The 283,996-nt window shown below is 43.8% G+C and overlaps 7 protein-coding genes, 1 long non-coding RNA gene, 1 other non-coding gene and 4 pseudogenes across 24 annotated transcripts in view; 10 read left to right on the plus strand and 3 right to left on the minus strand.

Annotated features, from left to right (window-relative positions):
- Positions 1-382: 382 nt before the first annotated feature.
- On the plus strand, positions 383-13,971 carry LDB1 (LIM domain binding 1). 3 transcript variants are annotated; one of them, XM_045802957.2, is made up of 11 exons: positions 383-803; positions 8,831-8,933; positions 9,057-9,101; positions 9,214-9,289; positions 9,426-9,528; positions 9,701-9,873; positions 10,385-10,507; positions 10,758-10,841; positions 10,938-11,061; positions 11,262-11,404; positions 12,113-13,971. In XM_045802957.2, the coding sequence occupies exons 1-11, from the start codon at positions 779-781 to the stop codon at positions 12,341-12,343; spliced, it is 1,230 nt and encodes a 409-aa protein (XP_045658913.1). In that variant the 5' UTR covers positions 383-778; the 3' UTR covers positions 12,344-13,971. The 3 variants fall into 3 exon arrangements, with proteins under 3 accessions (XP_045658913.1, XP_045658912.1, XP_045658914.1); XM_045802956.2 differs by having other exon boundaries at positions 536-803; positions 11,262-11,410; XM_045802958.2 differs by lacking the exon at positions 383-803 and adding an exon at positions 6,138-6,269 and having other exon boundaries at positions 11,262-11,410.
- A 23,837-nt stretch (positions 13,972-37,808) lies between these two features.
- HPS6 (HPS6 biogenesis of lysosomal organelles complex 2 subunit 3) lies at positions 37,809-41,285 on the minus strand. The gene has a single exon (XM_045802955.2). It carries the CDS (start codon positions 41,129-41,131, stop codon positions 38,723-38,725), a length of 2,409 nt encoding a protein of 802 aa, XP_045658911.2. The 5' UTR covers positions 41,132-41,285; the 3' UTR covers positions 37,809-38,722.
- Positions 41,286-45,725: 4,440 nt separating this feature from the next.
- ARMH3 (armadillo like helical domain containing 3) lies at positions 45,726-221,112 on the plus strand. Of its 4 annotated transcripts, XM_045802937.2 has the most exons (27): positions 45,728-45,917; positions 53,841-53,923; positions 58,653-58,765; positions 61,808-61,864; positions 62,010-62,156; positions 64,436-64,543; positions 68,587-68,679; positions 69,420-69,494; positions 69,614-69,700; positions 73,882-73,938; positions 75,712-75,755; positions 76,834-76,894; positions 78,760-78,806; positions 79,331-79,406; positions 81,565-81,658; positions 84,941-85,042; positions 88,409-88,467; positions 90,251-90,316; positions 91,175-91,244; positions 92,321-92,381; positions 104,040-104,128; positions 120,660-120,742; positions 121,914-122,040; positions 140,262-140,337; positions 189,026-189,104; positions 217,068-217,184; positions 219,426-221,112. In XM_045802937.2, exons 3-27 carry the CDS (start codon positions 58,664-58,666, stop codon positions 219,516-219,518), a joined length of 2,070 nt encoding a protein of 689 aa, XP_045658893.1. In that variant the 5' UTR covers positions 45,728-45,917; positions 53,841-53,923; positions 58,653-58,663; the 3' UTR covers positions 219,519-221,112. The 4 variants fall into 4 exon arrangements, with proteins under 4 accessions (XP_087718887.1, XP_045658893.1, XP_045658894.1 ...); XM_045802938.2 differs by lacking the exon at positions 53,841-53,923 and having other exon boundaries at positions 45,728-45,913; XM_045802936.2 differs by lacking the exon at positions 53,841-53,923 and having other exon boundaries at positions 45,729-45,917.
- Positions 118,487-120,653, plus strand: LOC148109771 (10 kDa heat shock protein, mitochondrial pseudogene; annotated as a pseudogene).
- Positions 152,173-152,532, minus strand: LOC148109772 (cytochrome c oxidase assembly protein COX20, mitochondrial pseudogene; annotated as a pseudogene).
- Positions 198,632-199,752, plus strand: LOC148109773 (small ribosomal subunit protein uS14 pseudogene; annotated as a pseudogene).
- Positions 200,419-200,513, plus strand: LOC123796057 (U6 spliceosomal RNA; annotated as a pseudogene).
- On the minus strand, positions 208,236-219,431 carry LOC148109774 (uncharacterized). The gene is made up of 2 exons (XR_015724741.1): positions 219,163-219,431; positions 208,236-210,079 (listed from the first exon to the last, which is right to left on the minus strand). It is a non-coding gene; the product is annotated as an uncharacterized LOC148109774 (long non-coding RNA).
- Positions 221,113-222,816: 1,704 nt separating the features above from the next.
- On the plus strand, positions 222,817-240,606 carry KCNIP2 (potassium voltage-gated channel interacting protein 2). Of its 9 annotated transcripts, none has more exons than XM_045802948.2 (10): positions 222,817-223,106; positions 235,936-236,031; positions 236,897-236,995; positions 237,648-237,772; positions 237,923-237,992; positions 238,162-238,232; positions 238,363-238,470; positions 238,656-238,760; positions 238,898-238,960; positions 239,267-240,606. In XM_045802948.2, exons 1-10 carry the CDS (start codon positions 223,034-223,036, stop codon positions 239,312-239,314), a joined length of 858 nt encoding a protein of 285 aa, XP_045658904.1. In that variant the 5' UTR covers positions 222,817-223,033; the 3' UTR covers positions 239,315-240,606. The 9 variants fall into 9 exon arrangements, with proteins under 9 accessions (XP_045658904.1, XP_087718888.1, XP_045658896.1 ...); XM_045802940.2 differs by having other exon boundaries at positions 222,818-223,106; positions 236,942-236,995; XM_045802939.2 differs by having other exon boundaries at positions 222,818-223,106; positions 236,942-236,995; positions 240,177-240,606.
- A 4,230-nt stretch (positions 240,607-244,836) lies between these two features.
- Positions 244,837-271,293, plus strand: OGA (O-GlcNAcase). 2 transcript variants are annotated; one of them, XM_045802935.2, is made up of 17 exons: positions 244,841-244,976; positions 245,201-245,473; positions 248,786-248,837; positions 249,247-249,344; positions 250,871-251,001; positions 253,350-253,521; positions 254,629-254,727; positions 255,368-255,652; positions 257,967-258,125; positions 258,597-259,210; positions 259,611-259,785; positions 262,997-263,082; positions 264,036-264,140; positions 265,161-265,246; positions 265,519-265,711; positions 267,855-268,014; positions 269,132-271,293. In XM_045802935.2, exons 2-17 carry the CDS (start codon positions 245,275-245,277, stop codon positions 269,266-269,268), a joined length of 2,751 nt encoding a protein of 916 aa, XP_045658891.1. In that variant the 5' UTR covers positions 244,841-244,976; positions 245,201-245,274; the 3' UTR covers positions 269,269-271,293. The 2 variants fall into 2 exon arrangements, with proteins under 2 accessions (XP_045658890.1, XP_045658891.1); XM_045802934.2 differs by having other exon boundaries at positions 244,837-245,473.
- On the plus strand, positions 264,229-264,333 carry LOC123796055 (U6 spliceosomal RNA). The gene has a single exon (XR_006780657.1). It is a non-coding gene; the product is annotated as a U6 spliceosomal RNA (small nuclear RNA).
- Positions 271,294-272,539: 1,246 nt separating the features above from the next.
- Positions 272,540-274,604, plus strand: NPM3 (nucleophosmin/nucleoplasmin 3). Its single transcript, XM_045802953.2, has 6 exons — positions 272,540-272,696; positions 272,988-273,073; positions 273,318-273,437; positions 273,580-273,673; positions 274,030-274,153; positions 274,247-274,604. The coding sequence occupies exons 1-5, from the start codon at positions 272,579-272,581 to the stop codon at positions 274,143-274,145; spliced, it is 534 nt and encodes a 177-aa protein (XP_045658909.2). The 5' UTR covers positions 272,540-272,578; the 3' UTR covers positions 274,146-274,153; positions 274,247-274,604.
- A 5,315-nt stretch (positions 274,605-279,919) lies between these two features.
- The window catches only part of FGF8 (fibroblast growth factor 8), a 5,664-nt gene continuing 1,587 nt past the window's right edge, over positions 279,920-283,996 (plus strand). The window contains exons 1-3 of one of the 2 annotated variants that reach the window (XM_045802828.1): positions 279,920-279,951; positions 280,055-280,091; positions 280,939-281,119. In XM_045802828.1, the coding sequence (XP_045658784.1) occupies positions 279,920-279,951; positions 280,055-280,091; positions 280,939-281,119 (250 nt within the window). The remainder of the gene's footprint in view (positions 279,952-280,054; positions 280,092-280,938; positions 281,120-283,996) is intronic. The other variant, XM_045802829.1, reaches the window with a different exon arrangement.

A 283,996-nucleotide genomic window follows, 5' to 3' on the forward strand; every position in this document is an offset into this window, starting at 1 on the left:
CTCCCAGAGCGCCGCCGAGGTGGAGAAGAGAGCTACACCTCACGGCCCACCCTGGCTCCGCCTCCCCCACTCCCGGCTCCCGCTTCGGCTCAGCGACGCTCCCAACTCGGCGGCGCCAGGAGGACGGACACCGAGTGTGAGGCTTCGCCTCTTATTCTTCCCCCCGCCCTTCCCCTTTGGGGTCTCTGCCTCCGACTCCTTTTTTAAAAGCTGCGTCACATGCATGCCGTTCCCTGAACGCTCCCGGCCCCTCGCCGCCCGCCCGCCGCGCGGCGCACGCACGTCGTCGCTCGCTGCGCGCTCGCCCGGGTCACTTTGACACGGCTCTCCCCTCCCACTAGCAGGCAATTAGCATATTAATAAAGCCCGGCCCAGCCCGGCTGGGGCTGGAGAACGGGCGCCTACGACAGCGAGAGCGCGAGCGAACGCGGGAGGGAGAGGGGGCGAGCGGCGGCGGCGCTGGCGGCGGGGAGGGCGGCGGGAGCGCACAGACACGCACACGCACACGCGCACACACGGACACACACTCCGGAGACGCACACCCGCGCGCACACACGCAGAGGCAGCTCGCCTTCCTGCCTGGCTTCCTTCCTGTCTGCTCCGCGCCTGACAGGCCCCTCGCTGCAGCCAGGGGCCGCCAGCACCGGGCCGAGGCCGGGCCGGGCCGGCGGCGAGGGCAGCGGGGCCGCGGGCGGCGGCGGCGGCTCATGCCCGGCCTGTCCCCGCGCGGGGCGGGCACCGTGACTCGGCTGGGCCCCCAGCGGCGGGCGATGTGAAGATGTCAGTGGGCTGTGCCTGTCCTGGTGAGTGGGGCGCGCGGCCGCCCGGCCCCTCCCTCCTTAGCCCTCCCGGCAGATCCCTCACCCCTTGTTTGGCGAGAACTTGTGTGGGGGGCGTCGATGACATGGCGGAGGTCGGGGGCTGAGAGGGGTATGCGGGGCCTTAGTCCGGGGGAGGGTTCTCCCCAAATGCAAATGCGCAGCAGCCCAGAGGCAGGGGAGGGGGTGCTAGGGGTAGTCTGTGTGTGTGTGTGGTGTGTGTGTGTGTGTGTGTGTGTGTGTGTGCGCGCGCGCGCGCGCGAGCGTGTTTTGGTGGGGGAGGCTAATTGAGGAGGGGTTTGGGGGGCTGAAATTCCCAGAATTCCAGGGTGTTAGCCAATCAGAAGTGAGTCTGGACTTTTGACCCCCCCCTCAGGTCATCATAGAGTTGTGATTGGCTAGTTTGGGTTGCCCCCCCTTCCCTGCTGCCTATTCCCTCTTACTTTTCTTGTGATAACCCCCTCCAGGCCGTTTCTGAGGACTGTGTTTGGGGGGAGGGATTGATTGGGGCCCATCTTGCCCCCCCCTCCAAATTTTCCTGCCTGTTGCCAGGGAAGATTAGTCCTCCTGAGGGACAGGAGCTACTCTGGGGAGGGGGGGGGCAGATAATTGGGCCCTCGGGGTCTGGCATCTCCACCCTAGTGGGAGGGGGAATATGGCAGCTCCAAGCAAGTTAGGAAATGAGTGATTTGTGGGAGTCGAGTTCAGGGGAGCAATATTTGACCCCAAAGTGAGAACTTGGGAGAGGACTCAGGCCCAGATCCCTGTCTCCCCAAAACATTTATCAGCTCTTGCTAGTGACAGCCTGGGTCTGAGTTCTTTCCTGGGGAGGGGGAAGGCTCTACCTCACTGCCAGGAGAAAAGAGGCTGTGACTGGAGAGGTAGTCTTCAGAAGGCCTCAGAACACTATCCTCATTCTCAGGACTCTGGGTTCTTGAATTATGTGCAACATCTCCTCTTGTCCCAGGCTGGAGTTAGCTTTCTTCTGAAAGTCAGGTGTCCCAGAATCTAGCCTGGTTTGGATCCTTTGCTTGTCCACATGCCCCGTTCTCTGGGAGCCCCATATCCTACAGCTGAACCCCCCACTACACACACACACACACACACACACACACGCAAACATATACACACAATTCCCAAGGGAAGCTGCCAGTGCGGAAGCTTCCTTGAAAATCATGTGACACAGGCCAAGCTGGGCTGGGTACACATTTAAAGTGCCTTGCTGAGGCTGACGTTTAAGGGGCATGGGGCCCTTAAGGGAGGAAGGACTGGTAGAGAGAGCCTGAGGATCCTGGAATATCCGGGTGTGGGAACCCCTGGCTCCTGCTGTAGAGGGTGGGGGAGAGGAGGAGAGAGAAGAGCTCGCCAGGCTGGAATCCTGCCTGGCCCCATCATTCCTGCTCCTTCCAGCTTGGTGTGCATGTTTATATGTGTATTTTCTTTATAATTGCCCTATGCTGGGTACCCATTCAGATCCATCCACACTGTGAGTCCTCCCCATGGCCTTCATCCTCCATCACCACACATGAACTTAGCAGAAACTAAGGCTCTGAACAAGCTAGAGGACTGAGTCTTACCTGCAAATAGTGGGTAGGAGGTGGGTATGGAAGGGTTGTCAGGTTGGAGGTAGATGAATTGTTGGTCCTGAAGTTGAGGCAGGGTACCTGGGTCCAGTAGGAGAAAGGAGAAAGTTTCCCCCTCAGTTTCTCTGGGAGCAGCATGGGGACAGGAAGAGGACCCATGCACAGGGGTGTGTTTGAGGGGGGACAGCTTCTGTCAGTGCCTTAAAAGACATGTTCCTTTTGTGTGTCTGGGTGGCCTGGCTGGAGGAAAGGGGAGCAAAAGATGGCTAAGAGTGGGGTGTTTTTTCCCTGAATGTGAAGAAGTTGTATGGATTGATACCACAGAGAATGGATGGAGGTTAGACTTCAAGGAGAACCAAATGGGGAGGGGCCTGAGAGTGGCCTGGTGGTGGGGAATGTTAGGAGTTGGAGTAAGGGAGGGGACCAGGCTTGTATGGATGGGTGGGAGCACATGGTTGAATACAAGGGCATCATGGCAGTGTGTACAGTCCAGGCCCAAAGACCCACCCCCCAACTTGAGCAGGCCTGGGGTGGGGGCCGAGGCGCCCTGGCAGGCCGCCTGCCTGCTGCCTGCCTGCCTGTCTGAGTCTCTCCTTTGTGCTCTGCTGTCTCCCGGCTCCTCCTCCTCCCCCAGCCCAGCAGAGACAGCACATGCCCCACACATGTGACTGAGGGAAGCCAGAGCACAGGCAGACCCACACACATGCAAACGCGGAAGGAAACACCACAAGATACACGCATACACACCCCCACCCCCCCAGCTCCCATAGTGCTTCTGGGGTAGGTAATAGCTTCTGAAGATTTGGTCAGAAGCAAGGAGAACCTCTGCTAAAGGGCATCACTGGGGCAGGGCAGGTTGCTGAGGGAGCCAGGGCCTGTCTGGGGCAGCATGTGGCTCAGAAGGGTTAAGGCAGGGAGGAGTAGGGGGAGGGGAGGAGGCAGCAGTGGTGGCGGCTGGGAGCCAGGAGAGGAGGATGGCAGAGCGCCAGGCCAACGGGAGGCCGGGCACAGACAAAGGAAGGGGGGCAGGCACACTGGAGGCCTGGGTCAGGGAGCTCCAGGGGCCCGGGCAGGGGGCAGTGCTGGTACCTTATCCTGTGGGTTGGGACAGGCTGCTGCCCTTCAGAGTTCCACCTCCAGGACTGGTACTCTTCCTCTTTTCTCCTTCATCACCTTTGTCATTCTTTGCTGCTCCCTGCTTTCTCCCCAGTGCCCCCCCCCCAATTTTAGGGCCTTCTAACTCCAACTTAGATTTGCTTTCTTTAGCTGGACCTCTTCTGCTCCTGTGCAAGTCGGGGAATTAAGTCAGAACTGAGAGAGGAGCAGACTTGCTAGAGAAGGGGAACCAGGAGCAGGGCCCCTTTTTGAGTAATGGGCTAGAGTCCTGATACATCTTGGTATTTAGGGGCCTTTCTTTCTGAAATTCGAGGAGACAAACTGGGTGGGAGTTCTGAGCTCTAAACTGGGGACAGAAGCCAGAGCACACACCCATCCCTCTTCCTCATGCAGACAGTCATTTGGGGCCTGGAGTGGCCATTCCTTGGAGGGGGAAGGGAATAGGAATGGCTGCAGTACCCCAGGGCTGGGCTTGTATGAGTGGGGTTGGAAGTCCCGGGTTCCAGTTCAGGCCATCCTGTCTCACTGATCTGTTCAAGTTAGCATCACATTTGGCCCTGTATTCAGTAAGGATCTCTTGAGGTACTGGCTATGAATGCACTTTGGAAAGTTTAAAGGCACGAAACAAATGACAGGAGTTGTCCTATCAGTAGGGGAGAAGTGTGGTCATCTCGGAGTTGGGCTGTTAATTTGGGAGTCAATGGAATGTATCAGTTCCTGGCTGTAGGGAGTATGTTGCAGGGTCTGGCTGAATGTCATACATTTCAGTCTGTTTGTGAAAGCTGGAGCATATCATATGGTCAGACCATGATGGAGAATGGATGCAGGTTTCAGGGAGGGTGGTTTATGGGGTAAGTTCCTGGGTAACAAACAGGGTGTGTATGTAATAGTCTGTCACAGGTTCTGGGGGTATAATGCAGTTTGGGTGTGTGTACTGGGGTCAAAGGGCATGTGTCACAGGTCCCAGTGTGTACAGAAGTCAGGGCTGTCATAGACTATGTATGTGTGTGTGTCCTGGGTTCGGGTTTATTTAGCATTTGAAGTATCAGGTACTGATTTATGTGAAAGTAAGATGTGTCATTTATCTGTGGAGGATGTTCACAGAGCCAGGTGCAATATTATTGCACGATCAACCAGTGTGTATGGCATGAGAAATCTTGCTGTGGGGCTGTGTGAATGTGGTTGGGGGGGCAGGGAATAAGGAGCAGAGACTCAAATTGCAAAGCAGTAGGAGGTCTATATGACTGTACCCCCTCTGTGTGTGTGTGTCCGTGTGTGTCCTTTTTCCTCTCTATCCAGGTAGTAGGGCCTGGACCACTACCCAAGTTTTAGAAACACCTCCTCTCTTGGGATCTCCCCCTTGCTTTGGAGAACAGGCCCTACTTCAGTAACCACATACCTTTTTTTCCCTGGGTTGGGGGGAGGATTCAGCAGCAGACTAGGTCCTTTCTGGGGACCCTTGGGTGGGCAGATGGGCCTTTGCTAGCTCTGACAGTGCCTCTCTCCCTTGCACCCAAGAGACTCGGGTGGTTGGGGGCTAGGGAAGGGGGTTAGGAGCTTAGCTGGGTTGGGGACAGGGAGCCTGGAGTGTCCCCCTCCCTCCAGTCACTGTTTACCCACTGAAGCAGAGTGTATCTCTGTCAAAAATAACCCCCTGGAGGCTCCCCCCAGCTGCTCTGGGATTTCACCAGCGGCTGAAGCCCAGAGTGGCAGCTCCGGCCAGCCTTCCACCTGAGAGATCACAGGGGAGAGGAAGAGAGATTTGGGGGACATTGGGGAGGCAGTTTGAAGATTCTGGGAGTCTCCAGAGAGGAGATCACCCTTCTCCATCCCTGCCAGTGGCTCTGGGTGGCCTGCTTACCCCTAAGCACCAGGCTTGGGGAGGGGGGAGGGGGGCTGGAGGCATTTCAGGTCCTGGCCCCACACACCTCCCCTCCATCCAGGTCTCTCCAGGCCCGACGTGTTCTGTCTCCATCTCTCTCTCTCTCTCTCTCTGTCTCTCTCGTCTCTCTCCGTCTCTGTCTCTCTTTTGTTTTTCTCAGCAGTCCTCCCTGCCTGCCTCCGTCTCTCCCTCCCTCCCTCTCTCCCTCTTCCTCTTTCCTCGCAGGGAGGGGGCGGGGCCGGTGGGGGCAGCTCCACCCTCCGCCCGCCCTGGGGCCTCATTCTGAGAGAGGCTCGGAGATCCGAGAGCGAGCGGGGAGGGAGGGATAGAAAGGGAGAAAAGGAAGGGAGCCGGCGGGCGCTGCGTGTGTCTGTGCGTGTGCAAGTGTGAGTGAGTGTGAGTGCCGGGCCCTGCCTCTCCTGCTGCCCCGGCGGAGGGGCCTGCTGGCCTGGGGAGGGCGGGCGGGCTGCTTGGAGGCAGAGGCAGCGAGAGGCGGTGGCGGGGAGAGCCGAGGAGGAGGAGGAGGAGAGAGGAAAGAGCGGAGCAGCCATTGTTGAGGGAAACCTTGCAAACAAAGAAGGCTCCGGACTCCCCGCGGCCCCCCGCCCCCCAGGCCGGCCCCCTGGCCCCCAGCCCCCGGCCCAGTGGCCATTGTAACTTTCCCCCGGGGCTGTGGCCGCCGCGGGGCGGGCCAAGGCTGTGCGTGCGAGTCTTTGTGCGGCCCGCGGAGTGGAGCTCCCAGCCAGGCCTGCCTGTCCCACTCGGGACATGAGCGGCTGAAGTTGGCCCCCTCAGTTCTCACCCCTGCCAAGGCCCCTCTGGGCTTCCAGCCGCTCCCTGCACCTCTCCTGGCCCCCTCAGTTCTCCCAGGTAAGTCTGGGCACCCTGCAAGCCTATTGGGGGTGGGTGGAAGATCCTGGGTTTGGCCCAGGCCCGGTATGCTAGCTGGGGGAGAGGTGCCCCAGCTCAGAGAGGCCAGGGCTCTCAGGCCTGCTGACCTATGGTCAGCCCCTAAAGGGAGGGGGCCTGCCCTCAGGTCAGGCTGGTTACCATGGAAATGCCCAGCTGGAGGTGCCCCCCTCAGCCACAGGATGCAGCTTCCATCCTGAGAAAACTTTACTAGTTCTGGGCTCTTCCTGTCTTCTTCCTCCTCCAAGGGCTCCCAGATTGCTAAAGGTTGTGTGTGTGTTGGGGGGGGGGGGCTATGTCTGACTCCAAGGCCGATGACACATCCCCTTCATCCCCACCCCCATTTTGCTCCCTCTACCCCTGCTGCTGGGGACAGGCAGCAACAGGGACAGATGGTCTGGGTGATGTTCCCTCCCCTTCTCTTCTCACTCCCAAGCCCTTGTGCTGGGGCTACTGGGAGTTGCTATGGCTCTGAAGAGATGCTGAGTTTGTTTGTGTCCATTCACTGGAGGTGTAAATAGAGGCCTCAGAGCTTTGGGCCTTAGCTCTTCAGAACTGTTACCCAGCCCCAGGCAATGTCTGTCAGGTCTCTGGTGAAAGAAATTGAAGCTCTGAAACTTTTTTCAGAATTAGAGAGGAACCCAGGTGTGCTGCCTCTCTTCTCCTGAGGGTCTTGAGCTGACACATTTCTTCAAGTAGCCCTGAAACTGTGGGGCAGGGGCAGTGATGCTTTTGGGGAAAGGATGGCCTAGCTAGGGGGCAAGGGCCAGGTCTCATAATCTAGACTCTTGGGTTCATTGGCCAGACCTGGCCTCTGGTAGGCTCTGGGAGCTGGGGCTTCCAACATGGCCTTAGTCTACTTGTCTATGGAGTGGGGAGACTTGGGACTGGCGGGATGGGGGGACTGTCTCTTTCCTAAGGATGTGGGCTCCTCATTCAGTCCAGACTGGCTTGTGAAGGCAGTGTGCTGTGCTGGGAGTATGTGGATGTGGCCTGTGAGAGATCGCGCGCAGGGTGAGGGCCTGTTGCAGGCACCCTGATCCTGCCTGGGGCTGCTGGGTTCCAGCTCTTGCAAGGCATGTCAGGGCGAGCTGAGGGTGGAAGCCTGCTAGGCAGGATGAGGCACACACGTGTGCAGGCACACACAGGCTCTGAGTCTTGGCACCTTCAGGAACTGTGTAATGTAGGTCCCTCTGGGACCCTCCTTTTGCTCATGTTGTAAGGAGGGGGCCCTGGAGAGATAATTAAATGATGCATGTTGGCACAGGGTCTTCTTTTGTCTCTTCCCCCTAAGGAACACAAGAGATTCTGTATCTAATTTGGGGAGGGGGCTTAGAAAGAGCCTATATGGTCACCCTTCCATGTGCAATCAAGTTTTGGGGATTCCAGAAAGCACCTATGACTGGGGCTAGGACCTTTGTTGCCGTGCCTCAGTTTCCCCACCTATCTGGTTGGGAGGGGGGAATAGGATTGCAGGGATGCCTGGTTCATACCCAGCTATGAATGTAATACTTCTTCCAGTCAGGAAATAGTACATCAGGTGGATAGGGGACACATGTGCACATTCACAGAGACACAGAAGCAGAGATCTCTGTCTAGTTACCACTTGCCTCCTAGACTGAGCCCCCTGGAACCTAGGTTCCTTCCCAGGCCTAAGTTTGTAAGTAGAGTGGAATCTATTGGAGGCCTGTCTGTCTCCCTCCCCCACTGCAAGTCTCAGAAATGAAAGGAGGTTGAGGCTTTGGGTTTCTGGTTTGGAGACAATACTAGACCCATGGTGGGTGTGGGGGAGGGGGCTGGGCTGATAAGGGAGTGGCCGTTGGTGGGGGAGGCAGAAGGCCCAACTGGTTATCTAATGGGAGGCACCCAGCAGGCACCCACTCCCCTTTATCTTTCTATCCCCTGCCCTCCTGAGACCCTGGGAGTGGAGGAGGGGCAGGGAGTTGGCAAATCCCCCCCCCCTTTTCCCCTCCTCCAGCTTGGTCTCCAGAGGGCAATAGAGGGGTGGAAATACTACAGGATATAGGAATCAGATCTAGGCTCAAGTCCTAGCTCTGCCAGTTACTAGCTCTATGATCTTGGCAAGTTCCCTTAAGCTTTCCGTTGCCTCATCTGTAAAATGGGGGTTTTAGAGTTGACCCTGCTACCTCACAAGGTAGTTGTGATGATTGAACAATATGATACAGACGAACAGGGGATTTATCAAAATTAGATTCTAATGCTTGGATATTCGTTTATTCTGTGGTATTGACATTTCTTCCCAGCTTCAATTTTGTCATCCAGGGCTCAGCCACATGAAGAAATGGGGTCTTAGGTATTAGGGCTGAGTATTTCTAGTTTCATGATAAAAAAAAAATTGAAGCTAGATTAGAAGCAGAGGTAGGTGTTCCTCAAGGTCATCCCCCTCCCCTAGTCCACCCATTCTGGGGGCTCTGGAAGACCAGTCCCTGTCCACACAGTCTAGGAGACTTCCAGGAAAGATCCTTGGGACTAAGGGGACCCTTTCTTCCTTTGCCTTCTAGGTTGTTCCTCAAAGTCATTCAAGCTGTACTCACCGAAGGAGCCCCCGAACGGCAACGCCTTCCCCCCCTTCCATCCCGGCACCATGCTAGATCGGGATGTGGGGTGAGTCTTATCCACTTCCCATCCCTTCTTCAGATGGAGTCCTGCCTGAAAGGGGGAGGGAGTGACACTCCCCAATAATTCCTGTCTTCCACCCCCATTCTCATAGCCTCTTCCCTTACACAGCCCAACTCCCATGTACCCGCCTACATACTTGGAGCCTGGGATTGGGTAAGTGGGGTCCAGTGAGGAGGGAGGTGCTTTCCATTATATGGGTGAAGGCAGAAGTGGGGGGGGTGGGGAGGCTCTTTTCCTACTGACCTCCCTTCTTTACTTCCCCCAGGAGGCACACACCATATGGCAACCAAACTGACTACAGAATATTTGAGCTTAACAAACGGCTTCAAAACTGGACAGAGGTATGGTCAGGGGAAAAGGGTTGGGAGGGGGAGGACCATCTGGGAACCCCTGTGGGTTGTCTTCTGACACACACACACACACACACACACACACACACACACACACACAACAAACTTCCTGCCCTGTGCTCCTTAGGAGTGTGACAATCTCTGGTGGGATGCTTTCACAACTGAGTTCTTTGAGGATGATGCCATGTTAACCATCACTTTCTGCCTGGAGGATGGACCAAAGAGATATAGTGAGTGGCCTCTGGGGGTCCTGCTGGTTCTGCTGTGAGAGTAATACTTCCTGTGTCCATCTAAGGACTGGGAGTAGGTATTTGTCTCTGGGGATCTGTTTTGGCAATGATGGCATCTGCTTGACCCCTTTGGTGGTCCTTCTGTTCTACTGAGTTTGTCCCATCTCTACAGCCATTGGCCGGACCTTGATCCCACGCTACTTCCGCAGCATCTTTGAAGGGGGTGCTACGGAGCTGTACTATGTGCTTAAGCATCCCAAGGAGGCATTCCACAGCAACTTTGTGTCCCTCGACTGTGACCAAGGCAGCATGGTGACCCAGCACGGCAAACCCATGTTCACCCAGGTCAGCAACCCAGCTGGATGTGGAACACTGAAGCACCTGGGTTTTATTCCCTTCCTTTCTCCCAAAATATAACCCAGCTATTCCCCAGGGAGGCAAAATGGGAAGTGGCAAGAGGAGAAGGGAGGGCAGGCATCCTGCAGCATCCATCAGGCATTTACTGAGTTTGTACATGATGGTTTTCTGGGCCGCAGGGGTACACCATGAACGAGAGCCTGCCCTCATTGACCTTGTAGCAGATGAGTGTATCATTAGCTACTTGGGAAGAGGACAAGGGTCTGTTCAACATTTCTGCTGTGTGTGTGTGTGTGTGTGTGTGTGTGTGTGTGTGTGTGTGTGTGTAAGGGCCGGGGGAGTGACTGGTGTATGAGGGAATGGTCTTTGTCAGTTATCACCCAGATTTATGGGCAGGTGGCAGAAATATATTCAGTGGGAGAGTTGTGAGCAAATGGGAGAACAGGTATACTTTCAGGGACGTGGGGAGGGGGCAGAGATGTGACAAGCTTGTCTCCAGGTGTGTGTGGAGGGCCGGTTGTACCTAGAGTTCATGTTTGACGACATGATGCGGATAAAGACGTGGCACTTCAGCATCCGGCAGCACCGAGAGCTCATCCCCCGCAGCATCCTTGCCATGCATGTGAGTTGTGGGTGGGACCCAAGATGCAAAGGACCCAAGATGCAAAGGGCAGGCAGTGGGAAGGGTGGCTGGAACAAGGTCTGTCATTTCTTGACCGCGACCTCAGACAGAGGGTTTGACGATCTTCATCTGAAAAATGGGTTTCGTAATAGCCCCTCTTCTCTCTTAGGAGTGTCGTGAGGCTCGAGTGATAGGGCAGATGAGCAGATGCAGCCCAGGTGCTAGTGTTCTTTCCTTTCTCCTCATCTAGGCCCAGGACCCCCAGATGTTGGATCAGCTCTCCAAAAATATCACCCGGTGTGGGCTGTCCAATTCCACTCTCAACTACCTCCGAGTGAGTCCTTGATCACCCAGTTTCTGCCCCATCCCATTGGGTGTCAGCTGCATGTCTGCTCTTCCCCTGACCACCCACCTCCCGGTCTCCCTTCAGCTCTGTGTGATACTCGAGCCCATGCAGGAGCTCATGTCCCGCCACAAGACCTACAGCCTCAGCCCCCGTGACTGCCTCAAGACCTGCCTTTTCCAGAAGTGGCAGCGCATGGTAGCACCCCCCGGTGAGTACCTTCACCTGCCCCTCCTCTTATCAGCATCTGATGACGCTTCCCAGCGCCTTTTCTCTCTCCTTGCGAAGCCCCTTCCTTGCTCCTGGTTCTGCAAGGTTGGGATCAGGGTAGGCTCAGGCTCCTTTGGAGTCAGAATGGGGAACAGGGGGCCTGAGGTCTTGCCCCTCCTGAATTTCCTTTCCCTGGCACAGCGGAGCCCGCACGGCAGCAGCCCAGCAAGCGGCGGAAACGAAAGATGTCAGGGGGCAGCACCATGAGCTCGGGGGGTGGCAACACCAACAACAGCAACAGCAAGAAGAAAAGCCCAGCCAGCACCTTCGCCCTCTCCAGCCAGGTACCTGTAAGCATCTCGGCTTTCTTCTCTCTTCTGGGCTGCCCTACTGCTGACCCCTAACCCTTGACCCTGTCCCAGCCTGAGCTCACTAGCAGGCAGAGAAGCAAAGACAGTTTTTTCTGGTGTACTCTGCCAGCATGGGCTGGCTCCTGTCACTGATGAGAGTCCTTGTCAGTCACATGCCATGGTTGTGATCACAGACCTAGACAGAACACCAGGACATAAAGAGGACAGAGACAGCCCTGAGAACATGGATGTTCAGGATAGACAGCTTAGAGGCACACATACCATCAGACACACACACTGACAGAGGGACACATGAATTTGAATGTGTGCGAATCTAGAATATGCACATATGCACATGCACACGCTTTCCCCATTGGTGGTTTTTTTTTATCTGCTTCCTCTGTCTTATATGTGGACAGAAGTTTAGGAGCCCCCTGAAGTTTGGGGGAGATGAACTAGGGAGCGAGAGGAGTAGATTGACTTCTAGAATCTAGTGTTTGTGGGTTAAAGGCTGTGATGCTCTGCAGTCCTTCAGTGGGAAGGATTCCAGGGACTGAGGGTGTCAGAGGAGTTGGGGTTTTAAATTTGGGTGAGAAGGGGTTGGGGGTGTTGAGTTTCCTAGGTGGGTATTGGGGCTCTCTGCTGCCCTGGGCCGGGCGAGCCCCTGCCCCGATTATGTTTGGGGACCTCCGCCACTCTCAGGATGTGATGGTGGTGGGGGAGCCCACCCTGATGGGCGGGGAGTTCGGGGACGAGGACGAGAGGCTCATCACCCGGCTGGAGAACACCCAGTTTGACGCGGCCAACGGCATTGACGACGAGGACAGCTTTAACAACTCCCCCGCCCTGGGCGCCAACAGCCCCTGGAACAGCAAGCCTCCATCCAGCCAAGAAAGCAAATCGGAGAACCCCACGTCACAGGCCTCCCAGTAAAGGCCTTGCCATGGCCACCCAGCGCTCTGCCTGCCTGCCCCACCCCTCGCAGTCCCAGGGAGCAGAAGACAGAATGAAGAGACTGAGCATCTAAAATGGGCAGCCTCCATCCACCCACTTCAGGGAGGAACTGGACTCGCTGGGGGCAGGTGCCAAGATTTGCCCCCCAGTGGCCCTGGGCTGGGCCTGGCCTCTGCAGAGCCTTTTGGGGGAAGGGGGTACTCATGTGGATGCCTACGTGGACCCTGGGCCTCTGAGAAATGTCCTGACCACCCCCCAGGGCATTTGCCTCCATCTTCACCCCAGGTTCTGGGTTCCCCATCCTCCTGATCCCACCCCCTTCAAGCCTGGGGTTGTTTATCCCACAACCCTTAGGGACTTAAAGTTATGGGGCTTGGTTGAGTGCCCCTTTCCTAAACCTTCCCTTAGGTGGCTGGTAGTAGAGGGGTAAAGCTCTGGCTCCTCCCTGCAGCCACCTGTCCCAGCTCCCAAGTTTTTTAAAAAATAATATTATTAAAAATGTAAGTTTAAAAAAAAATCACTCATGTACCCCCTCTTCCCCTTATTAAAAAGTCCAGCTACCTCCCTACTCCTGGTAAATGTGGGGCTTAGGGCCCAGGTGGAGGTGAGTGTGGGGGTAGGGGGGTATGCATTACCATTTTATACAGTTTGAGAGCTTCAGACCAAGGAGATACTTTGCCATCTCTCTTCCCTTTTCCTCTGGGGTGACTGGAGTTGGGGAAGGCATGCCTTGGGGTAGGGGGCCATTGATGACCTCATCTTTGTGACAACCCCCTGCTGTTGTCTCTGTCTCCCCATTCTCCAGGACTCTGGCCTGCTGTCCTAGTGCTTGTGACTCCCACTATTCCACCCCCAACCCCCTCCCCCATGGTGTGTATATTCTTGACAAGTCCTCCACTAGAGCAGCTGTCTTGGATGGGGGGAAGGGAGGCTCCCTCCCTCAGGAAGTGTGGAGGGAAGGGAGCGCCTTGTTTGTCGCGGTGTTTTTTGTTTCGTCTCAGTGGGGCAGGCATGGGATGGAGGGGGAGGGGCTCATCCACTCTCTCCAGTACTCTCTTCCCTTCAACTCCTCAAACTGTATCTAGTCCTCCCCTGTCCTCCACAGAGGGGAAGGAGCCACGGAGGATGGCCCAGCTCCAAGCCCACCTGGGAGCAATAGACCTCTGTTCCCCAGCTGAAGTAAAGGGTCTTCATCTCCAATAGCCCTTCCATTCCCTTCCTCATAGAAGGGAGGGGGGAAGCAGCCAGGATCCTCAGCTCTGTTTCACAGTTGGACACGCTCTGGGCCCAGGGTAAGGCCAGGAGTAGGGTCCCATGGGTCTGGGCCCAGCTCTGTGGCTTCGCTGCCTTTTCCTGTGGCCAGTTCCAGAAGTGTTAGCACCACCTCTCTCCCCCACTCTTCCTTCTGGATTCTGGGGTCCCCCACACCCAGTTTCCTTACTCCAGCTGTCACTGTTGGGAGGGTATTGTGTCAGGAGCTGAGGGAAGGGGTGGGGAAGATGGATGTCCCACCCCAAATGTAATGCCTTTTTTTTTTTTTTTTTTTTTTTTTTTGGGCCATTTGAGTCATGTATGGTACCGATCAATAAAGAGACTTTTTGGTTTGAGAGTGTTGTCTTGGTTGGTCATTGATGCCTAATAACAACTCAGTCCCAAGCAGTCTCCCCACCCTCCCTTTCCTACAGTCCCTAAGACCAGTTATTAGGAAGGAAGTAGGAATTAAGCTTGTGGATCCCCCCTTCAGTCTCATCTCACATTTCCCCTCACTCTTCTGCCATTGCTCCTCCTGTCCCAGACTGGCCCTGTCTCACTCGAAAGTTGACTTCCTTTTCCTCTGGGACAGTTGTTCCTCACCCCCAACTGCGATGGGGCTGCCAGACAGGTGGCCTTCCTGAAGCAGGTTTCCTGGGATGGTAGGCCCCAGATCAGACTATTGGGGGAGCGGGAGAGGTCCTTGCCTAGGCTTGGGTTGGAGGAGCTTTGGGTGGTCAGAATGACTGGGAGACTTGGTCCTGTTTTTTCAGTGAGATTCCTGCCCCTACCCAGCCTCCAGCCTATCAGCCCAGCTGAGCAATCTGAGCTGGTACCCCTGGTGTTAGGTCTTGGGTGGGGAAGTAAGAGAGTAGCTGAATTGTTTGTCTGCTTGTGACTTTGGGTGGGGACATGGAGGAGGATGCCTAAGTGCAATTGCTAGGGACAGCCTGAAGCTCCTTGGGTGGAAGGAAGAATAGCATGCTTTTTAGACTCCTTTCCAGGTGGTTACTCCTCACAAGTCCCCTTCTGTCTCACCATTAAAGAAGATTGGCAAGATAGGACACCCTGCTGTAGGCTGGGAATGGGATCTTAGCACCTACTAATTCCTCTGCTCAGACTGTTTTCATGTCAAGCAGGGAAGTCTGACCTCTCAGACTATTCCCCCGCTAAAGTCTTTGGATTCGAAGTAGCCTCATAGCCTGTACCTCTACTGTCACCTCCCCAGCTGGCAGGAAGAAACCAGAGAAAAGGACTACATGGCCTATCCCACCCCCTCTCCAATCCACATAGTTACCTTGGCCCTGTCCTGCTGCCAGCCCAGCTCCTCACTGCCCATTGCCTCAGGACCCCAATGCCTGCATTCATGCACATGCCCACTTCATTCTTCTGCAGGCCTGACCTGATGCACAGTTACCAGCCGGCTGCTACCACGAACTCACCACGGGGGTGCTAGGTAACCCCTATCTGCAGTGTGTCCGCATTTGGAACTAGGTGTGTGTACATCTGACTTTCTTGGCTGGGTGTGTGCCAGTGTATATATATATATATGTATGTGACTGCTGGGCTGGGAGAGGGCTTGGATATGGGTATGTAAGGGAACATTGCATCTGTGAATATGCATGTAGGCTTATCTATGCATTTGTTTATGGGATATGTCTTGGATTTATTCGTTCATTGAGCCCTCTCTAGGTGCCAGGCCTAACTCTAGGTGCTAGAGATACGGTGCTGAACAAAGCAGAGAATGCATGACTGCAGGGTGTGAATGGGAGGCTACAAGTACGGAAATGAGGGTATGTTGTTGAATGCATGGCTTGACAGTACTGTGTTGTGTTACGGGGCTGCTGGGCCAGCAATTGTGTGACAAAGTTGTAGGTTCATATCGTGTGTGTGTGTGTGTGTGTGTGTGTGTGTGTGTTGGAAGAGGCAGTGGTCATGGGAAGAGGTAGATTGCCAGGCCTGGACTCTGCCCTGCTTGGGGGAAGGCAGTGAGCCAGAGACAGGGGAACCCACTTTTTGAACTCAGGAAGCATAGTGGCCAGCAACTTCCTCTGGAGCCCTAGATCTGACTCCTCCCTGTTTACCCCAGCAGCCCCGCTGGGGAAGGCCCTTAGTCTGGAGGAATTGCTAGGGTGGAGGGAAGGGAAAGGCCCTTCAAGGCCCAGTCCCGGGTAGGCCCCAGCATGATGTTGAAAAGTTTGGTTTGGCCCAACTGTGTACCCCAGCCAGCCCCAATGCAAAGACACAAGCCCTCAACCCCCAGACCCCGAGATCAGCCTGAGCCAAGCTCCTTCCCCATGTTTTTATTCTAGCTCAATCCAGCCTGACCTCCAGCCCCTTTCTCAGAAACTCCAGCACAACCTCCAGTACCTCTTTTATACTCTTAGCCCAATTCAGTCGGACCTCTAACCCCTTCCCCAGATGTAAGATTCCAGACCAGCCAGACCAGCCCAGTCCAATCTGACTTCAAGTCCCTTACCATAAGGTGAAAAGTTCTAAGCTGCTCCTCCAGGGCCTTCCCCTAACCCTTATTTCACAAAGAGGGCCTTACCTTGGAAATTGTTAGAAGTTGAGGTGAGGGTACACCATTGGAGCTACAGCCTGGATGAAGAAGAATGGGTAGGGAAGGCAAGCAAAGGAGGAGCAAGAAATGCTGAGAATAGCCCAGGAGTGTTCTGGGCTAGGCTGAAAGGAAGGGAGTGTGTAAAATGTTTTGAGTTAGCAGCGCCCTAGGTCTAAGCTGAACTGCAAAGATGCTGGGTTTGACCCCTGCTGGTCCCAGCTTCCCAGTATCCAGAATGCTTACAACTGTCTACCATGTGGCCACAGTCCCATCTCTCAGGACCCACTTCTGAGGCTCCTCCCCATCCCCACCCTGAGGTCTTTGATGAAGCGGAACAGGAAATGGGTGGGGGACTACACACCTGCCCTTCTTAGGGGGTAGAGTGGGGGAAGCTGGATAGGAATGGAAGCTGACCCCCATCTCTAGGTTCCTATTCCAGCCTTGGGAAGAGTCCATTTTCCCACCAATTCCAGGACCCTTTTCCTGAAGCAGCCAAACTCTGGATTACTCCCCTCCCTGCTGCCCCACCAGCTCACCTCTGCAGGAGGAGAAACCAGAGACAGTCCCCGGAGAAAAATCCTAGAGAGGGTTGGGAGAGAAGAATCTTTTCGCCATCACTCCCAAACAAGTAAGTCTGTCTGGAGAAGGTAAGCATAATTTCTTTCCTTTTCCTTTAAGGATGTCAGGTGCACAGAATCAGATTAATCATAACTTCGGTTCATGACACATTCTTTTCATTGTTCCTTGCACAGGACACATTTATTTCTTTATAATACTGTTACAAGAACTCATCAACAAGAAAGCGAAGACCTTGGAAATAACTGAAATCTGTGGTCCATCCCCATCCCACTCCTCTCCCATCATTCCATCATTCTTTTTTCCTTTTTATATATTGACCTTTGCTATATGCACAGATTTCACCCACTATCCAAAAGTAGAGCATTCCTATGAAACCTGTAACAAAATGGTGTAAAGCGAAGCATTACCATTAGTTTATATGGAAAAAATTTTTGAGCATTCCCAGACTCAAAAAATAACCTTTCGGGCCTTTTTTTTTTTTTTTTTAGATTTATTTATTTATTTATTTATTTATTTATTTATTTATTTGCTTACTTACTATTTGAGTGAGAGAGAGTCCTAAGCAGACTCTGCGCTGAGCATGGAGCCCGATGTAGTGTTCAATGTCACAATCCTGAGATCGTGACCTGAGCTGAAAGCAAGAGTCAGATGCTTAATTATGTCACGCAGGTTCCCCCAAAGTGAAAGTCTTATTCAGATTTTTTTCAGTTATTGAAAATAGGTACTAATGGAGGTCTTTCATAAAAGTGAAGTGTTTTAACGTGAAGCTTTTTTTTTTTTTTTAACATTAACTTTTGAAAACCAGGTTATACCTGTATTTCTTAAAGTTTATTTGGGGGGTGGGGGGCGCCTCCGTGGTTCAATTGGTATGTTAAGGAAGGCCTTTTCAAGTTCTATCAGCTAAGACATGAAGGGTGAGGAGTACTTCACCAGGTGAAGAGCATAGGGAAGAGGATTTCAGGTAGAAGAAACAGGTCCTGATGCCGGGAAGTGCTTGGCAGTTTGAAAGGATGGAACACCAGTGGGATCTGAGTCTAGTGGGCAAAGGGAAATGGTCACAAGAGAGAGGCTAAGACCAGATGGGACAATACCCTGGTGTTGATGAAAATGATGATGATGTTAGCAGTTAACATGCATTCTGCACCAGACATTGTGAGAAATCCTTCATATCAATGATCTCATTAAAAGTTAACCACCGTTCTGTGTTTGGGTGCTGTTATTATCTCCCACTAAGAGGAGAATGCTAACAGCCAGAAACTGAGGGGGAAAACTAAGGGCCAGGAGAGACCAAACAACTTGCCCAAGGCCATAGAGCCAGCAAGAATTTTGAATTTCATCTAAATGTAATGGGTTGTTGGGGTGCCTGTGTGGCTCAGTTGGTTAAGCAGCTGCCTTCTGTTCGGGTCATGGTCCCGGGCTCCTGGGATCGAGCCCTGTGTTGGGTTCCCTGCTCAGCAGGGGAGTCGGCTTCTCCCTCTCCCTCTGCCCCTGCTCCTGTGCTCTCTTTCTGGCTCAGTCTCTCTCTCAAAACAAAAACAAAACAAAACAAACCCCCCCCCAAAACTTAAATATAATGGGTTGTCATTGAAGGGTATAAGGCAGGTCACCATTAAGACCTGGTCCCCACCCTCCAGAAACTCCCAGAGCAGGGGAAAGTCAGACCTAGCCACAATATGAGTAAAAAGCCTACATCAGGGAGCAGCATTACAAACCTGTCAAGTGATGTAGACCGAGAGGGAGAGAAATTTGTTTTGACCAGAGATCTGGGAAAGCTTCCTGTTGAAGGTGAAACTGATTGCAACTGTTGAAGGGAGGTTGAGCTGTGGCAGGTGATTTTGGTGAGGACCTACAGACACTCTAAGTCAAGGGAAAGCTTTAGGGAAGGTTCTGAAGCAGGAGGGTCTAGGGAGAAGGCAACTGAGCAAATAAGTGGGTCTGTAGCAGCAAAAACTGCACTGTGGCCTTTTGGGGTCTCGAGACAAGGAATGGTGTGTACTTCGTGGAATGGGAGAGAAGGAATCAGCAGGACTGCCCTCCATAGTCTTCCTAAATTGTAGAGCGTTTTGAATGACAGGCTGAGAAGTTTGACTTAATTTTATTGGGAATGGGAAGCCACCAGCAGTTTTTTGAACAGAGAAGTGACCTAGTTAGATCTGTTTTTTTAATAAGATTAACTTGGCATGGTGTATAGGACTAGAGAAGGGGGACAGTTAGAAGGTAATGAAGTCTGTACTGCTAGCAACTTAGAGAGCCAAAACAAAAGGATCCTAACTCATCATAAAATTAAAGATTAAAGAATTAAATGTAAGCAAATAAAACTAGAAGAAAACAGATGAAACAGTATTCATTAATCTTCTAAGTCTATGTGTGGGGAGGATAAACTTGCAAGTTTAAATGCCATAGAGGAAATCAGAAACGAAAAGAGTGAATTTCACCTGAATATAAAAAAGAAAAAAGCACAAATGGACAAGAGTGATAAATAATTTTTTTTAATTTTTTTTTATTTTAGGGACACCTGGATGTCTCAGTCGGTTGAGCATCTGCCTTTGGCTCAGGTCATGATCCCAAGGTCCTGGGATTGAGTCCTGCATTGGGCTCCTTGCTCAGCAGGGAGCCTGCTTCTCCCTCTGCCTGCCACTCCCCCTGCTTGTGCTCTCTCACTCTCTCTGACAAATAAATAAATAAAATCTTTTTAAAAATTTATTTTATTTTTTTTAAGTTAACTGTACCCGCAATGTGGGGCTCGAACTCACGACCTTGAGGTCAAGAGTTGCATGCTCCACCAACTGAGCCACCCAGGTACCTCAAGAGTGATCAAATTTTTTTTTCTAAAGATTTTATTTATTTATTTGACAGGGAGAGAGACAGCCAGTGAGAGAGGGAACACAAGCAGGGGGAGTGGGAGAGGAAGAAGCAGGCTCCCAGGGGAGCAGGGAGCCCGATGTAGGGCTCAATCCCAGGACCCTGGGATCATGCCCTGGGCCGAAGGCAGACGCTTAACAACTGAGCCACCCAGGCGCCCCAAGAGTGATCAAATTTGACTACATACAGACTAAATTTACAACTTTGGTATATGCGTGTATAAATAAAAAACCAGGGGCGCATGGGTGACTCAGTCCATTAAACGGCTGCCTTCGGTTCGGGTCATGATCCCAGGGTCCTGGGATGGAGCTCCGCATTGGGCTCCCTGCTCAGCGGGGAGCCTGCTTCTCCCTCTGCCTGCTGCTCCCCCTGCTTGTGCTCTCTCTGTCTCTGACAAATAAATAAATAAATAAAATCTTAAAAAAATAAAAAAAATTAAAAACCAAACTAGATCCCCACTCTCCCTTCCCCACACAAAAAAAGCAGATGGGGCGCCTGGGTGGCACAGTCATTAAGCCTCTGCCTTCGGCTCAGGGTGTGATCCCAGGGTCCTGGGATCAAGCCCTGCATCGGGCTCCCTGCTCCGCTGGGAGCCTGCTTCTTCCTCTCCCTCTGCCTGCTGCTTGTGTTCCCTCTCTCGCTGGCTGTTTCTCTCTGTCAAATAAATAAATAAATAAATCTTAAAAAAAAAAAAAAGCAGATACACTGGGAAATATATATTTATATAATATTACACAAATTACACATATTTATGCATATTACACAAATATGATGAGTTACAGTCTTTTTGTACAACTAATATAAAATAAGTTTTAAAAAAGGGGCTTCTCAATAGATAAATTGGTAAAGGACAACTTCAGAGGAGGAAATATGAAGGCTAAAACAGAAATATAGTAATAAAACTAATATATATTAAAATAATATGGCTCTTTTTGGTCTATTAAACTAATATTTTTCTTGATACATTAAAGATATATAAAGATACATATAAAACAGCTTTATTGAGACATAATTTACATACTATACAATTACACCCATTTAAAGTATACAATTCAATGGCTTTTAGTATATTCATAGTGCCATACAACAAACACCACAACATTTTAAACATTTGCATCACTCCAAAAAGAAAAACATACCCATTAGTAGTCACTCAGCATTTCCCACCCACTAGCCCAGCTGTAGGCAACTTGTGATCTACTTTCTGTCTTTACGAATTTGCCTATTCTGGACATGTCGTATAGATGGAGTCATAGAGTATGTAGTCTTTTGTGCTTCCATCATTCAGCATGTTCTCAGAGTCATCCATGTTGTAGTATGTACCAGTCTTTCATTCCTTCTCACTGCCGAATAATATTCTATTGCGTGGATATACTCCATTTTATTTTTCCATTCATCAGTTGATGGACATTTGGGTTGTTTTCACTTTTTGGCTGCTGTGAATAATATTGCTGTGAACATCTATGTACACATATTTGTGTGAACACATATTTTGATTTCTCTTGAGCACATCCCTAGGAGTGGAATTGCTGGGTCTTATGGTAAGTCTATGTTTAACCTTTTGAGCAACTGCCAGGCTGATTTCCAAAGGGGCCGCACCATTTTGCATTCCCATCAGCCGTGTATGGAAGCTCAAATTTCTCTAGAACCTCCTCAGCACTGGTTCTTGTCTGTCTTTTGTCTTATAGCCATCCTGGCGCGTGCTGCGCCGTATCTCAGTATGGTTCTGATTTGCGTTTCCCTGCTGACTGCTGACAGGCAGCATCTCTCCTTTCACGTGCTTACCACCCATCTGACCCTCTTCTTTGGAGAAATATCCATTATCTTCTGCTCATTTCCCATTGAGTTGCCTTTTATTACTGAGTTTTTAGAGTTATTTATATATTCTAGGGGCGCCTGGGTGGCTCAGTCGGTTAAGCGTCTGCCTTCGGCTCAGGTCATGATCCCAGGATCCTGGCATCGAGCCTAGAGCCCAGGTCATGATCCCAGGATCCTGGCATCGAGCCTAGAGCCCAGATTCGGGCTCCCTGCTCAGCGGGGAGTCTGCTTCTCCCTCTCCCTCTGTTTCTCCCCCTGCTGGTGTTCTCTCATTCTCTCATTCTCGCTCTTCCTCTCTCTCTCTCTCAAATAAATAAGTAAAAATCTTTTTAAAAACTACTTAAAAAAAGAGTTATTTATATATTCTAGGTACAAGTCTTTTATCAGCTATATGATTTACAAATATTTTCTCCCATTCTGTGGGTTGTCTTTTCACTTTTTAAGGGTGTCTTTTGAAGCACAAAAGCTGTAAACTTTGATGAAATCCAAATTATTTTCTTTTGTTGTTGCTTATGTTTTTGGTGTGCTCGGTAAACTTTGTATTGAAGTATAACATACAGAAAGGTACACATATCATAAATGTACAATTTGACAGTTTTATCAAGCCGAACACACTCTGTAACCAGTGTGGAGAGAGAGAAGTAGAACATTCCCAGCTCCCCAGAAGTGTTCTCCACAACCCTTCCCCTCCAAAGGTAGCCACTGTCCTGATTTTTAACCCCATGATTGGTTTTGCCTGTTTTCGAAGTATATAAATGGAATCATACTGAATAAGCAAAGATTTTCAACAATCTTACCCAATGCTGGGAAGGATATGAAGAGACTAGAATATCATACACTTTGAGCGAGATAATCTCTCAGAAAAGCAGCTTGTGTTAACGTGTACATCATTTGACTCACTAGTTCCATTTCTGGGAATCACAGCATCACTTATAATACAGAATATAAGGAAACTTCAGAGAGTGATGGGTAGGAGAATGGCTAGGACATCCTAACAGTAGAATGCTACACGGCCATCAAAATGCTGTTTACCAAGAGGGTAAAAGAATGTGAAAAAAAACACTTATGATAAATTTTAACTGAAAAAGTAGGATCAAGAATTATTGTACAAAGTGGCTCTAGGGGTTCCTAGGCTCAGTCGGCTGGGTGTCTGCCTTCGGCTCAGGTCATGATCCCAGAGTCCTAGGATCGAGCCCCAAGTCGGGCTCCCTGCTCGGTGGAACGCCTGCTTCTCTCTCTGCCTGCTGCTCCCCTTACTTGTATTCTCTCTCTCTGTCAAAAAAATAAATAAAATATTTTTTTTAAAAAGTGGCTTGGGGCGCCTAGGTGGCTCAGTACATTAAGCATCTGGCTTCGGCTCAGGTCATGATCCCAGGGTCCTAAGATCGAGCCCCATGTTGGGCTCCCTGGTCAGCAGGGGGCCCGCTCCAGCTTCTCCCTCTCTCTCTGCCTGCCACTCCCCCTGCTTGTGCTCTCTCGCTCTCTCTGTCAAATGAATAAATAAATAAAATCTTTTTTAAAAAAGTGGTTCTGATAATGTAAAAAGGTCTATGCATAGTAAAAATACATGGGAAGAAAGTACAATGGTGATCATAAGATGATTGGATTCTAAGTGAATTTTTCTTCTCTTTGCCATTTTTCAAATTTCCTTTAATGTACTCATGCTACCTTTATAACAACAAACACTAACCATAGAAGAGACGGAATCCTGGTGGCAAGTTACAAACACCTGACTAGGGCCAAATTAGGGCATCTGTGTTAGGACTGGGGCGGGGAGGAGAACAGCTACAGTTTGGCTGCTCACTGAATATGGGGAGCGATGGGTAGGAAGGATGGAAGGCAATGCTGAGGTTTGGAGGAACTGAGGGGACGCTAGTGCCATGAGCTAAAACAGGGCTCCCTGGAGTAATCACATCACAGTGGTTCGAGGGTGACCCTCAACAAGTCATTTAACCTCTTTGAGTTTGTTTCCTCATCTCTAAAATGGGGATCATAACAACACCTCTTTAAGGACCGTTAGGGGGATGAATTGATAGAGAGAATTTAGAAAGTGCCTGGTACAGAGTAAGCCTTCAATAAAGATTAGCTGTTGTGATATGCCCAGAGGCTATGTGATGATTGGTGGGGGCAGTGGCTAAGGACTTCTTTGTCCCCCTCACCTGTCAAACCAGAAACAGTCCCTCCACTTCCCCTCTCCCAGCCAGCTCACTGCCAGGAGGTCGCCCCAGGGGATGCTTCAAGGCCCACAGAAGTGGGAATGGATGGGACCCTGAGGTGGGATATGTGGGAGGATTGGGGAGGAATGGGAAAGTGGGGAACTAGGAAATTGCCAATTATGTGGGCTGGTCTAGCAATAAAGCAGAGAGGCTCCAGAGCGCGCTGCTGTCCCAGGTTTCTGGAGGGTGTAAGGAGGGGCATGGGAGAGGCTGCCCCCTTTTCCTCAATGGGTGCTGGCTAATTGGGTCCATTCTGCCTCATCACTCTGCCTCCTCCCCCACCTAGACGTAGACTTGCTGAGAGCATACAAAACAAGGACAGCCGGCGGGACATCTACAGGAAGATAAGGGGAGTTCTGTTTGTAGGTCTGGCCTCTAGAGGCCACCCCTGCCACCACCCTTCCCTGCCCTGCACACACAGGAGGTAGGACTATGAGTAGCTACCCAGATGTCTGGCTGCAGCCTAAGACCACATTCCCTCCTATTTTCCTCTCAGGTCTTGAAATCTGAGGCTGGCTACATAACCGGGCCTGGTGTTTGCCTTCATCTCCGGTCTGGTGCTCTTCCTGTCTGGCCTCGGCCTGTCTGGCTGCTGTGGGAGTTCCGCAAGGCTGTTAGTTCTGTCAGTCCAGCCCCCGCCACCACCTGCCTGCCTGCTTCCTGACGGCCATGACCGTGCTCCTCTAACTTGTTGCCCTTCCCCTACCCAGTGTTCACCCCTCCTAACTGAAAACTGGTCCCTTCGGCCCGAAGCCGCCTCTGATCTCAGGGAAATTCCATCCTAACTTGTGACCCTTCCACACCTTGTGCAATTTGCTCCCCACTTTGACTATCTGGGCCCCAACCCTCCAAGAACCATCCCCATTCATGACGCAGAGCTCCCCCAACCCAACTTCTGCTCATACCCTGGTTCCTCTCATCTGCCCCCTGACCCTCTTCCATTTTCCCTCATTCTGATTCCCCACCTTCATCCCTCTCTCCTAACTTCCGCGCCTTCACCTGTCCTCTACCTCATTCTTCTCTTCCGATTCTCTCAGCCCCACTCTGTATTATGACCTTGCCTTGAGTTCTCTCCCTCTTGCTCCTGCCTTGTCTCCCCAGGGTCTAGAACATCTGCAGCTTCATAAGCAATAAGGAGCTTTGCGAGGCCATTTCATGCAGAGGCTACTCCCTCAGAAATAACTCCTCCTTAAGCCCATCCTCCAGACTCAACTCTCCCTCCACCCCTGGGAGTTTTCCTTGGTGTCCCAGACTCAGATTCCACCCCCACCTCAGAATCCCAGCTTCCCAGAGAGCCTCCTGGAGAGTCTCGGTCACACCCATGGGAGTGTCAGATTCCAGGCATCACAGTCGCAGATGGAAGACCCCAGCCCATCCAATCGCATTTCTCTGTCCCTTCTCCTAGAGATCATTTTTGGGCAGGAAAACACTTTCCCTCAAACTTTCCCTTATTCCTGCTATCCTGACCCTGCTCCCTTTACCTCTTAGGACATGGATATAAACACTATGGACGGGATCCCGTCAGAAAAATCCAATCCAACCTGCTGGGCAAGGCGGAGGCAGCCTGCAAGTGGGAGTAGGTGGGGTGGGAACTCTGACGGTACACTATCATCCGTGGCCCCCAGACTGCAGGTACTTGCTAGGGGGTCAACACTGAATTGCCCTGCATGGTCTTCATTACGTGTCTTTTTCCAGCCCCACCAAACAATTCTACGACACCAGCTGGGTATCCTACAGTTCAACTCAGTTCTGACACTATCTGCCTGGAGATAGCGTCAGATCCCACAGATTGAGGATTCGGTCCCACAAGACAGCCCCCCCCTTCAGACACCAGACTCAAGTCCAGGTTGTTACTTGTTCTTCTGACTGACTGGCTGTACTTAGTGTATTGTATTGTATTGGAAGTTCTTGGGACACCTGGGAGGTGCAGTCAGTTGGGCATCCAACTCTTGGTTTCGGGTCAGGTCTTGATCCCGGGGTCATGGGATGAGCCCTGCATTGGGCTCTGCACTGGGCACAGAGTCTGCTTGGGATTCTCTCTTCCTCTGCCCCCCATCCCCCCACCTGGTGCTTACGTGCCTGGTCTCTCTCTAAAATAAATAAATAAATCGGTAAAAAACATAAAAATAAAGTAAGCTCTTCACCCAGTGTGGAGCTTGAACTCATGACCCTGAGCTCAAGAGTCATGTGCTCTAGGGACTGAGCCAGCCAGCCTCCCCCTTTTTTTATACTTGGAAGACTGACTGGCTATAAATCGGATGTTTCCATGATCCTCTTCTCAGTTTGATTAACTTGCTAGAGTGGCTCACAGAGCTCAGGAAACCAGTTTACTTACTAGATTACCAGTTTATCACAAAGGATATTAAAGGATGTGAATGAATAGCCAGATGAAGAGACACATAGGACAAAGTCCAGAAGAGTCCAGAACACCTCTGTCCCTGAGGAGTTTGGGGTACACCACCCTCCTGGCACATAGATGCATTCAGGTTCACCAGACAGAAAGCTGTCCAAACCCCATCCTTTTGGGTTTTTATGGAGGCTTCATTACTTAGGCATGATTGATAAAATCATTGGCCATCGGTGACCGATTTAAGCTCCCGTTCATAACCCTGTTCTAGCAGTCTGGGAGGGGGATGGGACGGGAAGTGCCAACCCTCCAATCACGTGGCTGGCCCCCCTGGCAACCAGCCCCCCAAACTTAGGTGCTTTCCAGAAGTCACCTGATTAATATAAACTCAGGTGTAGTTGAAAGGGGTTTGTTATGAATTTCAAGACACATTTATCGCTCTTATCACTTAGGAAATTCCAAGGGTTTTAGGAGCTTTGTGCCGGAAATGGGGACAAAGACCAACTATATATTTCTTTTTTTTAAAGATTTATTTATTTGACAGAGAGAGAGAAGGGGGGAGGGGCAGAAGGAGAGGGGGAGAGAGAGAGAATCTCAAGCAGACTCCTTGCTGAGCATGGAGCCCAACTCAGGGCTCCATCTCACGACCCTGAGATCATGACCTGAGTCGAAATCAAGAGACGGAGGCTTAACCGACTGAGCCACTCGGGCGCCCCTATATATTTCTATTTGTAATTAGAATATCTCAGCATTAAAAGCCCACGCTGGAATCCTTGTCTGAGCTGATTGAGAGTGAGAGGGATGGGTTTGGGGAGTGGCTGTGGGTGGGCAACCCCAAAGCAGATTCAGGAAGAAGTAGGCCCACACTTGTAACAGTCAGGACACCCTAGCTGGAAGGACAAATGCTTGGGACGGAGGCACAGCCAGTCGGTTTGACTCTTACTTTACCGGAGCTGCACCACGGGCGCGTTGAGCTCAGAGCCAGTGTAACTATACGCCCTGAGCAGAGAGCCATTCCCTTTTAAATAACTGGCAGGATGAGAAGGGAGATGGTAGCTGAGTTACACGAAGTGTGATTTCAACGATTCAAGCATTTTTCACACAACATGGACCCTAAAAGCAAAGCCAATTTCCAAATTTGGTGCCTAAGCTTTGAAACAGTAATTGGTTCTAAACTAGCCGAGGGTCTGAGCCTTACGGAGAGGTTGGCCCTGCTTTATTTGATGGATGATTTAAGGAATTTTCATGTTTTGACTAAACCAGTTTTTGACCCATACAGTGACGCTAGAGCCTAACCCCTTTGTGGGGTACAGTTCTGCTGTACTTTGTGAACTTTTCTCAGTCATTTAACCCTGAGCCTCAGTTTCCTCCTGTGTAAAAAAGTTAGAGACACTGACCTTAGAGATCCCTGAGTTTCCTAAGTATGAGTGCCCTCCAAGTGATATGTATAGAATTTACAACTTACAGTAGTTTTTGCCACATTCATTCTTTCTTTTAATCCTCAAAACTTATCCTATAAGGTAGATACCATTGCTTTTCCTATTTTATGGCTGAGGAAGTTAAGGCTCAGAGAGGTTATGAAAGTTATTCAAGGTCACACACACACAATAGATGGTGAAAGCAGGATAAAATCTTTGTAAGATTGGTTTTTTTTTAAAATATTTGTTAATTGGGGCACCTGTGCGGCTCAGTCGGTTAAGTGTCTGACTCTTGATTTCAGCTCAGGGCATGTTCTCAGCGTTGTGAGACTGAGCTCCACATCTACTCAGGAGTCTCTCTCTGCTCCCTTTGTCCTCCCCCCACCCCACTCTGGTGCTTGCTCTCTCTCTCTCTCAAATAAATAAATAAGTAAAATCCTTTTAAAAATACGTACTTATTTATTTTAGACAGGGAGAGACAGAATCTTGAGCAGACTCCCCACTGAGCCCAGGGCTCACAGTAGGCCACTGTGGGGCTTGATACCAGGCTCAATCTCACAACCCTGAGATCTTGACCTGAGTCGAAATCAAGAGTTGGAGGCTTAACTGACTGACCTACCCATAGTGCCTCAATCCTTGTGAGTTCCTTTTAAAAAAAAAAAAATTTCTTTATTTATTTGACAGAGAGCACAAGCAGGGGGAGCAGCAGGCAGAGGGAGAGGGAAAAGCAGGCTCCCAGCTGAGCAGGAAGCCTAATATGGGGCTCGATCTCAGGACCTTGGGATCATGACCTGAGCCGAAGGCGGACTTTCAACTGACTGAGCCACCCAGGTGCCCTTCCTTGTGAGTTCTTATCCAGTGAGTGTCCAGGTACACTTCTAACAGTTCAGAATGCATGCAAGTGTAGATGAATGCCCCAGATCTGAGTGGGCAGGCAGGCTCTCCCGAAGAGTCAGAGTTAATTAAAATTGAAGGATGTCAGGGCACCTGGGTGGCTCAGTCAGTTAAGTGTCCAACTCTTGATTTCGGCTCAGGTCATGATCTCAGGATTGTGAGATCAAGTCCGTGTCAGGCCCAGCGCTGGAGCCTGCTTGATTCTCTCCCTCCCTCTCTCTCTCTCTGCCCCTCCCTCCCTTTAAAAGAATCATAAAAATAATAAAATTGAAGGATGTTGTAATTTTACATGTACCTTCTTTGCTTTATGTATCTCAATGCTCTTGGTCCTTTGTTCATACACCTGTCTTCCCCAAGTCCAAAGTTAAAATCCTGCTGCTAGGGCATTGCACTCATGGCTGGGGTTCCTATCCTGGAGCTGAGAGGGGGTTCCCCAGGTCCCCAGGGGAAGGGGACGAGCACTGGCCTAAAGCCTGCAGACGTGTCTCCTTTCTAGTCCTGGCTCTCACCTGTTAGCCAGGGATCCAGCTTGCTGGTTTTGCAGCATGGTTTTCTTATCCATAATGTGGGCATCATAACCCCTGTCCTCTGGGCTTTGGAGGGCAGGAAGATCAGATGAAGTGATTGATAGGGAGGTCCTCTGACATGTGAATGCTCTTTCAGTATGTGTGTGTGTGCGCGCACGCATGCGTGTGCACGCGTGTGTGTTATCCAAGGGGTCCCCAGGATTGTGGCCCCAGCTTGGCCTGGCAGAGCAGTGCCTCCCTGGGCTGAGGTCAAAGCCAGGTCCTCTTCCCACTGTCAACACCAAGGCCTGGGTCCTGTTTGTTGTTCTTGGCTCCTCTCCTAGCAACCAAAGCTTCAAAGAAGGTTCTGCAGAGCAGTGGGGACCTTGTCCCTCAGCTCACTAAGAAGAGGGAGCAGCTGGACCAAGAGCTTCAGATCCTGGGCAGCAGCATTAGACTCTCCTGAGCAAGGACGGGGAGCAGCTCTGCCAGCAAGTACAAGTTCATGGCCTAAGGCTCAACTTCAGCCTGAGCCTGGTGGGGGCCTCCTGAAATTTTCTACCCTTTCTTGCCATCCTGACTCTGGCCCAGGAAAGATAGCCTCCACCTAAAATATACACCCTATCCTTAGGGAGACCCGATGAGGGAGAACAGACCTCCTTCTTGAGGCATATATTAATTGTCCAGGGTTGTTGTAACAAATCACCATAAACTTCATTGCTTAACACAACAAAAATGTATTGTCTCACAGTTCTAGAGTCCAGAAGGTCAAAATCAAGGTGCCCACAGCGTTGCTTTGTTCTGGAGGTTCTGAGGGAGAATCTGTCCCATGCCTCTTTCCTAGCTTCTGGTGGTTGGGAACAATTCTTGGTGTTCCTTGGCTCGTAGACCCATGACTCTCATCTCTGCTTCTGTCTTCACGTGGACTTCTCTGTCTGTCTCTGTCTCTGTCTCTGTCTCTGTCTCTGTCTCTGTCTCTGTGGTTTCTCCTTGTCAGTCTCATAAGCATACTTGCTCTTGGATTTAGGGCCCATCCGGGTCTAGAATGATCTCCTTTTGAGATCCTTACCTTAATTACATCTGCAAGGACACTTATTCCAAATAAGATCACATTCCAAGGTCCTTGATAGACATATCTTTTTGGGGTCAGGATTCAACACACCGCAGATGTCCAGTTTAATGGGGAAAACCTCAGCCCATTCTTGGAGTGTCCTGAGTCTGAGAGGAGAAATCTGTTTCTACTTTAAGAGGCTCCTTTGTGATGGGGAAGACCTTGATTCCCAGCCTGGTGCCTGAGAGCCTTTAAAGTGAGACAGTGAGGGGCATCTGGGTGGCTCAGTCAGTTAAGCTACAACCCTTGGTTTTGGCTCAGGTCATGATCTCGGGGTTGTGAGATCGAGCCCTGCTTTGGGCTCCGTGCCTAGTGTGGAGTGGAGTCTGCTTGAAATTCTCTGCCTCTGCCTCTCCATCTGCCCCTCCCTCTGCTTGCATGCTCTGTCTCTCTCTCTCCCTATCTCATATAAATAAATAAAGTCTTTAAAAAAATGGACAGGTGAACAAATGCTGGTGTAAGGGAAGGGCCAGCATTGGAAGAATCCAGACTACTGTTCTCTATAGAACAAAGTGAGGGCGTTGTGTCCAAGTCACATCAAAATTTGGAGCAGGGAGGGCAGAGGAGTTTCTGCCTCCACAAGGCTAGTGAGGCAAGCAGGGCTCCTGGTTCCAGTCTTCGCCCACTCCTGGTTTTCTTCTGCCAGCTCCTTCCCCCACTGTTTTGAAAATGAATCCCCACGTGATCCTGAACAAAGTGGGACTTGGAGGTGTCTCACTATGCTGGGGAAGCCATCAGGGCGAAGCCCCCAGAGGGTCATTCTTTAATCCTAGCTAGCTCTCTGAGGCCAATTTTCTCCTTTCTGGCAAGGGCCTAATAATTCGGATGGGGTTTTTTCTCTTCCACACTGGGGGTTCTCCTCCTGAACTAGAAGCCATACAAGCCTTGCAGTTGTCCATCCTTCCTGCCCACTTGCTTCCCTCCTACAGGCTAGAAGAGCCCCAGCCTGTTGACTGTCTACCCACTCAGTGCCCGAGCTCCTCACACCCCTAGAGCGGATGCTGAGTGGGGCACCAACTCTCCCCACACTGCGTTGCCCCCCCTCTGCTAAGATCTCTCTAAAGACAATTGCATGGTATCTTCCCTCCAAAGGTTGTACTGTTGATCATTATGGGGAAAGAGACCCAGTGCTACCAAATTACGAGTCTGGAGAAGGTTTAAAACTTTCAGAAGCCTGGGAACCTTCCGACAGCTGGTCCATGGGATGAAAGGACACCCAGTAGCCTGGTTCTTTCTTCTCTCCCCTCAGCCCTGGCCTGAAGATACCGACCAGGGCGACCACTCATGTTCCTCCTTACTTGTGAGACAGCTGCATGTGAGCATCTCCCAATTGTTATTCTCACCTCTGTTCCTACCCACAGGACCCTTGGAGTCTGCTTCCAAAAACCATTCACAGAAGAAACGGATTGACCACAGATTCTCTTCCTGGCTTTCCCTCATGCCGAGCACAGGAGCCCTCTTCAGGTTAGGGGTCTGACTGCTGACAATTAAGCGGATGACGGACGAGACTAACAGGAGTGACAAACATGGAATCAAGAGCCCACTCCGAGCTTCGGTGAAACAAAGCACACACCCCACCAACGTCTCAGGAGAAAGATCTCCTGGGGTCACCTGGGAAAGTGCTGCATTCTGCAAGGAAAAACGGTCATCTTTTATTGGAGAAGTCACAAAGTTCTAACAAATCCAATCAGTGTTCTCCACTCTGTCTTTCTGACTCTGCTTCTCTGCTTTGATCCCTCTTGGCCATGCACTTCCAAACTTTCTACTCTGGAGCCATTTCCATCCCCTCTTCTGAAGCAGCCCTTCCCTTATGCCCTGTAAAGGCCGCCTTACGTCCTTCCCTTTTCCGACATTTATAGGGGAGGCCTACTTGCTGGGGAGCTCACTAGGGCCTGATCAGTATGGTGGAGGGGAAAAGGGTCACCCGTACGTCCTTTCTCCCTCTGTGGAGCTCCGCATAAATCCCTTATCCCATAACTGACCCTCCACTGTCCCTGAAGGGACCAGGAGAACAGTGAGCCAATCTAGTCAGTGATGAGTGGTCACTTGATTTCCCCTTTAGACAAAGATCTCAGTTATATCCAGGTCAGTGTCTCCCTAGCCTTGGCCCAGGACACTGGCCTGGCTATATCTGAGTCCCCTCTGCCCCTACAATTCCTCTCAGCCTTTCCTTCTCTTCCCCCTCTGCAGCCTTCCAACCCGAGTCAGGGCTCTTTCCATCTCTGCTGGGGAAGCCCTGTCCTCTAATTCTGTGGCTCCAGGCTGCTCCTAGAGCCTGCATAGGGCTGTTGTGGGAGAAAATGTCCACTTATCCCCATTTTCCCCCAGTACAAAGCAAAGATAATAGAGACTTTGAGATGACTGTGTATCACTTTGGAATCAGGCTGCCAAAGCCTGAGGATCTGAAACCTATGAAAGACCTGGGCAGTATGCTTTTCCAGAACCTTCAGCTGAGGGAGGCCCAGGATGAGGTAGACCATCCTCATTTTGGAGAAGCCCCACCCCCCTTCCCCAGCTCATTATAGCTCTTTCCCTTTTCCTTTATTTCCCAGATAATGGAAACCTCTGGAGACCAGACAGACCAGCTAACTCACTGGCTCTACACTTTGGCTATAATTCTGGTAAGAGGCTCCAAGGGCCCCCTCTCTGTCCCTTCCTCAATCTTCCCACCATTCACACCTGAGAGCCTCCTCTGCTCTCTAGAGTAAGTGCATTTCGCTGCCTCTCCCAGGCCCCTCTCCCCATTCCTACCTATTTGTCTCTTGGTCCTATTATAACCTCTTACTCATTTTTCTGACTCTGTCTCTCCTCATCTTTGTTCTTGCTCCAATGAAGAGACCTTTGGAGCCAGGCCCAGGACTTCCCTCTGTCAATTAGAGGAGGAACTGCTCCAAGACTTCTACTTACAACTGCTGAGTGACCCAGGCCACTCGGTCCTGACTTCATGACCTGATTCAGCCTCCTTCCCCACCTGAATTTTTGTTACCAACAGAAATGGGGGCCCTTCGGGTAATAATGGAAGCACGGTTTACAATGCATACTATTAGCCTTGAAATTGTGATTTTTTAAAAAGATTTTATTTATTTGTCAGAGAGAAAGCGAGAGAGCACAAGCAGGGGGAGCGGTGGGCAGGGAGTCCCTGCACGGCAGGGAGACACTGAGTGTGGGACTAGTTCCCAGGACCCTAGGATCATGGGTCTGAGTGGAAGGCAGACGCTTAACCCACTGAGCCACCCAGGTGTCCCATGAAATTGTGATTCTTGAAAAAGGTTTTATTTAGGGAGATTCACCTCCATTTCACATTTTGTGCATAAAATGAGACTTTACTGTGTGTTTTTAAAAAGATTATTTATTTTAGAGAGAGTGTGAGCAGGGGGAGGGGCAGAGAGAGAGAGAGGGAAAGAGAAGCAGACTCCTCCCTGAGCTTGAAGCCCTGTGGGCCTATGTGGGCTCAACACGGGGCTCGGGGCTCTATTTCATGACCCTGAGATCATGACCTGAGCCGAAATCAAGAGTCGGACGCCTAAGCGACTGAGCCACCCAGGCACCCCCGAGACTTTACTGTTTTTGAATAAAACCTGTCATTTTATTCCTATATTTCAAATTCATATATAAAATACGAGCTTACTGTGCCTTCCCAGGAAACTGCTGTGCCTTCAACTTCCTCCCAGTTGGATCAAATTATCCAGGTCAGGCTGGCCGAGCTCCAACCCTAGAGAGGAAGCATGCTAGCAGCTCAGGACCTCTTTTGTCTGGGAGATACCAACCAACACAAGTCCAAGGTCCTTTCCCCTTTCATGATTTTGCTCCATGAATTCTACCCTGACCTCCTCCTCCTTAATTTACCACCTCCAGATGCTGCCTCCGTCCTTAGTCAATAAATGGGCAAGTACGTGCATGTTTGAAGGTAATGGGTGGAGATGGTGATGATAAGAGTAACCACCAGGGGGAGCCTGTGCCTAAGAAGACACTGAGTGGGGGCCTACGAGAGCCGCTCAGGATTTTTCTGCCCTGTTTTCCAGAGCAGTAAAGATGCCAGGCATTCCAGCTTGAGGTGGCTCCCTATGGAGCTGGGGGTCTAGAGCTGCCCCCTCCTCACTCTCTGAGTCCCTCTTTCCCTGACCACGCAGAGAAAGTGTGAACTAAATTCTGGTGCATCTGAACAATGTGGAATACTTTTCTTTCTTTCTTTTTTTTTTTCTAATTTTATTTATTTATTTGACAGAGATAGAGACAGCCAGCGAGAGAGGGAACACAAGCAGGGGGAGTGGGAGAGGAAGAAGCAGGCTCACAGCGGAGGAGCCCAATGTGGGACTCGATCCCGGTATGCCGGGATCACGCCCTGAGCCGAAGACAGACGCTTAACCGCTGTGCCACCCAGGAGCCCCCTCAGGTTTTTTTTTACCTCATTCCACAACCCCCATTAGTCCCTGCCACCCATCCCTCCCTGAAAACTTCACCGACCCAGTCTTTCCTCCTCTCTCCCTCTCTTGGTTTAGAGCTCAGGGGGACCTGTGTAGTACACTTACGTCCATTCCTTACACCTTCACCCCAAACCCCAAGATGGCCCTGACTTAACGACTCTCCCCACCCCCTGCCCTATGGTCCGAGGTAGTCTTGTTCTTCCTTCAGATCCAGCTGACCTCAATTCCCATCAATTTCAGGTCTGGATCAACCAAACAGTGAGTCTGGCCTATGGGAAGAAAGGAAGAAAGTCAGAGAATCCCTAAAGACTAGAACTGAATCCCTTCGCACCCTAGGCCATAGGGACCAGTCAGTTCCTGCATCTATAATCAAATCTGCTTTGCCCCTGGAACTGTGATACACGCTGAGGATACAAAAACACAAATAACCACGGTCTCTGCCCTCCAGGAACCTGTCCGCAAATCGGGGAGACAAATAACTAGGCAATCACAAGATAGTTTGATAAATGATTTTTTAGAAGTGTGTACCAAGACCTGTGGGAGAACAGGAGAAGGTGCAACTAAATCTACTGGGGGTGAGTAGGGAAGTCTTAGGAGAGGGGGTGAGGTTTGGAGTGTGTTAGAGGGTGTAGGCCAGGCAGAGAAGAGAGTGAAAAGCTTGCTAAGCACAAGGCACACAGTGAGGGGAAATCTAGTGAATTCAGGGAACCACAAGTAGTTCAAAGTAGAATATATTCTTCAGAGGGTGGGAGGAGGAAGTGAGTGGGGAGAAAACTGGAAAGAGAAGCAGGGCCATTCGTGAAGAAAGAGATGTGTTTGGCCTTTACGGTGAATATTGACTGAGCTTGATTTGCGATTTGCTTGTTAAAATACTCTGGATAAGCAAGGTTAGATTTGAGGAGACAGGGACACCAACTTGGAACCCACTGTTAACAGTCTCAATGACAGGTGGCCAGGGCCAGGCCCAGGACTAGGCCAGCGTATGGGAGGAAAGCTGGAGTGGTTTGGACACTGGCTCAGCCTAGCCACCAGGTCCAATTTCCTATAGGTCACATGAAAAGGGAGGGGTGGGGCTCTGGTCTCCGGCTTTTGCAGGCTGGGAAAGACTTGGGTTGCTGTAGTCCTGTGGCCCACCATTGGGTGGCACAGAACTTGTGGTCTGTGTTCAAAGGGCGGATCCCCTGGTGAGGGCGGGGAAGTATGAGGCTGGGGCTGGGAATACGGGTAGGCAGTAGGGAGATGAAAATGGGAGGATTGGGCCCCAAAGCCATTTCAGCAGATAGACGAGCCTTAGGCTTTACTTTCTTAGACTGCATTCTGGTCTTGCCTACCTTTAGCTTCACCTTCGAGCTTTCTAGAGGCTACTGCCAAGTGAACATCAGAGACCTCCAAAGGTGAGGCATCCCTGGGGAAATGCTCCAACCCACTGGCCTAGCATCCTCTCTCTCACCTACTCAGGGACCTCAGGCCCTCCTACCTCTCCCTGTCCAGGGGCCATGGACCTGGGACCTGGTCCGCTGCTCAAAACCTTCAGCCCTAGATCTCCCCTCTTTACCCAGACACCAAGGTCAAAGACCTCAGCTCCTAGATCTCCCATTTCCCCAGGTCCCAACGTCCTGTCCATGGTCCAGGGACCCTCTCTACCTCTGACTCTAGAACATTCCCTACCAACCAAAGACCTCAGACTTGGGATCTCCACTTATCTATTCGGAGCCCTTTGACTCAGGAAGACCACACTGGGTCATCTCTCTGATGGCCTCACACACTCCACCAGAACCCAGTCACACGATGATATCTGCATCCCTAAGCTGTTATCCAAAGTCCTGACACATGATTTGGGATCACTTATACCTCCTACATTGGAGGTGGGGCATAAGCAAGGACAACAGCAAATAAGTTCCCAGTCTGTAAGAGCAGGTTAAAGTTCCCATCTAAGCCCACTTGTTCCCCTAAGAGCTGCCAAGGTAGTTCCCCACCTGGAGGTCCTACTAGTGGGTGGCCCTAAGGCACTTCCTTGAGCCATACAACTCCAAAAAAAAAAAAAAAAAATCTGGTCCCCTTCTTCTGTCCATGCCCCCAGGGGCCCACTCAGTACAATTCCTTCTCCTCTGAGCACAGAGACCCAAGCCAAATCTTAAGCTGAGAAGAAACAACCACGATTCAGGAGGATTATGAATAGGAAGCAGATTCCTGCTTTTGTCCATTTTCAGCTTCTCTCTGAGGAGTCAGAATGGGCCCAGCCTCAAAACCTAGAAAAGGAGGAAGAGCCTCTCCCAAACCAGAAAGGGGCTGAGGTGGAGGCTGAGGGATGACCAGGCCCTAGTTCTGGGCCTCTGAGAGGAGCTGTAGCTTAAGAGCCGTTAGCTTGACCCCTGGTGTTGGTAGACAACCTGGCTTGAAGGTTAGGACAAAGGCCATCCAAGTTCTTGGATGAGGCCAAGGTACCATCCCTCGGCTTTAATGAGGCTGAGGAGCCATCTCAAGACTTGGCCATGCAGACGAGCCATCTCAGGACCTCCATGAAGCTGGATGAGCCTGAGGGGCTGCCCCCCTTTCCCAGAGACACTGGGGAACTGTCCCTAGCCCCATATGAGCCTAAGAGCCACTTTAAGCCCAGGAGGAGGCTGAGTGGATTCTAAGCTGTAGGTCCCAACTGAGGACAAAGCTGAATGGCAGTCCTTAGTTCCAAGCCTGGGACAAGGGATGGCTGGGGGCCCAGGATGATAGTGAGTAGCAGCACCCAGGGGCCTACCCTAAACCCATTACCAGGCTGAGGGGTCACCTGAATAGAAGTGGGCATGGAAGGCCTCTTTAGAGGTAGTCCTGCAACTAAATCCAGGTAACAGACGTCCGTGCTGGAGATGTTTTTATTTCTCTGCTTAGGGAACCAGCAGCCATGTGGGGCCCTCCAAGCAACCCTGCTTCAATGCCTCTTGTTACTAAGCCAAAGGGCTCTGCACATAGCTCTCCTGTCTGTGGCAACTCTTCCCTCAACCAGGGGCTGGCTGCTCCAGGAATCCTGGGGGAAGACAGGCATGGGCCCCTTGCCCATCACAATTCCTACTTGGTTTCAGAAGTCCTGGGGGAAGAAAGCGCGCAGCTCTGCAGACCCCTTTCCTCACAACAGGCAACAGAACTAGCATTAAACCAGGAATGAGGAGTGCTCAAGCCCAAGGGGGTAGCAGCTACTGGACTGTACAGTGAAGCAGCTCAAATCTTAGAGTTGCTACTTTCTAGTTGATGACCTTGGTCAAGTAATCTTTCTAACCCTTTATTTCCTCACTTGTCAAAATGTGGATACTATTAGCACTTTTCCTCTGGGGTTATTAGAAGCATTAAATGAGGGAATTTTTAAAGACCAGCAGAGTGTCTGGCATATATTAAATACTCATAAATGTATTTTATTAATAGAAGTGGCCACTTCAGCCAACAAATTCAGATTCAACTGCTCCCTCCATTACTCACAACCCTCTGAGACCCTCAGCTGTTCAAAAATACACAACCTGTGTGTTTATTTCTGGAGTGTTTTCCAACACCGATAACTAATTCTCTATAGATACCAATTGGGTGTCCCACATGTCAGTTCAATTCTGACACTAACTACCTGGAGTTAACGCAGAACCCACAGGTTAAGGTCTCAGTCCCGCAAGACTGACCCCACTTCAGAAGCCAGTTGCAAGTCACTGTACTTCAGACCAACCGCCTATAAACTGGGAATTCCCACGCTATAAATTGGTTTGACAATTTGCTAGAATGGTTCACAGAATTCGGGGAAGTATTTTAATTACATGTATGAGTTTATTACAAAGGATACAATTCAGGAGCAGCCAGACGGAAGAGATACATAGGGCAAGGCCTAGGTTGGGGGGAGGGGCTGTGTGCAGCTGCCATGCCCTCTCTGGGGGTCTCACCCTCCGAGCACCTTGATGTGCTCACCAAATTTCCTCATTCAGGAGTTTCTATAGAGTTCAATCTCTAGCCCCCCTCCCCTCCTAGGATGTTGGGGATGGGGCTGAAAGTTCCAGCCCTCTCATCACTTGGTCTTTCAGGTGACCAGTCCCATCCTTAGGGTGGATACGCCCACCTTGTTACCTCATTAGCATAAATGCAGATGTGATCTAAAGAGGCTGCTTATGAATAACAAAAGACACACCTATCAGGAAATTCCAAGGGTTTTAGGAGTTCTGTGCCAGCACCACAACCTGAGGACAAAGACCAAATATATTTATTGTATCACAGTATTTACCATATATATATATTTCAAAATTGCCTCAGAAGAGAGAAAAGTATTGCACACGTAGGTCCCCCACCCTAGTTCTCCACCAACTCCCAGGCACCTTCCCTGATTGCTATGTCTTAAAAATGATTTTCAGCCTGTGTCAGTCACACAGAGGCCCTGTCCGGATGGTGGCCAGGCCTCCAAGCCTGGGTGTTCTGATGCCTGGAGAGTAGTCACAGGTCCCCGGGGTGGGGTGGGGGGTGGAGTGCCTGGGTCCCATAGGATGTCCTCATACAGGCTTAGAACTGGGCCCGAGGGCCGTCCTTGAGCCCCAGTCTGCTCCAGCAGGGCTCTGAGCAAGCCCACAGTGAGAGGGGGCTCTGTTCCAGGCTCAGGGAATGGGGTGGGGGGCTCCAACTCATCTGGGAGGTGTGTCCGTAGTAAAAGCAGGAGCTCAGTTGGAGCCAGGTCTGGTGGGCACAGGCGGCAAAGGAGAGGGAGGTAAGCGTCAAGTCGACGGTGCCGGGCAAATTCGGCCAACAGCAGCTTGAAGATCTCACTTCGAAGCAGGGGGCTGGAGGGGCCAAGGGCCAGGCCTGCCTCTAGAGCCCGCTCCCACTGCTCCTTTTGGACTAGCTGTCCCACGGCTTGGAGTACAGCTTTGGGCCGCCCGCTGCCCAAGAGCAGCTCCAGCTCCAGTGCCTCGGACCTGGTGCCCTCCTCACCTAGGACTGCCAGGGCTCGACGATACAGGGGCAGCCCTGGGCCCCCTGCCCCCCAGCCCGGCCCACCCTGCTGCTGTGCCAGCTCCACAAAGGGTGGCAGCCATTGCGGCTCCAGCCGGCAGAGGTATTGGCACAGGAGTTCAAAGAGGGGCAGTATCCCATTGGGGGGTTCCTTTCCAGCTGAAGTACCTCCTAGTACCTTCTTCCACACATCAGGAGGAGCATGGGACCTCAGCCTGCCATTCCTGTCTGGCTGGAGCTGCAGGGCCCTGAGGATGGCACCCCAGGCTGCTGTAGGAAGGGCTTGGAAAACAGTGTTGAGTTGGGCCAGCTGGGCTCCCACCAATTCAGTCCTCAGCAGGCGTGCCACTTCGTGCTCTGCCAGCTCAGTCCAGCCAGCCTCCTCATCGTCCCCAGCCACCAGGTGGGCTTTGAGCTGATCTAAGGCCCGGTAATCTCGAAGCTCAGCCCTCAGTGTGGTCAACAGTGCAGATGGGGACACATGTCCCTGGAGAATGGAGGCCAGCGCCTGAGGTGCCCGGAATGTGCTGTTGTGTCTCAGTTCCTCGGGGGTGAGCTGGGCACCCCGCAGGCTCCGTCGCTGGTAGTACTCACAGGCCTCCTCAAACACCAGGTCTTCAGCTGAAGGTACCTCAAGACCCTGTGGCGCTTTCCAGCCTATTCGAAACAGACCCAAGGCTGAAAGCAAACGAAGACCCCCCCGGGTCTCCAGCTCTTCCTCATCCTCCGTGCCAGGGGCTGGGGGTGCCAGTAAATGTACTCGGTCTGTACTTAGGACCTTTCTCTCCAGCAGCTGCCCACTGCCCATGTCCAGCAGTTCCAATGTGGAGCCCAGCACACAAGCCAGAGTCCCATGAAATGTTCCCAGTGCTGCAGACCCTGCCAGGCCTACAGGTGCCTCCTGCAGCGTGCCCACAGCCCGAGTACCACCATGGGACTGCACCAGGCTCACAGTGCCCCTGAAGTCAAGCAATAACAGGCCCTGGGGAGTTGGGGCCCAGGTATGTACAGTCAATGGCTCCATGGGGGACAGCAGCCCAGGAAGGCCTCGGAGCAGTGTCCGGAAGTCCCATGTGTCCCCTCGTCCGGGATTCAGGCTCTTACTGTGGGAGAGGCCAAGCCATGGGGCAACCACCATCACCTTGCCCTTGCCTGGGCTCCAAATGAGCAGAATGTGACTCATGCCAGGCCAGGTAGTGGCAGTGGGCACCAGGAAGAGGTCCTTGCGGGAGGCCAGCAGCCCGAAAGAGGGGCAGTGGTGCAGCAGGATGTGTGTGCGGCCCAGGTTCGTGCCGGCCTCCCCGCTGGGCTCCAGAGTTCGGACGCACACGCAGTAGCTGAAAGCAGGAGGCGGCCCTAGACAGCCCTCAGCGCCATCCTGACGCTCCTCGCACCACACCAGGCGGCCTCGGGGCGCCGCCACGGCCACCACGCGGGCTCCACCGCCCGGACACAGCTCCGTGCTCCACAGCAGCCGCCAGCCAGGCCCCACTCCCGCGCCCCACACCTCGGTTAGGCCACTCTCCCAGACCAGGACCAGCGCCGGTCGCACCGGCCACGGCAGGAAGAAAGCATCTAGCGGTGAGGGGTGGCCAGCCGGCCAGGCACGCTCCAGCTCCGTGCCGGGGCCACGCGCCGCGACCAACAGCTGCGGGCTCGGCGACCCCGGGGGTCGCAGCAGCAGCAGGTGGCGGCCGTCTGGGCTGCAGCGCACTCTTACCGCTGGGTCCCCGGCCAGCAACTCCCGGAGCCGGGCCGCGCCGCTAAAGTGGCTGAGGTCCGAAAGCAGGCGCAAAGTCCCCATACGCTTCATAGTTCGCCCGCGCGGGAGCACGACCGGGCCTGGCCGCCCGGTGGGGAGAGGCTCGGTGCTTGGTCGGGGGTTCCCGGGGGCCAGACCCAGCCGGGCTGAGACTTCCGTCCCCCGTCGATGAGGTGAGCCGACGCCAGGCCTGAGAGTCGGTTCCGCCCCGCCCCGCCAGGCTAGCTCAGGGCTCCGCCCCATTCACGCCCCGCCGGCGCTACCCCGCTCGCCAGGGGAGGAGCCACGGGAGCCTCGCGGGAGAGGAGCCTCCCGAGCACCCAAGGGTCTCAGCGCCTCCTTCCTGGCCAGCACTACCCACGCTCCTTGAGTCAGGTTGTAGGCCCGACGCCCCAAGCCCCAGGAAGCGCAGAGCCTTACTCAGGAATCTCTCAGGCTGAGCCCTGAACTGAAAGTGTCATACTCCCAAGGCTCTCCTTCCCTCCAAGCCTCTCTTTCACCCCAACTCCTTCATTAAGTTAGTCATTAAATTTTTATTGAGCACCTACTAAGTGCCCTCCTGAGTAGAGAGGCCTGAACAAAACAGAAAGCTTCAACCTCATGGAATTGACTATCTAGTGGAAAATAATAACAATTAATACTTCTATGGCACTTACTGTGTAAATGCCCCAAACCCTCCCCCTGCAACAATCCCCTCGCACAGATATGGAAATGAAGCACAGAGAGATTAAGTGAATTGACCAAGATCATACAGCCATTCAGCAGGTAGAAGTGGGATTTCCATCGCAAGCAATCTGAGTCCAGAGTCCTTGTACCATTCCACTTTACTGTATCAACAATTCATCACCAAAACAGAATTTGCTAGGAAACAAAATTAAAACATAGTTTAGAGGCACTGAGTGTGTGTAATTTCTCTAGCAACACCTACAAATTGATATGCAGGGGTCTTTCCTAACCGACTGCCTTCTCAAGTGTATTCCTTCTCCCTCCAAATCCAATTCCCCTTCATGAACTCTGCTTCTCCCTCCTTCTCCCAACAGCTTCAGTGAGAATTTGCATCCATTTGTATTTCATCAGCCTCATTCTGTCCTCTTGCTCTCAGCATAGAAACGCTCTATAGTCTGTCCAGTCTTAGAAGTCAGTCTTTCATCTTCATCTCTCCACTACCTCTACCACTGTGGCTTTGTCTCCTCTTCCCTTTAATCAAGTTTCTTGCAAAGATTCTCTAGCATTTGCCTGACATTGGACTCGATCTCATGGCGCTGAGACATTGACCCGAGCTGAAACCAAGAGTCGGGGGCTTAACTGACTGAACCACCCAGGTACCCCTATTTCTTCGAATCGCCCTTCCTTCCTTCCTTCCTTCCTTCCTTCCTTCCTTCCTTCCTTCCTTCTTTCCTTCCTTCCTTCCTTCTTTCCTTCCTTCCTTCCCCCTTTCCTTTTCTTTCTTTCTTTCTTTCTTTCTTTCTTTCTTTCTTTCTTTCTTTCTTTCTTTCTTTCTTTTTCTTTCCTTCGCCCTCTTCCTAGGCCATTCCCTTCTCATGGTTTGAACTAAGTCAATGGCTCAAAAATATTTATCTACAGCCTAGATATCTCTGCTGAGCACCAGTAAAGGTTACCTACATGTCTACTAAATATTTCTGGCTGAATGTCTGACAGACATTTCAATCTCAACGTGTCCAAACATCACCTTCCTGCCCAAATTTGCTCCTCCTCCAGCTGTTCCTAGTTGTCATAGGATTTCTTTCATCTTTGTATCCTCACTTTTAGATTAGACCCTGGCATAAAGAAAGACTTCAATAGATGTTTGGCAAAGGAATGAGTAAGCCTGAGTAAGCACATGTCTATGTGTATGATATCCCTTAGGAACCTTTTGGCTAAGAGTTACAGAATAGTTACAGAAATAGGCTATCTTAAGGAAAAGTGAAATTTATTAGAACGTAAGAGGCCCACAGAACATGTCGGAGACAGGAGGTTCAGCTTGGAAAATGAGCAGGAAGCAAGACACTCTCTGAAGACTGAGAAATAGGAAGCACAACTGTTTTAAGCAGGAACCATTTGGCTAGGATATATGTGTTATGAATGAATTCTGACCATCCCTTCAACTTTGCATCTTTTTTTTTTTTTAAGGATTTATTTATCCATCTCAGAGAAGAGGGAGGGAGAGAGAGAATGAGTGGGAGGAGCAGAGGGAAAGGGAGAGAGAATCCCAAGCACAATCCCATGACGGTGAGATCACAACCATGAGATCATGACCTGAGCCGAAACAAAGAGTAGGATGCTCAACTCTACGCCACCCAGGCGCCCCCATCTTTGAATCTTTTGGCCAAGAGTCAAAGCCCCTGGAAGCCTCACCTAGTGGCCAAGCCCAGGTCACATGAACTCATTTACCTTGGTTACTCAGGGTCTGGTTTTCCGCCAAGACTACCCAAAGAAAGAGGTTCCCAGAATAGGAGAGGAAGGGTTCAGGGCTGGATAACCAAACCAATATGACATTGGCCTTTTATTATCCCCATTTTTCAGGTAGGAAATTAAGATTGATTGATTGAAGTTTATTTATTTTTAGTAATCTCTACACCAAATGTGGAGCTTGAACTCATGACCCAAGATCAAGAGTCACATACTCTTCTGGCTGAGCCACCCAGGCACCCTGAAATTAAGGTTTAAACAGCTCAAGTAATTATCCAAAGTCAAACAGCAAGTAGGTAGCAGTCAGGATTTATTCCCACAGTGTTCCAGAGGTCGTGCTCTTACCTCTTCAGTGTATGGCCTTCTAAACTTAACTCTTGTCTGAATCTGTATTTAATTAACTTCCTGGACGTAGACATGGACAGTGTATTATGTTGCTTCACCCTTATACCCTCTCCCCTATGACTTGACTTAGAGGAGTGGATCTTCACCTTCCCCCAGGAAGCCTCCAGAGACTGACACAGAATTTTCCTTTCTCTGAATTTTCAGAGCATTTATAACTTGAGCCTTCCTAAGCCTGATCTCGATAACTCATTGTCTGATATTTAAAACAGTTAATTGTATATCTATCTTCCACTTTGTTATAACATAATCTCAGCATTGTATTAATAACTATTATTTTTACTACTCCCAGAATTGGGTAATCAGTAGGTGCTCAACAAACATTTGTTAAAAGGAAATCAGGTATGGGGGTGCTTGGGTGGCTCAGTTGGTTAAGAGTCTGCCTTTGGCTCAGGTCATGATCTCAGGGTCCTGGGATGGAGCCCTAAGTCAGTCTCCCTGTGCAGTGGGGAATCTGCTTCTCCCTCTGCCTCTGCCCCTCCTCCCCGCTTGTACTCTCTCTCTCTCTCTCTCAAATAAATAAATAAATAAAAGAATCTAAAAAAAAAAAAAGGAAATCAGGTATGGAAAGGGGTTTGTTCAGCTGGACAGGAGATTTCTAACTCGTGTTCAGGAACTACTGGGGTTTCCCTCAAGATACTTTCCTTTTGCTCCTTCTCACCCTTTCTAATATTCTATTAAGGTACACCTTTTTACCATAATCTCATAATACACTACTGTGTAAATAGACAAGAAAAAATAAAAATCTTCCAAAAAAGAACCTGAGCTTTTAAGTCTTTAAGATCACTTTCCTGATAGATTTGTGTTCAAATTCTTCTTCACCTCTTATTAACTCCGGAGCATTAGGCAAGCTATCTAATTATACCTTTTTCTCACCTGTGAAGTATTTACTTCATAAAGTCATTATAAGGATTGAATAACTTGGGGTGCCTGGCTGACTCAGTTGGTGGGGAATGTGACTCTTGATCTCTGGGCTGTAGGTTCAAGTCCCAAGTTTGGTGTAGAGATTACTTTCTTTAAGATTTTATTTACCTATTTGTCAGAGAGAGAGCAAGAGAGCACAAGCAGAGGGAGTGACAGGCAGAGGGAGAAGCAGGCTCGCTGCTGAGCAAGGAGCTCAATTCGGGATTCGATTCCAGGACGCAGGGATCATGACCTGAGCCAAAGACAGACACTTAACCGACTGAGCCACCCAGGCACACCGGGTGTAGAGATCACTTAAAAATAAAATCTTAAAAAAAAAAAAAAGGATTGAATGACTTTATTCATTCATATGCACACGCGCGCACACACACTGCCCAGCCTTTTTTTAATCTTCCATTTTGCATAGAGAAAACTGAGACTCAACAGAAGTTACCTGCCCAGTTAACACATGGTGCTTTACACACAGTAGGCACACAGTACATATTTATTGAATGGATCTGTTTCTTATTTTTCATTTACAAAGTTGCAATAAACATCCTGGAACATATACCTCATTATTATTATTTTTTAAGTAGGCTCACCACCCAGCGTGGAGCCTAATGCGGGGCCTGAACTCAGGACACTGAGATCAAGATCTGAGTGGAGACAAAGTCCGAGCTTAACTCACGGAGTCTGGCAGGTGCCCCATAGAACATATACATTTTTATTCCTAGAATGCAATTGCCCAGTTCAGGGTCCAATGTATTTAAAAAGTGTATATGTATAACTCGCCTATATTAAAAAAAACTGCTATTGCAACTTGCATCCAGTAGACACTCAACAGATAGTTCTTTTGCTAATGTCTTTCTCGCGGTGCATTTCGGGAGTTGTAGTCCTTGTGATGCTTGCTGGGAACCGTGGTCTGAGCCTGCCTCAGGAAACGGGCGTGGACGTACCTATCACGCAGCGGGCTTTAGGACCCGGCGGGGCACTGTGGGACTGGGGGAAGGGTCGGTGGAGGTCGGGAGCGCATCCGTGAGCCCAGAGGAGCGGCGGCGTCGGTGGCGTCGGGAGCGAGCGGGCCTGGGAGCGGCGCGGGTGGTGGAGGAGGAGCCAGGGGTCGGTAAGCGGCGCCGGCCCGGGCCGGTCCCCCAACCCGGCCAACCCCTGCAGCTCCTGCCGGACTAGGCCTTGGCCCCGAAGCGGCTCTAGGGGCGGGGCCTACGCTCGCCTAGGGGACGACGGTGGTGACGGGGGGAGAGGGAGGGAGGACAGCTGCTGAGGCGGGCTGAGGCTGCGTGCGGCTGGAAGGCTGGGCCTGGGCGGTGGAGCGGAGCGAGAAGCATTTTGCTTCTGCAGCGGCTGGTCCCTCTGACCTTCCGGTGTCTGTCGCGGCCTTCCTGCACTTCTCTGTGCCGTCTTGGCGGCCGAGATATTGACCTTTGACCCCAGCATGGGGCTGATCCCGAAGCCTCAAGCAGCTTCCAGAGCCTCTCGCGCTCAGGTTCTCGCCGCCCCAGGGAGGCCTGCGGCCCAGTCCAGCCCGGCCTTGGGATGAGGGCTTTGGGCAGGACCTCTGAGAAGGATTAGAGACAGGCCGGTCTCTTGAAGTCTTCAGTTGTCCTGGAAGGACCCTCTACCTGCCCCTCTTTTCAGTCTCTGACCGATGGGCTTCAGCCCACCCTATACACAGAATCAGTGAAGCTGCCGTGTTTTCTTGGGGTTACTTGAAGCGATCCTGGGAAACGAACCTGTTCCCAGACAGGTGTGGGGAAGAATTAAGGAGAAAAAGCTGGTTCCCTGGGGAAGGAGAGCTATCAGAGGCTGAACCGAGGAGTGCTGCCTCTGGAGACTGGGGAAGTAGGAACTAGAGCCGGACTCGAAAAATGCTTCTGGGTCATCAGACCCTCCCCAGTTCTTTCCAGAAAAAGTTTTGAGCTTAGTGAGAGCGGTTTCTCCGCTATTCTCAGCTCTCAGTGACTTTGTAAACCAGGGCAACTATGGTTTGTAAACCCTGTCCTTAGCACAAGTTAATTGAAAGTATTTGGGGCGTTTCTTCGGCTGGATCTGTGTGCACAGTATTTCCTATGTGAAAGCTTTTGGGATAGCAGATCAATCAGTCTAGAGAAAGGTGGGATCTTCTTGTTAGGATTGTAAAGGGGGAATTTCCATTCTTAGTGAATAGGGAAGCCTTTAAGACTTCTTCATCCTATGTTTAGGTATTATAATTCACTCATTTGTTCAACATTTGTATAATGTAATTTAAAAAAACCCTTGAAAACTCAAAGTTGGAATCTCACATAGAGTTAGGTTCAAAAATCCATAAAATTTGGGGGAAAACAGCCAAATCACAAGCTGGTCCAGGATATATGAAGGTGAACTGTTTACTCAACACACATTTATTGAGTATGTACTATGTAACTGGCACTGGGGTTAGAAATATGAGTATCTTTCCTCAAGGACATCAGAGAAACATCTTCCTATGAAAATTGTAGTGCTGTGTGTTACATATCCACATAAAGGAATTTATACAGTGTTAAGGGAATACTGCCATGTGTGGGAGAGTCAGGGATATTTTTGCAGGGAGGAGATTCCGAGTTGGGTTTTGAAGGATGAGTAGGAGCTTGTACAAATAAGGCAAGGCATTCCAGTTGAGCACAGCATGCACAAAGGGATAGTGAAAGTGTGAAGAGAAAAAATAACATGTTTAAGTGTCGAAAATTTGTCCCAAAAATTTGGTGGGGAAATTGCCGGGAGGTCACACTAAAAGAGAGTAGGGAACCATTGCAGTTTTTTATGTTAGGGAGTGACAGAAGTGGATTAAAGTAGTGAGAAATGAAGCAGTGAGACTAATTAGAGTGGGCAGTTGACCGAGAGTCTGATTAAAGTGTGGCAGTGGGAAGGAAGAGGAGGGGAATGGATTTTAGAAGTTATTTCTGAGACAGATGCAACATGACTTAGTGACTAGGGAGAGAGAGTAGGCTAAGGTTTCTTTTTTTTCTTTTTTTTAAAGATTTTATTTATTTATTTGACAGAGATAGAGACAGCCAGCGAGAGAGGGAACACAAGCAGGGGGAGTGGGAGAGGAAGAAGCAGGCTCCTAGCGGAGAAGCCTGATGTGGGGCTCGATCCCAGAACGCTGGGATCACGCCCTGAGCCGAAGGCAGACGCTTAACGACTGCGCCACCCAGGCGCCCCTAAGGTTTCTAATTTGAGTGGTGAATGGGAATTTCATTGACCAGGATATGGATTAGAAAAAGTAGAGCAGATTTTTTAAGGGCTGGGGCGACTATGGAAAGCAGTATAAGGGAGATAGTCTGGTATGCCGAGATCAAGTTGCTTGTGAGGTGTGAACATGGAGATGTTAGTAGGCAGCTGGGAGTAAGGAGGCCCTGGTGAGCTTAATATCTTGGCAATAGCTCTAAGTAAGTGAGGGCAAATATGAAAAAAATCCTGGGAAAAATAATGTTTATTTTTTTTTGTTTATAAGGAAGAATCAGAATATGTACTTCTTCCATTTAACAATGAGCTTCTCAAGGCAGGGACCATAATTTAGTAATTTTGGGACCCCTTTTTGTCTTATACTATGGCTGTGCTATTATAAAGTCTGATAAATGTTAGTTATTAAGCCAGCAGGAAATCCATTTACTTTATAAGGTTGCAGTTACCTTTTGGGCTTTCTTTTAAGAAGATTATGGGAGTCTGAGAATTTTCATTTTATACTTAGGTGGTATTCATGAGGCTTGTATGGTTCAACAGGAAAGGAAATGAAGAAGCTATGAGTGACGTTGTGCTGCTTGAGGAAGTTCAGGGCTTGAACAGGAGATAGACAGTATTAATTTACAGGAGGCTCCTGCTCATTGAGAAGAGGATCTTACAATGAATTCTCATTTTGGGAGATGTCAGAAAAACGTGATTTTCAATCAAAGTTGCCTGAAATCCTGTCAGTTTGGAGTTGGTTCCTCCTTATGAAGGTGCAGGTGCATTCCGTCTTGTATAAAAGAATTTGAAAGGGAAGCTGAGGTAGTCATGTTTATTTAAGCCTCTTCAGCTGTATTATTAGTTAGTGCAAGTAGGCAGACTCCATAGATTCTGTTGGGACTGGCTTGAATTCTCTTCTGTGAAGCTACTTCATCTCTGCTAGATGCAGACAGTGGCTGATACCTACAGTAAGGATTGGGAAATTCCTGGTTTTGCCACTTAGCTGCTTAGTCTTGGGAAAGTCCCTGAATTACTTCCACTTTCAAGTATAGGCTAAACACCCAGTCTGAGATGAGCTCTGTCCAAGGACATACAAGATGAGGATGCCGCCCTATAGTGGCTCTTATACCTACTGAATCAGGCTGGTTCTGTCCTAGTAATTAGAAAAATAGGGATGGTGCTTATCAGTGTCCTGAGTTGACTGACTTTTCTTGGATAGGGTGGGAATGTTGATATTATGGATATCAGTTTGGAGTTTCCAGAGAACTTTAACTGAATCTGGATTTTGAGTATTCTGTTAGTCAATACCTGATTTTTTGCACTAATGGGTTATTCTGATAGGGAGAAGGGCTATCAGAGAGAAAGATCTAGCGGCTCTTTTACTTTGGGCAAAGTGAAATCCTCATTGTAAAGTCATGGTAATAGTACCTACTTTACCTGGTTGTTGTAAGGACTAAATACAGTATATTTAAAGCACTTAGAACAGTGCCAAGTATATAGTGAATATTCAGTAGTGTTATTTATTATATATCACCTCGATTGGGAGGCTGTGCTTGGAGGAATGAGTGATGAATTCCATCTCCAGAACTTAAGAAAAGTGATAGCATAAGGGGATGGTGGCCTGTCATAAAGGGAATTCAAAGAGGTGGCTTCATGAGTGCAGGCCTCATTCTGTTCTCATTTCAAAGATATGAGAGACTTGGAGTACCTAGCTTTAAAAATCCGTTAAAATAGAAAGATGTACATGCTTGTTTTAGGGCCAGTGTGGGGTGGAATTGAGGGAATCTGTGTCCCATGCTATGAGATAAGCTGTGTCAGGGAATCATGTGAAACAGTAGGATGTGAATCCAGCAAGTAAACTAAATCCTTGGGCCTTCAGAAAGGAAGAGGTATGTTAGGAACTAGTTTGAGAAGTTAAGCATTAGGGTTTGGAAGTAGAAATGCCCTGCCTTCTCTTAAATGCTTATAGTGCTAGTAGTTACTTCCAGGGAGTGTATATGCCTTGCAGAAGAACTTAGGGAGCAGATAACCTCTGCCTAAGGATTAGACACACACACACACACACACACACACACACACACACTTGCTTCTTGAGGAGCTAGGGGACTTGTAGGAGAGCCCGGGCAGGAGACTATATTTCTCGCTTTATAAACATATTGCTTCCTCTTGTGTATTGGGTGAATGGCCAGTGATCAGACAATGGTGGTATTTGACTCACACACAGCTTCTGGGCAGATAGGATTTTCATCTTCTTCACTAAGCATTGTGGATTACTATAATCAGTGTGTCTTGCAGGGATTTTTCTCAGATGGACAAACTCGGCTAAGATCGAATGAGCTGGGAGTGGGTGAGCCTTGTTCTAGTGTCTTTTCTAGAGGTGACAAGTTTTATTCGTGCTCTCAAAATTGTCTTATGTACAGATGCTCCTTTCAAAGCATTTGTTGAGTTTAAGGCTTTAATGAGTACTTCTCAAACTTTAGTGAGCCTCAGAATGACTTGGGGCAGGGTTTTGCAATCTCAGTGCTATTGATCTTTTGGGCCAGATGATTCTTTGTTGTGGGAACTGTCCAGTGCATTGTAGGATGTTTAGCAGCATCCCTGGCGTCTGCCTAGTAGATGCCAGTAGTATCTCCTTTCCCAGTTGTGACAGCAAAAAATGTCTCCGGGCATTGATGTTCCCTGGATGGCAAAATTGCCACAGTTGAGAACCACTGATCTGGGGTGCTTATTAACAATCTAGACCCTTAGTGTCAACTATCATACATACATACATACATACATACATACATACATAAGAAAAAAAAAACCAACAAAAAACAAATGTAGACCCCCTAGTCCTTATCTTGACAAGTGTGTTTCAGTAGTGGGGACAGGGGGCTCAGGGATCTGTATTTTCAGGAGGCACCTCAGGAGGTTCTGCAACAATTGGTTGCAGCTCTGTGATGGGAAAGCATAATCTGCCCTAAGCTCAGGGCTGTACAGATTTATACTTGACTTACCCTCCGTTTCGTCTTTCTGTCTTGCTGTATCTTTCCATTCATTATCAAATTTTGGTGGAGGATTATCCTCAGAGCAGTGGCTAAGCTCAAAATATTATCAATTAAATCTTGTAGTGGATATTAGTGTGTTTCAGCTGTTTTTTTTTTTTCAGTTACCATATTGAATACATCTATCAGCTTTACTAGACAGATTCCTCTCCAGTGTTTTCTTCCAAGTTTTCTACCATTCTATTCATTTGTATATCCCTTTACCGTTATCAATATTTATATACATATGCATGTGTCAGTCATGCGTGTGTATCTTTTACTATTTACGGTGGCACCTTTACCTACTGGCAGACTAGAGTGTTGAAACTCAAGATATCTGGACACCCCAAAGTTTGTTCATTAAGGTCAGTGAGTGGATACTCTTCCTCCTCACTCACCTGGAACCTGGTCGCAGTTTCTCTGTAGAGCCTCAGGTTTATATGTAGATTACACCACTTCTGCCCACTCCTTTGCCTTTTGAGAGACAGTGTAGCATAGTGGTTAAGAAGAGGGACTCTAGGGGCGCCTGGGTGGTTCAGTTGTTGGGCATCTGCCTTCGGCTCAGATCATGATCCCAGGGTCCTGGGATCGAGCCCCGCATCGGGCTCTCTGCTCAGTGGGAAGCCTGCTTCTCCCTCTCCCACTCGCCCAGCTTGTGTTCCCCCTCTCGCTGTGTCTCTCTCTGTCAAATAAATAAAATCTTAAAAAAAAAAAAAAAAAAAGAAGAGGGACTCTAACTGACCTGCGTGGCTCAGTCAGTTAAGTGTTCAACTCTTTTCTTTTTTTTTTTTTTTTTAAGATATTTATTTAAGAGAGAGCGAGAGAGAGCATGAGAAGGGTGAGGGGCAAAGGGAGAAGCAGACTCCCTGCTGAGCATAGAACCTGATGCAGGGCTCAATCCTTGGACTCTGGGATCATGACCTGAGCTGAAGGCAGACACTTAATCGACTAAGCCACCCAGGTGCCCCAGTGTTCGACTCTTGACTGGCTTGGTGCTGAGTGTGGAGCCTGCTTGGGATTCTCTCTGTTCTCCATCTGCTCTTCCCGCTCATGTGCACTCTCTCTCTCTCTCTAAATAAAAAAATAAATAAATAAAAACTTCAAAACAAGAACAGTTCTAACATGTGGCCATCTGGGTTTGAGTCCCTACTCTCATGTTGGCAATTTTTTTAAACCACATTATGCTTTAGTTTTCTTATTGTAAAGTTCCTGGATCATAGGTCTGTGAGGATAAAACCAATTAATGTGTATGAAATGGTTAGAACAGTGCCTGGTGCATAGTAAGTGCTAAGCAAGTGTTAACTCTATTTTTGTTTTTAAGATTTTATTTATTTGAGAGAGAGAGGGAGAGAGAGGGAGAGTGCGCAAGTGTGCAAGCGGGGGTGGGTGGCAAGGGAGAGGGATAAGCAGATTGCACGCTCAGTGCTCACGGTCAGAGCTGAACACGAGCCCAGCGAGGGCTCGATCCCACAACCCTGGGAACATGACCTGAGCCTAAATGGAGAGCCACCCACGTGCCCCTAATTGTTATTTTTGGTTGGTGTCCTGAGTGTACAAGTCAGGATCCCTACTAGCCTCTGTTCTAGTGTTCTGCATGAGTGCTGTTAATTTTCATATATGTATGAATGCACTGGTATTTTGTTTTTTTTTTTTAGATTGAGGGTTAGTTTACATAATGTAAGGTGTACAACTTGAATTTTTTTTACACTTGTACACATTTGTGTGACCTCCACTCCAATCAAGATAGAGCATGTTTTCAGCATCTAAGAAGGCTTTCTTGTGCTACTTCCCACTCACCTCCCCACCAGGGTAACCATTTTTCCAGCCTCAGTCACCATAGATTAATTTTGCTGTCTTTGAACTTCATATAATTGGAATAATTTGTACTTTTTTCTTTTGGAGGTTTTTATTCAGCATCTGTGAAATTTATCAATAGTTTCAATAATTTGTTCTTTTAAATTTCTGGGTTAAAAAAACTCATTCTGGGGCGCCTGGGTGGCTCAGTCATTAAGCATCTGCCTTCGGCTCAGGGCGTGATCCCAGTGTTCTGGGATCGAGCCCCACATCAGGCTCCCCCACTGGAAGCCTGCTTCTTCCTCTCCCACTCCCCCTGCTTGTGTTCCCTCTCTCACTGGCTGTCTCTCTTTGTGTCAAATAAATAAATAAAATCTTAAAAAAAAAAAACCTCATTCTGGGTAGTACTTAATTATATGAAAATGTTATAATCTTCCTACTCTGCCGATGGGCATTTGAAGTCTCTTTATGTAAGAAAAAAACTCACACAAACACGAAATGCCCCTTCAGAAAACTTTACAACGACATTTCAAAAAGGGAATGTTTATACTATAATCTAGGGACTCTGGCATTTCTGTTTCTTGAACGTGCCAAGTATGTTCAAGTCTTGGAGCCTTTGCATTTGCCATTCCCTCTATCTGAAACACTTTTCCTGAGACTTTTTTTTTTTTTTTAAGATTTTATTTATTTATTTGACAGAGATAGAGACAGCCAGCGAGAGAGGGAACACAAGCAGGGGGAGTGGGAGAGGAAGAAGCAGGCTCCCGGCGGAGGAGCCTGATGTGGGGCTCGATCCCATAACGCCGGGATCACGCCCTGAGCCGAAGGCAGATGCTTAACCGCTGTGCCACCCAGGCGCCCCTCCTGAGACTTTCACATGGCTGTTTCTCTTATTCTGATCTGCCCACATATCACTTGTCATAGAGGCCTACTTTAATCTTCCAGTCTAATGTAGTCCCCTTAGATAGTTTGTCTTCAAGGTACTTATCACTGTCTCAACTTGTTTGTTGTCTTTCCCCCTCTAGAATGAAAACTCTTCTGAAAGCAGAACTCTTGTCTGTCTTGTTCACTGCTCTATCCCTAGTGCTTAACACCTAAAAGGTGCTCAGTAAGTACCTGTGGAGTGAATGAATGCCTGATCTGTGCATGATTTCTTTCTAGATGATGGGCACACTTGTTTTTATTCCTTTTCGTTCTTTCTTCCTTTCTTTCCTTTCTCTTTTTTTCTTTGTTTCTCCTTTCCTTTTTTTATTTTCTTCTCCTTTTTCTTTTCTTATGTACTGGGTGAAATGTTTTAGGATGTTTACCTCAGTGTCTACCTATAGTGTTTTGGAGCCTGCCTCGACAGTGAAGAGAGGGTGATACTTGCTAACAATCTGTTACCAGTATGAACCTAGAGCCACAGGCCATTAAATTTGGAAGCCTATAGAGAGCTATTCCATGGTTTTTTTTTAAATTCCCTGGTTTATTGAGATATAATTGATATATTATGGAGATTATGATTGATATATAACATTGGTATATGACTTTAAGGTATACAATGTGATGATTTGGTAACACATGAAATGATTACCATGATAAGGTTAGTGAACACATTCATCCATCACCTCACACAAGCATATTCATATTGTTGCAAATGGCAGGATTTCCTTCTTTTTTGTGGTTGAATAATATTCCATTGAATGTATATACCACATTTTCTTTATCCGTTCATCCATTGACAAATACTTAGGTTGTTGCCAAATCTTGGCGATTGTGAATAATGCTGCAGTGAACATTGGGCTGCAGATATCTCTTTAAGACAGTGATTTTGTTTCCCTTAGATATATACACAGAAGTGGGACTGCTGGATCATATCATAGTTTTATTTTTAATGTTTTGAGGAACTTCTATATTATTTTCTGTAGTGGCTGTACCAATTTACATTCTCAGCAGGGCACAGAGGTTCCCTTTTCTGCATATCCTTGCCACTGCTTCTTTTTACAGATTGGCAAATTGAAGCCCAGGGAAGGAAAGAAAACTAAAGGTTATATATGAGTGTATAAGAATTGGGACTAAACGGGGCGCCTGGGTGGCACAGTCGTTAAGTGTCTGCCTTCGGCTCAGGGCGTGATCCTGGCATCTCTCACACTCCCCCTGCTGTGTATGCTCTCTCACTGGCTGTCTCTCTGTCAAATAAATAAATAAAAATAAAATCTTAAAAAAAAAAAGAATTGGGACTAAAACCCAAGACGTTTTGTTTTTAGATTTTTTCCAGTTTTATTGAAAAATAATTGACATACATCAGTGTGTAAGGTGTATAGCATGATGGTTTTATTTACATATATTGTGAATTGATTACCTCAATAGGTTTTGTTAACATCCATCATCTCATATAGATACAATACCAAGACTTTTGGTAGATTAACTATTAACTCTCTGGAAATTAGAATGAATTTCTAATAAATTAACTTTCTGATACTAGAGTTGGCATATATTGTGTTCAAGAAGACAATAAATGAATAGCTAACTATAACTAGCATTTCTTGCATATTACACATTGGAAGAGTTTGGCTTTAGGTTTTAAAATCTTGGGGCACCTGGGTGGCTCAGTTGGTTAAGCATCTACCTTTGGCTCAGGTCATGGTCCCAAGGTCCTGGGATTGAGCCCCACAGCAGGCTCTCTGCTCAGCCTGCTTTTCCCTCTCCCTCTGCATGCTGCCCACCCCCACACCCCGTGCTTGTGCTCTCTCTCTCTCTTAAAAAAATAAAAATAAAATCTTGATACTTGGTTATTTTATCCTGAAGGGATGTGAAGTGATGTGCATTTAAGACGTTTGTGGCTGGATTGCCTAAAGATACTCTTAAAAAGTTGTATGACTTGAGTCTTTCAGAGAGAAGTGGTGTTGCAGGTCATGGGACCAGCAGTCCCTGAGGTTTAGGAATAAATGACTTCATTGATTTACCATTGAGTTGGGGGGATTTGAAACCATTCCTAAGTTTGATGGTAGGTGAAATTAGTATTGATATGTTGCCTGATTCTCTTTTATACTCTGCCTTTTATATCTTGTTTCTGAGAAACTGTGTTAAAGTCTAAGATGACATTTCTGTGGGATTACTGTGGCTTTGCTGTATTTGCTTCTTCGCCAGGAGGATTTAAAATCCCGGATCAACAAAGGTCATAGTGTAGTCGTAGAATGTGTCTTTCCCTTCCTCATAGTACCGTAGCATTTTCTTTGTACTTTTACTCTGTTTCTCATGATTTGCCTTGTGCCGTGGGGTTATTATGTGTCTGTCTCTGCCAGTAGATTGTGAGGTCCTTGAGGATCAGTTCTGTCGTTTCCTCTTTGTAACCCCATGTGCCTAAACTGGTGCTTTACAACATTTAGGTGTTTCTTATGTATTTGTGGTATTTCAGTGATGCTGAGAGAATCATTCAATGATATGTCTAATTCAGTCTCCTTGTTTTATGTGTACGGAAACTAGGACGCACAACGACTTACTCAGTGTCATGTAGGTGGTTAGGATGGACACCTGTATTCTATTCTCCGTTCTGCTGGTTGGTTGGTCGATTAGGCCTTGCTGCTCCTCAGCTGCTACTGGTTTTCTACAAAGAGGAGGGCTGTGAAAGAGGAGAAAAACACTGGGAGGACATAAATTACACTCCCGTTACTGATGTGCTCTACCAGTCAGATATTTTACTTTCAAATTTAAGAGTAGAGGCTTAATTTCTGAAGTCCCCCCCAAAACTTTTAGGGGTTCTGCACTTCTCTTAGTCCACCACCCTCGGAACACCTTTTCTGTGTTCCATGGGTAGAAGTGCTGGCAGGAGGAGACTCTGTGTTGTTAGTTTCCAGTCACATTTCAGACAAGCTTGGGTGGTAAATTCCAGTTGCCTCTGATGATGACAGAGAGTAATGAGATGAGGCCCTTGGCTGAATTTCCCCCTGCTTCAAATGGAGGGAGAGGGATGAAAATAATTTAACTTCTTCGGAAACTTGGTACTTTGGATTGGAATTGTTTTTTCCCTCCTCTCCTATTCCCTTTTGCTTATTAGAAAGTATTGATTCTGAAATAGGGAAAGTGAGTTTATTAGATTTGGGGTGGACATTGATTAGCTGGAACCCAATTATAAATCCTCAGAGGGGCCTGTTTGTAAACAGGTGCTTTTCACATCCAGGAACTAGTGGTTCCTGCTGTTCCCGCTAATCAGCTGGTTGAAGCTGAACACATGAAAGATCTATATCCACTAAGCTTAGAATTGCATTGCTTTTGATTTATTTTAATGAGATCCTGTTGATTTCCAATTTATTTTCTCCCGATAAGGACATCTTCCTCTTGACAACCTATTTAAAAGACACAGGAATCTTTTGAACGGAGGCTGTATTTCATGCTTTAAGACAAAGCCATGATCAATATAGTATAAATTGCCCAAAAGCATCTTCTCTTTCTCTCTGTTGTTGTTGTTGTTATTTTTTCCTTCAGTTTTCTCTGGACCATAATGGGATTTGAGGATTTAGTGAGGCCTTGATAGAGATAGGACTTAATAAAATTTTAGGTTACATCTAGGATCTTTCAGGTCCCCCCCCCACCTTATATCAGAATCAGTGATGAGCATACACTGAGCATATACCCTGAGCCAAGTGCTTATAGAAAGTGGATAAGATGTAGTCCTTGTGCTAAAGATGCTTCATATCTAGTTGGAGAAATTTTCTGTGCTTTGTGGTTTTTTTGGCTGAAAGGTAAATCTCCTTTTTGGCTATATATATTAAAGAAAGACAGTATCTGAAATATAATCTTTTATGCTATTGGATGCATCTCTTCCTCAAATAAAATTTTGATTTTGATTTGAAAGATAGCACATATTTTCCAAAAGTCATTGAACAAAATTAATTTTATTCTGCTGCTTTGGATTTGTCTGGAAGTAAAATCAGGCTCCATGTTACTGCCCATACTTGCCATTGGGTGAGATTAAGTTTCACAATTAGAGCCTAGAATTTAAGAGAGAGATAGGAATTTTGTCAACAGTAGAACGAATCTGGGAAGTGAGGGGAAATGTGTAAATCCACGGTGGAGACCTGTGGGATTTTAAGTTCTCAGTTGTAAAAAATTGAAATTCCTTGAAACAAGATGGGAAATTTGGGCGTGATTCATGGAATTACTTTTATATAGAATTGAAAAATACACTGAGGTTTAATCTGCAATAGTGTTATAAATATATATAATTAGATTTGAAGAAGTATATTGTTATATTAGGTTATTTTGAAATCAGATTTAATTTTTGTTCTTATAGCTGCTATTTTCTGCCTTGGGTCTCTTTCTAGAGGAATTTCTGAAGACAGTCAAGTGCAGTGTGATTTATGAGGCAGTGAAGGCCAAGTACTTTGCAGTGATGAGGACCTACTTACTTTGGGGAAATCAATGGAGCACATCAGTCTGCAGCACACTTCCTGCCTTAATGGTCCTAAGCTCAATCAATACTTGAAATTTAACTTCACCATCAGTCTGTGGGCAATGTGTGCTTTGCAGCCTTCCTTCCATCAACCTCAAATATATGGCCAGATCTATTATAAATGGAGCTAGTTACACTTTCCTTCTTGGTTTTGGATCTGCTGTAAGCCTTGTCTGCTGGCATGTTTTAAAGATGTAAAATGTGTTTTGCTGTAGGCCAAGTAATGATTTAAGCCTTGAAATTACCTGTTCAGGGGATGGGGTTTTGGACAGATGCACAAGATCTAGTACATGGTTGTTTATCATTTTTTCTTCTTCCTAAAAAATTTCCCATTGAGAGCTTTTCAACAGACTATCCAGCATCTTGGAGAGCATTTATAGCACTGACTGTGGCTTTCTTTTCACAGATTCTCTAACCATGGCACAGGTGGAGAAACGAGGGGGTTTGCTCCGGAAATCATCAGCCTCCAAAAAACCACTGAAGGAAAAAGTGGTGCTGATGTATGATGAGATCTTTATGGTAAGGCCAGGAGCTCTGACAATTCTACACAGCTTGACTCCTTAGTTTCTTGTTCCAAAATGAGAAATAAGCTCACCCCTGCCTGGTACCTTTCAGTTCTTCAGAGGGAGAAAGAGAGAGCAAGGGTGAGAATGAGTGTGAGCTCCCTCATGGTAGAAATTATGATCATGTATTAATTAATATAGATTGTTGTTATGTTCTTACAGATTGTTGTCATGAATTCAGTAAAACAATTGAGGGAGGAAAGCTCGGGAAGCTTTTTTTTTTCTGAATATCTTGAAGAATTGTCTTCTGTATGATCCAACGTAAGGACTCTTCTATCCTAGATGTCCCTTGAAGTTCCTTTTGGCCCTAGAATTCTATGACTCAAATATTTTTAAAACATGAACTATTGTATTCCATATCAAGTTGTTAGTGGACAGAACAGTTGCTTAGTCTGTCACATTCTCCAGCTATATAAGATAACTGACAAATTATTAGCGATTGGATTGAGGATTTCTTTGGGTCTTCATAACTGCTGATTGACCATGGTCCAAGCCTTTGTTGTGAAATCCACCATTTCAGGGAGGGTTAGAGTAATTGCATACCCTGAGGGGGTACTTGCCTTCTGAAATTTTGAACATAAGTAGTGCATATAAAACGGAATAATACTTATAAAAAGAGTTACCGTGTATTGAATTTCTACTATGTGCCTGGCATCTAAGTGCATCACTAAGTACATTAATACTGACAGGAATGCTGTAAGAATGCCATGTTTTCACGTGTGCCATGTAAAGAGAATTTTACAGATGAGTAAACTGGGGATCATTGCTGGAAGGTGATGGAGCCACGGTTTGAACCCTAGTGTTCGACTCCAGGGCCCTTACTTGTTCAACTTTGCCATGTGGCCCAGAATAAATAATGCGATCAAGTAAAACTTTTAACTCTTGGTAAGCCTTAGAGATAGAGTTTGATATGCAAAAAATTAAAATAGAATAGCACAGGTCAGTACAGGTGGTTATACAGAGAAAATGAGTGGGTACTCAGATCCTATCAGGGCTCTTTCTATGTTAAGTAAGGTTGGCATACATAGGACTGTTGATTGAGCTTTGAGGATGCGAAGTGCCAACTCCATGAGTAGTCTGAGTTTCATATATAGATTAAAAAATGACATAGAAGTGTGAGAGTCAAGGGGCGCCTGGGTGGCGCAGTTCGTTAAGCGTCCGACTCTTGGTTTCTGCTTAGGTTGTGATCTTAGAGTTGTGAGATCCTACCCTATGTTGGGCTCTGCTCTCAGCCCAGAGTCTGCTTAAGACTCTCTGTCTCTCTCTGCCCCTCCGTCCTGTGCTTTCTCTCAAATTAATAAATTAATTAAAGAAAAAGAAGTGTGAGAGTCGAAGTGTGAGTCTGACCCCTCCTAGAAGAAAGGGATAGAAAAAAATCACTAAAGGAGCACCTTATGAGAAGGCCAGAAATGTTGCTTCTCTGTGTCATTCTCAGGTAAAAATCCAGAAGAGATTCCTAGTATAGTGTTTTCTTATTAGATCAGGAGTTCTTAACTAATGAAGATACTAGTTCTTGGTAGTACTTTTATTTATTTATTTATTTTGGTAGTAATTTTGAAAGGTCAACCTGGGGGCGCCTGGGTGGCATAGCGGTTGGGCATCTGCCTTCGGCTCAGGGCGTGATCCTGGCATTATGGGATCGAGCCCCACATCAGGCTCCTCCGCTATGAGCCTGCTTCTTCCTCTCCCACTCCCCCTGCTTATGTTCCCTCTCTGGCTGGCTGTCTCTATCTCTGTTGAATAAATAAAATCTTAAAAAAAAAAAAAAAAGGTGAACCTAACGGTGGGTGATTGACCTACTGGTTTTATGTCATTAGCTTTCCTCTAAAATAGGAGTTCTCTTTTTCTTACTTTGCTCCTTAACCAGAAGCTTTTGACTCTTTAGAATTTCTGTTTGAAAATTATCGCTAAGAAGATTTGGATTTTAGTAGTATAATCTTGTTAACTTTTGGACCAATTCGAATTAAGGAAAGCGCATATTAAAAGCTCTGTACAGAGAACTAAATGCATACAGGAGGGCAGGTAGCAGCAGTCAACACAGGATGTTGTAAAACCATGGCAGTATTGCTTATGTGGTCTAGGTTCTGGCTCCTGTACTGGTGTAAGTAACTTTGTGGATCCTCTTTCCTAAAAGGAGGATACTTTTTTTTTTCTTCAGGATTTCATTTATCTATTTGAGAGAGAGAGAGAGAGGGGCAGAGAGAGTACAAGTTGGGGGAGGGGCAGAGAGAGAAGCAGACTCCTTGCTGAGGAAGGAGTCTGATGCGGTTCTCAGTCCCAGGACCCGGGGATCATGACCTGAACCGAAGGCAGACACTTAACTGACTGAGCCACCCAGGTGCCCCAGCTAAAAGGAGGATACTGATAACATCTACCATACCTGGCTCTCTGGGCCATTGTATTTCATGTATGTGAAAGGGCTTTGAAGACCCTATAGATGTGATGGGGACATATAATGTGACTGTCTTATTCAGATGGTTAGGTTCACGTCTTGCTAGAAGAGAAAGATTCGAGAGAGATTCTTTGAGCCGTTATTTAGCTTTTGGCACAGGGAATATATATCTATGCACAGTGTCTTCCATTTTGGGGAAAAAAGCCTCTAATACTATTGTTCCCTATTACAACAGTGTAGAATGACCAGGCATTTTCAAAGTTAATTTTGAGAGGCAATGTTGATTATGTGTAAGTTACCCTTTCAGATGTATTTTTTTTTTTTTTAAAGATTTATTTATTTTAGAGAGAGAGAGTGTGAGAGTGTGTGGGTGTGTGAGCTGGGGGAGGGGCAGAGGGAGAGGGAGAGAATCCCAAGGAGACTCCCCACCCAGTGCCGAAGAACCCAAGGTGGGGCTTGATCCTACCACCCTGAGATCATGACCTGAGGTGAAACCAAGAGTTGGACGCTCAACCAGCTGAGCCACCCAGGCACCCCCTTTCAGATGTATTCTTAATGCTTCAATGTTAACTGGGGATATTGAACCTGCTTATTTTCTGGTTTCAGACAGAGGACCCCAGTAAGTGCAGTCCTCGATTTTGGGAGGAGCTTTTCCTCATGAAGGTAAACTTGATGATATCTCTGGATTTTCCTGGTAACTGAAATGCCTTCTCATATGTTCTAGGTGCTACACTAAAAATGCGCTGACATTAAATACAATTCACTAAAAATGTTCCTAAAAATTATGCCCTTACTGTTTCCTTGGTAGGTGAATTTGGAGTACCTAGAAGGCAAGCTGGAATCTCTTGATGGTGAGGAGTTAATGAAGATCAAGGATAATATTAATTGCTTATTTCAACACTGCATCCAGGCTCTGGGAGAGGAACATCCGATTCGAGTTGTCAATGCATTGCAGGTACAAAGTTGGGAGACTGGGGAAGTCTTGTTTAATAGGGGAAAGGAATTGTAACACATGTGTCGGGACCTGAAGAACCTAAAATTGCCCTTAGGTATGAAGTTTTTTGTTTTTTTTTCCTTTAAATCATAAACATCTGTTCCATGTTTGTTTAGCCATCTTCCTTGTTAAACAAATTGACACTTATACTAGTAATCTTGTCCACTTGTATAATTCGATCTAATGCCAAAGCAGATTGACAGAATTCTTGTGATTATTTGAGGAAAGGAAGAGATAGTGGGGAAGCTATGAGTCAGGGATAATTAGTCTACAGCAAAAATCAGAAGAGATTCTTAATACAGTATTTTCTCACTACATCAGGAGTTCTTAATCTGAGGTTTCAGAGGGTCCTTGACTCCCGACAGTTATATGTAATATTTTATGTGCATGTGTACATTTTTTCTGAAAAGAGAGCTTTCATCAGATTCTCAAAAGGCTCTGTAACTTAGAAAACATTAAAAATCGTCGTTCTTTACGCTAAGTGGCATGATCACTGACTAATTAATTTTTTTTTTAAAGATTTTATTTATTTATTAGACAGAGATAGAGACAGCCAGCGAGAGAGGGAACACAAGCAGGGGGAGTGGGAGAGGAAGAAGCAGGCTCCCAGCGGAGGAGCCTGATGTGGGGCTCGATCCCATAATGCCAGGATCATGCCCTGAGCCGAAGGCAGACGCTTAACTGCTGTGCCACCCAGGCGCCCCTAATTAATTATTTCTTGAATGACTGTTATGTGCCAAACATTGGGTTGATGTGGATACATTATAGGCTTCTTGAGAGCAAAGACTTTGATAGTTTCATTCAGTACTTTGTTCCTGGCATGTAGAAGAGTGCCTGGTAAATACTCAGCACTTTATTTATTTATTTATTTAATATTTTTATTTATTTATTTGACTGACAGAGAGAGTGAGCGCACAGGCAGGGGGAGCAGCAGGCAGAGAGACAAGGAGAAGCAGGCTTCCTGCTGAGCAAGGAGCCTGATGTAGGGCTCAATCCCAGGACCCTGGGATCATGATCTGAGCTGAAGGCAGCCAATCAACTGACTGAGTCACTCAGGCGCCCTTACTCAGCACTTTAGAAGTAAATTTTTATTGAATGAATGATGGGCAAAATTTCTAAAGTTTATAGTACAGTAGCTCCAGTGTAGACTAGATCAGACTGAATAGCTAGGCAGTGATTGCCAGGCTTAGAATATGAAGAATCCATGACAGCATAAAAGATTTTATTGGAACTTTTGATAGGTTGGGTTTAAATTTCTAACTTACTAGTTGGGTAAAGCACTTTGTGAGCCCCAGTTTTCTCATCTGTAGATTGTAGAAATTACCTAATGAGCTGATGTCCCTGAAAGAAGGATCATGCATTTTGGGCATCGCAGTTGTAGGGACTCACTGAAAACTGAAATGAAAGTTGGAAATTATACTTCCTGTAATTTCAGTGACTCACTGTGGGGTCACGAATGGTAAACTGTTTTTAGATCAGTGGAAATTAATTGGCATTAAGTCACTTGGTGACCCATAAAAATATAGTACATTATTATAATGGCTTACGTTATTATAATGAGACTTGTTAAGCTTTAACAAAGTTTCAGGCACTATTCTTGGAGCATTAACAAAGTTCCAGGGACTATTCCAATTGCTTTATGGTGTTAATTCACATAGTTCTCACAATATCTCTAAGAGATGGGTGCTTTTATTGTCATTCCCATTTTATAGATGAAAAAACCGAGGCACTGAAAAGTTAATTTGTCTGGGGTTACACAGCTGGTCAGTAGTGGATGGGGATTGTAAAGAATTTAAGTTTTGAAGCTATTGGTTGTTATCATATGGACTGAAATAACTTTTGTAGTTATTAAAAAATACTAAAAGTTATGAATTATAATGTAAATACTAGAATTAATTTTAAATAAAGGAAAGTTCTACCAGTCCCATGACTCAAACTCAAAAACTGTTTTTATTTTTGAATTCACCTTCCAGTTTTTGTCTGCAGTGCAGTTTTTGAAAAGAGGATGATGGCGAAGAAACAGCAAAAAAAAGAGGATGACAATAGTTTCAATTGCTATTCCTCTTTTAATTTCTGGATTTTGTGCACAGTAAGGCTGTTTTGGAGCTGAGAGTGATAGAGCAATTGAATGTCAGCTGTGTAGGAGGCAGTTCTGAGGTTGCAGTGTGAGGCGACAGATCCAGTGCCCTTCACGTTTGAGACTTCTCTCTACAAAAGAATTCTTTCTCTGATCTCTGCAGACCTTGTGTGCACTCATTCGAGGAGTCCATCAAAAGAATAAATCTACCTCTGGGTTTGACATTATCAACATGCTGATGGGCTTTGACAAGGCAGAGTTGTGCATGAAGGTGAGGCATAAGTTGCAGATGTGCCTGTGGATGGCTGCTTCTGACAGCTGTTCATGGATATACCATCTGCAGACAGTCAATGTGCTAGAAGATTTGCACTCAGGTAGATATAAATGGTTGAATTTGTTCTTGAATTTGAATATTTTTGTTTTACAGATTTGGTTTGTCTGAATAAAGGAAAAGTTGAAATTCAAATTTGAATTAAAGTATCCTTCCCCTGCAGGATAAAGATTGAGCAGTTTATTTTTTGATTTCTATCATGTGGTCATATATTCTTAAAGACGCTTATGAACTCAAATAAAATGTAACAAGGGAAATATAATATACAAGGGTAACTTTAGTTCTAAACTGAAGTTTTCTTATTTAACACAATGACTTTATCGGAATTTTTATTTCTGTTGTTTGACACTTTTTAAACATAACAGCTTTATTGATAGATAATTCACATATACAGTTCACCCTTTTAAAGTGTAATAATTCAGTGGGTTTCTTTTGCTTTTTTTTTTTTTTTTGAGAGCTTATTTTTAAGTAATCTCTACCCCCAATGTGGGGCTCGAACTCACAACCCAGAGATCAAGAGTCATGTGCTTCACTGACTGAGCCAGCCAGGCTTCCCTCATTCAGTGGTTTTTAGTATATCCACGGAGTTATATAACCACCACCGCTGTTAATTTTGGAACGTTTTTATCGCTCCAAAAAGAACACATGTACCCATTAGGAGTCATTCTCCATTCTCTCCAGCCCCTGGCAACTGTTAATCCACTTTATGTCTCTCTTGGTTTACCTATTCTGGACATCTCATAGAAATGGAATTATATGGGGTCCTCTGTGTCTGGCTTTTTGCACTTAGCGTAATGTTTTCAGGGTTCATCCACGTTGTAGCATGTGTCAGTACTTCATTTCCTTTTTTTGGCAGATTAATATTTCATTGTATGAATGTACCGCATCATTTTATTCATTCATCAGTTGATAGATAGATGGGATAATTCAACATTTTGGCTATTATGAACAAGGCTGCTGTGAACATTCATGAACAAGTTTTTATGGGGATGGAGGTTTTCAGTTCTCTTGGGAATATACCTAGGAGGAGAATTGCTAGGTCATATGGTAACTCTATACTTAACATTTCAAGGAACTTCTAAATTGTTTTCCAAAGTTGAGCTACCATTTTACATTTCCATCAGCAATGTATAAGGGTTCTAATTTTTCCACATCCTTGTCAACAGTTGTTTTTTGTCTCTTTTATATATATATATATATATTTGGAGAAATGTCTATTCAAATCCTTTGCTGATTTCTAGATTGAGTTGTCTTTTTATTGCTGAGTTGTAGGAGTTCTTTATATATTTTGGCTATAAGTCACTTATCAGCTATCTGATTTATAGTATTTGACACTATCTTGAATGAAGGTTGTTTATAATATGAACTTTGAAGAATTAGTCTTCTGTCACTCACTAAATTTAAAATAATCTATTTGACAAAGAATCCTTATAGTGATTAGGTTATTTTAAAAAATGTTGTGAATATACAATTATAAATACATGAAGACTTAGTACCTGGAGTTAGTTTTTAATTCTCTCCTATACAGTTCATATATATATATTTATGGTGGTTAAATCCCAGATCTCTCTCATTCTCATAGTTCTCACTGTTGCGTATATGCTGCTGATTACTAAGTCTCAATTTTTTGCCTTAACATCCTGTCATGACACTCAGAGTTGTATACTCGATAAGCAGTTTGCTGAATATATCCACTCACACATCCCTAAAGTAACTCTTGCTTGACATGTACAAAATGTTTTCCCTTCATCTGTTTTTTTTCATTCATTCCCCATCAGAATGGGCTCACCTGTTGTCTCAGTAACCCAAGCCAAAAACTTAGGAGTCATTCTTGACTCTTCCCCTCATCTTGCATATCCAGACGATCACCAGGATCAGCCAATTTTTTTTTTAAAGATTTTATTTATTCATTTGACACAGAGAGACAGCCAGCGAGAGAGGGAACACAAGCAGGGGGAGTGGGAGAGGAAGAAGCAGGCTCCCAGCGAAGGAGCCCGACGTGGGGCTCGATCCCAGGACCATGGGATCATGCCCTGAGCCAAAGGCAGACGCTTAACGACTGAGCCACCCAGGCGCCCCAGGATCAGCTAATTTTGCCTCGGTTCATATTTCTCATACCTTTCTTTCCTTTTTTCCCCCTACCGCCAATGTCCCTATTATCTCTCACCTGAACTATTGCAGTGATGCCTTCATTCATTCTTTTGACAACGTTGGTTGGCTCTGATGTGCCAGGCACTGGGGAGACAGAGGCAACGAAGACATGGCAACTTCCTCAGAAAATTGATAGATTAGTTCTCATTTGCCTCCCTCCCTCCAGGCTTGCCATCTTTAAATCTGTCATCCACACTGATACCACAGTGATGTATCTTACGCTCAAATCTTTCTTGCTTAAAACCCTTCATTAGTTTCCCATCACTAATGGGTTAAAGACCAAACTCCCTAGCTAGCCTTATACAGCTTTCGTGATCTGCTCCCTATTTATTTTTCCAGTCTCCACTCTCACCACTATACCTCACTCTGTACTTCCATAATAATAAACTATTTGTATTCCAACTCCACACCAGGGCCATTCCATTCTTCATGTGTCTTTGTTTTTTTTTTTTTTTTTTTTTTTTTAAAGATTTTATTTATTTATTCGACAGAGATAGAGACAGCCAGCGAGAGAGGGAACACAAGCAGGGGGAGTGGGAGAGGAAGAAGCAGGCTCCTTGCGGAGGAGCCTGATGTGGGGCTCGATCCCGTAACGCCAGGATCACGCCCTGAGCCGAAGGCAGACGCTTAACCGCTGTGCCACCCAGGCGCCCCCTTCATGTGTCTTTGATCATGATATTGCCTGTCTAGAATTCTTTTCCTCTTCAAGGTTTAATTAATTCCTACTGATTTTTCAAAATATAACCCACCACTGAGGAATCCTGGAATAGGTGACTTCTGAGCTAATTCCCCTTCTCCATGTATATTTCTGTCATAGTAACCATTAAATTAAAACTGCTTGCTTAATAAAACTGATGGATCACTGACCTCTACCTCTGAAACTAACAATACATTATATGTTAATTAACTGAATTTGAATAAAAATTTTTTTAAAAAGGAAAAAAAAAACCTGTTTGCTTTTGCTTGTTTTTCTCTTCCAATAGACTAAAAATGCCTTGAGAGCAAGGGTCATTTTCTTATTTTTTTCTTGAATTCTTTGAAAGCGCAATATTTAGCATATAGTAGACCCTCACTATATATTTGTTGAAGTAGCTTATTTAGTGAACCTTCACTTGAGCTTCCAGCATGCTAAATCCTAGTGTTCATTTATTCTCCTCCTTCATTTAATGTAAAATATTTCTTTTCTTGTTCCTTCTGCTGTAGCGTGTGAGGGTTTCATCTTTTGATTAAATTGGGTCTGACAGCTGATTGTTAGTACAAGTGATATACTCCAGTCACATTGTCCAGTAGAATCAGCCAGAGTGGACACAGCTAGCTTTGTTGGATAGTGTATATGACCAGTGATAGCCAGTAGTGATATTATGGCTTTGTTGTTTGTTCAGGGTGCCTGCATTAAATGATATACTTTATCTGTAGTTATTTAACCATTATTAATCTTTAACCACTTATTTTCTTAATTTAATTGAATTAATTTTGTTTAGTTTATTATGTATTGATTTTAATTTATTATTTAACTGCTATTAGCCTTTTAACAATTTGCTTCATTCTAATCTAAAGGCTTATATAAGGACGACAGGCTGCAAACACTTGGTAAAGTGATGAAATCTTTATTGTTCTGTGCAGTTGTTCTAAAGCATTTTTCCCCAGATAGCTACACTTTGAAGCCTTCCCTTTCTTTGTCCAATCTTGCAAGGCCTAGGCCTAAGGGAATCATATGGTTGCTTCATTGTATGTTATACGACTGACCCTGTGTAACATAACCCAGAGTTGGACAAAGACACAGTAGAGATGTTATTTGGTATGTTTTAATACTTAATGGATCTCTTTCTCAGAACTTGATGGAGAGTTTGGATTCATTGCTTTGTGCGGAAGGTTCTGAAAGTCTGAAGAGTTTATGTCTGAAACTTCTCCTTTGCTTAGTGACTGTAAGTGACCCATCTATATGATTCTCTATCAAGGGTATTATCAAGAGCAGGGGCAAGCTTATTTGAATATTTGAGCCTTTAGTTAGAAAGGAAAAGAGAAAAAAAAAATCTCTGCTGGGGCATCATATCATTCCAGGGCATGTGAATATGTAGAAGGAAGTGAATTGAATGGGCTTTCACTTCCTGGAAGCTGCTCTTTGGAGCAATTGCTGGCATTTTTAGCCTGCAGGGTACATGATATTTATCCCTTTAGAGGTACCATTCCTTGAGATTTCTTGTCTTCTGGATTGTCAGATTTGCCCTTCTCACCAGCTCTTATCTGGAGACAGTTTTGGTGATTCTATTTTTATTTGTTCTGATTTTGACATAACTGGAAGCTGGCCTGTACCTTCTAGTGGGAGGAGGGCAGGGTGTTGTTTATAGACTTCAGGCAGTTGTCTTTCCCTGCCATCACTCAGACTTCTGGATCGTAAACTTCTTTCTTTGCATTTGAGAGTGAAACCCAAGAAACTATTAAGTAAATGCTTACGTGAGGACGTGACAGAAACAATGAGAAGTTCAGAGATTTGGGAAGTTTTAATTTACTAATTTCTTACTTGGTAGCTTCAGGGGAGCTTATTAAAGGTGTCTAGTTAGAGTGTCTTAACATTTCTGATTCTCTTAGATGGTAGGAGAGGAGATATACTTGAGATACCAGAGTGCCTCAGTATAGACTTTAAAAAGCCTTTTATTGCATTCAGGTGACAGATAACATCAGCCAGAACACTATCCTAGAGTATGTAATGATCAACAGCATATTTGAAGCAATTTTACAGGTAGGTCAATTCCCCCGACACGTCTTTCTCTTTTGGGTAAACCACCTCCTCAAATCTTCTCTGTTTGCACACCTAGGGACTAGAAGTTAGCACTCATTCACTTGTGGTTCTTGTTACAGATACTCTCTCACCCCCCAAGTCGCAGGGAGCATGGGTATGATGCTGTTGTCCTCTTGGCTTTGTTGGTGAACTATAGAAAATATGAGGTAGGTGGGCCCCTTAATGGACAGTTAAAATCTTTCTATAATCTTCCTAAATAAGGCCACTCCTAGGGGACTTTGTTACTTCGTTTAATGTAGAAGACATGTTTTTGGTAAATGGTATATAGATTAATTTTGATTAATCAAATTCTAAAACTTCTATATTAAATGCTTGGGGCAGAGGATATACTCATTTAAAGAAATCCTGTGGTGCAACTTCTAATAAAGTGAGTAACTATCCCTTAATGTAGTGGTTCCCAAACCTAGCTTATTAGAATCACCTAGGAACTTTTCAAAAAGAAGAAATTTGTGGGCTTTACTTTGGACACACTGAATCTGAGTCTCTTGGGGATGGGAACTGGGAATCTCTTTTTTTTTTTTTCTATTTGATTCCCCTGTTGAATATGATGATTAGCCAGGATTGGGAACCACTGACCTAATACATTTGTTTTGAAAGATTGGACTTTTGTATATGGATTTCCATATGTGGTCCACTTGTGTAAGTACCACCGTTGGTCTGGGAACTCTGTCTGATTTAAATGGAAAATTGAAGACAGAGCCGTATCCATGTCAGTTCTGGAGTACTCTTTGTTTCCGAATTAATCAGGGACAGATTTATAGGTTTTTGAGATGAAGAGCAGAACTCAGAGATTTATACTTGGTTTCATGCCTCTGCTTGAGTCTTCTCAAAAGGCAGAATACACAGAAAAAGAAGGAGGGCCCTTAAGGAAGACCCGGGGCCTCACTGGGGATGGCTTTGGAGGAATAGGGAGCATTTGGCACTGAGTCCTGGATACTCGGAGTACTTTACTGAACCCAGAAGTCAGGAACTGCATTGAGGCAACCTGACTTTCTTCACTTAGCAAGTAGCAGTGGTATGAGAAATGGGCCAGCTTGAGGGAGGCTCTTCATTTCTGATCTTCTGGATCTTCACTTAGAGATTTCTTTCTTTTTTTAGAGGTTTTTTTATATTTAAGTAGTCTCTACACCCAGTGTGGGGCTCAAACTCACAACCCCGAGATCAAGAGTCGCACGTTCCACCGAATGAGCCAGCCAGGCGTCCCCACTTGGTGATTTTTGAGATGGTTCCTGGTCAGGTTGGGAGTGATGGGTAACACAAAAGCTGGAGCCTATTCTTATGAGAATATTGAAGAAGGGAAGGCTGTGAGGAATATTTAAAGAGGGACTGGAATATGTGGAGCAATGTTAATGTGTTATAATTCCCAGGAGCTGATTGCTTTCATTGTCTTGGAGGAACTGACAAATGGTGTGTAGAGCTACTAATAAATATGTAATTTATCACCAATACTTGTTTTACTGGTGATCTGGGGGGGTTGGCATGGTAGCCATTTTGATCTCTGTCGTGTATAATAGCCTCTGAGGCCTTATTACAGCAGCAAGAAAAATAGCTGAGGAAAAATGCCAGAGATCGTTAATGAAAGTTGAGTTATATGTGCTAGGAAAGCATCATCATCAGTAATGAATATTTTCAGAACATTCTGCTGGTTGCAAGCCACTCTGAGGCAATGGCTTGGTTTCTCTAAATGTGAACTGAACCCTGGCTCAGCCCGGTAGGGCTCTCTGAAATGTCAGCCTGAAAAATTGGACATGGCCAAGGAACTAGAGAAAATCATATTTCTGGAGCGAGGTATGCATCTCTAGTCTGTCAGAAGCCTCAGAAGAATTAATATAGTAGGCAAGGGCAAGCTGGCAGGCATAATTTATCTGGGCTTTGCAGCTTTTGATATAAGTCACTCACCAGAAACCATTAAGGAAGCCTAGTGACCATGGAGCAGGAAGGTTTTTGACAGGAACATGAGGAATTCCAGATGAACATAGCAAAACCAAAAGCTGGTGGAAATTTTATGCAAACCAGTATGAGAGGGTGTGTGCTGGGCAGAACAGCAGTCTAGCTCCCACCCCAGTCCATTCCATGGCAGATGAGGAAAGTTGTAATCTTTCTAGTAATGTTCAGAGGACGCCAGAGAGGCTGGGTGCCCACCTAATCAAAGGGAAGGCAAGTAAGGTTGTTGGACTTAAGGAATGGAAGTGATGGAAAGATGTCATGTGGTAAATGTAAATAGTTCTTCTTCATCTCAAATAATGCATTACGTTTTCATTATTTTCTCTAAAGAGATAGAAGAGGCAAAAAAAGGGGGGGGCAATGAAAAAGAATAAGTATGGTTTAGATCAGATAAAGGCAGAGCCCTATTAGAGTGATCCTGTGTAGGCTTATTGAGTTTGTAATTCTGTCTTGTGGTTGAAAAGGAGATTGCCTTCAGTTTAAAAATGTGACTGACCCGCACAACAGGGGTATAGTGTTAAAGAAAACTCAGTGTCTCATAGAATAGAAATTTTTACAGCATTAAGATCCTGGCCTTCTAGGTGGGCCCAGTCTCCTGTAATGAAGTGACTTAGTCCCCAGCTGCTGTCCCGAACATGATGTTTCCCAGAAATTACAAAATTGTTATTGTCCAATTGCAAATTGGTCTCTTTCTTTTCTTTTCTTTCCTTGTTTTCTTTCTTTTTCCTAAAGAGCTTTCTTCAAATGTAATAAAAATGTTAAAGGAGAAAATATATAGGTACCAATCATTGAGTCCTTACTGTCTGCCAGATACTATGCTAAAGATTTTATATGTCTTACTTCATTTAAGTCTCATAGCAACCTTGACAAAGAAAATATCCCCATTTTACAGATGAGGAAGTTGAGCTTAGGTTAATAAGTGTGCCTATCTTGTCACAATCAGTAAGTAGAGGAGCTAGAACTCAAACCCTTGCTTTTAGCCTCCTTACCTTTTCCTCAACTGCTAACACATAGCAATTATTACTACCTAAAACAGTGGATTTTTGGGAAGATGAGTGATAAGAACTTTAAAAAATTACGCCAAGAAACTGGCCTGCTCCTTCTAGTGTTGTTCTTTTCATCATGGCATCTCTAGGTCAGCCTAACTGCTGATTTTCTTTTCTGAGGATGCACTTGGATTGGGTCTTGTCTGACATCTGTACCATCAGCAGGATTTGACTGCTGGTTAAAGGAAGCAGTGTGGAGAGCCTTCCTCTGTCAGATCAAGTGACAAACAAAGTGGGTTTTACCTCCTTGGGTTGTGTTGTAGAAAACCTTGGCTGTTAAGAAAGCAAAGCTGTCTCTTTCTCTATTCCCAGTTGACATTCAAAAGATACCCTCAGAAACTTGGTTAAATAAGGTCCATGTGGGGGGTTTCCAAGTCTCTTAGCAATGAGTTCTCTTGGTTGCTATAAAAACTACCAATATTGTTCCTTGCTTCCCTTGGGTTAGAATTGGTCCCTGATCTAGATGGGGTCTTTCCTCACATCCCATATGTGGGATATTTTCAAGGTGAGTAGGTCATTGGTTCTCATCCCACTGGTAGGAGATGGCCCAACTGCTTAATGAGTTTAAATATATGTCCATTTCCATATGCTGCCCAGCTGAGATTGGGTCTGGAAAAACTCAAGAAATCTTCCAATTCTATAAGTGATGGGACAATCATTAAATCCCAGTGTTCTGGCCAGATTGTAGTTTGGGTAATTACATCCTTTTTTTCAGTTCCCCTGCAGTGTTATTTGGGTATTGGATCCATAAATGGCCTCTCTGGCTGTTAAGCAGCTGCCACTTTCCACCCCCAAGGTGGCTTTGTTTTACGGGTGGGTGAATCAGTCCTTGCATATAGTTTGTGGATGGTTAGGGAGCCTTTGGGAGGGGACTGTAAGTTAGCAACTTATAAATTTGTGCCTTATGGCAAAGAAGCTTTTATGTTCCTCCCAAGACTGCTGTCCCTATGGGCTCAGATTATTGGCAGGATAGGACAAAGTGAGTTTTGTGGATTGTTCGCTTCTTAGAAATAAATAAGATGGAAAGATGGGAGAAGTAGCAGACACAGGCCTGGGCTGATCCAGCCTAGAGGAAAATGTAAGTAGAACAGAACTGGGGTGTGTGTGTGTGTGTGTGTGTGTGTGTGTGTGTGTGTGTGTGTGTGTTTGGTGATTGCCTGTGCACACTGAGAGGTTTACTGGAAATGGCGGAGTTAGCTGGCAGGATGGGTTGGATCTGGGTATTAGGAGCGTCAACACAGAGAGAGGCCTTATAGACGCATTTTTGTTAACACTTTGTTAAATAGCTAATGGGTTCTTAACTAAGTCACACTCACCTTAAGTCTCTTGTTTAACAGTCTGTGAATCCTTATATTGTGAAGCTGTCTATTGTGGATGATGAGGCTACGCTCAATGTGAGTATATGGATCCTTGTGTATTGTTTTAATGACTTGCTTTTGGTGGCCTTACTTTCAGTGGATATTTAGAACAGAGAGCTATTTTGATAATTTCATCTGGCTATAAAGAGGAAATTGGTATTTCATTTTAGAGCATCAGTGTGACTGTCTTACTGTATTTTATCTTCTTGTCATGGAAGGAAGGTTTGAGGGGACATTTGTTGGCTGATCATGACGAAATGATTGGTTATATTTCATGTTATAGTGTGCTGAGGTTGATAATCCTACAGAGTCAGTAAGTTACATTCCCAAGAATAAGAAGGCTTAGATGATATATCAAATCAGCATGATGTACACTTTATTTATTTATTTATTTATTTTAAAGATTTTATTTATTTATTTGACAGAGAGAGACAGCCAGCGAGAGAGGGAACACAGCAGGGGGAGTGGGAGAGGAAGAAGCAGGCTCCCAGTGGAGGAGCCAGATATGGGGCTCGATCCCAGAACCCTGGGATCACGCCCTGAGCCGAAGGCAGACGCTTAACGACTAAGCCACCCAGGCACCCCCAGCATGATGTACACTTTAAATATCTTACAATTTTATATGTTAGTTATACCCCTGTAAAGCTGAAATTAAAAAAAAAAAAAAAAAGCAAAAACAACAAAGTAAGGCTTGGATGACTAACCGATGGGGGATCCCTTCTTGTAGAACTAGCCAGATGGCATTTACAGCCTGACTTGGTGAAGCTAGAACATGGGAGATGATCTGTATACCTGCTACGTATGTCCTTGGAAGTTTGGGAAATAATATTTGATCTCTGAGTAAGGGAGAAAGAAGATGACCAGGTGTCTGGCATCTTGCCCTCTTCATTCTTCTAATTTCCCTTATGAAAAAAAAAAGCATACTTTTTTTTAAAAAGATTTTATTTATTTATTTATTTATTTATTTATTTATTTATTTATTTATTTTTAAAGATTTTATTTATTTATTTGACAGAGATAGAGACAGCCAGCGAGAGAGGGAACACAAGCAGGGGGAGTGGGAGAGGAAGAAGCAGGCTCATAGCGGAGGAGCCTGATGTGGGACTCGATCCCATAACGCCGGGATCACGCCCTGAGACGAAGGCAGACACTCAACTGCTGTGCCACCCAGGCGCCCCTTATTTATTTATTTGACAGAGAAAGAGAGCACAAGCAGGGGGAGCAGCAGGGAGTGGGAGAGAGAGAGGGAGAAGCAGACTCCTGACAAAGCAGGGAGCCAGATGTGGGACTCGATCCTAGAATCCTGGGATCATGATGCGAGCCGAAGGCAGATGCTTAACTGACTGAGCCACCCAAGGACCCAAAAAAAGCATACATGATTCATCCTCGTGGCCTGAATTGATCTTTGTATCATGTTTAGCAGGTTTTACAGGAAAAGTTGATAAGTCACTTTCACATTTATTGGATGCTGCTTCCTGTTACCGTCCTGTTCTCCTGTGGCCTGAAAGAGTGCACCTTCATTTAGTGAGAGACTCATTGTCCCTCTTATTGTGACTGTTTTAGAGACATATGAGAGCTTTTTGTTTGAAGATTCTAATGTAATCTTCTCTTTTGAGACAAAAATGATCCCAGTGAAATTGTCAGTGATCTGGGCTGGTCCATTTCAGCCCCCTCCCTCCACTCTATTAAGTGACATTAAGATAGTTAGATCAGGAAAATCTGGACTGTGGGGCTGTAATCAGTGTTTTCCCTGGCCTGGCATCACCACCAGCCCCTTATTTCATCTGTGCTATCTTTTTTTCTTTCTAGGGAATGGGGCTTGTGATTGCTCAGGCTTTATCTGAGTACAACAGGTAAGTCCACTGTTCTGGAAGGGAACGGTCTCATTTTCATTTGAATTGATTGAGTAGAAAACAGATTTGCTCCAGTGCTTGCGTGAACTTCCCTTACCTATCCTAGAAGACTATTCTTAGGTTTAGCTTCCGGCAGACATACTAGCTCTAGCTCAGCGTGATGGTCGTAGCAGGGGTTGTGTCTAATACCAGGGGAAAAGTAGCCACCATCAGGTTAGTGCCTATCTTTTCTTTAAGCAATTAGGCACATTCTTTTGCAACGTTTAGTATTTTATTGCAGAGCATTTTAGCTAGTTTCCCAGCCACAAGCAGGCTCTTTTGTTTAGCCCCATGTATCCTACAAATATAATTTTCTATGTAAAAAAAGTTAAGCACCACATTTTGTACACTTAAAAATAAATAAGAAGAGAAAACATACTGAATTAGCTCTAGTTTGATGGGTCCTTTTTTTTTCATCAGGAATCAACTGCAACTTCCCAGAGTCCTTGTCTTTTCTGGGCGCTCTCTTCATTGATGCTCGCTTTCCCTCTTGCTTTGGATGAGGAAGGTATCTGGTATTCAGTGAATGGAAACCAGAAGTGTTCCTAATCCTGGCAAGGGCCAAGCAGTGTCTTGCTTGCTCCTCTTCAGACTTTGCTCACACACTATTGGATGTGGAATTTCAAATCTGCCCCATCTCCACAAATAGTTTAACTCACAGATTTCCCTCCTCTTCCTTCAAAAACAAACAAGAGTTTCACTGTTACAGCCTGAAAGTAATTTCACTGTTACACTTTTCAAGTAATAGTCTGTTTGGGAAATAAGTGGATCAGCCATATGTTAGAGTAGTTTCACACGTTTGCAGCTTGCTTTCTGAGTCTCTCCCAAAGTAGCCAGGCATTTTGATACATTCTGCCTGGAGAGCAGATGCATGCCTCTCAGCTTGCAGGGGAAACTGATGTGGCTAGATTGTCATAATGCTTTTGTTTTCTGGAGTCAGTGAATTCTGTGAGTGCTCTGCCCTGATTACCTAGAATGCCAAGGACAAAGACATACTTGATAAGTAATACTAAAGTTGAATTTAGTTATTTTTGTTCAGGCAGTATAAAGACAAGGAAGAGGAACACCAGAGTGGTTTTTTCTCTGCTTTAACAAATATGGTAAGTCTGACTTGTTTTTTTCTGTCCTGCTAGGAATGTAAGAGGTCTGTAGAGGTAGACAAATTTGGACTCAGAAGGTCAAATGTTTAACATGATGGCATGATGAGGGGAGAGTGTCTCAGAGCAGATCTTTTTGGAGATGTATCTCTTTTATTGATTTCCAAACCCAAGTGAGATAGGGAAGGGAGAGCTGTGATTGCTCTGAGACTGATTTTGTCAAATTAATTAAGTTTTTTAAAGGTTAATAAAGCATACATATTGAGTCAGACTTTTGCCTCCTGAAGAGCTGACTGTTTGAGGACTGATCCTGCGGAATATTGAAGAGGAGAGTTTAGATGTGAGCACAACCCCCGAGTGCTCCTTGGCTGTCTCCTGTGGCCTCTTGATTTCTCATAGCTGATCCTGGAGTCAATGGATTGATGCAAAGGATTTGATGCTACTCCTCTAAAGTTTTAATGGACTGAGAGGCCCATAGTTTAGGAAAGTTATTGGTCCATTTGGCAAGACTTCTGAACAAGGTTTCCCAACCTTGACCCTGTATGCATTTTGGCCAGGTAACCTGGGACTAATTTTTAAGAGTTAAATCTAGTAGGTCTTAGAATCTAGACAGCTTCAGAAAGTGTTTTTTCTTGGACATTAGTGTTCAAGTAGTCAGCTGTAGGGCAAGACAGTTTTTTAGTTCATTGCAAAAGCAGCTATCCTTCTACCCTCGAAAAAGGCAATTGTTCTCCCCAATGCCTATGTCTTCCCTTCTTTCTCAGAGCTTACTCTGAGAAAAGGATTTGCAAATAAGCTCTTTAACTCTGAAGCATATATGAGTAAAGTCTCTCAGAGGTCAGAGCAATATGAGTGCTATGTTGGTATTTGGTTAAATGAATTAGATAAAACTACTCTAGGAATCCTTGCCTTTTAGCCAGGAAGAAAAAGTTTTGTACTAAACAAAGGAAGTTCCAGCTGCATAGTTTGGGAACATCAGTAGGCAGATGGAAAGGTATTTTTAGAGGGATGGCCATCTTTCTCAGTGCCTCAGATAATCACACATATTGGAGACAACCTTCTCTGTTTACTTATTTGACTCCCCTGCTTACGACACAAACTAAAGACTTTGTGATCTTGAAAGATGGACAGTGGGTCTCATATAGACTTACGACACAAACTAAAGATTTTGTGATCTTGAAAGATGGACAGTGGGTCTCATATAGACATTTCTGGTCTGAAACTCAAATATGCCTCTGAAGATGGCTGTATGTTGGATGTGAAATCAGTGTGCTTTCTGCAGTACTCTTCATGAGTTAGTTTCTGACTTCAAGTAAGCAACTTTCAGGAAAGATGCCGAGTGATGAGGTCTAGGTTAACATTTATTTGCTGTCAGTGGTTACTAAACTTACACGTTGAAAAGCAGAGCTGGGCAAACGTCCTCCTTGTTCTTTTTTTAAAAGATTTTATTTATTGTCAGAGACAGAGAGGGCGCAAGCACGGGGTGTGGCAGGCAGAGGGAGGGGGAGAAGCAGGCTCCCCGCTGAGTAAGGTGCCCGACCCATCCCATGACATTGGGATCATGACCTGAGCCGAAGGCAGACGCTTAACTGACTGACCCACCCAGGTGTCCCCTGCTTGTTCTTTTTCAAGGCCCTTTAAAGAAAGACAATTTAGTGAAGTTCTCATTATTTCATTTTATTACTTGTGATTCTTTGAGGATCTTAAAAGGGGGCCGGTTTTGGTCTGTATGCCTGGTGGGCCAGAGTTCCACGTTCCCTCAGTCTGCACGCCACTTATTTTTTCACTGATCAAAGGCTTCTTCATAAGCCCAGAGCTCCTCTCGCATTTCCCTGCTGTAAGTCTGCAATGCCTCTCTTCTTCCACAGGTGGGCAGCATGTTCATAGCAGATGCCCATGAGAAAATCTCAGTACAGTAAGTGCCTGACATTCTTGTGCAGTGACTTGAACTTTAGTGTGGGCTCTCTGGCTGGGTATGAGTGTGAAAAGTTACCTCTTGCTAATCTTTTACAGATTCAAACTTTTATGGTGATTTGTCAAATGTTTCTTGGGTTTTAAACAAGAATGGACCCTTAGAAACCACTACTTTGGTCATGTCTGTTGAGCCCTATGAAGCTGATAAATGGTTCCCAGCTGTCTCTGGAATGAAATGAAAGAGGGCTGGGTGTCTGAGCCAGTTAAAGAGTTAACTGGATGGGGGTGGAAAAGTGAGAGGGAAAATAGGGAATGAAGTAGATAAGAACTAGCCCTAAGGAATTAAAGTTAAGGCCCCGACTCTGTGCCTACATACCCTTTATATAAACTGAACGATGGAATAAAGGGAACATTAGAAACACAAAGGGATTGATAATGAGCTGGGGTGAAATTGTATCTTGATGGTCATACTGTTTTAACTCTTCCACTCAAGAGCCTCTCCAATTTGTTCTCTTTTTTCTTTAGAACCAATGAGGCCATCCTTCTGGCACTTTATGAAGCTGTTCATTTAAATCGTAACTTCATCACAGTGTTAGCTCAGGTTGGTTGTATTAAAAACTCCAGTCCTTCTTCTCCCTGAATTTCATACAGACTCATTCCATTGAAAAGCCTGTCCGGCTGTGCCTATGTAAGCCTCTCTTTGCGCTGGCAAGTGGTAGTAATAGTGGCGCGTCACTTGTCTTTGCATCAGGCCGCCTCCAGTACATATGTCCCCATCTGGTGCTCAGGTGGGTCTGATAGCATGCAAAGTATGGCTTTGACCAGTTTACTAATTCTTTTGACCGGTTTCCTGATTCTCTTAACCCAGATGAGTGGAGATTACTTCATTTTGAGTGGAGATTACTTCATTTTGCACACTGGCAATCCCTTGGTATTATCTGCCCGTATGGATTTTTATGTCAGGCTTTCTGCTTTCTAAACCACTGTGGAATTACAACTAAAGATAAAATAGGCCGAGTCACTTGTCTTATTATTTCACTCATTTCCAGAGAAGAAAAGTAAAAAATATCTTGTCTAGTATAAGGCTGGCTGTTAACAACGGCACCAAAAAATGGTCTACCAACATTGAAGGCAGGAAGTCCTAGAATACTGAGTGCTGGGTCACTTGCCCAGCTTAGGATATCCTCAGTAGTTGGTAGAGAAGGGGACTAGCACAGGCTGAGAACGCAAGTGCTGTCCATGAAAGCCATCTTTAAAAATTGATAAAGTGTTTTTATCTAAAAGAGCGTTTAAAATATGTATGTAGGTTTCTTTTAAAAGAACATTTGCTTATGCTTTTTTCTCAAAGGGCAGATGTTTATGGAATCACTGAGTTTTAACAAAAACGAGGTCATGCTTAAAAAGTAGTGTGCTGGTTTAGGGTCTGCCTAGGAGGATACTTATTTATCAAGACTGATAACAGGGGATGCCTGGGTGGCTTAGTCGTTGAGCGTCTACTTTCAGCTCAGGTCATGATCCCAGCGTTCTGGGATCGAGCCCCTCATCAAGCCCTGAATCAGGCTCCCTGCTCGGCGGGAAGCCTGCTTCTCCCTTTCCCACTCCCGCTGCTTGTGTTCCCTCTTATGTTTGTCTGCTCTCTGGATTCTGTAGCTGATTTTAAAGGAGGGGGAGGGAGGTAAAAGTCTGGAAAAGCTGTTGGGGAGGAGAAGGGAGTGGCTACCACTCCGCTAAGTTCTTTTTTTTTTTTCAAAGATTTTATTTGTCAGAGAGAGAGAGAGAGATCAGGAGCACAAGCAGGGGGAGTGGCAGAGGGAGAGGGAGAAGCAGGCTACCCACTGAGCAAGGAGTCTGATGTGGAACTCAATCCCAGGAGCCTGGGATCATGACCTCAGCCGAAGGCAGACACTTAACCGACTGAGCCACCCAGGCATCCCCACTCAGCTTAATTCTTTTTTTTTTTAAGATTTTTATTTATTTATGTGACAGAGAGAGAGACAGCCAGCGAGAGAGGGAACACAGCAGGGGGAGTGGGAGAGGAAGAAGCAGGCTCCCAGCGGAGGAGCCCGATGTGGGACTCGATCCCGGAATGCTGGGATCACGCCCTGAGCCGAAGGCAGACGCTTTAACGACTGTGCCACCCAGGCGCCCCCCCACTCAGCTTAATTCTTAAGAGCTGATGTGACAGAGATGGCTAAGGAGGGTCAGGAACAGAGCAGTCGTATGTTTTGGTCCCAGTGGATGTCTCCACCATGTCTCTGCTTCCACCCTGCATGTCTTATTGGTTGTGGAACAGGGAGGCTACTGTATGCATAGTTCTTTTTTATAGCACTTCTTATCCACTTGCCTTGCCTATACTTACTAGTCAGCTATGTGGGAATCAGAACAGTCTATAGATGTGTTTTAGGTTGATCTCATGAGAGTAGTCCTTGCCCAGGTTCAGATAGGACTGCAGATGCCCTTTTTTTGGTGGAATAATCTCATGTATTTGTTTACCCCAGTTTTTTATGTGCGTGGTTCTGCAGAAAAACTTATGTAATGGAAACTTAGTTGCTTAAAGAAAACTAGCCCACAGAGTTTCTTATTAGAGTTTAGTAAGCATCAACAGGAATCAAGTTCTCAAGGGAACTCAGTGTAGAAGCAGTCCCTCCTCAGTGAGCGTTCCATCTAATTATGAGGCCAGGAATACCAGAAAGGATATTATGGAGAGGATACTCAGAACTGGGTTATGTCTTTTCTTGCCTGCTTCTGTTCTCTTTCAGAGTCATCCAGAAATGGGCTTGGTGACAACCCCTGTCAGTCCTGCTCCTACAACCCCAGCCACACCACTTGGGACCACACCACCCTCCTCTGATGGTAAGCCCATCACCTCTTGTTTTCTTGATTAATATGATCTTGAATCTTTCAGGGTAAGCATAGCTGTGTTGAACAAAGAACACAGTTGTTAATTCTTTCAGCTAAGAAATTGTTCTGAGGTGCTGTCCTTCAGGACTTCTAAAGCCCCAAAGGAAGCTTTGGAAAAGAAAGTCAAGTGTTTTTCTTTGTGTAAGAAGCTACATAACTCTAACTTGTCCTCAGGGAATGGTTGTAGAATTATAGGGTGCTGGATCTGAGAGGGACTTCTGAGGTCAGTAATGCCAATCCGGCCAAACTCTCAGGGTGCTTGTGAGGCCCTGATGAGATATTCTATGAATATCGCTCTGAAATAAATATAAGATAGTAATATTATCTCATGTTACCATTGGCCAAATGAGGAAATTGAGGCCAGAGAAATAAGTGGTTCACCTCGTGGTAGTGAGAGTTGAGACTAAGAACTAGGACATGGATCAGGGTGAGGACCATGTCCTTTTTGTTCACTACTGTCCATCCAGGTGGTATCTGGCATGGTCACTGCTTAATAAATATTTGTTGAGTACATGGATGTGAAAGTAAACCTGGGATTTTACTCACTGGTATGTATCTGCTAGCACTTCCAGTGGGAAAACAATAAGCTCTGAGTGTGTTATAATTGAGAATTTGGTGGGTTTTTAAGACTTCTCCCCCTACAACACGCCCACCCACCCACACAGAATTTCTACTTTATGAATTTTATGGCTGGGACTTAAGAAAAAGGTAACAGGAAAGAAATTATGAATTTTCCCCAATGAAGTTTGTCATCTAAGTGTATTTGATAGAGTATATTAACCTAAAAATAATCCTTGTTAATACATGATGTTTTGCCTAAAATATTGACTGAATTTTGGGTGAAGAAATAGAGGAAATCTAACTTTAGTCCTTTCTCTGTGCCTCTCTACGGTCTGTGAAATGACCTTCTTTGGTCTGCTTTTTCTCCTTGAAATTTTCGTAGAGCACCTGTGGCGGTAGCCATTGATGGTAGTGAGGCGGTGTTGGTACAGAAGCGTGTCTGGGAGGTGCCATTGAGTTCAGGTCTATGGTAGCAAATTGGATCTGTTTAGAACTGAAAGCCAAATTCCCAAAATCTTAATGAGAAGGAGCAAGTAGTAAGGACTGCCTACTTGTCTCTGCTTTTTCAGGTCACTGAAAAATCCAATAGAAATTCTGTTCTTTCTCTTTAAGGATGAAGCCTGCTTGGTTACCATGGTTATCAAAAGCCATATATATATATATTTATATATCCGAGCCCCATGTGATGTTGGGGTTTGGATGCTTCAGAGAACTGCCTTTCAAACTGTTCATTGTGAACACTTCCACCCACACACTTGATTATGCAATGGCAGGATTTGTGCTTACTTACCTACAAACAGTGAGCTTTTCTAGTGGGAAAATGGAGTCAGCCCACTTTCAAATGACTGTCTCCCTTGACAAAGGCTGCTGGGAAGAATTATGAAGCCAAAGATCAAGGAATATCTCTTCTTTAGGAAGGAGATTTTAATTTGTGAAGGATTTTATTCTATTCCTTCTGTTTTGTTCTTTTTCCTCTCTCCTGATTCATTTCTTTTCTGTAGGGATCCTAAGCATTATAACCTTGTTTTCAGGTTTTGGTTTTTAATTATGTGTAGTGGTGCTCAGTGGCCCAGTTATTTTTAAAGGTATGTCATTGGAGCCATTATTTTTAAAAGCCAGCAGTTTAGATGTAACATTTGTTCTCAGCTCAGACTTGACATTTGACAACTCAGCCTTGGCATGAGAGGACTTTCTGGTAAACTAAAAATACATATACTTCTATATTTCTACATATTATGTAAGACAGTTTTCCAGTTACTGCTGTGTGTAAGTGGGGAAAAAGTTCCACTTACCAGTTAGATACCTGTTTGTATCGGACAGAGGAAGAATTATGGGCTTGAGCTTCAAAACAGGCTGGAGTTTGAATTGATAGTCTCAGGCCATTAACCCATAGTATGAATTAAGACCTTTTAGTACTTCAACATAAAAATATATTTGTGTTTTATTAGTTTTGGGGGACTGAAATGTGGGAACACAGCCAAGGATTGGGCATGCTAATTTCTTCTCATAAGGCTTTTTGTTGTGCTTATTGTGTGTTATGGAACCATTATATGCAAACGTTTCCCATTGTTAATAAATGTTCTCAGCATACATTGTAATAACTCCAGAGGGATCCATTATGGTTATGAATACATATTATGAATAATATCCCAAATTCAACTGAGTCTTCTATAGGTGAAAATAACAGCAGAAAGCCATAGATTCTCTAGCTTGTCTGAGCCAACATGAGTCTCCTTTGCTTTTATATTATGTCTTAGTGTAAAAACAGCTAATAGGATGTGTAAATCTAATTTAAAGTCTTCGAAGCTTGAAAAATCTACGTTAAGACTGTTCTGGGGGCTCCTGGCTGGCTGTTGGTAGAGCATGCGACTCTTGATCTCAGGGTCTTGAGCTCAAGCCCCGTGTTGGGTGTAGAGGAAAAAAAAAAAAAGGCCTTTGTGTGGGTCCCAGCCCTGGTTTGGTCCCTCATTGTTCATTAGGAGTGTGGCTCAGAGAGTGGGGACAAGGGGTAGTTTCTCTTGGAAATAGCAAGCAGCTGGGTAAATAAAACTCAGTTTCCAGGCTGTCCCAATCAGTAATGTCCACCTGTTTTCAGTCTGGTATTCTTTTGCAGGTTCCCTTTCAGGGGGAAAAAGGGGTTAAAGAGTAGAATTTGAATATAGTTCTGCCTTAACTTTTTTCCATTCCATCTTGGGTATTTCCAGCCTAAAGGCTTTTTCTCAAAACTGAGCAAGATTTCTCCTTATTAGGAATGAATTGTCATTTATTTTAAGCAGGAGACTCATCAAAGCAAGGCTCATTTATATTCAATACAGATCTTTCCCTTAGGTACAAATCGAGTGCCTTCATAAGGGCCCTGAACACTTTTGGGTTACTTGAGGCTAGAAGTGGAATCAAAAGACCCTTCTTAGGATGTTGGGAGAAAAGCACTGTTCCTGGAGACTGGCCCTTCTAGATTATGAGAAGGGTATTGGCCTTAATCTTGATAGTAAGAAGGGCTCTAGAAGTCTAGGAACAGTAGCTAAGGGTTTTATGATAAGCACTTGGTCCTCCTTCTTTTGTGGAAAAAGTTTATTTAGTGATTTCCTTGCCTGCTGGCAAATTGGCTATGTAGGTAGAAGTGTTAGATGGAATATGTTGTAGGCTAAGTGCATTTCATCTGTTCTATTCCAGTTATAAGTTCTGTGGAACTCCCACTGGATGCAGATGTACAGACCAGTAATCTACTGATAACCTTCTTGAAGTATAGCTCGATCGTCATGCAGGACACCAAAGGTAAGGCATGCTACGTTGGGGGCTCAGGAAGCAGGGGGTGTGGCAGGCAGCTACTTAGCTGAATCAAGGAGCAACATTAATACTTTGAAGCTTTGACAGGATGAAACGCTGGGGCCTCCTGTACAGGGTGATGGTCCTGATTACTGGAAAACAGTGATTTCTCACTGCCAGATGGCAATTAGGTGGTGTTGGAAAACCTGGAGCTGGAGGGGGAGTACTTCAAAAATAGAACAGGAAAAAAAATTGGTCTCTACAAAAACTAGCAAGTCGTTTTAGCAGATTTTGGTAAGTAGATGCAAACTCTTTTGTGTGGGAAGTGGGGGGATTAGCACACTTCAGGGAATTCCCTTTTGAGGACAAGAACTGGAAGCATCAGCTTGTGGTGAGAATTCGTGGACTGTTGTACCAAGTACAGTAGGAAGAGGTGAGATTAAGAGGGACAGTGTTCCTTAACACTTAAAATAGAAGTGTCAGTACCCATCCAAAGATGCAGAGTGGAAGTGGGAGAGGACTGGCTGTTGGAAAAGTTTGAGTTTATTATCTCTGGTTTCCTGCTCTTCATCTGTTTATGATCCTCCTGTGATCTTTTAATTGATGGTAGGGGAGGGGAATACTTAGGCTAGGTGTGAGAAGGGATTGGGAAGAAACCCAGCCAGTTCTGTCCAGTATATAATTCAGTCCATTGGGAGCTACAGGGATGGTGAACCTCTGAGACTTGGCAAGTGAGATCTGACAGGTGAGGATGGCAAGACTCTTGTGTATCTGTGTTTCCTGAGGCCATTGCTTCTCCTTTATGGAGGGGGGTAACCTCTGTCTTTCTCTAGAAATGTCACAGCAACCACAGAAGAGAGAGACTGCATAGATGTGACCCTGCAAGTGAACTTGTAACTTTGCTTGATATAACACAGTGAATTGAGGCCCTTGGAATTTACTTTTAGCTTTAATGATCATACAAAGCTGTTTGTCCTGGTCACTTTGTCATACATAAAATGGAAGGCAGAATTGAGGGGAGATTAATTGTAGTATGGGCGGTCTCAGGTTGTGTCTCTAAACTCAGGCTCGGTTAGGTCTTTGCCAACAGGCAGCCTAAATATGGCAACGGGCAAGGTTAGGTACTATGAAGAATTAATTTCAAAAGTGGCTTCTGTGAGACTGAGGGAGTGGGGAGGGGGAAAAAATGGCTCCTGGGTGGCTACGTTGGCCCAGCTCTCTTGCGAATAAGCCCCTGACCTTCTGCATGCCCTAACAGGATTTCATTATGATTTTAGGAGTAATAGAAGCAAAGTTTCTTGGCTCTGCTCTGTTCTAATACCCCAGATATTAGCTCTTTCTTTTTAATTATATATTATTGTTTGATACCTATAAAAAGATACTTCTAATATGTATGAATATTAAGTTATAAAGTTTTTAGTAAGTATAATAAATAGAATAAATTATAAGGTATAATAATAAAGTGAAAATGTGAACCTGCCTCTCAACTGAAGAAATATTGATGATGTTGAAGCTACCTGTGTGTCCCCTACCCTGTTGTTCCTCTCTTCTCTAGTCTGCAGAATTTTGTTTATCATTCCCTTGATTCAGCTCTGCTTTCAAAGCCTTTTTTTCCTGAGGTTCTTCTGACTCGGGTATTGTCACCTTGGAGGAATATCTGCTCAACCTTTAAATTAGACATTAGGCAAAAATATTAAAATATATGTATACCTATGCATAAATTTTAAAGTTGATTCACCAAAATCTTAACAGGACATCTGGATGGGATGATTAAACTTGGTTTTTATTGTCCTTTTTTTGTGCTTCTCTGATTTAGAAAAGTTTATAATGAAATATGTCTTATTTTTGTATTCAGAAACACTTTTTTTTTAAGTGGAGAGATAGCTGCGGGCTTTTTTACAGGAGTTGCTCTTCAGCTTTTGGGGAAAGGGAGGATAGTGCCAGAGAAACTCTGTGGCCAGAGATAAGTAGAAGAGTCTCGTGAATCTAGTTTTGCATAGGCAGGGCATTTCTTTGCTGGCTGCCTAGGAGCGCTGATGTAAGCCCTGAGGAATGTCAAGGAAGTATTATCATCATTACTCTATATGCAGTGTCTGTCTATGAGGAGAGGTGAATGTATTTCTGGCCTACAACCCCCATTATGCCTTTTAATTGTCAGGTTTTAGTTGATTTTATCTTTGAGGAAGTAGCAGGTTAATGTCAGGGTGAGTTCTATCAGCTCCTTTCTATAGCACTGTAATCTGTTAATAGATCTTCTCTTAGAATGGACTTCAGTCTGGGTCCTGTCAAAGCTAATTTGAAGCATCATAACCATTTGTCCATTTTGGATATGCTGGTATGACCCTCTTCTTGCCTCCATTTCACCTCTCACCCGCAAAGATCCTGGGAAGTAAATAAACTCTGTTGGTTCTGGTAATTGGCAGTGATGGAGTAGCTCTTTCTTGGTCATTTGTGTGGGCTTAAAGCCCTGCTACTGAGATTACCTTCTTCTTCTTCTTTTTTTTTTTTTTAAAGATTTTATTTATTTATTTGACAGAGACAGCCAGCCAGCGAGAGAGGGAACACAAGCAGGGGGAGTGGGAGAGGAAGAAGTAGGCTCCCATTAGAGGAGCCTGATGTGGGGCTCGATCCCAGATCGCCGGGATCACGCCCTGAGCCGAAGGCAACGCTTAACGACTGTGCCCCCCAGGCGCCCCCCCTATACCTTCTTCTTTTTTAATAACTAGAATGCGAGTTCTGGTAGACCAGGGACCTTTGTTTAGTTCAGTGCTATATCTATAATGCCTAGCATAGTGCCTGCCATGTAGCAGGTATTAAGTAAATATTTGTGGAGTGAATAACTTTGGCGGGAAGAAAAGAAATGATGAAGCGTTCACAGCTTTCTCATTCATAAGTAGTATGCACAGTACAAGGAAAGGCAGGGGCTGGACCCTGGTTTTCAGTTTGTTTCTGATTCCACTGCCAGTTTGCTATGAACAGTTATAAAACCTTTCTAGGTTTTGTGGGACATGGCTATAGATGGTGGTGCTTATAGCTGATAGATGGGAAAGGATGGGGAAGGGAGTAGACCTGACTATTCAGAAGCAAATGGTTGATGTGGAAGCAAAGGGCATGGCCCTGATTTGGGCCATGACAGTGGGAACCATAATAATTAAATTCTCAGGAAGGTGGTTAGCTCTCCATTTTTCTAAAAAATCTTCTGGGGGATTCTTTTGCCTAGTAGACTAGCAAGAATTGCTCTTGATTTTTCATTCAGGAATTTTGAAGGGAGGGGGAAAGTAGAAATGATCTTTGTGATGATACACATCTTTATTCTCTATAGAAATATGGTTTGGATGATATGGAGAGAAGGGTTTGTTTATTTTTTCTTTACAGATGAGCACCGGCTTCACAGTGGCAAACTCTGTCTGATTATACTTACGTGTATTGCAGAGGTAGGTGTCACTAGTCTTCTGATATTAGCTAACCTCTTACAGAGTGCTATCTTTTTTCTGCCCTTCTCCTGTTCCTGACTTTTAGGATCCTAAAGTCTGGGAAAGAAAATCTTTCCTTTTTGTATTGTCTGTCTCCTCCCACTAGAATGTAAGCTCTGATAGCAAGTATTTTTTCCTTCACCAGTGTATTCTCAGTGTCTAGCACATAGTAGAGCCTTAATTAGTATTTACTGGATGAATTAATAATGAATTGTGTTATGATTACTGCTATAATTTTGAACCGGAAGACGAGAGCTCTTTTAAATACAAGATTTAAGCCTCTGTAGAAGAAATAATCCTGCCCTTTGAAGCTGCTCATGTTGGGTCTTTTGCATTTAGCAAAATGAAAAAAGGAGCTCAAGTTTCCTGTGGGGGGTGTGGTGGATAGAAAAGTGAAAGAGGGGAATTGAAAACAGTAAAGTTGGGCTGATTGCAGTTTGGTGAAGAGTAAGAGACCGAGAATAAACTTAAGAGGTGCTTTATCAGGAGGCTCTTTTGGTTGGATTAATTAAGGTTGAACTCACCCTGAATCTTGGTGGCAACACAGGTGTAAAATGAAAACCACAAGGCCCAAATGGCGTCACTTAGGCAGATCCCTAGTTATGGGCTAACTTAAGTCAATTTAGAGCTAAATTTTCGCTTTAGCTTCCACCTTTACTATCCCTTATTTTGATCTTTTCTCTCTCAAGAAAAATAGTAAAGGTGGTCTACATGGAATAAAGATCTCGCTCATTCTTTCCCTTTTTATGTTCTCTGTGAAAAGATGACCTACTTTTCACCACGTTATGGGTAGCTGGTTATAGAAGAGCTGCTTCTTAGCAGTGGGCCTGGTGTAATTGCTTTTCAAAAATCTTTCTAAGAAAATCTTTAAAGGAGTTGTTTTTCACAAATTGTAACAGTTCCTAGTAATTGGGAGTCTGTAGGCATGTCAGATCTTCAGAAAAGGTGTTGGTAAAGGGCCAACGGATGTTCATTACCGATCCATGGGTGAGAGATTTTTGATTTTCCATCAGTCTTCGGCAAAGCCAGAGGTAGACGGGGTCTTGCCTACTGCCACGCTGCCTGTGTAGCAGTTTTCTCCTGCTGTGCCAAGCCAATTCCCAGCAGAGTGCAGACCTTTCTTCTTAATCGTGGATCCTCATGTGGAGTCTGCACATGTATCCTGCAGCCCTGATGAAAGCCTTCAAGCTGTCACAAACAGAGCAGGCTCCTTGGGCAGATGGGAAGGAAGAGAGAATAGGAAAACAGATTCCTCTCAGCATTTGCCTCAAGTTCTGTGCCTTAATTTTTTTATTGTTTGTAATTTGCTGAGAGATTTTTGACCAGTTAGAGACAACACTGGGAAATTATACCCAATTAAAATCTCATGGCTTAAGTAGGGTTCAACATTAAGACTCTAGGCTCATCTCATTAGTTCTCTTTGGGTCCTTGAAAGTAGTTCTTTTTTTTTTTTTTTAAAGATTTTTTAGAGAGAGAGTGAGAGATAGCAAGCACCAGCGGGGTGAGGGGCAGAGGGAGAAGCAGAGTCCCTGCTGAGCAGGGAGCCGGATGTGGGGCTTGATCCTGGGACTCTAGGATCATGACCTGACAGAAGGCAGACGCTTAACCAACTGAGCCACCCAGGCGTCCCTTGAAAGTAGTTCTTGAAGTCCAAGGATTTGTAGCAAGTGTGATAGATTATAAACTGAGTTTCCTAAGTATAGCTCTCATTCCTTACTTTTTCTCCATATTTCTATTTTTTTAGGATCAGTATGCAAATGCATTTTTGCATGACGACAATATGAATTTTCGAGTAAACTTACACAGAATGGTAGGTGTGACTTTTGTTTCTTGTTTTTTCGTAGAGGAAATTTTTGGTATGTTGGCAGGATTGGGGAGGATGAGATTGATCCTACTTAGAACAAATGTGGGTGGAATGTTGTACTAAAGGGCTTTTGCTTAACTGCTGTTCAACAGGCCCATGCCTGTTGTTGGGATTTTTTTTTTGCGTGTCATAGAGCTCTTTCTTACTCAAGAGAGGATGGAAAGATCCACAACCATGTCCCCATGGCAGTAATATTAGAATGTACCAGTAATGTAGATTTCAACAAGGAAATGGGCCTAAGCCTTTTGTTTTCAAAATGTAGTATGATCTTTGATTAGTTAAGACCAGATGCTGTTTTATTTATCTGAGAGGCAGGGGTAAATAGAATATGAAGGTATCAGGGAATTACTTCATACTTGGAGGTATATTCAGAAATATCACGTTGAGGTTTGTATTTGAAACTTAACTTTTGTTTTTTGCAACTGCTGTTGCTGCCTCTACACAGTTACCTTCTTCTCTTTTTCTTTATTATCAAAGAAAAATACCCATATACCTCTTTTGTTGTTAGTAATGTCACTTGGTTAGATAAAATCAGAGTGAAAACAACAGCTTTCCCATTGTAGTATGCTCCAGTGCCCTTTGGGGCTGTTGTCTTGCTGTGAATTGTGTTTTTGTCACAGGCCTGCATTGGTAACTGAGAAGTATTTACAAGTCCTCCCTGCCCCACCCCACCCCCATCACTAGAAAAAGAAAGAAAAGGTAGCATCTCTGTAGTAGTGCTTTTATTTGCATGAAAAACGTGGTGATGAGCCATTGGATGTCAGTTCAGGTGTCTACTAAATTTCATTTCTTCTTTGTGTGAAGCCTATGAGACACAGGAAGAAGGCAGCGGACAAGAACCTTCCCTGCCGTCCCTTAGTATGTGCAGTACTGGGTGAGTCTCATTAGAATTGGCATTTTTCTGAGCCAGTGACAGATTTTTGTGATTGAGGGGAGGGATAGGTCCTGGTTGCTGTGCTTCTCTCTCAGAGAATGTACTAGTTATGTTTCTTCTCTGGTCTAAGAAACCATGTTTATTGTTCAGTTTGGGAAAGCAACTCCAATGAATAGAATGCTCAATTAAAGGGTTCTCTTGTTTAAAGAAAAAGATCTTTCCAGGGAGACAAATGGCTAAGTCTAAGCCTGATACTTGAGTTAAATTTGTAAAATATCTTATTCCTGATCAAAATTTCAAATTCTTCATTTTGTTCTTGGTCCAAATTGATGTGTCAGCTGGCCAGGAGGCTTGAAGTTCACGGATCAGACATGCAAAACTTCCTCTGAGTAAATTAAGTTGAGATGAGGCTGACAGAGCTGACAGTAGGGGGTTGTATCTTATGCGATTTTGTCTGCCCAGAATTCTGAATTTTCCTCAGGGGAATGATCTGAACTCTTAATCCCATTTCACTTGGATATTCAGCCCTGGTTCCTAAAGCTACTTGATTTTAGAAACAGTAATTAAGACTGTATAATAAGCCTCTATTGACCCAAAGCCCCACAGACCATTCAGTCAATATCTGTCAAACTGAGCGTGATCATGAGGTGAGATAGACTGACATAACTTCAGAGCTTAACAGGGAGTGTTACATGGATGTGATCCATAATTTCTTCTCTGCCTCATCACTCGGTGCTCAGAATATGATTTCCCTCTGGCATTTTGCATTAGTGCCATGGTACAAATTATCTGTGCAATGAAATCTCTTGTGTACCCGAATTTATTGGTAGGTCAAGGTATCCTTCTGGAAGTAGGAGAATGAGCTAATTTTCTTGTTACTTTACAAGTGGCAGGTGGTGAAATGTGTTGCAACAAGTACCTTATATAAAATAAATTTCAGTGCACGTGAATAAAGATGTGGTTAGTGGTTGCATTCAGCATGAGTGCAAGGTATACTGAGGTTTTTTCCAACTCAAAGGCATGAAATGCATTGCATTTCATTCTGATTGATTTAATTGTTCTCCTTTTCCCCTCAGACCTGATGGTAGAGTTTATTGTAACACACATGATGAAGGAGTTTCCTATGGATCTGTATGTGTAAGTACTATGGTTCACTTAATGTGTGCAAATCTGTTTTATAGAATTGAGTGATAGGAAATTTATAGTCACTGAATTCTGTGTATACTTCAGGAAAACCTCATTTGTGTATGGAGAAGTGTCAGGGAGCATTTTATGGCTCGGTTTTATACATCTTTCCAGAAGGTGGGAAAATGTACAAACCACAGTTGGGATTCTGCATGTATCTTCATGATCACTTTAGGCACACTACATGAAGAACAGGGCTGATGGGCTGAAGTGATCATGGGTGGCTGTTGTAATCCAAAGATATGGAATACCAGCAAGCCCCTTGGTCATCCCTGAGCTTTGGCATCCAAGTAGTCAGCAGTAGTTAGAAGGTAGAGAAAGTCCTGGGGCACCTGGGTGGCTCAGTCGTTGAGCGTCTGCCTTCGGCTCAGGGCGTGATCCCAGTGTTCTGGGATCGAGCCCCGCATCAGGCTCCTCCACTGAGAGTCTGCTTCTTCCTCTCCCACTCCCCCTGCTTGTGTTCCCTCTCTCGCTGGCTGTCTCTCTCTGTCAAATGAATAAATAGAATCTTTAAAAAGAAAGGAAAAAAAAAAGGTAGAGAAAGTCCAGAGAAATAGAGCTTCTGGTCTGTTGTTAGCCTACATTGTGTAGCAGTCTAGTCAGAACTATTCTAGCTAGGGGCGCCTGGGTGGTTCAGTTGTTAAGCATCTGCCTTCGGCTCTGGTCATGGTCCCGGGGTCCCGGGATCGAGCTCCGCATCGGGCTCCCTGCTCGCCGGGAAGCCTGCTTCTCCCTCTCCCACTCCCCCTGCTTGTGTTCCCTCTCTCGCTGGCTGTCTCTCTCTCTGTCAAATAAATAAAATCTAGGAAAAAAAAAAAAAGAGAACTATTCTAGGTAGGCAAATTATATATATAGTGGCCTGACTGGGAGATTCCTGCCTTCTGAGGAGGTTAGATTGTTTATCGCAATTCTTTACAACCAACACAACTACACGCAACTGAAAATCATCATAGTTTAATAAAGTTTAAGCCTTCAGGCTTTCTCTCTCCTTTATAGTTTCTGCATTCTTCTTATCTTTAATGCCCAGGAACAGCTGTGCCACATTAGTGTAATCCCAAATATATATGTATTATCTTTTTTCCTTAAAAAGCATCTGAATTGAGTCTGACAACGGGATTGCTACTTCCATTTTTTTCAGCAAAAGAGCAGTTTGGTGAACAGCAATGTCAGTGTGCCTCATTCCAGAGACAGGCCTGGGATCTAGGGAGCTATGAAAGATTTTACTCCGAATAGAGTAGACCTTAGCTTTTTAGACTGCTTGTAGATCATGTCATATAGTCTTGATTTCCTAGGTATGAAATAATGATACAAATTTTACTTTTAGGTAAGTAGGTTGCAGTTTGCATTTTTCTTTTCTTCTTTTTTTTTTTTTTTTACTTTTAAGATTTTATTAAAGAGTGAGTGAGCATGAGCGGTGGGGAAGGTCAGAGGGAGAGGGACAAGCAGACTCCCTGCTGAGCAGGGAGCCCTATGTGGGCTCCATCCCAGGACTCCAGGCTCCTGACCTGAGCCTGAGCCGAAGGCAGATGCTTAATGACTGAGCAACCCAGGTGCCCTGCAGTTTGCACTTTTCTGTTTGCATTTTCTTCTGGTGTTTAGATTTAAGCCTGATTCTTTATTTTAATTCAAACACCATGAAAGCTGCTTTTTTAATAACACTGATTAGATAAGTTTTTGTTTTAGGTGTATCTCTGAACCTCAGCACCTTAGGGATCAGATTTGTTTTACTACAGACTTTATTTTTATTTGTGGCTTGGTTATCTTATGTTCTAGTTTTAGGATATGCTATTTACCTTGTAGTATCGTATTATAGTCTCAGTTTTCTCATTTTCCATGTAAGGAATGACTCTAGAGGTTATCCATTGCCATGTACAAATGACCCCAAACTGAGTGGTTTAAAACAGATACTTGTTATCTCACAGTATCTATGGTTGAGGAATCCAGAAGCAGTGTAGCTTGGTAATTTTGGCATAGGGTTTCTCACAAGGCTGCAGTCAAAGTATTAGCTGGGGGGGTCCCGGGGGGGGTGGCTCAGTTGGTGGAGTGTCCAACTTATTTTCTGCTCAGGTCATGATCTCATGGGTTGTGAGATCGAGCCCCATGTTGGGCTCTGTGCTTAGTGCAGAGTCTGTTTGGGTTTCTTTCCCTCTTCCTCTCCCTCCCCCTTGTGCGTGGTCTTTCTCTTTCAAATAAATAAATAAATCTTAAAAAAAAAAGTGTTAGCTGGGCCTGTAGGCATCTGAGGCTCTACTGGGGCTGTAGAATTTGCTTCCAAGCTCACTCCCATGGTTGTTGGCAAACCTCAGTTCCATGCCATGTGGACTTCTTCATAGGGCTGCTCACCACAGCTGGCCTCCTCCAACGCAAGTAATCCAAGGGAGAAAGAAGAAAGTGAGAGTCCAGGATGGAAGCCATAGTGTCTTTTATAACATAATCTCAAATGACATACCATTTCTATTGGTCATATAGACCAACCCTTATGTAAGGATGTAAATGCCAGGAGGTGGGGACCACTGGGGGCTATTTTGCAGGCTGGCTACCTCAGTGGCACACCAAGTAAGTTGCATCACCACAATTCAGACTCAAGTCTCTCTCACCCAGAGGCTGTACTCTTAACTACTGCTGTGATAAGTGACAAAAAGATTTGCACAGGGTGAGTAATGCTGACTGGGGCATCAGAGAAGATAACAGAGAAGGTTGCATTTGACCTGAGTCATGAAGAAACAGTGGGAGTTTTCTATGTGGAAGAGTGGGGGAGGGACACACCAAGCAGGTGACTGGCATGTTCAAAGGCTTGGAGGCTTGAAAGTGTGGCATGTTCGGAAAGTAGAAAGTAATTCAGGATGATTAGAATGTAGGGCGCATGGAGGAAGCATAGGAGAGTAGAAAAACGGTTGCCTGAGGTTAAGTGGCTGAGGAGGAACAATTGAAGGTGGGATGACATGGTAAGATTGTGTATTCAGCATGTAGAGTTACAGGGATGCGGCTGTCTAACAAGACTCTCACATCACAGCCAGCGAACCTGGTCTACATAAATATTTTAACTCCCTCCTCCCCCCAGTTTCTACCTTTTTTGGTATTGCCTTGCTTTCTCAGTTGCTTTTTCCACCTGCTCCCTAATTGAATGTCCTGAGGTTAGGGAAGATGGAGAAGATAATGAGGCATCAAACTGACAGAGGCTGGGCAGAAGGTCCCACCCTCGGGCTGAATATACTTTCTTCATTACTACCTGTGGGCATATATCCAGATCTCCCCACCCCCTTCTCCAACCCTCTTCCCAGTTTTTGGCATTTGGAGCATCAAGTCCTTTTTAGGTGAACTTCTCTGCTCCCAGCTGGGCATCAGGCCAGGTTGCTGCTCTCACTTCTCAGTATGTACTGCTTTTCAGCAGCATACCGCAGAATGAGAAATTGAAAGCAAAATGAATTTCTACCATTTCAGATAAGTTTATAATCTTCCTGGTGAAATATGAAGAAATAAGGAGTGTGGAAAGACTTAATACGCAAAACCAGAATCTGGGTCAGAAATGAAACAATTTCACGTCTGTGTATGAATGCTGTAGGTAAAGTAATAATGGGGAAAGGTGCTTATATCAAAAAGAGAGAGAAAAGGGAAGTCTTGCCTGGAGCAGTAAGAGGTGGGGAAGCTTAACCAATTAATTTCACTCCTTACTCTATTCCTTGATTCTTGCTGCAACCCCCATTGCTGCCATAGGATTTAGGAGTGAGGAGAAAGAGTCTCTGAGGAGAGTAAACTTTCCTTTAAGCTACTCTTACATGGAAAATTTGGACTCTTTCTCAGTAAGAGATTCCCTCACCTGGGGGTAGGCACTGGAAGAAAGCAGACACATTAGTGGACCCCACAAGAAGGCTTCAGGTTAAAGTGGAACTGTCTCATGTTGAAATAGGAAACCACTACATGCATAAAAAACATCCCAAAGAAGCAATCATTTTGGAGTAATTCAGGCAGTCTGTATTTTAAGGTTGTAGCAGTTGTTAAAATTTTCATTTCTCTTGGTAAATAGTGTAAGTTATTGAGACCACCAGGCTGGTAATGTCACCTGTTGGGTGGCCGAGGAGGTAGGAACAGAGCTTAGGAACATTGTCAGAGTGAATATCGATGGTCTTTGAACCAGAGGTTGGTGGCAGCAGGGGTGGGAGCATAGGTAGTGTCTCCCTGCTGCTCCATGGGGGCTTAGTGTTGCGATGGCATTGTCATTAGAGCCAGGGTACAGGCTGTCCAGATCCAGGCCATGTGAGAAGTGCTGGTGTGCAGAATGTATTGTGCGTGGGTGGTCATATATGGGCAGCATCCAGCCATCTTTGCTGGCTGCAGCAAGGCTGTTAGCACCAGGTACCTCTCAGTTTAATGGGGAATTTGATAGAAGAGTTTGTATATTCCTAAGTTAAATCATGGCATCTTGTAGCTAGTGACAGTTGCATCAAAGATCACACTGCAATATCTAAAAATCAGCAGTTGATTTGGAAACTATTAGGGTGATTTATACTATAATTTATGTCACTTGGTAAACAGTTTTGATACAGTTTAGTTCATTAAGAGAGTAAAAGAATTATTTAAATTTTTGATATATGTATTGATTTATGTATTAATTTATATTTCTGTATGGTTTGTAAATACTTTTTTTTAAAGATTTATTTATTTATTTATTTGACAGACATAGAGACAGCCAGCGAGAGAGGGAACACAAGCAGGGGGAGTGGGAGAGGAAGAAGCTGGCTCCCATCGGAAGAGCCTGATGTGGGGCTCGATCCCAGAACGCCGGGATCACGCCTTGAGCCAAAGGCAGATGCTTAATGACTGAGCCACCCAGGCGCCCCTGGTTTGTAAATATTTTTAATTCCACTCCTGAGGATACCGAAGTCTTTTAAGAGAGATATGTTATAGGGGCGCCTGGCTGGCTCAGTTGGTAAATCTCAGAGTCGTGAGTTTAAGTCCCACATTGGGTGTGGAGTCTACTAAATAGAAAAAAAAAGAGAGATCGATCTGTTATATAATCCTCTTATAATTCTGATCTGAAAACCTTCTAGAAGACCACTTAGAGCTACAAGGAGTGGGAAGAACAGAGAGATCTGAATTATAGGATGAGTAGAATAGGCTGGTAAGGTAGCAGTGCAAGCCCATTACTGGGAATATTTTGAAAACTTCCAGGGCTTTAATTTACAAATTTAGTTCATTTCTTTTGGGTCATTATGTTGTTAGGCACTTTAATTCTTCTTCTTTTTTTTTTTTTAAGATTTTATGTATTTATTTGACAGAGAGAGAGCCCAGCAGGGGGAGCAGCAGGCAAGAGAGGGAGAATTAGGCTCCCTGCTGAGTGAGCTCAGTAGCAGGACCCAGGGATCATGACCTGAGCAGAAAGCAGATGCTTAACTGACTCAGCCACCTAGGTGCCCCGACACTTTAATTCTTCTAGTTAGTGTCTTTGGCTCTCATTCCACAGAGGGACGATTGTAGTGTTTTTTTTTGTTGTTGTTTTGTTTTTTTTAAAGATTTTATTTATTTATTTATTTGACAGAAAGAGACAGCCAGCGAGAGAGGGAACACAGCAGGGGGAGTGGGAGAGGAAGAAGCAGGCTCCCAGTGGAGGAGCCTGATGTGGGCCTTGATCCCAGAACCCTGGGATCACGCCGAGCCGAAGGCAGACACTTAACAACCCAGCCACCCAGGCGCCCCTGGTTTGGTTTTTTTGCCCTCCTCTTTTCCCCTCTGCTAGGAAGCCTAAGAAGATGCTAGCTACCTCCATTTTCACTTGATTCCATGAGCTGTCAGATTGATTCTCTACAGGTTGCTACCTACCGTGTCTGAAGTTAGTAGGATCTTAGGTTATTCTTTGTCTCAGAATAAAACCATAGAACTTCAGAGAGTCTCAATCACAGCTCCAGAGGTATTCTTTACTTGAAGCTGCCATTCAACTGAATTGTATTTGGGGCAAGTAGGTGCAGAGGAGCCACTTTGTGCTCTGCCCTTTTGCCTTACTTATTTTGTCTCTTCTATTTCTATTTTCTCTGCCTCACACTTTCATGTCAAAACAGTTTCTAGAGGAAAAGCCTCTTTCATTTGCCTAAAACTAGCAGGTTATCTGGATCTACTTTCCAGGAACTTGACAACTTAGTTCTAATAAGACTTAAATGCTAGATGTTTATTTCACTTAATTTTTTTGGAGAAATTTTAAAAACTTTTTATTTATTTAAGCAGTCTCCACACAAAGCATGGGGCTTGAACTTACAACACCAGATCAAGAATTGCACTGTCTTCCAACTGAGCCAGCCAGGCACCCCAAGTGTTAGATGTTTAGTTGGCAAACAGTATTTGTTGAATGAATGAATGAAAATATAGGTCTCACAGTCTCTTCTGAATCTTTTGGTTTGTGTGATGAACCCGGATTTTCAGAGGGGTACAGTCTAAGCCTTGGGCCTCTATTTCTACTTCCCCACTCCCAGTCTACTTTCTGGCTCTATATATTTGCCTATTCTGGACATTTTCTATAAGTGAGATCATATACCATATGACCTTTTGTGACATAAAGTTCTCAGGTTTCGTCTGTGTTGTGGCATGTATTAGTACTTCCTTTCTGTGGCTGATTACTATTCCATTGTGTGAATGTGTGACACTTTCTTTATCCATTCATCAGTTGATAGACATTTGGATTGCTTATATCTTTGGCTGTTATGAATAATGCTGCTATCAACATTCATGTACAAGTTTTTATGTGGATATATGTTTTTTGTGTGTATATACCTAGTAGTGGAATTGGGGGGGTCATGTGGTAATTCTGTGTGTAACATTTTGAGGAATTGCTAAACCGTTTTCCAAAGTGGTTGTACCATTTTACATTTCCACCGGCAATGTAAATGGGCTCCAATTTTTCTACATCCTCATCACAGCCAAGGATTTTATTTCTACTTGGACTTTCCTCCAGCTTTGGCAAAAGTAGAAGGGTCATTAATTTGATTTAAGAAATGATGTTGTAAAACCTTGAATACCTAGATTCTTGGTTTATAGATATACATTCAGGTTCTCTCCATATTATTCTCTCATGATCTGCCCATTGTGTTTCTGGACTTCCTTTGCCAAGGATTTATAAACAGTATCGCAGTGGGATGAGCAGTTTAATGAGTTGTGATAAATGTATACATCCTTGTAACAACTATCCCAGTCAAGGTATAAAACATTTCTCTTCTCTAAAAAGTTCCTTTGTGCCCCTTTTAGAGGATGTTAAAAAAAATTTTTTTTAAAGATTTATTTTAGGGAGAGAGAGAGAGAGTGCGCACACAAGCGGGAGGGTCAGGGAAGGGAGAGAGAATCTCAAGCAGACTCCACGCTGAGTGCCAGGCCTGACTTAGGTCTCAGTCTCACAACCCCAAGATCATGACCCATGCTGAAACCAAGAGTCAGACGCTTAACTGACTGCACCACCCAGGTGCCCTGAGGATGTTAAAATTTTTAAAAATGAATTTGTTTTAAGTGGTGGATTTCTTAGCTATAAAAATAGAATTGTGGAAAATTTGGAGAAAACAGAAAAAGAGAAAGAAAAGAATTCACCTATATCCTACCATCCAAATTAACATCAAATTAAATCTTTTTTTAATGCTTGAATATGCTTGTGACCATTATCATACATTTAAACGTATATAATTTTGCATGCTATTTTTTCACTTTCCATTGTAACATAAATATCTTCTTGTGTTGTGAAAAATTCTTCATGGATATACTTTTTTTTAAATTTTTATTTATTTATTTATTTATTTTTAAAAGATTTTATTTATTTATTTGACAGAGATAGAGACAGCCAGCGAGAGAGGGAACACAAGCAGGGGGAGTGGGAAAGGAAGAAGCAGGCTCATAGCGGAGTAGCCTGATGTGGGCCTCGATCCCAGAACGCTGGGATCATGCCCTGAGCCAAAGGCAGACGCCCAACCGCTGTGCCACCCAGGCGCCCCATGGATATACTTTTTAAGAGCTTCATGGGGCCCTGCCTAGGTGGCTCATTTGGTCAAGCGTCCCAACTTTTGGTTTTGGCTCAGGTCACGATCTCAGGGTCCTGTTGGGCTCCTTGCTCAGTGGGGAGTCTGCTTCCCTCTCTCTCCTTCTGCCCCTTCCCCCCCAAACCCTGGCTTGTGCACTCCCTGCCCCTGTTTCTCTAAAATAAATAAGGCTTTAAAAAAAAAAAAAAAGAGTTTCATGGGGTTACATTATATATCTATGTTTTAGTCTGCTTGGGCTGCGATAACAAAAAACCCACAGATTGGGTGGCTTAATAATGGAAATTTATTTTCTCATAGTTCTGGAGGCTGGAAGTCCAAAATCAAGGTGCCAGCACCTTTGGTTTCCCCAGAGGCCTCTCTCCATGGTTTACAGATGGCCACCTTCTCGAAGCATCCTCACAGGGCCTTTTCTTTCTGTGTGGGAGCAAGCGTTCTTGGTTTCTCTTCCTTTTCTTATGAGGAAGCCAGGGACGTGAACTCACGACCCCAAGATCAAGAGTTGCACACTCCTCTGACTGAGCCAGCCAAGTACCCCTTTAATGACTTTCTTAAAGGCCTTATATCTAAGTACAGTCACATTAGTTAGGTTAGGGTTAGGGTTTCAACATATGAATTTAGATGGGACTCCCGGGTGGCTCAGTCAGTTAGGTGTCTGCCTTCGGCTCAGGTCATGATCCCAGGGTCCTGGGATTGAGTCCCGCATTGGGCTCCTTGCTCAGTGGGAGCCTGCTTCTCCCTCTGCCTGCTGTTCTCCCTTCTTCTGTGCTCCTGACAAATAAAATAAATAAAATCTTATAAATAAAATCTTTAAAAAAACAGTCATGAATTTAGAAGGAACATAATTTAGTACATAACATATAGCAGTCTTCCCTTATCAGTCATTTTATTTTACGTGGTTTTAGTTCCCTGTGGTCAACTTTGGTTTGGAAGCAGATGATTCTTCTTCTGCATACCATGGGTCAGTAGTAGCCTAAAGCTAGGTCACAATGCCTACGTCGTTCAGCTCACTTCATCTCACCACATAGACTTTTTATCATCTCACATTACCAGAAGAAGAAGGGTGAGTACAGTACAGTAAGATACTTAGAGAAACCACATTCACATAACTTTTATTACAATACATTGTTAAAATTCACATAACTTTTATTACAATACATTGTTAAAATTGCTCTATTTTATTATCAGTTATTGTTAATCTGTTACTATCTAATTTATAAATTAAACTTTATCATAGGTATGTATGTATAGGAGAAAAACAGAACATAGAGGGTTTGGTACTGTTGACAGTTTCAGGGATCCACTGGGTGTATTGGAATGCATCCCCTGCAGATAAGGGAGAACTGCTCTATGTGTAATGATTGCTGTTCTCTCAGCATTGGATGTTATTTCCACAGTCGTTTCCAGTTTTCTTTTATTACAAATAAGATTATGATGAACATCTTTTTGTTTAAAGCATTTTAATTTTTGCATTCTGGATAAAGCTGAATTCTCTGGAGGGGTTTGTGGGTCAAAGGGTATAAATGTTATTAAGGCTATTGATAGAGATTGCCCAATTGCCTCCTGAAAGGGCTGTGTGTACCAGTTATACTTCCTTCATAAGGTATAAGTGGCTGTTTTGCTGTACCTTTACCAACATTAAAGTCTGTGTTAATTTGATACATAAGGACAATCTTGTTTTAATATGCCTTTTTAAAGTGAAGTTGAACATTGTAGAAAAATGTTAACTTTCCATATTTTCCCCCTTTGGGGGGCTGGGAGGTTTGTTGACTATTCCCTTTGCTCATCTTTCTTATTTTTTCTTATCAATTTATATATACATTAAGCATAGTAATGCTTTTGTGTCTTTTGCTACAAATGTAATTTCCCATATGATGTGGCTTTAATATAATCATTTTTTAAAAATCACACAAGATATTCATTTTTAGGAAGTAAATTTCATCTGTATTCTACCTTGTGCTATCCTCCATGGCTTTTTATACTTCCAAAACCCTCTCCCAATCAGAGATGAAAAAATATTTTTTGTTAGATTTATAATGTTTAGAAACTCTTTCATCTCAGGGCGCCTGGGTAGCGCAGTCATTAAAGCGTCTGCCTTCGGCTCAGGGCGTGATCCTGGCATTCTGGGATCGAGCCCCACGTCAGGCTCCTCCACTGGGAGCCTGCTTCTTCCTCTCCCACTCCCCCTGCTTGTGTTCCCTCTCTCGCTGTCTGTCTGTCACATAAATAAATAAAATCTTTAAAAAACAAAACAAAACAAAAAAAACCTCTTTCAACCTATTAACTGCTTATTTAGAAATACTTTATCAAACATATGTGTTATTGTAATGTGAGTAATGTTGAATATTCCAGTGATCTAGAATTGTACCATTCAGTGGAAGTTTTTGTGATGATAGAAAAGTTGTATATGTTTGTGCTGTCCAAAATGGTAGTCACTAACCACATGTGGTTGTTGAGCATTTGGTATGTGGCTAGTGCAACTGAAGAGTGAATTTTTAATTAGAAAGTGAGTGCAGGCCAGGGGGAGGAAGGGGGACGAGTAGAGGGAGAAGCAGACTTCCCACCAAGCAGGGAGCCCGATGTGGGACTCGATCCCAGGACGCTGGGATCATGACCTGAGCCGAAGGCAGCCGCTTAACCGACTGAGCCACCCAGGCACCCTAATTTAACTTTTAATGTAAATAAAATTTAAATTAATTATGAATTAAACCAAAATAATTTAAAAATTAAATTAAAAACAAATTTAAATAGATAAAAACAAATTTAAAAGAGGGGCATGTGGGTGGCTCAGTTGGTTAAGCATCCGAATCTTGATTTTGGCTCAGGTCATGATCTCAGGGTTTTGAGATCGAGCCCTGGGTGGGGTTCCTCACTCAGCACAGAGTGTATCTGTCCATCTTCCTCTGCTCCTCCCCCTGCTCTCCCCCCAGCTCTCTCTCAAATAAATAAAATCTTTTTTTTTTTTTTTAAGATTTTATTTATTTATTCGACAGAGATAGAGACAGCCAGCGAGAAAGGGAACACAAGCAGGAGGAGTGGGAGAGGAAGAAGCAGGCTCATAGCAGAGGAGCCTGACGTGGGGCTCGATCCCATAACGCCAGGATCACGCCCTGAGCCGAAGGCAGACGCTTAATGACTGTGCCACCCAGGCGCCCCTCAAATAAATAAAATCTTAAAAAAAAAAATAGATCTGAAGACTTAAGGTCTTTACTTTTGTATTTTTATATTCTATGTTTGCAACACTGAATGGAGTAGTCTAATTCCGGTCCGCTGATACATGCTTTCCTCTGGGGAAAAATACTCAAGGGAATGGTATCTGTAATACCTAATCAGCTGCTGACCTAGGTGCTGTTATAGCCCCCTTTTCCTAATGATAAAGGGAATTAGCACAAGCATTGTGTGTGTGTGTGTGTGTGTGTGTGTGTGTGTGTGTGTTGTGTGTGGGGGGGAGATTTATGCACCGGAAAGTTCAAGTTTCTTTTACACGTGTACAAATTCATCTCCAGCATCTTTAGTGGCCTTAGCAAAGCTGCCTTGCTAAAGAAAAGGGTATCTGTGGTGAGTTGCATCATACATTTAGGCTTACCCCAGTTTTTGTCTGTTACAGACGCTGCATTCAGGTAGTACATAAACTACTTTGCTACCAGAAGAAGTGTAGAGTACGCCTGCATTACACCTGGCGGGAACTCTGGTCAGGTAAGTTTCTCTTTTGAATTCATCTTCTTTTCCCATATCTTTTATGAGCCCCTAGGCCTAGGCACAGATGAAATTTTTTTTTAGCTTTTTAGTTTGTTTAGGATGCTTCTATTTTCATTTATACTTTTTGTCATTTCACCCTTGTTCTTATTCAGAGGTAGGCATGTCACTTATCTCTTCCATACTTCCTCTCAAATTTCTTCTCCCTGTATTTTTTTCTCAGCTGGTAGAAACAATTGAATGTATCTTGAGCTCTAATGATTCTTGCTTTGAATAAGAATGAGGTAGGAGGAGTCAGTACAAACTTGGATTCTCCCTCGGTTGCATGTGGTAGCAGCATATGGACTATAGGAAGGCTTCTCTGTGTTTCCTCAAGATGAATAATCTCAGGAGGAATGTCAAAGGGAGAGGGGGTGGGGAGGGGGTGGAGAGATGGGGGGAATCCTGTTCTTTGTGTTACATCTGGCATTATTACTGTTTACAGACAGTGTCAATTGTACCACTCCCCCTGTGCCAGAGACAAAAACAGCAAATTACAGTGTTTACTTTTGTCTTTATATCCATTTGGTAGTCCAGTAAAGTCATAGCTACCCCTGTGGGTGGGAAGTGGCTCTTCTCTAAAGGTACAATTAATGCTGGCTTGCCACCCCTTTCTTTTGTGTAACTAAATTGAAGGTTTCAGGAAAGCCGAGGAGACATGCTCCCTGAAGCATTTGCTGGCTGATAGGTCCTGTGGCTTTTGTGACCTGATGGTACAATAAAGTCTTCTTCAGATGATTACAGTGATGAATGGTTCCCCCACCCATGGAAGAGCGGCTGTGTATTCTCAGCAGAGGAGGGTGTGTTAGTGTCAGAGGCTTCATAAGAAACAGGCCAGTAACCCTACCCCCTTCCATGGAATTCATCTCACTTGTTGTGACACATGGTTTCCTCCCAACCCAATTTGCTTTCTAAATTTAGTCCTCTATAATGGGAAGTAGAGATCTTTAATTAATGGATTAGCAAGTTCTTTGCAGTTACTGCCTGTGGTGGTGAAGGGTGAACAGGAGAATAACACTAAGTGGCAATAGTGGCATTTTGGTATTTTAGGAGAAAAAAGTATGATTGTGTGAGAGTTTGAGATTGAGGGAATGTCAGAAGATCTAAAGACATCAGAACAGATTGAAATGACTTAAGTTAGTAGAATTTCCTAGGTAGGAATGATTCTTATTAATATACAGGACTCTTGTGGTTGTCTATGGATAGTTATATGATTGCTAGGTTCTAAAAATTTAGGATTAAAGAGAAAACACAAAAATGATACAAATCTGTGGATGTTGGTTAGTTGTAGAACTTACAACAAGTACAAATGGTTTATGTCTATAACGGATGAAGTTACCCATTGTAGTAATAACGAGTTGGTAGTAATAGTTAATTCTACCTGCTTTTGATTCTCTTCTGGTTTGATTTTCTCTTGTATTCTGTTTTCTTTCCTTTCTATCCTAGCCATCCTGTCTCTGGTTCCTGGAATCTCTCTGGCTTTTCTCCCATCCTCATCACCTGTGGTCCTCTTCCTCATAGTTCTGTTGTGTTGCCTTCTACCATTTACCCTGGTCTGTCTCCCTGGGTCCTAGGGCTTTCCATTACTCTCCTCCTTTCACTTTGTATCCTGTCCTTTGTGCTACTGTTGTCATATATTCTACTGGTACGTATGTTATAAACCCCAAAATACATTGCCATCATTTTTGTTTAAAGAGTCCGTTATCTTTTAAAGAGATTAAAAATGCCTTCTGTATTTATTTTTTCTTGATCTTAGCATTTCCCCATTCTGGCTAGGAAATTGTGAGGTGGGAGACCATTTTTATCCTATGTTGGTCAGTTGACTTTATATCTTCGAATACTTTCTGTCATGTGCAGCTCTGTTCATAATTATGTGCTATTTCAGGACTGATTGACTGGCATCCTAAGCCTTGATAGGTTGAGAGGAGATGAAGATGAGGATTAGTAGTGATGCTGGGATGACTTCTTATTCCTGAGGCATAGGCATTTGTACTAGAGTTCTCTGCCAAGCGAGGTTAGGTCCTTTTCCTATATAGACTGGGTGAGCCTCCTGGAACCCTGGCTTCCCGTAGTGATACACAGTGAGATGCAGAGCAGCAGGTGTTAAGGAAAGTTGCAAAATACTATACTACATCTGATGCATCCGAGCCCATAATAATGTATAATATTGCAATCAGTGAATATAAATGTAGTTATGGTGGATCCACCCACTCCTTGGCTGGCACTACCCCTCATATGTTGGTATGCCCATGTTTTTATTCTTTCTTTGCCTTCTAGACTTAAGGATTTGCTGGAGGTGTGTGAACCTCACCATGGTAAATATGCTTATGTGTATAGATGCCCATAATATGCTGAGAACCTTAATTGAATTTTATTTATAAATAAAACTGGTAAGGCATGTGTTGTTAGATTGGACGCACAGAAGCGGTTCGGTGTCCAGGAAGCAGTTGGCTAGGGCCCAAATGCCTTTTGTTGTTTGGAATGTGGGTGTGTAGTATCACTGCACTTCGAATGATGATTTTTATTCCTGTGCTGTTTGACTGCAGTCGCTCTTTGTTTTTGGGGAGGTAACCAGAGGTCGCCCTCCAAATTCCCATATGGAAATCCCAGGCATGGTCTTGTGGACGAGGATGAGGTAGCTGTATTAGTTGGGGGTTTAATCCTGCCTGCTCTGTTGGTTTTATAGATACTAGCCCTGACCTTCTCCCTGCTGCCACTGTCTATTTATATGATGCCTGTCACCATAGTATCTGAGTATGTGGGGAAATACATTTAGGCTAACTTCAACTAGAATAGGGGAAGGAAGAAGGCCTGCCTCTCTCATTGCCCTTTTTGTAGCAATCACTATCTTCCACTAAGTTACGGAAGGTTCAAAAGCTCTAATCTGACCTCTAGGCTACCCAGATCTCCTGTTTTGGATAAAAGATTAGGTCTTAAAACTATTCTCTATAGAGAAAGAAAAGTGGGTATTAGGGTAAGATCCTAGGAAATAGGTCTTTACCTTTGAGAATATAATGAAAGATAACGATCTTTGTGTCCAGAAAAATGGCCATTTGCATATACGTATTTTGCATATAATTTCAGAGAGTTCACAGACCCTCTGAAGCCATCCATGATCCTGTGTTAAGAATCCCTGTCTTGGGATGCCTGGGTGGCACAGCAGTTAAGCGTCTGCCTTCGGCTCAGAGTGTGATCCCGGCTTTATGGGATCGAGCCCCACATCAGGCTCCTCCGCTATGAGCCTGCTTCTTCCTCTCCCACTCCCCCTGCTTGTGTTCCCTCTCTCGCTGGCTGTCTCTATCTCTGTCGAATAAATAAATAAAATCTTAAAAAAAAAAAAAAAGAATCCCTGTCTTAATTTTAGGTTCCATGGCCTCCCAATTATTTCTGTTTTCACGGAACATCTTACTCTCTGGTTTAATATTTTTTCTTTATTTACTGATCATACTGTATTTCTCCTGGGAATTTTAGATTCACAGTCTCCTCTCTCAACTTCTGGGGAATAAGGAGCACATTGGTCACTGTATTTTATTTCCTGTGTCTTCTTATAGCACTTTGAGTTTCTATTTTAGCATATTGCACTGTTTTGCTATGTGTGCATAAGTCTGTATAATGATTTATTTAAATATCTTTCTTGCCTGTTAAAAAAGTTCTTGTAGGGCAGGGCCTGTGTTTTTATCATTGCTTTATCCTCAGCACACTACTTGGCTTATAACAGGGGCTCAGAAAATATTTGAATGCATAAATGAATAAGTGAACATATAGAATTTCTATTATTGATGAATCAAATTCTCTTAAAGCAGCACAGTGTTGTGTTTGGGCCTCAAAACAGTAACAACAACAATGATAAAAATAGCGGTAATAATAATAGAATCCAGTAGGATGTTTGTTGTCATGTTTCTGTTGAGCTGACTTTATCACCTTTTTATTTGAGTTGTGTGTTGTTGGTTTTTGTTTTTTTTTTTTTTTTTTGAAGATTTTATTTATTTATTTATTTATTTGAGAGATCCTGATTCCAGCTGAAGGCAGAGGCCTAACCCGCTGAGCCAGCCCCCGCCCCTATTTGAATTGCTGATGTGAAAGGGAGTGGTGGGTGATTTTTCTTTCCTTTGTCTGTTTCTTCCTTACCTACAGATACATGGATTGCTTTTAACTAAGTAAAAATGGAAACTTTGATGGTTTCCAAGCCATTAACCAAAGAATGAGCAGAATGTTTAGAGAGAAGCAGTAGTTGTTAGAGAGGAAAAGACCTCAACAGAGCTTCATGGAGTCAGCTTATTTTACTTCCACTGCAGGCAGAAGGGGCACTGGGGAGGCAGCCTGCATTTAAATAGTATAGCTTTCCACAGTCTGAAAACATGGGTCATTTAAAGGCAGATTTATACTGACATTTTATATTCGACATTTATCTATGGATCACTGTCCTTCTTACCCTTTCACTTTGCCACATCCCTGGGTGATAAGTCATTATTTTTATCACCATTTGTTGGGGAAGGGAGTGGAGGTATAGGAGGGTAAGTGCCTTGCTCAGGATCATGGAACCAGATACTAAACAGAGTCATGATTAGAACTTAGTTCCTGACTCCTATGCTCAGACGCAGATCACTAGGCAACATTTGCCTCCCTGCAGGAAGAAAGGCCCCCAAAGCCCCCAAAACAATCTGTTCAGCTTCACTGTGCTAAATAGCATCCAAAGCATTCACAGCTCTGTGAAAAAGAGAGAAATCGTACATGGCCTGACCTTTTAGATACCTACTGGGAAAAATGAAAAACCCAGAGAGTGTCACAGCTTTGTGGATCCAGCTGGCTTTCTCATCACTAGCAGAAGCCTGTGACTCCGTGGTTAGGTATACCTTGAGACTGGGAGTTGAGAGGCTTTTGTTGGAAGCTTGTTATATTGTAGGTGTTGTTACAGAGGACTGAAAATTTTCAAGAGAAAGATTGACCTGAGCCATATATTGACCTGTGTGTTCTTATGTAAGTATAGCTTTGACAGCTTGGTGGCCCCTCCTGATTTAGGGAAACTAGCCTTTGAACTTTTAATTCTCAGCTTTTTTGTTGTTGTTGTTTAGTTTCTTTTTTAAACTTTCAATTTTGATATAATTATAGACTCACAGGAAGTTGCAAAAATAGTATAGCAAGTTCTCGCACCCTTCACCCAGCTTCCTCCAATGGTGACATCTTATATAACTCTACAGTATTGCTTCTCTTAGTTTTGAAGAAGGTATAGGGAGGAGGGAAGGACACAGCAGTAAACAGCTAGAGTAGATGGGAAGAGAAATTTTGGCAGCTGCTGTTGCTATTTTGTTTTTAAAATTGCTTTTTAAATTGTTCTTCCTCTTTCCCCCCAATTTTCTCTGATGTAGGGGAATATGTTACAAGATGTATTCTAGGCTTGATGTGCCTAATTAAGACTGCTCTAGCTTCCATGGGCAAAAAGATGGAGGCTTCTTTCTTCTGTGGATAATCAATTTCTCTCAGAATGTTTTAATACAGGGTCATTAGAAGGCATTTTTCTGTTTCCATAATTTTGTGACGAAAGATTCTGTACAGCAGTGTAGAAAGCCCTAGCACTGAAAAAGAATGCCAGAAGACTCTTTTTTCCTTCAAATCACCACATTTGGTTAAGTCTAAAATTTATACTATTTTGACTCTTTCTTTCATCCCCTCAGAAACTTGGCAGAAGCAAAAGATAAGAATTTCTAACAGGTTTAGCCTGTTAGAGGGAGAAAAAGATTCCCACCAAAAAGCCCCTGAAAAGAGTGAGAAATCTCTGTTCTTTTCTCTGCACATGAAGTCACTTCCCATCCAGAGAAATGTCAACTCTCATAGGCCCATTAGCATCTTGTCAACTAAAAGAGACAGAGGAAGGAGTAGCTGTGCTTTTGTTGCTCTGCCCGTACTAGTTCTAAAGGAACATATTTGGTTTCATGAAGTGTCATTGTTTCCTGGATCTCCAGTGAGGAGGACAGGTCTATTACTGTTTTTCTCACATTTTGGCAGGAAGTAAAGTTCTTGATTCTATATCACATGCCTCCACTGAGACGTGGTCTTGCTGACTGTTAGATTTCTTAAAGGGTGACGATTTTGGCTCTCCCTCAGCTGGGCAGTGTTGGAAAAAATAAGCAGGTGGTATAGGACCCTAGAAAGCACTGGCTTCTGAACTTGGTTAGAGGCAGCTGCACAGGAATAAGGTGTATGGGATCCTGCATTTCCCAGAGTCTTAAGTTCCATATCGGAACTTTCACATAAGGGCTCATTTTCGTGATAAAGAAGAGGGTGGGTGGTAACTGTGAGAATTGCAGGGTCCCCAAGTAAATGGGGAATTGGAGATAGTTGAGAACCTTATTTTTCCTTTTACACACATATGCTTCAACAGCAAGGAAAATGTAACACAGAACCTAACTTCCGTTTAAAGAAAGAATTTATTCTTTTTTCCAGGTCATCTGGAGGGGTGTGGAGCCTTTAGGCAGTACAGCTTGTTGATGTACTGATTTTTTTTGTTGTGGTGGTGGTAAAATACACTTAATACTTACCATCGTAACTGTTTTTAAGTGTACAGATCAGTGGTCTTAAATATTTATCACATCGTTGTGCAACCATCACCACCATCTCCCCCCATGACTCTTTTCATCTTGTAAAACAAAAACTCTCTACCTACTAAACAAGAACTCCCTGTTCTTCCCTTTGCCAGGCTCTGGCAAGCAGGGTTCCACTTTCTGTCTTTATGACTTTGACTACACACTAAGCACCCCAAGTGAGTGAAATCATATAGTATTTGTCTTTTTGCAACTGGCTTATTTCACTTAATGTTCTCAGGTTCAAGAAATCAGATTCTCTCTTCCTCAGAGTTTGCTTTTTTTGTTGTTGTTGTTAATATTTCTGTTTATTGTTTTTTTGTTTGTTGTAGGCTGTCTCTGCCCATGTTCAGCCTGAATGTAAACTTAATGTCTTCTTCGCTCTCTTCTGAGCCTTTTCTTGGGCATGTGCAATCACTTTCTAATTTTCCCTGTATATGCAGTTGATTTTTTTTTTTTTTTAAAGGAGCCCCAGCGCAGGGCTTGAATTCATGACCCTGAGATCAAGACCTGAGCTGAGATCAAGAGTCAGATGCTTACCTGACTGAGCCACCCGGGTGCCCCTATGCAATTGTTTTTGAATGTTGTAGTCTTAAATGTCTGGCTTCCAAAGGGAGAAAGACAAAAAAATGAAGGTGGGGAAAAGAGGGGCACTTGACCCTTTATTTATTTATTTTTTAAGATTTTATTGATTTATTTGAGAGAGAGTGTGAGCACAAGAGTGGGGAGGGGGGCGCCTGGGTGGCACAGCGGTTAAGCGTCTGCCTTCGGCTCAGGGCGTGATCCCGGCATTATGGGATCGAGCCCCACATCAGGCTCTATCGCTATGAGCCTGCTTCTTCCTCTCCTACTCCCCCTGCTTGTGTTCCTTCTCTCGCTGGCTGTCTCTATCTCTGTCGAATGAATAAATAAAATCTTTAAAAAAAAAAAAAAAGAGTGGGGAGGGAGAAGCAGACTCCCCAATGAGTGGGGCTTGATCCCAGGACCCTGAGATCATGACCTGAGCCAAAGGTTTAACCGACTGAGCCACCCAGGCACCCCATACCTGGCCCTTTAAATCTCATAGATGTAACTTACTGGATGGGGATGGGTTTGCCCCAGTGAGAGGAGATGCAGCAACAATAGCGGGTTGCTTCTTTGTCTGCATCTCTGTAGTCAGAAGCAGCAATCAGCTATCCAAGCACAGATCCCCAGTATTTGGAGGACAGGATCCTTTTTTCCCACCTTACCTCTTATAAGCTGTGTGCATGCTGCTTGCCACATGGCCGGGGTGGTGGGGGTGGGGGGGTGCATAGCTGCTACTGTGCTAAGAGCTGAAATTGACTGAAATTAACCAAAATTTACCATCCAAGTCTTCCCCGGGAAAGTTGGAAACCTTCACCAGACTTCAGAGTTCCAAAATAGTTAACATCAGACAGATTCTGCCACTGCAATGATTGTCTAGGTAGGGAGAGAGATACCTGGTGCTTTCTACTTTGCTGTTTTCCTAGAATCCTTCCATCAGATGTACTAACTTTTGTGCTCTGTTCACCTGGAGAGGCTCAAAGCACACAACCTAAGCCATTTCATTTTCTTGTTTGATTCATTGGCCTCTTTAAGTGAGGTGCTTGGGTTTGCAGCCAGACAGATGCCTATATTCTCAGAGGCCAGCTAGTGTATTTTAAAATTATTCTGCTGGAAGGTGTTGGCTTCTAAGTCCTTCCTGCACCACTTTGCTGATTGACAGTGAGCCTGCTGATTGTTGGCAGTGTCCCTGGGTAATTGGTGATTTTGTCCAGAGATGCTGGAATTGGCTAGAGTTCATAGTGCCTCTGGGGTTTGGGAGGCATTGGCTTGTTATACTAGTGCTATTTCTAGCCTGTCCTTGGAGTTCCTCTGCCTTTCTTCTAAGCAAGTGAGATGCTAGTATTTCTCTTCCATCAGTCACTGTGGAATTATCCATTTCCCCAAATGAGCGCATTTTGATTTGGATCTGTGGCGTCTCATTCTGACTCCGTGGCAGGCCGCAAAATAGGGCCTGGTCGAGTCTTGTCTTTGCTTTCTTTCTTTTTTTCTTCCTAGTATGTTAAAGCTGTTCAAACAGACAGTTCTCTCTGACCTGATTCTTTGGAGACAATTTATTTGTGCTCTGCTAGAGGCTCTCTTTCTCCTTCCTGTTTTTAATATTATTTAAATGTCATTCACTTGGTTTTATAATTAAACCTCCCCTTTGCTTCTCTGAGGCAGGTGTCTGAGCTACCACTTAATTGTATCTTTCTGTAGTTGGCTTGTTCTTCTCTGCACCTGGTTTACCTCAGTGTGGGGGACACGTTTTAGTCCTGGAGAAGTTCCCATATACATTATTCATTCTACTCTTCTACATGGCAACACAATTTGCTGCTACTCTCTCCTTGAATTCAAAGCAGTTTGGGAAAAAATCTGGGGAAGTCCTGATTATGTGGGGTACATTGATGTTAGGAACAGCTTGCAAACAAGGTTCCTGGTGGGGTGAGGGAGTGAGATGTGGCAGGATTCTCAGGTGGATGGCACCAAACTCTTCCCGTTTGAGAAATAGATCAGCTGCTTCTGCCTCTGAGAACTCACTTGGGACTTAGGGAACCATCAAGATGCCTATTCCTGGTTCAGCTTCCCAGAACCTGCATGCTGACTTATATTCCACACGTATCTGCATACAGAAGTCAGAACTGTGCACTGTTGCCACACTTGATGTGCAAGACTCCCCAAGGGAAGGAGCTTGGGCCAAAGCTAAGTGTGAGACTGACTGGTGCCTCTCGTAGAGTCTAAAGAGGCAGCACTTGCAGCCAATTTGTAGTTCCTGACGAAGAGCCCAGAAACAAAATTTTCGAAGTGCCTGGTAGACTTTCCAATGAAGAAACAAGTTTGTATAGAGCACCCACTTCCCTACAACTTAACCATATTGCATGTGTAATACAATACCTCAAGTATCTCACTGACATAACTTCTCTGTTTTTCTCTCAGTGTAGGTTAAGAGTATTTGGGGCCAGGTATCTGGAGCCTCATTTAATAGAGTTAGCAAAGATTAGGAGTCTAATCCAGGATCCCCAAGGACTTCCTAGACTATTGTTGGTACTTAAGTGCATTGTTGGCTTTGATTGGGAACTTTGATCATTATTCTGAAGGCTGCCATAGTGTTGTCTTGAAGGCTACTTAGGATTCATTTTGAATTTGCATTCCTGCCCAGGAGTCTGCGGCTGTTGATTGAGTATATTTGGCTCCTTTTCTTTAACTTGTCAAAGAGGAAACACCTTTGCATGTTTGGCCATGTACTCCGTGCTGTGTATACCGTGATGTAAATTTTAGCTAGTCACTTACGCTGAGGCTATAGAAAGTTGGGATGGATGTTTGTGGGGCTCATGCTAGCGTTGGTAGAAAGAAAAACGACCTCTTGTTTGTTTTTAATTGGTAAAACATACATAACATAAAATTTAACTATTTTTAAACATACAGTTCAGTGGCATTAGTATATTCACATCATTGTTGTAAACATTTCCACCTTCCATCTCCAGAATTTTTTTTGTCTTCCCAAACTGAAACTCTCTGTACCCAATAAACCATAACTCTACATTTCTCCTTCCCCCCACTCCTGGCCACTACCATTCTACTTTCTGTCTCTGTGAATTGACTAGTCATATAAGTTGAATCATTCAGTCTTTGTCTTTTTGTGCCTTTTTCCACTTAGCATAGTGTCTTCATGGTTCATCCATGTTGTAGCATGTGTCAAGATTTCCTTCCTTTTTCAGGCTGAATATTATTCCATTGTTTGTGTATACTGCATTTTGTTTATTCATTCATCGGTTGATAGATATTGGGCTGCTTCCACCTTTTGGCTATTGTGGACAATGCTGCTATGAGCATGGGTGTATAAATATTTGTTCGAGTCCTTCCTTTTCACCTCTTGCTTTTGAGAGTGTGCAAGTTAAAGTGTCCTAGGTCAGTGGAGTGAAATCCTCAGATTCTTATGAGAGAGATGCACTTGAACCTACAGGATTTTTTCCATTGGCCACTTTGACATATGAGGGCCTGGTCAGTGGAGTTCTGACTAAAGTTATGGTTTGGGTAGCAAATGTAGGTATTGACCCTAGATAGCTAGCTCCCACACACTCAACAAATGTTCTTTTAATTTAAGTTTAGGAGGAACCAGTGCAGTTGTATAGACCTTGGCAGGGAGAGTTCATGGACCTTCTTCCCAATATGTTGCCCTTAATGCAGTTTAGCTCCAACTAGCTATGTGACTTTGAGTAGCGTATTTAACCTTTCTGAATTTCAATTTGGTCATCTGTAAATTGGGACCAATAATACCTTCTTCATTGGATAGTTAAGGGGATTTGATGAGAATAATGTACTTTAAGTGCCTTACATAATGCTTAGCATCTAGCAGGCACTTGATATATATTCCCTCCCTTGCTGCTTATGGCCACCATGTTTCTCCCTTTGAAAAGAGATGAGTGTAGTTTGGGGCAGGTGACTTCTGTGGTTAAGTCTCTTTTTAAGGTGTCACATAGAGGGCAGTACAAAAGAGGAAGGTTTGAGATCCTTTGTGCGAGCTTCTGGCACAGTTATTAACTTGTAGTTGTTGTCACTCAGCAAGAAGATATGATACATTCCTTTATATGATATGTCTGTCTGGCATTGGCGTTTTGGGGCAGCCCAGTCCTGGGGCTCTGGAGGATGGAAGCTGATGAGAATTGTCTGCTACAGCCTGGAAGGTTTCAGCTACAAAGCTTGTCTGCATCTGAAAGGGTACTCTGTGCAATAAGCTCTGCCATTCTGTTCTGTGGGGATGAGCAGCCATTGCTCGCCAGATGGGCAGAGCTGTTTACACAGTGCTGAGTTACTGTAACATAGGCCCTTCTTTGGGAGTATCTCAGACTAGCATCAAGTCTTCGGTAAGGAAGAGCTTGTGGTAGCCTCTTCTTCCCTTATAAAAACTATGTAAAAATTGGAATGGTGCCTGGGTGGCTCAGTCAGTTAAGCGTCTGACTCTTTATTTCCGCTCAGGTCATGATCTCAGGGCCCTGGGATTGAGCCCTGCTCAGCGGGGAGTCTGCGTGTCCCTCTCCCTCTGTTCCTCGCCCCCGCCTCCATCTCTAAAATAGATTAAAAATCTTAAAAAAAAAAAAAAAAGGAAACATGGTAAGCCAAAAGTTATATTAAAAAACAAAAGGACAACCTGCCCTCCTTATCTCCACAATGACTACAACATGTACTTGATACCAAACTCTTACAGACATATGACTAATTAACAGTGCTATGTTTATACAACCAATCCCTTGTCTTTTGTAGTTATCTTAACTCTTCTATGTACTGCTACTTCTGTGACTATCTGTGGAACAGTTTGGCTGGTGATGTGCCCAGATGACACCAAGTGGACAAGTGGATAAAGGGCAGTTTTCTAAAAATGTGTGTGTGTGTGTGTGCACGCATGCACGTGCGCGTGTGCGGAGAGTGGTGAGCCAGAAGCCAGCCAGGATGAGCTCTGTGCTACTTATGTGTTGGCACTGAGATCCTGAGTGCCAGTTCTCTACTCTCCTTGACCTGCCCCTGTCTGATGGGAAGCTGTTCTCTTCTTTGGCCTGCAGTTAAATCCTGTGCATAGCTCTATACCATAACAGCTTATGAATAAGCCTGGCTGCTAATTATTTATACCAATGTTTTTGTTTTGTTTTGTTTCAGTTCTGATTTTGCATAAAGAAAGGGGATCTTGGCTCCCTTTATTTTATTTATTTTAAATATTTATTTATTTTAGAGAGAGAGAGAGCGAGTGAGAGCATGTGCATGTGCATAAGCAAGGGGAGGAGCAGAGGGGGAGGGAGAGGGAGAGAGAATCTCCCGCAGACTCCCTGCTGAGTGGGGAGCTTGACACTGGCTCAGTTTCACGATCCTGAGATAATGACCTGAGCTGAAATCAAGAGTTGGACACTTAACTGACTGAGCCACTCAGGTGCACCTGGCTCCCTTTAAAGTCCAGATCCAATCACATTCCATGTTCAGTACTTAATTTTAAAGAGGACAAAGCTGATGAAGGGGATGGGAACAGTTTTAGTTGGCAGTTAGGTGCTGTTTCTCCCCTTCCTTCCCTTCCTCTCCCTCCCTCCCTTCCTTTCTCCCTCCCTCTCTCTCTTTCCCTTTCTTTCTTTCTTTCTTCCTTTCTTCCTTCCTTCCTTCCTTCCTTCCTTCCTTCCTTCCTTCCTTCCTCCCTCCCTCCCTCCCTCCCTCCCTCCCTCCCTCCCTCCCTTCCTTCCATACTACAAAGGCGGCAGGAACAGAGAAGAGGGGAGAGAGGTGTGTGACAGGTGAGCTGTACAGAAGGACTAGAGCAGATACAGAGGCCCTGCTGAGGTGGTTGGGAGCTGAGAGAAGCTACTTGGGAGTCTTTTAGGTTTGTGAATGGGCAGTAGAAAGGTAATCATGAGGTATTAAACACCTGTACTCTAATAAAGTAGCTCAGGACCAAGAGAAAAAGTGGACCAGATACATGAAAATAACCTGGAATAGCCAGTAGGTGGAGAAAGGTATAAACCAGAGTCAAGAGACTTGTTGGGAACAGTGTAGTCAGCAAATCTAAGCATACCATTTATACGTAAGCTTCCCTCCCTTTAACATTTAACTCCGTCTGGCACCTTTATTTAATCTTAATGGAATGGCAGAAAGAACGCTAAACAGGAGACCAGGTTCTAGTCTCAGCTTAGTCACTAGCTACTTGGGGTGGTGGGGGGAAGAGGTGTTTTCTAATCCAAAAATGAGGGATCTGGATGACATGATCTCTAAAGTCCTTTCTACCTTCAAAAATCAGCTGTGCTGAAGCCTCGCAGACTTAGAACTCCCAATACATCAGGTCAGAGGATAGCAGACCATGTGTGTGTAGTGATGTAGAGGACACCAAACAGTTGACAGAATGAGTGCAGTCGGGGTGATGATGAAAGATTTTCAAAAAGCACCATTCCATGAGATGTTGGAGCATTCCCTCTCAAGGAGGAATTGTGGTCCCTGATGTCAGAGGCTTGTGGAAGCCAATTTTAAGGTCGCTTTGTTCATTTTCTCTGCTTATTAAATTTCCTCTAGAGAATGACCACTTCCACGTAAGAAAACCCTGGCCTTTTTTGGAGGTGTGGGGGTGGGGGGGTGGAGGAGGGGTCTGCCTGAATTATCAGGAGTAGAATGCAGGTTCTCCCTGGCACTGACTCTCAGAGTATTGCAGTGCTGACTTCTCCTTCTCAAAGCTCTTTGGCTCCACTGATGTCTATGGTAGTTGGGACATAGGTTGCCTCTTGGCCTGTGCCAGAATTGCTCTCTTCCTCCCCTTGTATTTATCACTTTGTCATCCCTGATTCTGAATCCCAGAGATCAAGACTAGCTGTAGTCCAGCAAAGGAGCAATAAATCATCACTCCCACTTCCTTTTCTCCAGGTTTTCTGCTCCTTAATTACCACATAACCACTGCTGAGGCTGCATCTTTGTGCTGTGTGTGCTGGGGACAAAAGCCCTCATTGATTGGATGTGTGCAAAAGCTGCTTTGTCTCTCTCCAGCCATTATGTTTTGCTGTTTTGCCCAGTGCCACGTGCTCTACCCATCCTTTTCTCTTGTCTCCTGTGAGTTTTTAGAATCTGATTGTCAGGTGATTTATCCATTAACAGGGCTTGTCTAAGCTCTGGGAGTAGTGGGTAGAGTGGGCAGCCCTTAACTCGCCAAGATGATCTTCATTAAATAGAGAGGTTTGGTATGGGTTAGTCATTTTTTATATGGATTTTAGCTAGTCCCCTTCATTCTCTGAGCTCCTGGTAGGAGTTAAGCAGGTCGTGTGATCCAGAATGGGCTCCTATGGAGCTTTTTTGGGGTCTAGTCCGACAGATTGCTTGTTAACAGATAACATCAAAAGGGCCAACTGCCTATCATTTGCCTTTCCATTATGAAACCTCAGAGAACTTGAGTCAGTGCAAGGGTGAAGAGTTCATAAATGAGGATGCCTATGACCTTTATCTCTAGCAAGGCTTTTTTGCTGTTTGAGGGGAAGATTCAGGCTTTAGAAACAACGTAGACAGGCCCTTGTACTTTTCCTTGCCTGCTGTTCCTTTACTGTACCTGTGATTTCAGAGGTTGAGAGTAAGGAGTGTTGTGTGGCAGGCAGCAAGTATCTGGAGAGTCTTACTCCTACTCGTCATTCCCTGCTGTTCCAAATCAAAGCTCACATCTCTTCTCGAAGGGTAGTAAACTTCACACAAAGCTCAGACAGCGTGGGAGAATGGACTTCTTTGCTGGCAAAGAAGCAGATATGGTCTTAGAAAAGGAGAGGTCAAGCCTTTTTTTGTGTCTGTGGGAGTAGAGAGGGTTGAGGGGGAGAAGACAGAAGGACCACCAATTGCTTGCAGCTGCTGAACCCCTTCTTCATAGTTTCCCCTCAAGTAGGGAAGGTAGGTACAGTGGCAATAGGCATGATGGGCACAGAAGTAGGATTTACTTCATGGTTGTGGGTGAAAGAGAACAAGGCAACTGATGATTTCTCTTATGCCTAATATTTATTTGCAAAAATGTCTTTATACCTACAGTGTTAATATGGGGACTTGGCAGTCAGTCTTTTAACTGAGGTTGCTTGGGTTTTAATCCTCATTAAGCATACCAGGGAGAAAGGGGACCTTTTGGTAAGTGTTGTCATGGTTGAGAGAGGAAGGAGTAAGCTGCACTTTTGTTTGAACAGTTAAGGGCTTTTTTTCTCTTCATGAGCTCTGTTCCCATCCAGAGCTGAAGTCCAATATAGTTGGCACATCTGGTGACCAGTTAGAATTGAAGGCTGTCCCCCTTAGCCATGATGTTTGAAACAAATGCATGGCTAAAACAGTGAAATGACATGCCAGCAGCCTGGGATGAGAGGGGATGCTCATTTTGACCTCTAAATTGAGCAAATTTGGTGGGGAAATCACTGCGTGGGAGTAAATTTGTAACACTAATAAGAGATCCTTAAAAAAAAACCCAACACAACATTTGTTTATTTATTTTAGAGAGGGAGGGAGAGAGCAGAGGGAGAGAATCTCAAGCAGACTCCCCACTGAGCACAGAGCTGGATGTGTGAGATCATGACAAAAGCCAAAACCAAGAATCAGAAGCTTAACTGTCTGAGCCACCCAGGAACTCCTAAGATGTCCTTTTTGTAGTCAGATTTCCGAGCTTAATTGCTATTTAAGAAGTGGCACAAAGAGGTCAGACTGTGGGTCTCCCTAGCAGAGCTGGAGTCGTGGCAGGACAGGCGTTTAGAAAATTTCTTCCCGTCTTTGACCAAGTTTTAGTTGGAAGGAGAGCTGCCAAAACTGTAACCAGAGGAGACATAATGCTTCTAGAAAAATCTCAAGGAATAGTATTGCAAGCAACAATAGTAGCTGTTAGATTGGGCTCTAAAGGCAGGGGCAGAGTGGTTCAACCACTTAGCGTGAAAGTTCAAGATCAAGTTCTCTCAGAGTACGGAAGCATCAAAGTAGTTCTAGATGATAAAGATTATTTCTTATTTAGAGATGGTGACATTCTCGGAAAGTATGTAGACTGAAAGAAATCATTATTGAAATGGCATTAAGTGAAGCTGTGGAATCTTTCATCATGTAATTTTTTGTGTCTCTCTTTTATGATAAACTAATGGTATCCAAAAAAAAAAATGGCACAAAGAAGTAGATTTTTTTAAAACCTTCTGTGGACAGATAAACAGATACATGCTTGGGAAGGTCAGTGCTTGCTTTAGATATATCTACCTTACCTGCTTTTAAAAAGTTCTTGGTAGGTGTGACTTACTTGTTCTAGCCCTATTTGGATTTCTTAGATCTAAGTCTGTTTTCATTGCTTTCATTTAACTTTATTGATCATTCTTTGAATATCTGATTGATGTCTTCTTCTTCTTCTTCTTTTTTTTAAGCCTTGATAAATTTGCTGAAGTTCCTTATGTCAAATGAGACCGTACTTTTGGCTAAACACAACATTTTTACATTAGCCCTTATGGTGAGTAATAAAAAAAATATTTCTTAAGGGGAGTGGGAGGTACAGGTGTCTGTTTGTGGAAAGAATAAGTCATGGGGATAAAAATACAGCATAGGGAGTATAGTCAATGGTGTTGTAATGGTGTTACATGGTGACAGACAGTAGCTCCACTTGTGGTGAGCATAGCACAATGTATAGACTTGTTGAGTCACTGTATTACACACCTGAAACTAATGTAGTCTGTGTCAATTGACTTCACTTAAAAACTTTTTTTGTTTTTTTTTTCCTTTTTCTGAAGCCATACCCTAGGAGAGATAGGCCAGGTTGAAACAGGAGCTGGTATTCTGGGGACTAAGGCATAAGACAAGCCAGGCCTTTATTTTCCTTTTGGATTTGAATCTCTAGACTGGTGCTCCCCACTCTTCCTCTCTCACCTATGTCTTTGGCACACTTGAGACTCTTTCTGTTTCATGAGAGTGTATTATTTGGGATGGGCAAGTATGGGTCAGATCTCTGTGAGCCTTGGTCCCTGGTGAGAGACTGAACTAGACTACTATAGTCTCTGTGTTGGTACAGAGCAAAGCCTCTGGAGGTGTCCCAGCCAGATGAATGGTTCCATCATGGCTGCACTTGGTTTCAGACAGACATTACAGATGCCCGTTTATCTGACTGGTTATTTGGGGTAGCAGGAGGGCGTTGTGCCTTTTGACTGTCTTCTCAGGATGTTACCCAGTGTGTTCATAAATATTTAACATTTGAGGGGAAAAAGCCCTGATTTGTAGCATTTGTGGATTTCTATGGTACTCCCATCGTGGCCAGTTTGAAGCTAACAATGTGACATTGTTGAATGCAGAGCTGGGGATGGTGAGCAATAACACAACATTATATGATATTCCCACCACACAGGTATAAGAAGTGTAATTAATCTCAAGAACATAAATAATACTAAAAGATAGAAAACAGGAAGTTGTGAGTTTGGGTGTTATCTTCATTTTAATGTAATTTATTGAATTGTAAGTTTTTATGTCAATTTGTAAAAATGGCTTTGTTAAACAACCAGCTCACAAAATTCCTGAAAATTTAACAGTCAGTTCTTACAAGCCAATAAGAACTTGCTACAGCATACTACGGACAATATCTTTCTGGTCTTCATAGCGTGATGCCTGTGTATGGGCTTTTGCTTCTTTTTTAGATTGTGAACCTATTTAATATGTTTATCACATATGGCGACACATTCCTGCCCACTCCCAGCAGCTATGATGAACTCTACTATGAGATTATCCGCATGCACCAGAGCTTTGACAACCTCTACTCTATGGGTAAGCTATCTTTTCTTTTTGCTCCCCTCCCCCCATCAGCTGCGATTTTTGGCATGTAAGAGGAAAAGACTACAAAAGATTCTCTTCTAGTTGCTTGGTTCCCTGCTTGGCATAGAAATCTAGAAGTCTCTTTTCAGGCAATGTGGAGTTCTTTGCTTTTGGGAATTCAGAATTCATCTCAGTACAAAGCTGGTTAGCAGCCCTATAGCCCTTATGTTTGTGAGAGAGAGAGTAGGGAGGCTTGTGGATTTAGTGACTGCCAGTGAGATGGGAGTGAAAGAGTGGGTGGAAATTGACAGCGGCAAATAGAAGAGCTTGGATCCCAGAGGAACATTGTGTGATTTGAGAAGGTACAGGATTTTAAAGAGTTTTAATGTACCTATGTATTTTTAGCATAACCTACAAGAAGAAGTGGGCATTAGATAAAAATCTTTCCTGCAAAGCTTTTGGTGATTGGCTCAATGAAAATTTACTCTGTGGTCATAGTAAATATAACTTATTTCTGAAAGAGGACATGTATCCCTGTAAATTCGAGTGAAGAGTCTACAAGCCTATCTGGAATTTGAAAGGTCAGGAAAGGTTTCTGTAGATTGCACAGAAACAGAAAGCCCCTCACTAAAGCTATTAAAAAAAACCCTCACTTACTAGCTTTATTGAGGTATAACTGATCTATAATAAACTGCACTTGTTTAAAATATACAATTTTTGGTAAGTTTTGAGATACACATAGATACATGAAGCTTTCAGTATAAACAAGACAGTGAACATATCCATCACCAACCAAAAGTTGCCTTTATTCATACTTTATGTCCCTCCTACCACCTCTTACCACCTCTATCCCTTGCTTTCTATCTCTGGGCAACCACCAGTCCACTTCCTGTCACCACAGGTTAGTTTGCTTTATCCCTTTTGTTGGGACTGTGAAAACGCTCTCCTACATCATGTAAAAGCTAGAGGGGATTTGGAACAAGTACTAGGAGAAAGAGTAGAAGCAAACAGTAGAAAACAGAAGAAACAGTAGGAAAGAAGGATTGCCTAGGAGGACAAAATTCTTTTCTAATTTTCTTTTTTAGAGCAGTAGAGAAAAACTTTGAAGAGCCATGTATAGCTTTGCTATGACATCTTTGGCAGTGGGAGTAGGGCCTCGTATTAGTAGGATGTTTTCACCTGCAAGTATCAGAAAACTCTGACTTAAACTACCTTGAACAATAGGAAAATTATTTCACTTTGCAAGAATTCTAAGGAATGACAATTTCAGAAAGATGTGATCCGATCCTCAACAGTGTTGCATGGAGCCGGGTGTTTTCTGTTTCTCCACTCTCTTATTCTTAGTATAATACCTTTAGCATCAGGTCAGCTCCCCTGAGAATAACAAGTTCCAGTTGTCATATTAAGACACTTGGTCTTTTTTTTGGGAGCTAGGAGGTCTTCCATGAGAACCCTCTAGCAGACTTGCTATTGCCAAATGGACTCAGTGATCCTTATGTGGTTTGTGTCTACCCAGCTTTACGAATATCCTTGTTTTCAAGAATGTAGAATTTTCCAGGGGTGAAGAGATGCCCCAGAGGCCTTAGCATCCATTAATAGATGAATAAAGATGTCTTTCAATGAGGAAAGGAAGGAGAGTTGGAGTGGGGAAGATATTTTTTAGAAGCCTGACATACCTACTCAACTGGGCCATGTGCACAGTCAAATGAGGTAAGCCCTTGTAGCTACAGCAACAAGATAAGAGAGACTATCTGGGCATGCTCAAATCTGCCAAGGGAATTAAAGTGTGAACCAGGAGATCACAAATAGGAAAATGAAAAATTTCACTAAATGAAAGACAACAAACAGAGCATGTTTCAGTGCTTTAACATTTTGTATAAAGTATGATGAAAAAACATTTAGTTGTGTTTTTTTTTTTAAGATTTTATTTATGTGTTTGAGAGAGAGAGTGAGAGAGAGAGATCATTAGCAGGGGGGAAGGGTAGAAGGAGACACAGACTCCCTGCTGAGCTGGGAGCCCGATGAGGGACTTGATCTCAGCACCCTGGGATCATGACCTGAGCCAAAGGCAGACGCTTAACCGATGGAACCACCCAGGCGCCCTAAAACATTTAGTTTTTTAAGTCAAGTTTTCAGAAGTATAATTTACATGTATAGTAAAATTCACCCTTTTTAATGTACAGTTCTGAGTTTTGACAAAGGTGTATAAAAGTATAATTATCACAAAAAATCAAGATATAAAATTTCATCATCCCAGAAACATCTCTTGTGCTCTTGTGAGGTCAACTCCTTAACTCACTCTAAACCCTCAGCAACCATGAATCTGTTCCCTGGCCTCAGGGTTTTTCTTTTTCCTTTTTTTCATAGTTTTGTTTTTTCAAAACAAAACCCAAAGATGAGATTGTATAGTCTTTTGAGTCTGGCTTCTTTTACATAGTAATTTATTTGAAATTCATCCATGTTGAGGCATGTATCAGTAGTTTATTCCTTTAAAAAAAAAAGATTTTATTTATTTATTTGAGACAGAGAGTGTGAGAGAGAGAGCATGAGCAGGGGGAGGGGCAGAAGGAGAGGGAGATGCAGACTCCCTGCTGAGCAGGGAGCCTGATATGGGACTTGATCCCAGGACCCTCGGATTATGACTTGAGCTAAAGGCAGAAGCTTAACTGACCGAGCCATCCAGGCACCCCTGTTTATTCTTTTTTATCTTGGAATAATATCCCATTGTAGGACTATGCCAGCTTAGTTTATCCATTTCTCGGTGGAAGGACATTTGGGAGGTTTCCAGTTTTTAATGAGTATGAATGAAGCCCCTGTGAACATCATTGTACAGGGTTTTATGTGAGCACAAGCTTTCCTTTCACTTGGTTACATACCGATGAATGGGTTTTTGGCTATCATGGTTAAGTATCTGTTTCTCATGAAGAAAAACACCAAACTATTTTCCAAAGAGATGTACTCTTTTGCATTCCCTTCAGCAATATATAAGAATTATAGTCCCTCCATATCCTAGTCAACACTGGTTTGCTGGTTGGTTGGTTTGTTTTTGGCTTCTTATAGGTGTGTGGCAATATTTCATTATGGTTTTAATTTGTATTTCCCTATTTAATATTGTTGTCGAACATCTTTCCTGTTCTTGTTTGCCGTCTTCTTTGGTTTTGAAGATCTTTTGCCCATTAAAAAAAATTGCATATCCATGTTCATAGCATCACTATTCACAATAGCCAAGAGATGAAAGCAATCCAAATGTCCATTAATGAATGAACAGATAAATAAAATGTGGTATATACATTTAATGGAATACTATACAGCCTTAAAAAGGAAGGAAATCTGTTACATGCTACAATGTGGATGAACGTTGAGAACATCATGCTAAGTGAAAGAAGCCAGTCCACAAAAGGACAATACTGTATGGTCCCATTTTTGTGAGGTATCTAAAGTAGTCAGATTTGTAGATATAGAAAATAGAATGGTGGTTACCAAGGGATGGGGAGAGGGTACAAAGGGAGTTGTTTAATAGGTATAGAGCTTCAGTTCTGCAAGATAAAAAGGTTCTGGAGATCTGTTTTGCAACAATGTAAGCATACTTAACACTTTTGAACAATACACTTAAAAATGGCTAAGACAGTAAATTTTATGACATGTGTTTTTTTCTACCACACACACAAACTAAACTAAACTCTAGACTTTATTTGGATTCTACTAATTTTTCCTCTGATGTCCTTTCTGTATTCCAGGATTCTATCCACGTTACATGTAGTTCTAATATCTCTTTAGTCTCTTCTTGTCCGACAGTTTCTTACATTTGGGTGTATGTTATCAACATGATTTATCACTGGTGATATTAACCTTTATCACTTGGTTAGGGTAGTGTTTGGGAAGTGTCTCTACTGCAGAGTTGTGGTTTTTCCTCCCTTTCCATACTCTGTTCTTTGGAAGCAAGTCACTAAATGCAGTCAGCACTGAAGTTGGTAGTGGGGGTTGGGAGGTTAAGCTCCACCTCCTTCAGGGGAGTATCTACATAGATTATTTAGAGTTCTCCTATAAGAAGAATTGGTTGTTTGGTGGTTTTTTGTTTTTTGTTTTTGTTTTTGTTTTTTTTAGATATAAGGTTTCTTTGTATATTTTGTACACTAGTCCTTTATCAGTTACATGTTTTGCAAATATTTTCTCCCAGATTTTAGCTTCTATTTTCATTTTCTTTTCTCTCTCTTTTTTTTTTTAAGATTTTGTTTATTTGTCAGAGAGAGAGAGAGCACAAGCAAGGGAAGTGGCAGACAGAGGGAGAAGCAGGCTCCCCCCTGAGCAAGGATCCTGATGTGGGACTCGATCCCAGGACCCTGGGATCATGACCTGAGCCAAAGGCAGACACTTTAACCGACTGAGTCATCCACGTGTCCCTGTATTTTCATTTTCTTAACAATGTCTTTTGAAGACATTTTTGTTTGTTGTTTTTTTTTAAAAGATTTTATTTATTTATTTGAGAGAGAGAGAGAGCATGCATGAGCTTGGGCAGGGGAGGAGTAGGGGGGGGAAAAGAATCTTGAGAAGACTCTGTGCTGAGTGTGGAGCCCAGTGTGGGGCTTGATCTCATGACCCTGAGATCATGACCTGAGCTGAAACTAAGAGTCGGACACTTAACCAACTGAGCCACCCAGGTCTCATTTTTCAGTCTCATCCACCTATTAGGGAAAGATTTTTGTTGTAATCCAGCTAGCAAATTTCCATTTTTCTTGGACCCAGTTGCAAACTATTGAAGAAGTTTTTAATTTTTATAAATATAGTTTATTAATTTTTTCCTTTATGGGTTTGTGCTTTTCATGTAGTAGCTAAGAAATCTTTCTCTAACCCAAAGATAAAATGATTATCTCTCTTTTTTTAGAAGTTTTATAGTTTTAGTACCTTACGTTTAGGTCTGAGATTCAGTGCAAGTTAATTTCTCTATATACTGCTGGGTTTGGATTGGAGTTCATGCTTTGCATATGCATGTCCACTTGTTTCAGCACCATTTGTTGAAAGACTTTCTTTCTCCATTGAATTGCTCTGTCAAAAATCAATTGACTTTACATATGTGAATATTCTATTCTGTTGCTATATGTCTCTCTCCTTTCACAAATAACATTGCCTTGATTACTATAAAAGTAAGTCTTGAAAGCAGATAGTGTGAGTCCTTCAACTTTGTTCTTTTTTTTTTTAAGATTTTAAGTGTTTTTGCTTTTTTTTTGCTTTTGAGAAAGAGAGAGAGAGTGAGGGGGAAGAGGGGCAGAGGGAGAAAGAGAAGGAGAGAAACAGACTCCTCGCTTAGTGTGTATCCTGATGCAGGGCTTGATCTCACGACCCTGAGATCATGACCTGAGCTGAAATCAAGAGCTGGATGCCTAACCAATTGAGCCACCCAGGCACCCCAAGATTTTTTTTAAGATTTTATTTTTAATTAATCAGTATACCCAGTGTGGGACTTGAACTCACCCTGAGATCAAGAGCTTCATGCTCCACTAATTGAGCCAGCCAGGTGCCCCTTGACTTTGTTCTTCTGTTTCAAAATTGTTTTGGCTATCTTAGGAATTTTTTCATATAAGTTTAAGTATGTTTTTGTCAAAACCCTACTGGAATTTTGATTAAGATTATGATGAATCTAGGGTTGCTTGGGTGACTCAGTTGTTTAAGTGTCTACCTTGGGCTTGGGTCATGATCTCAGGGTCATGGGACTGAGCCCCGCTGGGCTCCCTGATCAGGAAGTCTACTTCTCCCTCTTCCTCTGCCCTTCCCCCCTGCTTGTGCTCTCTCCCTCCCTCTTTTACTCTCATTCATAAATAAATAAATAAATAAATAAATAAATATCTTTTTTTAAAAAGATTATGATGGATCTGTAGATCATTTTGGGAAAAATTGACATAACCTGTGAACATTTTTTTAAGTCTTCTTTGATTTTTTTCATCAAACATAGTGCACTTATCGCACATACTTTATTAAATTTATCGCAAAGCATTTCATGAAATTTGGTGCTATTGTAAATGGTATTTTTTAGAATTCAGTTTTTATTTGCTCATTAAAGACTATTGATTTCTGAATTTGTCATCTTGCTGAACTCACTTTTTAGATTTAGTAGCTTATAATCTCTTTAGAATTTTCTATATAAACAGCTATATAGTTTGGGAATAAAAGAGTTTTATTCCTTTCATTCTAATCTGTATGCCTTTTAATTCTTCTTCTTGTCTTATTTCACTGGTTAGGACCTCTAGGAGTATATTAAATCAGAGTGGTGAGAATGGATGTACTTGCCTTTTTTCCAATCTTAATATAATAAGGGTTCAGTACTTCATTAAGTGTGACGTTATCTGTAGGTTTTTTCATAGGTGCCCTTTATCAGGCTGAAGAAATTCCCTTTGTTTCTAGTTTCCTGAGAGTTATTCTCATTAATGAATGTCAGATTCTGTTTTAAAATTTTAGCATAGGGGTGCCTGGGTGGCTCAGTCAGTTAAGTGTCTGACTTTTGATTTTGGCTCATGTCATGATCTCAGGGTCTTGGGATCGAGCGCCACTGGGGTCCTGGCTCAGTGAGGAGTCTGCTTCTCCCTTTCCCTCTGCCCTGTTCTTGCTCATGCCCTCTCTCTCTCTCTCTCTCAAATAAATCTTTAGAAAAAATTTAGCATGTCAGGTGAGCATCCAAGTCTTGGTTTTGGCTCAGGTCATGATCTCAGGGTCATGAAATTGAGCCCCTCGTTGGGCTCCAAGCTCAGTGTGGAGTCTCCTTGGGATTCTTCCCTCTCCTTCTGCCCCTCCCCTGCTCATGTGCATGTTCTCTCTCTCTCTCATAAAATAAATAAATAAAATCTTAAAAATTTTAGCATTTATTGAGATGATAACATGGTTTTCCTACTACAGACTGTTGATACAGTTGATAATTTTTGAATGTTGAGCCAACCCCACATGATTGAAACTTATTTTTTTTTTAATTTTTAAATTTTTAAAAAAGATCTTATTTATTTGAGAGAGAGAGAGAGGGTGTGCATGAGAAAGCACGAGCGGTGGAGGGAGAGGGAGAAGCAGACTCCCCTGCTGAGCAGGGAGCCCGATGCAAGGCTCAATCCCAGGACGGTGAGATCATGACCTGAGCAAAAGGCAGATGCTTACCCAACTGAGCCACCCAGGTGCCCCCATCTTTTTTTTAAACTAAGTATCATTTTTATGTGTTGCTGGATTTGATTTGCCCATATTCTTGAGGGATATTTGTCTGTAATTTTATTTTCTTTTAATGTCATTTTCTGGGTTTGGTATCAGGTAATGTTGACCTCATAAAATTCTCTCATCTATTTTCTGGAAGAATTTGTTTAGAAGAGGTATTATTTTTCTCCTTAAATATTTGGTAGAATTTGTTAGTGAAGTGAGCTGCACCTGGAACTTACTTTCTTGGAAGGTTTTTAACTATAAATCCAATTTCTTTAATAAATCTAAGACTATTTGATTATCTATTTCTTCAGAGTGACTTTTGGAAGGTTGTGTCTTTCAAGGAATTTGTTTTATTTCATTAAGTTGTTAAGTTTTATGGGCATATAGTTGTTGGTAATACTCATTTTAAATGTCTGTAGAGTCTGTACTAATTTCCTTTCTTTTATTACTGATTTTGGTAATTTGTATCTTCTCTTTTTCTTGGTCAGTCTGGCTATATATGTGTTTCAGGTTTATTGATTTTTCAAAGAACTAGCTTTTGGTTTCATAGTGGGGTTTTTTTGTTTTTTGTTTTTGTTTTTTTGTCTTTCATAAAATTTCATAGATTCCTGCTCTTAATTTCCTTCTTGTTGCATGTTTTGAGTTTTGGTAGTTTCTTAAGATGAAAGCTTAGGTCATTGATACAAGACTTTTCTTTTTTCCTAATATAAATACTTAGTCCTGTAAATTTCCCTCTAAATACTACTTTAGTTGCATCTGAAACATTTTCATTTGTTGTGTTTACATTGTCATTCATGTTCAACATATTTTCTGATTTCCCTTGTGATTTCTTCTTTCACCTTTGGATTATTTAGGACTGTTTTGTTTAATTTCCAAATATTTGGGGATTTTGATTTAAAAATTTTTTAAAGGATTTTATGCATTTATTTGACAGCACAAGCAGGGGGAGTGGCAGAGGGAGAGGGAGGAGTATGCTCCCCGCTGAGCAGGGAGCCCAATGAGGGGCTTGATCCCAGGACCCTGGGATCATGACCCAAGTCCAAGGCAGACGCTTAACCAACTGAGCCACCCAGGTGCCCCAATTTGGGGATTTAAAAATTTTTTCAGATATCTTTCTGTTAGTAATATTTAGTTTAATTCTCTTTGGGCCCAAGAATATTCTTTTTTTTTTTCTTTTTTAAGATTTTATTTATTTAGTTGACAGAGATAGAGACAGCCAGCGAGAGAGGGAACACAAGCAGGGGGAGTGGGAGAAGAAGAAGCAGGCTCATAGCAGAGGAGCCTGATGTGGGGCTCGATCCCAGAATGCCGGGATCACGCCCTGAGCTGAAGGCAGACGCTTAATGACTGCGCCACCCAGGTGCCCCTGGGCCCAAGAATATTCTTTATGTGATTTCAGTCCTTTGAAATTTATTGAGACTTGTTTTATGGCCCAGAATACGGTCCATCCTGGTAAATGACTCTTCTGCACTTGATTCTGCTCTTGGAGTAGACTGTTCTATAAGTTTCAGTTTGGTCAAGTTGTTTGATATGGTCTCTGTTTTCACAGATTTTTCTGTCTACTTGTTCTAAAGGGACAGAGAGGACCGTTGCAGTCTCTAACTGTAATTGTAGGTTTGTCTATTTTTTCAGTTCTTTCACTTTTTGATTTATATATTTTGTAGCTTTGCCATCAGATATGTACACATTTAGGATTATATCTTGGTGAGTTAACCCTTTTATCATTGTGTAATGTCCCTTTTTATCTCTGGTAATATTCTTTGTTCTGAAGTCTGTTTGATCTAAGATTAATACAGCCATTGTGGTTTTTCTCTTTCTTTCCCCCTTTCTCAAAGATTTTATCTTTAAGTAATCTCTACACCCAATGTGGGGCTGAAACCCACAACCCTGAGATCAAGAGTCGCATGCTCTACCGACTGAGCCAGCCAGGCACCCCTGGTTTTTCTTTTCTTTTTTTCTTTTTTTTAAGATTTTATTTATTTGAGAGAGAGAGACAGCCAGCGAGAGAGGAAACACAGGCAGGGGGAGTGGGAGAGGAAGAAGCAGGCTTCCAGCGGAGGAGCCTGATGTGGGGCTTGATCCCAGAACGCCAGGATCACGCCCTGAGCCGAAGGCAGATGCTTAACTACTGAGCCACCCAGGTGCCCCTGGTTTTTCTTTTTTGATTAGTGCCTACATGTTTATCATTTTCTATCCTTTTACTATTAACTTATCTATATTTTTATGTTTAATGTGGCTGTCTTTTTTCTTTTTTTTTAAGTTGACTCCACACCCTGCATGGATCCCCATGCAATGCTTGAACTCACGACCCTGAGATCAAGACGTGAGCTGAGATCAAGAGTCCTTTGCTTAATTGACTGAGCCACCCACTGAGCCACCCAGGCACCCTGAAAGTGGCCGTCTTGTACAGAGCTTGTAGTTAGGTCTTGTTTGTTATCCAGTGTGACAATCTTTTTCTCTTATTCAGCATTTAAACCATATACATTTAATGTAATAACTGATGTACTTTCTTTTAGTTCTACCATTTAATTTGTGTTTCTCCCTCAGCCCCCATTCGTTTTCTGCTTGCTTTTGGATAATTGAAACATTTTTTAATATTCCATTTTAATTTATCAGTTGCCTTTGGCTGTATTTCTCTGTATTTTTAGCAGGTCTCGGGTTACATTGCGCTTTATACCTTTCCTAGGCTACTTACAGTTAATATTGTATCACTTCACTTTTTTTTTAAATAAGCTCCACACCCAGCATGTAGCCCAATGTGGGGCTTGAACTCATGACCCTGAGATCAAGACCTGAGCTGGGATCAAGAGTCGTTTGCTTAACCGACTGAGCCACCCAGGCATCCCTAGTGTTGTATCACTTCAACAAAATATAAGAGTTTTCTACTAGATAGTGTTCTGTAATCACCAACTCCCACACTTTGATGTTAATAGTTGTCATATGTATTAGATCTACATACATTGAAAACTCTACCAGTGCTATAATTTTTCCTTGTGACTATCATCCATATTCTAAAGAATTTCAGAGAGAAAAATGTGTTATCTTACATTTACCTAGACATTTTTTTTTTTTAAGATTTAATTTATTTGACAGAGACAGCCAGCGAGAGAGGGAACACAAGCAGGGGGAGTGGGAGAGGAAGAAGCAGGCTCCCAGCGGAGGAGCCTGATGTGGGGCTCGATCCCGTAACGTCGGGATCACGCCCTGAGCTGAAGGCAGACGCTTAACGACTGTGCCACCCAGGCGCCCCATTACCTAGATATTTTCCATTTCTGTTGCTCTTTTTATTCTGGAAGATTCAAATTTCCTTTGGTATAATTTCTCTCAGTCTTTTTTTTTTTAATTTTTTTTTTTAAAGATTTTATTTATTTGACAGAGATAGAGACAGCCAGCGAGAGAGGGAACACAAGCAGGGAGAGTGGGAGAGGAAGAAGCAGGCTCATAGCGGAGGAGCCCGATGTGGGGCTCGATCCCGGAACGCCGGGATCACGCCCTGAGCCGAAGGCAGACGCTTTAACCGCTGTGCCACCTAGGCGCCCCAATTTCTCTCAGTCTTGAGAATTTTCTTTAGCATTTCTTTTAGAGCAGGCCTCCTGGTGACAATATTTTAAAATTTTCCTTCATTTCTCAGGTATTTTTGCTGGATTTAGAATTTTGAGTGGAAGGTTCTTGTCTTTAAGTATTTTGAAAATGTTATTCCCCTTTTTCTGGTCTCCATGGTTTCTGAAAATAAGTCTGTGGTCATTTTGATAGTTTTTTTCCTTCTTTGTAATATGTTGTTTTTCTCTAGATTCTTTTAGGATTTTTTCCCTTATCTTTGGCTTTTAGCAGTTTGATTATGATATGTCTAGGCATGGTTTTTCTGTGAGTTCATCCTGTTTGGGATTTGCTGAGCTTCTCAACTCTCACTAAATTTGGGAGTTTTCGGCCATTCTTTTTTGCAAAATGTTTTCTGCTTCAAGTCCTTTCTTTTTCCTTTTCTTGGACTACAAGTACACAGATGTTAGGTTTTTGATATTGTCCCTCTCTTCCCTGAAGCCTTATTTGGTTTCTCCCGTTTTTTTTCTGTTCTTCTTATTTACTAGTTTCTACTGACTCCTGTGCTAGTCCATTCTGCTATTAGACCCATCTAGTGAATTTTTTGCTTTACATAATATATATTTTACTTCTAAATGTTTTAATTGGTTCTTTTTTATAATTTCATTTGGCTCTAAGAAGTCCTGTCTTTCCATTCATTCAAGTGTGTTTACCTTTTTTTCATGGAATATAGTGATAATAGTTGCTTTTAAGTCTGATAATTTTAAAGTCTGTCATTTCAGGCATTTGTTTTTCTCTTGAGGATTTGTCACATTGTCCTCTTTTATTGTGTATTCTGATTCTTTGTATGTTCTAGTGCTTCATAAATTGAATAATTTTGGATTACATCTTAGGCATTTTTAATGTTATGTTGTATAGACTCAGGGTTCAATTATAATCCTCTGGAGATTTGTTTGTTTGGTTTTAGGAGGTAGGCAACCCAGATGGGGTTTGACTGCAAGTTCTGCCTCACCTTCTGTGTGTTGTGGTTCTAATACCAGTTCAGTTTTCAGAGCCTTTTCTGTGCTGCTTTGGATCTGGTCCACACATGTACCACTCAAGGATTAGTTGAGACTTGGACTGTGGTTCAAATATCCATTCAGAGGGCACCTGGGTGGCTCAGTCGGTTAAGTGTCTGACTCCTGGTTTTGGCTCAGGTCATGATCTCGGGGTCGTGAGACTGAGCCCCACATTGGGCTCCTCACTCAATGTGGAGTCTGCTTCAGATTCTTTCTCCCTCCCCCTCTGCCCCTCCCTGCTCTCTCTTTCCGTCTCAAATAAATAAATAAATAAAATCTTTAAAAAAACACACACACAAAAACCCCACCAAATATCCATTCAGTTCTTAAAGCTTTTGCTTTACTGCCTGTATCTCTGTTTCATGTTTGCTCAGGTCAGCCGTGAGCCTGAGAATTGTACAACTATTATGTGCAAAATTAGGGGAACACTTTCTCTTGGTTTGTCCAGGATTCTATGTTCTCTGACCAGCAGAAGCCCATTTTCTTGGTTTCTATCTACAGAAAGGTGAGGTTTCTATTGAAGTTTTAGCCATCTACCCAGCTTCTCCACCATACATCTCTGTGAAAGCCTTCATTTTTTCACCCCAGTTTTTTTGAGAAATAATTGGCACACATCACTATGAAGTTTAAGGCATACAGAGTGATGATTTGATTTACATATATAGTGAAATGATTGCCACAGTAGGTTTAGCTAATATCCGTCTTTTCACATAGATACAATAAAAAGAATAAAAGAAGAAAGGAAAAAATTTTTTTTCTCCTCGTGGTGAGAACTCTTAGGATTTTGTTCTCTTTTATAGCTTTCCTGTATATCATACAGCTGTGTTAGCTAAATCCTCGCGTTGTAAATTATATCCCTTATTTGTCTTCTTTATCCTGTAACTGGAAGTTGGTATCTTTTGACCACCTTCCTCCAATTCTGCCTCTCCCTACCCTCCGTCTCTGGTAGTAGCCACAAATCTGATTTTTTTATGGGTTTGGTTTTTGTTTTGTTTTTAGATTATACATATAAGTAAGATCATACGGTATTTATCTTTCTCTGTGTCACTTATTTCACTTAGCATAATGTCTTTAGGGTCCATCCATATTGTCAAAAATAGTAGTATTTCCTTGTGTTTTATAGCTGAATAATATTCCATTGTATATATACACCACAACTTCTTTATTCATTCGTCCATTGATAGCCACTTAGGCTGTTTCCAGGTCTTGGCTGTTATGAATGATGCTGCTATAAACATGGGGTTGTAGATATCTTTTCAAATTAGTGTTTTGGTTTTCTTTGGATAAATACCTGGAATTGCTAGATCATATGGTAGTTTTTATTTTTAAAGGATCCCTCATACTGTTCTTCGTGGTGACTGTGTTAATTTACATTCCTACCAACAGTGCATGAGGGTTCCCTTTTCTCCACATCCTTGCCAGTGCTTGTTATTTCTTGTCTTTTTCTTACTAGCCGTTCTGATAGGTGAGGTGATATCTCATTGTGGTATTGATTTGCATTTCCCTGATGAGTCATGGTGTTGAACATCTTTTCACATGTCTATTAGCCATCTATACATCTTCTTTGAATAAATGTCTGTTCAAGTCTTCCACTCATTATTTAATTAGATTGTCTGTTTATTTGGTGTTGAGTTGTAGGAGTTCTTTATATATATACATATATATATATATTTTTAAAGATTTTATTTATTTATTTGACAGAGAGAGAGAGAGACAGCCAGCGAGAGAGGGAACACAAGCAGGGGGAGTGGGAGAGGAAGAAGCAGGCTCCCGTTAGAGGAGCCTGATGTGGGGCTCGATCCCAGGACTCTGGGATCACGCCCTGAGCCGAAGGCAGACGCTTAACGACTGAGCCACCCAGGCGCCCCTCTTTATATATTTTTGATATTAACCCCTAAACAGATGTATAATTTGCAGATATCTGTCTTCTCCCATTCAGTAGGTTTGTTTTGTTGATGTTTTCCTTCCTTCTCTATACAAAAGCTCTTTATTTTGATGTAATCCCAATTGTTTATTTTTCCTTTTCTTCCCTTTGCCCGAGGAGACAGATACAAAAAAAATACTCCTAAGATTGATGTCCAAGAGTCTACTGCCTATATTTTCTTTTAGGAATTTTATGGTTTCAAGTTTTACATTTAGGTCTTTAATCCATTTTGAGTTTATTGTGTATGGTGTAAGGAAGTGGTCAAGTTTCTTTTTTTTGCATGTAGCTATCCAGTTTTCCCAACACCATTTATTGAAGAGACTGTCTCTTCACCATTGTATATTCTTGCCTCCTTTGTCGTAGATTAATATATGTGAGTTTATTTCTGGATTCTCTACTCTGTTTCATTGATCTATGTGTCTGTTTTTGTGCTAGTACCGTGCTGTTTTGATTCCTGTAGTTTTGTAGTATAGTTTGAAATCTGGGGGTATGATACCTCCAGATTTGTTCTTCTTTCTCAAGATTGCTTTGGCTATTCAGGGTCTTTTGTGGTTCCATACAAATTTTATGATTATTTGCTCTATTTCTGTGAAAAATGCTATTGGTATTTGGATATGGATTGAACTTAATCTGTAGATTGCTTTGGGTAGTATGGACATTTTAACAATATTACTTCTTCTAATCCATGAGCATGGTATATCTTTCCATTTATTTATGTCATCTTCAGTTTCTTTCACCAGTGTCTTATAGTTCAGAGTACAGGTCTTTCACCTTTTAAGTTAAATTTATTCCTAGTTATTTTATTCTTTTTGATGCAGTTGTAAACAGGATTGTTTTCTTAATTTCTCTTTCTGATCGTTGGTTATTAGTGAATGGAAATACAGTAGATTTCTGTATATTAATTATGTATCTTGTTACTTTACTGAATTCATTTATTCTAATAGTTTTTTGGTGGAGTCTTTAGTGTTTCTGTATAGAGTATCATGTCACATGCAAAAAGTGATAACTTTACTTCTTCCTTCCCAATTTGGATGCCTCTTCTATATTTTTTAATATGCTGTTAATTTCATTAATCTTAATTCATTTTATCCAGTGTAGTGTGCAGTTCAGAAGGTTTTTTTCTTCCCTAGAAGTTCTGTTTGGACTTCTTTTTAATATGTCCATTTCTTTCCCCATTGTAGTTGTATTTTCCTCAATCTCTCTGAGAATATGGAGCATATTTACAGTAGTTGTTTTAATGTCCTATTCTGCTAATTCTGCTAATTTTTCTTTATGCTTAGATCTGTTTCTATTGACTGGTTTTTCTCTTGCTTATGTGGTCATATTTTTCTGTTTTGAGTGCCTGGTAATTTTTAAATTAGATTTTGGATATTGTGATTTTAATGTTGTGAGTGCTAGATTTTGTTATATTATTTTATATAATGTTAAACTTTGTTCTAGAATGTAGTTATGTTATTTGGAATCAGTTTTATCCTTTCAGGTTTGCATTTAAGGGTTGTCAGGGGAGGTTGAGAGCAATCTTTAATGTAGGTTAATTTGATCCCATTGCTAATGCAGTACCCATCTGCAGACTCTGTCTTACAACCAGTGTATGAGTAGGTCTTTCTATTCTTGCTGGTAGAAGGACAAATTATCTTATTTGTGGAGCCCTCTGTGAGCTTAATAGTTTCTTTTCCTTTCCAGTGGTTTTTTTTGCCCAGCCTTGAGTATTTTCCTCTTCTGTATATGCAGAATCAGCAAAAGATGTAAAAGGACCCTTCTGCAGACCTCCAGAGTTCCTTTTCAGACTACCTCTTCTACAGTACTCTGCCCCACAAATTCTAGGTGCCTTGGCCTAAGTGTTGATCTCTCTGTCTTTGGCGTGGCAAGACGGGTTCTGGGTTCTGTATAGGTTCTTCCTCCCTGCCCCACAGGCTAGAAATTTCTCCATGCAGTAAGCTGGGGTAATTATAGGGCTCACCTTGTTTTTTTTTTCTTCAGGGATCACAGTTCTGTATGCCTATTGTCCGATGTCTGGTAGTTGTTGTTTCATCTGTTTTGTCCTGTGTTCTGTCATTTAAGGTAGGAGGGTAAATTATGTTTTGTTCTTCTGTCATGGCTAGAAGATGAAGGCTCACTGAAACATTTTTGGTGAAGGCACACATTTAATATTCCTATGACCTCAATTTACTGCAGTGAAGTCCACTGAATAGGAAGGCCCTCCAAAGGAGCTGCCCTGAGCCATAAACGATACTATATTTTGAACTGTTTTTTTTTCATTAAGAAAAAGACAATTATAAATACTAAAGAAAAAGAAAAATCAAGATGAAAAAAATAAAAAATTTTACAATCTCTCCTTTCTAGTGCTACGATTATTTTCATAGTTGTATATTAGCCTACACATATGCATAGTTTTACATAGTTGTAATCACGTTATCCTTCTGTTTTGTGTTTTTTAAAACATATGTCATAAAATATTCTTTTTTTGTAATTTTATTATATCTTTCTCTTTTTTTGTATGGTGTGGGCTTAGTTTATTTAACCATTCTTTTCATGAAAATTATGGTTGTTGCCAGTTTTTACTATTACGTCTCTTTTTAAAATGGCTGTGTAATATGTTATTTTTGTGAACCATAATTTACTGCATAAATGATTACCTTAGCTTGAGGCTTTTAGGGCATTTTGAAATAATTTTGTGTTTAAATTTGGTAACAGAAAAGAATGTGAAAGCCTATGGCATTTCCAAAGGAAATGCAGTGATGAGGTCATCTGGTGCCTGTTCACTAAGGAACAGAGCTGACAGAATGTTACACAGAACTAATCCGTGGACAGAGTTACATGCCTCTCTGAGGTAAGGAGAGGAAAATTCAGCTCAGTTCCATAAATGTTTTGGTCCCCACCCTCAGAATTTATGATCTGGTGGAGGATCTAGTGAAACACATCAAAGGGGTTTCACAGTTGGGTTGGAAAAGATATGTCTGACCTGCTAAAACAGTTGTGTTCATTACATGATTAAATTTGCACATATACCGGATTTCAGACCAAGGAGCTTTAACTTGGAACTATACCAACTTCCCCTGCACTAAATCTTGTAAATTAGAAAAGCAGTGTTCTGATAATATGTTTTATTAAGGCTGCCAGACTCTCTTTCATAAAATTGCATGAATTTATAAAAAGGAGGTATTGCTAGAAGAGATGCAGAGCAGCTGGATGAGTTTTCTTTCCCTGCTACAGCCATAGGCCCTCCCTCAGATTTAGCTGCTGCTGCTCCTCTCCTTGCTGGAATCCTGGGTAGGAGTAGGTAGTGATGGCACTCAGGTATAAAGTTCCTAGGCAAATTGGTTACACGTTTCTTAAAGTTTGTTAGGCTCCACTTCCCTTCCTTTGGGAAAGTCTCAGGTATATTCATTGATTGGTTTGGGAGGCCATTTACTGAAATAATAGCTAATATACAACTTTTACTATGTGCCAGGCACTGATCTAAGACTTTATATACATTAGCTTATTTAATTTTCCTAATAATCCTTTCATGTAAGTATTGCTATTATTGTCTTAGTAAATGGCAGGGACTGGAATTGGACTTGACAGTTGGCTTCAGGGTTCATACTCATAACCATTTACTGTAAGTACATGCTCTAGAGTCATACCCTCCAGGTTCAAATTCTAGCTCAGGTGCATACAACTGTTTGAATGACTTAGATCAATTACTTGTCTCCTCTGAGTCTGTTTCCTCATCTCTATGCTATCTCACTTATAACCTAACTTTGTTCACTTCTTGGCACATAGTAAACTTGGCTCATTAAAAACATGAACTTGGAGTGCTCACCATGTTCTTGCTCTTCCAAGGAGCAATTGTGCTGGTTTGTCTCTTTTCTAAATTGGTATCAGTAATGTAATGTACGGTCCTGAAGCTCTTAGCTGATTGAGAATGTTCTATATTTCCATCATCTTTCCTCCTATTGGTAAGTGTGGAAGAGAGATCGAGTTTGGTCAGAAAAGGGAAGGATATTCCTGTTGATTCATGTTGCAGGTCACACTGTTAAGTCACAGAAGCTAAAACAGGTTAGTCCTTGATTGAAACATGACCATCCTCTATCTGGCAAGATTACTTGCCCTGTTTGACCCAGGGCAAACCTTTAGGAGAAAGATATGTTTGGAGCAGGAAGGGATACTTATTCAGCCAGCCTCTTCCACTAAATCAGCCCCAGCCATTAGGGAAATGATAAATGTGGCTGCCAGGTTAATCTTCGTTACCACCTCAGCACAGATTTTAAACAAATGTAAAAACTAAGTATGGAAACCTGTTAGTAGGGAGTAGATGGAGGGGAACCCAAGGCAGAGGAGTATTTTGATAGTGAAAAAAAGCTAGAGAAAAAAAATCCTGGTGAAGCTAGTTGAGCATAAGCCCTTATGTTTTTCTCTAAGATGAGCAAGTTTTAAGCGGAATGTTGGTATAGGCTCTGTTTGGTTATTCTGATAAAGCTATTCTGAGATGTGTTTTTATTCCTCATATTTGTGTTTTATACTGGGAGTCTAACAGATCTTTTTTCTTTTCTCCCTTATAGTCCTGAGGCTTTCTACCAATGCAGGCCAGTGGAAAGAAGCAGCTAGCAAGGTGACCCATGCATTGGTTAATATCAGGTAAGGAATGAGAACGTACCTCTTTCAGTGTTCCTTGGCTCATCCTGAGGTTTATTGTACCTTTCTGAGTGGAGTGTGTTGAACACCACTGCTATTTTAAGCCCTGATGTCTGTAGGAGTGAAAGAAATGTCGTACTTGATCAAGAAAAGCAGGAGTGCATGAGACTTTCATATTGTCATATTGAAATAGCTCACAGTGCTGTTCTATGAATTTTCGTATCAAGAGATGGTTGCAAGCCCTTTTCAGGCATCTTTGTTGCCAAAGTGTTTTCTCTGTATAGGCCATCTGAAAGCTTTTCTCTGAAATTTTTTTTCTGCCATTCTCTATGAGTTCAGGGAATGACTCATGGGGATCTGGAACTTTGACGTTTTGCTTTACATGGCTCTTTCTATTTGTGGTAAACAGAGGCAAATGGAGCTCATGGGGCTAAGTTATTTTAGGTTCCTTATGAAACAGCAAAGCAATTATAGAGTGCTATATGTATTGGATAAAATTCAGTCAGACATGGAGTTTGGCTTAGGGTCTTGAGAAAATACCACACACTCACAGGAGTGAGCTGTTTGTAAATGGAGAGAATGTGCTTTCAGTATCATGAAATCTCAAGCTGACTTTCCTTACATTCCTCATTCCCTTTGTGCCTATCATTTCCCATTTTCTCAAGTTATTAAATTGTTCTTGCAAACAATTGAAAAATTAACACTCGAGTAGAAGAGGCAAACCCAACAGATGGGGAAACTTGATTAAGCTCCAGATGTAAGCCTTGCCAGACATTCCCAGCGATGGGAGTGCACATCTACAACTTGGTATAGATTCTAATGTGTGACAGACCTGGGATTTAGTGTTTATTTCTGTATCTTTCTTTTCTTTTCCTTTCTTTCTTTTTCATTTTTTTCCCTCTCTCTCTCTCCTTTTTTAAAAAAAGTAAAATGTCCTGTGGTGATTTACAGTGGTATTTGACACGTCTGGGAACAAAAGGAGAAGTGTGAAATGTGTGTGTTGGGAGAGCTGGAATGACAGGGCATGGGGGTGAGATGTGCTAACAAGATTGTGCTGAAGGTTGATCTGCCTTACCTGACCCCAGAGACATTTTGCTGCAAACACAGTTTTATAAATCTCACAAATGCATATCTGTACCTAGCAAATAAACCAGATACTGTAGTGAAGCCTTATGATAAATGTGATTTTCTGTAAGAATCAGGAATTACGTACTGCCTTTTCCCAAATATCCCTTTGTGACCCAAGGGCAGTATGACAAATGTGGGTGTTTGAAAGAAGCTCCAGATTCTGGGCTAGAGTATGAAGTTCATATGGGTATAATTTATGTTGTGTTTATTTATTCATGTATTTACTTAGGCTTTCCAGGCAGCTCCTTTTCATCTGGGACCTGTTTCCTTGATCACATTCCTTTATGCTTGCTTTATCTCCTACTTTGTTGCTTTCCCTTTCAGTGGCTTTTGGCTTGGCTGCTGTCCTTATTCTTCCCAAGGGCCATCAAACAGCTGATTTAAGCTTTTGGCCTATGCTTTTTGTGAATAGCCCAGAAAGGACTGGGCTGAACTTTGAGCAGATGCCTATAACCATGACCTCTTTCTTCTCTTTGCAAGTCTCCATCAGGCCTATACCTTCATTTTCATTCCTTACATTTCTTTGATGAACTTGCTGCAGGGAATAATTAGATCGTCTTCACTGTCACTAATGAATTAGACTTGGGAGTATATGTCAAAAGTATCAAAGATCCAGTCAATTTTTTCAAGAGGTTACAGGAAAAATGTGTTTGAATGTCGCTTATCACACTAAGGCCAGATCAGGGCAAAATAGTGGTAATTCTAAGCCAGCTGAAGTTTGCTTTTTCTCCTTTTTGACACTTATTTACACTTAAAAAGTGATAAAGTTTGTGCTCTTTTTTTTTTTTTTAAGGTTTTACTTATTTATTTGACAGAGAGAGAGACAGCCAGCGAGAGAGGGAACACAGGCAGGGGGAGTGGGAGAGGAAGAAGCAGGCTCCCAGAAGAGGAGCCTGATGTGGGGCTCCATCCCAGGATTCTGGGATCATGCCCTGAGCCGAAGGCAGACGCCCAACGACTGAGCCGCCCAGGCGCCCCAGTTTGTGCACTCTTATATACTGTCTTCTTCAGTATTCAAACTCTGTAGAGTATATCATAAGCTTTCAAAAATACATTTTTTACCAGTGAGGAAACTGAGTCTTAAAGATACTGTGAATTGCAGAAAGTCCCACAATTGTTTGGCAAAGCTGAGAATCATTGGTCCTTTAACTCCCAAGTCCAGTGCTCAGGACTCTTTCTTCTAAAGGTTTTTTATTTTTAAATAATCTCTACACTCAGCTTGGGGTTCAAAGTCACAGCCCTAAGATCAAAAGCCACATGCTCCACTGACTGAGCCAGCCAGGCACCCTAACTGAGCCAGCCTAGCACCCCAGGGCTCCTTCTTCTGTACCATAATGGCTCCCACAGAGTTGCATCAGAAGCTACCATGGAGGTTAACAGAAAACTTAACATGATGTATTGAGAGGAGCATGGAAATTTTAGTTAGAGAAGCTGGATTTAAAATTTTTGTCTCTACCACTTAATGTGTGAACTTGAGCAAGTTTTTTAGCTTCTCTGGATCTCTTTCCACTATCTATAAAATGAAGATCATTGATGATATCAACTGTTCCGTGGGGAAATAGTTGTGAGAATTACATAACATATGTGAAAGCACTTAGTCAACTATAAAATACTGGCCTGAAGCATAATGTATTTAAGATTCATCTCTGTTGTAGTATGTGGCAGACTTTCCTTACTTTTTAAGGCTGATTAATAATCCATGGTATGTATATGCCACATTTTGTTTATTCATCCATTGATGAAATCCCAAGTGGGTTGCTTCCACCTCTTAGTCATTATATTTTGGTTATTTGTACATGGGTGTACAAGTATCTGTCCAGTCCCTGCTTTCACTTCTTTTGGGCATATACCTAGATGTCGAATTGGTAGATCATATGATAATTCTTATTTTTTGAGTAATTGCCATACTGTTTTTAGGATTAGCATTTTGAGCCTTCCTTAGAATGTTTCCTATGTCTTCATTTGCCCTTTCTATAAAAGTTAAGATGTTATCCTTAACCTTAAAAGATGTTACCCTTTTTTTTTTTTTTTCTTGTAGATAGATTTTGATGCTTTGAATGAGGGTAATACAGGTGATACAGGGAGTTTCTTTTCTCAGAATTAGTATTCTCTTGGCTGAGGGTAAAAAAGGGTATGCCTAAGTCTGCGTTCCACTCCAGTGGTAATGAATGCTGCCTTATGCTCCTTCGGTTTTTTCTAAGAGCTTGTGTTGTACATCCATGACACTATTAACTTTGGGTGGTTTAGAAAACAAGAGACTGTGTCAGGAGATTGAACCCATGGGTCTCCCAGGGGTACTATGGAATGTTTAACTATTGGCCGCCAGGTTTATTAATAAGGATAGAGTATATAAAGGCTTAGAAGTAAAACTGTGAAAGTGTGCAACACTTACTTCTGTTGTTATAAAGATTATTTGTGCTGATCCCACAGCTGGAAAAGATTTCTAAGGCAGAGTGAACAAACTCTTAGCTACCTTTCCTGTAGTATGTTCTTTGATAACCATGGAAAAGGTTTGGGTTCCATATGAAATTTTCAGACATCTAACAGCTGAGAGGGACTTAAGCTGGTTTGGTAGTTGATGACAGCTACAAGTTATATCTTTGGGGTCTTCTGGAATGCAATACATCTAATGGCGGCCCTAACGTAGTATCTTACCAGCAGGTGAAAGGCAGCAGAAAGGCTGCAGACTTGAAAGTTCTTTGGAGTTTAGATTGTGACAGTGAAAATTAAAAGTGCTTCCACATGCTTGGAGGCCTAAATTTGCTCAAGTGTCAGTCTGTTTGCTTTTCACTTGTCTTTCGTGGCTTAGTCATGCCAGTTCTTTAATTGTCAGAGTTATTTGTGTTTAAACAATTTGTCTCTCTCTTCCTGTTTGATCCTTCAGAGAGATTCTTAAAATGCAGCTGCTTAGAAGCTGCCGTTTTTAAATTGAAGTATAGTGTCGACTATACAATGTTCTGTCAGTTTCAGGTGTACAGCCTAGTGACTTGACAATTCTATTCATTGTGCAATGCTCACCATGATAAGTGTAGTTACCATCTGTAGCCATACATAGTTATTACAGTATTATTGATTATATTCCCTATGCTGTACTTTTCATCTTTACTTATTTTGTAACTGGACATTTGTACCTCTTAATCTGCTTCACCTATAACATCCATCCCCCAGCCCCACCCATCTGGTAACCACCAGTTTGTTCTCTATATTTATGAGTCTGTTTTTGTTTGTTTGCTTGTTTGTTTTAGTTTTTAGATTTCATATGTAAGTGAAATCTTATGGTATTTGTCTTTCTCTGTCTGACTTATTTCACTTAACATAATACTCTCTGGGTTCATCTATGTTGTTGTGAATGGCAAGATCTCATTCTTTTTTATGGGTAATACTCCATTGTGTGTGAATGTATATGTATATATGCCACACATTTATCCATTTATCTCTTGATGGACACTTGGATTGCCTCCTTATCTTGGCCAATGTAAATAATACTGCAGTAAACATAGGGGTGTGTATCTTTTCAAATTAGTGTTTTTGAGAAACTTCTTCTTCTTTTTTTTTTTTTTTTAAGTAGCCTTCTTGCCCAGTGTGGGGCTTGAACTCACGACCCTGAGATTGAGAGCCATATGCCCTACTGACTGAACTAGCCAGGTGCCCTGAGACTGCTATTTTTATTGGAATACCTGATGTCATTCATGTACGGGGCCCTATATTTGTTCCTTTCCACAGGCGTGTTGTTCCTTTGTTTTGCCACAAGAAAAATAAAATATTACTGCTCCACCTTTAAAATTCTACTTTGTATAATTGTTACTTCAACTGCCTTCAGGGATCAAGTGGTCCACAAAGGAAGAATACTCTGAGGGGCCTAATGCAGGACTGGAAGGAAAGCATTTGGGAAGTTTTGCTTGGAGACTTCCGAGCTAAATATTTCCTGCCACCACTTAGCGGGTTACCCTAGTGAGGTCCTATGCTTTAGGAAGATGTCTACTGACTATTAACCTAATTAGTCAAAAGAGAAAAAGAAAAATGTTAGACTAAAATCTGACCTTCATCTAACCAAACAACTTTCAAGGTAAGTAATTTGAAGCCCTTAATGGATCTGTTGAAGTTAACATCTTAATGCTTTTCACTTAATTAGCATTTTATTAGCACCAAGTTCACAATCCTGTTCTCCGGTTGCTCACAGAAATAGTGGCTGAATCACTGCAAATAGGTTTTTTTCCTGATCTTTAATTTTCTTAAGGTGGATAAAGTTTTAACTGTGTGATTAATATATTAAATTTTTTCCTATATTAGGAATGCATTAAGCTAAAATTTAGTTTTTCTTTGGTAATGCCTTTTTATCCATTAGGCCTCCAGGGCTGACAAGAATGACTTTTTTAGATATTGCTGTGGTTAGTGACAAACTTGGGGTTTGGAATGAGAATTTAGTGCATTTCTTTGTAAGTGTCTTAATTGTTCACCTTGTGAGTTTGCCTCTTGTCCCTCTCTTTGCTCCATGATCTTTTTGTTTCAGTGCTGAAGTAGTCCTCCCCCTACTTCCTGCTTATGTGCTTATGTAGCTGTTTTCCTTCATCCTAAAAAATATTCCCTCAAAAAAAAAAAAGGAGGAGGAGGAGGAAAGCTTTAAATGTACACTCTGCTAGGGAGGCTGGGGAATAAGAATAGCTCTCAGCAGTCTCTAGATAGGGGGGTTCATTGAGCATAGCACCCTTTGGAGCAGGCTGCATATAGAATTCTGAATGTCATGGAGAAAAAGCCCTCAGGCGATAATCAGGGAGAGCAATTCACTGTTGATGGCCGGAATTAGGGTTGGTAAGGGAATGTGAGGTCTCAGCTAGGCAGAGTCCCTCCAAATCCTCTTGCCCATGAACCTGTTTGGGCTACAGAATTTGCCTCTTAGTCACAGTTCTTATGTCAGAATGGATATTGATGAGTTGAGAGGAGAAGTTTGACACCAGGCACTTCAGCTGAAGGATGCAGTGTAGTCTAGTGAAAAGTAAGTATGGACCAAAGCAATCACATGACAAGAGCAGAGACATTGGGCTGATGACCCTTGAATAGCAAGAAGTACATGAAAATAAGCTTCTAGACCAGTTGTCTGCTCAAAAGTGGCAGACAGGCAGGCTCAGATTATCCCCTGGGTTAGAATTTATCAGTAATGACCTTTCTTCTGTTAATCAGACCCTGCTGATCTCCCATTACAGAGAATGAAAAGCATTATGCAGATTAAAACAAAGCACCAAAATGAGGCTGCTATAATATCGTTTCCCCAATGACTGGGAGCATTACATATTATTCTAATAGTTCCTGTTCTCTAATCTCTTAAGACTACAGCTAGAAATAAAAAACCAAACACTGAATCCCATGTGGTTAATCATCTGTTTTGCCCTAACTTGGTTTATGCTGCAGAGTGAGGTTTTGCATTAGGTCATAGCTGGGTTCGGTGAACTGCAGTACAGTAAAGAAATCTTGGTTGAAGAGATTCAGATATTTGTAATGGAATATTAAGATTTTTAGTTGGGGCTGCTGTGATTTTAGGTGAGTGTGACTTTAGTACACAAAACCCCTCCTTGGGGCGCCTGGGTGGCTCAGTCATTAAGCGTCTGCCTTTGGCTCAGGGCGTGATCCCAAGGTCCTGGGATCGAGCGCCAGGTCAGGCTCCCTGCTCTGTTGGGAGCCTGCTTCTTCCTCTCCCACTCCCCCTGCTTATGTTCCCTCTCTCGCTGGCTGTCTCTCTCTCCATCAAATAAATAAAATCTTAAAAACAAAAACAAAAACAAAATAAACCCTCCTTCCCTCAATCTGAAATTCCCTTGGGGTCTTTTTCCTCTTTGCTTTGTAAATTTTTTAAATTTATCATCATCATTATTATTATTTTCAAAGATTTATTTATTGGAGAGAAGGAGCACAATAGAGTGTGGGGTGGGGCACAGATGGGGGGAAGGGGGGAGGGAGAGAGAATCTCGAGCAGACTCCTTGCTGAGCACAGAGCCCAATGCAGGGGCTGATCTCAAAACCCTGACATCCCTCCCTTTGCTTTTTTTTTTTTTTTTTTAAAGAAAATTGCAAGAAAATATGCATAACATAAAATTTACTATTTTAACCATTTTTAAGTCTATAGTTCTGTGGCATTAAGTATATCCACACTGTTGTACATACAGCCATCACCATGAGCCATCTTTTTCATATTCTTCAACTGAAACTGAAACAGTTAACTCCTCATTCCCTCCTCCTCTAGCCCTGGCAATCGCCATTCCACTTTCTGTGTTTGTGAGTTTGACTATTCTAAGAACATATTTATAAGAGGAATTAATATTTGTCGTTATGTGCCTGGCTTATTTTACTTAGCATAATATCCTCAAGATTCTTCCATATTGTATCATGTATCATAATTTCCTTCCATTTTTTTTTTTAACGTGATATCTACACCCAGCATGGGGCTTGAACTCACAGCCCCAAGACCAAGAGCCCCATGCTCCACTGACTGAGCCAGCTAGGCGCCCTTCCCCCCTCCTTTTTTTTTTTTTAAAGACTGAATAATATTCCATTGTATGTATACCACATTTTATTTATCCATTTATCCATTCATGGACCCTTGCATTGCTTCCACTTTTTGGCTATTGTGAATAATGCTTCTATAAACATGGGTGTACAAATCTTTGAGAACCTGCTTTTTCTTCTTTTTGAGTGTATACCCAGACGTGGAATTGCTGAATCATATGGTCATTTTATTTTTAGTTTTTTAGGGGAATTACCATGCCCTTTTCCATGGCAGCTGCACCATTTTGCATTCCCACCAATGTTGTGCAAGTGTTCCAATTTCTCCATATCCTGGCTGACACTTGTTATTTTCTATTTTTTGATAATAACTGTCCTAATGGGTATGAAGTGGTATTGAATTGCAGTTTTGACTTGCATTTCCCTAATGACTAGTGGTATTGGTTATCTTTTTCATGTGCTTGTTGTCTATTTGTCTATCTTCGGAGAAATGTCTACTCTTGTCCTTTGCCAATTTTTTAATTGAGTTGTTTGGTTGTTTTGTTGTTAAGTTTTAAGAATTCTTTATATATTCTGGATTTCAATCTCTTATGAAATACATGGTTTGCAGATATTTTTTTCTCTGAATTGCCTTTTCGTTCTGTTGATTGTGTCCTTTGATGCATAAAAGTTTTTAATTTTGATGAAGTCCAGCTTGTTTTTGTCTTTTGTTGACCATGCTTTTGGTGTCATATCCAAGCAATTATTGCCAACTCAAGTCCTGCAGCTTTCCCATGTTTCCTTCTAAGAGTTTTATAGTTTTAGCTCTTACATTTAGGTCTTTGATACATTTTAAAGGAAGTTTTATATATGGTGTAAGGTAAAGGTCCAACTTAATTTTTTTGCATGTGGCTGTCCCAGCACCCGCTTTGCTTTTTTGAGGTAATGAGAGTTCTGATTTGTTGATTGAAATCGGGCTGAATTAACTGATGAGTGTAGAATTTGAGACTCCACATTTTTTCTGTATGTCCCTGTTCTGTTTTGTTTTTTAGGTTTGTCCATTGCTATGCTTAAGAGATGGCATAACATAGTGGTTAAGAGCAGGGACTCTATAGAGTTTGGTTCTCTGAGTTTGAGTCTAAGCTCTACCACTTACTTTGGACACATTTTAAAAACACTCTTTGAGTTTCCTCATGGAACATGGGTCATTGCTGAGATGATTAAATGTCAATATATGTAAAGCACTTGGAATAGTACCTGGCACACAGTCAGTACCTAGCACAGTCAGTGCTATATAAATTCATTATTACCATCTTTTTAAAAAAAATTGTTCTTACTGTGCAAGTCTGGTGGTCTTACCAGCCTTGGTTCTGATGATCTGCATGGGACTTCATTCTAGAAAGCAACTCCCTTCCATATCCAACTGTATTCAGTTCCCTTGGCTCTACTCATGTGGACCTAGAAGGGACCAGAAATACAGAATGATATTATTTACAACCTGACATCAGGAGCAACACTAGAACTTAGGCTGTCAGCCTGCATCTTGGCATTATTGTTGGGAAAATAGTTTAGGTGGGAAGAATTTATATTTTCCATCACTTCCAGCCCTTTGAAGAGATGTTTGACCATTAAACTTTGGTGTTAGTATTTTATTACTCTGCCTTCTTGCCATTATATTGGTAAAGGAGAATGTGCCCAAAAGGAATATGCATATAACTGAAAAGATACTAATCAATGTGTTCTTTTTTTTTTTTTTTAAGATTTTATTTATTCATTTGACAGAGATAGAGACAGCCAGTGAGAGAGGGAACACAAGCAGGGGGAGTGGGAGAGGAAGAAGCAGGCTCCTAGCAGAGGAGCCTGATGTGGGGCTCGATCCCAGAACGCCAGGATCACGCCCTGAGCCGAAGGCAGTCGCTTAATGACTGAGCCACCCAGGCGCCCCCCCCTTTTTTTTTTTAAGATTTTATTTATTTATTTGAGAGAGAGAGCACGAGAGGGGGTAGGGTCACAGGGAGAAGCAGGCTCCCCACTGAGGAGGGAGCCAGACATGGGGCTCAATCCTGGAACTCCAGGATCATGACCTGAGCTGAAGGCAGATGCCCAACCCACTGAGTCACCCAGGCGCCCCACTAATCAGTGTGTTCTTATCTCTGATTGGAGGGATTGTAGGTATTTTTAATTTTTTTCTTACATTTTAAATTTATTAAAAACATTTGGCTGTGGATTTTTTATTAGATACCCTTTATTTGGCTGAAAAAGTTCCCTTCTATTCCTAGTTTTTTTTTTTTTAATCATGAAAAGGTGTTGGATTTTGTCAGAAGCTTTTTCTGTGCCACTTGGGATGATCATGTGGGGTTTTTTTCTTATTCTATTGATACAATTATATTACATTAATTGATTTTGAGATGTTAAACCAGCCCCACTTGGTTATGATGTATAATTCTTTTTATATGTTGCTGGTTTCAGATTGCTAGTATTTTGCTGAAGATTTTTGTGTCCATATTCATCAGAGATATTGCTCTGTAGTTCTCTTTTCTTGTGGTCTTTGTCTGGTTTTGATATCAGGGTATTGTTAGGCTTATAGAATGAGGTGGGAAAGTGGTCCCTTCTCTTCAGTTTTTTTGCAAGACTATTTAGAGGATTGGTATTAATTCTTTAAATCTTTGGTATAGTTCATCAGTGAAGCCATTAGAGACTGGGCTTGTTGTCACAGGTAGTTTTTTAAAATCGTAATTAAAGGGGCGCCTCCCTGGGTGGCTTAGTCGGTTCAGCCTCCAACTCTTGATTTTGGCTCAGGTTGTAATCTCAGGATCGTGAGATTGAGCCCTGTGTGGGACTTTATGCCGGGTTTGGAGCCTGCTTAAGATTCTCTATCTCCTTCTCCCTCTGCCCCTCCACCACGTTCTCTCTCTCTCTCTCAAAAAAAATTAGTAATTTTCTTTGCTTGTTATATAGGTATGTTCAGATTGTCTGTTTCTTCTCGAGTCAGTTTAGGTAATTTGTGTCTTTCTAGGAATTTGTCCATTTCATCTAAACTGTCTGTTGGCATACACTTGTTTATAGTGGTACTTTATAATCCTTTTGTATTTCTGTAAGGTCAGTAGTAATACTCTTTCTTTCATTTCTGATTCTAGTAATTTGAGTTTCCTCTCCTCTTTTCAGTCTCACTAAAAGATTTGTCAATTTTGCTGATACTTTCAAAGAACCAGCTTTTGGCTTTATTGGTTTTCTTTTTTGTTTTTCTATTCCTTATTTCATTAATTTACACTCTTTTTTTTTAAGATTTTATTTATTTATTTGACAGAGAGAGAGACAGCCAGTGAGAGAGGGAACACAAGCAGGGGAGTGGGAGAGGAAGAAGCAGGCTCCCAGCGGAGGAGCCTGATGCGGGGCTTGATCCCAGAACGCTGAGATCATGCCCTGAGCCGAAGGCAGACGCTTAACGACTGAGCCACCCAGGCGCCCCTAATTTACACTCTTTATTATTTCCTTCCTTCTGCTTGTTTTAGGCTTAGTTTGCTCTTCCATAGAAAAAACCCTCAGTGTATTTTTTAAGTTGTAACTGATACACGATGTTACTTTAGTTTCAGGTGTACAACATAATGATTGACAAGTCTATACAAAATGCTCCACAAATTTTACATGATAGATATAATACAGGGTATATTCTCTGACCACTGTAGAATGAAATTAGAAATCAACAGCAGAAAGAAATTTGGTTAAAGAACATACTTTGTATTATTTCTGTCATTTTAAATTTATTGAGGTATTGCCTAACATATGATCTATCCTGAAGAGTATTCTGTGTATACTTGAAAATGTCTCTTCTGCTGTGTTGAGCGTACTGTTTTCTAGATGTCAGGTTTAACTGATTTATAGTGGTATTCAAACACTTTTTATTTTATTTTTTTTTAAGATTTTATTTTTAAGTAATCTTTATGCCTTCTGTGAGGCTCAAACTCACAACCTCGAGATCAAGAGTCACGTGCTCTATCGACTGACTCAGCCACGTGCTCCTCAAGTTTTCTATTTCTTTGTTGATTTTCTGCTTAGTTTTTCTATCCATTATTAAAGAATGAGTATTGAAATCTCCAATTTTTTTTTTTTACAACTTACACTTTATTTACTTCATTCAAAGCCTTATGGTACATACAAGGTTTAACAGAGTTGACCTCAGTTTTGTTCACACTGACTCCAGTGAGTTGTATTTGGGTTATCTATGCTTGAGACTGCTCATTTGCTGCTACTGCTATTGGTTTGTTTTCTTTCAGGATCAAGGTAGGTACTTTCATATAAAATCTTATTTTTAATTCCTTCTCTGGAAGTTCTTTCCTGGATTCTTAGCTTTGCGTAATTATACCTACAATGGAACCAGCATCCTAAAGTCACCAAGATAAATCCTCCTACTCCAACATCACATGATCTTCTCATTCTACTAGTTAACAAAAAATGTCCAAGGCCAGCCACAGCAGATCCTAATGAACCATACAATATTGAATCCTGTGCACAGGGAATGTTTTTGACATATAAAATTCCTAGGAGTTTAAAGGGCTTCCTCTTGGTGGGTTCACTGTGCTCCATTGAGGTGGCCATGGGCTCTAGTGCCCAATTTTTATTGTTGAATTGTCTCTTGCCTTCATTTCTGTCATGACATATCTTTTTTTCATTCTTTTACTTTCAACCTGTTTGTATGTTTGAATCTAAAATGTGTCTCTGGTGGATGACACATAGTTGGATCTTGGTTACTTTAGCTGGTCTGACGATCTCTGTCTTTTTATTGGGTTATTTATTCCATTCACATTTAATGTTGTTGTTGATATAACTGGACTTACGTCTGCTGTTTCACTTTTAGTTTGTTATGTGTCTCATTTTTTGTGTTTCTCTGTACCTTCTTAACTGCTTTCTTTTGCATTAAGTGAATATTTTCCAATGTAGCACTTTGATTTCTTTGATGATTTTTTCACTTTTTTTTTTGTTTTGTTTTTCATTAGTGGTTGCTGTAGGGCTTACCATATACATCTTAACTTACTGGAATCAGAAACTGTTTAGATTTTTTTTTTAAGATTTTATTTATTTATTTGACAGAGAGAGAGGCAGCAAGAGAGGGAACACAAGCAGGGGGAGTGGGAGAGGGAGAAGCAGGCTTCCCGCTGAGCAGGGAGCCTGATGCGGGGCTCAATCCCAGAACGCTGGGATTATGACCTGAGCCAAAGGCAGATGCTTAATGACTGAGCCACCTAGGCACCCCCAGAAACTGTTTAGATTTGTACTAACTTAATTCCAGTGAGATAGAGAAATATCACTCTTTTGTAGCTCTAAATAACATACACATGCAACACTCACTATAGTGAACTTGATTTGCCAAAAGCACACTAAAAAGGAGAAGTTCGTGTATTTCCTGAGAAAGTAAGGATGCATTAGAAACAGGACCCTAATTTTGTTCACTTTATCATGTCTGGAGCTAAGACTAGGTGAGAGTGGGGGAAAAGTCTGTTTAGAGTTTAGATACATTTTGTTTGTGAGAGATTTTTCTCACATGTAGGTGTTAAACACAGCATTCTAGATCCTGCTCCATTCTCTGGTGAGCTACTAGCCTACAGCTCAAAATGTATAGAGCTCATTGTCTCTTGATGCTTGCATGTTGAGCTTTATAACAAAGAAAAAGTATGGTACAAAAAGTGACAGCACTAATTGGTAAATACTTGTTTTGAGAGAAGGACACAGTACTTTGATGTGGAATGGGTGAAGGAGTTGTTAGGTGTGTGCATTTATGTCTGGAGTCAGTGTTGGTTTGTGGAAAATATTCTTGTCCTATGCCCCATCTTTTGCATCTCATTTTCTCCCACCAATACAGGGTCTGCTGACTGTGGCCTATTTTTGTTGGCTCAGATAAGGGACTGTTTCTGGAGTATGATTCCTAGCAGAAAAGAAGTCAACCTTGAGCTCAGCTCTCTATCCTGAATCAAGCTACTGGACTGTAAAATAGAAGTACCTGTCTAGTAGGTTCCAGATGCATGCTCTGAGAGTGTCAGTTGAGGCCTCCCAGGTGTGGGCCCTCACCTTTTGTAAAGGCTAGGGTTTTATGGGATTGTGAATAGCCAACTGGAGGAAACTCGTAATGGTGAGTTAGTTGGAAGAGATCTTATATATCTATATCGATATTGATATAGATATATCTGGTGACCTTACTTTGAACGTTATTTTAGAAAACAATTAGACAATCTTTTTTGCTTGTTAATTACATTGATATTTTTTCTCTTTCTTAATGAATTATGTCAAGTACTTACTTGAACATTTTGGAAGTGGTTTGGAGTGACTATCTTTGTGACTGGGCCAGTGATACTAGAGTAGCTGCTTCCTGGTGACTAGAGGTAATTAAGAGTCCTGGGCCTTGAGGTAAGTTGAAAGGGCTTGATTCTGAGCAGACAGTTGCAGATGAAATTGCTGAGAGCCCTGGAGAAGAAATGTATGATTGGCAGTTTCCTCCAGAACCTACTAGCCCTTGGTGCCACGTGTGTGAGTGGTAGGAGAGCAAATTCTCTCCTCTCTTTTTGGGTCTACAGTCTAACAACATTCTTTGTTTCTCTAAATGTGTATCTACACAGCAAAGGCCTTTGGTTCGTACTTGTCCCACTAATAGTTAATGGGATCTCATACCTATAATTTTATGGTTTGGTAAATTAACTTTACGTTTTAAACTTAGCATTGATTTTTTTATGGGTATCTGAGGTGAGCCATCTGGTGTAAGTCCTTTATTCTGCTAATCTTTTAGTCAGTAGGTCCTACCCTATGCTTTTTTCAGTTTTTTATTAGGTAAGCATCAAAAACCTGGCAAGAGAGAAATTCAGAGAGAGAAAGAATGAATGAGAGGAAGTGTGGTGGGTTTGTGTGAGATTGACTTGAGATCCTTTCTTGAGTGGTTAGTTGGTTAAGCATCCAACTCTTGATTTCAGCTAAGATAATGATCTCAGGGTCCTGAGATTAAGCTTTGCATCAGGCTCTGTTCTCAGGGCAGGGTCTGCTTTGTCCTTCTCCCTCTGCTCCTTCCCCTCCTCGCTCTTGCAGATAAATAAATAAATAAATAAATAAATAAATAAATAAATAAATAAAATGTTTAAAAAAAAAGGAAGAAGAAGCCTCTGGTTTTAGGAGCATTTCTTTATTCTTCTGTTTCTGTTGCTGATTCCTTGTCTACAACTGTTTCTAAATGTTAGGAGTTGAGAACCAGAGGGGCAGTCAAGGTGACCTAGACTTGCTGCTCTGTCTTAGTAGATCAGGAAGAAATATATTTGACTCATTTTATTAGTAGGGTTATTGGGGTGGGAAGGGGGTAGAGTCTCAGAGTCCAAAGCCTATTACTCCTGGGCTTTTGCTTTTTCCCAGCCAGCTCTTCTCATCTTCTGGCTCTCTGGAGATGGCCTGCTTTTGCTGGTACAGCTGTCCTTGGTCCTTTAGGGATGTGCTGCTTCCTAATTATTATTGATCCCAAGGTAAGACAAAAAGTTTCATTTTCACCTGAGAAATGGTTGATTTTTTTTCTTCTTCAGAAGGAACTCTTGTTAGAAAGTATAGATACTTAATCATGACTTAGTTCACAAAATGCTGGTTTCTAATTGTAACTTCTCTAAATGCTAGCTGCAGATGGGATCAATAGGCATAATTTAGGTCCCTAATTTCTTTCCTTCCATCATATCTAGGGCACTTAAAAAAGTGGTCTTTTTAAATTGTGGGCAGTTCTTCATCTTATCCCTTAATTTTCCTTCTCCATTTTTTCTTTCCTAAAAGTCAGGCTGGAACTCTGGTCGACTAATTTAGGTATTCTAACCATGTAGAACACAGTAGATTGTTAATCGGCCAGTGGGTTGAGGAAGCCATTGCTGTTGGGTAGCAATATATTATCCTATCAACAAACGCAATAGGCATCTCTTCAGCAGATGAAACTTTAGTTTTCTTTGAATTATTGTGAAGAAAAAGAGGAGTGTTTTTGGTTCATAGGAGCGTAATCACTCTAAATTCTCAGATTTATACCAGAATGCCAGGTACCATACCTCCTCTTTTCTACTGGACTTTGATCTTGCAGATTAGCAGTGAAAGCTGAAAGAACTGAAGAGGCCATCTGCTCTGGTTTCCTTCCCAAAGCATAAATCTTACTTGTTGGGATCATATCCAGCCTCTCCTTGAAAACTTAGAGAAATAGTGCTTAATACTTTAGGCTACAGACTGTTCAGTTTTTTAAATGATGAGAATTTGGGGATACCTGGCTGGCTCATTTGGTGGAGCGTGCAACTCTTAATCTCAGGGTTGTAAGTTCAAGACCCACATTGGGTGTAGAGGTTACTTAAAAAAATAAAATCTTAAGGTGATGAGAATCTATTCCTCATGTTGGAATCTTCCTCTTTCTAACCTGAACCTTTAGATGCAACACCAAAAAAAAAAAAAAAAAAAAGTACTCTCTTCTACATACTAACTTCTTCAGAGGGCTAAAATGTATACTGCTCTTCTGTAGTATCCTTTCTTCCTTCAATTGTTCATCATATGTCATGGTTTTAAAATCTTTGGCATACTGTGATTGTCTTTTAGACATATTCTAACTTCTCAGTTTACCTCCTAAAGTATATTGTTAGGGCATGCCTTGTACCAAGTAAGCATTCAGTAAATGTTTACTGGATTGAATGACACCTAGAACTGGATCCGGATATGATCTGAGTAGTTTAGATTAATGGGAGACTGTTAGCACCCGGGATCTGGACATATTTTATTTGCAGGCTCCAATTGTGTTAGTTTTTCAGCAGCTGACTTGCATTGTTGGTCCATAACAAGCTTAGGTCCCACTAAAACCTTCAAATCGGCTTGAAGTGACCTGCTGTCAAGCTAACTCTTCCCCCATCCTTAAATTATTAAGTTGGTAGTGGTGTTTTGAGTGGTGGTGGTGGTGGTTGTTTGTTTGTTTTAAAGATTTATTTATTTGAGAGAGAGAGAGAGCACGCGCGTGTGCACAGAGCGGGTAGAGAGGAAGGGAGAAGGACAAGCAGACTCCACACTGAGTCCGGAGCCCTATGCAGGGCTTGATTTATGACTCTGAGGTCATCACCTGAGCTGAAATCAAGAGTCAGAGGCCAACACCTAACCAAATGAGTCACCCAGGTGCTACCTGTTCGTTATAGAAATTTTAAACAATGCAGAAAAGTGCAAAGAACAAGGTAAAGTAAAATCATCTAAAATCTTACCATTCAGAGCTACTGTTACTGTGTTGGTGAATCTCCTGAACCTCTCCGGTTGATCTTTTCTTTAAACTAACCTAAATTAAACTCTTTATCCTTATTAAATGTGTCTTGTTCATTGCAGCTCGTCATTCTAGTTTATCAGGATATTTTTTGAGTCCTGATTATGTCATTCTCTGTATTGGTTTTCTTTTGCAACTTTGTATCATCAGCACATTTGATAAATATGCCTTCTAAATTTTTGTCCAGATGCTTTGATCTAATCCTGACTCTGCTACTGATTTGGTGGATGATTTGGGAATATTTTCTCCCTTTTCTGGGTTTTGACTTGCTGCTCTTATATAAAATGGCCTCAAACACTGGGAAAAAACCTCCTTAAGAATCAACTGCAAAACTCTTTGTAAAAAATAAATTTGTGAAGAAAAAACTGTGGGTGGGGAATCATCAGCCAGGGCCAGACTAGAAAAATAAAATCCTTTTATAGAAAAATCAGGGACAACAACCTTCATAGAATGGTTCAAATCTTCCTGTGTCCTCCTACTCTCCTAAAACCCCAGAAGAGGGATTTACCAGTTGAAATAAATAAATTAAATCAAATTTTTTAAAAAGGAAGGAGAAGAACAAGAAGGAAGAAAGGTTATAGCAAGCATTAGTTCTTCTTATATTGAGAAATTAAAACCTAACAGGTAGAGAACAATGAAGAGGCAGTTTGGAGTAAGGTCAGGTGGGAGGGCTTTACTGAGAAAGAAGATGCTCTTTACTGTTTTCTCTTTTAATTAGTAGTAAGCTTGGTGGTCACAGTAAAGGCTCTTCTGAGTTGGGGTCCGTGGGGAGAGAAAAGTGTGAAACTCACTGCTGCCTGCTATTTCTCCTCTAAACAAGCCTTGGCTTGTGCATTGCATTTCCCCTGGGTTCTTAAAGAAGGTGTGTGATCATCTAAAACTGAAACTGAGGCAGCGTTTTAAGCTGGCAATTAATGACATGGTAAGAATTTTTAGCTCCAGTACATTAATTGTTAAATGAATTGTGTCTGCATTTTACTGTCATTTTACTGTGATACCAGCCTAATTATAAATATAGTGTTACATAGTGGAAGATAATAATAAGCAGAATTATGCACTCACTGATCAGACTTCAGGAATTTCTAACACTGAGAAAGATTTTCTTCTTAAATTGTCTCTTGCTGTTCTTTTTATGTAGGTTTTGATTAATTTTACCTCGATTATACATTTCTCCCTGGGGCCCAGATATTATGCATGCTCTAGCAAAGTGGGCTCCTGTTGTAAGAGGTTTAATGAGATTTTTTGTTCTAATTGGTTTCTATATAATTCCTTTTAAACCAATAACATGTGAGTGGGATGTCAAACACAGAGTGCGATTATGCATTTTCACTGCCCTGTACACCAATGAACATTAATTTCTCTCTCATTTGACATTATTTTCATATGATGAAAATTCTCAATCTTAAGGAAGTTCCAGATACATTGGTTCTCATTGGTCTCTCCTCTCCTGCATTTATGTTGGTGACACCCCTGAAAAGGCAGCAGAATTACCTACCTATAGGTAGGTAGTTGGAACTCAGTCTGGGTAGAAAGGAGTGGAAGATTTCTTTCTTTCTTTTTTTTTTTTTTTTAAAGATTTTATTTATTTATTTGACAGAGATAGAGACAGCCAGCGAGAGAGGGAACACAAGCAGGGGGAGTGGGAGAGGAAGAAGCAGGCTCATAGCGAAGGAGCCTGATGTGGGGCTCGATCCCACAACGCCGGGATCACGCCCTGAGCCGAAGGCAGACGCTTAACTGCTGTGCCACCCAGGCGCCCCATGGAGTGGAAGATTTCTAACCAGAGTTTTGACTGTAAATCGTTTTCCTTATGGGATAATTTACTAGTTGGGATTCAGATAGGGATGGGTTAAAATGTGTTCCTTTTGCTCGTTTACTCAGAATTAATTTCCTACTTAAAAAAATTGAACTATTCAACAAATTCTGAAGAGTACTGTATTAATGTATATTTATAATAAAGCTTGATCCTAAAATGAGTATCTATGAGCCACTCACCTTAATAAATAGAATGCTACCAACTCACTGAAAACCTCTTTGTTTCTTTTTTAATTACAGTATTAAATATAGTAAAATGTGCAAAATACATAGGTATGTAATTGGACAACTTTTTACATATGTATATACCTATGTAATACCATCCAGATCAAGATTTAGAGCATTTCCATCACTGCAAAAAGTCCCTCACGACTCTCCTTTTCCCCAGAAAAGGGAACTTTTATGCACTTTTCTGACTTCTTTGACCATAAATTAGTTTTTCCTATCCTTGAGTTTCATATAAACAGAATCATATAGTAGGTCCTCTCTTGTGTCTGTCTTCTCACACTCAATATAATGTTTTTGAAATTCATCCACTTTGTGTATATTAGTTCATTCCTTTTTTAAAAAATTTAAACAGTTATTTTTTTAAAAGATTTTATTTATTTATTTGAGAGAGAGAGAGAAAGTGAGAGAGAGAGCACGAGCAGGGTGAAGGGCAGAGGGAGAAACAGACTCATTGCTGAGCAGGGAGCCCGCTGTGGGACTCGATCCTGGAACTCTGGAATCATGACCTGAGCCGAAGGCAGATGCTTAACTGATTGAGCCACCCAGGCACCCAAATTTAAACACTTTTAAATTGTGGTAAGAAAGATAAGAAATTTACCATCTTAACTGTTTGTAGGTATACAGTTTAGTAGTGTTAAGTGTATTCACATTGTTCTCCAACATACCTCCAGAGCTTTTTCATCTTGTAGAACTGAAAATGTATACCCATTAAACAACAGCTCCTCCCCCAAGTCCCTGGCAACCTCCATTCTACTTTCCGTTTCTGTGAATTTGACTACTTCAGATACCTCGTATAAGTGGAATCCTGTATGTCTTTTTGTGACTGCTTTATTTCACTTAGCATAATGACCTCAGAGTTCATTCATGTCGGAGCATATGACAGGATTCCCTTCCTTTTTAAGGCAAAATAACATTCCATTGTATGTATAAACTGTATTCTGTTTATTTGTTTATCTGTTGGACACTTGGGTTGTTTCCACCTTCTGGTTGTTGTGAGTAATGCTCCTATGAACGTAGATGTGCAACTGTCTAGTATCTAGTAGTTCCTTCCTTTTTATTGCTCAGCAGTATTTTATTACCTAAATAAACCACAGTTAATTTATTCATTCTCCCCATTTCTTCATCAGTTGGATTCTCTAAGCCTCTAGTCTAATCTTCTGTGCCTCTTTCTCCGTCTCTTGTTCTCTTCCCTGTGTTCATTCCCTTCACCGGCTCCCTCAACACCTGCAGAATAGAATTTAAGCTCTGGGGACACCTGGGTGGCTCAGTTGGTTAAGCGTCTGCCTTCAGCTCAGGTCATGATCTCAGGGTCCTGGGATCTGCCCCCATTGGGCTCCCTGCTCAGTGAGGAGTCTGCTTCTCCCTTTCCCTTTGCCCCCAACTCATGCTTGCTTTCTCTCTCTCTCAAGTAAATAAATAAAATCTTTAAAGAAAATTTAAGCTCTGTAGCATGGCATACAGTACCACTCTTTTTTTTTTTTTTTTAAGATTTTATTTATTTATGTGACAGACAGACAGCGAGAGAGAGAACACAGCAGGGGAGTGGGAGAGGAAGAAGCAGGCTTCCAGCGGAGAAGCCCGAAGTGGGACTCCATCCCGGAAGGCCGGGATCACGCCCTGAGCCGAAGGCAGACGCTTAACGACTGCGCCACCCAGGCGCCCCAGTACCATTCTTTTTTTAAAAAAAAATTTATTTGAGAGAGAACACAAGCAGGGGGAGGGGCAGAGGGAGAGCAACAAGCAGACTCCCTGCTGAGTGGGGAGCCTGATGCAGGGCTCCATCCCAGGACCCTGAGATCATAACCTGAGCCGAAGTCAGACGCTCAACCAATTGAGACACCCAGGCGTCCCCAGTTCCATTCTTAATATGCTTTCTGGACTCTTGTCTTCATCGCAGCTATGCCAGACCACTTATAGTTCTCTGGACAAACTGTTTCATACTCCTGACCCTATATATACATACATATATTTTCTCCCTGCCTTGGATGTCCTTCCCCAACTTGTCAGCTTACCCCCTGAAATAGTACACTTTGATTATTGCTTCATCCATAGAGCCAGGCCTAGCCATACTACAGTACTATCTGCTTGTCTGTTTGTCTTCTTTATTATTAGGCTGTGAGCTCTTTGAAGACAGGCAACATCCATGTCTAACTCAGTAACACAGTCGCTGTGTTCAATGAATATCTGCTGAATATAGATCTATAGACAGATTTCCGCTCTCTCAGGCAAGTGGGTATTCAGGATACTGGCTGGGCCTAATCTGGAATGGGCTGGAAGTTATAGTACTTCAGTTATTGTTGGGCTGATGGAGGGAGCCCATAGGACAATTCAGAGACCACATTTCAAAGAATCACTGAACAAAAATCACTGAACAAAAAGATCACTGAAAAAAAAAAAAAGACCAGATTTCAAAGAATCACTGAAAAAAAAAAATGTCAGTCAGACTCTACAGAAGAGAAATGGAATGAAGGGCAGAGTGGAAGAGTTCAGAAACAAGTTGTAGATGTAAGCTAGGGATAATAGAGCAAGAAGGTTTGGAGAGGAGGGTAAGGGTTAAAATCTAGGGGGAAATGCCCTGGACCAAATAGGATATCTACAACAGCTTTTCTCAAGTTGTGAGTACAGCCAGGGTAAAGTGTGAAAAGCATGACTTTCTCTGTACAGTTGAATAAGTATTGAATGTTTCATGGGATCTAACATTGGAGGTCAAGCAGGTCAGTAAAGAGAAAACCACTTTGATGCAACCAGCAAATGCCTGGGACTCTGTTGGGTGCTTTAAATTATAGGAGTTTCCTGGGGCGCCTGGGTGGCACACTCGTTAAGCGTCTGCCTTCGGCTCAGGGCGTGATCCCGGCGTTATGGGATCCAGCCCCACATCAGGCTCCTCCGCTGGAAGCCTGCTTCTTCCTCTCCCACTCCCCCTGCTTGTGTTCCCTCTCTCGCTGGCTGTCTCTCTCTCTCTGTCAAATAAATAAATAATCTTTAAAAAAAAATAAAATAAATTATAGGAGTTTGCTTAAAAAAGAGAGAGAGAGAGCGAGCCCTTCAAGACTAGTACAGAAAGAAAAAAAAGGCCAGAGATGGGAATATTAAATGAAAGACTTGAAGTGCCATGAACTTCCTTGGCAAAGAAAAGGGCAGTTCTTCTGGTCTCAAATATAGGCAAGCAGAGAGGGTGGCTGGGAAGGAGGAGATATGAAGACAGTTTCTTGGACCTTCTTAGCTAGTGTGTATCACTCTGTCTTTGAAAATTGGGGCTATTCAAAAAATCAGTCTGTTGGTATTCTTCAAACTGGTGAAGCTGTTGGGGCCTAAGGAAAATGGTTATTGTTTAAGGAAGGAAGAGAGGGAGGGAGTGAGGGAGGAAGAAAAGAAGGGAGAGAAGGAAGAAAAGAAGGAGGGAGGGAGAGAAGGAAGGAGTCAAGATTTCTTTGAATTCAGTTTCACTGCATTGACGTGTACTTCCTCCCCTTTGCTTGTTCTGAGATGAACAGTTCTGTTTTCCCCTGTTGTCAGTTATTGAGGATCCTGTCTTTGGGTTTTGGTAATATCTGTGACCCATAATTGTCACTCCTAATGCTGAGTGTTTTCTTTCATGAATCATTTAGCAATTATTTATGGATTTCACTAAACTGATCTAGACTTAGAACTCTTACAGTTAAGACCTCCATGCCTATTGACATGTACTTCAGCCCCATAACCCTTAGCTCTTTGGGTGATCAGGGACTGTAATTTGATTTGAAAAGCTCAGTGTTCTTTTTCACCAGAAATCAGTGTTCTACTAAAGCTGACAATTCATTGTCTCCTGGATAATTTTGAGTCAGGATAACAAATTAGAGTTTGGGATACATTACAGATGATAAATGTGACTTCCTTAAAGGGAGATCCATTTGTTTTGCTTAGTGTTTCTGTGATTAATTACTTGCCAGATTAAATTGCTCCATAAAAATGCATAGTATTTTATTCGATTGCTCTTCATGGTGATTAATTAGGCCATACTGTTGCTTTGTATGTTAATTATGCTGACATTTTTTTTTCTCTTCTCTAGTTTAATTAATACAGCATATATTTGAAAGATTGTTTTTGGGATGGAATACTATCTTAGGAAGAACAAAGCCCTGTGTAGCTTTTAGGCTGGTATTAGAGGGTAATACCGTAAGGTTTCTGTGTGCCCTCTGTTGATCCTGGTATGTATCTTTGACTTGCAGAAAGTACACTAACTGCAAATGAGTCAGGAAAAGCTCTGTTTGGTTTTCCTGTAATGATTAAAGGTGAGATACTGAAGATTCTTGGCTCAATTGAAAAGTGATTAAGAACATAGAAGCTACTGGTGCAAGATGTAGAACAAGTGTAAAGCTAAATGGTAGTGTGTGGGGGAAAACAGTTTGTTTCTTAGGATGCTGCAGGGTGACAGTGAGGAAATCAGGTATATTTAAAATTTTTATTAATGATTCAGGGCTGAAAGTTGAACAACAACAACAACAAAAAACTTAATGAAATTTGTAAGTGATACTGATTTGGAGATGTTTCCTGCACCTAGGAGGGCAGAGAAATGATACAGATGGACTAAGAAGAGAAGCATCAGAGAAATAGCATCAGAGCTATTTTGTTGGGAAAATGCATTATCTGCTTTACAGAAAAAGTGTGCCTAGAACCAGGCAGATATTTTCAAAAGTGGATCTTCCAGCAGTCCACTCCTAGATACTTACCCAAGTGAAATGAAAACTTAGATTGAACAAATGTTTACAATGGCTTTATCCATACCTTCTCTGAAAACTGGAAGCGACCCAAATGACTGTCCACCAAGGACTGAGTAAACAAAGAGTTGTCCACCCGTATAGTGAAGTACTACTTAGCAATAAAAAGGAAAGGACTACTGATGCATGCAACAACATGTATGGGTTCAGCTGTACTGTGCAGTATGAAAGAAACTTGACTCAAGGCTACATAGCGGGGTGCCTAGCTGGGTCAGTTGGTGGAGCATGGGACTCTTGATCTCAGTGTTGTGAATTTGAGCCCCACGTTGGGTGTAGAGATTACTTAAAAATAAAATCTTAAAAAAAAAAGGGCTACATAGTGTATGATTCCATATATATGACTCTGGAAATGGCAAAATTGTAGGGACAGAATTCAGACCAGATCAGCAGGGGTTGGGAGGAGGGGCATAGAGGAACTTTTCGGGTAATGGAACTGTTCTGTATCTTGATTGCAGTGTTGATTACATGACTGTATGCATTTTTCAAAACTTGTAGATTATACAATAAAAAGGGTAAATTTTACCAAATGCAAATTATACCTTAGTTTAAAAATAAGGAAAAACAATGTCTTCACAAGGAAGACTAGGAAATTCAACTTTTGACCATCACTACTGTACTTTATATGTGGCAACTTTTTGAAAATAATTTGAGTAACAGGAGCGAGAATTGGAGGGCTTGGATTTTCTTCATGGTGCTTCCAAATTCCAAGGATTTTTATTTATTTTTGAGTGGAAGCAGAGGGAGGGTGGGTTGTGGTGGTTTTCCTTAGGTGTTAGCATTATATAAACATGTATCTTGATAAGAGGGTTGTTTTGAAACGAAATCACAGGTAAGGAGCTCTTAGACCCTGTTGGTAACCGTCAGACATAGATAAGAGGATCATTTCCCCAATTTACGGGTTGAATCCAGTTACTTGAGGTTGTGTGGATTTAGTTTTAGTTTTTATTTACTTGTTCTGTCTGGGCCCTCCCACTGTTGAATTGTTATAAGACCCAAATAGTGCCCAGAGATGTTTCTGTCCCAGAGCTAACCTCAGAGACAACTCCCACACTTCTCTGCTTTTGGACTGGAACAAAAAGCTTTGTCATGCTCTGGTTTTATTTTGTTTTTTGTTTTTTAAGATTTTATTTATTTATTTGACAGAGAGGGAACACAAGCAGGGGGAGTGGGAGAGGGAGAAACAGGCTTGCCACTGAGCAGGGAGCCGAATGTAGGGCTTGATCCCACGACCGTGGGATCATGACCAAGCTGAAGGTAGACACTTAGTAACTGAGCCACCCAGGTGCCCATGCTCTGGGTTTTATAAAGCAGGTTTGTGCAATGTCAGGGACCTAGGGATAGGTGAACCACAAGTGCTTAATCATTGCTGCTAGCTGTTGTGCCTTTATCCTCCCTTTCCCCCATGTCTCCGATGATCTGAACTGTGTGTATAGTGCTTGCTTCTCATGTCCAACTTGGAGCATCTCCCTGAATGCCAAACTATTCAGTATCTATTCAGTATCCCTAAAAATAGACCAGTGGGGGAAATTACACAGTGGTAGAAGAAGGTATATGGTGGTAGTAGTATTGCACTACTTTCTGCAGTAATACTCAGTACAGCTCTGTGGCTGCAGCTTATTGTGCTAACTGCTGAGTACCCCTGAGCCAGATGTGTGGCCATCATTCTGGCCCAGATCGAGCAGATTACATTTAGCAAAATGCTGATTCCCTGAGTGACTTGCCAAGCAAATGTCTCTGGGTCTTTCATTGTTTTCAGCTGAATGATTTTCAGCTGGACCTGAAGGGGCTGCTGTGCCCCTTCTGTTAAAAGACCCCATCTGTTAAGACTTTATATTGATTTGTATCTCTCTTTTAAAAAATCTGTCCCTTTTCCTCCTCCTAGTGTGATAAATAATGTAGATACACTAGATGAAGTCTGCTATTGGAGCAGAACTCTAATCATTTTGCTTAGGGTTAAACTAATTTAATCAGAAACCATCTATATCAAGTAGTTTATTGTTTTCTTATTCTGACTTAGCGTGTTCACCAGTACTTGCAGCGTGTAGCAAATAGCAATTAGAACACTGTAATTAACCTGGTGTAAAAGGAAAACTGGTAGGGAAGGAAATTATAAGACGACATATAAAATTTTTGACTGGATAAATAGGTGATAATGAAACACTGTGAGATAAAGTCTTACGTTAACAGTATGGTGTCCTATTACTGCATTTTTATGTCCCTTCTGTCCAAAAAGGATTTCGGGGTAATTTACTGACTGTACAATAGTAGACACATAGCAGTTCATCCAGGTGGGAAATGCAGGTCTATCTTGGCTAACTCTTAATTAGTCAGTAATTACTTATTATGTATTTCCTCTCTACCAACTCTGTGCCCTTAGCTCCTGACCTGCATTATGTAGATAGTACCCCATGGCAAGACTTCATAGGGTAAAATGCCATTGCAATTAAGACTTTGGAAGGACATCTGAAGGCCCAGGTACAATCAGGTTGTACCTGAAATAGAATGTGACCAGGGTAGCTGTGCTCCCACTGTAGCTCCTTTGAAAAGCTCCAAGAGATGACAGACTACTGCTTACTATATCATTATTTGCTTCCAGACAGTTTCTGAAGTGTTCCCTCCCTCCTGTGCAGTCATGAAAGTCACTCCAGGAAGGAAGAGTTCACATTAAGCACTAAACCAAACAGGAGTATTGAGAACATTTACCCACTGAAGTGTAGGGGCCTTTGACTTTGTTTAGTCAAGACGGACATTCTTCCTTCTGTTTGAACTTTCAAGCAAGGGCCTTCTCCTAGAGCAAGGAAATCCCCTTGCCCACCTCTTGAGTATCCTTCCAGAGGTAATATGTACATACAGAAGTATGTTTTGTTTGGGGGTTTTTGTTTGTTTATAGTCATTTGAGAAATGCAAAATCTGACATCTAACCCTGATAAAAATTCTCAACATACTAGGAATAGAAGAGAACTTCCTTAAACTGATAAAGGACATCTATGAAAAACTTACAGCTGTCATACTAAATGATGAGAGACTGAATGCTTTTTCCCTAAGATTAGGAACGAAGTGGGGATGTCTGCTCTCACCACCTCTATTCAACATTGTGCTGGAAATTCTAGACAGTGCAGTTAGGAAAAAAAAATAACTAAATAAACATAAGGTATCTAGATTGGAAAGGGAGACATAAAGTGTCCTTACTCTCAGACAACATGATCGTCCAAGTAGAAAACCTGATGGACTTACAAAAAGCTGCTAGAATGAGTGAGTTTAGTGAGGTTGTTTTCCCTTTGGTAGTAAATTCCAGAGATGAAATTCAGTTGTAATTCTTCCTGCTAGTGTCAGCAGCAATCCATCAAATACAGCATTTATTTGTTCACTAAAGACTAGACATTTTGAAGAGAATTTCAACCTTTAGTGTTTTTAACTTACCAGGGCCCCATCACTGTAATGATTTTTTATGTTGAAGTATAGACCACAGGAAGAGCAAATGGAGCAGTAGCAGGAAACATCTGCAGCAAGGTCTAAACAGCATGGTCCGATATAACTATATTATAAGCCGCATGTAACTTTATTTTCCAAGAGGTGAAATTAATTTTAATATGTTATTTACCCACCGTACCCCCAAATTATCTTTACAACAAATACTTAATATAAAAATTGTTACTGAGATAGTTTATATTCTTAGTATGTTTTATATATATTACGTTTTTGAAGTCAGGTGGGTATTTTACACTTACAGCACATTTCAATTCAGATGATGTATTTTCACTGGAAATATTTAATCTGTATTTAGATTTCATAGAATTTACAGTTGCAAAAGTAGAGTCATATACCCAAATTATACCTGAGATAGAATGTGACCAGGATAGCTGTGCTCCCACTATACCTAAAAGTTTTCCAATAACTGAACTGCATACCTAAAAATCGTTTCCCTTTAACATTTGCATCCACATTGATAAAACTGAGTCATCTTTTTTTTAGAATTTATTTGACTTCAAAGCTACATTTGTCCAGATTAAGGACATTTCTTAACACCAAATTCAAAGAGGTATGGCATAAATAGTTATGGCAGTTCTAAGTTTATCAATATCAACAAAGCATTTTCGAAAATTTTCTTGTAGTTTTTGCTGCTAGTTAGTGCTGTCAATTACAGTTAGTCTTCTCCATATTGATTCACATTAGAAAAATGTGTTGGGGCACCTGGGTGGCTCAGTCAGTTAAGCGTCTGACTTTGGCTCAGGTCATGATCCCAGGGTCCTGGAATCAAGCCCTGTGTCTGGCTTTCTGCTCAGAAGTGAGTCTGCTTCTCCCTCTCCCTCTGCCCCTCCCCCTGCTTGTGCACACGCACACTCTCAAATAAATAAAATCTTTTTAAAAACGTGTTAATTATTGATCTTATGAAAAGTTTCTTTTTTTTTTTTTCTTCAAGATTTTATTTATTTGAGGGGCACCTGGGTGGCTCAGTCGTTGGGCGTCTGCCTTCGGCTCAGGGCGTGATCCCGGCGTTCTGGGATCGAGCCCCACATCAGGCTCCTCCGTTGGGAACCTGCTTCTTCCTCTCCCACTCCCCCTGCTTGTGTTCCCTCTCTCGATGGCTGTCTCTCTGTTGAATGAATAAATAAAATCTTTAAAAAAAAAAGGTTTTATTTATTTGAGAGAGACAGAGAGGGCACAAGCAGGGGGGAAGGGCAGAGAGAGAGGGAGAAGCAGACTCCTCCCTGAGCAGGGAGCCTGATGCAGGGCTGATCCCAGGACCCTGAGATCATGACCTGAGCCAAAGTCAGATGCTTAACCGACTGAGCCACACAGGTGCCCCTTATGAGAAGTTTCTATTTTAACATAAGTACCTGGCCAGGTAGGTCACAAAATAAGCTTTTCCTTTTCTTGGAGCTTCAAATTTAACTCATTAATTTAAAAAAAAGTTTTTAATTATTGAATACTTGGCAAGCATTCCTTTGTTTCAAAAAGATCTTGAGTTGAAATAACAGTATAATAAATCTTTTTTTGTAAACCTTCACCTGAACCAATGAGCATCAGCAAAAAATTCATGATGATTACATTCATTGTCATTAAATTCTCTCAGCTGCTTCATAAAATGGCAATGTTCATAGCTTTTGCAGGTATATACTAAATGATTTTAGCAGCGGTATCCATGACATTTATAGAATTTGCTTCAGAAAACTGTGCACAAATAATTTTAATTTGTACCGTGCAGTAGAATGAGCAGAGGGGAAATTTCAGTTTTGTTTTAGAATGACAGGGGCGCCTGGGTGACTCAGTTGGTTAAGCATCTGACTTTGGCTTAGGTAGTCATCTCAGGGTCCTGGGATCGAGCCCCTCATTGGGTTCTCTGCTCAGTGGGGAGTCTGCTTGTCTCTCTGACCCTTCCGGCATTTGTGCTCGCTCTCACTCTCAAATAAATAAATAAAATCTTTTAAAAAATAAAATAAAATGACAGTAAGTGCTGGACTTTTGACCTACCATGCATGTGATGGAATTTTTTTTAACCTAGTCAAATTTGGGGTGCCTGGGCTGGTTCAGTCAGTGGAACATGCAACTCTTGATCTTGGGGTGTAGGTTTGAGCCTCATATTGGGTGTAGAGATTACTTAGAGACTTCTAAAAAATTTAATCAAATTCTTCATTGACACATGTAGAATATTAAAAAATATTTATGCCAGGGTGCCTGTGTGGCTCAGCATCCAAATCTTGATTTTGGCTCAGGTCATGATCTCAGGGCTGGGAGGTCAGCCCCAGTGTTGGGCTCTGCCCTGGGTGTGGAGCCTGCTTAATATTTTCTCACGTCCTCCCCACTCCCCTCCTCTCTCTCTCTTTCTCTCTCTCAAAAAAAAAAAAAAAAAAAAAAAAAAATCTGTGCCATGAGTTCAGGTTTTTAGGCTTCAAACTGACTAAATTTCTTTGTGTATTTGGAAGTTTTTTGAGACAGTGTACGCAAAGTATTGCTGTATTAATTGAGCAGTATCATCCAAATCTAAAGAAAAGTACTTGTAATTTTTTTTTTTGGTCCTTGTAATTTAGAATATTTTGAATCAGTTGACCCTTGATATCATTAGAAATGTCTTATATTCTGCAGACAAATTGTTTGGTGGTTTAATTGAGGATCTTTCACTTTTTATAAAGTAGTTTTTTAGTCTTTTCCTCATAATTATCTGATAGCATGTCTGTAGCTGAAGTAATTTCTTTTACCATATCTCCATCTAAAAAACAGTATAGTGACCAAAGATACAAGCTCAGATCATATTAAAAATTATTAAAATTTTTTGGGACGCCTAGGTGGCTCAGTTGGTTAACCGTCTGCCTTTGGCTCAGGTCATGATCCCAGGATCCTGGGGTTGAGTCCCGCATTGGGCTCCTGGCTTTGTGGAGAGCCTGCTTCTACCTCTGGCTGCAGCACCCCCTGTTTGCTCTCTGACAAAAAAAGAAAAAAAAATCTAAAACACAAGTTATTAAAGTTTTCGGTTGGACATTTAATTCTGTCATTTTTGCTGACTCATTTTTATTTTATTTTGCTGACTCATTTTTATTTTATTTATTTATTTTTTAAGATTATATTTTGTTTTTTTAAGTAGGCTCCACACCCAGCATGGAGGCCAATGTAGGGCTTGAACTCATGACCCTAAGATCAAGACCTGGGCTGAGATCAAAAGTTGAACACTTAACCAACTGAGCCATCCAGGCACCCCTAAGATTTTATTTTTAAATATTCTTTCCACCCAAGATGGGGCTCAAACCTACAGCCATGAGATCAAGTCACATGCTCTACGCACTGAGCCAGCCAGGTGCCCCTATTGATTCATTTTTAATGTTTTAATGTTAAGAAATTTCTGGGATGCCTGGATGGCTCAGTTGGTTAAGCCACGGACTCTTGGTTTCAGCTCAGGTCCTGATCTCATGGGTCATGAGATCCAGCCCCAAGACGGCCTTCACACTCATCTGGGGGTCCAGTTGAAGATTCTCTCCCTCTGGCTCTCTCCCCATTCACATGCTCACGCACGTGCACCCTCGCACTTTCTCTTCCTCTCAAATAAATAAATCTTTAAAAAAAAGAAAGAAATTTCTTACTCACTTTACATATATTTGCTGACATTTCTTAATAGTGTTTCCTTTATTATATTGAAAAGTGTATTACAGAACAAACTTTTTTCATTTGCCTTGCTGAAGCAAATTGCAGTTGCCATTCATCATGAAACTGGCATACACCTTCTTCCAGTCTCTTTTGTTTTTTGTTTTTTTTAACTGTTTCAACATAGTACTATCATCTGCATCTGCACTCAATTCTGGGTCAATAGTATGTCTTCATTTTAAACTTAAAAAACTGTTCCTGGGGCGCCTGGGTGGCTCAGTCGGTTAAGTCTGCCTTCAGCTCAGGTCATGATCCCAGGGTCCTGGGATCCAGCTGAGCTGCTTTGGGCTCCCTGCTCAGCGGGGAGTCTGCTTCTCCCTCTGCCCCTCACGCCGCTCATGATCTCTCTGTTGCTTTCTCAAATAAATAATAAATAAAATCTTTTTTTAAAAAAAACCTGTTCCTATTTACTTTTAAAAACTAAAAACATAATTTAATTACAATTAAAAACATAAATATTTTACTCTAATTACCAATTCTGATTTTATGGTATCATCGTAACTCAGTGGTTCTCAACTGATATGATTTTGTCTTCCAGGGGGTATTTGTCATGTTTCAGTATTCACAGCTTGGGGAGGTGGGGGGAGTGCTCCTAGCATCTAGTAGGTAGAGACCAGGGATGTTACTAAACACTACGGTGCTCAGGACAACCACCCACAACAAATTATCCCGCCCCAAATATCAGTAGTGCTAAGGTTAAGAAACCCTGCTATCTGCATAAAATGTTAAACAAATACATTACACTGTTAAATCCACACAAACTAAGTCATTTGAACTGAATCAATCCATTAACATCAACTAGATTGGTAATGTGTTTTATTCGTAATACTAAAAACAGCACACAGCCTGACACGCACTGTAATAACAGTAATAATATTGTATACAATGCAGTGATTAAAGGAAATGTAGTCCTTCCTAAACAAAGCTGTATTTAATGGAATAATGTTTTACACTACTTTAGTTTTTTTTTAATTTACATTAATTAAAATAAAAATTCAGTTCCTCAGTTGCACTAACCACGTTTCAAGTGCTAAATAGTCACATATGTATCTCCTAGAATAGCTCTAGACATGATGGGTTGACTAACACCCATCCTCACACTGTAGGGCAGGGGGTAGGGACAGTTGACTCCTTACTCACCTTACGGTTTGAAATGGGGCATTTTAACTTAGTTTCTGTAGGTGCTCTGTATCTCTACTTTCTTTCTAAAAATAGACCAACAGGGGGGTGTCTGGGTGGCTCAGTCTGTGGGATGTCCAACTCTTGATTTTGGTTGAGGTCGTGATCTTGGGGTTGTGGGATAGAGTCCTGCGTCAGGCTCCGTGGGGAGTCTGCTTGAGATTCTTTCTGCCTGGACCCCTGGGTGGCTCAATCAGTTAAGCGTCTGCTTTCAGCTCAGGTCATGATCCCAGGGGCCTGGGATGGAGTCCCACATCGGGCTCCCTGCTCAGTGGGGAGCCTGCTTTTCCCTCTGCCTGCCACTCCCCTGCCTGTGTGTGTGTGCTCTCTCTCTCACACACAAATAAATAAATAAAATCTTTATAAAAAAAGAGATTCTTTCTCCTTCTCCCTCTCCCTCTGCCCCTCCTCCCGTGCATGTACTCTTTCTCTCTCTCTCAAATAAATAAATAAATCTTTGAAAAACAAGACCACCACATTGTTTTATTAGAATATAACTCCAGGTTTTTAACCCTGCATTTTCCAAGATCATTTATTGCTAAAAAACAGGCCTGACACTAGTGGTGTAGTAGATTGCCAAGTGTTCCTGTATCCTATGGATGAAACTGCTGATTCACAACTATTATCCCATTTTCTGGGCGTCTGTTCACAGTTTGTTGAAATTAGGGAGAGAATGGAGAAGTATTCGTCATAACTTCTCAATAAATACTTCCTTCTTGTTTAAAAAGCACTCTTCCATAGATCTGGAAGAGCAAGGAGTTCAAAACATAGCAAATTATAGAAATTCTCAAGTGTATCTGAGTAGGATACACTCAAAGGAGCTAAGGGTTTTTTTCCTTTGTCAAACAGGATGTCAGGTTGACTCCCCTTTGGTAATAACATTTAAAGCACAGCTTGGTAGCTCTTTGAGGTCTAGTGTTATGAAGCTGTCTTCTTTCATCCCTGCTTCTTCCACCTTAGGCTGAAGGTTTTAGTCTAGACAGGTAGCAAGTTAGATACAGAATTAATTTAAGGGGAGGGTACTCACCTTGTTTCTTAGGGCACAGAACTGACTTTTTTCCCTCCTGCAATAGAGAAACCATTGTTAACTAGTAGAAAGTGCTGTTTTCTTTATTTTTTTCTCAGCTGTTTTGAGCCTACACATCTGATTCTTTGTGTCTCCCAGGATAAACCAGCTTCATAATTTTTACTACCAGCACGGTCTTGCCTCTTGAACTCCATACCCTACCTAGAGGTTTCACAAGTACCTCGAACTTGACGTTCCAAAGAATACGCCTCATTGCCTTACCCCCGCAATTTAAGAACCATCTCTTGCGTTTGTCATCTGTTTGTGATATCGTCATCTGCTCAGTTGCCTGCAGTAAAAATCTTAAGTTTGCTTTAGAGTCTTCTCTCTCCTTCACCCGATCAGTCAGTAGGTTCTTTCATCTTTACCTCCTAAAATTTTCAAGTAAATTCTTCTCCGTTTATACAACCACCATTTTAGTTCAAGGCCTCATAATGTCTCATAAGAGCCTCCTAACTATTCTGCTTCTAGTCTTCCCCTGTAGTGGCCACTATTCAGCATATTCGGTCACTAGAGTTGAATTTCAGAAGTACAGGTTTTTACACTGTTCTTGGGAGTATGTTGGTACCATCACTTTGAGGGCAGTTTGGCAATATCTAGTAAAGTCCAAGTTACCCAAACCGTATGACACAGTAATTTCATTCCTAGATATATTTCCTTGAGGAACTTTCCTAAATGATCACAAGGATATATAAATAGGAACACTTGTTAAGTACTGTTTTTTAAAAAAGATTTTTATTTATTTGGGGGGGGGTGACATGGGGCAGGCAGAGGGAGAAGCAGAAGCAGACGCCCCGCTGAGCAGGGAGCCTAACACAGGGCTCAGTACCAGCACCCCAGGATCATGACCGGAGCTGAAGGCAGACACTTAACCTGCTGAGCCACCCAGGTGCCCCCAAATCACCACATTTTAAGTCTTGTGTGATTCCCCATCATTGATAGGATAATGTCCAAACTTCTTCATATGATACCTTGACCCTAGCCTACCTTTATAACCTTATTTCCTATCACTGTCCCATCTATCCTAAGATGTGGCCAAATTAGACTTAGCTGCAGAGTCTCAAATTTCATACCTCTGTGCCCTCGCACATGCTTTTACCTAGGATGTTTTCCCATTCCTCTTTTTACCTAACAAGATCCTGCTCATGCTTCAAAATCTACCCCAGGTATCTTCCTTGAAAGCTTCCTGGATTCTTTGAGGTGGAATGATTCACACCAGCATTGCCACAAGACTTTGTACATTTCTCCTAGAGCACTTATCACACCGCAGTATGGCTTTTATTTATTTTTTCTTAAATTTTATTTTATTGTTTGTTTAAATTCAATTAATTAACATATATATTATTAGTTTCAGAGGTAGAATTTAGTGATTCATCAGCTGTATGTAACACCCAGTGCTCATTACATCAAGTGACCCTTGCACATCAATGCCCATCACCCAGTTATCCTATCCTCCCACCCACTCCCCTCCAGCAACCCTCAGTTTGTTTCCCATAGTTAAGAGTCTCTTGGGATATCTGGGTGGCTCAGTCGGTTAAGCGTCTGCCTTGGGCTCGGGTCATGATCCCAGTGTGCTGGGATTAAGTCCCACATCGGGCTTCTTATTCAGCGGGGAGCCTGCTTCTCCCTCTACCTGCTGCTCCCCCTGCTTGTACTCTTGCTTTCTCTCTCTCTGGAAATAAATAAATAAAATCTTTAAAAAAAAAAAAGTCTCTTATGGTTTGTCTCCCTCTCTGATTTCATCTTATTTTATTTTCCCTTCCATTCCCTATGATCCTCTGTCTTGTTTATTAAATTCCAAATATGAGTAAAGTCATATAATTGTCTTTCTCTGATTGACTTATTTTGCTCAGCATAATACCCTCTATTTCCATCCATGTTGTTGCAAATGGTAAGATTCCTCTTTTTTTTGTGATGGCTGTTAATAACGTATGTCCATCAGTAGATGGTGAGCTCCTAAGGCAGAAACCAGGCTTTCCTTTACTTCTGTAATCTCTGTCCCTGGCAAAGTGCAATATGGTACAATAAATGTTGATCGAATAAATAGATGGCTGGAATGAGTGGTTTCATCTTCCAGGGCCTTATTGTTTCCCAGAATTATCAGCTGACCTGAGGGTCCTATACTAGGGAAGTGGATATTGAGATGCCTGGGAAGCGCTTTTATAGGGCTCTCCCTCTGATTGTGCTCTCCAGTTGTGTCTTTGGAGCTCCGTTATAAAAGTCTGTTTCAGATCTTAATAGACAACAGGAAAGACAGTCTTGGCAGCTCCTGAACTAAACTGGTATAGCCGGGAAGTATGTGTGGAATTGTTACCAGAGAGACAGACCCCTTTCCCAATGATGAGCTGAATTGTTTATCCCAACACAGTAGAATTTACTGACTTCTTGTTTCCTCCAGGGTAACAAAAGGACAGCCAGAAGGTTTTAATTATATGAAATGGGGCTTTGAGACAACTAAAGCCACTTTGAAATGAATTATTGATAGCATTATGCATTGTTTTTCTTCCCTTTTTTTAAGTAACAAGTCAAGGCAATTAATGCTATTTTTATGTTGCAAATTCACTGAATTTTAAAGATGATTTTCAGGATGCCTTAAAAAATCCTCTCACTGGCTGAGTGATGGGCTCCTGTTCTTTATGTAAGCTAGAGGCCCCGCTGAAGAAATCTGCGTGTTCTCATGCTGTTTCACATGCCCCTGTTCTAGGCATTTGGATGCCTCACTGCTCTTGGCAGTAAGGTGCCTTTTCAGGCTGTTCATGAGGTTAAAAGTTCTCTCGTGTGTTTCTTACGGAGGACCTTCCCAAATGTATATTATTGTCTTATAAGCCAAAAGAGAACTAAGGAAATGGTTATAATTAACAGGCAGCTGCAAAGCAGAGCCATTTCGTCTCTTCAGTATGGTTTGGTGGAGATCAGAGAATAGAGGCTTCAGTGTGGCTCTCAGTGAAGCAGCTGCATCACCAGCTGGAGACTGACACACTGGAGAGGGTGGGCACACACAGCTGAGATCCATTCACTCCCATGTGAGACTGAAAGGCCTGCCTTCAACTTAGCTGCTTTGTGCTTACACTTAGTTTAGCGGAGAGGAGCTACAGAACTTGCCATTGTCCATCTCCACGAGCATCTTGGAGTTGGCACTGAGCAAAAAGGACCCCAGCAGGCAAAGGTCTCATGGCTTTCACAAAGGTATCCTGCTGGAAAAAGATTTAAAACAAGACCCTGGAAAGGGAAACTTTTTTCTTTGGTTTACTGGGAAAAAATTGGCTTTTTTTTTTTTTAATGCATGAACTTAATTTAAGTTACCTAGTAAAGTTTCTGTAGTCTGATTTAGTAAAAATTGGGTATTAGTCTCTATCCCTGTAAGCATACATACCAGGGCCATCTCACCTTTCCTTGCCTGATTAAATTAACATTTCAAGACTCCATTCACACACCATCTCCTTCAGGCTGCCTTTCCTAAGACCCCAGGCTGAGCAGAATATCCCTCCTCAGTGCTCCTATGAGACCTTTTGTCTACTCTGTCTGTCTAGATCTTAGCACATCATAATGAAATTATCTGTCTCTGGTATTTGTCTTTTCACTAATCTATAAATTCCTTGCTATCCGGGATCAAATTTCATTCACCTCCCCCATTGCCTAGCATAGTACCTGCACATAGTAGATATTCAAATGTTTGTCATACAGACTGAACTACTGAGTCACAGGCTATGCCAGCTAACCCTTAGCTTCAGATACCATAGACCTTTTTCCTAGGGACAGAGTGTTCCTTCATTCTGTGGGAAAGCTATCAATTTGATGAGTAAGGGAGAAGAAGAAAAGAGAGAGCTGCTTTTTCTAAAATGGTGCATATAGGATAAACAAAGTTCTGTAATTGCTTTCAAACTAAATTTCTCCTTTTGGTAGTGTCACGTTTTCAGGAGGGGAAAATCTTACCACTATTTCTGGTATATTGGAGAGAAAACAGCTAATAATGTCTTTGTGAGCATAAAACAATTATACCCAGCCTCCCGTAGAGACAATCTGCCAGAGCCAACCGCTTCACCCTCTCCATGCGGGCTTCATTTTCTTACTCCGGAATTTCATAGACTCTCCCCCAAAGACCATCAACTCATTGCACTATGATGATGAATGTTTGGGGCTGGCGCTCACCCTGGCTCTTACTGCTTTACTAGCTATTACTGGAGGTGCTGTCAGAGAATCAGGCCCCAAATTTATCCTCCCATTAAGTCCTCTCCTGGGCAGCGCTGCTTGGGTCTGTATAGTAGTCGTCTAGTCTCCCTTGCCTCTCCTACTTCCCACTGCCTTTGAATGTGGGGAAGCTGCAGGCCCTTTTGCAAACAAAGAGCTGTGGTAGAAAGTAAGGTTGCAAATCATTTTCTGCCATAGCTCTTTGTGCTCTTGTTCTGGGCCTAGAGAGAAGGGGACCTAGGAGTGCCTGCTCGAGTGTGTGCTTTGTGACCATCAGTTTCAGCCCCGGCCCATCCCATCTCATTTCTTCAGTTGGCTGGTCCTGTCTCCCAGAAGTGTCTTTCCGACCTTCTCTTTTATTGGCTTCTGAACATGAGGGCCTTACCTACTTAGCTGTCCACTCTTATCCACTCGTCTGAGTGATAGACATATGGCCTTCGGTGGTTTTGAAAATGTTACATGATTTTTGAGTTTGTCCTCATAGGTACTCTTAGAGCCTTCCTCCTGTGAGGTTTCTGTCCGATAGAAGCTGTCTGGGTCTCTGACACGGGAGGCTGCCCTTTAGTCTGTTGGGGGCTTTCCCTTTGATTCTCATACTTTGCAGAAAGAAATAGGGCCAAAAGGTGCACCAGGTGCCATTTGTAAATCTTAGGATAATTGATAAATACTAATTTCCTCTAGCAAACAGTGAATTTTGTTCAATAATAGATACTGATTAGGTTGTTGAGAAAATCTGGCTCTTCACCTTTGGCATTAACTCATGAATAAAGCTGATATTAAGGCTGCCATTAATATTGCAAAAGCAATATTCCTCAGTAGCATTCCTTTTCCTGTGGAGAACATATTTTGCAGTGATATTTTTTAACATTTTCCCTTTTCAGTGAGGGAGATACTATCAACTTCACTTAAGCAGAATGGTTTAATACTTTGAGCAGCTTGTTTATTCTTTCCTTACTTCTCAACTTACTAAACTATCTCATTCTCCTTACCTTACTAACTGGACTACTACCCAGCTCCCCTGCTTTCTCCCACACCTGTCCTCTCTTACTCTCAGGGCTCCTTTCTCAAGCCAGTCCCACCACCTGCCCCCACTGTTTACACCCAGGCTTCTTATAGGAAACCACTTGTGCTAGGGCCTCTCTGAAGGCAACATAAGTCACTGCCAAAGCCGGTGAAAGCAGCCTGCTTTTTCAGAGTTGACAAGAAGGGCTAAGCTCTCCGTCACAGCGGGCAGGCGAACAGACAGGGCTGAGTAACACCATGTCTCAGTGGTTAGCACCTGCAGGCTCAGAGCTGACAGTGCACAGTAATAAGATTCATCTCTGTTCACTTAACTGATGTGGGCTTTATGGTAAATGTTCACTTGCTTAATTACTTTGGCAGACTCGCTGATTGCCTTTCCTGAGGAGTTCTAAAAGGTCCCCCTGGGATGGAACATAAACCTCTTTCCATGTCTTTTAATTTCATTCTTTACTTGGAGTACTTGAAAACCGGTATGTGATCCATATGGCCACCATGCCCTCTCTCCTGTGCGTGAACATCAGGACCACTCCTTACTAGTCTGGTGTCCATATGGCCCACACTGGACCACTCAGAAATCTTGACAGCCTTCTTTCTCTTTTGTCCACATGAGATTCCCCATTCCTCCTTCCCCACTACTGAGGTATACACACAGGTCTCCTAACTTAGTTAGGGATCCATGTACCTCTTTTTCTCTAACTAGTATGGGATCCCCAGAATATTTCCCTCTCCCTTCAGCCTAATGGCATGTGATCCACTAAAACAATTTCCCTCTGTTTTTGACGTGATAGGAAAAGAAGCCTAAGTTAGTCAATTGCTGATTTTTTTGTCCTCCTGCTCCCTCCTTCCCTGTGCTTAAAAGTTAAATTTCTTACTGGGATGCCTGGCTGGCTGAGTTCAGTGGAGCATGCGACTCTTGATCTTGAGTCGTGAGTTCAAGCCCCACATTGGGTGAGAGATTACTTAAAAATAAAATCTTAAAAAAAAGTTAAATATCTCATAATAAATCGATTAATTGGGCTAATGGGGATGATGTGTAATTAAAATATTTCAGGATTTTGGCTCATGCCAGGTTTTTAAAAGTTCTTGAGTTGCATTCAAGGGATTGGAACTTTCACCGTTAATTAAAATTAGTTCACCATTAATTAGAATTATGTCACTTCTTGGGGTTTTGAGCTGATCCCCACTGCCTCAGAAGCCCTCCCAGGTATGTATTAGGATTTTCTTATGTCCTGAAGTGAGACAGAAAATCTTACAGACGCGTTCACATGACCTGTTTTGTTCTTTTACATTTACTAGATGTTTCTGAGAGTGTAGAGGGGCCTTACCTCTGGAGATAGGAAATCCAGGGCTAAAGTAATTGTAAAGGCTATCAAGGGTTTGCATTCTGTATCCCCAGGAATTCTGCCAGCAGAGCTAGAGATGGTATAAGGGAATCTGAAGCACAAAGCAATGGGATCTAAGCAGAGATTGGCTAATCTTGTAGGTGTTTTGTCCCTGGGAAAGTTTTGGAGCCTCTGTTCATTTATCAAGAGAAAGGTTTAATAAACAGTAGACAGTCCTAAGGGTAATGGATTAAGTGATGTCTTTTATGGAAATGTAGGTGGTCCATTTTACTTATGTGGTTCTTTCAACTCCTGTGGTTCGTTCTTCTCCATTTACATTCATTGTGATTATAGAAACAGTGGAAAAATGTGAGGCTGGTATCTAAAGCAGGAAGGAATTCCATTCCTCTCTTACACCAGAGCTAGAGGAGATAATTTAGCCAAAGTGTAAAGCCCTTGGCATCTTACTTGGCCTAAATCTGTGGTTTGGGGCCACAGTAACTAGAAATTAGCTCATTTTTCAAGCAAAGTAGCTATAACCAATTGCTTAATTTCCAGGAGGTGATGAGGTGGAAACCTACATTGGGCAAAGTCATGCATCAAGGTAGAAAACCCAAACTGCCAAAATGTGTAGTCACGCACACAGCTTCAGAAAATGAGGCAACTGCCCCTCAGGCCATGTGCATGTACATTTCATACACATTAACTCTTTCTTGTTTCCCCAGTTAATGAATTGTGAACCTTCGTTTGTTCAGTGCCGAGGCTGGATGAAAACGTAGTCCAGTAGGTGAATGAATTATCTGGTATGGCACCTGTGTTTCTCACCTAGAAATCAAGAGAAATGCAGAACTCATATCATTCCTTAGGTTGAACTATGAATATTACTACGGTGTAGTCAATAATGCACCTTTCTTTTCTGTTCCACTCCGTTCAACTAATAAATTTGTGTACACAGATAAATCAAGTTCTCTTTAGTAATAAAGTAGGCCAATTTACATAGTTGGATCTTTGGGTAAATCAAGCAACTAGATGCAATGGCCAGTAGCTCAAACTTCCTGATGGTTGCCAGAATGCCTTCTCTAGTAAGGTTGAAATGAACCCACGTTTGTGTCTCTGGTCCCAAAAAGAGTGGCCACAGGAAAAGCAGTATAAAAAAGGGGATAATTGGCATGAAAGGGTTAAAGCCTAGCATGTAGGGGATTGGGGAACAACCCTAAGAGGTCAGTTGCTGAAGTTTTGACTAGATAGTTTCAAAGTGAAAAGGTTAGAAGGTATTCTTATTTGAGGTTTTATTTTGCTTAATGTTAATCAGCAGAGTCTCTGAGGCTTGTAATGCACTGCTGTTAACAGGCATCAAGGGAAATTGTTTTGTTGTTGTTGTTGTTGAATTGGATGGGCTAAAGATTCATTGACTCCATGAAGAAGGAAGCTTATTACTGCATGAAATGGGAGTATGTGAGGCAATTCTGAAGGTGAAAAGAAAGGATAGTTTAAAATTAAATAACTCGGGGTGCCTGCCTGGCACAGTTGGAAGTGTGTGTGATGCTTGATCTTGGGGTCATGAGTTTGAACCCCACCTTGGGTGTAGAGATTACTTTAAAATAAATAAACTTTTAAATAACTCAACCTCAGATGAACCATTTTATCTGCTGCCACATACCACTCAGTCCTACCTTTACCCCTTCTCAGAAGCCAGCCTTTTACCTGTATGTTTGAAGATTTCCTAGGTAGAAACAATTATAAATATGATTTTCTTGTCTTTAATCCCAGATCTGAGAATAAACTCTGTAGTATATTATATCTGGACTGCTTTTTTAGGTCTAGGAAAGGGGAAGCTGCTTATATTAAAAAAAAAAAAATTCCTTTTTGGTCAAGTTAGATGGTATATATAGGAAAACACGGAGGAAAGCTTTGCAAAGGAAATCTAGTAAGATGAAGAAACTGATTCTAGAGAGCATGGTCTCTTGTGCAAGGTCATACAATCTAGAAGTGAAAGAACCAGGATTTTAACTTGGGTCTACTGCCCCTAAAGCCTTGCTTTTTATATTATATATACCATGTTGTTCAGGGAAGCTGAGATATTTTAACTGGGCCTTTAAGGGAAAAGTAAGACTTACGCTTTATAGGAGTAAAGAAAATAGCATTATATGTGAAGAAAACCATATAAGTAAAAGCATAATGTCCAGGTGTACATGTTTAGCAAGTATTTGAAAATATAGGACTATAGTTCTTATGAGGTTGGGGCTTGAGATCCAGATTTATTTTTATCAGGCTTCAGATATGTACCCATAATCAGACTCTTTAATTTTAGAGTGAAACTTTTAAGAATATTCCCAGTGTGTACCATCTTGAGTACACCAGTTATGTTTCTTACTTCCTTGGAATAAGAGCTACAGAAACTTTTCCTATAAACAGCCTTTGCCTGTTTTGCTCCTTTCTGCCTGAAGGATTTACATAGCAGCTTTTAGAGATAGACTGCTTCCTTCAAATAGCTCAGTAAGGAAACAATCACCATGTTCTGAGCTTCTGGGTGAAACTACTATTTATTTATTGTTTCATAAAAGACCCTTAGATGTTTTTGTCTGTGGTAGATAGCTGGGACTGTGAGAATTTGCATCTTTGGAGAATTTGCTTTAGGTTCCCTCTGGAGATGAGGAAGAATCTACATTTTCTATTAATCTACATTGTCTACATTGTTAAGGTAACATTCTCCTATATTTCTTGGGTAAGTTGGGCATTAACTATGTCTCAGCCATCATCTACCCAGCACTGGGGAAAAGAAAGCTGCTCTGCAGAGTCATGAGTCAGAGAGAATAAGTTAAAAATGGACCAAGAAATCCCTAGCCAGTTTGTGGCTCAGCCTTGCTGTTCCATCTGTCCACTTCATTTTGCTTCAGTTTGTATAAGTGACCCCTGTCTTTGGCAATCAGAAGTTGGCAGTTGCATTAGAGAGTGGCCCAGATTCTTGCCCTTAAAGGTGCTTTGGGTACAGAGCTCTCTCTCCATGGCTGGCTTTAGCAGTTTCTCTTTACTGTGACATTGTCTGTTTCTTTTGCCTTTCCCTTTTGGGACTTCCTAATTCACTGGCATTAGGAGACCCAGTAACAGAGTATAACACACTCCCCCATTCCTTCCCTACCCCCCCCCCAATCCCAGACAAACAAAAACTTAGGTTCTCTTAGAAAATGTTAGATTACTTTAATCAGAAATGCCAGAAAGCTTTTCTCTGCCTCCTGGTAAGACTTAAGAGGAAGAGAAAGCTTTACTGTCTTCAGTGACAACTTTAGTTCCTTCTTTGAAGGATAGCTGTTCATGTCTGAGCCACCTTTTCTCTTGGGATGGGGATAAAACATTTTTATTGTTATTTTCATACTTATAGAGAATAAGCTGGTGATCATGGACCTCCTTACTTGTGGTGAGACTGAAAGAAAACCTTCTTAGACTTTGGTTATTCATTCAGTTTGAAAAATTAAAATCTCTCTGTATGCCAGGTGTTTTGCTAAAGTCTTGGGAGTATATATGAGCAAAATAAATTTGGTCCCTACTCTCATACAGTATCTAGTTCAGTTTGAATAAAGCTGGAGGGAAAAAAAAGCTGGAGGTTTGGTTAGAAATTATATTCCCTTTCCCCACAAAGTTCTACTTCCAGACTCCTTTCCCTTTCCTTGGGCCTTATTTCTTTAAATCTTCCTACTTTTTGTCACTTCCACTTTTGGTATCCTAAGATTGGTATCATTGCTAACCCAAGGTCACAAAGATTTATGTGTTGTTCTAAGATTTTTACAGTTTTTAGATCGTACATTTAGATCTGTGATCCATTCTGTTAACAAAAATTAACAGAATGGTATGGGGTAGGGGATCAACTTCAATCTTTTGCATGTAGATATCCAGCTTTCCCAGCACTATTTCTTTCTTTTTTTTTTTTTTAGAAGATTTTATTTATTTATTTATTTGACAGAGACAGCCAGTGAGAGAGGGAACACAAGCAGGGGGAGTGGGAGAGGAAGAAGCAGGCTCCCAGCGGAGGAGCCCTACGTGGGGCTCGATCCCAGAACACCGGCATCACGCCCTGAGCAGAAGGCAGACTCCTAACGACTGCGCCACCCAGGCGCCCCTCCCAGCACTATTTCTTGAATAGACTATTCTTTTCCCATTTATCTTGCTACCTTTGTCAAAGGGACATCTTTTTTGATCATTTTTGTCATATCTTAATTTTTTCATAATGGCTATGTTTTCTCATTCTTTGCCCACTCAGACCTTCTTCTTCTTCTTACTCCTCTTCTTCCTTTTAAATCCCCTTTTCTAAAATACTTTTCAGCATAAAAGCTCTTGGCTGGCATAAACTAGGTTTTGTTTAAGTACCTGAAAGGCTGTGATTAGATGAGAATCAACCTCAAGATGCAAATGGAAGGAAAAACGGTATCTCTTTCTTAGCCAGTATGTTGCTGCCCATCCTACTATTTTTTCAGACATTGTCTCTCTTCAGTGTATGTGTGTCTTCTCTATGGCACAGGCCGCTCAGAAACCCCTGCAAGATCTTTATCTATTTAAGTCTCTGTTTCTCATTTATTAAAGGCTAAAGGGCCTGGCTTACTCTGTCTGGGAAACTGGTGACCCATGTAGCTACATTTGTGGCATTTTTGCCTGGAACTTTGAGGCTTAGGAACCTCAGGATCCTATTCTAGAAGGGAAGAAAATAATAACCAACAAATAAAGGTTTTAAAGGGAGGAAGTCACCTGCAGAATGAGAAGCAGACTTTATCCACTCTACTACTTTGCTAAAGATGGACTCTGGTTTGCAGTCTGCTTTGCCCAAATGGCCAGGGTCCTGTGGAGAGTAGAATATCTACGTGTTAGTCTTCTCAATTGCCATAACAAAATATCCTAGACTAAATGGCTTAAAAAACAGATGTTTGTTTTCTCACAGTTCTGGAGGCCAGAAGTCCCAGATCAAGATTCAGCAGGGTCAGTTTGTGGTGAGGACTTTCTTCCTGGCTTGTTGACAGCTGCGTTCTGCCTTGTGTCCTCACATGGTGGAGGGAGAGAAGGAAAAGACAGAGAAATTGCCATTTCTTCCTTGCTGGAACATTCAAATTTTAGACTTAAGCATTAGACAGTTGCTACCTATTAGGTTTTGATCAGTAAAAGGAGAGAGAGCTACTGTTAGAATCTATGAGGAGACTCCTCCCTCCCCCAAAAAATGTTCACACGAGATGGTAGTAAATCCTTTTGGAGATATCAGTGGGAAGGGAAGCCTAAAGAAAAGAGAGAGGCTCCTCACTTATAAATCTAGTACGTCATTTTTTTCCTCCTGAGAACTAGTCAGGCATAAATCTGTTCTAGGACCTGGCCAGGTTGGGGCAGTGTGGAATCACAACCCAGGTGAGCCCTAGTAGGCTGCAAACTTCCTGGGGAAGGAGCAGCGAAGTATTTCAGTCACTGCAAAGGCATGTGTCACTCAGTGTGGGCGGACTTAGCCTGGTTTCAGTGTTTTGTCATCTCTTTGCTATCTCAGAACAAATTTCCACTTCAGCAGTATGAAGTCCTGAGAACTTTAATAGCAAGCTTCCAAGCCCTCTCTGAAATCCCTTGCTAAAGAGCCTGGAAGGAGAACAGTCCGTGTCAGACAATTTTTCTTACCTCTTAGGCTTAGAGCCCTGCGTAGATCAGATTAGTACTCAGATTTTTAACTGTCCCGAAGAAGCTGCAGGAAAAATAAAGCAGAGGCATATACTCTGTGCCCTTTGTGGGTACTGGTTTAGAGACTGCTAACTGGATTTAGACTGTTCCAACTGGCTTTTAGTCGCCTGCTGAGACCTGAGGCTCTGGAATGGGAGTGTCACAGGGGAGGTTGAAGGATGATTTTATCCATATTCCAGATTCCCAGAGTGGCATATCTGTCATACCCTCAGGATGAATATGCTCAAACAATATCAGCATATATGCCCTGCCAACATAGACCATCTACAGATCCAACTGACACTTGACAGGTACAACTTTGAGAAGGGAAGGAAATAAGTATACTTTTTGAGGAAAATACTTTCCAGGCTTTTCCTTTCTCTCCTTCATTCCCTTTCTCCTCTCTTCCTTCCTCTTCCCCTTCCCTCTCCTGTCTTCTTTCTTCCTTCTTTCCGTTTCTCCTTTCTCTTTTCCTTTTCTTGCTTCCTTGCTTTCTTTGCTAGTGCAAGAATTCCTTGGGTAGAAAGGGAACAGAATTACAGCATCCCCATCAGGTTCATTCCCAGGGATTATTTCATTGTCCAGACCTCACCAGCTTCACCACGTTGCCCCCCGGGTGCCGAATGGCTGCTACTCACCTACCCTGACAGACACAAAGATACTTTGGGATTCTCTGTTCTCCAAATCTAGGCAAATGAAAACAAACAACCCCGGTTTAGTTTAGTCAGAATTTTTTTAAAACATTTTTTCAAAAAAATTTTACTAAGAAATTTAAGGAAAATCCAAAAGAAAAAACTATTATAAAACCATGAAATGAATGTATTTACAGAGTTCAGATTCTTTTTCCTAAAATAACTGAGGTCTAGTCATTAGATAGATTTAGTTACTGTATTTCCTTTTCTTGATCGTGTGGATCTTAGATGCTAGACCCTATGACTCATACTCTCCACTGAGTTAACTTTAACTTGGTAATGCTCCTGGGTTTGAGGGGATTCTCAGTTCCTCTCTAAACCTCCTCCCCTGTCTTCTTACTGGGTGTAGGCTCCTGGTTTTCCTTTCGCTCCTGGACTGTTGTCATCCCTGCCAATACCCTCAAACCTCACCTTCTGAATGAGAAAAATATTTGACCCCTGCTTGGTCTGGATTCTTTCCAACTTTGGATTTAGAGCAAATTACAACCTTAACTTGCAGATAACATCTCCACCCTTCTTGGTAGTCTCTGAAAAAACAAGTTACCAGAATTCTCCTCTGTTCCTGACCCATTACTGTCCCGTTTGATGTATTCATTCATTGAATATTTATTGAGTACCAGCTGTGTGCCAGGCACTGTGCTTGATGTTTGACATTGCTTTATTATATAAATGTTGCAAGAATCCTCTAAGATTTAGTCACTCTTTTGACAAACATTTATGCCTACAATGTACTATTCCTGGGTACTGTACTAAGTGCTAAGGTAGGTGTTATTCCTACTTTTTCCCTCTGAGACATGAAGCTTCCTAAAAATCCAAAATAACAAATGGTCAAACCATGATTTTTTTTTTAAGTTTGGCTTATACTTTTTGTTATCCATATTAAATAGTTCAAGAATTTTATACTATCAATGTCATATTAAAAGAAAACATTGATTGATTTCTATTGCACTACCATACATTCACATGTGTGCATGTAAACACAGACACGTTTTAATAAACTTTTAATTTTGGAATAATTTTAGAATTACAAAAAAAGTACAAAGATAATACACAGTTCTTGTATGCCCCTCAACCAGGTTTCCCCAATCTTACATTACCAGGGTACGTTTATTCATCACTAAGAAACTGGCAATGATATATTACTATTAACTAAGCTCCATGTTTTATTTGGATTTTACCAGTTTCTTAATTTTCTCTTTCTGTTCCAGGGTCCAGTTCAGGGTATCACATTGCATTTAGTTGTCATGTCTCCCCAATATCCTCTGGTCTGTGACAATTTCTTAAGTACAGTTTTTCATGACCTTGACAGTCTAAAGGAGTACTGGCCAGGTATTCTATAGAATGCCCCGAACCTGGTTTTGTCACATGTTTTTCTCATGATGAGACTGAGGTGGTGGGTTTAGGGAAATATATAACAGAGGTAAAGTGCCCTTCTCATAAGGTCATACCAGGGGTTACATGACAGCCACATGAATCACTGGCAATGTTTATGTTCATCATTTGGCTAATAAGGTCGTATTTGCGAAGCTTCTTTACTGTGACGTTTCTGTTTTTCCCTTTTACTACTCTATTCTTTGGAAATAAGGCACTAAGTCTAGCCTACCTTCAATGGGAATGGGAACCAAGCTCCACCTCCTAAAGGGGAGAGCGTCTACACATGTTATTTGGAATTATTCTGTTAAAAAGATTTTTCTCGGGGCACCTGGGTGGCTCAGTTGTTGAGCGTCTGCCTTCGGCTCAGGGCGTGGTCCCGGCGATGTGGGATCGAGCCCCCGTCGGGCTCCTCCGCTGGGAGCCTGCTTCTTCCTCTCCCACTCCCCCTGCTTGTGTTCCCTCTCTCGCTGGCTGTCTCTCTCTGTCAAATAAATAAATAAAATCTTAAAAAAGAAAGAAAGAAAGAAAGAAAGAAAGAAAGAAAGAAAGAAAGAAAGAAAGAAAGAAAGAAAGAAAGATTTTTCTCTTCTCTCCATTTATTTAATCAATTTTGTATCACTACGGACTTACGATAAACTCTGATCTGAAACCTGTGCTTTTTCTGCTACGCTAGACAAGAAATGACAAGGACCTACGTATACACATACACATATAAAAGCATTGGTTTCAGGGGACTTTATTTCAGACTTCAGAGATTTTTTAAGAACTAGATTTGCTCAGACTTGGTGACCTTGAATATGAGGGTGATAGAGAGGAAGTGTTTGAAAACGACACTCAGATTTTGGTTTGAATGGCTGGAAATAAAATTTTGGTTTGAAATGATTAACTAAGAAGTATGAAGATTGGTTCTAGGCTTTGATAAAACTTAGCTTCTTCAGAGATTGTATTTAGCCTGTGTTTGTTGGTCCAGCTTTACTGAGTGCCCTGTTCTCCCAAGTCAGAGCAAAGCAAACAACTTTTCTTTCTGACTGAAACAGCAGGGCCCCCTAGTGGACAGCCCCCTGGGTCCTGTTTCTTGTCTGAAGGATGTTTCTTGTTTTTTTTTGTTCGGTTGAGACTTTTTTCCCCCTAGTTCATTTGTAGAGCAGAGATATTTGATTCTATTCTTGGTCTAAAAAATTTTAAACCCTTCTTATTTCAGAGTTATCAGGCTCATCCCCATGTTCAATAAAAAGATAGTTACCCTCTCTGTGCACTCATACTCTAGAGGGTACTCGATACTTGTTTTTAACTCTTTATCTGCCTGTTCCATCTGATGCCATATTAATGTTAATTCTTTTTTTCAGAGCCATCATCAATCACTTTAACCCCAAAATTGAATCCTATGCTGCTGTGAATCACATATCCCAACTGTCAGAGGAGCAGGTAAGCCACTCCCCTCCCCAGAGTGACCCTAATAGTTGGTGACTGGGATCGAGCAGCTGTCCTCTCTTTGATAGCAGAGGTATTCTGTGACTGAGCATCTGGGAGCAGGAACCAGTCTTCTAAGAGCAATTACTAAAGGATTTGTTGATAGTTCTTTAAATAGAGTGATGGCTTCTGCTTTTGTGCCATATGAGGAGTTCGTTTAATTATATAGAAGATATGTAGGTGAAAATTTAGTGAATTATTATTTTAGAGTGGGTGATAGGCATTTCTTTTTTTAATTTTAGGCAGAGAGTCATTTTGATTTTTAAAAATAAGAAATGAGAACTTAGGAATGGATAAAACTGCCAATTAGAAAAACCCTGAGTTCAGCTTAATTTGATGCTGTTTGGCTTGTTAAAATATGAGCCTTCATTGGGGCAGATTTTCCTTAGTAATCGAGTTCTGTTTGCCTTGAGCAATTATTTCTGAGCAGGTTTTTCTATGGTATGGACTGAGTTGGAGATGCAGATAGTTTTATGTGTTTGTTTTCCTTGAGTCTGGCCTGATTTCCCCTTCTCCCAAAGTGCCTGCACTCAGCTCTGCATTATATAAAAGTACAGATGGGGCATTAGTGTGGCATGGGATTGAACTCGATGTTTCAGAATGAGACTCTTGAGTCCTGTTTTTAAAAGCACAAAATGAGACATTCTATTTACACAATCTCCTTTCTTTCCCACCTGACCCCCAAGGTGAAGGGCCAGGGTAGTCATGAGTGAGAGTCCATAAGTTCCAAACCAAAAAAAAAAACCATACTCTGCTCTCCCTATTTTGCCAGTGTATCAGTATAACCCTTCTCTGAGTCTTTTGCTGGTAGAGCCAGCTAACTATGGTATGAGCCGCTGTTCCATTGTTTCTAAAAGCTCTTCAGCTCACTTCGTGAGGCACCAGGCAGCCTTTTCCCTAACAGACAGGCTTCTCAACATTCCCTCCAGTGGCTCTTTCCTCAGCCAGATGGATAGGACTCTATTAGTCTATCAGTTGTTCCCTTTGACGTATTTGTTCTCTTTTGTGAGGCCAGCTGTGAGATTTCCATCCTCTTATTTAAACTGCTTTTGTAAATGGCTTTCATTTTCTTTTTTCCATGAGTACTTCTTTGATGCCACTGCTCTCTGTGAGGTGCTTCAGGGTGCTACCTTTTTCCTGTTGGACCAGTTTAAGATCAATTTTACTGTATCATTTTTATGCAAAAGAATTCAACATCTTGAGTTTTCTATGGTGAAAGAAAGGGTGACTTTCTTACCACAGTGAGCACTGGTTAGTCTAAAAGCTTTAACAACAACAACAACAACAAAAAGACACATTTTCCCTGTCAGCCACGTGCAATATTCATCCCCCAGCAGCTTGGGAAGGTCAGGCTGAAATCTTTCCACAGCAGTAGCAGCCACAGACCAATAATAAAAATCCATTCTGGCGCATGAGGCAATCTGGAAAAGGATGATTAGCAAGCACGTGTCCTCACCCTCCTCCAACTTCTCTCAAAGTTAAATGAAGTGATGAAAGTGCCTCTCAAAAAGAGTCCACAGGCCAGAGATGAGGTGATTTCTATGGGGAGGGAGAGTATACAGCCCTCTTCAAGAATGGGGAAAGGAGAGCAGCTCTCAAAGATTTACTCAAGGAATAAATCATTACACGCTTGCTTTTTACGAGGTGTGGTGCTGGGTCGTAGGGATAGTGGTAAATAATCTAAGTGTAGTCCTTGCTCTCACAGAGTTTTTGTACGCTTACTATCTCTCTTAGCAATCCTTTTCACTTAGGGAGTGGGGAAAGGGTGATACTATTCCGGGACCCTTTTCAAAACTGCCCTCAAAATAGTTGTTGCTTCTCTTCTCTAACTGACTTTGAAGGGCACTAAATGACAGCATTACAGTGCACTTGGTTTGATTCTCAGCACTATCAGATTAGAAGTATCTGACTGCCTTGTTAATCTCCAACATGTGTTGGAGCACTTCTCTCCCTTCACTTATGAACATCAATGCTAATATCACTTAATGTTAAGTGTATTCACAGCTTCTCAGAGAGCTGGCTTTGGGATCCAGTAGGGCCCTGCAGTTGTTAGCAGCAAACAAAGTAGAAAGAAAAAATCAGGAACTTAATCCCCAAGTAGATTCTAAAGTACTCCTAAAATAAAACCTAAAGACCATGGATAGGTGTTAACTGGAATTTATAGCACTTTGTAAAATAGCAGACAAGAGAGGCCTCTTTGCTGGATCTGCCTGCCTGGCCTGCCATTTTGTTCTGGCAAGAGATTTGTGAATTTTTGAGTTCTGACAACACCCAGACATATTCCAGCCTCTCTCTGAGGCATTTCAAGGTGATGTTTGTAAATTCGTTATTGCTTATTAATAAAGCCCATTCTCTCACACTGGAGCTGCTTTTCAGATTTCCAGAAGATACATGACATTTTTCTGTTACTTCTCATTGGCTTCATGGAGGGCAAAGCCTTTTAATCAGTCAGTACCCTCAGTGTGACTGAATGGTTGTGCGTTACCTAGTATAATAAACTGCATGCATTTTTATATTTTATACACAGATGTCACATTTGTCCAAGGTTGATTGTGAAGCTTGTTCATTTTGACTCCTTTTTTTTGTGTGTGGTAAAGTATACATAAAATTTACCATTTTAACCATTTTCAAATGTATAGTTCAGTGGCATTAAGTATATTCACATCATTGTGCAACCAGCACTGCTATACATCTCCAGAACTTTTTCATTATTCCATACCGAAAGCCGATGCCCATTCAACAATAACTGCCCATTCCCCTCCCCCCTCTTGAAGGAAGGCACCGTTGTACTTTCTGTCTCTCTATATATGTCCTTTTTTTTTTTCTTTCTAAAATAGGGTCCATCTTGGGGCACCTAGCTGGCCCAGTGGGTGGAGCGTGCGACTCTTGATCTTGGGGTTGTAGGTTCGAATCCCACACTGACAAATAAATGAATAAAATCTTAAAAAATAAAAGAAAATACATTTTCACTATAGTAAAATACTTAATGAAATAAATGATTTTAGATGTTATGCAAAATGAAAAAAAATATTTTTAAAAAGGGGAGCCTGGGTGGCTCAGTCAGTGAAGCATCTGACTTCGGCTCAGGTCATGATCTCAGGGTCCTAGGATCAAGCCCTACATGGTGCTCCATGCTCAGCAGGGAGTCTGCTTGTCCCTCTCCCCCTCCCCCTCTCCTGTGTGTGCATACATGTATTCTGTCTCTCAAATAAATGACATACTGATTTATGTCAGTTCTAATTTCCTAATAGGTAAGAGAGGGCTTCATGGTAGAACTTTATAGAAGATTCTCTAGAGCCCTGAATAGAGTACATAGTCACAATTTAGGATTCAAGTCAAAACCTTCCCTTCTCTGAGCACCTGATTCCTTAAGCTTTTAGTCACATTCATGACCAGTTTTGTGACTTTGAAATATCCCATTGGAAAACAAATAAATGATTGGCCCACCCTTGCTTTTTTTTTTTTTTTTTTTAAGGATTTTATTTCTTTATTTATTTGGGAGAGAGAGAGAGAGACAAAGTGCACAAGATGCAGAGGAGAGGGAGAAGCAGACTCACTGCTGAGCAGGGAGCCTGATGAGGGTCTCTATACCCAGACCCTGAGATCATGACCTCAGCCAAAGGCAGATGCTTGATGGACTGAGCCACCAAGGCGCCCCTCACTCTTGCTTTCTTTAGCTTCATTCAGCTATCAGTATTTTAGCATTTAGCATTTAATGCTCTGTGCTTCAGATTGTGCTAGGCATTTGAGGAATACAGAAGTATGATAAATGGCCTTTGTTCTCAAAAGATGGAATAAATTAAAGAGATGGCTTAAGACAGCTTATTGATAGCTGACCAGTACTAGCAGAAGGATCTGTGAGCTCCTGTTAGAGGAAGATCTCTGTAGGTTGTGGTGGTCAAGAAAGGCCTTATGGAAGAGAGAAGAATTGGGTGGACCTTTAAAGATCAGGGTTAGGGATTGGATAAATGAAGAGGCATAGATTGTAAAATGTACTCAAAGCTGGGACCTGAAAAAAGAAAGAGAGGAGAAGAGTCCCAGAGTTTTTATAAACCTTGTCCTTGGGTTACGGGGTACCCAGAAGCTGAATGACTTAGGAATATAATTCAGGGAGGCCTGGGTGGCTCAGTCAGTTAAGCATTTGCCTTTGGTTCAGGTCATGATCCCAGGGTCCTGGGATCAAGCCCTGCTTCTGGCTCCCTGCTAGGCCAGGAGCCTGCCTCTCCCTCTGCCTGTCCCTCCCCCTGCTTGTGCGCTTGCTCACACTCTCTCTCTCTCTGTCAAATAAATAAAATCTTGGGGAGGGGGAAGAAATATAATTCAGTCATTTAAATTGTCATCACAACTTCCATAATCCCTCATGTACTGATTCTCATTTCTGTTCTAATTGTACTGCCTTTGATTCAATTTGTAAGTGTTCATCAAAGGCCTAGTATGAACCAGCCTCAGTGCTAGGCATGTGACGAGACCTAATGGGCAAACCAAGCTTTTTAAAAAAAAAATGTTGGTAAAAAACACCTAACAAAATTTGCCACCATAACCATTAATTGTTAAGTTTACAGTGCAGTAGTGTTGATGTATGCATGTTGTTGCGCAATTGACCTTTAGAACTTTTTCATCTTGAAAAACTAAAGCCCTATCATTGAACAACTTACCTTTCCCCCTTCCTCCTCACCCCAGCAACCACCATTCTACATCCTGTTTCTAGGTGTGGGCAAACCTCTTTTGAAGCTGATGTACCTTTCAACCAAGTGACCCAGGAGTCTGCTAAAAATTTCTCTACATATAGACTCAGGAATTTTCCAGGAGGATCATTAAGGTGCTCTGCTGTCATCCCCGTATGTCATAGGATCATAGGACAGTGTAACCAGATTCTTAAGTTTTCTACTTTAGGAGTTTTATGGAGCTTTACCCCCACCCCCCCTATTATCTCTTTAAGTCCCGACTCTTACTAGGGCTTTGGATTTTGGATTCAGAGGAGGCACATATAATGTTGTATATTACAAGAGGCACCTTCAAAAGTATTATGACAAAGCAAAGAATCTAACCTATTTGTAGGAGTAGATTACAGTAAATTAGGGAAACAGAAAATGCTTCATATCTGAATGATGGTTACATTGGAAGCTACTGTCTCTGTCTATTAGTAATTTTTCTAAACCTTTTGATTTTTTCCTGATCCTAAGGTAAGAGCCACTACAAATAAATGCTAGGCATTTAGAAATCCTAAGGAAATCTAGCATTATTTTCCTTACAGAGGAGTGAGAGAGTAATAAGAGGAAAACCCTAGTCCATGGGGCAAACATTGTTTAGGGGCCCTGGGTTCACCCATTACTTGAGAACATCTAGGACACTAAAAAGACACTAAAAGAGCTAGGCGCTTTTACTTAGGTTATTTACTTAAGTGTTATATCAACTATTTGGGGTAGGTGCAGTTATCGTTTTATAGGTGAGGATGCTAAAGAGGCTGAGTGATTTGCCCATGGTCCCACAGCTGTTAGTGCAAAGCTACAATATGAGCGTAGGTCTCGCTCACACTGAGGTCTGAGCTGCTTCTGCTCCATCAGGCTGAGGCACATATGACAACCTGAGCTTGCCAGGTATTCTGAAGGAAGAGGGAGGCCAGGGATAGGAGGGTGGAAGGAGAAGCAGGGACGGTGCAGATAACAGGGCTCACTCCTGGGGGATGGGGAAAGGTCTTGGTTTGAGAAGAGACCATTCAGTTGATGAAGGAAAGTGCTGAACAGGGGCTTAGGGAGTTTGCCTGCCACTTCGGCAGAAATGCATAAGTAGAGGTTCCTGACACCACATTATGATAACTTTATAAGTGAGGAAAGAGTCTCTTTATTCCACCAAGCATGTCTGCGAAGTCACTATGAGAAATAAAGCTTTTCCACACACCAAAGGAACATGGTGAGTTAAAAAAAAAAAAAAAAAGATATTTTATTTTAGTGGATAATATATTTATGTGGGTCAAACTAAAAGGTGGCACACTGAATTTTAATTGTTTTTAAAGTAGTACTTCCATTTTGCTAAAACAACAGCAATAAAACAAAGACACTCAAAATCAATGTCCCACAGCCAAGCCAGATGAATGCAGAGGTCACTGGTGAAGAGCTCAGCTTAATAGTCATCTCTGCCACTGACAGCATTTTCTCTAATTAAATATGAATTTTGAAAGGTGCATTACATGCACTTCTGGTCTTCCTCAGTCAGGCTTCATTGCCAGTGAAGCTTCATTGGCAGCGCACAGAGGAATAGTGTCGCAGCTTGTAGGAATTCCAGTAGTTGTCAGCTTTTCCAGAGGTTACGGGAGGCATCAGCCCTTGCTTTCTTGGTTTAATCTAAGAAGGATCCTTTATTCCAATTATTAGATGAGAGTGTACAAGTAGGACTTCCCTCTTCGGTTTGTCTTTTAGCCACCTCCTTCCTCCCAAATAGATCTTTGGGAACTTTTGTTTATTTCCACTGAAACCTCTTCCTCAGGAGGTCGCTCCAAACCCTAAAGGTGTGCTAGAAAGAGCATGGTTTGCCTGTGTGCTGACGTCAGAGGCCAGAAGTGTTGCCATGCAAACTTTATCGGTTACAGGCTGTGCTAACTGGAAATGATTTGACTGAGTACCATAACAGCACTTTGAACTTTCACAGCGATACTGTGCAGAGGAATTTGCGATCTTAAAAATGACCCATTCAGCTAGAGGGAAACTGTGGTAGCCCACAACTGGGATTTCTGTTAAAGAATTCTGTCTTTTAGGGAGGGATAGGTAAGTGAGGCCTGACAGGGAGGCAGAGACCCCATGTCACGTTGTTGGTGAGTTAGGAGCAGAGACAATGTTTTCTCCCTCCCTCCCTGAGATGTGATATGTTTCCAAAGAAAGAAACCTCAGGTGGAAGGACAGAGACACTGCCTCCTGGTTTGAGCTGGGAGGAGTGTCCTGCCTGCAATAAGCCACAGAGAAGGAGAAGGCCTGATGCGATGTGTCATGATTCCCCCACTCCCATTACCTTGGCTGCCTGTTAGTGTGATTGCATGCCTTGCTTGTGGAGGGTAAGGGCCTGGGCATGTTGGTTCTGTAATTAGTGCAAAGAAAAGCTTCACAAGGGCTGCCTAGGGCTTCAGCCAAATAAAGTCTGGGAGGTGGGGCAACTGCCCAGGGAAATTAAAGAAAGTCACTGTCACGACTCCTTTAACCAGCTGATGGCCTCTCACTAATCACCCACTGTGAGGTTCATTATCTGATCCCCCTTGCTGAAGGGCAGAGCCAGTCTGTCAGATCAATAAATCTCAGGGCAGTGGAAAGCCCTTTAGTAGCAGCCTTGAAAGACATGGACAGACTGGGAGAATTGGCCAACTTACTTTGGTTCTGAAATTGAGTTTAGTCCTGAAGTATACGAGATGAAAATAGAAAGAGGGAAAAAAGGGGGAGGGGGAATGTCTACATATTATATGCAGGATGGCTATATAGAGGAAACAGTTACTTTTTAAAAGGCATCATCTTTTTTTAGCCTAAGAGATTTGTGTCCACTTTTTGGATCCTAGGTTCTAAATAATTGTATTGGATGACTGTACCCTGGAGGGAGATTCAGATTATCTTGGAGATAGAAGAAAGTCACTGTAAGCACACCAGTGGAGGGAGGGGTGCTCACTCAGGAGAGTCTGATTTTGTTACCAGGTTATTTGTTCTAGTTCCTGGGCTATTGGCTTGTTTTCATTGTTTCAGCCACTTAGGGCTAAAGTGTTTTGAAAAAGAACCAGTTCTTACCTCTTAAGGAAGCTCTCAGAACCTCCCTTGGTCTAAGAATTCTCTACTTCCGAGTGTCTTTGGTTACTGCAATAACAAGGAATACGCCCTAACCTCAAGTTCCCCAGATTCATTTTTTTTCAGTGCAGAAGTACAGAAGTATCTGCTCTGTGCCAAGCCAGGGGCTATAAAAATGCAAAAATCATGCCAGCCCTTGAAGACTTCATAGTATGAGAATCGGCATCACTGCTTTCTTGCCTAGACATTTGCCTGTATGTTCTCCTGTAGACCTCAGCTGATGTATGTGACATGCCTGCAGCAGCCCCACCTGACCCTTTATAAACCTAAGATAAAACTCCCTGTTCGCCTCATAACCTAGAGAAATATTGCCTCAGAAATCCATAAATAGTTGGCCGATGACTTTCATTTGGATTGGGTCTCCACAGGGAGAGTGGAATGATCATCTCATATCTTTATCCTTGCCTCCGTTTCATTAAAAAGGCAAAATAAGGACTGTCATTAGATTGGTAAAAGCAGGACCCTGTAAGTCCCCAAGCTTGGCAAATGATTGAGTTTGTCAGAAGGTCCAGGTAAGTTCAGTCACTTATAAAAACCTCAGATGGCTAGGCCTAGCTGAAAATTATTCTAAACTGTTGATTGCTACAGAGAGTCCATTTAATTTGTCAGGGAGGATTTCCAGGAGTGGAGGAGTGGAAGGGAGGAGCACAGTGAGGGGAATCCTTGGCATTGTCAAAATACTGAGAACTCCTAACTTAGAATTTTCTGATATATCAATCTGAATCATTCTTGCCCCAACCAAAAATGCAGTAGTAAGACCAAAAAAAGACAGAAGCTTATTCCATAGCCATACATCTTTTTTTTTAATCTAGTCATGATTTACTGAGTATTTAAAAACTTTATTGAGGTATAATTGACATAAAATAAGACATATTTATGCAAATACGTGTGTCCACCACCACCACCACCACAACATAGAACATTTCCATCACGTAAAAAAGTTCTCCTTTAAAGTCAGTCTTAACCCTGAGTCTGGGCCCTAGGCAACCACAGATGTGTTTTCTGTCACTATAAATTAGATTTATCTTCTATAAAATTTCACATAAATACATATAATACATGCTTTTTTGTGCCTGAGATTCACTATGTTGTGACACTCTTAGGTGTTTACTCAAGAAAAGTGAAAATATGTCCACCCTGGGCGCCTGGATGGCTCAGTTGGTTAAGCATCTGCCTTCGGCTCAGGTCATGATCCCAGGGTTCTGGGATTGAGTCCCGTGTCAGGCTCCCTGCTCAGTGGGAGAGTCTGCTTCTGCCCCTCCCTCTTTGCTCATTCTCTCTCTCTCTCTCTCTCTTAAATAAGTAAAATCTTAAAAAAAAAATGTCCACCCAAAGACTGGTGCACAAATGTTTATAGTAGCATTATTCATAATAACTCCAAACTAGAAACAACATAAATGTCCATCAGCAACTGAATAGATAAAAAATGTGATACATCCATATAATGGAATATTATTCAGCCACAAAAAAGAATGAAGTACTGATACCTGCTGCAATTGGGATGACTCTTGAAAACATGCTAAGTGAAAGAAGCCACTCATAAAAAACCAGAAGATTCTATTTATTTGAAATGTCCGGAATAGATACATCTATAAAGACAGGGAATGGATTAGTGGCTACCCAGGGCTAGGGTTAGGAAACAGGATGGGGAGTGATTGATTTCTAATGGGTATGAGGTTTTTTTTGAGAGGTCGATGAAAATGTTCCAAATTTAGATCATAGTGATAGTTGCACAAATATATGAATATATTATACACTTTGAATGAATTTTGTGGGTATGTAAATTATGTCTCAATAAAGATCTTTAAAAAAAAGAAAAACTACCAAACCATTTTCAAAAGTTGTACCATTTCTCATTCCAACTGACAATGAATAAGAGTTTCAGCTACTCCATATTCTTGTCACACTTGGAATTGTGTTTTTAATTTTACCTATTCTATGGGTATGCAGTGCTGTCATTAAACTGCATACTTATTATCACCTTTTGTCTCATGGCATCCAAAAAAGCAAGATAGGTCACCAGCAGCTCTGCTGGAGCCATGTGAGGAAATTTGGCCAAGGTTCTTCTTCTATGGTCTGCTCATACTGGCACAGTCTGATCCGGAAATACGGCCTATGGCCTCAATATGTGCCGCCAGTATTTCTGCCAGTACTTGAAGGATATAGGCTTCATTAAGTTGGGTTAAGTGAACTTCCTTCAGTGGGTCATCCAAGATGCCTAACTTACTGTGGATCTCCAAGAGACCTACCTTCATGCTAACTCATTGTACATAAAATAAAAATATTTCAATTATGAGTACTTTTTTAGAATTAAAAAAATTAAAATTACTGTCAGTTTTATTTTGCATGGTGACAAGTGATGCTTGAGCAGTTGTCATTTGCTTATTGGCCGTTATGTATCTTCTTTTATGAAGTGTCCAAATTATTTGCTTATTTTAAAAATTTGCTCATTTGTCTTCTGTGTGTGTGCATTATTTAAGAATTTTTGTGTATTCTGGATGCAAGTTCTTTGCCATATGTATGTATTGCTAATATTTTCTCCTAGTCTGTGGCTTGCCTTTGCATCTTCTTAATGGTATTTTTCAAAGTCCAGACATTTTAATGAAGACCAATTTTAATTTAATTTAATATTCATGAAGATGAATTTATTAATCTTTTTGTGATGATTTTTGCTTTTGTGTTTTATTTAGTAAACCGTTGCATACTTCTAGTTGTGAAATTTTTCACCTGAATTTTTTTTTGTAAGGTTTTTTTTTTTTTAAGATTTTATTTATTTAAGACAGAGACAGAGACGGAGGGGGGGGGAAGGGCAGAAGCAGGCTCCCTGCTGAGAACGGAGCGCTCTTTGGGGCCTGATCCAGGATCCCAGGACCCTGGGATCATGACCTCAGCTGAAGGCAAATGCTTAACCGCTTAACCGACTGAGCCACCCAGGTGCCCTTCTTTTGTAGGTATTATAGTTTTAGCTTTCACATTTAGTTCTATGATCCATTTCACATTAATTTTTTTTTTTTTTAAGTAATCTCTGTGTCCATTGTAGGGCTTGAACTCAAGACCTGAGATCAAGAGTCACATACCCTGTGACTGAGCCAGCCAGGTGCCCCCCCTTTTATTAATTACATTTATTTAAATTATTTTACATTAATTTTCTTTTTGTATGGTGTGTGGTAAGAGTAAGTGTTCGTTCCACCCTCCACCACCCTCTACCCCAAATATCCAGTTGTTTCATTGTTGTTGTCGAAAAGATTAATCTTGCTCCTAATGAAGTGCCTTGGCACATTTATAAAAAATCAACTGACCATATATGTATGTGGATTCTCTTCCTTTGGTCTGTTTGTCTTAATTTATGCCCTACATTGTCTAAATTATTGCAGGTAATATTAGTCCTCTAATTTTGTTCTTTTTAAAAATTGTTTTGTGCTTACTTTGGCAGCACATATGCTAAAATTGGAATGATCTAGAGAATATTAGCTAAAATTGGAATGATCTAGAGAATATTAGCATGTGCAAGGATAACATGCAAATTCGTGAAGTGTTCCATATTTTTACTAGAAAAAAAAGTGTTTTGAACATTCTAGGGTCCTTCGCATTCCCATATAAAGAGTGAAATTAGTTTGTCCATTTATACAAAGAAGTCTGCTAAGATTTTGGTTGAAATTGCATTAACTCTAGATGAACTTGGGGGAGAATCGACACTTTAATAATATTGTTTTCAAATCCATGAACTTTATATAAGTCCATTTATTTAAATCTTTTAAATTTTCTCATCAGTGTTTTGTAGTTTTTTAGCATATTTTTTGCACCTATTTTGTTCAGTCTTTCCCCAATTATTTCATTTTTTATGTTACATAATGGTATTTTTTATTTCTAATATTTTTATTATGTATAGACATAGAATAGTTTTATATTGACCTTTTTTCCTGAAGCTTTGATAAACTCATTTATTAATTCTTTTTTTTACAGTCCTTAGCGTTTTCTGTGCCCATAATCATGTTGTATACCGATAATTTCAGTTTTACTTCTTTCAAATCTATATGTCTTTAATTTCTTCTTCTTTCCTTATTGCACTGGCTAGGTCCTCCAGTGAAATATTGAAGTGGTAAGAGTAGACCTGTATTTCAGATTTTCAAGAGAAAGCATTTGGTCTTTCATCATTAAGTAATGTGTTAGCTGTCAGTTTTCATAGATTCTCTTTATTAAGTTGAGGAAATTTCCTTCCATTCTGAGTTTGCTGAGAATTTTTTCATGAATGGTTGTCGAATTTGTCAGTGCTTATTCTGCATGCTGTACTCCCTGAGCTAGCCAGGGGCCCCTGGATTTTTCTCCTTATTCTGATTTAGAGTTATGGTGATTAATTTTTAATACTAACTTAACCTTATATTCCTGAGATAAACCCCTCTTGATCGTGATACAGTATTTATTTTATACATTACAGAATTTGAATTGCTAGTATTTTGTTGACTATTTTTGTATCAATGTTTATGAGGGATGTCAGTTCCATAATTTCCTTGCGATGTCTTCGGTTTTGATACTAGAGTAATGTTGCTTATAAAATAAGTTGTGCGGTATTCCTTCCTCCATTTTTATAAGAGTTTGTGTAGGAAAAAAAAAGTTTGTGTAGGATTGGTATTATTTCTTGCTTAATGATGAATAGAATTAACCAGCGAGAGAGCATCCGGGTCTAGAGTTTTCTTTGTGGGAAGAATTTTTTACCCAACATTTATTATGAGAAATTTCATGGGTGCCTGGGTGGCTCAGTTGGTTGGCCATCCAACTCTTCATTTAAGCTGGGGTCATGATCTCAGGGTTGTGGGATCGAGCCCCATGTGGGGCTCTGCACTGAGCATGGGGCCTGCTTGGGATTCTGTCTCTCCCTCTGCCCCCCACCCCACTCACACTCTCACTCTCTAAAAAAGAAAGAAAAAGAAAAGAAAGAAAGAAAGAAAATTTCAAACATACAGTAAAGATGAAAAAGTTACACAGTGAATTGCATTGTAACCATCACTTAGATTCTGTCATTTACACTTTGTTATATTTTATCACGTATCTGATCCAGAAGATGAATCTCCATCAATCCATTTATTTTTTATGTTTTAAGGTAAATTACATATATCAGTATACTTCTGTGGGAAGCATTTTAATTATTAATTCAATTGCTCTAATAAATTTAGGAATAGTAAGGTTTTCTACTTGTTCTTGAGCCGGTTTTAGTCATTTGTGTCTTCAAGGAAGTTATTAATATGGGTTGTTAAATTTATTGGCATAAGTTCATATATATCCTATATCCTTTTTTCCTTTAAATGTCTATAGGATTTGGGGTGCCTGGGTGGTTCAGTCATTTGTGTCCAACTCTTGATTTGGGCTCAGTTCATGATCTCAGGGTTGTGAGACTGAGCCCTGGGACCTGCTCTTCGCTCAGCAGGGAGTCTGCTTGAGATTCTCTCTCCCCCTCCCTCAAACCCCCGCCCCCGCTCTCTAAACAGACAAACAAACAAATAAATAAAATCTTTAAATGCCTATAGGATTTATCATTTATGATGAGTAATGTGTGTGTTTCCTCTCTTGTTCCTGTTCAGTCTGGCTACAGGTTTTATCAATTTTATTAATCTTTCCAAAGAATTAGTTTTAGTTTTATTCATTTTCTGTTATTTTGTTTTATCTATTTTATTGATTTATATGACTATCTTTGTTATTTCCTTGTTTGCTCTTCTTTTTCTAATTTTTTAGAAAGATTTTATTTACTTGAGAGAGAGAGAGCATATGTGAGCACAGAGGGAGAAGGAGAAGCAGACTCCCCACTGAGCAGGGAGCCTGACATGGGGCTCCATCCAAGGACCCTGAGATCATGACCTGAGCAGAAGGCAGATGCTTAAACAACTGAGCCACCCAGGCACCTCTTCTTTTTCTAATTTCTTAAGGTAGAAACTTAGATCATTGATTTTAATTCTTATTTTCTAATATAAAAATTTAGTGATATAAATTTCCCCTGTGTTAGCAACATCCCATAGATTTTGGTATGCTGTGTTTTCATTTTCATTCACTTCACAGTATTTTCTCATTTCTTTAGTGATATAAAGAACTGTGCTGTTTCATTTCCATTCTGGGGGATTTTTCAGATAAATTTCTGTTATTTCTTATTTTTTCCCTGGTAGATAGAAAATATACTCCGTGTGATTGATTTCATTCCTTTTAAATTTATTGAGATTTGTTTTATGGTCTAGCATGTGTTCTGTCTTGTTGAATGTTCTGTGTGCATTTTAAAAGAACATGTTCTCTCTTTAAGGGGCACCTGGGTGGCTCAGTCAGTTAAGCGTCTGCCTTTGGCTCAGGTCATGATCCCAGGGTCATGAGATTGAGCCCTGTGGGAGCCTGCTTCTCCCTCTCCCGCTGCTGCTCCCCCTGCTTGTACTCTTTCTCTCTCTCCATCAAATAAATAAATAAAATTAAAAAAAAAAAAAGAATATGTACTCTCCTGTTGAATAGAGTTTTCTATTTTCTATAAATGCCTTTACGTCTATTTGGTTAGTAATATTTAAATCTTCTGTTTTCAAAAAGGAAAAAAAAAAACTTCTGTCTTCACTGACTTTCTGTCTAATTGTTTTATCAGTTATGAGGAGTATTGAAACTTACAACTGTTAATAGTAGACTTTTTAATTTCTTCCTTCATTTCTGTCAGTTTTGCTTCATCCAGAATTTTGAAGCTCTCTTATTAGGTACACATATACATTAAAATTGTCTTTGTAATGAACTGACCCTTCTATCATTACAGAAATTTCACTTTTTACTCCTGGTAATATTCCTTGTTTTGAAGTCTCCTTTGTCAGATATTATTATAGCAATTCTACTTTCTTTAATTGGTGTCTCCAGAAGCATATCTTTCTCCATCTTTTTACTTTCAACCTGTGTCTTTATATTTTAGGTGAATTTCCTTTAGACAATCCATAGTTGGATCTTAATTTTATGTCCAATCTGACAGTCTCTGTCTTTTGATTCAAGAGTTACATTTAATTTATTTATCAATATGGCTGAGTTAAAATCTGCCATCTTGTCTTTTTTTCCCCCTTTTCTCCCACCTGTTCTTTATTCATTTTTTTCTTTTCTGCCTTCTTTTGTATTGACTGGCTGTCTTTTATATTTTATATCCACTGTTGACTTTTTAGCTGTACCTCTTTGTTTTATTTTTAGTGGTTGCTCTTTAACTTATCGCAGCGTACCTTCAAAATAATGTTATATGACTTCATGTAACATGTAATAACCTTGCAATCATTTATTTGTATTGCTCCCTCCTGTCCTTTGTACTGGTATTGTCATACATTTTTCTTCTAAGTTTTATAAATTTTCTTCCAGGTTTTTTAAATACATTGCTATTATTACTATTATTTCTTAAACAGGAGAAAACCAAATTTAATAGTGTACATAGGTACATGGGAGAATGCACACAGACATGGGAATTCCCACATTGCTATTATTTTTTGCTTTAAAGAGTCAATTGTCTTTTAACTCATTTTTATAATTTATGTAAAAGTATATTTATCCATGTATTTACCATTTCCAGTGTTCTTCATTCCTATTTATAGATCCAGATAATGTAATTTTCCTTCTGCCAGAAGGACTTCTTTTAACATCTCTTGTAGTGCTGCACTTTTGGCAACATATTCTCTCAGACTGTTTGAAAAGATCTGTATTTCACCCTCATTCCTGAAGGATGTGTTTCCTGGATATAGAATTCTAGGTTAATAGTAAATGGCAGGAGGTGGGGGGCATAGATAGTATTTTGTTGTTTTCTAGTTTCTGTAGTTTCTGACAAGAATTGTGAATTCTTCTCTTTTTTCCTCTCTATACAATATATTCTTCCCCCTGTGGCTGCTTTTTATATTCTCTAACACTAATTCTCAGCAATTTTATTATGTTGAGCTTTATATCTTCCATTTTGTTCTTTATTATGTTCATTGATGTTTTTAAATACTTGAACAAATTTATAATAGCTCTTTTTATTTTATTTTGGGGGGGCAGAGGGAGAGGGAGAGTTTTTTTTTTTTTAAGATTTTATTTCTTTTAGAGAGAGAGAGTGTACAAGTGCACAAGGGAGCAGGAGGAGGGGCAGAGGGGAAGGAGAGGAACAAGCAGGCTCTGTGCTGAGCACTGAGCCTGACATGGGACTTAATATCAGGACCTGATCATGACCTGCACTGAAATCAAGAGTCTGAGCCACCCAGGCTCCCCTATAATAGCTCTCTAAATGTTCTTGCTTTTAATTCCAGTATATCATTCCTGGGTCTGTTTCTTTTGACTATTGTTTCTTTTGGTTATGAGTCACATTTTCCTGTTTTTTACATGTCTGGTAATTTTTTATTGGAAACTAGGCATTGTGAATGTTATGTAGTTGAGTGCTAGATTTTGTTGTCTTTATTAAATAGTGTTGGACTTTGTTCAGGAAGGCAGGTAAATTCTTTCTGGAATAGTGTGGTCCATTTGAAACTTCCTTTTTTGTTGTTGTTGTGATTTTTTTTTCCAGTTTTATTGGGATATGATTGACATACACCACTTACAAGTTTAAGGTGCACAGCACAATGACATGACTTACATATATTATGAAATGATGACCACAATAAGTTTAATCAACATCCATCTCATACAGATACCAAAGAAAGGGCAAAAACATTTTTTTCCTTGTGATGAGAGCTCTTAGGACTCATTCTTAACATTCAGACGTACCATACAGCCGTGTCAATTATAGCCAATATATTGTACATCATCAGTACTTATTTATTTTATAACTGGAAGTATGTGCCTTTTGACCAAATTCATCCGTGAAACTTGTTTTTAATCTTTGTTTGGGTAGGTTTAGAGTAGCCTTCACTCTAGGGCTAGTTTGGTTCCACTACTAAGGTGTGACCGTTCTGGGGTCTCCGGAATGTCGTAGGTATTCCACAGGCACTTCTCATTCTGGTTGGTCAAAATCAAACACCTCTCAGTCCTGTATGAGCTTACAAGATTCTCTTTTTGGGGGAGATCTCGTTGAGTTTTTACCCTACACGTGCAATCCTTATTATCAGCAACAGATTCAGTGGGAATACTATGCAAATCTCTGTTAATCTGCCTTACAAATTCTAGCCACCTCTGTCTCCCCAAAGTCCAGTGTGTCTCCTTAGCCCAGCAAGACCTTATGCTCACCTTATGTTTTCTTTCTCTCGGCATACCTGTCCTGAACTCCCTATTATCCAGTGTCTATCCTAGTATCCCTGTTATCCACTCCCTATTATCCAGAGGGTTGTGTCTTTCACAGTTCTTACCTACTCCATCATGACTGAAGTGGAAGTCGTAAACTACTTAAAAATATTACAGTATACTTGGAGTTACTCAGCTAAATTTTTTTAATTTCACTCACTTTTCAGAGAACCTTCCCTTGTATTAACTATTCACATATATTGTCCCATTTTACTTCATTTCTCTTTCTTCCTCTTTCAGTCAGTAGAGGGTAGAGTCTTGAGTGGATATTGGAAACAATATATGTAGTGAGCATTTTAATATTCTTTTTAAGATAATCCACTAAAAGATGTCTCTTCCCTTTCCCCATTTTCCCTTTCTGTTCTTGGGTCCAGGTCCCAGCCTTACATTGATCCTTTACACAGGCTTACCCTCAAATCTCTCAAAACAAGAAGGAGAATTGAAACATGAAGCTCTTGCATAGCTGACATTTTGTCCTTTTAACTGTGTACTTGATCACTTTGTCCCTTTTAGGCCATGTCTGGATGGACAGGTTTTGCCCTGTTTAAGAGAAACTTAAGCAGACCGAATCTGAAGGAAGTAAATAGCCTTCTCTGGGTACTAGTTAGCCTTGGAGCTCCTGAACCTAGTTGTTTCTTCTCCTCATCTTCTGAGATGCAAATCTGTTAGTTACAGTATGCAACAAAGTGCTAAAAATAGCTCACCAAGACTTCGAACCTGGCTATTCAAAGAACACCGTGTGTATGTGCTTTGATTGTTTTGGACAGTTATCTAATGAGTACCCTGCACAGTGGAGCAGAACTTGTGCAGTTGAAATTCATTGCTAAACTGAACACACCTCAAAAGGACATTTTAGAATGGATCAAGCCTGATTTCTGAGAAATTGAAGCAATAGATTGTGTGTTTGGGAAGTAAAGTAATATTCTTTCCCACCTTTTTAACCTTTTGCTCATCTTTTGTGCAGGACTTATTTTTTCAGCATCAGGGCTGAGCCTAAGCAGTCTGCCCCTCAGGTGACAGGACCTGATGAGCCTAAGCTGTCAGTGCCAGAGTCACGGACTTGTCAGAACTAATGGCCCTCCTGGCGGCTGCCATCTCAGGGGCCTTACTACACTGGTGGAAAATTTTGCACTCAGAAGTAACTGACACAGTAATGTAAAGTGGAGGAGGTGGTGGACAACATAGAAGAAATCTTGGATTCGTTAATTTTCCCTGTTTTAAAAGGTGTGATACTCTTTCCATGAGGCCACTCATTCATTGGTCAGTTTTGCAGCTGATGCCAAACAACACTAAGCACTGCTGGCTCCACCCTGTAAGTGCTTATATCTGTGGGTATGACCTTCAAGACGGTTTATCTTGAGTCCCCATTTTGTTTGTTAGCTCCTTAAAGGCAGCACTTGGCTCTGAGGGCCTTAGACGCCTATCAGAATGCTGAGAAGAATGCTGGGTGTACTGTGATGGCTTAACTCTAATCTTATTGTGTGACCTTGATGAGAAATTCCTTTCCTTTTTGGTTGGGCCTGAGTGTTACTAAATTAGTCCACAAGCATGTTGAATGTTTACTGTTTCTTAGGACTCTGTTAGGCATTGTGGAAAATCTATAATGTAACACTGGGTCTCTTCCTTTAGGGGACTGGCAATCTAGCTGTGACACAGTTTCAGCAAGGAAATCGGTGGTAGTAGTACATTTGTTTTTCCAGGAGAGGACCTGCCACTCTGCCTGTCTACATATATTCTTTTCTCCACAGGAAATCCCTCTTTGGGAAGCCTATGGAAGACACATCTCTTCTAGAAAGTGGGGGAGGGGAGAGTTTGCTCATTTATGGCAAGGCTTGGAATTTCAGGTTCTAAAAAGCAGTTATTTCTAATAATACACTATATATCATGGGGCTTCTGGGTGGCTCAGTCGGTTGAACAATTGAATGTCTCCCTTCAGCTCGGGCCATGATCCCAGGGTCCTGGGATTGAGCCCCCATGTCATGCTCCCTGCAGAGAGCATGCTTCTCCCTCTGCTGTACTCTCTCTCAAATAGAATAAAATCTTAAAAAAAAAAAAGTGAAAGATTATTTAAAAAAAAATACACTGTATGTTAATTGAATTTAAATAAAAAAAAGAACAAAAAGCCATTATTCGTGGAGTTATACTAAAATGAAAGAGAATCATAATGTAAAGCACTCTTTGTCAGGTAGTATGACTGGCACTTTATATCTATTGCCTTATCTAACCCTCACAACTACTTGTCTCTGAAGAACATTATTATAATCCCTGTTTTACAGATGAGGAAACTGAGGCTTACCAGCCAGGCTAACCTACTAGTAAGTGGTAGAGCTAGGATGAGTTCAGGCAGCCTGACTCTAGAGCCATACTTTTTTTTTTTTTTTAATTCTAGTATAATTAACATACAGTGTTATTTTAGTTTCAGGTATGCACATAGTGATTCAACAATTCTATCCATTGCTCAGTGCTCATCAAGATAAGCGTCCTTTTTTTTTTTTTTAATTTTTAAAATTTATTTGAGAGAGAATGAGAGAGCATGGGGGGGGAGGGTCAGAGGGAGCAGCAGACTCCCTGCTGAGCGGGGAGTGGGACACGGGATGCAATCCTGGGACTCCAGGATCATGACCTGAGCAGAAGGCAGTTGCTTAACCAACTGAGCCACTCAGGCGCCCCAGGTAAGTGTCCTCTGAATCCTTCTCCTGTTTCACCCATCCCCCACCCACCTCCTCGCAGGCAACCACCAGTTTGTTCTCTCTAGTTAGGAGTCAGTTTTTTGGTTTGTCGCTCTTTTTTCCTTAATTTGTTTTTTGTTGTGTTTCTTAAATTCCACATGAGAGTGAAATACAGCCATACTCCTAACTATGTTATTTTGAAAATTAGTAGCTGTTGGTTGAAACTCTTTTTCAGGGCCCAAGTACAACTAGACCCAGTAGTGACCCGTCACGGTCTTTACTTGGAGAACATCTTTGCAGTGCTTCTTGTTTAGCTAATTCTGAATTTAGAAGAATAAATGTGGGTTATGGAGGAGGAAGAATTGTCTTTTTGCTTCTTTATCATCCGAATTCTGCTTCCATGCAGTGCAACACCTGAGCAGAGCACTGCTTAACTGAGAGGCCACTGAGAGGCTGTCCTTGCACTGGTGAAATCGCAAGGTTAGGGACAGACCTTTATTGCTTCTGGGAGGAGAGAGGGTTGTTCCTCATTGGGAGACACATCACCAGTTCTGGGGAAGGTGTGGTTTAGGGAAAGTAGAGGACAGATGAGTGGCTACATAGATTAGGTCCTTTCAGAGAAAAAGAATGATCAGACTTCAAATTTGTCTTCAGTCTCTTGCCAAAATTTACAGAGCATTTCAGCCCTATAACAGATTCAGAGAAAGGAGCTAGGCAATGCCTTGAATAGGTCATTCTCATTTTTAGAGGAAAGGGTATCTTCCTTTGAGTTTGAGGAAGTTTGCTGGGTAGTAGAAGGAAAAAGTTTTCAGACTTCCTGGCTGACTTAACGTGTGTTCTTCCCGGGACAACGAGAGGGAGATCTCAGTCTGCATTCACCATAAAAACTGCCTGCAACTACTTGGCCACTCCTCTCCCCTCTAGCAGTCCCTTTACCACTGACTGTTGTGGAAGGCCTGCTCTGCTCAGCACTATTTCTTTAGAGATAGGACTTGATGCTAGAGCAATGAACAGTTTAGACAGGTGGCATGGAGAGCAAACCCTTTTAGTCCAGTCTTCTTGGTTCTCTGGGCACAAGAATAGCTTTGTCCCAAAGGTGGAACCATTGCAAGGAATGAATTTCCTTTCCCAACAACTTGCCATGGACCAAATTCTTTCATTATTTCTCTGTCATCAGCTCGTAGAATAAGCAGTATCTGGTCAGCTTTCTCAAACCCTGAGAGAGAGAAGAAAAGGCAATATGCAGTGTTACACCTGATGATGCTCTCCGTTTGTGATTTCAGAGCTTGATCTCTCACGCTGTCTTTGCTCACCTTATGGGGAAAAAAAATGGAGCAAAAAAATAATATTCTCTATTAGTGAATAAACACCTGAAATAGAGCAAACGGCCAGAGTCCAGTGGGAGAGATAAGATGGCGATTATCATGAAAATCCTCTAAAAGCGTTTATCATCTTTCCTCCTTATAATTACTATATCTGTTTCAAATCATCCAGAGATTAATTTTTCTAGGATTAGGGGTTTGGCAGGGTCAAAGCAGAAGGGCATGGAAGTGGGAAGGGAGTGGTTACAGTCTCTTTCAGAGAATGAAAAATTGGCCTTGAGGTATGAGCATTCATTGTAGAATGTATTTTGGGGCCCCTGGCTGGCTCGGTCGGTGGAGCCTGAGACTCTTGATCTCGGGGTCATGAGTTTGAGCCCCATGCTGGACATAGAGTTTACTTTTTAAAAAGGGAGGGGTCACATTGTAGAAGGTATTCATTGAATCTTTGGGAGGGAGTGGAGGGAGAAGCAGCCTCCCCGCTGAGCAGGGAACCGATGCACTCGATCCCAGAATGTTGGGATCATGACCTGAGCCAAAGGCAGATGCGTAACCGACTGAGCCACTCAGGTACCCCTCACTGAATATTTTTAACACCCTGAGTCCCAAGCCTGGAGACCACCTGACGGCTGCAGCCAAAGAAGCCCATGGAAGATTAAAGACCTTTGTATTTCAAGCTTCTAAATGAGTAACAAATAATTAAAATAGCAACCCCGGGGCACCTGGGTGGCTCATTCGGTTGAGTGTCCAACTCTTGGTTTCAGCTCAGGTCATGATGTCAGGGTTGTGAGAACGAGCCCTGTGTGGGCTCTGCACTCTGTGCAGTCTGTGGGCTTCACACTCAGTGTAGAGTCTGCTTGAGATTCTGTCTCCTTCTCCCTCTGCCCCTCATTCTTGTGTTCTCTCTCTCTTTCTAAAATAAAAATAAAAATAAAATAGCAGCCCAAACTAGATTTTGCTGATAATGAGTTTGGCGTGGTCTTTACAGTTTTGGTGGTAGTTGATAACCAACTGCAGCAGGGCTGAGCAGGATCTTCAGCTGCTGTTGGTGGAAATTGACAAGCCCTGGAGCCCTGAGGGACCTGGTAGCAATGAAAACTTAAAGCATCAAACCAGGCTTTCACCAGGTTACCTTTCCAGCTCTCCACAGGTCATGCTTCCCCACTCCTTAGTGAGTTTGAATTCCTTGAATGTTTGTTCTCTGAAAAATTAAGCTTAGCCTGTAAACTAAGGAATGTGCCCCCAGTTTAAATTAGCTTGCCAATACAGAAAGAGCACTGGATTGGGAGTCAGAAGACTCTCTTGTCTAATTCCAGCTTTGTGTTTGGGTATTTACAATCTTTCTGGACATCTGTTCTTCATCTGTGAAATGAGGGCCATGGATTAGGCAGGTGATTTCAAAAGTGCCTTCCAGAACTATTATTTCTGTGGTTCTGTCCCCATAGTAACACTTTGGCAAAAAGAGACATGGTTGCCTTCCATATCGTTCTCCTTTTAGTGAGAGCTCCAGACCTTCCTGGCCACCATTTCACCACCTCATTCATCTTATTCGAATGGATCAAGTATTTCCTATTTCCATTTCTTTTTTTGTTTCAATCTCAGTAGCCTTCATTCATTGGCACCTTCCGTTGGCTAGATCTTATGATTTATATTTTATGTTTATTTCATATATTATCTCTAATCTTCATAATATTATAAAAAGTGGTGTGATGATGACTGTTTTACCGATAAAGAAACTAAAGCGTAGACAGCTCAAGGTCATATAAGTACTAAATGATGATGCCAAGATATGAACCCAGGTTTCTCTAACTCTATAGCTTCTTTCTATTACATCCCACTGCAGTCTTAATAGGTTCCATGTTTATTTCCTATTCTATAAGAAGTCTCACTAAGTGTCTCTATTGTCACCTTGTGGTTTCATCCTCATTTGGCAGCCTGGCTTCTAGGGAAAGATATACATGTTGCCCTGGCTGAAAGTGGGTGGCTAGCAGTCTTACGTACTCTCCCCAAATAGGTTATACTGTAGATGTCAGTTCAGATTGAGAAGGTAATGAACACAAGTTTGCTGTCAGGTCACATCCTATTACTTAGATGTCTGCAAATTCTCATTCTTGGAATTCAGTCCATCAGACATTTGAGACTAAACAATTTTTCACACACAAGGCATAGACCTCTAACATCAAGATTGGATAGCCATTTGCCAGGAACTTTTCCATTGGTAATTCTCCTTTGCTGCTATCTTTAGGCTAGAAGTTACTTCCCATTTCAAAGGCTCTGCTAAAAAAAACTTAAAAAAAAATGGGGCCCAGGCTACTGAATAGTCTGTGGGGAATGCCTATCATATGTGCTTGGGGAAAGGTGTGTGTGTCTGAACCTCTTCAATAATATTGAGCTTTTTGAAAATAAATAAATAAATATATATATCTCACTTTGTGCACTGGGTCTCTCTCCTTCCTGATCCTGATACGGCCAGGAGCTTCACAACCTGTATTATGCAAAACTGGCCTCTCTGGGCATCTCTGCTGAGTTTTTCTTTAACCTATATCCTCTTGGATAACATCAGGATTGTTAAGCAGTGGGTACTAGATATTCTTTGACTTCTGGCTAATGCATTGCCAGTTACACTAAGGATAGTGGGGTCATTATGGAAGCCTGCTTTCATATTGAATAGAGAAATTAGATTTCTTCTTTACCAGAATCTGAATGAAGATGTGCAAGGCCCTATCTCCTGGCTTATGGTTAGAACTATCTGGGGATAAGAACTACCAAATGTCTATTGTCACCAGAAAGAACTTTTCATTGTAAAATTAGTAACCATTTATTGACTATTCCTTATGTGTTAGACATTGGACAGTCATCTCATATCATTCTTATATCAGCTTTATAAGGTTATAGTATGGGTAGTGTTATCCCCATTTTATAGATAAGAAAACTGAGTCTCAAAGAGATTAAGTAATATGTATAAGTTTACAGCTCACTAGTCGTTGATATGGGACCAAAATTCATCTCTCTGACCTTAAAGCCTATGTCAGGCCCTTCTCCTCCAGAGACTTTAGGGGAGGGGTTTAGTCCCTACCCCACTCCTAGTTTGTTCTTCCTTCACCTGAGGCAGAATATTTCAAGGCAGAGAAGAGGGCATATGATCTTTGAAACTGAGGCCATTTATATCTTCCACCTAAATCCAGAAGATGTTCCTTTGTGGTGAAGAATTATTTCTACACAAAGGTTCTTTGGGTTAGTTTGAAATCGGTAAGTACTTCCTGGGCTGTGAAGACCATTCCTCTTAAGTCCCAGGAGCTGTCCAGGTAGCTGTGTAGCCACTGGGATGATAATGTTTTTATCAGTTGTATGTGGAGTCAAAATGTTTATTCCCATGTTCTTTTAGGAAGGTGAATTCAAATTCCATTTTATAGGGATGCCTGAGTGGCTCAGTCGGTTGAGCACCTGCCTTTGGCTCAGATCACAATCCTGGAATCCCAGGATCAAGTCCTGTATTGGGCTTCCTGCTCAGCGAGGAGCCTGCTTCTCCCTCTGCCCCTCACCCCACTTGTGCTCTCTCTCTCCCTCTTGCGTGCATGCGCTCTCTCTCTCAAATAAATAAATAAAAATCTAAAAAAAAATCCATTTTATAGAGAGAGACAGGCTGAGGCTCAAAGAGCTTAGGTAAATTGTCTGAGATCCATTGTAAGAGTGGGATTCCCAGTTAAGTTCTTTTTCTGTCAGGTCCCTTGCCAGGACCCAGGCGTCTGTCTACTGAGGGCCATATGTGGGCGTATAAGGACTCCTTAGAGAGCCTGTGGCTTGTTAATGTTTTTCTGCTTTTGGAACTGCCTTGAGCTGAGGTGGTGGGCATGGTTCTAGGAAGCCCACAAGCCCAACAACCTGATGACGGAAGGTGGGCTTGCACTTGGGAAATAGAGTGTTCCCTGATGGATTGGGGAAGGACCTTTGGAATGGCCAGAAAGCCAGAGACTGGGGTTACAAATTGTGGTAAAACCTAAGGTACAAGCACCCTGAGAGATTGCCTTCTGCCTGAGTACTGTCCTTTGCCACGTCCCAGGCCAGTGTGGAATGTGAAGCCCAAATGGGATATGTTCCTAAAGTCCAAAGGTACAGAAAGCCAAATCCTAGAATAGGAATGTAGCCCTAGTGCTCCAGAGTCCCAAGTGGGCTAGGGCCCAGACCTGAACTTAGCATATCTACTTCTGGGGTGCCTGGGTGGCTCAGCCGTGAGGCGTCTGCCTTCGGCTCAGGTCATGATCCCAGGGTCCTGGTGTCAAGCCCCGCATCAGGCTCCCTGCTCAGCAGGGAGCCTACTTCTCCCTGTCAGAGTCCCCTTGCTTGTGTTCCCTCTCTCGCTGTCTGTCTCTGTAAAATAAATAAATAAAATCTTAAAAAAAAAAAAAAAAGAATGTCTTCTTCTCCTGGGAATCTAAGAGAGGTGAATAGGGTGGGAGATGGAAGAGGCAGAGTGGACTGAAGGCAGCTTACCCGTGGGTAAAAAAAAGAAGAAAGGAAGTACGACCTGATAAGAGGAGAGCTGAGGTCATGCACTAAGTCCAGCCAGGCCTCTGCTTTCCTTCCAAGGAACTGATAGTTCAAGGACCTTCTCTGCTTTCACGTCCCTTAAAGAAACTGAACTAATTCTTCTGGCAAAAACCAGATTTGTTGGGAAATGAAAAGTCCCTGTTCTGAGTGAGATCTTAGACCTTCCACTTGGCCGTGGTGGGAGGAGAAAGCCCAGGTGATCAGGGCAGCATGCCCTGAGGCCTGAGGCTCTCCAGATGCAGCATCTCTTGACACGCTGCACCTTCTTCTCAGAACTGGCTTGAGCATGGGATTTGTCTTAACCTGATACCCCTCAGGGCTGGCTGAGCCAGGATGCTGGTCATAGGCATTGCTGAGGCTGCCCTGAGTTCAGGGTTAGGGAAAGCATGTATTATTCTGTTCTGTCTGGTTCCTGGGGTCCGGTTCCATCTTGGAGGAATTTTGCTTTTTTAAGGGTTCAAGACATTCACTTCTGGTCCAAGACCTTGGCTGTAGATATTTCAGCTGCAGGCACAGCCCACACGTATGAGAGGGCTGGATTACTTTGTGGGTGACTGCCATTGCTGAGTACTGGTCCTCCTGCTGACAGAGCTGACAAATGGAATTAGAAGCAAAGGAGCCAGCCCATAATAGGGTCTCTCGGATATAGCCAGGCAGAGTGACCTTGAGGAGCTAAGTGTCTGGAGGAAAGGAGACTGAGTCTGGAGCCTGCGCCGGACCTTTGCCCTAGCTATCCCTTCCCCCCAGACTCGAGGACATAGCCTTCCCTGTGTTCTCCATCATTACTCTCCCCTCAGAAATTCTTGGCAGGCAGAAGTGTTTGCTACCAAGTGAAGTGTGTCCTGGCACAAGACTGAATTGGTGAGAACAGCCCAGAGGTACTTTTGTGCCCCTCAGGAGGCCATCTTCCTCCCTCTGACCAGTCCTGACTCTAGCTTATTCTCTTCACCCCTACCTTCTGTTAGAATTAAGCCTCACAATGGGACGCCTGGGTGGCTCAGTCAGTTAAGCTAAGTGTCTGCCTTCAGCTCAGATCATGATCCCAGGGTCCTGGAATTGAGTCCTGCACTGGGCTCCTTGCTCAGAGGGGAGCCTGCTTCTCCTTCTGCCTGCTGCTTCCCCCCTGCTCATGCTCACTCTCTCACTCTGGCAAATAAATAAATAAAATATTTGAAAAGAAAAAAAAAGAATTAAGCCTCACTCATTCCTCCCAAGTTCCTTACTGAGCTGGGAGCTCTCCATGACATCATAGACTTCCCACCCTAGTCAGATCAAGTTACAAAATAGCTAGCACCCAGATTACCACAGTGAGCAGTCATTCCATCTCCTGGTCTCTCCTTTCTGCCCAGCTCACTTCTATCTTGATGTAGTGCATTTCCCCCAAGTTGTCCTAAGACCAATTCATGGTCTTAACAACTGAGGTCACACCAGAACTTCCTTTTGGAACCACAGAGATCCAAGGTTCCTGGAGTTAGTGGAGGTCTGAATCTACCCACCCCATAGAATGAGAAAGGGGAGAGACCCCTCATCAGAACAAAAGATGCAGTCTGCTCTAGCTTAGTCAAGAAAGTGTCCCCTACATCCCAAGGCTGGAAGCCCAAAATTTTGATCCAGGCAATGGATGGGAAGACTGAGTTGGCATGGAGAGATGAAAACAAGTGGCAGATGGTGCTGAGGAACATCCCGGGACTGAAGAAATGTGGTTCCCAGAAAGGGAAAAAGGAGACATTGGCAAATTCTTACTCAGCAACTGTGACAACCTGGCCAAAGAAAGCTGCGGGATATGGCTGAGAACACAGTTATGGTATCAGGATGCTGCTGAGCTCAGACACTCACTGTTCTGTCACCTCTTCTCGTGCTCTTTTACCATATCCCGAATAAACAGCCGTGGTGGCCAGGCGGGATGGGTCAGGAAAAGTCAGGAATACAAGAGATTAGAAAGTGGTCGCAGAGGGCTCCTGCGTGGCTCAGTCAGTTAAGCATCTGCCTTCGGCTCAGGTCACGATCCCAAGGTTCTGGAATCGAGTCCCACATTGGGCTCCCTGCTCAGTGGGGAGCCTGCTTCTCCCTCTGCCTCTCCTGCTCCCCCTGTTTGTGCGCTCGCTTGCTCTGTCAAATAAATAAATAAAATCTTAAAAAAAAAAAAAAAAGGTCCCAGAAACCTGAGGAATTGCTCTCTGTGGCCAGACTTTTTTCTGGGTGATAAGTAATGAGCATAGTCTCTGGAGGTGTTCCTCCAGATTGAATCCAACCCAGGAGGCAGCAGGAGGGGTCTGGGGACCAAGTGACCTAGGGTTTGAATGGCCTAAGTCCTGCCTGGCCCTTGACCTCCCCCAGGTGCTGGAGGTAGTACGAGCCAACTATGACACGCTCACACTGAAGCTGCAGGATGGCCTGGACCAGTATGAGCGCTATTCGGAGCAGCACAAGGAAGCTGCCTTCTTCAAAGAGCTGGTGAGTCTGCCCCACCGCCATCTCTGCCTGTATCTCCAGGGCCCTTTCCCAGCCAGTGGATTATACTGTGCAGGTGGGCATCTAGGGAGCAACCACAGTTTGCCAAAGGCCAATGAAATAAGGCTTGAGGGGTCTGCTGAGATTGGGTGTGCAACTTCTCTTCTAAAGCAGTCCAGGACCGGGCAATGAGAGAAGATATTCCCCAGGGTACTAGTGCCAGGCGGGGAAGGGTGAGGGTTAGGGTTCTCTGAGGCGAAATTGCCCATCCATCTCTCTTCTGCAGCCATGGAGACAGCCCTTGAACAGCTCCAGCTGGGCCTGGGGTTTGACGTGTGTTCCCAGTGGCAGCTCTGGCTCATTACTCCTTATCCGTCCTCCAAGCAGCTAATGAGAGTCATTGATTCTTCTCCTCCTTATGCAATCACTTCTTCCTAAATTCCTAACTGGCTTCTGGTCTGAGTGCCCTCCCAATCTAGTTCCCCTGTCCTCATTCCCTGCCCCCACACTCCCTTTCCAGTCACTCAGCTTCCTGCAGTCCCCACCCTTGGCCACCTGGAGCCAGTGAGCATTTGCTCTGCCTCCTACTCCACCTCCCAGTCAGCCCTGCCACAGAACCGGCCTCTCCCTGCTGATGGTCTCTCTCCTGGCCTGTGCTCAGAGCTGCTCTTGGGAGAAGCTAGGCCTGCCCGTCTGGGTCCTGCCACTCCACCTACCTGGTTGTAAATGAACATTGTGGCTGGAGGCTGAGACCAGGACACACTGTACCTCCTTCCCATAGCTCAGCCCTCCCGCTGAGCTGGGTAGAACGCACCTCAGTCCAGCTTTTACTTCCCCCTGCCAAGTTTGTGATGAAGGTGCTGGGTTGTAGATTATCTGTCTTGTGCTAAACACAGCCCGACTCTGACCCTGACTTGAGATTCCTGAGATTTTGGACTTCCCTAGGGTGAGGAAGATCTGGAAGTGAGTGAGTTGGGAACGGGGAAGCCATGAATATAAAGAAAGCAGAGTCAAGCATCTTTATGGGGTGCGTGGCAAGTCTTTAAGTTGATGTGGGGTTTTACTGGGGGCCCAGACTTCACAAAGAGAGTAGGACATTGGAGAGGAAAAGACCGTGAAGGAGAGAGTTAGGGGAGCTCTGTCTCTGGCCCTTTGGTACTAGCCTCGCCTGACTCAGTTCTCCTTATATCTGTACCTCTGACACAAGGGAGCAAAGAGGGTCTGGTCCGGCTCAGAGCTAATGATCTTGAGCCGCCAGCTAGTTGCTATGCTGCCCTTTCCTCTGCCTCCTGTCTGATGACTTCATTACATTTCCTGTAGCTAAGCAGAAATAGGAGGAAAGCTCCCTGGTCTTTGGGGGCCGGGGTAGATATGCATGCTTTTTCTCCTTTTTCCCCCACTTAGTCTCTCATACACCATTCACTTCTACTTCCCATGAACAATGCTCCTTCGAGAGTGCAATGGATTCCTCCTAGAACCCACTCAGAGTATGGCAGGAAGTTTGGCCCTCTGACTCCTTCTCCACAGGTCCTTTCCTCACTGACATAGGCAACACTTCCTGCAAAGGTCTCAGTTTATGGGGAGAAAGTGTGTGAGGGGAGCAGTGGGGACACAGCAGGGATATGTACCAGTCTTTCCTCTAAAGCAGGGGGTCTTCTTTGTGGTATGGAAAGAGTGTTAGACTGGGAGTTAAACCTGGGTCCTGCTTCCAAGCCTGGGGCTCACAAGCTGTATGACCTCCTCTGGTCATCAGCCTCCTTGGATCATACTCCTGCCATCTATGCCAGACAGGGGCTGCATCTCTAGGTGTTCTTTCCAACCCAGAAAAGTAGATAAATACAAAGGAAGAGAAGATCAGAAATGCATTCTCTAGTCTCATTTTCTCCTCCTGTATCAGACCACTGACCAGACCAGTCCTCCTCTGCGTGGCCAAGGCAAGGACAAAGGCCTGAGCTCACCCTCCTTCCCTGTCTGTGCTTACCTCTACCTCTTCAGGTGCTCAGATGCTCTTCTCACATCCCCTGAAGTTGCTGTCTCTCAGCCCCTCTTCTCTCCTCCCACTTACACATAACTGCTCATTTGCCTGCAGAAATGATAGCTGTTAAGATTCATCTCCTATAGAGAAACACGTAGCACTGCATCTTGGCTTTGTCCCTCAGGCACTGCCCTCTGTTGTGTGTAACCAACTCTCTCCTCTGTTTTCTCTCTGCCTGTGCCCTCTTACCTTCTCCAACCCTTTCCCAGGTTCGATCCATTAGCACCAACGTCCGGAGAAACCTGGCCTTCCACACACTCAGCCAGGAAGTCCTGCTCAAGGAGTTCTCCACTATCTCCTGAGGCCACGCATATCTGAGCAGCTGCTGACTGCCCTTACCCTTGCGGCTCCTGGGCTGGAGGGGGACTGAGGGGAGAGGGGCTGTCCCCAAGGTTGGAGAATAACACAGATACCGAGTTCTCTCGGTGAAGGCCGGGCTTCAGTGGAGCTTGGACAGCAGGGGCCAGGAGGGGCAAACCAGGGATAATCTTATTTGGGGAGGGCTTGGGTGGGCACAGGGAGAAGCCTTCAAGAATATGGGGACTTCCAGCATGGGCTCTCTGGATACCCTCTCACATTTCCAATTGAGATTATAAATTGTGGCTGCTGACTAATTTTCAGGGGCTGTTGGGGCAAGTCTTAGGATGATGCCAATATCCTAAGGGTCAGTGGTTCTCTGAGGCGTCTGAAAACAGACTCTCAGATGTAGATGGAGCCAGTTCTGCTTTCTTTGGGCCTGGGGCTGAGCTGGGCTTGAAGTCTGTGTCCCCTGCAGGCACTCTGTCCAGTCATTAGGACCCTTAGCTCAGCTCAAGGTAGGGTAGGAGTGGAGGACCTTTTCTCTACTTTCTAAATCTGGGAGACTGGAGATTAGAATATGCCCAGTGCCCTGCTGTCCAGCCACCAATTTCTGGATTTGATTCTTGGCACCAGGAGTACCTGTTAGCTTCCCCTGCCTTCCAGCCCATTGATTGGTCAGCACTATAGGGTCACAACCTTAGCTTTTAGTTTTCAGTCTGGTTTAAATTGTCTTTAGGGTGTGTGTGTGAAATAAACATTGACAGGTTTTCTGGAGCCCTCAGGTGCCTACTTTGCTGGTTCCCTTTCCAGCAGCCTCCCCACCTTCCCAATCACCTTCTCCTCTGGGAGCCTCTCCTGCCTCTGCTGAGCTCCCCTCCACTGTTCCGCCCCCTCACCCGGCTGTTGTTTACATCCAGCCTGCCTAAGAATTTCCTCAGGGGAGGAATCTGTTCCTGTTGTGGTCTGGTGACTGGAAGGGAGAGAACCTGCTGGGGGCAGGGTGCCCTCCATCTGAAAGGGACCAGGTGAGCATCATGGAGAGACCATTCTGTCTACCCATATTCTGGGTGGAGCCACAGGCAAGTCTCCTGGCCTTTGGGAAGTTGGCCCATGGTTCCTCCTCTGGACAGCCTCCACTGGACTACTGTAGGCTTTCCATACCCCGCAGCTGCTTTCAAAGTAGCTGCTGCTCTGAGCTTTCCCCCCTTCTAAAGCACTTTCTAAAGCCCTCAGGTTGGCAGGGAACAAGCAGCAGAGGAAGACTCTGGAAGTGCAGGAAACCAGCAGTGAGAGCAGGTCTGGGACCTCCCTGGCTGCTATTCCACTTAGCTTCAAATCTCTTTAGGATACTTGCCTTCCCTGGGAACCAGAGTTGTGGCTCCACCATTGAGCAGATAGGCACTAGTTCCAGAGAATCCACCAGCATGCTGCCACGTACAGACGCAGATTCCTGAGAGATCAGGGGCTAGGTCATCTGATCACTAGATGGGGTAGCTCAGCCTGGGGCATGTAGTGTTCTCCACAGTGATAAACCCCAGAGGAGCTGGAGCTGGAAGCTGGTGGCAAGTTGAAGTTATTAAAAATTGATTTGTATGGGATGGTCTTTTTAGTGTCTTTTGTTGGTTTGCTTTCCTTCATCTCTGTTACTCGGACCTCATTTCTCAAAGACAGTTAAGGTAATCTCCCAGGTGGTCGTCCCGTCTGCCTATCCTCACTTTCCTCCTAAGTCTCCTGGCCCTAGTGGAAGGCAGTTAGGTTAAGAGATGTATAGCTTCCCTTGCCTTTGCTGCTTATGGATCCCTTTCCTATGAAATGAATAAGGGCATGAAGCAGTAGCAAAGGACTCCTTGCCCTCCACTGTAAAAGCCCATCTCTTGGCCCATTTACATTTATCTGTTCTAAGAACTCCAAACAGGAGTCCCATCTTCATCTAGAATTCAATCCTTAAAGGGGCTGCCCATGCTCTGTCCATGCCCCAGTATCTATGCCAGATCTGTGGAGAACCCTCCAGAGCCAGGGGAGAGCCAGGAGCAGGGCATTGCTCCCAAAGACAGCCCTTCTTTTAGCTGCTTGTCCCCCTCTCATGCCTGAACTCCTACCACAATTCCTGCTGAGTTAATTGAATCAAGTGCTTGGAAATTAAATCCAATTGAAGACATTAAATGTGCTGGGGTCACTTTAGCTGAAGCTTTCAGTCTCATCAGGTCACCCCTCCAGAGGAGCCATGGGGCAGGCAAGAGGATCACATGGGACACTGCCACCACACCATCCAGACCCACCAGACACTGCCCACCCCCTTCCTTCTGGTGGTGGTGGTGGGGCTCTTGTGCCCCAGTCCAGTAAAGAGCCTGGGGAAGATCAGACAAGTAGGCTCAGTCACTCAGTAGCCATTCCTCGGAGAGCTGGAGGCAGCCCAGCTCTGTGATAGCCCCTGGCTTCAGAAAAGGAGCTAATCCAAGGGAAGGGGGACTCATAACAAGAGCGTGTCTTACCCCCTCTGTATCTTCACTTGGATCTCCCACACCATTCAGTCACTCCCCAAATCTTCTGGAAAACAGAAGGAATCTAGGACAGGGCAGGTGACAAGAGAAGGGCAGGAAAGTTGAGGGGGGAAAAGGAACAAAAGAACAAGTCTTGAGAAACACCTGGTTCACTCTTTTCCTTTTCTTCCTGGTGGGCCAGTGGGGGTCATTAGATCAGGGAAGAAGGTACCGTCAGAGTGAACGTAGCCCAGAGACGGGGTCTTGCAGTGGCTGAGGGTTGGGGTCTTTCTGAGAGAAGAGGAAACTCTAGTCCACTGGCCTGAGACGAGCCTGTTAGAGTCTGGGCTGCTCTTTGCTCTGCATCCCTAACCCCCTCCTCCTAGCAGGGTGGGCACCGGCAGGCACCACGGAGACCCATACATGGGAGGAGAACAATAGAGAAGATGGGGGCTGACTTGGAGATTGACCTGGGCAGGGCACTTAAAGACTTACCCTGGACGGTGCTGATGGTGGGGGAAGGAGTGCCCAAGAGTTGGGGTGGGGGAGCACCGTTTCTTCCCGGTGGGTCCTTTCTGGCCCTCCTCCCTCCTCTCCCCCAGGACCCGTGGCTTCAGGTTTAGGGGTTAGTGTTGCTGGAGAACCAGCCTCCCTCCCCGCACTTCCCAGCTCACCCTTTCACCGGGTTCCTCCCCCGAGCTGCAAAGAGGAGGGGGCGGGGGTAGGGGGAGCCAATCCCGGCAGCGCCAAAGGGGGGAGGCGGCGGTGACAGCCGCGGGGAGGGGGCGGGAGGAGAGAGGCGGCTTGGCTCTGGCTCCGTGCTTAGCTCCGCTCTGCCTCCGGCTCTGCGCTCACCTACTGCCCAAGCCTCCCGCTCCTGCCCCAGGACCCCCAGCGGGACCTCAGTCCATCCCAGACTCAGCCCCAGCCCAGACAGCGTGCAACGCCGCCAGGGGGCGCCGTGTGAGCGCCCTATCTTGGCCACCCGGCGCCCCCTCCCACGGCCCAGGCGGGACGGGACGGGGGCGCCGGGGGCCATGCGGGGCCAGGGCCGCAAGGAGAGTTTGTCCGATTCCCGAGACCTGGACGGATCCTATGACCAGCTCACAGGTGAGTTGGGCTCAAGGGTCGTGGGAGGGAGTGTAGATTTCATCACCCCCCCCCCCAGACTCTTAAGCCTATCTGACCCTGGCCAGGCCCTTACTCACGCTCTACCCCATTCACAGGCACCCTCCAGGCTGTTCAGGGAAGCAGGACACTGGGGTTCAAAGCCTTGGGTCCTGTGGGGGGTGGGGGAGACAGGCGGGCAGGTGGGGAGAGGCAGCAGGTGTGGGCGTGTGTGACACAAAGCTAGGAGAGTGTCTGGAGTGGGAGGTGTTACGTGCGTGAGCGCCTGTCATTCTTTGTGTGTGTCTGTGTGTGTATATGTGTGTGCGCCTCCCTCAGCTGGTTGCCATGTGCCCTAGGCTTGGTGATAGGGTGAGTGTGATTTTGTTGGCTGTGCAATTGTATGATCTTGTCAAATGTTTGAGTGAGGTTGTGTAGGACTCTGTTGTACTAATGAAGTTGTTTTGACCATGTGTCTGTGTTCTATGTGCAACTCCGTGCTTTGAGTGTGTGACTCTGTATGAAGTGACATGTGACTGTCAGAATGTGTCAGGGCTTGCCTTTATGGGAGTATGTCTCTTTGTAAGACTTTATGACTGTGACCCTCCTGGGGCAAGCATTTGTTAAAGTAGGTTGTATTGTGTTTTGTGATTGTGAGACTATGCAGATTTTATTGGCATTTCGGTGCTGATTGTGTACTTCGATGTGGCAATGTCTGCAGTGGGGTTCTGTGAGTGTCTATGACGAGTCTTAAACCCTTGCTGCCTCTCTGGTTTCCTGGTGTATAAGGGGGCCTTTACCGCACAACACTGCTTCCTTACATTTTCTACAAACAGCCCAGGTGGACCCGAGGAGGGACTCTAGTGTCAGCCCAGCCTGGCTCCCAGAAACAGCACCTGGCCCTTGTGCAGAGGCTTTGGTTAGTGTTGGGTCATCGCTTCTCCACCCCTGCCCCAAGAAAGTATTCAGAGATCATTCTTTCAACTGAAGCTCCTTTAACCCTCAGCAACCCTCTCAGAACTTCATCCAATCCTGAAGGAAAACATCCCCTCTTGCTTCCCCTCCAGACCCAGAGATAGAAGCTCTTGGTCTGGAAGGTGCCGTGTGGCCTCCCCAAACTACTTTGCTGCCCAGACGTTCTCTGTCTCCCACAATATGGAGTACATCTGGGCCCTCAAATATTCCTGGGTTTGGTAGGCAGACCCACGTGTTTGTGTGGGTGAGTGTGTCACCTTGTATACATTTCCGTGTGTGTGTGTGTGTGTGTGTGTGTGTGTGTGTGTGTGTGTTTTCTGTCTCATTGTGCAGCCTGCCCGGGAACTCCAACAATGAATGGGAGGAGGCAGACTGTCTCCTGTGTCTGAAACAAGTTGGGGAGGTGCAGGGAGCCCATGATCCTTGTCTGTCCTTAGAGGAGTGAGGTTAAGTCTCCAGGATGGGGAAGAGAACTAGGATCTAATGCCTTGAGAAAGTGGTTCCCCTACTCACTGACCCTGGGGAAGTCCTACTTCCTATGCTGAGACTCCCAGAAGGGAGAGCTCTTTGGCTCAAGCAGGCCCCAAATGTGCCCTAGATGTGGTTCAGACTGGGATGGAATCCAAAGGTCCAGCTCTGCTTTGACCTGTGTTCTCACCAACCCAGGATCCTTGGGAGTGTAAGGCCCCAAGGTGCTCATTAGCACCACAGTAGTCAGTGTTTGCTTTCTTCTTTAACTGATTTTCCCCTTTAGTGGAATCATCCCCTCCCCACTTGGCTATTTGAAACAGAGGCTGGTGAAGGTGGGGAAGCACTTGTATTGGAAGGTGCAGGAATGAGCTTTCTATTACTTTTGCTCTCTGGGTCTCACTTTTCTCATCTCTAAAATGGAGAATACTACGTCTTGCCTGTCTACCTCCCAAGTGAAATCAGGTCAAATGTTGACAAGTATCAAGAATGGTGTTCATCATCAGCATTCTCACTGTAGATAGCTCCACACACGACTTCAAAGTAGAAATAGCACTACCAGGAGCTCTCCTTTCAAAGGAGGGCTTATCTTACAGCAGGAGACAATTGAGGTTGGGACTCCCCCTGATAACGTGATAAGGTGCTGGGTGCCCTGAGATGCCTGAGTTGGAGCCGGAAGGGGAGTCGTTGTCCGAGGTGCTGACGAGCACTCTGGACGATGTACTGCCGTGCCTTCCTAGTTCCCAAAGTTCCTTCCCTGTGTAGGGGGGATTCCTGGGACGGACATGGGGGTGGTCTTTGGCTTCCGTCATTCTGGTCCATTAGGTTGACAGGGAGGCAGTCCTTAAGTCATAGGCATCCCGGGTATACCCCCGATTACTTTCCTCCCCCGCTCCTCCAGACTCAAAGCTGGAAGAGATTTGGGGGGGGGGGGGCGGTGGGGAGAATCTGAGCCCCACCCCGCCCCAGATCTACCCCTCTGGTCTTCCAAGCCTGACAGGGCTACTTAGAAGTGCGGCGTGGTGGGGAAAAGCATCAGTCAGTGGCAGTCCTGTCCAAGCTGGAAGCAAAGAAAGGACTGGGGACGTTGAGGAGAGAGTTGGGATCCAGGTGGCCAAGGCCTGAACTCGGGTCTCTGTGCTCGTAAATATCTTTTCCCCAGTCTAGGGCGCCCCCGTGTGGTCGTAGAGCAGCCATGCTTACGGAGCTGATTCCAAACGGGGACGTCGCCTCCAAATCAAGTGGCAAAATTTGCGTGGAGTTTGCAGGCGACGCTCTCCTAAATCCTAAATGTAGGATTTTTAGCCAAAAATACAGAATCCCAGTCGGAGCAGTGGAACTATGTCTCTCCTGTAGGCTGTCCCGGCAGTTTGAAGCCGTCAGTGGGTCCTTAAAGGGTTTACTTGGGGTACTGCCCCATAGAGAGGAGTCCTGGCTGGGACTGAGGGGAGGAGAGCTTCTGCTTCATGCATTTGGCTGGCAGTCAACATATGATGGGAGAATCTGTGAACCCACTGGAGCAAGACTGAGGGACACAAAACAAAAGTTATGAGAGAAAGGGATTCGGAGCCGCCTCTTTTTTGCCACCCAACTACTCTGTCCAGCTCCTCCTCCTTCCTCTTGCTTTCTCTCCCATTGGTTTAGGAAGTATGGAAGTGTGAGAAGTTGCCATGACAACTATGTCCTCTTACCCCCTTCGCTTCTCCCTGCCAAATTGGGAGGGGGAGGTGTGCGACAGGCAGAGAAGGAAGGACTAAAGAGGGACAATAAGGAATAAGGTTCATTATCCCCTCCCCCAGCTTCTTTTGTCACAACCCGTGGGTGCCTCTTCTCCCCACGAGAAATCCAGAAACCATTCCCAAAGAAGGTTGTGAGAGAGTCCGTCCTCCCCTCCCCCACCCCCGCCCTCCACTCTAGGAACTTTGAGGATGGGTGCTTCAGATGACGGGGCCAGGGTGCGTTTTCCCCCTTGCAGCCCAGAGCAGACAGCAAGCTAAAGAAGACTCTGCTGTCCGAGATTCTGGTCCTGCGGGTCCGGCCCTCCCGCGCCGCCCACGCAGGGCCCACTCGGGTGGGGGCGGAGACTAGACCGCCCCGGGCTTTGGGGGTGGAGCTTGGCCAGTGTGCTCTCAGCAGAACCATGAACCGATGCCCCCGCAGGTGCCGGAGCCCGTTGGGGCAGGCAGCGAGATCCCTTTACCAGCTGGTGACTGGGTCGCTGTCGCCAGGTATGAGGAAGGGAGGAAGGGGCTGGACCCTTCAAAAAGTGAGTGAAGTGGGATAAGAACCTTAGAGAGGTGGGGAGGGGAAGGGACCCTCACAGAGATGGAGAGAGCATGATCCCTCAAAAGAAAGGGTTTAAAGGGCAAGCTCCCTGACAGAGTGGAGCTAGGGATAGGGTTTCTTACAGAGAAGGTAGAGGATAGGGGTCTTCAAAAAGGAAAGGATGTGGGGCATCATGGTCCCTCAAATGGTGGAGGATGAGGCAGGTCTTCTCACTAAGGATAGAGGAGGGAGCCTTAAGCAGGTGGATGTAAGGGTCGAGGCCCCTTGAAGGGATAAAAGGAGGAAGCTTGCAGCAGAACAGGGAAAAGGCACAACCCTTTACTAAATTGCTTAGTTTAATGGGATTTTAAGATGACTGGGATCAGTATCCAGAAGGAAAAAATCCTGAGGTGGGACAAGACCGACATAAAGTCACCTAGTAAGTTCATGAATGACGGGATGAATAGATTTGTGTGGCATAAGGATTGTATGTCACCATTTCGTCTATCTCTGGGAGTCTGTACGAACAGGGTTATGCTTCACTCAGGTTGTGATCACTGGGTCTGTGCATCCTTGGGGTTTCATATCTTCGGGATTCTGTGACACTGAAACTGCATGTGCCTGGGGTTCTATGCTTTAGAGTTGGGTTGAGGGTTCCTGAGTCACACTAAGTGAGTTGTATAGTCTTCACAAGATTGTACCTTGGTGTGGCATGTGTGGAATTTATGACATGCGGATTGTGGATATCATACCATGGTACTGCTGAGATTTACACACACCTCCACTTGGGTTTCTTTAGGGCTACCTAGCCACGGCCCACAGAACCTAGCATCACCTCCCCACCTGGCCCGGAGAAACCAGAACAACCTAGCCCCATGGCAGTCTGGGATCTGTAGTTCTCTGGCTCTCTCCATCTCTGGCTCTGGTATCCTCTTGAGCCTCTGGAGGCCTATCCTTGCCATGTGTTCCCCAGAAGGGGAGATGGGGCTGAGCCAGAGCCATGCTTGGCAGTCTCTTGGGGGAGCATGCGTCCCTCAAGCCCCCTGCTTGGACCTGTCTCCAGTGACAGATGGCTGGAGCCTGGCAGGGCCAGCTCTCAATCATAGCAGGAATGACTTCCAGGCCCCAAAATAGCCCCAAAGTGTAGGGAGTTCATTAATCACCTAATGCAGCTGGGGGGTGCTCTGTCTTCTGGCCTGGCTGGGAATGGAGTGGGGCTGGGGGACTGAGAGAAGAGCTCTAGGGTCTTCACTGGCTGGGTTCTTCACTGGGGGGTCAAGGACAGATGATAGTGGTACAGCTATATAGGGTGGGTCCCCTCATAAGGCAGTATTATTCTGGGTTTGAACTGTGAGAGATAAACGACTAAATGTTAGGAGTATATCTGCAGTGAAATTTGAGGGACCTAAGGGGGGCCCACCTAATGCTTCAAGATAGCGTTCCCTGGAGCCCTCACTCTGCCTGAAGTGCTTCCATTAAGATTTCACTCCCTTGGATGAAGAGCTAAGTGAGACAGGGATGCTTAGGGAGGACAGATCTGGGCAAGTTTCTCTTTGGGCCCTGGGACTTGAAAGGTCTCTGAGTGGGGAGACAGGAGAGTCTGGAAAACAACTCACTCTTTCACTTACAGACCTTCCCACCAGAGGCCTGGTTGATTAAGAACCTTGAGTCCCTGTGAGGCTGGGTCAGGGTCTCTGAAGGTTGAGGGTGGAGGTAAGAGACAAAAGAGGAGCGTCCAGGGACAGGGCAACAGACTGCAAAGTTGTCAGTCTCTCCATCTGTGAATCAGCAGCAGAGACCCAGAAGATGTGACTGTGCTGCCTCTTTCATTCCAGATAGTCTGGCTTGACATTCAAGGCTCCATGGAATCTGAGCCATTTTGGTCTTATCACTTATGGCTCCCCCAACACAAACTAAGCTACCGTCATCCAAGGTTCCTTGACACCCCCACACATTGGAAGGACAGGCTGGCAGATCTTTGGTCCTGGTTTAAGTCTTGATCCATTCTTCATCATCTGTGCTGTCTTGGGAAAATCACTTCCCTGAGCCTCAATTCTTTCATCTGCAAAATGGGTATACTACTACTCACTCTGACCATGTCAGCTGTAAACACAGGATTAATAGACCCTACCTGTCAGGTTTATTATGAAGACTAAGTGAGATAATATATGTAAAGTGTCCAGGACACAAAATGTGCTCAATAAATGTAGATCCCTTTGTTAAGGTAGACTGTTGACATTTAGCCATCTTTTAAGAACGAGCTCAAAAAATACCCTCTCCAAGGTTTTCCTGGCCTCCAAGTTAGAGACCTTTAACAGTTAAACGAGCTTTCATAGCTCATTTCATGGCCTGCCTAGAACAGTTCCTACCACATAGTAGGCACATAACAAATATTTTTTGAATGAATAGGAGCCTTATAGTTCTCTCAGTGGGCTGTCTCTCCCTACCCAGTGGAAGCCAGAACCCTGTTTTTTGTTCACCTTTGTTCCACAAGCACCAGATCAGAGCCTGGCATTCAATGTATATAAGTCCAATTTTTTTTTTTAGTTTTTTTTTTAAATTTATTTATTCGACAGAGATAGAGACAGCCAGTGAGAGAGGGAACACAAGCAGGGGGAGTGGGAGAGGAAGAAGCAGGCTCCCAGCGGAGGAGCCTGATGTGGGGCTCGATCCCACAATGCCGGGATCACGCCCTGAGCCGAAGGCAGACGCTTAACCGCTGTGCCACCCAGGCGCCCCTATAAGTCCAATTTTTAAACATCTTTGCCCTTTAGGAGCTTGGAATCTAGTTGAGGAAACAGGACTGATTCAGAAAGATCTAGGTTCAAATATGCATCCTTTCATCTTAGCTAGATGACCTCAAGCAAGGCTCTTTTTATCTCTATGGACCTCGTTTACCTCATCAGTGAAATGGGCACGATACTATTCACTCTACCTCTTCGTAGGGTTGTCTTCGTAGGGTTGTCATGAGAAGCCATCAAGATAACAATGTTTGTGGAATTGCTTTGTTAATTAAGAGTTATAGAAATGTAAGGGGGGGAGATGTTATGTTATTAATAATGGTAACAAACACTTCACAGTTACTCTGTGCCAGGAGTTATTCTAACAGCTTTCCATGTATTAATTCATTTACGCCTCCCAGCAACCAAATGAGGTGGGAAACAGGAGCACACAGAGGTTAAGAACTTGCCCAGTTAATTGCAACTGACAAAACCAGGATTTGAACCCAGGGAATCTGGCACTCTGGCCCACACTATTCCCTACCATGCTATGCTTCCTCCTTTTACTATTCACACTTAATAATATTACAGAATTAGGTGCTAAGTTTTGAAGGCCCAGCATTGAGTTCACTAGAAATTCAGGTCACTGGGAGCCTGCTGAGGGCTGGAGGTCCTGTTGGTGAGAACTGCAGAACAGAAGGAGATCAGAAAGGAGGGCATTCGTAGCAGGAGCAAAGGCACAGAGATAGCACTGAGTTTGATGTGTTTGGGGGACAGTGAGGAGGCCAAAGTGGCTGGAAAGAAAGGAATCTGATGAGGGTAGGGGGAATTAAATGCCAGGTGTGGAATTTGGACAGTGACAGGGAGATATTTGCTGGTTTCATCTGTAAATCTGTAATCTCTAAGGAGTGAGAAACCAAAAGCAGTCCCTAGGTTGACTTCTTCCTGGAGGAGGGGTAGACGGGCAAGCAGATGACCAAGCCAGCCTGTGGCATACCCTTCTTCCCATCCTTTCCACACTTTCCACTGATATTGTGGGGTGAGGGATTAGGGAAGGGGTGAAATAAGGTATGAGATGGACTCCTGACCCCCAGTGGTGGCCAGGTAGAACTGCAGATCAATTTCAAATGAAGTTGTAGGACAGCCCCACCCGGACCTTCACCCAACTGCAGCTGAGACACATTCATCCCAGAGCTGGACAAGGGGGAGGGCTCCCTCTGGGGTCAGTCCCCCTAACCTGGGCCTCCTGAGTGGGCAAGCTGTCTAAGAAGGGAGCCAGTGTAGTGCGATGGTTTAGAGCACAGGCTCAGGGTCAAACTGGGTTAAAACTGAGGCTCTGACTCTTTACTAATCTTGGTGATGGATTTTCTTAACTTCCTTTTGCCTTAGTTTTACCACAAGTCATGTGGGGATAATGGCACTTCCTTCATAGGTTTGTTGTGAAAATTAAATGTGATAATGTCTAGGGGCACCTGGATGGCTCAGTTGGAAGAACCTGTGACTCTTGATCTCGGGGTTGTAGGTTTGAGCCCCGAGTTGGGTGTAGAGATTACTTAAAAAATAAAATCTTAAAAGAATTGTGATAGGAGGGCACTTGATATAATGAACATTGGGTGTTACATGCAACGGATGAATCACTAAATTCTACCCCTGAAGCTAATAATGCACTGTATGTTAACTAAATTGAATTTAAATTTAAAAAATTTTAAAATATGATCATGTCTGTAAGCACATAGCGTGTTATCTAGCACATAGTGAGTGCTCAATCAATGTTCCCCAGCTGTGGCAGTAGCTCAGAGGCTCTTGTGTTCTGGCTCACTGGTGCTGCAGGCCTCTCCCCACCCCTACAAACATGCACACCCTCAGGAGGTGTGCGCGCGGGCACACACACACACACACACACAGAGCCGCTGCCCCCCCCCCCCACCGAGAAGGAGCAGGAAAGATGGGGGACAGGCTCCAAGAATGCTCCAGGGGGTGAGGGTAGGTGGTTTCTTTGGAGGGTTCAGATTTCCCTCCTACTCTGGGCTTCTCCATCAGTTCAGTAACAATTTGGCAGATCCTGGGTGAGAGGAAGGGAGCTCTCTCTCTTCTCTCCCAAAGAATTTGAATCTTTGGGACCCAAAGGTAACCATAATAAGTTCCCTCCCCAGGGGGTCATGATAAGGCTAAGCAGCCTTTTTCCTGCCCAGGCTATTGGACCTAATCCTCCTTCCCTTGGGCCTCAGTTTCCCTGTCTGTGGCTTGTGGAAAGAGGTGCTTCCCGCCTTACAGTCTCCATGGCAACCACGATCGATGTTGGTAGTGTCCTCCTGACTGGAGAGGTCACTGCCTTCTCCCCGCTTATATTCTCCGTACAGCTCCACGCAGATACAATTACACAATCAATGTAGACCCATACTCCTAATTATAGGACACATCTATACTATCAGTCTTCAGACCTAGACCCTATAGCCCTGCTAAACACATACACCTGACACCCCGTACACACTCAGAAATACTCCAGTGCACTCACACACATATCATGGACACCCAGGTCACTTACCCATATATATAAGACACACACCTAATAGACACAGACACAATCATGTGTAAACCACACACACACAGACACACATAAGAGGAGAAACACATCATCGCCATACAGTCAGACACAGGAATACACACAAGAAAACACCTAGACACTTATATTCTGACACATACATCTATTACTTATACTTGTGTAGCTCGTAGTTTCCCTTATACACACACATACACACATACACACACATACACTGCCCTTCCCTGCCCTCTCCCTAAGCATAGCTCCTCCCTCTGCCCCCCCCTTTGGCACAGAAGCCACAAGGTGTCCGGGGGAAGCTGTCCTCAGGGACAGAGGCGGGTCACTGCCTTCCTCCCCTGGCCTGGCCTGTTCTGGCCCATATCCTTCTCGCCAAAGGCTCCTGAGGAGATGCCAGTCCGTAGGCTGAAGTGGCCCCGTGAAGAGGAAGAGGCTGTGGCTGGGAGGCGTGTGGGGCAGAGGCGGGGTGAGGGGGCGGGAGAGGGAGGAGATCCTGGGAGGGAGAGGGGGAGGGAGGCTGCAGGCGGTCCTACTCGGGCTGGGGAGCCTGAGGGGGAGGTGGTGTGAGGAGGGCAGCCAGTGTGTCCGAGCCTCAGCTGGTGGGGGCCATGCCCCAGGCCCACCATGAACCTGGAAGGGCTGGAGATGGTTGCTGTGCTTGTGGTCCTCGCTCTGTTTGTCAAGGTCCTGGAGCAGTTTGGCCTTTTTGAGCCAGTCTCCTTGGAAGGTAACCCAGGTGTCTGGCTGTGTCTGGGCTGCTGACTGGAGGAACAGCCTCCCGCAGCGCTGGGGAGGGGGTCACTGTGCTTTTATGACTGGGGGCAGGGTAAGCATGTTAGTGATGGGGTAGGGCTTCTGGGGGAGGTGAGGAGGGATGCTTGGGGAACAGAACATCTGAGAGAGGTAAAGAGGGAAATTCAAGGAGTGTGTCTGGGGGAGGGGCTTCTGGGGGAGGTGAGGAGGGAATCTGGGGGCTGGGTGTCTGAGGGAGCGGAAGAGAGAGAGGGCCAGGGGCCAGGGTGTTTTGGGGGGGTGATGAGAGGCACAGCATGGGAGGACTTGGGGTATGGAGATGAGGGGAATCTATCGGGGACATGAGGAGAGGTCTGGAAACAGGGCTATCAGGAGTAGAGGAAGGAGGTTCCAGGGATTCTGAGATACCACCAGACTTCTGGGGAGTCCCTTTGGGGCCAGGGACCCACAATGGCTCTAAAGACGTGTGTGACTCTCCACATCTCCATCCTTGCAGGTGTAGGTTACAGAGTGTGCACGGACTCTGTGTGAGAGATACAGGGGGTGTGAGCATGTGTTCGTCTGCGTGAAAAAGGACAAAGTGTGTGAGTGTGTGAGCCTTTGTGTGTGGCAGGGATGTGATTTTATGTGTCAGAGGGACAGGGTATGTGACTTTGTGAGATGGTGACTGTGACTGTGACTGTGACTGTGCCTGAGGGAGACAGGTTGTGTGGCTGAGCCCCTTTGGGTACTGGATTATGTGTATGGCTGTTCCCAGAGTTCCCTGAGGAAATACCAGCTCCAAACTCAAGACTTGGGATGGGGGTGGGTTCGGGGGGACAGGAGTGGAAACACTGTGAATGAGACATTTTTAGATGAGCTCTGGCAGGAGGGTGAGGGGTAGAATAGATCAGGGACCTTGCTTCCCAGGCCCCCTTGCCCTCCATTTTGCCTCAGGCTCTCCAGGGCCTGGGCATTGGGAATGAGAAATCAGTTCTCCACATCACCCCAACGTCTAGTGGAGAGAGTGATACTGGAGGTAGAGAGGGGAGCATGTTCTTCCTCCTGAGAGATCTGGCCTCTCCCTCCTCTTCACACCAAGAACTGCGCAGCTCCACAGCACAGCTATTCTCCAGTTCCACCAGGGACAGGAAAATAGGCAAGACCCATGATAGGAGGGCTATAGGGTAGACACTGGGGAGAACTGAAAAGATGTGAAGGGAGCTGGAGACAAGAGGAAGGGCCAATGAATTGCCTGCTCTAGCAGTAAGAGCAGGAAACTCCCAACTCACCTTCCATCCTCTGCTGCATTTATCAGAGTGGGGTGGGGAGCAAGGGCTGGTCCTAGATGAACTGGGGTTCATCTAATCCTGAAAAGATGAAGTCAGTTTGGCTCTGATGTGCCATGCCCTTTAGACTGTTTGGTGGGAAGAGGGGTCATCCAGGAAACCCAGGTGTTCTGTAGGCTGAAGGCAGCTCTTCCCTTCCCACCTTTCAGGGGAGCCTAGAGGAGACGGAGTCCTGGGAGCAGGGAGGGGACCAGGGAAGGCGGGGGAAGTGTGAAGATGGGGAGGTTGGGAGAGGCGGGGTGCTGTTCTCCCCCCCCCCCCCCCGCCCTTCCCAGTCCAGCTGCAACTACACCACCGGAGGCCCCAGGCGCGCAATCCGGCTTCGGGAAACCAGAGTCGGGGCTAATGGAGCCCTGGGCTGGGGGCCAGGCCGCCATCGATCCCCCACTCGGCCATGGTCTCCCTCCTACCTCTCCATAGCTCTGCGGGGGGAGGGGAAGAGAGGACGTATTGGAGGGGGAGGCGTTGACTTTAAGCAGTTACCGCCAGGGAGCAGGGCTAGATCCTGAAGGGTGGAGCCTGGTTTTGGGGGGCGGGGCTTGCGTGGGAGTTGGGATGCCCTAGTAACCTACAACCCAAGGAAGTTGGGCCCCTTCAGAAATGGACTGAGAGCAACTTCGGTCAGTGTGCTAGGCCCCTGTGGACTCCGGTCCTGGAGTCTGGAGGCGGGTGCTGCCGGACACAGGCACACCAACGCCGAACCCTCCCTGGGATGCAATTAGAGCTGTAGGACACGGGGGTCTAAATAAGGGGAAGTGAGGGTAACTGTGGTCAGTGGCTCTGAGTGGCCCCACATTACAAAAAATACTCATCTCCAAAGTCTGTTATTGCTTCAAAGTTTGCTATCATGTTACCTTCAAAGACATGGGAGGGGACACACTTTTAGGGTGGGTGAGTTAGCCGATGAGGAACTTTGTTCCACTGGCAGGGAGATTCTGGGTGCCCTAGGATGAGGGAAAAGGTTGGCAGAACAAACATGGGTTCTGTTGGTGATGTGCTATCTTAGGTATCTGGGTGCCATGGGCACCTAAGTCACAATATGATATGGGTATGTGTCGTGGTGACCTTGTTATAGGGTCACAGTGTATTCTAGTGTCCTTAACACACCGTGTCATGATGTCCCATGTGTTTCTGTGTGGTTTGATCACGCCGCATGTAAGATGGCCTGTGTGGGTCCTCATATGTACGTGTCGTTTTTCTTAGGCCACATTTGTATATGTTTGTATTAAGGAATACTGTGTCAAAGTGTGTGTGTACCTGTGCGCGTGTGCATGGGTTGGGGCCTGCTTAATTAGGCCATTGGGTCTGAGTGAGTTGCTGGGTATCAAGCTGTCCCTGTATGGCATCCATCACTGTGATTTATCATTCTGTGTGTCACTATACGCGCCTGTCACTGTGTGTGTGTGAGAGAGAGAGAGACAGAGGTGTTCCTACCCAGGCAGTTCTTGGGTTGGAAGTCACCCTCAGGTCCAGCTAAAGCACTGGAGCCGAGGGCACTGGGTCAGCAGGCACCGAGGCCAGTGCCACCTCCCCTTGGTGGCCTCATTGTCCCCAACTGTGTCCCATTATCCAAGATGCCTGAGTGGACTTTCTATGCCTGTGAAACCCACTGGGCTTCCCTAACCCAGCCCTGCTACTCTCACCATTCTCCTCCAGTCCCCTCACAACACCCCTTCCCCTCAGGGTTGATTTGTGACAGTGGGGAGGGGCACGGAGGGATAGTGGAGGTTAATGTGCCTTCCTGGGGTCTTCTCTCTTCCCAGGCCACCCTCCAGGGCCCACTAAAAAAGCGCTGAAGCAGCGGTTCCTCAAGCTGCTGCCTTGCTGCGGGCCCCAGGCCCTGCCCTCAGTCAGTGAAAGCAAGTGCCTCTCCTGTGCTTCCGGGGGCGGGGCCCGTATGTGTCGGGGTGTGACCAGTGTGACAGAAGCAGGCCTGCGTGTGTGTGCGCGCGTGTGCGTGTGTGGGCGTGACCGGCGGGGGGGCGGAAGTGGGCGCTGGTAGGTCCAAGTGTGGGGAGGGCCTGGCTGCAGTGCCAGGAGCCAGCGGAACGTGCGGGCGGGGCCAGTTTGGGGGCGGGGCCCAAGTGTCTGTGGGCGTCACCGGTCAGCAAAATTAGTGAGCCCCGGGTGTTTGGGCGTGGCCAGTGTGGCAGGGCTGAGGCCTGAGACTGTGAGTATGGCCAGTTGTGGCCCGGCGCGACCAGACTGCTGTGAGGTCTGTGCGGGGCTTAGTGTCTGCGACTGTGGCCGCCCGCCGTACCCGGGGCATGTTTTGGGCCTCCAGATGCATGTCGCCCCTGCCCTGACTGGATGGATGCAGGTGCAGAGGATGGAGCCTGCCTTCCTCCAGATGCCAGGACACTTGGGTTTTCTAGTCCCAGCCGGTCCCAAGTGGAGTGGCCTCACTTTGTCACCAGGCCTGTTTCCTCAGTTGGGCCTTGCCCACCCCATAGGATCATACTGAATTTTGCAAGCCACAGAGACCCATTTTGTGGTTATTTGAGAGTGTCATTGTGTCTGATTCCACTGGGTCCCACATGGGGGTAGATTCAGGAAAATGACAGACGTGAGTCCCACAAGCATGTGTGCGTGGGGTCTGTTTCGTGTGTGTCTGTGCTCGTTCATTATGTGTGCCTCTGCGCGCGGGGCTGGGATGTGTGCGTTGTAACACGCAGGTCTGTGAGATTTGCTGTTGAGTGTAAGGGGCGAGGTGTGTGTCTGCAGTTGGCCGGGTCTTCCACTTTCTCGGTGACAGTTCGCTCCCTTCAGCATTAGCAGTCCCAGCTTCCCTCCGCCCCCACAGACCCCGCCCGCTGGACCCAGGTGACTTACTGTCCTGGTGGGGGCGGGGGCGGGGGCCTCCCGAAGCGTGGGGTGGGGGCACTTGCCTGGGGACTGGATGTCGGGAGCTGGGGCAGGACTGAGATGGGGCCAGGGATGAAACGTTAGCTAAGGTTTACTGGGAGCAGGGTAGGGGTGGGTCTGGATGGGCTTGGCTGGAGCTGGGCGGGGCATGGCATGGCTCGAGCATGGCTGGGATAGGCCGGGATTGGCTGGAGGGAAGGATCTGGGCGGGGCAAGTGTGGGGCTGGGCGGATATGAGTGGGTCAGAGCCTGGACCCTCAGATACTTCCTCTTGAATCCATTTTTTCTACTCCTCCCTTTCTGAGATGAAGATGGGGCTGGGGGCCCTTCCCCTTCAACCAGGGGAGAAGGGCCCAGGGGCAAGCGATGAGTCGGACCCCTGGCTCTGGGACCAGGCCTGCCCATGGGCCCGGCCAACTGATAGACCTGGAAGCTGACCAGCATCTTCTCCTTGCTTTGATATCCTCAGACCGGGGTCCAGGGAACTGGCAGGCTGGTCTCTGGTGTTGGAGGTGGGGAGGATGGGTGGGTCGGTGGTTTTGAAGAGGGTTCGTGGAGGCCGGGCCTGAGGCGCGGCTGTCCCCCTCCCCCCACACTGCCCCCCCTGCAGACAGCGTGGAGGATGAATTCGAACTGTCCACGGTGTGTCACCGGCCAGAGGGTCTGGAGCAGCTGCAAGAGCAAACCAAGTTCACGCGCAAGGAATTGCAGGTCCTGTACCGGGGCTTCAAGAATGTGAGTGCAAAGCAAGGCCAAACTGGGTGAGGGGAGGGGCCTATCCAGGACTTCTAAGATTGGCCTGGATGCTTTAGGAACGTGAAAGGGAAGGGGAGGGGGTTTGTTTCTGCCCTCAGTCTGGTTTCTAACTCTCCCCCCACCTCCCAGGAATGTCCCAGCGGAATTGTCAATGAGGAGAACTTCAAGCAGATTTACTCTCAGTTCTTTCCTCAAGGAGGTGAGGGGACAAGGCCTGAGAGGAAGCAGCTGTCCACTCTAGGCTGAGTTGGGGAAGGGGTTCTGGAGGGGCTGGGAATGCCAAGTGATAAGAGGGGTTCGGGGAACTCCATAGAAGTAGGAAGTCCTCTCCTGTCTGAAAGCCAAACTTATCCACGCTTATCCTACAGACTCCAGCACATATGCCACTTTTCTCTTCAATGCCTTTGACACCAACCATGACGGCTCGGTCAGTTTTGAGGTGAGCTGGAGGAAGTGGGTTAAAGAGGCCTGTTTCTTGGGGCTTCAGGGCCAGGATTCACAGGCCAAACCCATATTGGTGATTGGGTAAAGGGTATCTGAAAATATAGTTCCCCCTGTCTCCTTCCCAGGACTTTGTGGCTGGTTTGTCGGTGATTCTTCGGGGAACCATAGACGACAGACTAAACTGGGCCTTCAACTTATATGACCTCAACAAGGATGGCTGCATCACCAAGGAGGTGTGGGGCAACTAAAGAGTTGGAGAGTTTTTTATGTGTCGGGGAGGTGCAAAGGGCCCTAAGGAGGAAAATATGACCCACGCTTGCTTCACCAGCAAGGGGTGAGGTCTGCCCTAGGCTCTAGGCCTCCTGATTTGGAGGCTGGGGGCTCTGAGGAAGAATCCTTTTCTCTCTTGGCCTAACAGGAAATGCTTGATATCATGAAATCCATCTATGACATGATGGGCAAGTATACATATCCTGCACTCCGAGAGGAGGCCCCAAGGGAGCACGTGGAGAGCTTCTTCCAGGTGCCTGGGACTGGGTAGGCTGGAGGGTCCTAGAGTGAAGGGAAGGAGGCAAGGTCCTGGCAGGGAACTTACCTGAGTTCTGCCTGCCTCTCTCCTGTCATCCCTCCTCTTCTCTCTACCTGACTACCTTTTTGCAGAAGATGGACAGGAACAAGGATGGAGTGGTGACCATTGAGGAATTCATTGAGTCTTGCCAAAAGGTACAGGCCCCTGCCCTCCACATTTCTATGATCTGGACTCAGGGTCCAATTCAGTGATGTAGGAGAAAGCTCCTTTGGGCCGAGTATCATCTCCCTAACTTGTCCACACTCCCGAGTCCTGTTCCTTTACAACTCGGGGAGGACTGTCCTTCCCTACTTCAGATCTCTCTGGGTGTCTCCTTCCTTCCTGCCTCTCTCTGTCTCTGAATGTCCCCATTTCAGGTGAATGTCCCTCTCTGTGTCCCTGATAAGCTTTTTTTTATTTCTCTCTCTCTCCAATCTGCCTCTCCCACACCATGGCTACAGGACGAGAACATCATGAGGTCCATGCAGCTCTTTGACAATGTCATCTAGCTCCCCAGGAAAGGGGGTCAGTTGTCCTGGGGGGACCATATTCTAGCCCTAGTCCAGGTGGAACTCACCCTTCTCTTCCCAGGTCTGTCCTCATCCTCGCCCAGCCCTGGAGGCTGTAGGAATCTAAGAGCCTGGGGATTCAGTGGTCCAGACTGTTGGAGCTAAAGGGGCCAGGGCGTGGGCAGAGTGTATCTGTGGGGTGTTCCCAACTCCCAACAGCTCCCACCCCCTTCCTGCCTGACACTCAGTGCTGAGGGTACCCCTGCTATAGAAAATAAATGGTTCTCCACCTTCCATCCCCACTCTAGAAACTATGACACTAGACAAAATGTCTCCTGCTATGGTGCTTTCCCTATCCCTGATCTCATATCCATTTCCTCTAAGATTTCCTTCTCAGAGAGTCTGCTCTATCCATGGCACTGACTGGCCTTTCAGACTTTTGAGAGCCTTGTAGGAGGGGGACAAGAATGTAGAAGGAGAAATCTTAGGCCTGAGCCAGGTGGTTAGGTCATAGGTGGCTGGGGTAGAGTGTAGAAAGGCCTGGAGATTGTCAGTGACAGCTCTGACACTCTGAGCTCTATAGGTCTGCCACCCCAGGTTATCAGAATATGAGTTCCAGGCCCTTCAGAAGACACTGTCTCCTTGGAAATGCCGCAGAAATTTCCATACTCTCCTCAGTATTCCAGGAGAGCCTGGGATCCTAATGTCTGGCTCATGCCTGGAATTTCTTCCTCTCCTTCCTTCCTGTTTGTGTGGGTGGTGGCAACAGTAGTGGGAGATGTCCCAGTTGATACCTGCCAAAGTTTCAGTCTACCCCTCTCCGATTGCTACAACTTAAGTTTTCATTTGCCATTTCTTCTAGACTTGGGGGCATGGAGTGAGTCAGGGACCATCCAGTGGATGCCTTAAAAGAAAGGGGAAGGAGGCATAGCATCTGAACCCAGTGAGGAGGCATGCACTAGAATCTTTGATCTACCCAGGCTCTATTCCAACCCCCCACATAGCCTCCTCAGTTCCTACTTAGGGTCTCCTCTTGCTCTATTCAGTCTACCCAGGGATGCCCCTGTACACACCTAGAAGGCAGGGACTGCTCTTGCCATGCTGCCGCCCTTTAATGTACCTGCTCGTTCCATTTAGCTCACCTTCCCACTCAGTCAGGATCTGAGGGGAAGGGCCCTGAGGGAGCCCCCTTTCCCATCAGAACACTGTTGACTGCTTTGCATTTTTGGCTCCTCTGTATATTTTGTAAAGTAAAAAAATACACCAATCCAATAAAACACAATGGCTATGCACAGGCTGCTGTCTCTGCCTTTTTGTCCCTCCTACTGCACACATACCTCACCACACTAATTCCCGCACCTGTAGCCTCTTAGATTCCAAAGAAAGTGCCTCTCCTTCCATAGCTTAGCCAGCCCTTGGCAGGAGATTGAGACACAGGTTTTGGAAGGGTTGGAAACCTACCTGACCTCAGAGAGGTCCCCATGTGAATCTCTCTCCCACATCCTTAGAGGAGACAAGAGACAGGGTATTAATAACCCAAAGATTATGCCAAACCAGCTGTCTTTGGCTAAACATTCTTACAAGCTAAATCAAGAATTTCTAATTTACAGACATCTTAGTTAACCTCAAAGTGCTTTCTTTGGAGGGGGGATTCCCTTTAGTTTCTAAAGAAAGTTCCTTTGTATAAACATCCCAAGCTTGCCTCCAATATGGACATAGTTTGTGTCTATACTCCAGCCAAGAATGATGAGGGATTGGATGGGGTGGACCCAGGCACCACGGAGCAAGTGACACAAAGGGTAATAGAGAATTCCTGTGTGGAATGGCTGCCTTTCTTTGTTCTGTTTCTGAAGAGGGACCACCAGTGGTAGGTTCCTCCCATCCTTTCTCTCGGGCACCATTATGTGGTGACTAAGCTTCACCATCCACAGAAGGGGGATCAGTTCTTCTCTTCCATCATCGTACACATTGACAAGGTCAACGGAGGAGTATGGTGTCCAAGGAAGAAAAACTTACTTCCAGAATCCATCATTTTGTCATCTGTGTTTCCTGCTCACTTTATCACACAACCATCTGCTCCATAGGTCCTTGGATTTCTTTGGGTCACAGCCCCTCTGAAGGATCTGATGGAAGTTGTGGGCCTGCTGTCCAGAAGAAAAAAAAATGCACACTTTTTCATATATTTTTATATCCCTGAAGCCCGGCCATGGACCTGAAGTTAAGAACCTGTGGTCTAGTCTTTCTCTCAGCCTTCCATTGTACAGAAAAGGAAATAGGCCCAGAGAGAGGAGAGGACCTGCTCAAGGTCACCTAGTGAGTTTATAGGAAGATTGAGACCAGACCCAGTCTCCCAAGTCTCTGTCCAGGGTTGCCTTGAGGCATAGTAAAGATTCGTGAGTGAAAGATGGATGCTGTGCATATCACGCATAGTCTAAACAAGTTGACACTGTGACAGGCTCTCATGGTGCCCTATACTCTTCCTTTGTGGCATGTCTCCGTTTGTTACTATATATTTATTTGAGTGATTGTCTTCTTTGATATACTATAAGCTCCTGAGGGCTCCTTGAGGGCCTGGACTAGGTTTCCTGCCCCCACCCCCATCCTATCCTTGAGGCCTAGCATATAATAGCTATTCAATAATTGTATGAATAATTGTATGATTGGATGAATGAGCGTGGTGAGTGTGTGTATGTATGTCAGGTATGGAGACGGTCTCTATGGTTTAGGGTAGATTCAAGTTTAAGGGAAGTTGAAGTCTGAGGCCGAGTGAGGTAAGAAGTGTCCCAGAGCCAGGGCACACAAATGGGATCAAGGAAAAAACACCAGGTTGGCATTCTGACAATTTTTTTTCTGGCCACTAGTTGGATTCTGAGTGTTGTCAACTGCTCCATCTCAAAACACTCCTTTCATGCCCTCTGGTATTTTGTACTCTCCTGGTTTTCCTCTTACCTTTCTGGCCATGGCTTCTCAGCACCCTCTTGGAGACTCATCCTTTTCAACTGGAATTCTAAACGTTGAGCCCCATAGCTCAGACCTGAGTCTCTTCTCCGAACCACATCCAGTCCCATGGCTTTAAACACCATCTATATGCAGAGGATTCCTAAATTTATATCCCCAGAATTCTCCTCTGAGCTTCAAAACCCATATATCCAATTTCCTATTTGACATATTCATGTGGACCTGTAACGGTCAAACTTACCATGTTAATTTTTTTAAAAAGATTTTTATTTATTTGACAGAGCACAAGCAGGGGGGAGCAGCAGGCAGAGGGAGAGGGAGAAGCAGGCTCCCCACTGAGCAAGGAGCTGGACTCAGGGCTTGATCCCAGCGCCCTGGGATCATGATCTGAGCTGAAGGCAGACGCTTAACCGACTGAGCCACTCAGGCACCCCATTTTTAAAATTTTTAAAAAGATTTTTGTTTATTTATTTGACAGAGAGAGAAACTTAACATGCTCAAAATGGAGCTTTGATTCATGCTTTTTCAGTCTTCCCATCTTAATAAATAACACCGTCTACCTACTTCCTAGGTCAAAATTTAGTAGTCTTCATTTCTTCCTCTCCCTCCACTCCTTTATTATTATTATTATTTATTTTTTTTATTTTTTAAGTAATCTCTATGCCCAACATCGGGCTCGAACTCACGATTCCCAGGCTCTACCAACTGAGCCAGGTAGGCATCCCCTCCCTCTACGCCTTTGATCAATCACAATTCCACCACCAAAGTTGCGCTGCCTTTCTCTGTCTCCACTGGTCTTCCCTAGGCCAAGCCATTATCATGGCTCACTCACAGATTACTACTTATTTTTCCACCTGAAGTAGCCCTTCCTTGCTGTGGTTACTCTTTATCACATTACTTGATTTCCTCCCTTCATGGCACTTATTACAAAATGAGACCCTGTGTATGTACTGATTTATTATTGTATGTTTCTCTAACCAGAAGTTAAACTCTGTGAGTGCAGGGCCCTATCTCATTGATTCCACAAGTATTTATCGTAGATCTACCAAGCTCTGGTTCCTGTTGGAGGTACAAGGGACTAGAGGTGTGGTTTGGAGAGAGAGTGTGTGTAGCAGGAACTTCCCTTCAAGTTTGAAAAGTGCAGATATGGAAAGTGGATCTTGCCTAGGCCATGGACCCAACAGTCTGGACAATAGATGAAATAGTGGCTGCTGACTTGCTAGCAGTTGCCAAGTGTGAGGCAAAGATGAAAGTGTCATGAGACTAGAGGCTATCAGGTGGAATGATAACCCCAAATCCTCCAAGGGACCACAATATCCACTGAAGCTGCTTATGGTCTCCAACTGGCATTACAAGAGGTCCCCTAAGAAAGTGCTTGCCTCTAACCCCCATCTCAACATTCCTGGAATAAAAAGAAGAGGGACTATAAGAGCCCCTGGAGCTACAAATTGGGCTACTGCTGGAGGAGTTGAATATGATACTGACAATACTAAGTTTTAATGATCAGAATGAGACTGAGATGCTCATTTCACATTTATACTTCACAAGCTGAAACAGATCTCTTAACCGATATAAATGGAAATAAAGTGCCCATGACAGGACTACAGGGAGCTCTGAGCACAAACAGCCCCAAGAGGACCCAAGCCCATGTAGGGGTCAGAGAAGGATTCCTTAAGGAAATGTTTATGCTAAGGCCCAAGGATCTCACTTCTCCCTTAAACACAGCTCACGCTCCCCATTCCCAAAGATGCCAGGCCTTTTCACCCCTCGCCAGAATTGTACTCTGTTCCACCTGCCTGGGGTGCTCTCTTCGCTTCCCCCCTACTCAGTCTAACTCCGACTCAACCTTTACGTTCCAGCTCAAAAGCAAAGCCATGGCTGCCACCCTCTCCAAAGGAGCGTTAAGTCAGTTCCTCCTTTGAGCACCAGAAACACTTGGGTACACCATGTGGGCATTGTGCATGTACTTGCTTGTCTCCACCACCATACTGTGAGCTCATAGTGGCCCAAGAGCCCCGCAAGAGGCAAGCTCAATTTGTCTCTGCCGAACGAAGGAATGAACTAATGACTTAATTTTTAAAAGGGGTTAGAGCCACGCTGGGGGTAGGGGAAAATGATTCAAGGCAGAGGGGTGAGCTGAGCTCCTTGGAATGTTGTCTTCACAGAACCGATCCTGGGTCAGGCTGATGTAATGAGACAACCTATTGGAAGAATCTCAATAGAAAATAGGTCGGTTTCTTCCTAGCTCTTTAAGAACTAGAGGCTTCGTTTCCGCGCCTGCGCATTGAGAGAGTAAACACCTTTTTCACCCCCCCATCCCTATTCCTCAACCGGCTGCAGCCTCCTCCCATACTCCCCTTCTTCAGGAGAGGTAATGGTCCGTTCCAGGGCGCCTGGCTCGTCCTAGAGGGTGGCAGGCATAAATGGTACGCTCCATTACCTTCATTACCTTCCGCTTTTCTCGTCTCCTCTATTCCATTTCCCCCTACCAAATGAAGCTCAATAGGCTGGCCCAAAAGAAGGAGGGGGAGTAGGGCTTCGGGGACCGGTCTGAGCCGGTCTCCGGCGCATGCGCAGTGCGGATAAACAGGAAGCGGGCGGTGGAGGCGGCGGTGGAGGAGACCTAGGGGCTTCGGGAGGCAAACAGTGGAAGAACTGAGATTATCCGGAGGCAGCAGAGGCTAACTGCGAACAAGAAAAGGAGGTTTGGCCATCTGCCTCCAGGGGACGAGAGGTCGCGGCCTCGCTCTCCGCTTAGACTTCCGGCTCCCCAGCTTAGGCTGAGGCAGCGGCTGACAAAGGGCTCGCGCCGGTGCCGCCGCCCTTCTCATCCGGGCATTCGGGTCCCTGCGGAGAGGGAGGGGGAAGGGTAGAGGGGGAGGGGAAGGAGCAGGAAGGGCGCGCGTTTGGAGCCGAGGCCCTTTCTAGGGCTCCGGGCCGGCGGCCCAACGGACGGAGGCCGAGGAGGACCCGCAGAGGTGGCGGCGGCTGGGGGCAGGAGGATGGTGCAGAAGGAGAGCCAGGCGGCGCTGGAGGAGCGGGAGAGCGAGCTCAACTCCAACCCTGCCGTCTCCGCGGGGGCATCGTTGGAGCCGCCAGCAGCTCCGGCCCCTGGAGACGACAACCCAGCCGGGGCCGGGGGAGCAGCGGTGGCCGGGGCGGCAGGAGGGGCTCGGAGGTTCCTATGTGGCGTAGTGGAAGGTGAGCGCTCTGGCGCGGGCTGGGCGATAGCGTCCTCCCTCCGGTTTCCCCCCGGTAATAACACATTCTCTCTTCGTGAAGGGGGTGCTTTAGGAGGCTCTAAAAGGGTGTCACTTCTTTGGCTCTGAAACTTGACCCTACTGAGACGACGGGAGAGGCGAGAAGGTGGCAAGTCTTTCCTCACGCACGCCTCTCCCCTCACGTTGTTACGCAGCGTTGAATTCCCCTCTGGCTATTAACTGGCCTGACCCCACCCGCCTTGGGCTGCAGCCAGGCCTGCTCCTGCGGAGGCGGCGGCGAGGAGCCTGCTCTTAGGCTCCGTGTTGTACGTCTCTGTACCTCGCGATCTTGTTCCCTAGGGTGGTCTCTCATGATAAAACGTATGTAGTGCTGCTGTCCGCACCCTTTGGGGAAAAAAAAATCAGCCCATACAGATGTGCTTGTATTCCTGGAGTGAAGAGACGCACGGTCGGCCTAGGGTTTTACAAATTCCCTTTTGCTTAGCTTTTTGTTGTTTTTTGTTTTTGTTTTTTGGTGGCCATTCCCACGCCCCCACCCTTTGGATTTTCTTTAGAAGCCTAGAAAATTGTCCTTTGCCAACTGCTGTGCTTTGGCTCAGGGGGATGAAGCTTTGACTTGAATAGTATCAGAAATACAAAATTTTAATTTAGGGACTGCAGAAGAGGATTAAAAATGTCCTTCTGACTCTCCCTTCCCATTTCAAAAGAATGCCAGGTGTTTTGTTTTTTCTTTTCTGGGTCGTTGGGGAAAATGGCCTGAAGACCATCACAGTTTATGAATACAGTGGACAGATATTTAACTGAACATTATATGGAAGCATGAGTTACTTGCATTATCGATTTTTCCTTGAATACAGAATGTATTTTAATTCTCTGAAGTCTTCTGGCCTACCTCGACTTTCCTGGCTGTCTGCTTTATTAGTTGTCTCTAATACATAATGGTGTGCATAGGGGTAACGCTGTCTAAATCTTTATAAAAAACCAAAAAAGTATGAAGAAATAGAAGGATTGCCCTGTTGGTTGAGAGCTTCAGCTTTTCCAGTGTTAGCATATATATTCATTGGAGGGATGGGTGGTGGTTGTAGTATTTTAGATAAAACTTAATTATAGGGGAGAACAGACTAATATGTAGCTACAGTACGGAGTGAAATAATTCACAAGTTAAAGGTCTTGCAGAATTTGGGGGAAAGACAATGAAAAACTACTCATGTATTTGATTGGAGTCAGTGTTTTTGTAAACATGATTACTTTGTGTCGCTTAATCTGTTGGTGTATTCATTTGGGTTTGTTTCTGTGCAGGGAGATTCTAGAAAAAGTCTGTATTTCGTCATCACAGATCTTGGGGTGGAGGGTTGAGAAGGAGTTCTAGGGGATATAGAAATTTTAGAGCTAGACTAGAAATGAAGCTAAGGAAACTTGCCTGTTACATCTTCAGTAATTATGGAGAAAATCTCGTTGTGGTTTAAGTAAGTTGGTTTGTTTTTTTTCAGAATAGTATTGAAAGGAAACTACTCAGAGAATAGAGTTGTCTGTCATCTATTGTTCCTCCTCCCTCTGTATATATTTTTTTCTTGGTGACTGAGCACCTGATTTTGTTGGGGGGCGCGTAGTTAGTTCTAAGTTGGTACCATTCTTAAAATGAAAATGAATGAAGAAAGGAAATACTGTAGGTATTGGCAGGATTCCTTTTTAAAAATTTTCTTTCCCTCACGGACTTTTGTTGGTTATAAGTCATGTAATAGCACTGTTTTCCTCTTTGTGGTGACAGTTAACTGAAACCATGAACCAACCTGACTCTCAGCAAAGTTAGGGTTTCTGAAGATAAAATGTTTCGTTTATTTATTGAAGCAATTGAAGTGTTTAATGCCTATTCCTTTAAGAGAAAAATGCTAATGCCACGTGTTGTAGGAAATCTAGAAAGACTTGTATAAAATTTACCTGATGTTTTAAATTACTTGGTAAGCTGTAACACTGAATTGTCAAGATTCAAAGTGCTGCAGTTTCATACATAGGTATGCAATGAATTTTTCTTTGGTTGTCATTGTTCATGTTTGTGGCGCAGAGTAACCATCCTGTCTAGAGATTGGAGTTTAATGCATTACAGAAATTTCAGTTTTAGGTAGTCTCTTAAGTAGACTGTGTGTGCGTACTTGCGAGTATGCGAAGAGCATTTTGTGTTCATGATACAATCTTAACCGTCTTCAATACTCCTGAGAGGTTGTCTTTACCTCTTGCAGGTGATTAGACTGAGATGGAAAATAAAGGTTAGGCAAGCTGTAAGGTGTGATTAGCACACAAGGGGGCTGCAAATACCAGTTTGGTGCTTATACCGCAACTTAAGTAGTTCCTCTGCAGATTTGTTTCCTGCAATATGTGTTAGTAGTGCTTTGCCCCCTTCTGGGACAGTGGAGCAAGTCACATTCTTGAATTTCCAGTCGTTCAGACCTTTGCTCTGGAATTGAGCTCCACTGTTGAATTTGTTGTGAATGTATTTTAAGGCATTTTTGGACACTTTTATTATATCAGGAACTTAAAAAAAAAAAAAGGTGATCATAAAATTAGTTCGATCAGATTTTTTTTTCTAATGCTCTTCCTGGTTTTTTTCCCCCTATCTTTTTACTCTCCCACCCCCACTCTAAAGTTTACTTCTCTCTCAGGTGGTAATTGTTAAAATTATCCGTTGTGGATTACTTTGCTTCTCCTTCCTATGTTGTAATTGATTGAGATCTTTTAAAAAGTTAGGTTTCGGGGTGCCTAACCCTAACTGGGTCAGTCAGTAGAGCATCCAGCTCTTGATCTCTGGGTCATGAGTTCAAGCCTCACATTGGATGTGGAGATTACTTAAAGAAAATAATGAAAAGTTAGTTTTAGGGGTGCCTGGCTGACTCAGTCGGAGGGGCATGTGACTCTTGTTCTTGGGATTGTGAGCTCAAGCCCCACACTGGGTGTAGAGACTTAAAAAAAAAATTTGAAAAAGGTTAGATTTAAACATCTTTGGTCTTTTTTGGCACTGAGAAGAGATGATGTTTAGGTGTTTTAAAAATATCTCTTGTGTAAGTAGTAAGTGTTAATGGTAGAAAAATCAGAAAATTTACCTTAAAAAGGGAATAAAAGTCATAACATCACCATCCAAAGACACCTTAATGTTTTACTAAATATCCTTCAGATGCTGGTATATTGTACATGCTTTTTTACAAAATGGGATTATATTGTATGTTTTGTAATCTGCTTTTCTCAACAGTTTACCACATTTTGAAACTTGAAAATAATTTCATTCTTACTTTGAATCTAGGATTTTATGGAAGACCTTGGGTTATGGAACAGAGAAAAGAACTCTTTAGAAGGTAATTTTTTTTCTTTCTGAAGGAGAGTCTTAAACCATTAACATTTCCTTTTTGTTTGAGGAAAAACTAACACTGAGTAGGCGAGTTGCATTTAGATGATTTCTCAGTTGCAGAAGTTAATTTTACCTTGGTCTTTTACCTCTGCTTCACCTATGCCAGGGGTTTTGAATAGGTTTTGGGCTTCACCTGTGTCACTCAGAGCTGCTGTTTTTTAATATGTTGACATTTCTTGTAATACTTGATTTTTTTATATATATTTCTATTGGATTACGAAAAGGTTAAAAGCTACTGCCCCAGAATATTATTAACTGTTTAAGAGATGGAGATGCTCTAAGAAAAGGGAAAAATTGTGATTTATAGCCTATACTTGTTGCCTGTTTATACACATGTAATTTTCTTTCCCCTGAAGGCTCCAGAAATGGGAATTAAATACATACTTGTATGCCCCAAAAGATGACTACAAACATAGGATGTTTTGGCGAGAGATGTATTCAGTGGAGGAAGCTGGTAATCTTTTTCTTTTTAATCCGTAAATTCAGAATATCTTAGGAAAACAGCTATATTTCAAATGTAGTTGTACAAAAATTTTTATTATTTCATTTTCTCTTTGTAGATAGTTTCCTTTTCTTCTTTTTGATAATTTTGCGTGAGTTGTAGTGTAGATTGAAAGAGTAGCACTAACGGTGCACAGCCATGGTATGATTCATAGTTATGTCAGTCTGACTTGCACCTGTTCTCTAATCATAAATTGTACTTTTTAACTTCTGTCAGTGGTCTGAACAGTAAGTCACTGGACAAAGAGGTGCTGAAGCAGGGCTAGGCCTACGGCAGGGCAAGTGAGGCACCTGCCTTGAGTGCAAAGTTTAAGGGACTCCAAAAATATCAGTGGTCAAGATAAATAATATCTTATGCAATTTTTAAACCAAAATTAATGCAAAAAAAATCCATGAACAAGATACCAAATTTTAAGTAAAGACAGGATCAGTGTTACTGATCCTTTTGCTTTGGACTCAAGTGTGGCTTGGTCTTGACTACTTGATTACTTGCCCTTTCTTTATTTAAAATAAAGACCTCACCCTAGTCTGGGCTTATACTATCCTTGTTACACAAACTATCCTTGTTATGTGTCATCTTACGTTGAGTTAAGTACATAAAATTTGTAAATAAGGTAGTACACTACAGAACCTCCTTATAAATGAGATAAGTGGTGTTTTTCTTTGGGGACTTGTAAATTACGAAACATTTTTATACTTGGAATTAAATGGTATATACATGCAGCTAACAAGATATTTGGTTACAGAGAGCAGCCAAGGCACTGAAGAAAGTTTTCTTAAATTATGAAGAAGCAATTAAAATGTATTCCATCTCCATCTAGTGTTGTTACTTCTCTATATAATTTAAGTGTGTGTTCAACTTAATTATTTTTTGGTGGTGCTGGTAATGAAATTTTATGTGATCAATAATCAAAATATAGTCAAATGACTATTTTGAGATACCACTGAAAGTTATGTGAAGATACATTCTGTGGTATATAGAATAGGATTTTATTTTACTTAGGAAAATTGTCTATCACATTTTAAAAACTTAAAAGGATAATGATTGTTAAGGCCATCACTTAACCCTGGTTGTTAAAAACATGTTTTTCTTTTTTTTCCCAAATTATAAAGTAGTTATATGTAGATTTTTTTATTTAAGAATTTGATTTGTTCAGAGACCACAAAAAACCCATCTCAAATACTGTAGGAAATAAAAATGGTTTATATTCAGTAAGAGAAGTGATGCTTAATTTAATATTTTTGAGAAATGGCAGTGAAAGGAAGAGAATGTTCATTGATTTTAGGGTGACATTAAGTCACATGAGGTTTGTGGCATTTTGTCTGGCTTACTGTCACAGTGGACATGGCAGTCTTGTAAAACGTAAGGGACTTTTCTTGAGCTCTTGCAAATTGGAGAAAATGACCTCTTTAGGTGAAAGGTGAAGGTTCTTTTAGTTTTCTGTGCTGCTTTCTAAAAACATGGACTCTCTTCTTTAGAGCAACTTATGACTCTCATCTCTGCTGCACGGGAATATGAGATAGAGTTCATCTATGCTATCTCACCTGGTTTGGATATTACCTTTTCTAATCCCAAGGAAGTATCTACATTGAAACGCAAACTGGACCAGGTAACTTCGTTACTTTTTCATTATTTTTCCCTAACTTGGTATTTGAAACTAAAAGTTTTCTGAGTTGCTTTTATGAAATTAAAAGGAAACCAAATTTTGGAGTGCCTGGGTGGCTCAGTTGGTTAAGTGTCTGACTCTTGATCTCAGTTCAGGTTTTGATCTCACGGTCATGAGTTCAAGCCCCATGTTGGGCTCCACACTGGACATGGAGCCTACTTAAAAAAAAAAAAAAAAAAAAAAGGAAACCGAATCTTTGCTTCTATACAATTTTTTTACTTTAATGCTTTTCATAGAAGGATATTTTGTGAGTCAAGAGAGCTTTACTAGAGGTACCAGTGCTTCTCAGAGTTTAGTTTGCATGAGAACTGCCTTAAAAGAAATGCTTAGAAGTGATGCTTAAAAGAATGCTGATAGGGTCCTTTTCCAGTTTCTTAAACTGACTTGGGATGGAAATACGAACTTGGAGTGGGGACTTATCTCCGAATTCAGGTTGTCCAGAATCACATTTTGAGAAACTCTGTATATTATAGGGTACTTGACTGAATTTGTGACCAAGGTTATAGAAACAGAGTTTTACCTGTTAGACATCAGGTCCTTCGGTTGATATGAACAAGAGATGTAATTCAGTCTGGAAATGGTTGGCTGGTTTCCCAAGATTAGAAGGAAAACAGACTAGGTAGACATGTAAACTGTAAATTCTGCTTAACATAAAAGCTGCACATCTTGGGATGTCTGGGTGGCTCAGTCAGTTAAGCATCTGCCTTCCGCTCAGGTCATGATCCCAGGGTTCTGGGATTAGGTCCTGCATCGGGCTCCTTGCCCAGTGGGGAGCCTGCTTCTCCCTTTCCCCCTGCTTTTGTGTGTGCTTGCTCTTGCGCTCTCTCTCTCTCTCCTCTGACAAATAAATCTTTTAAAAAAAAAATCTTTTCTGGTAAATTAGCTGATACGTAATACATATATACATGTGCATGTTTCTTTAGGGAAAGGTTCATATTTTTTAAAAGATTTATTCTTATTTATATTTATTAAAATATTTTATCATTTATTTATTCCTTATTTATTTATATGTTTTATTTATTATTATTTATTTATCTAAGAAAGAGAGTGGGGGGGCAGAGGGAGAAGAAGAGGGAGTGCTAACCAGAGTCCACACTGATCACAGAGCCTGACTTGGGGCTTGATCTCACAACCCTGAGATCACGACTTGAGCTGAAACTGAGTTGGAAGCTTAACCAAGCGCACCACCCAGGCACCCCGGCAAAGGTTTATATTATTGATGGTATTAAGATGATTAAAAACTTAATAGGGAGGTTAAATTTCCATGAATATGTTTTTGTTTTTTTTGTTGTTGTTTGTTTGTTTTTTTGGAGAGAGCGTGGTGGGGGACAGAGGAAGAGAGAATCTTTTCTCTTTTTTTTTGAGAAAGAATCTTAAGCAGTTCCACGCCCAGCACAGATGTGGGGCTCATTCTCACAACCCTGAGACCATGATCTGAGCAGAAATCAAGAGTCGGCCGCTCAACTGCCTGAGCCACCCAGGCTTTCTAAGAGGCTATTTTCCTGTTCATTGATATACTACTGCTATGTTCCTTCAGATTCGTGGACTAGTTAGGTTTATGTGCAGAGAGTAATTAAGATCATCGTGTCTTTGGGACTAGAACAGGGCTAGGTTTTTCGCCTCTTGAGTTCATTTATCGTTTGTGTTTTCGTATTTTTCTGTCTGTTTGGTCTTCTATAATCATCAGCCAAGGAGGTAGGATAGGCCATATTGTTGAAGCTTTGTTGGAACATATTGCATTCAAATCCAAATGAAAAATGTTTCCCAAACTTGTCTAGCTGTTTAACATAGAAAATATAAAAAGCAGTAGTTTTGGCTCTGAACATTCTAAGGAAAATGTTTGACTTTAGGTACAACTATTAAGTGTCTACTTTAATGTTTGGAATCCTGTTTTTTACGTAAGCACTACACCCAGTGTGGGGCTTCGAACTCAAGATCCGGAGGTCAAGAGTTGCATGCTCTACTGATTGAGCCAGCCGCCTCTTATATTTTTACTCTAAAATGAGCTGCTGAAGGAACGCCTGGGTGGCTGTAGTTGGTTGAGTGCCTGACTCTTGGTTTCAGCTCTTGTCATGATCTTGGGGGTCCTGGGATTGAGCCCCATTTCCACTCTGGGCTCCCTGCTTAGCAGGGAGTCTGCTTGTTTCTCCCTCTCTGCCCCTCCCCCTGCTTGCTTGTGCGTACGCGAGCTCTCACAAATAAATGAATAAATCTTAAAAAAATAAAAAATAAAAAGCTACTATAAAACATCTTAGGTTTTTTTATTGTTTTGTTTGTTTTACCTTTTCTAGGTTTCTCAGTTTGGGTGCAGGTCTTTTGCCTTGCTTTTTGATGATATTGACCATAATATGTGTGCAGCAGACAAAGAAGTATTCAGTTCTTTTGCTCATGCCCAGGTCTCCATCACAAATGAAATTTATCAATACCTAGGAGAACCAGAAACTTTCCTCTTCTGTCCCACAGGTATTGTATATAATAGCTTTATATTTAACTAGTCTTCTTGAAATGCATCACTTTCAAAGAATCACGTATGGGTTTTACTGCGCTGTCCCCTCTCCCTTTGGTGGTGTATAAAGGTCGGAATTCTTCTAAAGACATTTCTCAAGGAGTTACACTGGAGAAATTTTAGGAACTAATAAATGGCAACTGAACAAGCAAAAGATTTCATGTATGTTTAGTACTGGCAGTATCTGAACAGTACATTTTCAGGATTGAAGAAAGGATAGTATTATCAAAATGAAAGACTAGGAAAAAGCAAATTTACATTGCTTTTAACTTAGTCACTTCTCATTTCCTCCTACTTGTTCCTTTTTTTCTGCCTATGCCTATCTGTATCCTTTTTCACTCTTCCCACTTCCATCTGGGCTCTTATTTCCAGTAGTCAGCATAGAAAACTGCTAATTTTCCCCCCATTCCTCCCCCCTCTAGTTCCTTCCATTGAAAATGTATTAGCCTCTCTTAGTTCCCCCTCAAAATTTGGCTTATAAGAAATTTCCCCTGACTTGATTTCTTTTTCAGGAAGAGATAAATTAGTTCTAAGAAATTTTAGTCTGAGTTTATTTAACTTCATGTGTATGTCTGTTTTAAAGTACTGTGAGCCATGAACCTTATCTCAGTGGTTTGATACTATATGAGTACTCAAATAATGTTTAATAAGGTTATAGTGGGAAATACTTAATTCACTGCAAATCACAATTTACTTGCTGTTGAGTACTAATAGCCATGGGCATAATGTTGCATTTTTTTCTCTTATGATTATCAGTTTGTTCTGTTTGGCCTCTAGTTGTTATTGAGAAATGTAGGCAATTCAGAAGTATGGGTCATAAGGATCAGTCTGTATTATTGGAGGAAGAATATCAGATTTTATGAATTGAGTCATTTTTATTTTTTTGAGTTGAGTCTTTAATGAACTACCCACTTTAGTTTACTTCCTTTGGGATAGGACATGGAGGCTCTTTATCATTTGGATGAAAAGAATTTAGAGTTGGTAGACATTTTTTCCCCCGCATTTAAAAACCCATGACCATTTTATTCCTGACTGTTTTACTTAATTTTTTCTCCTACATTCAGAATATTGTGGCACTTTCTGTTATCCAAATGTGTCTCAGTCTCCTTACTTAAGGACTGTGGGTGAAAAGCTTCTACCTGGGATTGAGGTGCTTTGGACAGGTAAGTCTTTAGATTTTATACAGTAAAACTTCAGATAACTACAACTTAAAAAAATTGGTTCTGGTTAATTGGATACTTTTTGAAAACTGAGTCTGAACCAGAAAACTTTGTTGTTAAAAGTCTTTCTTTTATGAAGTATACATTCTTCATTTAGTATAAAAAACATCTTGAGGATTTTGCAGTGAATCTGAGTTATAGGTTGTTGATGAATAATGGGGAACCTGGGCTAAAGGGTACTGATCTCAGCCTTAGAAGGGAGAGTTTTATTTTATCAAATAAAAGCTATCACGCTGGATTGTCAGCTAGTAATCACAAGCTGTATTATAATGGAAAAAGAAACTGTTTACATGAAAATTTGTTTCTTAACTATCAGTATGAGGAAACCTGCACAAACCTCTTATCTTTATACTACTACTTCCATTTCTAGAAATGTGATCTGAAGAAATACTGGGGGGCTATTGGGTAAAACTGAGTAAAAAATACATGTTGTGTTACTTTGAAAAGAAAAATTGTTAGAAAGTGTGTGTGTATGTGTGTGTATATATATACGTACATAAATCACAAAATACAATGAAAAATTGAATATATTTGAAGAATCATGTTTGAGGGTCTTTTAACAAATGGTCATCATTATTTCTAGGTCCCAAAGTTGTTTCTAAAGAAATTCCGGTGGAGTCCATTGAAGAGGTTTCTAAGATTATTAAGAGAGCTCCAGTAATCTGGGATAACATTCATGCTAATGATTATGATCAGAAGAGACTATTTCTAGGGCCATACAAAGGAAGATCCACAGAACTCATCCCAAGGTTAAAAGGAGTCCTTACTAATCCAAATTGTGAATTTGAAGCCAACTATGTTGCTATCCACACCCTTGCCACCTGGTACAAATCAAACATGAATGGAGTGAGAAAAGATGTGGTGATGAGTAAGTAGACGGCTTAATCCCTGACTTTGGGGGGAGAGCTGGAGTTAACTAGAGCTATTGGCAAGTATGTGTTCTTTTGTCATAACTTCAGAGGTTTTTAAAGTGTGTTGTTTAGTCCTATGATTGACGTACATATGTGATAGAAGAAGGGCTGAGTGGCTTTGGACAAATTATTTAATAACTTCTTGGCCTTAGTTATTTGCTTCCCTCTTTCCCCCAGTTCTTTGCTTTTAAAATGTGACTCAGTCTTTGAAATCTGAGTACTATACAAACTAGTCTTTGAGTGTTCTTGTTATCCTTAGAATTATTCTGATTCAGTTTGTGTTTTCTGGTGATTTTTATTAAATGGGATATTTAATTTAATTTAATTTATTTGAGAGAGAGCGAGCGAGTGCACAAGCCAGGGGAGAAGCAGGCAGAGGGACAAGCAGACCCTCCCCTGCGCTGAGCAGGGAGCCCAATGTGGGACTCAATCCCAGGACCCAGGGATCATGACCTGAGCTGAAGGCACACACTTAACCAAGTGAGCCACCTCGGTGCCCATTAAATGAGATGTTTAAGATGACTGACTATCATTCAGAATTACTTCGTATTATCTTTTAGATTTCAGCTTACATTTATAGAATGTATTCTGTATTCTCATTTTAGACATTGGCTTACTAATTTTTTATTCATGAAAATTTCCCAGTTGCATTTTAATAAGAAAATTCTGGCTAAGTTGTTTAGTCATTGACATTTATTTATTTATTGTTAAAGATTTTATTAATCTATTTATTAGAGGGAGGGGGCGTGCAGAGGGAGAGAGAGGAAGGGAGAAGCAGACTCCCTGCCAAACAGAGAGCCCAATATGGGTCACTTCCAGGACCCTGAGATCGTGACCTGAGCCGAAGGCAGATGCTTAACCGAGCCACCCAGGTGCCTCATGTTTATTGACATTTAAACACATACTAAGATGTGGCAAGTGCACCTTCCTGGCACTAAGATGCAAAGAATAAAGTAGTCCCCACTTTCGAAGAACATAGTCTGGTTTTGAATAAAGCATATAGGCAACTGTGGTATGGTTTGATAAATGCTGAGGCAGTTGTCTACAAAGTGCTGTGGGAATACAGAGGAGAGAGTTATTACCTCTGCTAAGCAGAAGTGGTGGTAAGAAACAATCTCATAGAGGAGGGAATACTTAAACTGCATCAAAGTGTGAGTAAAGGGTTCTGAGCCTTAAAGGGTTGGTAGGCAAGAGATGAAAACACTGGACACTGAAAAATTTGAAGTTATCTGAATTTTGGCCCATTTAGGAGGTTTGGGAATGTCACATGATGCTTGGGTGTGGTATGTAGGCATACAGTTGTTTTTTCCTGATTTCTGTAATCCTACTTCCAATTCTGTTTATTGGGTTAATACCTCCCATTAAGGCTCAGTCATTGTGGACTCTACCCATTAAAAAATGAAATTTCAGTCTTCTCTGTATACATGGCACCTGCCTCCTATCTCTCTCTCTCTTTCTCTTTCTTTAAAGATTCCATTTATTAGAGAGCACAAGCAGGGAGAGCAGCAGGCAGGAGGAGAGGGAGAAGCAGGATCCCCACTGAGCCTGGAGCCTGATGTGGGGCTCGATCCCAGGACACTGGAATCATGACCTGAGCCACCTGGGCACCCGTCTACCTCCTGTCTCTTTTAAGGCAGAGCATGAAGCACATTAAGGAGTAGTAGATATTAACCAAACTGGGCCATATGCAGGGAAATACAAAGGAATGCTAAGAATAGGAGGGCTTGGGATACTAAGCCAAAGAGTTCAGACCTAATTTTTTCTAACAGTATCCTGGTTCAGAGCTTCATTATGTGTTTATTATCTGTGCTTATATGTGGGTTCTGTACTGATTTTTCTCTTCTCCCCCAGTATAGTTATTAATTTGCTTATTATTTTTTCATAATGATTTGCCCATTAAGTTACAAGCCCCTGAAGCGTTGGGAATGTTTTCTTTATGGAAATCATAGTGCCTTAAACCTCACATTCCCAATGATTGGTACTCAGTGAACATTTATGAATGACTTTCCCAGTGATTCTAAACGTAATGTTCCGTATTTCAAGTGGGATGTTACATTTAGCAATGCATTTAGATGATTTATAGGTGAAGTGGTTCAGTTAAGGTTGTGTTTGCATTTTTATGTTTAAGGTTTCTTCTAGTTCTTATTCTTTGTTTCTTTAGTTGTACTGTTAATAACTGGTGTTTTGCATTTGTCCCTCTCATCAGGAGACTTTTATAATTAAAGCTGTTTTTTGTGTATGGTTTTTGTTTTTGTTTTTGTTTTTTTGCAGCTGACAGTGAAGACAGTACTGTATCGATCCAGATAAAGTTAGAAAATGAAGGCAGTGATGAAGATATTGAAACTGATGTGCTCTATAGTCCACAGATGGCTCTAAAGTTAGCTTTAACAGAATGGTTGCAGGAGTTTGGTGTACCTCATCAGTATAGCAGTAAGTTTGGCCCTTCTTTTAAGCGGGTTAGATCACATGGTTGAATCCTAAAGTAAAGAACATTTGATGTGCCTGTCATAGGCCCACCAAACAAAATTTAGGAAGGGATCTAGAGAATAAGGTCTTCAAAATCTTAACTTTTGGTTTTAAGTAGCTTTTATCTTGATGGAATGCTAATTTGTTTAAAAAATGTCTTTTTTGGAATAATTGTTTTTAGATCTAGATCTTCAAAAGAGAAGATAATAATATGTATTGACATATTTGGGGGGGATGTTTATCGTGGGGTTTTTTTCCTCTCTTCCTTCCCTGCCTCCCTGGTGGTTTAGAGAAATTGTACTTTTCTCAGGGCTAGATATTATTTGGAATCTCAAGTTGAGGTTCCAGTTATAGATATGATAAGAAAACATTTGTTTAGATCTGATTTGTTCTGTTTCTAACTCTGATTATCTTTGTGGTAATTTTTCTTTGTAGGTAGGCAGGTTGCACACAGTGGAGCTAAAGCAAGTGTAGTTGATGGGACTCCCTTAGTTGCTGCACCCTCTTTAAATGCCACAACTGTAGTTACAACAGTTTATCAGGAGCCCATTATGAGCCAGGGGGCAGCCTTGAGTGGTGAGCCTACAGCTCTGACCAAGGAAGAAGAAAAGAAACAGCCAGATGAGGAACCCATGGACATGGTAGTGGAAAAACAAGAAGAGACAGACCACAAGAATGACAGTCAAATACTAACTGAAATTGTTGAAGCTAAAATGGCTGAGGAATTGAAACCAATGGACACAGATAAAGAGAGCATAGCTGAATCAAAATCCCCAGAGATGTCTATGCAGGAAGATTGCATTAGCGATATTGCCCCTATGCAGACTGATGAACAGACAAACAAGGAGCAGTTTGTGCCAGGTCCAAATGAAAAACCTTTGTACACTGTGGAACCAGTGACTTTGGAGGATTTGCAGTTGCTTGCTGACCTATTCTACCTTCCTTATGAGCATGGACCCAAAGGAGCACAGATGTTACGGGAGTTCCAGTGGCTTCGAGCAAATAGCAGTGTTGTCAGTGTCAATTGCAAAGGAAAAGACTCTGAAAAAGTGAGTATGCTTAATTTATCCTCTTCTCTAGCCTGGGTGGGTCCCCATGCTGATGATATGAAGGAAGCCTTTAGTGAGTATACTGGTAACTCTCTGAAAATTGACCACATCTTAGAATATGCCCTGTAAAGTGGATATGGACTCTGCTGATTCTGGTGCATAGAGTTCCATAGTTTGACATTAGAGTGAGGAATGAAAAAGTCACAGTTGATTATTTTAGAAATATTTGTCAGTTTGGGGAGACAGATTTATTGTTTGTCTAAAGAGTTTAAGCCCAGTGATCCTTTAATGTTTAGGATAAGTTGCAGGTACCTGATAATACAAACAGTTTATAATTATGTTGTAGGTTGTTTTGGTTTTTTGCAGTTTTTTGAGTCATATTTTTACTGATCTTCAATAGATTGAAGAATGGCGGTCACGAGCAGCCAAGTTTGAGGAGATGTGCGGACTGGTGATGGGAATGTTCACTCGGCTCTCCAATTGTGCCAACAGGACAATCCTTTATGACATGTACTCCTATGTTTGGGATATCAAGAGTATAATGTCTATGGTGAAGTCTTTTGTACAGTGGTTAGGTAGGTGCACCAGGAATAATCTCTTTTCCTCAGATATATTGTCCCTTAAAAATGAAAAAAAAGAAAAAAGATTATCCCACAGGGAGAAAAATATTTAAGGAATTGGCAAATTTTTCAACTCTGTTTAAATTCTTTGCTTAGATTTCTTTCAAAGGTCTAGCCGTTGTTGGCAAACTTGAGATGCAAGTCTCCGTAAATATATCAAGCACAGTGATTTTTCTCCCTTGGGCTAATTCAGCATAAATATCTTTAAAATGTGTTAGAAGAGTACTGACTTTAACTTGCTCTGACTGAATGCTTCCTGGATGGAACTCTGTATAGCACTTTCACCTGATTTGGAGATGAGACACTATGAATTGTGACTGTGAGCTCTCTGCTGCTTGCTGTGTCTTGGTAACATTAATTGCTGTGTTTAACAGAACAATTGCTGAAATGACCTAAGGGGCCTGGCAAGAGGAAGCTATCCTCCCAGCCCTGTGCGCATGCGAGCTTTAGTGGTAGGCTATTCTGGTGCTACTTGGTATTATTTCACATGGCTTTTTCTTTATTCCTCTACCAAGTAATTGGTTTTATTAGGGGATGAAAATTGCAATCCCCTGAAAAATCTCTCCTTCATTAAATGGACTTCTTATGTCTCTTTTGAAAACTGATTTTTTTATTTTTATTTTTTGGGAAATTCTCAACAAACTTGGTAAAAAGCACCAGCATGGCCAAGTTTCTCCAGGGACCTCATTTCATTTCCAGGTTTTCAATCCAGCTATAAGGAATATGTAATGGACTTACATACAGCACACAGCAGGCAGCAAGGCTAACTGACATGTCATAGTTTTCATAGTAGTCACAAACACTGTGATGGGTTACTTGGTCTTGGTTGTGAAACAGATGTGTGAAACACTGAGTGTAGATGAAGGAGTAGTAGCAGTGAGATTTCTTACTTTCTGCCTATATACTTTTGGACTCTTAGATATTAAAGAAAAATAATAGCTTTCCTTTGACACAACTAATTAGCAGTTAAAAGTAGTGTCTCTTTTAGTTTGAAAATATAGAACTTTGGGTTTCTGTATATTTAGCACAACAGAATTTTTACCTCTTGTTAAAAGGCTCCAAGACACCTCTTTTCTGTGATATCTGCATTTAGGCTCAGGAAGAACCTCTATATTGGTTATTGGAAGACAGCATTTGCCTTCCAGGCTTGTGGCCAGGGAGTTACAATTAAATCTCTTACAGGGATTTAAATCTTAAGTTTCCAGTCTGAGATTTGGATTCTTGAGCTTGGGAAAGTTTAATTTAAAATTTGATATTGAGCTTTTAATTCAAGAATTATTAAAAATTAAATTCTTGATTATATACAGTATTGTTTCTATTTCCTCTCAGGTTTTATTTCTGTACCATGGAAATATGGGGTCAGCTTTCCCAAATTGTGTAGATAACTATTGCACAATCTCAAGGTCAGAGCATCTTAGAAGTTTTAAATAATTGTCTTGGCATCCACATAGCTTTACAAAAAGCTCACGACAAGGAGAGTATTTTCATGGATCTATAGTAATTTCAGGGAGTTACTGATTAGAACCCTTTGTTTTCCTCCTCTCTCCAGTCCAGCTGGCATTCAGTCCTTTAAAGAATGTGGCTATGCAGTACTTTTGATTACTAACGACTTCTATTATCTTCTTCCCCATTGTGTACAGATGGGAGAATCCTCAGCACAAGTGTCTACTACTATTGGATGGACAGCGGCAGATGTTCACAGCGCGTCATGATTAATTAGTTTAAATTGAAAGGTTCTATCTGTGAGGTAGCTCAGATTTAAGGGCAGTAGGCATGAACTGAAGTCACGTTTGCGCAGCGACTGAGGCATTAACCATGTTTTCATTTACACAGCTCTTCGTACATGCAGCTTTTTATTGTAATAGTTGGAAGTGCTAGTTATGTTGTAGTCTCAAAGTGGGGGGTAGGGGAAATTGGCTGATCTTAAAGTTTGAGAGTATAGTTTTTTCCTGCAGTGTAAATTTACACTGAGCTATGAAATGGGGTATGTTCTCTTAGCCTAAATTTTGACCCTGTTTCATATTTATTTTACAAATTTACATATTATGTGTTTTCTTAAAGCACCCCTACCCCTAAAAAATGACAAACCTGGATATAATCTCTTAATGGGCCAGAATTGTGAACAAAAAAATCAGTTTGCTTTGGGACTGTCTGACTAGCACACTATATCTTGTACTGATGAGACTGTTAACTTGAACAGGAGGTAGAATGCTGTCTTCAAATGGAAAAGAACTATATTGCGCTGCTTTATCTTGTCAGAAGACTAGGCAGGTGATTTTGATTTGGCCTCCAAATATTTGCTTTCAATTATTTCTTGTTGTTAGTTTCCTTTATTGCCTCTGAAGTTGGTTAAGTGGTGACCTTAGTGTTGACTTCTGGACCTCAAACCCTGCCATTCTGCATGTCTTCAGTGCGATGCAAAGATTATAATGGTCAGTCAGAGGAGCCCAGATACTGTCATACTTTTAAGAAAAGTATGTCTTAGCTCTGGCTAAATTAGGAGCATCAGTTGGCTCTGCTTAGTTCTTAGAATTTGTCTGACTGCTATTATTATTAGCGAAGTCTGAATTGGATTGTCCTTGTTAGAAAAATAGTTTTCATTGCGTGTTGTTGTCAACTTACTTAACAGTTTCTTTTGTTCATTCTGCTGACCTTAGTTTTCTGACAAGATTAATCCTCCCTCCCCCTTTTTCCCTTCCTGTACCCTTCCTCATAATGTAAAATGTGACTTCAGACAGGTTTAATTCCTTCATGGGCTGTGATAATAAAATGTCTTCTTATCTGTCTCATTCATTTCACTTCATGATTACTGTAATTTCACTACAGAGCAAGCAGCTGGCTTGATTTTTTTTTTTTTTTACAGCTGTATCTAGGGAATATATAAACTTGACCCAGACAAACTTGAGACTGACTTTCCTTCCAGTAATTAAAGGGTAGAACCCTTTACAGTGATTGATTATTCATTAATCAGAGGAAGAAAACATTGGTATTGAAATTCCGTTACAAATTAAAAAAAAAAAATTATTATCACAGCCTTGTCCTGAAACCCTGGATTATTATTGTTAGAGAGCTATTTCCACAAAGTGTTTGTTAGTGTGTTGGACGTTTGAGACCCCAGGAAATCCCCTTTCTCGTAACGTTCTCCGCTTGGATCTGATCTCAACAGGGTGTCGTAGTCATTCTTCAGCACAGTTCTTAATTGGAGACCAAGAACCCTGGGCCTTTAGAGGTGGTCTAGCAGGAGAGTTCCAGGTATCAATATGAATTCACAACTGAATTGACATTTTCTTTGTTTTATGAGAAACCTTATGTTGCGCATCAGATGGCTGGAAGGATTGGTCTGCCGAAGGCTTTCTAGTCCCAAATTCAATTTAGTTACATAGCTGGATTTTAAATCAAATTTTCCTCCTCTTTCACAGTAATTTCTGAAGGAGATGCTGCCAATTCCCCCCGCGCCTGCGAAGCGCAGCGGCTCTAGGTGTACACTTCACATTGTTTCTTTGCAGGTCGCACACCATTTTAATCTGCGCCCGCAATGCACAATGCGCGCATGCTTGTCTGCCAGTGGAAACTCCATGAGCAAAAAGGATGAATAATTATGAAGTGAATGGTGAAAGGACTTTTGGATACTTTCCCAATTATTTTATAAATAAAACTGTACTCTAAAGAACAGTCTGTTAATGAAAATTTGAACAAAATAAGCTTTTTGGTGTTGGAATTTGTTCATGGACTTTTCAGGTGCTCTACTTTTCTCCCCCCAACAGGTGCTCTGCTGCGCGCAGCAAACTGAAGCGCATTGCTTTGGGGATAAAGCGTCTCCTGGACAGATAACCCTCTTCAGACCAAACCTCTCCTCCTGACATTCTGTTCTGCCATCTTTTAGTACAGAGATGGTCTATATAAGATTGGTTTAAAAAAAAAATAGATTTGTGATACTGGAATAGATTTTTTTTTTACTGTAAATTTAAATCCCCATTAATACGCCACTAAAGCTATGTAACTCAGTTTGGGTAATTTCTATTCAGAAGCACCCCCTTCCCTCAGCAAAGAGGTGTTTATTTTAGTAAAGCATAGTACACCCCTCTTCTTTAGGTCTGCCTGCAGTAGCCAGTTAATGTTAAGTTGGTAATCTGCAGTGCACACCCATTTAAAGAAATGGATATCTTCCCAACACTAATCCATCTCCTTTTTGTTTCTTCCCACAGCGTTTGCTGCCAATTGATGGGGCAAATGATCTCTTTTTTCAACCACCCCCACTGACTCCTACCTCCAAAGTTTATACTATCAGACCATATTTTCCTAAAGATGAGGTAATTGTCTACCTACCCACTTGGTATATGGTTATGGTGCTCACTCATTACTTTGCTTTGAACTCCCTGGTTAAAAGAATCAGTTCTGGTGCACTCTTCATAGCACGTATGCTAAAATTGGAATGATACAGAGAAGATTAGCATGACCCCTGTGTAAGAATGGCACGCAAATTGGGAAGTGTTCCGTATTTTTACTTATTTATTTAATTTAAAAACAAAATTTATTTATTTGAGAGAGAGCGTGAGAGAGAGTGTGAGAGAGGGGAGCTTCAGAGGGAGATGCAGACTCCCTACTGAGCAGGGAGCCTGATGGGGGACTTGATCCCAGGACTCCAGGATCATGACCTGAGCCTAAGGCAGTCTCCCAACCAACTGAGTGACCCAGGCACCCCGTGTTCCATATTTTTAAAGGGGAAAAGAAGTAGTTCTGTGTTTTCAAATAGGTACTTGAGGTGAAAAAGTTAACTAAAACATTGAGCCACACGAGGGGTGATATTTAAGGAAGAACCTAATAAGGAACTTATAACATCTTGAGCTAAGTCCTTTAAGTCTGTATTTAGAGTTGGAATTAATAAGTAATCAGTGTGTCCAAATGATATGTTGTCCTTGGCTGATTTTCTCTAATAGTATTCTGTAATTTTCAGTTGTGAAGTATCAGTGGGCATACAGGAAACAACAAGCCTGTTTAAAGACAGTAACATGTTTAAAACATTTTGGACATACACAAAACTGAGAGACTCAACAGCATTATTTGCTGCATTTTGGATCTATTGCTTAACTACCTAAAACTATCCCCAGCGAAGCAGTTCTGTGTTTACTATAATCATGAATGTTCTCTACTGATACTACAAATAATGATTCTGTAAATAAATTTTTATTTAACGAAGCAGAGGTAATATTTATGATAGGCCAGGCATTTTGTTATTCCCTATCTAGAAGTCTGGTCTAACTTATGAGTCCCGTTATTAAATTCTGTTGCTATTTTTCTTGATGTGTTGCTTAACTAGATTATATTTTCAGGCTTCCGTGTACAAGATTTGCAGAGAAATGTATGACGATGGAGTGGGTTTACCTTTTCAAAGTCAGCCTGACCTTATTGGAGACAAGTATGTGATGAAGCATTTGGATTTGTTGGATTTGGGAGTAGCGTTTCATAGCCAGGTTTATCAGGTTGAGGGGGAGGTGATGACTAGAAATAAAGTTTTCTAGAAACTCCACTTTAGTTTTAATAAAATTTGGATGTTAATGTTTATTTTCAGTTTCTTCTTAACACCAGATGTAGTTTCCGTAGGCTTCCATTCAAGTACAGTAGACCTACATCACTGAAGTGTGAAGTTTTGTGTTATAAACTCACTCTGCCCTCTTTTCTTCTGAGCAGGTTAGTAGGAGGGCTGCTTTCCCTCAGCCTGGATTACTGTTTTGTTCTAGAAGATGAAGATGGCATATGTGGTTATGCCCTGGGCACTGTAGATGTGACCCCTTTCATTAAAAAATGTAAAATTTCCTGGATTCCCTTCATGCAGGAGAAGTATACCAAGCCAAATGGTGACAAAGAACTCTCTGAGGCTGAGGTAATAACAGGTTTAGAATTATATTACAGTAATTTTTCTTAAAGTAAGCAGATACATCTTAAAAATCTCAGTGCTTTCTAAATTTCCTACAAAAAAAGAATTCTTAATGCTTATTCTTAAGCATAATACTTTTTTTTTTAAACCATACCAGGACTTTTTTTTTTTTTTTTTGAGATCTGTAATTAATTTATTAGAGCACACATGCGAGCAGAGGGAGAGGGACAAGCAGACCCTGTTCCGAGAGCGGAGCCTGATGCAGAGCTGGATCCCACAACCCCTGAGATTTCGACCTGAGCCAAAATCGAGTCAGATGCTTAACCAGCTGAGCCACCTAGGCGCCCCCACCCCGCTTAAAAAAAAAAAAAAAAATTTATTTATTTATTTTAAGTGGTAAGGGCAGAGGGAGGGAATTAGACTTCCCACTGAGCATGGAGCCCATTGGATGCAGGGGCCGTGGGGCACATGGGGCTCAATCCCATGACGTTGAGATCTTGACCTGAGCTGAAATCAAGAGTCAGACACTTAACTGAGCCGCCCAGGCACCACCTTAAGCGTGGCATTTTCCATTGTTCCCTCAGCATTATGGATTTTTTTTGTTTGGAAGTGTTAAAATACTTTCTCATCTTAAAACAAAATATAGACAACCTTTTTTTTTTCCCCCTCCCTGTTTTGAAACACCAGACTTAAATGGTCTCCTCTTTGGGGACTCAGGGCAAGTTTAGGTAATTAAAATCTCTCATTTGCTTGGTTGTCAGTAGGCTCACTTGCCTTCTTGGTAATGTTTCTCACTGTAACAAAAATATAATAGGGGTGAGCTGCTCTGAGAGTCTGTTTTCAGATAGGAGCACTTTTTTTTTTCTTTTTTTTAAAAGTAAGCTCCACACCCAGCATAACCCTGAGATCAAGACCTGAACTGAGATCAAGAGTCAGACGCTTAACCAACTGAGCCACCCAGGTGCCCCCAGATAGGAGCACTTCTTGTCATATGTCAGCCCTGTCCCAACTTCAGTGAATTTTTCCTCTACAATTTCCTCTACAATTATTTTGGTTTATACATCAACATTTGTATTTTAAAAAATAGTTCCTTCTTGATAATGTTTATGCTCAATAAATACTTTATATATTTGGACCCTTTTATTTTATACATCAGCATATGTATTTTTAAAAGTAGTTCCTTCTTGATAATGTTTATGCTTAATAAATTAAGATACATATTTGGACCCTTTTGTTTGTGACATTTATTTTTTTTCTTCCATGTTGTTCCTCTTCCCCTTTTCTAAAATTCTTTACTTCTCTTCCCCATACAAATGTACTTATATTCTCTTACAGTTTATTACTACTTTTTAACTTCTGCCCCTAGCCAGATGGTTGTGTAATAAGGGGTGGTGTAGAGTGGCCTCACTGAATTCGGGATTACATGGATAAAACTACAGCATGCTGATGGTTGAACTATTGATGTCACTGTTTCATGTCTGATAATTACAGTTCTCAGCATAGGAACATAAAGAATGACCAGGGTGTCTACTACAAATATTTTTTACATGCACATTTTGTACAAGCAATACAAACTTAAATTTTTTTAAAATTTTAAATATTTTTAGATAGAGCAAACATAATACAGAGTTGCTGTATACCCCTCACCCATTTCCTACATTTGTTGAAGTCTTTTTTTTTTTTTTTTTTTAAGATTTTATTTATTTGACAGAAAGAGAGCACAAGCAGGGGGAGCAACAGGCAGAGGGAGAATGCAGAGCCTGATACAGGACTTGATCCCAGGACCCTGGGATCATGACCTGAGCCAAAGGCAGACGCTTAACGGACTGAGGCACCCAGGTGTCCCTACATTTGTCCAAGTCTTAAGAAACTAACTTTAGTGCATTACTATAAACTCCACAATTTATTCGCCTGTTTTTCCACTAATGTCTTTTTTTTTTTTGTTCCAGGATACCACATTACCTTTAGACAAACTTTTAAAAGCAAAAATGCTAGAATTTTAAGCTAATTCTTCATGTGATAATTATATAATGACTGGAAGAGTTACTGAATGTTACTCTCCTTTTCCTATTGCTGGGTTCTGTAGTTGGGATATAGATATATAATGAGTAGCTGCTAAAAGTCAAGAGATTCTTTCAAATTTTTACAGAAAATAATGTTGAGTTTCCATGAAGAGCAGGAAGTGTTGCCAGAAACTTTCCTTGCCAACTTCCCTTCTCTGATAAAGATGGATATTCACAAAAAAGTAACTGACCCAAGTGTAGCCAAAAGCATGATGGCTTGCCTCCTGTCTTCACTGAAGGCTAATGGTGAGTACATATTCGAATAGTTGCTGGTGTTTGGGCTAAGTGGGGACAGGATAAAAAGTAAATTACGGTGAATTTACATTCCCTTCCCCAACATTATGGTTTGGCTTCTGAATTATTAGTGGTATAAGAATTGCACGTGTATTAATAATTTGAAAATGTTGCTCTTTTACACTATAAATGCTTATTTTGAGCTCCATTGAAATGAGAAGTGAACACATGAGGTTAAATTTATTTTGCCAGGAGACTCACTATGATAATTGAAAATTAAATGAACCTTGGGGAGAAATTTCATTTAGGAACGCAGAGTTGCCAATTTTTTTGAGTTTGTTTGCCAAGTTCAACCTTCAGAAATACTTCGCTTTATATTAGTGGTACGAAAACTTTCTGTGAAGGGGTAGATAATAAATATTATAGACTTTGTTTACTTATTTTAAAGTACACTCTATGCCCAGTGTGGGGCTTGAACTGAGACCCCAAGATCAAGTCATATGCCCCTACATATTCTTTTCTTACACAACCTTTACGAAGTGTAAAAAACTATTTTTGGTTCTTGTGCAATACAAAAATGGGCAGCTTGTTTGAGACCAATCCTTAGAGGGTTGTTAATACATGGGAGTACGCTTATTTGCATCTTTGTATCATTTGAGTCAGTGGTATCCCCTTTGTGGAATAATTTAAACAACTCTGTCTGAAGATAGCGTAATTCTCAATGTTGTGCTTGGAACGGAATCATGCCAATAGATGAGGTATGTCTTAGAATGTACAACATATTCAGGTTATATTGACTTGTGAGGTAGGCTGGAATGGCCTTTGCCCTGTGGGCCCTTCAAAGGTACTTTATATTAAAAACATTAAACAGAGATAGTCTTTGCCTTGCTACATTCAAGCTAGTTTAACATATCCATCACTTAAGATAGTTGCCACTGCCAATATTTGGTATTGATAAATATTAATATTAATTGAATATTAATATGAATTTTAAGAATTGTATGAAATTTAGGGGCTGGTATAGACAGGTTCCTACTATCATCTATTTGAAATATATTAAAGATTCATCACAACTCCTACCCATGATTCTAATTGACATTTACATTTTGAATATTTGTTTTATTTCTAGGCTCCCGGGGGGCTTTCTGTGAAGTGAGACCAGATGATAAAAGAATTCTGGAATTTTACAGCAAATTAGGCTGTTTTGAAATTGCAAAAATGGAAGGATTTCCAAAGGATGTGGTTATACTTGGTCGGAGCCTGTGACATTTCTTGGCACTTTGAACTGTCCGAAAGTCTCTTAACTTCACCTGGTGGGTGGTGGTTGGGGTCTTCATGCAGTTCAGCCTCTGGAATGGCAACAAATCAGCCAATTGGGATTGGAAACGAAGACTGTGTAAAACTCACCCATCACACTTTGAGATTACTCACTGGTTGGAAGATAGTATTAATGCAAAAATCCTGTTTGAAACAGATGTGGGCCTCCTTTTTGGGTCTTGTGTTAGGTGCCAAGACCTCTTACATGGGCTTATAGGGAGGGGGTCTTCAATAAATGTAGTCAGCACTGTGTTCTGCATCCAGTGTGGTTGCATTTCTCATCTAATAAGGGTAATCAAAATCATTTGTCATCCTCTTTGGCTTATTGAATGAAATGTCTTTCATTCTTTGGGGACATGGCAGAAATGAGAAAGATTTCATAGGTTTCAGAGGCTTCAGGGTAGAGATTCCAAGTGGGATGATTGTGGCATAGTTTTAAGCTGAATAAATGATTTTAATTTGGGGCAGTTTTTCTGCTCTTTGTAAAGCCATGGCCAATTGTCTCTTGTAGTGACCATTGGTTCAGGCATGTTGTGCTTTTGTAGGGACAAATGTGCAGTTGTTTGTGACAAAAGCTTAAAAATGGCAAACTTGTAAATTTTTGTATATAAACTAGCTGTAACCTGACTATGCTTTGTGTCACTGTTTTGTAATTTTTTTTCCTTTTGAAAATGAAAGGGTGTGGTTCAGGATGGCACTTTGAATAATGTAAATCAGTGGAAGATGGATTTTCTTTATTTTTCCCTTTGTTTTTGTTTTTGTTTTGTTTTTTAAGAAGTTTTATTATTTTTGAAGTGCCTACCACCTAGGGCTAGGTAGGCCTTGACCACTTTGGGTACGAGAGACTAACTTCATGGGACTCAATGTGTTGCAAAGCGCAGTCACTTCTGGAAATTAACCTCGATGCAGGTCGGTATGTGAAATGTTAGTTTTGACATCTGTCAAGTAGGGTTCAGGGACTGATTGGTCCCATTTGCCCTGAGATCAGTTGTCCTTTAATTTTAAGACCTGTTACAACTGGTTTTATTAAATCAGAGTCTTTAATTCTTGCATGTTTTTATCTAATTTTTAAAAGAAACAATGAGCACACTTTAACCAATGACTTATGGTTACCTTTTTCTTTTTCCTTTAACCACAGATTCTGAAAACTCCATGTATTTTTAATTTAGATTTGGTGTTTTTAAGGGTTCTGAGCATGAGGCTAGCAGGTAATCTCTGCAGGGTTCATTTTTTCATCATGGCTGGCTGACTTTTCGTGGATTCAGAACAGTATTTTGTTATCTTGCTTCCCTGCAGTTTTGTTATCAGCTGTTTTACTTTGAGCTGACGTGGGAGGGGCAAGGAGGAGGAAACTTGAAACATTTTCCTTCATGAAATTCCATCAGTGTGGGCTTTGAATCTTAAAGCATTGTACCTAGTGGTGGGGCCTGTGAGTGTGCACTGAATTGGTTAGATGAAGGGAGGGGAAGAAGGAGACCTCTTCATTTTCAGGGTAGAAACCTTTAACTGATGGAAGGGTATGATGTTGGAAAGCTGGAACCAAGTTTGCATTTTTAAGGGCTAAGGGGAAGGGAAGATCTGTACAAGATACTGTTTAAAACAGCTTAGTGCCACTTGGTTGTCTCTTTAAGTACATTTTGTACACTAGAAGACAATTCTAGCATTTATCTGGAGGATTTCAGGGTCAGCCTATGGAATCAGGATTTTAGCAAGTTTGCTTGTGGTTTAATCTTGGCTTATAATCATTTGGCTGGTCTTCTGAACATAGATGCTAACTATGAAACAGATGTCCAGGCCTACACCTTCATCACTCTAGGATGGTAAAGTGCTATGCTCTCTTCTATGGTTATGAATATTTATTAAGGTTGGAATGACATTTCATTGATTGTTTAGATCACAGCTCAGTTCCTGTAGAAAATGAACTGTAAAACTATCCGAAGACCATGCAAGAGGCAAAATAAAACTTGAAGTGAATGTGTGTGGTGTTGTACTGTGTAAACCTGCTTTTTCCGCCTGGTACCTTTTCTCCCGCCTTTGATGCCTCACCTTACAAGCAAGTATTCTCCACAGCTGTTCCAAGTGAGGGGCTGCACCTTCCCATTCCCGTGTTCAGTAAGAAGACTTCCAGATCTTCCTCCAGGCAAGGTAAAAGAGAAAAGTAGTTCTCGGCCAAGCCACTCTCTTCCGCACAGTTAACAGCCTGGGCGGGAGTTAGGGCAGTTAAGTTTGAATGAGTTCCCTTGATCTAGTGAGATAAGGAACACTGTTGAACCCTTTATCAGATTCTTTAGTCAAAAGGTGAATGATGGGGGGTGGAATGGGTGGGTGGAGAGTTGCCCTGCCCAAACTATGTGATGGAGGAGTCTAAGGTGGAAGGATGTTTTGGGTTGATTCGGAATTAATAAGCTCCAAAACGTGTCTGCCAGGAGTAGCATCCCCAAATAGGAAATGATATCCTTTGCTAGCAAGCGCCAGCCGGCCGGCGGCATCTGAAGCTCAATAAAGATATACTTTCTGGATAGTAAGTTTAAGGTCGTTAGAGCAGGAAGCATACTAGGAAGAGGACCGAGTGGTTCTATGGTTCCAATAGAAAATACCTGCGGCTGAAGAGTATTTCAGAATCCTTGGCTCTCTTGGAGCAAATGCAAATAACGTATTTCCTTAGCTTTTATAAGAAAAGCGCTGCCCTGAAATTCGCCTTTACAAGGGGAGTTGGAAAGGTTTCCGCTTTTTTAAAAGATTTTGTCAGAGAGGAACCACAAGCTGGGGGAGGGGCAGCAGAGGGAGAAACAGCGTCCCCGCCAAACAAGGAGCTCGACGCGGGACTCGATTCTCTGACCCTGGGATTATGACCTGAGCCAAAGGCAGACGCTTAACCGAGCCACCGAGGCGTTCCAGGTTTCCGCTTTCTATCTATCCTCCCTTTAACGAAAGTTTACCCTGGATTGGGGGAATGGAGACAGCAAGAGGGTGAGAGGAGCTAGAGGAAATGGAGGCAGGGGCCACCCTCGAGAACCGTGGTCATGGAAATAAGCAATGGTATTAACATTAAAAAAAACCCATGCTTCTGGGTTGTTACTCCCTTCAGTTCCGACACAACGGTCTGACCAGAGGTTTAGCGGGCTCCCCTAGACGGGTTGCGCCTCGGTCCCTCCTCTATCAAACGCCCGTGGCTCCTTTAATAGGCGGGGCCGGAACCAGCAGCGAGTCCTCCGCTTTGTACGTGTCGGGGGCGGAGTTCCCAGACGGCCCTTGCAGCATGGCCGCCGGTACCGCCGCCGCCTTAGCGTTCCTGAGTCAGGAAAGCCGAACCCGGGCCGGGGGGATCGGGGGTCTGCGGGTCCCGGCTCCGGTCACTATGGACAGCTTTTTCTTCGGTATTGAAGAAAGGAGGGGATGAAGGTGGTGCTGGGGCGGTCAGGGGCAGGGCTGAATAGGAATGCAGATGGGTACACGACGTGGGTGGGGGCCCCGCACGCGGCAGCCCAAGCGGAAGGGGGCGGTGCGACCCCTGCTCCAGATGTGCAGGGCGGGGCTCAGGACCGAGCGCCCCAGGTGTTCCCGAGAAGTGGGCGCGTAAATGGCCCGTCTGACCACGGCTACACGTGACAGAGGTTTGGTGGAACGTCCCCCACACGCGCTCAGACACACGCTGTTACCTCTTCTAGGCTGTGAGCTCTCCGGCCACACCCGCTCTTTCACCTTCAAGGTAGAGGAAGAGGATGATGCGGAGCATGTGCTGGCTTTGACCATGGTGAGGGGCGGGGAAGGGTGGTGAATAGCTGGTCCTGAGCAGGCAACTCGGGGGCTTCCACCCGTCCCCCGCAGTCCCCTTTACTGGGAATCACCTCCTCTGCCTGCCCCCCACATAGGCACTTCCCTGGCTAGGTGATCCAGGGACCACTGGGGGGAGGGGGTCAAGTTCTAGGGTAGATGCCTCCACTTGTGGTGCCAACCCTTGTTTGGGGAGACCCAGAGGCCCTATGTACTCTTCCCAGCTCTGCCTCACCGAGGGGGCCAAAGATGAGTGTAATGTTGTGGAAGTCGTGGCCAGGAATCATGACCACCAGGAGATTGCAGTCCCTGTGGCCAACCTCAAGTTGTCCTGCCAACCCATGGTGAGTTTAGCCTACCATGCCGGGTGATGGAGGTGGGGGGTAGGAGAGTGGGTGGTGGTGAGGAACTGAGAACTGAAGAACTGAAGGACTGATTCATCACAAGATGGGGTGGGCCAGGCTTTCATCCTTGTCTTCCTTCCAGCTCAGTTTGGATGACTTCCAGCTCCAGCCACCTGTAACCTTCCGCCTGAAGTCAGGTTCTGGCCCTGTGCGGATCACTGGGAGGCACCAGATTGGTGAGAGTCCTCTCCGTTGCTTCTGATGGATTCTCCATCCCACCCTCCCACACTCCTGCCCTATCCCAGCCTTATCTCCTAGTGCAGCTCCCATACAGGGGCTATACCCTCCACTCTCTGTCCTACTCAAGCCTACCTCCTGCATGAATCCTGTCCCAACTTTTCCACATCCATTAATGTGGTCTCCTTTGGCTCTCTGTCATCTTAGTATCTGAGGTTCTTCCCACCTAGATCATAAGCTCTGGGAGGTCAGGATCCCTGCAAGCCAAGCACCACAGGGCATGAATAAATGACATGCGGTATGAAGGGGGTCTGGCTTTAACCTCCTCTTCCTTTGTTGCTTGCGTGTCCACCAGTTACTATAAGCAATGACGTTTCTGAGGAAGAAGAGAGTGAAGAAGAAGGTAGTGAGGAGGAGGAAGCTGAGTTGTGCCCCATCCTGCCTTCCAAGAAGCAGAGGGGTAGGCCCTAGCCTCCTTGGTGAGTTGGGAGAAGGGTGTCCAGCAAGGTCTGGGATGGGGTAGGATAAGCAGGTGAAGGCCTAGATGCTGATTCCTTGTTTGCTCTCCTCAGGTCAGCTAGCTGCCTGCCACCTGTGCCATGCACCATGTTCCTGTACAAGTTTCAAGAAATTTAAATGTGTCTTCTCCGTTGAAGAGGATGGGTGGGTGGGTGGGGTCTAGGGCTGGTGCTAGGAGAGAGGGGTGGTCCTATCCCTTATAGAGTCCTGGTGTTTTTCTAATCTTATGCCCTACCTGGGGCTTCCCTTTTCTCAAGGATTGGGAGGAACTCTGAACTTCTGTCCTCACCGTGTCTCCCCACTTGCCTATGAAATTGGAGATCAGCATCTGAAGCTCAGGACTACACATTTTTAATACTTTTTACATTTTTGGATAAAGGTTGAAATAAAGTGATGTGGAGTTTTTTGCAACTCATTTGTGTGGCTTCTTTACCTTCTGGTGTGGCATTCCCCTAGGGACCACCAGGTGGCACTGTGGCAGCATCGAGGGTGGCCCTGGGCCTGGGGAGGGTAAGGAAATGTGGGATCCTGCTATCCCTAGGACCCCGGGGGCAGGCCAGGCCTGGGCCCCAACTGCCTTGCTAAAAGAGGACCTCCCAACACCAAGCCCATTCCCAGCCCCTGCAGGTGGGGGAGGGCCATCCCAGGAGGTTATCAGCGTCTAAACAAGGGGCCTGGGCCTCTGTCAGCACTCAGGCTGATGGGCAGGGGGGCAGATAAGGGGGCTTAAGCAGTCCAAGGAATGTGCATCCCTAGCTCCACGAAGGGGCTCAGGCCCTGAGAGGGCCTGTGAGGGGTAGGGCAGAGGCCAGTCTTTGCTCCTCCTTCCAGGCTTACAGGCTGTCTCTGAGCAGGTCTGGGCCCTTAGAAACCTGATTCCGGGGGCCAGATGGAGGGGGCTGGCCAGATTGGGTGACAGGGAAACCAGAATCCGGGTGGCCTGGCATATGGGGGCAGAGAGGGGCCTCTGGGATTCAGCCTCTTGGCTAAGGGGTTTCTGACTCCCAGCACATCGCCTGGTCTGGGGTCTCTGGTGCCTGTAATCAGGTGTTCTGAGGTTTGACTGCTGCTATGCCAGGAAGAGAAAGGGAAGTACCTGGTGTTGAGCATTAGTGTATATGTGACCAAAGCTGGGGTCAGCAGTTCAGCAGCTGTGTTGGGGGGGGGGGGCGTATTTCAATGTCCCACATACAAACAAGCAAACAAACAAAAGGTTAACTCCTGAGACAGCCTGGGGCCGGACATGCTGAGGATGGACAGAGTACAGTGCCCAGTGGGGTGTGGGATGGTGCGGCCGGGCCCACTCCCTCCCACACTGGCTGCTGGGCAAAGGACTGAACAAGTGGGAGGGGTCCCTGGGTAACCCAAAGGGGCTGGTAGTGGGGCAGGTAAGGTAAACTTTGGAGAGTGTCCCACAACACTGAAAAGCATTCCCACTTCAACACACATCCCTGGAGTAGGTGCCCCCTTCCCGTGGTGAGGAGCTCTAACCTCCCTTTTCTCTCAAGTTGAGGATAAAGGAAAGTGATTTCTGTGTTGCAGTGATCGGGGTCGCAGGCCCCTTTCTCCTCTCCAGGAAGGCTTTCCCGAAGTGCTTCCATCGGGAACCAGCATGGTGGGGCAACCAGGCTCGAGACCATTCACCTTTCTGTGGCAGGGGTCCCGAGGGAGGGGGAGTTGCAGATCGCGCCCTCTGGTGGGCGAGGTTGAAACCGCCTGCGGCCGTGCGGCTACCCACGCCGCCTCGCAGGGGGGCTACGTGAGTTGTCTCGCCCGCGAGTGGCCTGGGGTGCCGAAGTTTAGGCAGAAAGCGAGGAGTAAGTCACTGAAGCTGACTGCATTCGTTCTTTGATTGATTGATTCATTCGTTCGCTAGAACTCTTGTTAGAGCTCTCCTTCCTCTCATCTATAACCTCTAGAGTCCTCGGCACGTGCTTGGTTGGGGGCGCGGGAGACTGGCTGAGTGCAGCGAAAAGTCACCTCTGGGGGAAGCCTCCCCAACCCACCCATCTAACCTCTGTGCGTGGTGCAGCTCGGGTATTTACCCGCTGCGAAGCCGCTGAGCGCGCATTGTAAGCCTCGACTATTTCCTGGGTGGTTCTCCCCGCGCCGCCGGCAGGCGCCTAGCGCGCTCCTGCCCGCAGCGGGGGCCCAATCCACATCTTCCCCTTCTTCCAGGACTTTCCCGGCCCGAAGGGGCGCCCGGCTGGGAATTGTTTTTTCTCCCTCTCCAACCCCGCTTCTCCTCTCTGCCCCTTCGGTCGGCTCAGCGCACGGTAGGAGAACTACCAATTCACTTTGGCGCCGGGGCACTGAGGGAGGAAGGCGTTCGCCGGGGTTTGCAGACCGCTGGAGGATGGGCAGGGCTGTATTTGGGGGGCGAGGGGAGACGACTCCCGGGCAGGGGCCCGAAGTGCTTCACGTAGTCTCGGCGATTTGCATCTGAACAGTCGGTGCAGAGTCCGCCGCGCTTTGAACGCTGGGCGCAGGACGCGCGCAGTGGAGCTCGCCGCAGTCCAGGCGGCCCCCTCTGGCTGGTGTGGATTTGAGGGGCCCAGGGTGGGCCGGGGTCGAAGGATGCGTTTGGAAAGAGGCTGAAGGTGTGTGTTTGGGTCCCCGCGAGGGCGTGTTTGCGGAGAGGGGCTGTTTGTGTTGGCGAGGAGTGTTTGTGTTTGCAGGAGGCAAGGGTGTGTGTGTGTGTGTGTGTGTGTGTGTGTGTGTGTGTATGTTTGTGTTTGCGGAGTGTGGGGGCGGCCGGGAAAGGTGGCCGGGCTGTCATTCAGCGATCAGGTTGACAGGCGCTCCCTCATCAGGGCCGGGGGAGCTCTGATTGCAGATTCGAGGAAACAAAATAGCAATTGTAATTACGGGTCTTTGATAAGATAAAGGAAGGAACGAGCTGGCCGGGAAGCGGGCAAGCGAGGGAGGGAGGGAGAGAGTGGCCTGCTGGGGCCCGGCCGGAATATTTGCATCTGTCACTCACAGGGTGTGCCCGGGCAGTATCCCGAGCCCTATGTGAGGGTGTCCCCATCTGCTCCCTCCCCCTCTCCCCCCAAACACCCACCTCAAGACGTAGACTTCTGGGGAGATGAGAAGAATCTCCCAAACTGATGAGGGTTCCTTTTGGGGGAAGTTCTCCAAATGTAAAGGAATTCTGTGCTATAGAAAGGCCCCTTGATAGAGGTTAAAGGGTAGCACTAAAACTTGACCGCCACACTTTTAGGTCCCAGTATGCCCATCTCTTCTGGGGAAGGGGACAGAATGGGTTACAGTCATTGAGGTTTGGCTCAGGGACTTCAGAACCTTCTGGGAGCTCCAGAACCAGGGTTGGACCCTGAGTCAGATGCTCTCTGGCCTCCATCCCCACTCCAGAGAAGGGCTGGTGCCCAGAGTGACTCTAGCTGTGGCTCCAAGCCTATGCACACTAAGGATGGGCTAGACTGCCCTGACTCAGGCCTGGGTCCTGCTCCATGCTGTTCTCATCAGACTTTTCAGAGGGCTGAGTCCCTGGTGGGGAGAAGGCCCTCCCCACCCTCTGCTCTCCATCTCTCCACTCATTCATTCATGCACACAAATAACCATTTTCAGGGGCCTACTATGTGCAGGGCATGTGTTTAAGATGGTGAGCATTGTGCCTGCTTGAAGCAGTGCCGCTGGGGACGTAACGCTCAGTAAGAGGAGGACGGTGAGGGAAAGGGCTGGCTTGGGCTGTGGGCACTGGAGCCCACCTCACCTGTCTCCCTTCTCATGGGCTCACCTCTTAGCGGGGTTGAGACAGTACAAGTCCAGCCTTTAGCAAATACAAGTGCTCAATAAATAGTGGTGCTTACGATTATTATCTGAAGCAAGTCTTCCCGGGGAAGCCACTCATGGGCTGAGGTATAAATGCTCAGCTGGTTTCTTCATTATTCATTCATCAAATGCCAACTCCAGAGCAACCCTGCCCAGCTCGGTGCTGTGAGCTGCAAGTTCCAATCTAAAAGACATGGTCCTTGCCTGGAGGTCTGTGTGTGCAAGAGCCAGAAGAGTGAACAGACTCCTGGAGCGGGGGCAACAGGTAGGCTCGGGGAGTCCTCTTCTCTGAGAGGGGGTGAGGTCTTGAGACAAGTCCTCTGACTCTGTTTCCCCATCTGTGCGTTGCTCAGTGTTAGCATCATGGCTGGGAGTGGGGAAAGGGGCATGGGGACAGATGGGGCACAGAGAAGGGGGAGGCAGGCAGAACGTGATAGTACTGCTGGACAAGGACCTGCCTACTGCCTCTGGCCTAATGGCTTCTCAGGACCACCCCAACCCCTCCAGTGCAACCCCCAAGGACACGGGGTGCTGGTGGGGTGGGGGAGGTCACGGGTGGGTGCAGCGGCAGGGTAGGGCATCAGGGCTCCCCCTGCTCCTCAGAAGTATCAGTGCCAGCGCATCTCTGCCCACCCAAGCTGCTCCCAAAGAAGCACCACGGCTCAGGGTTTCCAGAAGCCCCTGGGCAGAAGCACTGAGGGGCTGGGAGAGGCTTAGACACTCCTTCCTTTGACGCCCCCCCCCCATGCTTGACACAAAGCACCAGTCCGCGTCTAGTCCAGTAGGTGTGTAAATGCCCCAGTGCACCAATAATGAGACTCTGAGAGGGAAAGGCTAGGCGGCCTGGATCCAAGTCTCTTCTCCAGGAGAAGCAGCTGACAGTAGTTACTTTTGCCCCCTCCGCCTGCTGCTTCGGGAGAGCGGCAGCGACCATGGGTCCTGCCAGGGACCTCTAGGCTCTCCCACGTAGGTGCCTCGTGGTTCCTCTTCAGGTTAGTGTGTGGGGGACGGAAGCAGGGGTGATGGTGATAATGGGGGAGGGGACATTTCTCGCTCCCAGGGTCTTCCTGGAGACGGGGCGAGACAGGAGAGACCCGCAGGAAGGGTCACTTCGCAGAAAGGTGGGGGTGGGGGGTCGGGTCCCCGTCGCCGCAGCGCACGCACTGCCCGAGAGCCGAGCGCATAGCCATTCGCTCCCGCGTCAGCGGCCGCTTCCAGGGGACACACAGGGCCGAAGCACACAGTAGGTGGCTCAGAGACCGCCGCTAGCCTGAGGCAGAAGCGGACCCGGCCTCACGGTGGGGACCTGGCACCTTCCGACCCCGGCACACCCGCCGTCCAGGAAGCTCCAGCCCGAGGCGCCCCCCTCCATCCCCGCGGGTCCAGACCCCTAGAGCGCGAGGGGTCAGCCCGGGGATGCGAGGAGGCGCCCCCGCCGGTCGCCCCCCGCCCCTCCCGCGGTCCCCAGACCCCTCCCCTAGCCCAGACCCCCAATCCCAGACCCGCCGGCCGCCCCGCCCCGGTCCGCCCCGCCCCCGCCCCGGGCTGCGTCCGGGCCCCAGCTCCCAGCCGGGGGCTGCGGGCTCCGGCCGCCCGCCCCGCGCTCCCCCCCTCGCGCCCGGTGCTGCGCCCCCCGCCCCCACCCCTCCCCCTCCCTTCCCACCTACCCACCCACCCTGCCGGCCCGTTACCCTCCCGCCCGCTCCGGCTCCTGAGCAGCCAGCGGCCACCGGCTCCGGCAGCGGCGCAGAGCCACTCGGCACGGCGCGGCGAGCTCGACATTCCACGGGACCCGCGGAGCCGCGTCCGGACCGCCGCCCGCCTCCCGCGCTCCGGCCTTCCTCGGCCGCCGCCGCCCTCGGCTCCTCCCTCGCGGCCGCCCGCGGGCCGGCGTGATCCCGCCGGGGTTCTCGGTGCTCCCCGGGCCGCGCGCCATGGGCAGCCCCCGCTCGGCGCTGAGCTGCCTGTGAGTACGGCCGCCGCCCCCACGTCCCCGCCGGGCCCGCGCCGCCGCGCCCTCTCCGCTCACCCCGCGCCCTCTCTCTCCCGCCCGCTTTTGTCTCCCACAGGCTGTTGCACTTGCTGGTTCTCTGCCTCCAAGCCCAGGTAAGGCGCACTGCGCGGCGGCGGGGCCCGGGCGGGCCGGCGGGGACCGCCGGTTGGCAAGGTCGGGCAGGGGCCGGAGGACCGACCCTGCGGCCAGCGCGGTAGGGCTGGCAGGAACCTTAGAAGTCCAGCCCCGAACTTGCCCTAGGAGGGAGCTAGGGAACAGAGAGGGAGCGCCCTGCCTAAGGTCACACAGCTAGTGTGCGGCGAGGCTCGAACCCAAGGTTTCGGACTCCATGCATCCTAGCCAGGTTGGGGTGGGTGGGGAACTCTAGGGGCAGCCACACCTGGCTGCGGAGGAATGGGGAGCTGGGGCCAGGGAGCGTTCGTTGTCAGAAGTCCCGGTGACCGCCGCAGGGACTCTCTTCGCGGCTCTCTGGGGAGACTTGTGGCGGGTCTGGCCGAAAGATCAGGTGCCTAGGATTTCTGCGCTCTCAATATTTGCTCCGTAAATTTGTTTTTATAAATGTCAGGGGTCGGGCAGCGCTGTCTCCCGACCACAAGCGCCCTGCTTTTCTAGGAAGGCGTGGGGCGGGGAGCGGGGGTGGAAAGGGGGGCGGCGGCGCTGGGCAGGGAACTTGCTTCCCTGACCCGAGCTGGCCAGTAGTCCCAGGGTGTTTCCCAGCAGGTAGGTCCAGATCGTTCTGGGCTCATCCTTGCTAGGCTGGGTCTGCCCGACTTTCCCGGGTTGGGTGTTGTGGCCTGAGCTGGCATGTTGGGGGGGACCCCCCAGCCCCTGCCGGCTGCCTGGGGCTGTGGAGGCGCGTGCAGGGCGATGGGGGCCACTCGGGCCCCTGGGCAGAGTAGCATTATAATGGCGTGTTGTGTATTTTTCAATTTCCTAAAGGTAACTGTTCAGTCCTCACCTAATTTTACACAGCATGTGAGGGAGCAGAGCCTGGTGACGGATCAGCTCAGCCGCCGCCTCATCCGGACCTACCAGCTCTACAGCCGCACCAGCGGGAAGCACGTGCAGGTCCTGGCCAACAAGCGCATCAACGCCATGGCAGAAGACGGGGACCCCTTCGGTAAGGCAAGCTGCACCCGGCAGGGAGAAGGTAGCTTGTGGAACATGTCCTCCTTCTCCTGGCTGGTGTGCTGTGACCGGACCTGCCAGCCCCATCTGTCCTGGCCAGAGGCCTCTCCAGCTCAGAAGGGAAGGAGTTAAGGCAAAAAAAAAAAAAAAAAAAAAAAAAAAAAGCATGCTCGGGGTCACCCGGAGAAAAGAGGGCTAGGGAAGGGACCTTGGGGAGTACTTGGCCCACAGGTGCCCCTTCCCTGACCAGCAGATGAATGAATCCAGGAGTCTCCCTTTCCCCCACCCCCATTCACACACCCCTCCCCAGCTGCAGGTGGAGACAGAGGGTTCTGCGGGAGGGGCCCCAGGTTTAAGGGAAGCTCTTGAAAGAGGATATGTCGCCAGGGTCCACAAAAGGAGAGTTGGGAAAGAGAAGGGAGAAAAATCTGCCCCCCCCCCGCCCTTCCAGCTTGGACAGGGGGTTCCATGAACCTTTAAATATTTTGATCAGAAGGGCCTACTGCACATAGGCACTAGGCTTGGGAAGGGGCCCTCTCCACTCCACTGCCCCAGGAACCCAGGTGGTGGTCAGAGCCAGGCTCCTGACTCCCCGTGGGGTGGCGAGTCCAGGGAGCTACTGCAGGGCAGAGAAGCTGAGGACTGATTGATTTCTAAAACATTCAATATTCCTGCCTTGAAACAAGGCCAATTTCCAGAGTCCTGGATGTACCAGGAGAAAAGCAAGCCCTCTGGGCGGCTGGTGTTGTTTTTAGAGAGCGATTATTGTGAGTTTAAAAACCTTTAAATAATGACCAAGTTAAACAAGCATGAAAGGAGAGGGAAGACTCTATTAAAATGTAATAAAAAGGTGAGGCATTTTAAGAGCTAAGAAGAAAAATGAAGAATGATATAAAACAGAAAAAGAACGAGCCTTTTTTCAGATGTGGAGTTTGAAAGGAGTTGCAAGTCTGTAAATGTTAAAAAAGAGGTTCAAGATTGTTCTCTATGAATCTCTGGAGAGACCCCTGCGTCTGGCAGAGCGATTAAAACTCTTCTTACTTTCACCTTTTTTAACATTTCCTGAATACTTTCTCCTCTTCTCGAGCCAGTTTGGGGGATCGAGTATGTCTCACTGCATTTTTTCTGCATCGACGTAGCTGACTTCCCTTCAAAGCTGGAGAAGGAGACATAATTTTCCCGGGATAAATCTGTCACTGGGGTGGAAGAATAGGTTTGAAAATGTTAAGCTTTCCAAAAGGCCGGTCGGGAAAGCCGCTGTAAACTGCGGCCCCAGCTCCCCAGCTCCATCCAGGAAAGGGAGTGGGGGCTCTCAGTGGTGGGGGTGGGGGGCGGCCTGCCCGGTGGCCGAGCTCCCCCGCTGGGCTGGCAGGGCCAGCCTGCCGTCCCTTTGTCCCTCCAAACTGGCTGCTTGCTGCCCTTCTCAGCTTCCAAGGAAAGGGAACGAATGCTTAGCTCCTCCTGGGTTTGCTCCACTGGAGCAAATGGTCCAGCATCCTTGGGTTTTGGGGAGGGAAGAAGAGGCTAAGCTGGCCATGGGGGAGCTCATCTTCAGACCTTAGAAGTCAGATGCCCACTTCTGTCCTTACAAGCGTAGGAAGACTTCCAGGTTCCCTGACCCCTGCCTGCCAGGCAGGAGCGGCAGCAGGAGGGCCCAAGAGCAGAGGCTTAGGGTGTGCAGCGGGGATGGTGTGAGTCAGGGGGGAGAAGAGCAGAGAGGTCTGAGTTGCTTCCCTATGGGTCCCAGGAAGGAACAGAGGGATTGCTCCATCCCTGTCTGCCCCATTTGGCCAGAATCCTCAGAGTGGGATCCTCTCGCCCCTTTTCCAGTCAGTGTCCCTCCTGGCCCTTAACGGCAGCCACTCCTTGCTCTGGAAGGCATCTCAGGAGAGGGATGAGCAGACTGGCTGGGTCCAAGAGGAGGTGGGTGGGAGGGGAGGTGACAGCTGCATTTCCCTGGCTGACTTGGAGCCAGACTGGAGAGTTGGCCATTGGGTTCCAGCTCTGTGCTTATGTGAAGGGGCGGGGGTAGTCACAGGCTGGGCAACGAGGGCTGCCTTGCTGACCTTGGTGACCATCCCCCCCCATTAGTTTTGGGGACTAAGAAGGTGCTGCTTTGTTAGTGCATGCTGAGAGAGCTCTGGGAGTCCCAGAACTGCCTTCTCAAGGAGGGAAAAGGAGTAGAGAGGACAGGAGACCCAGCCCCTTCTGTCTTATCCCCAACAGCTAAGTCAGCCCTCATTCCCTTCTTGGGGACAGCCTCAAAGGGAGGAATTACACAGGGGCTAGACAGGGTCCAGGACTTCTGTGGCAAATTGGCTGTCTAAGGGGAGGGCACAGGGGCAGAAGGCACAGAATTCAGCTCCCTGTCTCAACGGCTTTCCAAACTGAGAGGCAAGCATGCCTGATTTTCTCCCCTCCTCACCCACAGAAAGTGTTTGGTCACTGGGGTGAGAAGCCCAGCTGTGATGGGGGTTGAAAGAGAAAAGCCTATTTGAGTCACTGATTTCTGGACACCGGGGCTGGGGACAGTGGTGACTGGGAAGCGTGGAGAAGAGCAGAAGCCTCCCAGCTGGGGTCTGAGGTTCTGGGAAAGCAGCTGGCTATGGACGGGCTGTGTGTGTAGGGAGAGTGGTCCCCATCCCTGTCATCTTCTCAGCAGAGCAGGGTGGGGGGCAAGGCTATGAGTTAGAATCCAAGGTGCCAGAAACGGAGGAGAGGGCCCTTATGTTTGACCTGATGGCACCGCTGCACCCGGAAGTTTGTAGTGACCTGTGAGGCATGCGCACATACTACTTTGAGTTTGAAGGATCCCCAGCGATCTTTGGATGTGAGTAGAACACTAGTCAGGAAGCCTCAACATAGAGGT

Source organism: Ursus americanus, chromosome 6 (genome assembly GCF_024610735.1).
Source record: "Ursus americanus isolate L20-20 chromosome 6, mUrsAme1.1.p, whole genome shotgun sequence".
Classification (NCBI taxonomy): domain Eukaryota; kingdom Metazoa; phylum Chordata; class Mammalia; order Carnivora; family Ursidae; genus Ursus; species Ursus americanus.

Coding starts and splice junctions, on each gene's coding strand:
- LDB1 (XM_045802956.2), top strand. CDS start 779: ATGTCAGTGGGCTGTGCCTGTCCTG. Junction 8,934..9,056: donor ATGCTAGATCGGGATGTGGG/GTGAGTCTTATC, acceptor TCCCTTACACAG/CCCAACTCCCATGTACCCGC. Junction 9,102..9,213: donor TACTTGGAGCCTGGGATTGG/GTAAGTGGGGTC, acceptor TACTTCCCCCAG/GAGGCACACACCATATGGCA.
- HPS6 (XM_045802955.2), bottom strand. CDS start 41,131: ATGAAGCGTATGGGGACTTTGCGCCTGCTTTCGGACCTCAGCCACTTT.
- ARMH3 (XM_045802937.2), top strand. CDS start 58,664: ATGGCACAGGTGGAGAAACGAGGGGGTTTGCTCCGGAAATCATCAGCC. Junction 61,865..62,009: donor AGGAGCTTTTCCTCATGAAG/GTAAACTTGATG, acceptor TTTCCTTGGTAG/GTGAATTTGGAGTACCTAGA. Junction 90,317..91,174: donor GAGTAAACTTACACAGAATG/GTAGGTGTGACT, acceptor CTTTGTGTGAAG/CCTATGAGACACAGGAAGAA.
- KCNIP2 (XM_045802948.2), top strand. CDS start 223,034: ATGCGGGGCCAGGGCCGCAAGGAGAGTTTGTCCGATTCCCGAGACCTG. Junction 223,107..235,935: donor ATCCTATGACCAGCTCACAG/GTGAGTTGGGCT, acceptor CTCTCTTCCCAG/GCCACCCTCCAGGGCCCACT. Junction 237,993..238,161: donor TCAGTTCTTTCCTCAAGGAG/GTGAGGGGACAA, acceptor CTTATCCTACAG/ACTCCAGCACATATGCCACT.
- OGA (XM_045802934.2), top strand. CDS start 245,275: ATGGTGCAGAAGGAGAGCCAGGCGGCGCTGGAGGAGCGGGAGAGCGAG. Junction 245,474..248,785: donor CCTATGTGGCGTAGTGGAAG/GTGAGCGCTCTG, acceptor CTTTGAATCTAG/GATTTTATGGAAGACCTTGG. Junction 253,522..254,628: donor TTTCCTCTTCTGTCCCACAG/GTATTGTATATA, acceptor TCCTACATTCAG/AATATTGTGGCACTTTCTGT.
- NPM3 (XM_045802953.2), top strand. CDS start 272,579: ATGGCCGCCGGTACCGCCGCCGCCTTAGCGTTCCTGAGTCAGGAAAGC. Junction 273,438..273,579: donor AGTTGTCCTGCCAACCCATG/GTGAGTTTAGCC, acceptor TCTTCCTTCCAG/CTCAGTTTGGATGACTTCCA. Junction 273,674..274,029: donor CACTGGGAGGCACCAGATTG/GTGAGAGTCCTC, acceptor CGTGTCCACCAG/TTACTATAAGCAATGACGTT.